General features: G+C 41.7%; 2 protein-coding genes and 1 long non-coding RNA gene across 10 annotated transcripts; 1 reads left to right on the top strand and 2 right to left on the bottom strand.

The window, feature by feature from the left end:
• Positions 1-4,180: 4,180 nt before the first annotated feature.
• On the bottom strand, positions 4,181-202,675 carry PITPNC1 (phosphatidylinositol transfer protein cytoplasmic 1). Of its 8 annotated transcripts, XM_037914090.2 has the most exons (12): positions 202,462-202,675; positions 199,560-199,652; positions 196,116-196,213; positions 109,333-109,481; positions 100,611-100,699; positions 100,131-100,138; positions 77,740-77,811; positions 51,179-51,274; positions 27,938-28,093; positions 26,120-26,183; positions 12,964-13,082; positions 4,181-9,322 (listed from the first exon to the last, which is right to left on the bottom strand). In XM_037914090.2, the coding sequence occupies exons 1-12, from the start codon at positions 202,673-202,675 to the stop codon at positions 9,317-9,319; spliced, it is 1,164 nt and encodes a 387-aa protein (XP_037770018.1). In that variant the 3' UTR covers positions 4,181-9,316. The 8 variants fall into 8 exon arrangements, with proteins under 8 accessions (XP_037770018.1, XP_037770016.1, XP_043383574.1 ...); XM_037914088.2 differs by lacking the exon at positions 12,964-13,082; XM_043527639.1 differs by lacking the exon at positions 27,938-28,093.
• Positions 74,590-75,456, bottom strand: LOC114018272. Its single transcript, XR_003563662.3, has 2 exons — positions 75,395-75,456; positions 74,590-74,739 (listed from the first exon to the last, which is right to left on the bottom strand). It is a non-coding gene; the product is annotated as an uncharacterized LOC114018272 (long non-coding RNA).
• On the top strand, positions 202,605-223,621 carry PSMD12 (proteasome 26S subunit, non-ATPase 12). The gene is made up of 11 exons (XM_037914087.2): positions 202,605-202,745; positions 205,784-205,843; positions 206,152-206,280; positions 212,281-212,388; positions 217,100-217,204; positions 218,318-218,467; positions 218,630-218,764; positions 219,438-219,550; positions 220,552-220,726; positions 221,412-221,489; positions 223,167-223,621. Exons 1-11 carry the CDS (start codon positions 202,638-202,640, stop codon positions 223,374-223,376), a joined length of 1,371 nt encoding a protein of 456 aa, XP_037770015.1. The 5' UTR covers positions 202,605-202,637; the 3' UTR covers positions 223,377-223,621.
• Positions 223,622-234,557: the final 10,936 nt, after the last annotated feature.

Here is a 234,557-nt window from a genome sequence, read left to right as displayed (position 1 = left end):
CGTTCCTTCGTGAATTAACAAGTTTTTCCTCTTGTTCTGCTCACTCACGCAACTGTTTCAAGCAGATCACTATGCTTTATGGTTTCAGCCTACCCAGGATAGTATCTGAAGAATGGTCTTTTTTATATATCCATTGCCTTACTTTTCTTCCTTTCATAGATTTTTTTTCTTTCTGTTTCTTTGTGACTGAAAAATATCCCCCATCTAAAGTATTTCATATCTCTAGGGAGCAACAAATGCATTTGACATACCGACTATCATATTAAATCAAATGTAAGAAATGTAATCAAATGTATTAAATCAAATGTAAGAATTAGATGAACATATTATCCTCAGAAATAATCAAACGAGAATGAGCAATTCATTAAGAAAGGGCAGAAGAAAGCTCTTGGTCATCAAGCAATATTTTTCTAGTTTGGTAGCACAAATGTGTTGGAACAAGGCACACTTCTGAAGAGAATAAAATTTGAATAATTGCCAGTCAAAGCAAAGTGCCATATGTTTTTTCTTGCTTTCGATACAAGTAAATATGATAGTGAAAAGACCTTTTCCTTTCCCCATGGAGGATGACCAATCTCTACATGGGAAAAAAAGAGAGCATTTAATTGTTGGTATTTCTGGTGAGGATGCCAAGAAGGGTGCTTGTTTTGATGGTGGTGTTTACAATATGCAAATCTGCATGTGGAGAAATGGATTGAGAGTACAAAGCTCATATCACTTATTGAATGATGAGTTGCAGTCAATAGTGATCGAGGCTGGATGCAAACCAAGGTGCTGGAAGAGAAAGTCTCTATTGTCTAGTACAAATACCTTGAGCTATTCAGTCCCAGAAAAGATTCTCTTTATTATCGCTAGTATATGGAAATAATACCAGGACACAAAGCTAGCAGCAGAAAAAAATGATTTCTGGAGAGAACAGGGGATCTGGAGGTTTTCTTATATTCCCACTGGGATATTCCCACTTTGAGGGAAAATGCAGCTCTGTTCTGAAAAATGTATTTGTAAAAATAGCTTACATTTATTGTGTCCTTCTGATGCTGTATCAGATTTTTTCAGGTAACCATCAGCTCTGCAAACATTTTGGGATCTGAAAGCCAAGCAGAGTTTTTTTAGCTCATGCATCAACACAAACAGTAAAGACTCTGCAGGCTACATACTGCACTCAGATACACCTGAGCGACCCCATTTTGCTCAAATTATGCCCTGACACCTGTGCAATCCAGTTGTTCTATTGTGGGAATATATAAGTGTACTTGAGGCTTCATTTGAATACAGTGCATTTACACAGGTGGCCCAGTTACCAGAAATTAGATGACAACTGTGTTGTGGATGTGCAAGCCAGACATGATTCAGTTCACTCTCCTAGAGCTAGGTTGATTCTACACAGGAATAAAAATCTGTAAAAGTTTACTATTGTCCCTGAAGTGCATTTCAAAAGATTTAGAGGTTCTAAGGGCTAGATTCAAAAAGGAAATCCAGGCTGAGTATTACAGTTTATGTGTCATGTTGTTAAATGGAATTCACAGCCATTAGGTAGGCATCCAGGCTCTCTATACAATGCTCGGTGAGAGTCATGTGCCAGAAAAGGGATTCACAAAAGACAGCAAGCATACTGAGCTGCCTAAAATAGCTAGTAGGAATTGCCAAGGAGAGGGTTGTGGCCTAAGCCTCACACTTCATAGGGAGTTGGGCTCCTAAATCCAGGTCAGAGAGAGATAGGTGCCTCCCTCCATTGGGGATTCACAGCTGTGAACCTTTCTCCTGGAGTTAAGGGCCTAAGCCAGACTGGCCCTTTCTCAAGAAAAACAGAGGAGGAGGTGCTGCTACCATGCCCTTTTTTACTCAATAGCCCAATGGGTAGAGCACTAGCCCAGGATGCATGAGATCCAGGTTCAAATCCCCACTCTGCCTGATGTGGAGCAAGGGCGTGAACTTAGATTTTCCACCTCAAAGGTGAATTATAAGTGGAACTGTTGGGTGGTGTGAACACAAAGGCAGCTGTGCACATGTAGGCACCTAAGGGACTGTGCCAGTTGAAATACAGGCACTGGGGGAATTTAGGCACATACAGCATTGGGGACATCTGAGCAGAGGTTTTGTGAATATCAGTGGGGCCTAAATGTTGGACCTAGATCCCCTTTGTGAATCAAGCCCTAAAAATCTCACCCAAATGCAGATTTTAACAAAACCCCTTGGTTTGTCTCCTAATCTTATGCTGTAAATCACAAGACAATCCTTTGCCTTTTAAAGGTATTTTTATGTGCAGCATTGGAGCTGTGCTGAGGAACCATAATAGATTTCAGAACTAATACCTAAAACCATGTATCAATCACAACACTACTTACTGAATGGCAGTGTCCCCATCTGTAAAGTGGTGATAATAATTCTTGCCTATTTACTTCACAGAGATTGAAATAAGGCTTAACTAATTAATGTTTGCAAAGTGCATTGAAAATGTGGAGCACTATGCAAGTTCTCAATATAATAGTTTTAAAAAGAATCTTTAAGAATTTCCTATTTGGAAATTTAAAGGCAGGTGCAATTAACAACATTTAAGACTCTATTCCTAGTCTTGTTTCCATTACAACTTACGCGTATTATCTATCAGACCATTTCTACAGCCATTCATGTGGTCTTATGGATGGTTGATCATGCTAAAGAGGTTTAATTTATATGCAGATTAGCACTTGCACATCAGATAAAAGAAAAGGCTCTTGAAATTTTGCATCCATGCAATAATAGGTTGCTACTTGTAAGAATGATTGATTTAAATCTGCTTCCCTACCAGGTAATTCTTGTTATATACGATTTTAATAAAGAAAGCGGCAGTAAATTTGTTTCCTTTTGCAAAAGTGCAGCCCAGTCCCATTGACGTTAATGGGAGCAGGAACAGGACCTAGACTGGCAATCAATTCATAAGGTAGTTGAATGAAAAACAGAGACTCTGCATTTCCTAATTCTCAATGTAAAAGCTTGGCAATCTAGTGGTTTTAATACTGTACATATATAGTCACAACTGGAGATGAAAAATATTCACATGGTATTTATTGGATCTGGAAAAGGCCTTTGAACAAGTTCCAAGAGAAATCGTCTGGTGTGTATGAGGGAGAAAATGGTACCAGAACTTTGTGTGTGGCTTGTTCAAGCCATGTATGTGTGTGCAACATCAACAGTTAGAACTTTTAGTGGTGCAGCAGATGAACTATGGGTAAAGGGGGGAGTGCATCAGGGATCAACACTGAGCCCTTTCTTATTTACCCTCATCTTGGATACCCACAAAAGGAACATTCAAAAGGAAGCACCTTGGTGTACATTGTTTGCAGCTGATATTCTATGTAGTGAGGAGAAAGATAGTCTAGAAAAGGATCTTGGTAAGGGGAGAGATGTGTTGGAGAGACATGGGCTCAGGATAAGCAGAGGAAAAACAGAGTATATGGTATATAATTTCAATAATGTGAACACTGAAGAATTATCCTTGAAACTGGATGGGCAATTAGTATTATGACAATTTGGAGTAGTTGTCTATACAACTTACTATATCTGGTTGATATTATGAAATTGTTACTATAAAAATTGCTGTATCAGGAAATGTGTTTAGGTCAGCATATACACCATTGCTGACAAGCTTTTAAGCACGTTCCTCCCAAACCATGAACAACAGACAATCCTTAAGGACTATCACCACCTGACTAGGTCTTACCTGGGTAGAACAAAAAAGTAACTGCAGCATCCTAGGGGAAACCAGTTCCAATAAACGCCATGTAAATGTTTTCTATCTCCCGTTGTGACAATATATGCACAATATTAAAACTACTAGGTTGCCAAGCTTTAAATTGAGAATTAGGAAATGCTGAATCTCTGCTTAAGGTCTGCATTGTGACTTAAATGGTCAACATTTTATAGATGAAAAGGTGAACCTGAGAGTGATGTGTGCTTAATTACCTCAGCCATAATAATAGCGATACTGTGTGGCACCAAAGCACTGGTGAGCATCTTTATTGGGTATCATGAGCGCTGAGTGTCCAGGTAAAATTTTATTTCCTTGGGTTATCCTATGTATTTCAGGCTTATGTGCAAATGATATGGGGAAATTGCTTTGATCAGTGAACAGATACCATAGAGATTATATAAATCTGAACCTCATCACATGATATTGACCAAAAGAAAATAGCCACACTTGTAAAGAAGATTGCTTGGTAGTTTATTTACAACAGAATGTAAGGAAAAGTAAGTTATTAACAATAATAAATAACTCAAAAAACAGCAACTAAGTGATATGGATGACAGATATGAGAATAAAATTCTTCTGCTTAGCCTTGCATTGTTTAACATACGGCACATTTCAAAGCTTGGTCCTTCTCTGATGGCAGTGGTACATTCTCTAAGTTAAATGTCATAACTCTAAACCTAAAGCTAGACACTAAGGATTACAGGGACATTCAAAGTCACACAGAACTTTCACAGAAATGAAATAAAAACAATTAATCTGTATTAGTGACACCCAAAAATTAGAGGAGACTGTAATTCAGTGACCATGCTGTCCATTTAAAGCAAAAACATTGTTAGACTCAGTTAGCCTCAAGCATTTTGGAACTTAGACAACTAAATTAAGTCTGAATAATGGCAGTTGAAAAGTTCCTATTGACAAATTCATGTATTCTCTCTTATTGCACTTACTAACTCATAAAAAGCATGTATGTTCAGCCTTTTTTAAGTAAGAGAACGTTAAGTTATAGTGCAGCAAATCCCAATGCATTATTAAAGATTGTTGCTGTCTTATTACCAAATTAAAGTCACCGGACAAATAGTCCAGTTTCAAAATACCTATTTGAGTGCCTTCTGTTTTCTATTGTATTTGTATACTACTACTCATGAAAATGAATTGTGCCCTCAGTGGAGCAAAATCATCTCCCAAAATCTTGGTATGATCAAAAAGCAACAGAATAAGATCAAACTATGCCTTTCTGTTGGATTATTTTGTAACTCTTACCTATGTGACCAATCATTACTGTAGTGAATAATCCCATTGAAGTCTATTACTAAAGACTATTCACACAAATAAGAGTGGCTGGACCGGGCCCCTGCAAATTCTTATTCAGAGAAATCTCTCTTTTTAATTCAGTTGGTGTTTTACCTGTGTCAGGACTGCAGGATTGGGACCTCAATTGCCAGCATCATTCTGCAAGGTCTGATTATTCTGGAGGAAATACATATAAAAGTAGGAGCAGGGTGGGGAGAAGGATTTAAAAAAAAATCATAAGCCAATTGCTTTATCAGCTTCATTGTGCTCTTCTTGGTGATAATTTTTTTGTGGAGCCTCACTATGGTTGTATTATTTAATTCTCCAGTCATGGCAGCAGGGACTAAGGAGGCCACCGAATTATTAAGTAACTTCAGTTTTGCTGTGCTGCATCATACTTTAAAGATGTGCCTCGTACAATTTTTTTTCACAAAAGAAATCAACATGTGCAAAATACTCTACTTCCTTCCCCTCCCACAAACATGTCTGAAAATTATACAGCAGGTATTTTTACAAAATCCATTCACAAGTCAGCAATGAAAATAAACAAAACATTTTCTCAAAACATGTTGTCAGAAAAATATTCTAGATTGCTTTTTTTTTTATTTTATTTTTCTGTATGTGTGTAAGGAACATTGTAGAAAACAGATATCCTGCCACGACAAAAAGAAAATGAAATGATATTGAAAAATTATTTTTGAGAGCATATTTAATGGTAGAAACACTGGGGTAAAACAGAGCAGAACACAGCATAGGATGCTTGTGTAACCTGTGGAAAGCATGATGTAACCTATAGTTCTTTCTTATCCAAAGCAGTGACATTCTATGGATCTTTTTATTTGCCACCATTAGCACCCACATTGAAGGCAGATATGGATTGTACTGATCCCCATGTTGGCTAGCAGTGAATTAGAAAAATTTTAGTTGTCTATTCAGTAAACGTTATACTTCTGTAATACAGTACTCGTGAATGGAGCTCAGAGTTATAGAATTGCATGCAGAGGCATAGCATTAAGGATTCATTATTTTTCCACTGCATGCTCAGTCAATTCTTTTCTCTTTCCTAAATATCCACCATACAGCAAATTAATTTGAATCCTCTTAAGATATGTTAATAATGTTCATACATGCCTGATCCCCATACCTACATACGATAATAATCTTATCACACAGGATAGGAAGTTTGATACTTAAAAAAAATAAACAAATGAGTTAAGCTATGTATGCTTTGTCCTAATGATCTGTGTTAAACATTCAGAAGCAAATAAAAGAATATCAACATTTATTTGTATACATGCAGAAATTATGAATATTTAATTAGTACACACATCTGTTAATTAAAGTCATAAGTTGATGTAGGGTACTTTAGCATTTGATACCTGTGGCATTTCACTGGCTAAAAAAAAATCACAAATATCAATCACCAGTTAATTTACTAAGCACATGGACTTGCTGGCCTTGAGAGGAAAGGAAAGCAGAACATGGACAATATATGAGATAATGGATGAAGTCATACCACAGGCTAACCTACAAAGAGCTACTGGATTTTATTTAGCCATGGGCTTTTAACTTTCAAATACACACACATTTTCAATGTCAGCTGACAGTGGAATTCTTCCCCTCCCTCTCCCGTTACTAAAACTAGCCCATAAAAATCAGACATTCACCTTAGCATCTACTACTGGACATGGAGCTATTCGAAAGGTCAAAAGGTTTAAGTCAGTTAAACTTTCCCACAAGCAAAAATCATGCTACCATGCTGGGAAGATGGTACAAACATATCCCGCCACCGGGGAATTCTATCCACAAACTGATTCTTCATCATTCCGTGAGGTCCGTCTCTCTGCTTCACCATGCTTGTTATAACTGACAGTACAAGATACCATCTCAATATGAATATGTGATTCAGATAATATCCACCTTTCACTGGGCATTCACAATGACTTATTTAAAGTCTACTACAACAACAAGGGTGGTAGATGCTGACATTAGTTAAATAGCATCACAGGGGACTAAACACAATGGTAGCATTGCAGAGGACTAAACCCATTATATGAAAGTCAACAACGAGCCCTGTGACTGGACGTCAATAGGAAAGGTTTCTCCATAAGGCTGAATTTTAGAAAGGAAGTGGCTCCTTATTTCCCTATATTTTTTACTCCTGGTTTGGGGAGAAAATCCCTTTTCTGAATTTTATTCCTGAGACTGAAGGGTGATTTCACTAACAGGCCAGGGATGTTGCTCCCCTTTCCCACATGTTACATTACATGTTACTTAGTTGTCAGATGACCCCTTTATTTTTGGTAAGTCATGTCTTTCAATTCTCTCCCCTTTTAGAGATCAGTGGCAAAGTCTGAGATCTGTTTCCTGCTACTGGAGACCGCATTAGCATGAAAGGACAGGGATAAAGTAAGGGTAAGTCCTCCTTCTCCCTCAGGAAGCCCAGAAGATCCCCATATTTCCCCCCTCATCACCTATGAGGTCTCCTATCACAATCACAATTTTTCTGTCCAGTGAGGACAGGATGGAACTCATCAAATCTGCTCCTTAATTGGCTAAAGTGGCCACTGTTGAATGACTTCTTTTTGTTTGAGGGCTGAATATGCTGCCTCTACAACATTATTATCCCGTTAGCCCATGAAGCAAGAAACCTAGACTGGGATCTGAAATTGAATCTGAATATGTAACACATCAGGGCAGAGCAAAGGTTGTGGCTGAAGATCTTTAAAGAACTTTCCAATGGTGGACATATAAAAAATGTTTCTTTTCAGAATCTTTACTCCCAGGTGCTGTTCCAAAGCATCATGGCCTAGTTATTCACTATCCATGCTCAAACAACAATTATTCTGCATCTGGTAAAACATCATAGCATAATATACATTCAGCACTAATTTGTACAGTGAAATCTGTACAGGAGGCTACCCTTATTAGGCACCCACCTGTCTTAAGAGACTGTCCTAAAGTATCCCCAAATGTACTAAGTACCATTCTTCCCCACCTTTAGTAGAAGACCTCCCTCATTGAGCTCCAGATTTTTTTACAATCCCTCGAGTGGTTATTTAGAGCCTGAGCCAAAGCCCACTGAAGGCAATGAGAGTCTTCCCACTGGCTTCAATGGGATTTGTATCAGACCCTGAAAGCTGGTTTCATTGTAATTAGCCAGGAGTTCAGAGGACTTAAATGAATGACAGGAATGCTATGATGACAGCTTCATTGGGAGAAGACCCTTGCATTATTTGGACTCTTTAAACTATTTAGCTGCTTGCGTTTCCGTCTTTTTTATACCTGGAGCAGGGGTTACAAACACCAGCACATACTTGAGAGATCACAAGAGGACTGGGGAGAACTAGTAAAATACAATATAAACAAGAAATGGGTGGAATCTTTTATAAATTCTGTGCAAGGTATAAATAGTTCAGTGGCCTTAAAGTCAGTATTATTAATTACAAATGGAGCCTTGGTGCATTGGTTATTTAGTTTTAAAAAGTTTAAAGTTTGTGTTAGCTAGGCCCCAAATCCTGAGTCATATTAAGCAACACCTGAATTTGAATAATTGCTGTTGGTGTTCAAGTATCAATAAGTAGCAGTTCAAAGGTTTATGATTAGACATGATAAGCCTGAGTAGAAAATTTTTAGAAATTCCGATATAATAGGAGAAAATTGGATTTTTACCTTTTTAACGTAACCCTGCACCTAAATTGACACTAGTTCCCTTCAGAAATCCTTACCAGCTTTATTAAATACCTTCAGCATTTCCAATCACAATTGCAGGCTATTCTCAGACTATTTAATTTCACATTAATAGCATGTGCCATATGGCTTTGAGCTTTACTTTGGGAATCAGAGTATATGAACTATGTTCTCTCACATGCACTTATTTAAGGGTTTTAAGGAACAAGTCTGAGTAAAGAAATCATCTTTCTAGATCGGTAAAATCATTAAAAAAAAATCCAAACAACCAACCACACTGAGCTTTGTAAATGTTAAGTTACTCTTGTTCTGGCAGACATGGCTTGTCAGAAGGAAACATGCTAGGTTAAATTTAAAGTGCTTTTTTCTCTGGGTCTGGAAGCGTGAGGGTTTCTGGAGCAGATTTTTTCCGAGGTCGGTCTTTGGGAACTGATAGGAATTCAGGAGCATCTGAGGATAGAGGAGTGGATGGAGCACTAGAAGGAGCACTACGGGTTGACGAAGGCAGGGAAATATTAGAGATAGATATTGCAGGTGGGAAAATCCCAATTTTCTCGTTGGTGGCTTCCTGAGTTGCACGTTCAAATTCTCGGACTTCATCCATCGTCATGTCTTTAATGAGAAGAAAAGAAAGACAAATGGAAAGTTAGAACCATTTCAAAGATGATTTCAAGAGCTCCATTGCAGTGATTGCCATCAAAATCTAAACCAAAGGGTGTATTCTCACCCCAGGGTGGGGATTCATGTATTGGAATTGTACTAGAGTTAATAGGAGCTCTGGCCAAAGTTTTCATAAGAGGTCACTGATTTTAGGTGCCTGGTTTGACACACCATTAGGCCTGATTTTTAGAGGTGCTGAGCACGCAGAGCATATTGAGTTCCCAGACAGAAGAGAGTGCTTCATGTCTTTCAACAGGAGCTAGGTGTCTCAAATTGGGCATCCAAAAATGAAAGCACCCAGAATGAAGGGCCACTCTTGAAAATGTGGGCTTGTGGGGAAGGTCTTCCCCACACAAAAGGCCTCATTCTCCACTGCTTTGAATTCTGTGAAGTTGTTTACACCTGTGGAATTATGAGATCAGAATTGGTAGCATTACACACCTCCTTTGCACAAGTGTAAATGATTGCACAAGGTGCAACGCAATGGAGAATCAGGCCCAAAGAATGCTTCCCTGTTACTAGAGAAAGCCTTCTCATGTGGAGGTGAGCAAATGTATCGGTCACATAGACACTACTGAACAAATCCACAAGAGGGCAGAGTAAGCCCAGAATAACGTGTTCCAAACACAGCAATACAAACATTTTCTAATAAATTCCTAAGCCAGGTGTAACCCTTCTAATTTTTCTGTACAAACTCAGAATTCAGGACAGGTTCAGCAAAAGTTAAGCAAATCTTTTTTCAAACCTTGCATTGCATTTGGAGTGTCATACAGGGGTTTATTGCTACAACTCAAAGCAAAATTCAGCTGTTTCAGATGAGTTTCACTTTGAGTTTTTTTGAGTTCATTTGAAGGAATCTCAGCAAGAAACTCAGTGGATGTAAACCCACCAGAACCAGCACAGAAAACAGGCTCACACAAAGCTCCCGTAAACCGAAATGGCGGAGTTTTGCACAGCTCCAGTCCCCAGCACTATATAACATATGTAGTCAGTAAGAAATATTTTTCAGGTACTGTAAAACTTCCTTATAAACATTCTGCAGGAGGTTATATTATAAGTGATGATAGATCCATGGGATGCATATTTAAAGAAAGCTCAGGAGAGGGTTTTTTTTGCATTGCTAAGATTTATGTCTATATTACTGCTACTGGCCTCCTATGCTGCTTCACGCGAAGGGTATGTCCACACAGCAGCTGCGCGGTGTAATTCTTAGCTCACATAGAAGTACATGTGCTAGCTTTGCCTGAGCTCTTGCGCTAAAAACAGTAGTGTGGCTGTGGCAGCGCGGGTGGTGGCTTGGGCTAGCTGCATAATACGATCCCACCTGACCCCACAGGGTTTGTATTCAGGCAGCTGGCCAAAGCCACTGCCCATGCCATTGTGGCCACACTTTTTTTTAGCGTTCTAGCTCAAGCAGAGCTAGCGCATGTACAGCTACCCAAGCTGGGAACTATACCTCCCAGCTGCTATGTAGACATCCACTCAACAGCACATTAACGACATGCCATGTGATACTCAAAACCCACACTGTAGGAGGAGAGAGGAAAACTGTCCTCATAGCCATGTGAGGATGGAGCTATGGGGCTAAATACACTCTCTGTTATACCCATAGTTATTTAACCCAGGGATGTTGTAATAAAATTTATTGTATTTCTGCAGTGGAGGGGATATAAGCTACGCTACTTCATTTTCTCCTTATGGTTGGATACCATCTGGTTAAAATGAAAAAAACCACATACGAGCTATACACTGTGACCCCCTTATTTTAATGTAACATAGTTGTGTGTATGTAGCCTTGACTGTAGAATGTTTCACTGTTGTGTGAAACAGGCTTTATGCTGTATTGTAGAATCCTATAAAATAATCAAAGTCCCCATTCAGTGCGAATTTGCCTGCTCCCCTCTGAACCGACTTTACTGGTCCAGGGGCTTTTTCAGTCTACAGGCAGCTCCTATTACTGGGAGTGGAGGATATTTTAGCCATATTCACCCCTGAGGTAAGTGGGTGAGGTAAGCTGATGAGCTCAAGGGAGCCCACCCATTTACACCAGGGATGAATTTGGCCCTGTTTTGCTGATTTACATTTTGCTTAACTTATGTTACATTGCAAGTAGTGTTTCTGCACTTAGGGCCTGATCCAAACCCCACTGAAGTTAATAGGCGTCCTTTCATTGACTTCAGTGCGCTTTGGATCAGGCCTTTAATAATGAAAAATAAAATAAAACATGGCTTCTGTATGGGGAGAGATATAGAGAGGAAGATTCCTCAATAACATGCCATCAGAGTGGAAGGCAGACCAATGAAAGTCCTACCACGTGCCCCTCCCAATATTGGCAATTTCAGAAGCAGAAAGGGAGCGCTCACCCTGCCTGAACTTAATATTTGGTTTTTAGTCTATGCTTGCCTCAAATTCATGCCCATGCTAGGGTGACCAGATAGCAAGTGTGAAAAATTGGGACGGGAGTGGGGGTAATAGGCACCTATATAAGACAAAGCCCTGAATATTGGTACTGTCCCTATAAAATCAGGACATCTGGTTGCCCTACCCCATGCTGATATGCACTCAAGTAAAACTAATCCTGACCCAGAACTGCAAAGGACTCAGAAATACATGACTCCATTCTGTCATTTTCTTTTTATTAATAAAGACCAAATCCTGCCCTGATGATAGTGGCAGTTTTGCCTAAGTAAGGGCTGAATAAGGACCATAGGCTTTTTACCAAAAGCCCAAAGGGCCAAATCCTGAGATCTTTAGTCTGAGCCTGATTCTAATCTCGCTTACTGGTGTAGGCATCAGGAATAACTCTGAAAAAGTCAATGGGAATTCACCAGCTTAAATCTAGAGTTGCACCTGCGCAAATTTGGTGTAAGAATCAGGCCCTCACTGTTTACTGAGAGAAAGTCCTTCTGAAGTCATTGGAAGCTTTGATTGAATAATGACTGAGTTAGGACTTCAGGATATAGCCCTTAAGGACTAGCCCCGACATCGTTATTTGGGCAAAGCCGTCATTCACTCCCATGGGATTTTGGCCTGACTAGAGATGCCAGAAATACCAACATTTTAAAACTGAAATGTCACTGTATCTCCTTTCAGGCTCCTAGTTTGTAGCTTATCAAGGGCAACACTGCAAATGATCTTGAAGACAAGTGAAAAACCCAGTTAGCCTTTTTCTCAGTGGTACAATTTCAGCAGCCCCACAGAACTTTTCCACTCCCCAGGTTCCTGGCTGTTTGACAAATGACACTTGAACACTGACATGGCTTTGAAACAATCAGAATAACTGGATGCCAAACCTGACATTGCTTGATCTTGCTTCTACTAAAATTCCTCTTTGTGCACCCAACAGAAGTTTGAGGATTTTGTTCTCCTGGAAGATGGGGAGTTATGAACCTGACCCTATCCTCTACTAGCTCAGTGGGAGTTTGGGGTGCAAAAAATGCAGGATTACACTTTACCGGGAGTGATTCTGATTCCACTGAATGTCAAACCTCCCGTTAACTTCAGGAGCAGCAGGATCATGCTTAAAAAGGGCCATTCTTCTTTGATTTGTGAGTTAGGCGAGGGTGGGCAATATGTTTTAAAAAACTACATACACTTGATTTTGCATGGCTCTCTATTTCATCCACAGTAGATGAATGTTGATTGCAAACTTTAATGTTGGTCTTTTCATGCATATTTTTCTCGAATTCTCGAACATCATCCATAGTCATATCTGCAAAAAGTTCAAAATGTTGGCATTTTCCATTAATTCACTGCAAACTTTAATAAAAAGGAAGGTGCGAGGGATAGATCGTCTTTCAGCAGAAGCCAAAGAAGGTTTAAAAAAAAAAAGCAGGGAGCCAACTACCTTTATGAAAGGTGACTCATAAAGGTAGTTAAACCAGCCAAGGAAGATATAGGAAGGTTACGTCAAAGGGAGTCATAGAACAGGGAGGAGTGGAAAATGTTTAGGAGTATCTGTGTGAAGTGAGCTAGGCAAAAAGTGTTGGAGTGCAGGCTTTTCTACAGGAAAGATCTTCTAAAATGACTTTAGAGGATCCTCCACACTAACCGACAGGTATTAAGAAATATAAGGATTTACTTACCTTTCTAGGAACTTTCTAAGATAATTCTATAGCATTATCTTTAATATTGCATGGTATGTTTCAAAATAAAAAGAAACCTTCATTGCTGAAGCATACAGCTGCAGTTTCAGAAGCTAACATACAATCCCCATGCTGAACGGTTTACCAGTCAATACCAGTAATAATTTTGTAGCCTCAGACCCTTGGAAAGATTATATAAGTCTGACGATTCAGGCCAGTCCTGAACATCAGGAAAAGATATAATTGTGTGGGTATGTCTGACATTGTTAGTATACAGCTATGAAATAAAATGGTATGGGATGGAATTGCAATACATGGAAAGTCTGTTAAACGTTTTCTGCCCAACTTGTATGATTTAAATTCTACTTTATTAGAGCACTATACTTTCATATTTCCATATGTACCATTTCCAATAAAGAGATGATCACTGAAGTTTAGACAGAAGTTACAGAGAATGTAGCAATTTACCACCTGGTCAGTAATTAACTTGAGTAGAAATTGGGTTTGGGCTCTTGCTGCTCAAATTTTTCTCAAATGTTTTGTGTGTCATTTGGATTTATGACTTGCCATTTGTTATATTGTACGAGACTCTTGCTTCATTTAACAAGAGCATGCTTTTAAGGAGATGCATCACTTATGCTGTTATATCAGTGATAGAGTACAATACTTTATTACTAGTGGATCCTTTCTCAGTGAGAATGAAGGACTGCTTAGCACTGATCAAAATGAAACATATGGAATAACATTAAATGACCCATTCATTTAACCTACTCTTTTTCCTATTACCAGAAATGAAAAAGAAATTAATAAACAATGTAAATAGCATGTTAAAAAGCATTTTTGCCAAGCAAAGGATATGCTCTTTATTAGTAAAGTTTTGAGTTAACAATACAGTGAAGAAATTAGTTTTAATTCATGATAAAGTTAAATACATTTCAGTAAAATCAGTGATAACACACATTAATACTAGAGTCGGTAAAATCTGCTATTTTCCTTTTTAGTCGTTGAGTCTTATAAACAGTGGGCCAAATCCTCAGCTGGTATAAATTGGTGTAGCTCCACCAAACTCATTTGTCTCTTTTGAACTAATTTATACCATTTTAGGATCTAGCCCAAAGGTTTTAGCTTTAAAATTAACACGCGCATTGAAGGGACACTGTCAGTTTAAAATTTATATTTTTGAAAAACTTTTCCTTCCTTATGTTACTAGTAATAGTGAAAGAACTTTAAAAATTTAAATGTACTTTTTACCATATTCTATGATTGTTTACTTGTGCATTTCACTCAGTTTGGTCAGTGAACCAGTCACTGTCCAGTCAATTTCACTTTCCGATTCTCATGCTTTAGTACAATTCTGCAATACATGGATTGCAAATAGTGCAGGGGAATATTTAAATTCTCCTCCAGGGTTATTTAATTTTTTTTAAATAAAACTTTCCTACTAATATCCTAGATTTTGGGCCTAACCTGCCTGACAGAGTCCCTTTAAAAACATACCCACATGGTATCATAAAAACTGGTACCAAAAGTGAAAACCTAAATGATAACCATGTACATTAATAATTTGCTTATTTGTGCAAACAGTCTTTTTTTGACAGGGTGGTTTTGGGGGTAGAGTACGGAAATATGTGGTTACATTTTTTCCCCTTGGTTTTTCTTTTTTAACTTTTGAGTATGTGCCTAAATGCTTTGCTGAACAGGAAGGGATTAGTCACATACTTAATGCACACACTTACACATTTACCTGAACTAGGGCACCAAAGCTGGTGTGTTCTGATTCCTATTGATAGAAACTCTCAGCGACAATCTCACCCTCATTCACCCACAACTGTGGGTGCAGCTGAACCAACATAAATACAAATTTTCCACTTGTAACTTCTGTTCTTCAAGTATGGTTTCTAATACGGATCCTGTACTAAGCCTGATTCTGGGGTCCTAATTTAGGCTTAAAGCTCCTTTTGAAGTCAAAAAGCCCACATCCTCAGTGAGTGTATACTGATGTTTTGCCATTAAAATTAATGGACTTCTGCTGATTTACTCCAACTGAGGACCTGGCCCAGGAAAGTTCTGGCTGTGTAAAAACTGCAAGATTGTTTTCTGTCGTGCACCAGTCTTTGAGCTTGTGCTAGAATGGCATGCTGTAGTTAAAACAAAGCTAACCAGATTTTCTTTCTTTCTTTTTCTTTCTTTCTTTCAAAAAAGAGGATAAATTTCAGAGAGCACAGAAACAGATGGGCTGGCCTTAGTAGGGACCTACTAATCACTATGTGGGTTTGATCCTGAAAGCTGCTGTGCATGCCAACCCTGATCTTGGGGGAGGGATAGCTCCGTGGTTTGAGCATTGGCCTGCTAAACCAAGGGTTGTGAGTTCAAATCCTTGAGGGGGCCATTTAGGATCTGGGGCAAAAATGGGGGAATGATCCTGCTTTGAGCAGGGGGTTGGAGTGGATGACCTCCTGAGGTCCCTCTTCCAACCCTGGTATTCTATGATTATTATGGGGGGAGGGATAGCTCAGTGGTTTGAGCATTGGCCTGCTAAACCCAGGGTTGTGAGTTCAATCCTTGAGGGGGCCATTTAGGGATCTGGGGCAAAAATTGGGGATTGGTCCTGCTTCAAGCAGGGGGTTGGACTAGATGACCTCCTGAGGTCCCTTTCAACCTTAACCTTCTATGATCCTGAAAAGCCCTTAAGCATATGAGTAATCCCACTGAAGTCAATGGGATTACTCATATGTGTAAAGCTAAGCATTTATTTAAGTGTTTTGCTGTATCAGGGTTAGAGAAGTCATTCAAAAAAATTACTGGACTGATCCCATATATGTGGGGTGGCGGGGGGAGGGGATGGAGATATGTAGATCTGCAAAGGTAAAAGTACCGGAACAAGAGTTTAAAGCTAGATGTTTCCTTTCATCATATGGTGTAGCTCCATCTTCCACATCTCAGCAGTAGCTGAGATTAGACAGGAGATGGAATCTGAGTGCAGTGAGCTGAAAAAGTACACCATCCCAAACATTAGATAACTATAGTTTTGCCAATGGGAATTGGGTTTACCTAGTAACTAATAATCCACATGTGATTCAGGAACAATGAAGAGAGTTAAAAATGCATCCACAAGCTGCAGATTTAATTTGACAGTTAAGAGTGTCCGGTATGAAACTGCAGAAAAACCTGAGAGTCTCTGGATTAAGTTTAGAAGTGTGAGCAACAAGGGTGATATCGTGGTGGGAGTCTGTTCTAGACCACCAGACCAGGGGGATGAGGTGGACAGGTTTTCTTCCAGCAATGGAAGTTACTAGATCGCAGGCCCTGGTTCTCATGGGAGACTTCAATCACCCTGATATCTGCTGGAGGAGCAATATACTGGTGCACAGACAATCCAAGAAGTTTTTGGAAAGTGTAGGGGACAATTTCCTGGTGCGAGTGCTGGAGGAACCAACTAGGGGCAGAGCTCTTCTTGACCTACTGCTCACAAACCGGGAAGAATGAGTAGGGGAAGCAAAAGTGGATGGGAACCTGGGAGGCAGTGACCATGAGATGGTCAAGTTCAGGATCCTGACACAAGGAAGAAAGGAGAGCAGCAGAATATGGACCTTGGACTTCAGAAAAGCAGACTTTGACTCCCTCAGGGAACTGATGGGCAGGATCCCCTGGGAGAATAACATGAAGGGGAAAGGAGTCCAGGAGAGCTGGCTGTATTTTAAAGAATCCTTATTGAGGTTACAGGAACAAACCATCCTGATTTGTAGAAAGAATAGTAAATAAGGCAGGCGACCAGCTTGGCTTAACAGTGAAATCCTTGCTGATCTTAAACACAAAAAAGAAGCTTACGAGAAGTGGAAGATTGGACAAATGACCAGGGAGGAGTATAAAAATATTGCTCAGGCATGCAGGAGTGAAATCAGGAAGGCCAAATCACACCTGGAGTTGCAGCTAGCAAGAGATGTTAAGAGTAACAAGAAGGGTTTCTTCAGGTATGTTAGCAACAAGAAGAAAGTCAAGGAAAGTGTGGGCCCCTTACTGAAGGAGGGAGGCAACCTAGTGACAGAGGATGTGGAAAAAGCTAATGTACTCAATGCTTTTTTTGCCTCTGTCTTCACGAACAAGGCCAGCTTCCAGACTACTGCACTGGGCAGCACAGCATGGCGAGGAGGTGACCAGCCCTGTGTGGAGAAAGAAGTGGTTCGGGACTATTTAGAAAAGCTGGACGAGCACAAGTCCATGGGGCTGGATGCGCTGCATCCGAGAGTGCTAAAGGAGTTGGCAGGTGTGATTGCAGAGCCATTGGCCATTATCTTTGAAAACTCATGGCGATTGGGGGAGTTCCCGGATGACTGGAAAAAGGCTAATGTAGTATCCATCTTTAAAAAAGGGAAGAAGGAGGATCTGGGGAACTACGGGCCAGTCAGCCTCAGCTCACCAAGGAGCTTGGCTTGTTTAGCCTAACTAAAAGAAGGTTGAGGGGAGATATGATTGCTCTCTATAAATATATCAAAGGGATAAATACAGGAGAGGGAGAGGAATTATTTAAGCTCAGTACCAGTGTGGACACAAGAACAAATGGATATAAACTGGTCATTGGGAAGTTTAGACTTGAAATTCGACGAAGGTTTCTAACCGTCAGAGGAGTGAAGTTTTGGAATAGCCTTCCAAGGGAAGCAGTGGGGGCAAAAGACCTATCTGGCTTTAAGATTAGACTCGATACGTTTATGGAGGAGATGGTATGATGGGATAACGTGATTTTGGTGATTAATTGATCTTTAACTATTCATGATAAATAGGCCCAATGGCCTGTGATGGGATGTTAGATGGGGTGGGATCTGAGTTACTACAGAAAATTCTTTCCTGGGTATCTGGCTGGTGAATCTTGCCCATATGCTCAGGGTTTAGCTGATCGCCATATTTGGGGTCGGGAAGGAATTTTCCTCCAGGGCAGATTGGAAGAGGCCCTGGAGGTTTTTCGCCTTCCTCTGTAGCATGGGGCACGGGTCACTTGCTGGAGGATTCTCTGCTCCTTGAAGTCTTTAAACCACGGTTTGAGGACTTCAATAGCTCAGACATAGGTGAGAGGTTTTTCTCAGGAGTGGGGCGGGGGTGTGTGTGAGATTCTGTGGCTTGCGTTGTGCAGAAGGTCGGACTAGATGATCATAATGGTCCCTTCTGACCTTAATATCTATGAAAACCTCAGTTCCTGGAAAAATCATGGAGCAGGTCCTCAAGGAATCAATTCTGAAGCACTTAGAGGAGAGGAAAGTGATCAGGAACAGTCAGCATGGATTCACCAAGGGCAAGTCATGCCTGACTAATTTAATTGACTTCTATGATGAGATAACTGGCTCTGTGGATGAGGGGAAAGCAGTGGACGTGTTATTCCTTGACTTTAGCAAAGCTTTTGATACGGTCTCCCACAGTATTCTTGCCAGCAAGTTAAAGAAGTATGGGCTGGATGAATGGACTATAAGGTGGATAGAAAGCTGGGTAGATGTCGGACTCAGTGGGTAGTGATCAATGGCTCCATGTCTAGTTGGCAGCCGGTATCAAGCGGAGTGCCCCAAGGGTCAGTCCTGGGGCCGGTTTTGTTCAATATCTTCATTAATGATCTGGAGGATGGCATGGACTGTACCCTCAGCAAGTTTGCAGATGACACTAAACTGGGAGGAGTGGTAGATACGCTGGAGGTTAGGGATAGGATACAGAGGGACCTTGACAAATTAGAGGATTGGACCAAAAGAAATCTGATGAGTTTCAGCAAGGATAAGTGCAGAGTCCTGCACTTAGGAGAGAAGAATCCCATGCATCGCTACAGACTAGGGCTCAAATGGCTAGGCAGCAGTTCGGCAGAAAAGGAACTAGGGGTTACTGTGGATGAGAAGCTGGATATGAGTCAACAGTGTGCCCTTGTTGCCAAGGAGGCCAATGACATTTTGGGATGTATAAGTAGGGGCATTGCCAGCAGATCAAGGGACGTGATCGTTCCCCTCTATTCGACATTGGTGAGGTCTCATCTGGAGTACTGTGTCCAGTTTTGGGCCCCACACTACAAGAAGGATGTGGAAAAATTGGAACGTGTCCAGCGGAGGGCAACAAAAATGATTAGGGGACTGGAACACATGACTGAGAAGAGGCTGAGGGAACTGGGATTGTTTAGTCTGCAGAAGAGAAGAATGAGGGGGGGATTTGATAGCTGCTTTCAACTACTGGAAAGGGGGTTCCAAAGAGGATGGAGCTAGACTGTTCTCAGTGGTGGCAGATGACAGAACAAGAAGTAATGGTCTCAAGTTGCAGTAGGGGAGGTTTAGGTTGGATATTAGGAAAAACTTTTTCACTAGGAGAGTGATGAAGCACTGAAATGCGTTACCTAGGGAGGTGGTGGAATCTCCTTCCTTCGAGGTTTTTAAGGTCAGGCTTGAGAAAGTTGGGGATGATTTAGTTGGGGATTGGTCCTGCTTTGAGCAGGGGGTTGGACTAGATGACCTCCTGAGGTCCCTTCCAAACCTGATATTCTTTGATTCTATATTCCAGAGACAGGTGTGTTCTGTACAAAGAATGATGAGTCAGGATCTGGCTAGCTATCACTGCATTTTTAATGGCCCATCACCTCAGTATCCTTGTAGCACCTGGAAATGATGGGCGCTAATTCTGGCTCAGATACTGACTCTCCCTGTGGTCAGCTCACTTAATCTCTCTCTCTTTGTTGTCTGATCTGCAAAATGCAGATAATAGTACTTATTTCATAGTCCGTTAGGAGGATTAATGTTTGCTTTGAAGATTATAAACCCTAAGCAGTATTATCCAAGTCCTTCTGAAACTTGTTGCTCTCTTCTGTTGTATTTACTGATTCCCTCCTTTATTTTGAGGTGCTTTCTTCTTTTGTCTCTCTAATATATAAGTGAGCCCAATTTATCTTAATTATGATCTTTGTGGCAATCTGCTTGTCTCCTTCCTCTCCCTCCTGAATTGTCTTCTCTTGTCCTCTTTATTAGGCCCCCAAGATATTGTGACTCAGATATCTCCCTGCTTATTCCATACATTTGACTTCATATATTACTCTTGTGTGTGGTATTTTATCAAGCATTTTCTTGATGTCCAAGTAAATCACAGCCTCCCACTGGTATTTCTTTGTGTCACTCTTCAGTGAATGCCATCCAATTTGTTAGGCCTGACCTTTGTGTGAATTCAGTCTGCTCTATTTTTATTCAGACTCTATTGCTTCAAGTTTTCTTCTGTTCCTTCTTTGGTTAGTGCATCAAGTCATGCAGAAAGATCAATTAGGGCTTATGAAAGGCAAATTGAACTCCAGTGTTATGGAAATTGTTAAATCTTATAAGAAACATGAACACAAATGGACTAGTTCAAAGAAATAAATGAAAGACTGGAATTTGGAAAACACCTAAAGTGAACCCAGTGGAAAATATCTCACTTTCTCAGTCAGGGGTGGGCAAACTTTTTAGCCTGAGGGCCACATTGGGGTTCCGAAACTGTATGGAGGGCTGGGTAGGGAAGGCTGTGCCTCCCCAAACAGCCTGGTCCCTGCCCCCTATCCATCCCCTCCCACTTCCTGCCCCCTGACTGCCCCCCTCAGAACCCCTGACCCATCCAACCCCCCTGCTCCTTGTCCCCTGACCGCCCCCTCCTGGGACCCCCCCGCCCCTAACCACCCTCCTGGGACCCCACCTGTTATCCAAACCCCTCTGCTCCCTGTCCCCTGACTGCCCTGACCCTTATCCACATCCCTGCCCCCTGACAGGCCCCCCGGGACTCCCATGCCTATCCAACTCCCCCTGTTCCCCATCCCCTGACCCCCCCGAACCTTCACCCCATCCAACCGCCCCCTGCTCCCTGTCCCCTGACTGCCCCCTGGGACCCCCTGCCAACTTATTCAAACCCCCCAGTCCCCGCCCCCTTACCATGCTGCCCAGAGCAGCAGGACTGGCAGCCCCGCCGCCCGGCCGGAGCCAACCCCGCTGCCTGGCAGGAGCTCGCAGCCCTGCCGCCCAGAGCGCGGGTGGCATGGCGAGTTGAGGCTGCGGGGGAGCGGGGACAGCAAGGGAGGGGCCAGGGGCTAGCCACCCTGGCCGGGAACTTAAGGGCCGAGCAGGATATCCCATGGGCAGGGCCGGCTCCAGGCACCAGTGTTCCAAGCAGGAGCTTGGGGAGGCAGTTAGAAAGGGGCGGCAGTGTTTCCGCAGCGGCGGCAATTTGGTGGCAGCTCCTCTGTCCCGCCGGCGGCAATTCGGTGGCAGCTTCTCCCTTTTGCCGTCCATGACGGCAGCTTTTTTCACTGCTTGGGATGGCAAAAAGTGTAGAGCCGGCCCTGCCCATGGGCCGTAGTTTGCCCACCTATGTTCTAAGCTGTTCTTCTCCACTTCAGAAACAAGTAGCATAGGTATGTTCTCGGCAAGGCAAAAAGAACTAGTATATATAAAAGGTCTTTGTTCTGATGGATGCATACTAGTACTTCCCATTGACATGAGGGAAGACAGTGCAATATAAAGAGTAAGCATCAGAGCACCACAGTATAGGTAAGAAATGAGAAAAAGCAGATGTATATGTTATTGTCAGATCTACAGTACAATAAGCAAATTGGTACATTGTCTTTTTTTCAGCACAGCTGCTATGGTTGATTAATTTTGAGTCCGTTCTCTCTTCTTAACAATGTACAAGAATGTGAATTTATTGACTGAAAAACAATTAACTTGAAAATTTAGACTCAGTGCTATAGAATACCATCAGTTATAAATATGGATTTAGCCAGCACTTTTCATTGAGATGCATGGTTCTATATTTCCATACATGCTTTGCCAGAAAACTATAAAATGAGATCTGAAAAGAAACGTAAAGGTGCAGGCATGAAAATTCAGAGGATGGCAAGACTCGAGATTTTAGCTAGCTCTGAATCCTCATTTGGAACAAAAGTAATAAGAAGCAAATTCTGTGTCCCATTGTGAATTCATACTAGAAAATTTGATTTTGTTCATTTTATTCAGCTTTGTAAATGTAATTAGCTAAATTCATCTGTAGTGTGATACAGCTGAATCCATCAAATTTACACCAAGGATTAATTTGGTCCAACTTTTTAAAATTATGGTTTTACCAGTTTTTCACTCCTCTACTTTTCAGCTGGACAGGACTCTCTTGTGTAATTTACATTTAACTGGTATTTGTTAGCTTGGATTTCTTGTTGTGCAAGAACAACAGTGGGGACCCTGTGGGCACATGTGCTGTGGAGGGTGGGAGTAGAGGAAAGGGACACACAGGCCTCCCTGGCCAAAGATGATTAGGGAAGATCTAAAAGTGAAGGACCTCAACACCTACAGCAGCCAGTAACCCAGGCAAACTATGACCTTGGAAGCATTGCAGGGATAAGATCTTCATTAGCATGTACTCTTCTGGACTCATCCTCCAATGCATAGACTCATGATCTGTCAAGTAAATCTTATTTCTCAAGCAGGCATGTTCTGTGGCTTCAGGGAGGGAAATCTTACTCCTTTTCATGAATAGGTTCTATTGATTCCCTTGTACAGTACTTCAGATTGATAGTCTACCAAAGCCCATTTGACACTGTTGTCATTTTTTGAAGATCAAGATACTGATCATATTTTGCAATCTTCTGCCTCACTAGAGATATCTTTTTGATGTAAAAATTTATATTCTTCTCCTTGGCAACTGAACAGTCAGACTATGCCCCTTTTGCCCTGGTGTAAGACTGTACAGTGGAGCTAACAACACATAATGTGGAAACAAGGACTATCCAAAGCATAGGTGGACTCTTCTGAAGTAGTTCTCCTGGCATAAAGTAAATCACCCAGAAACGGTGCATTACACACTGGCTAAAGTGTTTCTCTGAAGCGGATTCCCATATAAATGAATCCATTCACATTCTCTTATGTAAGTGAGAGCAGAGGAACTCCTCAGTCTCTATTTGCAATTTGTGCTGAAGATCATCACCAGCCAAAACACTGACAGATATAACTATGTGGTCATGCATCTTGGATATTCTTCTTGAGCAGCCCTGTCTGATTGCACAAAAAATTTCCATAGAAATGCCCTCATAGTGTATGAACAAAAATGAAAACTGAAACTAATGGAACTGAAAATAATGATGTAATTTTTGTTTAATTGTCTACATTGAGCCAAACATATAAAAATACAAGACAAGTGTTTCAGCAGTGTCTTCCCTGATCTGCTTGTGTAAATCAAGTATTTGTGATTAGGGCCTACTGCATAAACAGCGCTACACATTTTAAGCAAGAGTCTAAGCTACCGAAGGAACAACAAAATATGCATTAAGTTGCTTGTTACTAGCAATCAGCACTATCTATCTATCTATCTATCTATCTATCTATCTAAACAGGAAACAAGATAAAACAGGAGATAGGATAAAAGCATCACATGGGATCACTATAAAACACAGCTTAAGGAAATGAAGGAGTATGAATTTCATTAGAAAAGAAACCTGAAAGTTAGAGATAAGCTAAACTAATATTGGGAAGTGGTTATTTTCATTTGTAGCTAGGGGACACTGTCTGAACACAGACACTGTGTCTTTTACAAAACTTATGGACACTGATGATGGCATAAGGATTTGTGGAGGTGTGGGACATATACCATATCAGGAAATAAAGCTTGTTCTCATTTGATTAAAGATGCAGAATCCTCTTACTAGTTTATGAGTGTCCCTAAATTAAAAAACACAAAGGAAAAAATAAAAGATCCATTTCCAGGCTGCCAGTATTTTTATGGCCTCTACACCGCAGCACATATTTCCTCATGCTTTATCAAATCTGTACAATAAAATAAATTGTGATTTTAAAAGGAAATTCTCTAATTTCTAATAATCTGTAGCCCAGATTATGGCCAGATCTTTATCTGGTGTAAATTGGTATACTTTCTCTGAAGTCAAAATAGCTATCCCACTTTACACAAACTGAAGATTTTTGTTTGGACTTCTAGGTAACGGAATATTTCTGAGCACTGAAGAGAGATAAACATCATGTCTACACTATTGAGATTATACTGGCATAGCTATGCCTGCATAGCCCCATGGTTTACATGCAGCCTACGCTGACAGAAAGTTAGGAACAACACCTCCCCAAATGAAGTTAGGGCTTGTCTACACTTGAAATGCTACAGTACCACAGCTGAATTGCTGCAGCTGCACAGCTGTAGTGCTTCAATGTAGACACCAGCTATGCTGACGGGAAGGGTACTCCCATCGGCGTAAATAATCCACCTCCCCAAGAGGCTATAGCTAGGTTGAATTCTTCTATCAACCTAGTGCTGTCTACACTGGGGGTTAGGTCGGCTTAATTGCACTGCTCAGAGGTGTGAATTTTTCACACTCCTGAGGAAAGTAATTACGCTAACTTAATTTTCTAGTGTAGACCAGAGGCAGGTCTACACTACAAACTTACATTGGCACAACTGCACCAGTGCAGCAGTGCCACTGTAGCATGTCTGATGAAGATGCTGAGAGCTCTCCTGTCAGCTTAATAACTCCACTTCTATGAGTGGTCGTAGGTATGTTGGCAGGAGAAGCTCTCTTGCTGACATAGTGCTGTCTACGTGGGGGGCTAAGGTCACTATAATTTTTTCAACACCCCTGAGCGACACACTTACATTGAAGTAAGTATGTAGTGTAGACCAAGCCCAGGTCTTAGCTATGTTGACAGAGGTCCTTATCCATTGACACAGCTGCGTCTACAACGGGGCACATCTGTGCTGATCGGGGTGTGGTTTACAACATGCCTGACTGACGTAGCTGTGCTGATATAACTTTTCAGTGTGGACCAGGCCTTAGAATCGCTAAAGATTGTTCATGAAAAGTTTAAGGCAGTATTCCCTTGAACCTCAAGGTGGTTCTATCTATCTTTGTCTCTTTTAAATACATTTCTAAATTGCAATTCTATATTACAGGAATGTTTTAGAAACTGATCTATAATATCTGGGATAATGCATACCCTTTATTGAAATAGTATGTATATGGCACAATACCTGTGTGTTTATTGTGCAATAAAATGTCATAAACTATTTTGATGTTGAAATTACCCTGTAAAATTCAAAGTGCCTATTCCTATAGCTGAAGCATGGATTCCGTGGGAGTTGTGTATGCAGCCACTGTTGAATCAGAGCCCGTGGGTTTTCAATTGGAGCTATTACATTTATTTGTTTTTCAAACAGGAACTTTTAGTTCTGGTTTTTATTACATTTTATATTAACAGTTTAAAACCCGTCCTGAAAAGTTGAAATTGTGTTAGAAATAACATGGGCCAAAAGCTTGGAGGTTGGAGATGACTGCACATTAGTGCTATGAAAGCAGCATTAATATTGGCTTGTATTCAAACCTATGCACTGTCTTTCATGTAGATTATTCTTGACAGGGGCAGCACTAAACTGTTGAAGATGTGGAGTGTCTGGATCTGGGGCATATGCTCTAAAATACATGGACCATACACCCTGGTCCCACCTCCTGGATGCACCTTCCCCACCAGTGGCTATTGTGGCATAAACTTACATGTAGAGTGAGGGGTTAAATAAGGCCCTATGTATTTTGGGCCTCATCTAAAGTCCATTAAAGCCAATAGGAGTCTTTCATTTATTTCAATGGGTTTTCCATCAGGCCCTTTCCAAGGCTATTTTGTAAGTTAATTTTGTGAAGATGACTTACCATACCACTCATCAACCCATGCAAAAGCCTGTCGGTGTCCAATCATTAATATATCTCTGACCACCTGTGAAATAAGAAAAAAAGGTTAAAAGTATCTTGTGTAGTAAAACATTATAGAAAATAAACTATAGGAACATCATGGTCTCTCTATAGGGTGGAAGGACATAAACACTCTGAACTTTGAGACTCTACACTGATCTATGGTGACATACACAAGAAGGGGACATTTGGGAGCTGAACAACGAATATATTAATATTTGGGCAAGCACACTGGAACTCCTTTCCCTTCTATCTTAAAATGGAACCTGTTAGTTCTTTTCACATACAAGAGGTCAATAACCTTCCAAAATTCTACCAATGTCTGGACATTAAAATACCTGGAGAAGACCATTTGATAAATGTATCATTAATGAATTAATATTTGGACAAGTAGAATGGATAACTTTCCCACCACGTGTGAAAGCTGTAAGATAACCTGGATGTTGTTATTCTGTGAAGGTTACTCATTTCTAATTACAGATTTTAAAAAAATCTTTGAAGAAAAATATAATATACAAAACTTTGGCAGGAGAATATATAGAAAATCCTATCCAAAAAGCATGAGTCAAAACCTTTATGAAAAATTCAGGCATTTTTTAATAAAAAAGGGATTGAATTCTGAGGGCTTTGCAGAATAGGAGAAGTGTTTGCAACTGTGACTTTATCATCTTGGAGCGCTGTACTTGCCTGAGATATCTGGTTTTAGAAGAAGGAACCACACATCCAGTGAAAATGAACAATAATATACACTTGAGAGCCAAGCATGCTAAACTTCAGGAAATCAGATGTATGTGCAAAAGGCATCAGAACTATTGCAGTAAGTCCAACTTAGTTGTCTAGAAACTCTCATTCAGTGATAGCTTAATATTACGCTAATGGTCCAATTCTGATCTCATTTACACTGGTTTCTTACTGGTGTAGCTCTTGTGACTTCAGAGGAGACACTCTTGATTTACATCAGTGAGACTGAGGATAGAATCAGACTCTAAATCAGAGGAGTGGGTTGAGACTGCCACGGTTTTTGTTTTTAGTATTTTGAGATTGGCAGATTAGCATAATGAGAATTAATGAGCTTTTACTGCATCCAGATAGATAGCCATTAAAGCCAACAGAGCTATCAAACTGGAGTAACTGTTCGGCTTCACATTCTGCTCTCGCTTTCCGTACACTGGGAGTAACTACACTGATGTCAATGGTGTAAAATCAGAGTGAGTGAGGTGAGAGTCAGACCCACAGTGTTTGTTTAATTGTGGTAAAATTAAATGAACTGCTGATAAAGTGCAATACAGACTTTAAAAGCTTCAAGTAATATTTCAGTCTAGAAACATTGTATTGTATTAATCTAACAGCTCACAATTGTCACAATAAATCTGTTGTCATTGGCACAAATATTATTTTACCAGCAGTGGAGGTCTCTTGGGCAAGGATGTTGTTAATTCTGCCCACATAAGGATCACAGCATTGGAAATGTTATTGCTGGCTGTACTCAGAGATGGGCGAAAAACTAAGCCTTGGATCTGAGTAACTCGAGCCTTTGGGGAAGTTTGTATCCAGAGATTAATTTTGCAGCTGGGCCTCTTCTCTTTAATTGACACATGAAAACCCCCAGATCGAATCACCCTTGAATGTTAAGGAGGTTTGGAACCAGATCTAAACCTGAACTTCCTGGCTCAGCCCATCTCTAGTCCTGTTCATGTGCAAGTCAGGATAATGCTCTAGTTCCACTTGTGCTCTAGCCCTACTCCTGTGCAAGATAATAGTATATAGGCATTCACTGACCTTATGTACAAATTGTTCTACTCTAGTTTGAAGTCCCCAGACTTCAAATTTCACAGTCACCAGTTTGTAGGAGCACATGATCGGCTGGTGTGTCTCCCTCCAGCCTTCTTTTAATAGGCCTCTCCCCGTCTTCTCTGACTTGAAATGTTTAGGATCCTGCAAAGCAAGGAGAACCACGACTGAAAAACCTTGGCTGAAAAGTCCCCATTTGCTAGCTTGTTAATGTGTCTGTTTTAAGGCTAATAAACACTAAGGGTATGTCTACATTACCCGCCAGACTGGCGGGCAGCGATCGATCCAACGGGGATCGATTTATTGTGTCTTGTCTAGACGTGATAAATCGACCCCCGAGCGCTCTCCCGTCGACTCTTGTACTCCACTGCCGCGAGAGGCGCAGGCAGAGTCGATGGGGGAGAGGCAGCAGTCGACTCACCGCGGCAAAGACACCACAGTAAGTCGATCTAAGTAGGTTGACTTCAGTTATGTTATTCACGTAGCTGAAGTTGCGTAACTTAGATCGATTCCCCCCCCCCCCCAGTGTAGACCAGGGCTGAGTAAAAATAACACAATTTGCTTAAATGAATGGCAGGATATAATAAGATACATGAGGCTAAATCCTGGTCTGTTACCCAAAAGCCAGTGCATTGATGGCAGCAGTAGATACTTGGCGATGCTGTGAAGCTCATTGGGCACAAAAGACATTGGGCCATAGCAGGGCATGATGCTACAGGTCATTTTAGTACAATGTACTATGAGGCACTGTTTATTGCTCAAGGAGCAACAGGTCTATTTCCAGTGAGACCTGCTAGCGTATTCTATAGTTGGTGGCATACATATACACCTGACTGTGGTCCAGCCACATCCCTATTCCTGAAAACCATATCTCTTTTGGCATATCACACCCACACAACATGGCAGATCTGCCAGCAGACTCTTGTGGGCCATCAAAGGGCGTCAGCTGGAAAGCCCCTTTGCATGCATCACTACTTGTGTAAGATCTGTGGCTGATTGCACTCTTCTTCTTCCATACCCACTGCAGGAGTTAGCTCAATGTAATGCACTAACGTGAAAATGCAGGGAGTTGCTCAACCTGGAGCAGCAAGGGAGCCAGATGGGATGATGCCTGTTGAATCTCATCCTCAGCTATAAACCAACTAACTATTGGAAGTTTAAAGTAAATGTAATGGCAGGGGGAAATATCCAATGTGGTTTTTTTTTTAAATTACAAAAACTCTTGTACACACCATGTGTAAAGAAACTAGAGAAGGGAAAGCAGAGATTCCATTGTGCTGTGTGTCTGCACTTTAGAGCCAGCATATAAAAATAAAATGTATAGTTGTGACAGTGCAAGTGGCAGGAGGGACTAGCTGTCCCAAATGTGTACCTGTCTGAGACATTAGGCACATACTCAGGTTGGCTAGTGCCTTCTGCCACTCACATCACTGTGGCTATGCTCTATTTTTAGCACGCTAGCTCAATCAGTTCGCATGGGTAGATCTCCTCGATTTGGGAAGTACACCCTCCAGTTTGAAGATACTGTATACGTAAATCCTGCCTGCATTTTATTCTGGACTCTGCACATCATTTGGATGGAAAATAAACAGAAACAAGTCAAGGGTGAAAAAACCCAAAAAACCCAACACTGCCAAGCTTCATTATCTATGTGTTGGAAGCAGAGTTACTCACCTGTGTGCTCCTTTATGAATTTATCAAAGGCCTTATCATCTACTGCCTTAGACCTTGTGTATTCATTTATAAGTGTGCAAAGTGAATGCAAAGAAGCCATAAAATGCTACAATCCCAATTTGGTAGCATATTACATGCACTCTGTGGAGGTGTCAATGACAACACAAGTCATGAGGGCAGTGAAGAACCAGGGTTCTAATGTTCAAACCAACTGGGAGCATTGGAAAATCATAAAGAACTCTGTCTCTGAGGTTGAGGAAGCAAGTTTCAAGCCTATGAGAGAACCACATTATGGATATAATCAGCAGATGGTAAAGTGTACATCATCTGTTTGAAGGGCTTGACAATGCCATTGTAAATTCTAAACTAACTTGTATATTACCGGTTGAGCATGAAACTTTACCAAGTTGGAACCTCCAGTAACATGGAGAAAACCCTGAAGGGACTGTAATTTCAACATCAGCTATTTGATTTTCCAGTAAGTCAAGGAAAGCCAAGAAGTATGATACTAAATATATTGTTTGAGGGGGCAGTGAAGCCAAGACACCAATTGCTATTGAAAGCAAAGACATTACATCCAGTATCGATTCTTAAAATGAAATCACTTTCCAGGTTCTCCAAACTCATTGCCCATGTAATAAACTGTATTTTAAAAATATGGATGTTTTGGAGATGTGGTCATGAGAAGACAGCCAACTTGTCTTCAGGGTTTATTTTAAACAACACAAAAAGATGCCCTTGGTTTAGGTAGGATAGACAAGAAACACTTAAAGATTAGTTGCTGTTTATTTGAATTCGTTTGTTAATTTTTATGTATCTGGCCTTATGACTATACCTGCTAATTGCACCTTGGCAATCTTGGACAGGATTCACAGTTCAATGTTCATTTTCAAATGAACAAGGACAGGGAAGTAATAATGAATTTACAATACAACTCCTTTAATCTACACTCAAAATCAAGTTCAGCTGTGCCCTACTCCCTGAGGCCTTGATCCAGGAAAGCTTGTGCTTAAGTCCATACTATTTAGAAAAACACTTAAATATGTGGCAAAGAGTCCTGTGGCACCTTATAGACTAACAGATGTGTTGGAGCATAAGCTTTTGTGGGTGAATACCCAGATGCATGTAGTGGAAATTTCCAGAGGCAGGTATAAATATGCAAGCAAGAATCAGGCTAGGGATAACGAGGTTAGTTCAATCAGGGAGGATGAGGCCCTCTTCTAGCAGTTGAGGTGTGAACACCAAGGGAGGAGAAACTGCTTTTGGAGTTGGCTAGCCATTCACAGTCTTTGTTTAATCCTGAGCTGATGGTGTCAAATTTGCAAATGAACTGAAGCTCAGCAGTTTCTCTTTGAAGTCTGGTCCTGAAGTTTTTTTGCTGCAGGATGGCTACCTTTAAATTTGCTATTGTGTGTCCAGGGAGGTTGAAGTGTTCTCGTACAGGTTTTTGTATATTGCCATTCCTAATATCTGATCTGTGTCCATTTATCCTTTTACGTACGGACTGTCGAGTTTGGCTGATGTACATAGCAGAGGGGCATTGCTGGCACATGATGGCGTATATTACATTGGTGGACATGCAGGTGAATGAACCGGTGATGGTGTGGCTGATCTGGTTAGGTCCCGTGATGGTGTCGCTGGTGTAGATATGTGGGCAGAGTTGGCATCGAGGTTTATTGCATGGCTTGGTTCCTGAGTTAGAGTTACTATGGTGCGGTGTGTAGTTGCTGGTGAGAATATGCTTCAGGTTGGCGGGTTGTCTGTGGGCGAGGACTGGCCTGCCTCCCAAGGTCTGTGAAAGTGTGGGTTGTACAACCCATCCTGGACAACGATCTCTCACTTTCACAGACCTCTGTGGCCTATGTCTGTTAGTCTATAAGGTGCCACAGGACTCTTTGCCGCTTTTACAGATCCAGACTAACACGGCTACCCCTCTGATACTTGACTTAAATATGCACTTCACTTTAAGCAGAAGCTTCAGTGATGTGCTGAATAAGAGGCTAAATGAGGATGAGCTAGGAAAGAGGCAAACTGGTGAGACTACTCTGTTTGTATTTCCTGCCACTCACTGTGAGCTTCTCTCTCACTTGGTGGTATTATTTTTCTAATGTTTATAGTTAGCCCCAATGACTTGGCTTGTGATTTGATTCATAAACTGAAGCTCTGCCATGAACCTTTCTTGTTAACCAGGCTCAAATGAAGAGATGTTCTTGCCATCTTTCTGAAAATCATTACTTTCACATCCTTCTCTAAATGTGAGTGCAATATTCTCTGCTTTCAACCCTAGAGCACCATAAAAAACAAATCAGCTCCAGCACATAGCTGAGTAACATACCACTTCATATCACGAATAACTGTCACATATTGTTTGCCCGTCTTCTCATTTAATAAAGCTTGACCTCAGCTTGGTCTAGATATTTGAAAAGAATTGTTATATAACTGATAATTGCCTGAAGCACACAGTTCAATAAAAAAAAGTAAGATGTGGATGTGGAATTCTAATAGATGGATCCTTGAATTTAGAAACAGTTTACAGCAACAGTGTAAAATGATTTCAAATATTCTGACACAATATGCATGCAGTAAATAAATATTCTTCTTTGAGTGCTTGTTCATGTCAATTCCAAACAGTTGTGCGCGCACCACATGCACGACAGCTGGAAGATTTTTCCCCTAGCAGTATCCATAGGGTCAGCCTGGATGCCCCCTGGAGTCACGCCTTCATGGCGCCCAAAATAGGGCTCTGTCGACCCGACTCCCACTCAGTTCCTTCTTACTGCCTGTGATGGCTAGCTGGAACTCCCCGTTGCTCTTGCCTCAGCAAGCGTGTGTTAGCAGTGTTTGTGTATATAGTTAGTGTTAGTGTAGTAGTTTTTTCCTTCGGGGGGTCTCCCCACCGATGTTTTTCCCCGGCACTGGGTTATGCCTTAGTCTCTGGGCTTTAAACCATGCTCGGACTGTGGCAGGTTTACGCAAAAAATGACCCGCACACTTCGTGCTTGAAGTGTCTAAGTGAGGGGCGTCTTAGAGACAAGTGCAAAATCTGTAGAAATTTTTGCCCCAGGACTCTTAAAGACATGGAGGAGCGCATCCGAGTGTTGTTTATGGAGGGAGCACTTCGTCCTCAGTCAGAGCCGGGTGTGGCAGATCCGACTTCGAGCGCCGCATTCTTGGTGCACAGTGCTCCAGTATTGTCCATGTGCGAACCGGTGCCGAAGAAGGACTCTGCTAGAGACCCTTGGCACTGCCATGGCTCCACCCACAGGCCCCAGACATCGGTGAGGCACCGGTGGAACTCCCCAGTGCCCCACAAAAGGAAAAAGGCTGACAGAGGGCGCTCCCCGGCCAGGTATAAAGACCAGGTGGCCAACAAGCCCCTATCGGGTACCCATTCGGTGGGGATTCCATTGACTCCTGTCCTGAGATGGGTCCAGTTGAGTCCGGACCAGCACTGCTCACTGACGCACCACCACAAAGACCTCCAGCTCCTCTCTACACCAGAGACACTCCGAGGCAGCAGTGGACCTTTTGGCGCTTACAGCACCACCCTCACCTCCTAGGCAAGAGATCGCCAGCACCGGTTCCGGGCCTGGTACATTCTGTGGGCAAACTAGCGATGATGTTGGCCTTTATGTATCAGCCTTTATGTGTTCCTGCCCACCCTGCTCGTTCACAAGGTACTCCTCAAAATACGGAGGGAACAGGCTTTGGTGATACTGGTAGCTCCAGCCTGGCCCCGCCAATACTGGTACACATCACTCCTGGAAATGTCCATGGAAGCCCCAGTCACCTTGCCGCTCTTCCTGGACTTAATAACTCAGGATCATGGATGCCTTCAGCACCCAAACCTCAAGTCATTGCACCTCATGGTGTGGAAGCTCCATGGCTGAACCCGATGGAGCTTGCCTGCTTGGACTGGGTTAGACAAGTCCACCTGGACGGTAGGAAACCCTCCACCAGGGCCAGGGGCGGCTATACGAATTTTGCTGCCCCAAGCAGTCACTGCCGAATTGCCGCTGCCGCAACAGTGGCAGAGCTGCCGCCAAAAGCCACGGCGATGGGAAGAGCGGTGGAGCTGCCGCCAAATTGCCACCGCAGGACACGGACTGCCGCCCCATTCTAAATGCCACCCCAAGCACCTGCTTGGAAAGCTGGTGCCTGTAGCCGACCCTGACCAGGGCTACCTACCTTGCCAAGTGGAAGAGATTTTCAATCTGGGCGGCACAGCATCATTCATCTCTGACTCTCGCCACTATCCTGCTTATATTGGACTACCTCCTCCATCTCAAGCAGCAAGGTCTGTCCATGTTGTCAATAAGGGTTCACCTGGCCACCATTTCAGCCTTCTATCCAGGTACAGCCAGCCGGTCGGTCTTCACCAACCCTATGGTCAGTCGTTTTCTGAAAGGTCTGAACAAGCTATATCCACAGGTCAGGCAACTGATCCCAGCTTGGGACCTCAACCTCGTCCTTTCTAAACTGATGGGTCTGCCCTTTGAACCACTGGCGACATGCTCCCTGCTCTATCTCTCATACATGATAGCATTTCTGGTAGCGATAAACTCAGCCAGGAGGGTGTCTGAGCTCAAGGCATTAACATCAGAGCCTCCTTACACCATGTTCTATAAGGACAGGGCGCAGCACAAGCCACACCCAGCTTTCCTCCTGAAGGTTGTCTCCCAATTTCACATTAACCAGGACATCATCCTCCCAGTAGTCTATCCTAAGTTGCACTCAAGTGGCAGAGAGCAGAGGCTTCACTCATTGGATGTCTGCAGAGCCCTGGCCTTTTACATCGAGAGAACAAAGCCGTTCCGAAAGTCTGTCCAGTTATTCGTGGCAGTGGCGGACAGAATGAAAGGTCTTCCCGTCTCTTCTCAATGAATTTCTTCATGTATCATGTCCTGCATCCATGAGTGCTACAGCCTGGCAGGGGTGCCTGCTCCTCCAATTACTGTGCACTCCACCAGGGCTCAGGCCTCTTCAATGGCATTCCTGGTGCAGGTTCCCACCCAGGAAATATGCAGAGTGGTGACGTGGTCCTCCATACATACTTTCACTGCGCACTACGCAATTACCCAGCAGGCCAGAGACGACGTGGCCTTTGGTAGAGCAGTGCTCCAATCAGTAGACAACTCCGACCCTGGAACTTGGGCTTCGGAGTCACCTGACTGGAATTGACATGAACAAGCACTCGAAGAAGAAAAAACGGTTACTCACCTTCTCTTAACTGTTATTCTTCGAGATGTATTGTTCATGTCCATTCCAATACCCACCCTCCTACCCCACTGTCGGAGTAGCCGGCAAGAAGGAACTGATGGGGGGTTGGGTTGGCAGAGCCCTATACTGGGCGCCATGAAGGCGCAACTCTAGGGGGCGCCCAGGCTGACCCTATGGATACTATTAGAGGAAAAATCTTCCGGTTGTCGTGCATGCAGCGCGTGCACACCTGATTGGAATGGACATGAACAACACATCTCGAAGAACAACAGTTACGAGAAGGTGAGTAACTGTTTTTTTCTAAAGAGGTCAAGCAAAATTCACATGAGAATTCTAGTTGCACTGAGTTAGTCACTGTGCTATGGTTCATAGGATGTTTTTGAGATTATGGCAGATGTAGAAAAGAAGGTTTTGCATTATTCACATTCTCACACATAATTACATATTTGCATGCTAAGATATAACAGATACAAAGATGATCTAGGAGATGAGATGGCAAATAATAATTTATTAAAATCAAGATTTTCAAAAGTTACTAGGGATTTTGCATGCCTGAGTTTTTTGGGAGCCCAACTTGGAAGACCTTAAAGGGATCTGATATTTTGAAAATATGGAGCACCTGCCCTGTGGAAATCAGGCTCCTTCAAGGAGTCTTAAGTTAGGTGCCCAAAATCACTAGTTATTTTTGAAAATCTTGGCCTAAAATCATTCTTCAACCATTTAGTCACACCAGACTCTCTATTCGTTACTTGAGAAGCAGATTTAGTAATAACAGTACAATGGCTCATCTAATATAGACACCCTAGTGTTGGTACTTGGTGACTCTGTTATTTAGATTGATAGGAGCTTATCCTGCCACTGACTTCATTCACTTTGATTGTCCTTTGCCATCCATAATCTACATCTTTCAGCAAATTTACACTGTTTATGCACAGTGTCAACACACATTGTTAAACACTTTGGATAAAATATTCAAAAGTACCTGTGTGACTTAGGAGCCTAAATCCCATTTTCAAAAGTGGCATAGGCTCTTACGAGCCTAAATCCTGTGAACTTTCAATGAGACTTAGATTTCTAAGTGCCTACGTAATTTTTGAAAATGGGATTTAGGAGCCTAAATTGCTTATGTACTTTTGAAATTTTTGCCCTTTATTTCTTTAAGGAATTTTCATGTGGTTTCAAATGATCTCTAGTTCTATGTTAGTGGAGAAGAGTAATGTTATAATAAGTTGATGATAACTGCTAATATCAGCTAGTGCTGAGAGTCACGTTGTCCCATACATGCAATCTATAGTTTTAAGCCCCAATGATCACTTTGGTTCATGAGGAAGATAAAGCAAATGAAGATTTCTCAGTTACTATTTCATGTTTTTAACGATATACTTTGTACTATGTCAAATATTATTTTCCAGCTGCAGGATGCCTAGATCATTGATCAATTTTCTTTTATTAAACATTTTTTCAATTTAGGTATTCTATGGTTCTTATTAGCAACATGGATGTTTCTTTGACATCAATGAGTAACTTCCTGCTCTTACTGAACTAAAAGTGGACCATTGCTGATTGCTCTTAAATGAAATGTTCAGGTAGGGTCTTTCTGACCTGGATAACATCTTATTTCCTGTAATACTTCTGGTCCAGAATTTCTCAGGCTGGTAAACTAGAATTTTATCTGCCACGTTGGGTTACTGAGTCCGGAAGTTACCTTAAAGAATTCTATTTTTATATACTTAAGGCAGGGACTGTCTTTTCATTTTGTGTGTATACAGTGCCTCATATAATGGAGCAGTGGTTCTGATAGGGATTTTTAGGCATTACCACATTAAAAATAAATGAAAAATAATATAGTTTCTACCTATAGTACTTAATAAATAATAATTAATTTCCTCCACCCCCAGCAAACCTCTAGATAAAAAGTTTCAAATCCATTAACTCCATTAAAGTCAACAGAATGACCCCAGTGATGAATTTGGCTCAATATCAAAGTTTCCATAGTTTATCAAAGCAAACTAAACAATGACCATCTAAATTGCTTGAATATCTAATTGCAGATGGGATTTGTGTTTTGCTCAAACCATAACAGTTATCAGGAGGTCACAAAAGGCATTTTATTCTTTTGGAAAGTTAACTCAGCACATAACTAGATTAGTGATGAAGACTCTTCTTAGCTGTTGGTCCACAAACAGGCCACGGATATCTACTGCATTGCTCCTGGCTCAGAATCCTTTTAACAATGACCACAATGGATGCTCACAGATGGTCTCTTGGCTGTCTTTAATCACTCCCATCTGTTTGAAGGACTAGTCATAAATTGGCTGGAGTGCTTAAAGCACAGGTGCCAGGTGGTGATAGACCTGGACAGGCAATCTGCACAGCTCAAGAAGTGCCAAATCTTTTACGGGAAATCCTTCCTTTAAGAAAACATTAACGTACAGATTTCGCATGATGCACCTTTATGAATGAGTGCTGGGAAATTAAAGGGTCAAATCCGAACGACATTATTCAGCAATTACTCAGTCCTTGCTCAGGCAAGGCTGGTACTCAATTCAGTGGGAGCTTTGCCTATTTGAGGACTGAGTAAAAAACTGAGTAATGTGGCCAAAGGAGCACAGCTCCAGTAAGAAGAGGAAGAATTGTGAGTCTAATTTTTTGTCCATACCCCTGAAAATTTATCCCAGGGTTTGCTAACTTTGGTCTCACACCTGGGAAGGGTGTAAGTGTTTTACAGAGGAAAGTAACTATCTGTCTTCGGTTGTAGTTCTGTTGCTCCCATCACTGTAGTATCTAAGGGCCTGATCCAAAGTTCTTTGAAGTCATTAGAAATCTTTCTATTGAATTCAGTGGGCTTTCAATCAGGCCACAAGTACTGAGTACCATTCCACATGCTTTGAATCAAATTTTCAAAAAAGCAGCTTCCATTCTGGGGGTGCAGTTTGTTCCTGCAGTTGGGTTGCTCTTGTAAATCTGAGGACCAGCTCCTCCAGCTACGTGATGGAGAGCAGAAATCAGGTAGCAGAAGAGCCAAGTATTCTGATTTGCATTCACAATCCATTTTGCAATCACAAATTGCACCTGCAGAAAGGTGGCCAGGTTTGGCCCTTTTGAAAAATATACCTCTTTGTATGAAAAGAGGCCTCTGATCATAATTTTGCCTCGGAGGGAGGGCCCAGGTTACCTGCCTGGCCTCCTCAGATTTGAATGACATTGCAACTGCATGTGCCAGATTACAATGCCACTTACTCTGATGGAGGGTGATAGGTCCAAATGCGAGTGACACTGTTGTCCTGAGTGTTAGGTCACAATGTCATTCACTCAAATTTGGCTCAACCACCCCACTGTCATACAGCTGGGAAGGGGCTCTGCCGTTACGCCACCCCACTCTGGTCAAGGTGGGGCCCTGGCTCCTTGGTCTAATAATAAATAATAATAATAGCAACCTTACTAGTCTTCATTACCCAGGACATCCAGAGAGCTAGCTGAGCAAAGTAAATTCAACCAGATTACTTACACTGTCAGTTTGGATTACAAAAGATAATAGTTGACCAGGAAAATGTCTTGCTATTGGAATGTGCAGTTTTTAATAAATATTAAATTAAGCAGATACAAAGTAATGGAGTTCTTTTCAGTTCTTCAGGTAACCATTCCTGCCTGTATGACATTTTCATAACGCACCATCCTAAAATATAGACAATGGGTAATATTTTCAAAAGTGCTTAAGTGACTTAGGAGCCTAAATCCCATTTTCAGAAGCACCAAAATTGATTTTCAAAAGTCTCATTGATTTTCAAAAGGACTTAGGCTCCTAAGTGACTAAGGCACTTTAGAAACTGGGAGTTTGGTACTTTTGAAAACTATACTCCCAGTGACTAAATGCAGGGAATGTTGTGATGAACTACAGAACTTTTGCACCTGTGCTTCCCGTGCTTCTACACTAAGTGTTCTCAATGTTCGCATTTCTCAAATGAGGCCACCAGGGACTTTTCTTGCAGCCGCAGCCTCCTGGGCTCTGATTGGGGGGTGTGGCAAAGTAACAGCCCCTCCCCCTCCCTGTTGCTCCTGGATGCACTGCCTTGGTGTTGGTTGCTGGGGCCGCCAGCAGGAGTTGGGCCCGACCCCCATCTGGAGATACCTGGAGCGCACCGCTGTCGGAGCAGGCAGCCAATGAGCTCCCTACCTTCCCAGGTGCAGTGGGGCTCAGGCTTTGGGCTTTAGCCCTGAGGTGGTGGGGCGGCAGGCTCTGGCTGTGGGGCTTCGGGCTCCAGCCTCCAGGGCTCTGGCTGTGCAGCAGCAGGCCCCAGGCTCCAGCCACACAGCTTCGGGCTCCATCCCTGGGCTCTGTCCCCCGCCATGGGGCTTCAGGCTCCAGCCCCCTGCTGCCTCCCCTAACCCCCCATCCCACCCATCACCCCTGGTCCCCACTGCCTCCCCCAGCCCCCCATCCAGAGCTTAATTTGTCCCCAATCTTGCCTGGGCTGAGTAAGTCTGCTGTGAAATGTGATACCTGTATGTTTGTTAATATCACTTTTCACAACAGACTTGCCAGCTAGCAATAAACAAATTACAATGATTTGGATGTGTATATGTGCATATTTATTTGCTTTTCCTAAAGCTAATTAAGTATTTTAGGAAAAAGCGTGAGAGTGGCCTCCAGCAAGAGTTGGGGATCGCACTCTGAGGCCACAAAAATTTGTCCTGAGAACCCCTAACTTACCTTTCCATTTTCCAAAATAAGTGCTCATCTCATTCAGAAAAATCAGGAATTCATCTGAATATTTCTTTGGGCACGACAGAGAATCTCTTTTCCCAATGTCATTAGAAATTGATTTAAAACATTCCTTGAAAGGACAATCATTACACTCTTGGATCCATGTGTTTTGTACCCTAGTGCAAATCAAGCACAGAGGCAGCAATAGTTTTGCTTTGTTAGCACTCGATACCCCTAAAGTGCTGTTTTTAGAGCACTTTGTACTTGGCAATACAATGTATGGCAAACACAGAGCAATTTGTGCCTTTCCCTAGCAAAATGACTTTGTCAGATGAGCATGCCTCGTAAATTATATCTGACAAGCATTGAGAGAGGTGGGGAAGGATTTTCTAAACCATCCGTACACTTTGGTTGATGAATATTCTAGAAAGGAATACACTGAGGCACTGAATTCTGAATGCTATGTTTGACCTAAGGTTAAATGATTAGATGACTTCAGTGTTTAAGGGAACCAGGCTCATACAAAGGCTTTGCTGTGCTGAAGTTTCAGAGTAGCAGCTGTGTTAGTCTGTATTCGCAAAAAGAAAAGGAGTACTAGTGGCACCTTAGAGACTAACCAATTTATTTGAGCATAAGCTTTCATGAGCTACAGCTCACTTCATTGGATGCACCGTAGCTCACAAAAGCTTATGCTCAAATAAATTGGTTAGTCTCTAAGGTGCCACAAGTACTCCTATTCTTTCTGGTGTGTGGATTATTTTTCTTAAACTCCTACCAGGGAATATTCTACCAATAGATATTTAACATGAAGTTAATTTTTTTTTAGTCCTAAACTAAAGATCAGTTTGTTTGATCTAGCATTTCAGAACTAATTCTTCATAATTGTATTTTGAACTATGTATTTTGAACTATGGCATTTCATCACCAGCTGTGATGGGTAGGCTTTGGATTTCAGACTGTACATACGGTGCTCCAGAAGGCTATGTCAACATAAACTCCTACTAGTGTATTTTAATTGTAAATTTTGTATTTCATTTTTAAAATATTTCATTTTTTATTTGAAGTTTATAAAAATAATTTCTTTGAGGCTGCTAGATAAATACTGCATTACCCCAAATGTCAAGACAATTCTGCTATAAGGCAAATACATATTTATTTTATTTTATTTTATTTTTAAAAATGTATTAAATAACACATGGTTCTGTGGCATAGGAGTGTAGCGTACAGACCATCTCTAGTAATATGGTCTTGTCTACACAGTGGAAATTGACTAGAATAACTATACCAGAACAGCTATTCTGGTATAGTTTAGCTACTCCAGAATAACGCCTCTGTGTAGACACTATTCTGGAATAAAAGTGACTTTATTCCAGAATTATTACTCTATTCTGGAATAATTACTCCATTCACAAAGCGAAGTCACTTGTATTCAGGAATAGATTATCCACAGGGGGACTATTCCAGAATAGCTATTGCAATATACTTATTCCAGTAGACAAGCACAGTGATTGATACGCAAAGTGAAAAGGGATTCAAGGACATTAGATCAACATCTGCTCCAAGATACTTCATAGTAAATCTGGACTAATTCCATTTGAGTTAACGCAGTTGCTCTGGACATAGGTGTAACTGGGAACAGAACAAAGACATTTGGTCCCTTGTTGCTCTGCTTTGCTATGCTTCATGAAACTTCTCTGTATTAGAAACTCTTAACTGAATAGAGAGAACATGTTGTTTTCTTTCTTCTACTCTGACACTTTAAAAAACTGAGATGACAAAAAATGATTGATAAAAATGGGAATCGCTCTAAACTCAGACCCAGCAGTCACCATCAGAAAACAACAGAGCTGTGGCAGACATGGAGGACACATGGTAATCCAGCCAGACATTCTACAAGCTACTCAACTGGTGTTAGTAACTACAGGGAGATTTTCAGTTGGTTCTGCTTAACCCAAGCTGAATTACTATACTGACAATTGAACACACTTTCAGTATGGGAGCTGAAGCAGCTGTATTATTTCAAATGTCATCACTCTCTGTGCCTGAGGTATAATGCAAGTTTAGTTATTCTAAAAACACCCCAACAGGGGCAAGTTGGACCCATTAAAACACAGCTGTTTTACACTAAACAGAAACTGAAGGAGAACTGTGGCAGCTGCATGAAATCTTTCTATTTGGAGGTAATTTGAAAAGCTTACTCTCTGTCCCCCAACCTCAGCCACTTTGCTATAAACAGGAAATGAAACATAATTAATCTGAGAATTTGAATAAGGTGGAAAAGAACATTTTGCATAATAGTTCATAGCTACGGTAAATGTTTTGTTTATGTGAATGGCTCACTTGAGGCTCTCATTCTTAAGCAGTAGCTCAGCTCCTCTGTTCAGAAATTCAGGTAAATGCATCATTTATGTCTAATACACAAACACATACAGGAAATACATGATACTGTGGTATAGTTGGCATGAGTTTGGACTGGTCATGTGAACTCACAAGTGAATTATGAAGATCATCCAATGCTAGTGCTAATAAAACCTTTATGCACAACTCCTCATCCTATATTCTATGTAACATATAGATATAGATTTGGACACGCGCACACACACATACATGGCATATTACAGAGATAAAGACGAGCCACTAAATTTGGATTTGGAGCCAAACTTCCTCACAAATGAACCTCACATCTAAACACCCCAGGCCACCGCTTTCCGGAGCTCCCATTGGCCGGGAAGGGTGAACCGCGGCCACTGGGAGCTGCGAGCGGCTGTATCTGCGGACGCTCAGGTAAACAAAAAGAAAAGGAGGACTTGTGGCACCTTAGAGACTAACAAAGGTGCCACAAGTACTCCTTTTCTTTTTGCAGATACAGACTAACACTGCTGCTACTCTGAAACCTGTCAGCATCTCACGACCCACCAGGGGCTTACCCTGAACAAGCCATAAACCAAGTTTGGGAACCCCTGCTCTAAATCGAAATGTGAAATGTGAAGTCATAGCCACTCAGGAAGGTGGCAGCAAAAGGTTTGATGATGAGAAATGCACAGAGTGTCATCACCAATAATTGTAGATAGGAAGAACAACAGGGAAGACAGAGAGGTGCAAGTGAAGAGACCTGAATGTAACAGCTAGACCCCCGCCCCAGTCCAAACTGAATTAGTTCCTGAACAAATGTATGGGCCAAATTCAGACAGAGTTGCACTTATTTGCACCCAGTCTGAATTTGGCCCTTTGAGTCTCATTAAGAGTTATATGTGGAATAATATCAACCCATTTTCTTATGCTGGATCTAAGAGATCACCCAAGTTCTCATTGCAAAGTTTAGTGGTTTTCCTAGCATGTTTGCATACACAGAATTGTGAGCATGTCCAGCCCTTGTGATTATGCAGGCTCATGTGGGTTTAGATTGACCTTTTTCAGATGCCTTGGATATTTACAATGCTCAGTATATGAGTGCAGAAAAGGCAGGAAGGGAAGATTGTAGGGTTTGGCTGATCCAGTGGTTATCTAATATACAGAATCCGTTAATACTATAGACATTTTATTTATTTATAAAATTCTTTTTGCACCTATCCCCAAAATACATGGGTGCTTCACAGCAATAAAAATAAATCTTCCTTTTGTAAGGGCCAGATCCTCATCTGGTGCCAATCACTGTACCTCTTTGAAGTCAATTTACACCTATTGAGGATCTGGCTATGTTTGTGCTTGCCACTGTTAATAAAATCCTTTTATGATTCAGTAGTTATTTAAGTGCTTTTTTGCAAACATTGAGGGATGAGACCGTCATTCTTAAATGGATTAGGATCATTTAGATGGCTCTGGCCAAGAGATCACTCAAGATTATCCTGAACAATCATTGGTGGACATCCTCTAGGATGTTCCTGCGTGAAATGATAACAGCTCTTCAGCACATGTGGCCCCTGGGTAACTATATCTTTGACGCTTCAGTTTGTAGCTTATGTTTGTTGCCTTGGAAGAGGAGGGCAGCAGATGTATGTTACATGAATTACACTTCCCCTCCCCCCCGCACTTCAGTTTTTGTCCCGTTTTCACAAAACACATCTCCCCTGTTTAGTTACAGCAGAAATCAAAGTGTACCACATAACTCCAGTGGGAGATTATGTACATGAAAGACCTGTCTTCTGTAGCTTTGGCCCTGTTGTTTATGTGAAAATCACTGCTGTGTGATGTGCAATGGAAGGGAAAATACAACCTCTTTAACTTGACTGATACCTCTTTTAGATTGTGGGCTCTGTGGAGCAGGGAATGTCTGTTTTGTTTGTACAGCACCTAGCACAACAGGACTCCTGATTTCTCACTGGGGCCTCTAGGTATAACTGCAGTGTTGGTATTAATATTATTAATAAGAATATAATCTTTATGTGTAACACAAATAGGTCCAGCTTTTCTGAACTTTGCTAAAGATAGTGCAGCTGTGTGCTTTACACCAGGAGAAGATTTGGTCCATAATCCATGGGTTGGTTCATAAACAGAAACTCAAAGAAAGGTCACAATCAAATTGCAGAAAGGGGCTTTTCATGCAGAGGCCCCTGCAATATTTATGATATTTACAAAGATGGGGCGAAGGGGAGAAAGGAAAGCTGAATGCCTCAGAGCTAAAATTAAACAGTTTGAGTCACAAATATTAGCCTAATAAGAAAAAGTATGTTGTTAGTGTAATTTTCTCTGATCACACTAGCGCCGGAATAATGATCCACCTATACAAACAGTCTAATAAACACTGACATATTACAAGAAGATTGAATGCTGCATCAAGTGAGAGGAGAATCTGGTCTGTAGATGCATTGCAGAAAAACAATGCAGTAAAATTGTGGAGAAAAATGCCTTTGAATCACTGTGAAAATTTTACATCAATCTGTTTTTAGTAGAAACACTGTTAATTGTGCTATGAAAAATACAAAGGGCCAGATTCTCATTTATACTGAAAGGTCCCTTTATGCTAACGGAGCCTTAAAATGGGCAGAAATTATATATACACCTTCTTTAAGGCCCTTTTAGACTGCCAGAGTAGACTAAAGAGCCGTAGTGTAAATGAGAATCTGGTCCATATTCTTCATATGGAAATGTGAAAACATAGCTTGGAAACCTTTGAGTGTACTGAATCAGTTATTACAAATTCATTACCAACCAAATGCACACTGTATTTTTTTTTTAAATGAGTACAGGACACCGTCCCCCCTTAAATAGGAATGATGGGCATCTTAGCTCTTAGTATTTTATTAATTGTTGAAGAAACTTCTGTGGTCTCTGCATAAATTATGTTCAAGCACAGGGAGAAACATAACAGTTGTTGGGCTATTTTTGTTGTTTAACAACATGCAAAAAAAATCTCAATATGCTTGGAATCGGAGTCATAGATTTGTCCTTGAAATATAACACATGATCTTTGAAACTTCACTGAGTTAATATGAAGTTGTTTTTCTGCATTGTAAAATAAACCCTTTTCAAAATGAAATTTAATAGTTGGGTATTAAGGAACCATAAGAAAAGCTTAAAAGCTATTTGTTATCTTTATGTTTATAGTATCTTGAAATGCATATTGAGATGAAAAAATATAACTTGATTTCTATAAAACACAGCCAAATACTGGCCAGTTTAACTGCATTTCTGTTCTCTGCAGCTGTTATTCCTAAATGGTACTGGAAGACCATGGGATAGAGTTAAGATAATGTGAGGCTGGTGAGTCATTTCACAAGGTGACATATAGCATGGATTTCAGTACACAACAGATGGCTTTTACTTTACAATATATTTATTTTTCACTCTGATAGAAATACAGTTTTTCACCTCCTGTATTATGATCAGTAATGTATTATAAAAATTTCAATAGGAAGTATAAATAGGAGATCGTAACATATGGCTTTCAGAGTATGAAATACAGTTTTTCCTATCTTATACAAATATTTCCACTTGCAGTTCTTCATTTTCTATCCTAAAAATGGTTGTGCAGTCTTGTTGTGCACTGTTAAACAGCCACTGTGCTCTGCCCCTGCTATGAGGATGTTATTGGGTCCAGCCTCCCTTTCTGCAAAAGCAAATTGTGCCTCCAGAATGAACAGCAGGCATGAATTGGAGTAGTTCTTCCTCTAGCTACCTGTTTTGAGCCTGCAGTCAGATGGTGTGAGACTCAAGTGCTCACACTTGCCACTGAAGGGTGGGTGCTAATTCTGCAGCTGTAAATTGCATCCTCCTAAAGGAGGAGCCTTTCAGGCACACTTTAGATTATTGAAACACATGGTTGAAATTTTCGAAGAAGCTTAAGACAGTTAGGTGCTCAGTCTTCATTGAACTCCAATGAGTTTTGGGTGCCTAACTCCCCTAGGGTTCTTTGAAAATCTCACCCTATATATTACATAGTTTTTTCTATGTTAAAAAAAAACCAGCATTTCGGTTATAACATTGAACATTTGAATGTTAGGAAATGCCAGATTTATGGTTGCTCATGCAAGCTTAATTCAGCCCCTTTGTGCTTTGAACTTTGCCCCAAACAAAGCAGGGATCCTATGGAAAAATAGTATTTTATCCTACTATAATGCATATGCAGTGCACAAGAGGGCAGAATTAAAGTTGCCCAGGCAACTGTAAACCTGGCATTTCCCAACTTTCAAGTGCTTGAGTTTGCAACATTAACAATATTCTTTTAGCATAGTTATTTTATATGTAATTATATTATGTGCATTGTAACAACTTCTCAGCATGCGTCTTAAGCAAAAGTCATGAGCTTGACAAAGGAATCACTTGGCAAAATTCTATGACCTGTGTTACGCAGGAGGTCAGAGTAGATGGTCATAATGGCCCCTTCTGACAATAACATCTATGAATCAGCAGCAGCCTGAACCCTGAACCTTCAGTACCCCAGCACACACTGCTGCCACCTGAGCTACAGGACTAGCTAGCAGCAGCAGCAGCTGTGGATGAACCAGTGGGCCGAAGCACTGGATCTAGGGGATGGCCAAGGGGATGATGCGCCTGGCCCATGAATCTCTCTCTCTCCCCCTTCACCCCCCTCCTACGGTAGGAATCGGGGAACTTCCTGCCCCATGAGGTCCCCCATAGTGGGACCAGGTGATGGGTCTGGGGGAGATTTATGGGGTGGATGGAGGGGAAGCTGCTCCTGGTAGATGGGGGTAGGGGTTCCCGACCAATGTAGTGCCTCCAGAGGGGGACCTGGTCCTTTGGGGTCTTATGCTGGGCCCAGGGGTGGAGAGGAGCCCAGCTCAGCTCTTTTTCCTCACCCCTAACACTGCTCCCAGGTGTTCGCAATAAAGCATGGGCTGCAGCAGCCTAGCCTTAGAATATTGGTGTTAGTTATTATTTAGGCAGGCTGCCAACGCTTTCTAAGGAATGCAAGCAAGAGAAAGAAAATAGTGATTTTTAACAGTTTATAACAACACAAGTCAAATGGAATTTCACAGAACAAAGACAAGGCACTTCTCCACCCTGAGAACATTTCCCCTGTTGAATATCAAAGGCCTGTTGTAAACAGTGGAGATTTAAGAGCTTCTCAAAGAAAAGAATCAAGTATCTTTTATAATGGAAATTGTTAGGCAACCTAAAAACAGGGTCACTTCCAGATCCCTCTATAACCTATAGCACTAGCCCACATTTTTAGACTAATGACCAGCACAATTTTATTTCAAAATACAAAACTAGTTTGAGTCCTAAGAACCCTTTCCTATGCCTGTTCTTCCAGATACATGAAACAGCCACATTGAGTACCTTTTATAATTTATATGAACATCTTAAGATCTTCATCTTAAGAAACTTCAAAAACAGACTCCAACGAGAGACTGCTGAATTGGAATTAATTTGCAAACTGTATACAATTAACTTATGCTTGAATAGAGACTGGGAGTGGATGGGTCATTACACAAAGTAAAGCTATTTCCCCATGTTTATTCCCCCCCACCCCCACTGTTCCTCAAAGGTTCTTGTCAAATGCTGGAAATGGCCCACCTTGATTATCACTACCAAAGGTTTTCTCCCCACCACTCTCCTGCTGGTAATAGCTCATCTAAAGTGATCGCTCTCCTTACAGTGTGTATGGTAACGCCCATTGTTTCATGTTCTCTATATATATAAATCTCCCCACTGTAGTTTCCACTGAATGCATCCAATGAAGTGAGCTGTAGCTCACGGAAGCTTTCGCTCAAATACATTTGTTAGTCTCTAAGAAAAGGAGTACTTGTGTCACGTTAGAGACTAACAAATTTATTTGAGCATAAGCTTTTGTGAGCTACAGCTCACTTCATCGGATGCAGGTGCCACAAGTACTCCTTTTTTTTTGTGAATACAGACTAACACGGCTGCTACTCTGAAACCTGTCATTATGCAAGGCACTGAATTTAGCCGTATGGAGTGGCAATCTATCAACTTCATGAAAAAACTCGTACAGATACAGACAGACAGATACAGACAGATATCATCTTCCTTTCCAAATGCAAACAGATGGACATCATACCAAAAGGACTGAAGGTAAAAAATCCATTACAATCTACATACCACAAAGACTATGCTGACAGCTTGTGCCACACGCTCTCAAAGAAACTGTGGAACCACCTGATCAACATCCTCTACAGCAAACAGGGAAAGATTAAGAATGAGCTCTCAAAACTGGATACTCTTGTAAAAAACCAGCCTTCCATACAAACTTCCTTGTGGCTGGACTTTACAAAAACTAGACAAGCCATTTACAACACACACTTTGCTTCTCTACAAAAGAAAAAGGACACTGAACTATCTAAACTACTACATGCCACAAGGGGCCACAACAGTGGTTCTCTTAACCCACCCAGCAATATTGTTAATCTATCCAACTATACTCTTAGCCCAGCAGAAGAATCTGTCCTATCTCAGGGTCTCTCCTTCTGCCCCTCCACCCCCACGAACATGATACAGTTCTGTGGTGACCTAGAATCCTATTTTCGACGTCTCCAACTCAAGGAATATTTCCAACACACCTCTGAACAACACACTAAGCCACAGAGACCTTCCTACCAAGACTACAAAAAGAAGGATTCTGGGTGGACTCCTCCTGAAGGTCAAAACAACAGACTGGACTTCTACACAGAGTGCTTCCGCCGATATGCAAGGGCTGAAATTGTGGAAAAGCAGCATCACTTGCCCCGTAACCTCAGCTGTGCAGAACACAATGCCATCCACAGCCTCAGAAACAACTCTGACATCATAATCAAAAAGGCTGACAAACGAGGTGCTGTCATCATCATGAATAGGTCGGAATATGAACAAGAGGCTGCTAGGCAGCTCTCCAACACCACTTTCTACAAGCCATTATCCTCTGATCCCACTGAGGGTTACCAAAAGAAACTACACCATTTGCTCAAGAAACTCCTTGAAAAAGCACAAGAACAAATCCGCACAGACACACCCCTGGAACCCCGACCTGGGGTATTCTGTCTGCTACCCAAGATCCATAAACCTGGAAATCCTGGACGCCCCATCATCTCAGGCATTGGCACCCTGACAGCAGGATTGTCTGGCTATGTAGACTCCCTCCTCAGGCCCTACGCTACCAGCACTCCCCACTGACTTTCTGAGGAAACTACAATCCATCAGTGATCTTCCTGAAAACACCATCCTGGCCACTATGGATGTAGAAGCCCTCTACACCAACATTCCATACAAAGATGGGCTACAAGCCATCAGGAACAGTATCCCTGATAATGTCACGGCAAACCTGGTGGCTGAACTTCGTGACTTTGTCCTCACCCATAACTACTTCACATTTGGGGACAATGTATACCTTCAAATCAGCAGCACCCGCATGGCCCCACAGTATGCCAACATTTTTATGGCTGACTTAGAACAACGCTTCTTCAGCTCTTGTCTCCTAATGCCCCTACTCTACTTGCGCTACATTGATGACATCTTCATCATCTGGACCCATGGAAAAGAAGCCCTTGAGGAATTCCACCATGATTTCAACAATTTCCATCCCACCATCAACCTCAGCCTGGACCAGTCCACACAAGAGATCCACTTCCTGGACACTATGGTGCAAATAAGCGATGGTCACATAAACACCACCCTATACCGGAAACCTACTGACCGCTATTCTTACCTACATGCCTCCAGCTTTCACCCTGACCACACCACACGATCCATTGTCTACAGCCAAGCTCTATGATACAACCGCATTTGCTCCAACCCCTCAGACAGAGACAAACACCTACAAGATCTCTATCAAGCGTTCTTACAACTACGATACCCACCTGCTGAAGTGAAGAAACAGACTGACAGAGCCAGAAGAGCACCCAGAAGTCACCTACTACAGGACAGGCCCAACAAAGAAAATAACAGAACGCCACTAGCCAACACTTTCAGCCCCCAACTAAAACCTCTCCAACGCATCATCAAGGATCTACAACCTATCCTGAAGGACGACCCATCACTCTCACAGATCTTGGGAGACAGGCCAGTCCTTGCTTACAGACAGCCCCCCAACCTGAAGTAAATACTCACCAGCAACCACACACCACACAACAGAACCACTAACCCAGGAACCTATCCTTGCAACAAAGCCCGTTGCCAACTGTGTCCACTTATCCATTCAGGGGACATCATCATAGGGCCTAATCACATCAGCCACACTATCAGAGGCTCGTTCACCTGCACATCTACCAATGTGATATGTGCCATCATGTGCCAGCAATGCCCCTCTGTCATGTACATTGGTCAAACTGGTCAGTCTCTACGTAAAAGAATAAATGGACACAAATCAGACATCAAGAATTATAACATTCAAAAACCAGTCGGAGAATACTTCAATCTCTCTGGTCACTTGATTACAGACCTAAAAGTGGCAATTCTTCAACAAAAAAACTTAAAAAACAGACTCCAACGAGAGACTGCTGAATTGGAATTAATTTGCAAACTGGATACAATTAACTTAGGCTTGAATAGAGACTGGGAGTGGATGGGTCATTACACAAAGTAAAACTATTTCCCCATGTTTATTTCCTCCCCCCACCCCCACCGTTCCTCAGACGTTCTTGTCAACTGCTGGAAATAGCCCACCTTGATTATCACTACAAAAGCCTCACCACCCGCCCCCCGCTGGTAATAGCTCATCTTAAGTGATCACTCTCCTTACAGTGTGTATGGTAACACCCATTGTTTCATGTTCTCTACGTATATAAATCTCCCCACTGTATTTTCCACTGATTGCATCCGATGAAGTGAGCTGTAGCTCACAAAAGCTTATGCTCAAATAAATTTGTTAGTCTCTAAGGTGCCACAAGTCCTGCTTTTCTTTTTAAGATCTTAAAAGAGATCCACACATTTTGCATATGGATACCATGTCAAACAAAGATCAACCTGAACTGTGTCTGTTCCCTGTAAGCAGACTGCAGAGCAATGCATATATTGTTTATAAGCCTTCTCTGATGCTTTTGAAGAAAAATAACATATTTTTGAAAGTACAAAGAGAAATCTGGACAACATGTTAGCACTCCAGTGGGGGATTCTCTGAAGCTCCCAGTGGACAGCACCTGGGTTCTGCAACAGGGGTCAGATATGTGGGAAAAAAATCCTACCAGTGACAAATGAACTCTAGGCTACATTCCTTCTTCACTGTTTTATACTCTTACCTCCGATTCTTTGTAATAGCGCTCAGGGATTTCGTCACAGGCAATATCGATAAAGCAGACTTCTCGCTCAAGATCTTTGGCTTCGTTGTCAAAAATCTGCAAGATTTAAAGAAACTTTAACTTTACAACAGGACAGTTCCAGCTGCAATAGTGGTTACTAGGCATTGTGAGGGGCTGAGCCAATGGCTTGTAGAACAGCAGAGCGCATAGTGCAGAGGGATCTGACCTCATGCTTGGAACGCTTGCAGCAGCACTCCATGTTCCACATAATGCCAAGTCATCCGCAGAATCCAGAGGCCCTGAACACGTGCCAGAGCACGCAACGAGGCCCAGGGGAGAAAGTGGGTGTGACCGAGGAGGCAAACAACAAGCAATACATTCCTAAGCAGGATCCAACTGCTGCTTAAGAGGAGTGTGCAGCAGCCATCGTTTTGGGGTATTTAATCACTCCTGCTTCAAGCCAGGAGGCATTGGACTGTACTTAACAGTACACCCTGCTTAGCGCCTCTTGCTGCTGCTCTGCTCAGTCCATTCCTTTCCATGTCACTCTGCACATCTTTGCAGGATCCAGCCCCTAGTGACTTCTGAGTAAAGCAGATATTTCGTCAAGGGATTGTTATTTATGTTGCCTTCTCTAATTGTTGGGCCAGATATCACCATGGAGGGAAAAGCTGACTTTCCAGACTCAAGGTTTTTTTGCTCTTTCTAGAAGAGTTATTAGAAGAGTTATTCTACTTTCGGGACAACGATGAAATGTATCTGTGCATGTGTATGAAATGAGACAAAGCTTCGACTCTGCTGTTATACTGAGACTCAGGATTCTGGCTGAATCCTACAGATTAAAAGGTTGAGGAAATCGTAAAGTCACAGGATAAAGTTCTGCTCTCAGGTGTGTGCATGAAGCTCCTATGGATTTAAATCCTTTAGGACTAGGTTTTGAAAGGCCAGGCTCTATTTCTGTACCTACATACTGGGGGTGCACTTTTGGAACCACAATTATTTGCATGTACAATTTAGGCAATTTCTAACTACGTGACTATGCCCACAAATCAATTACATGGGCATCTCAATGACATATGCTGTGTCTGCAATGTTTTGTTGGCACAAAATGGTGGCCAGGGTAAGGTGGTCCTAAAGCCAGGAGAGTCATGCATGCACATTCAAGGACAAGAACTGGCCAAGAGTGTGTTTTACCTGAGTAGTACCATGCTCTACAGCTAACATTTGCAGGAAATATATATATCCCTTGCTTGAAAAATAAATTTAATGAACATATAAAAAAGTTAATTCCATTTCATTTCAGCCCAGTGGGACAATTAATTTGATATAAGGATACAAAATGCAGCGCTACTCAGTAGCCAGACTGCCAGTTTGGTATTTCTTCAAGAAACATAACTATTCAATATACAGCAGTCATAATGAAAGAGGGACTGGAAATGGGCCAATTTATGGGAGGAGGTTGAGCTAGGCCAGTTTGTAAATTCTTAACAGGTTGCTATTAGTAACACAGGTAAGAAACTTTCTTAAAAATATGTATTTTAATCTGACATTGTCCATTCAGTTGTGTACTTGAGATGTTGCAGGCTCAATCTTCGAGTAGAACCTATAAATGACACACAATTAAATTTTTTTCTCGCTTTAAAAAAGTTAGAAAGAGGTCAGGTGGACAGATTCCTGGAGGCTGTTCAATTAAATCACTGGTCTTTGCTAGACTGTCAGCCAAGTGAATGGTTAGAAATGCACCTAAAAATGTACAGTCTTCAGAGGGTTAATTTAGGAGGAAGAGATTATATCCCTCTCCATCTCCATTAGTCCTCCACCTCTAGAATTTGGCACTAGAACACAGACCATTTCCTTAGCTCCAAAAGTTGGCTGCATGACGTCCTGGCTCCCCATTACTAGCCCAAGTTGTCATCTAATCATTGGTCCATGTTCTTTTCTTAGAATGTCCTCACAAGATTTGCAGATAGAGATTTAATCTCTTAGTTTTATCAGCAGTGGAAAATAAGAAGTCATTAGAGCACAAGATTGATTTCTTTTTTAGGTCTAATTCTCTTATTGCCCCGTCTAGCCAAATACTCCAGGATATTCTTAAAGCCCACAGGGGGGATGGTTTGATTGCTTTTGCAATCAAAATTAAGAGGCTGGAGAAATTAAAAAGTTTAAAAAAAAGAGATTAAAGCCCACAAAAAGAAACATAAGGCTCCCAATCTGTGCAGCTCTATTTGCAAGTGTGCAGAGAGTGAATGATAAGAATGCGTTGTATCCTTCATAATAAAAAAGAAATTGTAGAAAGGCTGAATGTTAAATATTATTAAATCTGAACGGTCGTTCTGAGAGAGAGAGAGAGAGTGCACACTTTACTGCAATATTCAAGCATCTGTGCACTTCCATTTTCCAAGAGGGATGAAAACTGCTCAAGAGAAGTTTCCCAGTCAGACTAAATCACTCCCAAAATAACAGAAGAACAGACAGTAGATTTTAATCGGGCTATTTTGTATCCAGATAAAGTCGTTTGTTTAGAACAAATTTAAATGCCAAAAAAACCCAACAAAACCCTGGGACAACGTTAGAAGAAGATGCCCAAAGAAAGATCACACAGGGCACTGAAACCAAAACAACTGCTTTTCGGTTTCCCCCATTTCTTTTCTTTCTACTATGTAATGCGAGCTCCACCACCTTTTCTCTCCCAGGCTTCTGGCTCAAATCTAGCCCAGGTTGTAGTGACTGTCAGTTTCTGCCATCTCACAGTGAATACTTAGGGTATGTTTCTCTGGTTGTGGGTTTGCTTCCTCTGTTTTTCACTGCAGAGTTAACCTGGGTTAACCTCCCACCCTGACACTTGGGTGGGAGCACGTGGGTTATCCCAATTTGGGTGTGAGCAGTTAGACTACAAAGCCATACAATTGTACAAAGCCATACTCAAGTTTGCCCACTTGATTGCATCCACACTGGTTCTTCACTCACTCAGGTGAGAAAGTAGGACTTCTGGGGTCACGTCCCATGGTTCTTTGTGCTGCTTTAAACAGAGCTGATCTATGATTCTTTCTCAGTGAATTGTGAGGGTACTTGTCTGCCTATATTAAAAGCTTGTCTCAAAGGTAGAAATTCTCTCCCCATAATTAAGCAATGGGGTTCACTTTAGAAATCACAATTTGATAGCACAGCATAACTAACCATATACCAGCTTTCATGCTGAAAAATTTCTGGCATTTAGCTAAACAGTGATATACAGAAGAAAGATTTCAGTGCTCAGATAAGGTATTAGATCCTGGGCTTGGTTCTCAGTAACACTGAGACCCCTTTATAGTGGGTATATCTGTATGCCCATTTTAAGGCCCTTTCACATGGCCAGTGTCACGTAAAAGAGCCCTAGTGTAAGTGAGAATCAGGCCTTCCATGAACAGCATTGAGTCTGTGTAATTGAATCAGGAACTGAATGTTCCTATAGCTACTACTACTTCATAAGTAAAGCCTATCCTAGCTCCAACTCCATGCACAGTAATAAATAATACTGTACAACCTATGCACAAGGGGGACAAGGTAGTATTTCCTAACCATTAGGCTTTTAATTCTCCCTAATAGCATTGCATTAATAGAAAAATAAAAAAAGATTATGGGCACAATCCTCATCTCCAATCCGGCCCCTTTACGTTGGGTGAAAGGGCCAGAGCAGTATAAAGGGGCTCGATAAGCCGTGATCTGGCCAAGGGAGGATTCCCCCAGCACAGGAATGGCAGAATCCAGACAGGCCCTCTTCTGGGGAGCCCCCTCGCAAGCCCTGACACAGGGATTATGCCAAGGGCAGGGCTTTTGACAAAGAAGGGTTTGGGGTGTGGAGCTGCAGTATGCAGCACTGTGGAGATTCTGAACAGCGCTATGCCCCACAGGCAGCTGGAGACAAGCTGCTGTAACTGAGGCCCCCAGAGCAGCTCAGGATCAGGAGGGCACAAAGGTGGCTTAAAACCATCTTAGCCCCCTCTCCCTCTGAGCTGTGTTTTCTGTGCTGTGCCTCTTAGGAACTCAGGAGACAACCTCTCCCTAAGCGACTGTGATTTTAGTTAACTCTTCAGGTCCTCAAGCTTTTATGTAGGCTTTCTTTAAAATTGCTGTTTAAATATAAATAAAGTAACTGAATTTTATTATCAGGCTGCATGCTAAGAAATTAACTAGAGATAATGGTAATCGCCTGGGCTATGACAGAATGGTGATAATTGGCAAACTGAGAAAGGGATTAAATATTTCCCTACATTTCATTTCAAGCAGATCCTCTACCACCAAGGAAGCAATCATGTTGTCGGCCTCAGTGCCTGATGACAATTCCCTCCACCAGCAAATAACCTCGGAGGTATATCAGACTCTCATCTTAATAACATGCATATTTTAGTGCAAGCTAAACCCAAATTGATGAGTTCTCTTTTATGAGGCCTTAATACCCCCTACAAATCTAAGCTGGAGAACAGAATTTTACTAGGCTTAAGCAGGAATAGGCATCCCTGTTATGGTACTTTTGGAATACTCTGCTTTGCCCTGAAAGTTAAATAAACTCAGAAAGCTCCTGTCTATGGTTTAAGCCCTGCTTGCCTGATTCATTTGAGTAATCCCACTCAAATCAATGATATAGCATAGAGTGAGCAGGATTTATCCCTTAAAAACTCAGTCCTGAGGCAATTTCCTGCAAGATCTCCCCATGCAACTTGCACAGACACTCAGGAGTTTGCTAGAGCCCAAGTGTTTGGAGATGTGATATGCCAGGCATCATTACCAGTAGGATGGCTCAGTTCCATGAGTTGTGTGTGATACTCCTTCGGGGAGGGAGCCAAGGGAGAAATCATACAGAGTCCCTGAAACTGCAGATTGAATTAAACAGCATCCATTTCATTTACAGCAAGTGATAATGCAAACTAATCCAACATAGGAGGAAAAGGGCAAATACACTTGCTGATTGGGAAACTATTGAAGGATTAGGGGTAGGAGCCAGATCATTTTAAAGGCAAGGAAATTACTCTAGTTTCCCCCTAAAAATAAACTGATGGTGAATTCTTTTTCAGACTGTAAGTCAGTGTTTCTTTTAGAAAGGGAAGAACCCAGGCTCTACCATGCTGTATGGTTGACACTCACACCTTTGCAGGGAGGCCAGTACAAGGCCAACACAGCACTTAAGTCCCATTTAAACCCTCAAATTAGACTTAAGTGGGATTTAAGTGGTGCACTGGCCTTGTGCTAGACCTCTGCACAGAGTGAATTTCACCTTATATAACTAAAGCCGAAACGATATACGAGAACGATTGAACAAAGTTTAGGTATTGTAGAGTGCACTTTCATAGATTCAGAGGCACACAACGTGCAACACTTAGGGCCTGATTTTCAGATGTGCTAAGCAGCTGTAATGTCAGATGGAGTCAATGGGAGCTGTGGCTGCTCAGCACTTCCGTAAATAAGGCCCACGGTATCTCAAGCTGGGCACTCAAAAAATAAGACACCCAAAATTAGTGGCCACAGTTGAAAAATCTGGCCTTGAAGTTTATGAAAAACTCAGAGCCCTTTGAAGGGAAGATGCTATAAGCATGATTGCGTGCACATCAGTCTCCCCAAGACAGCTACATTTGCACGTCTTTCCATTCCTGTTTTCATTCATTTATAACTTCCCCCGTTCAGGTTGAAATACTCCAGACCTGATAGCTGCCTGAACTGTGTTTTTTTTTAAGTTTGAGCAAAAGCAGTTCAATAATTTATTAATATGAAGAGCATAAAAAATAAACATATTCCCCATTAGGAAAAGAAATCTTGCAGAACAAAAGTTCTAGTACCAAAATGGCTCAGGAAAGAAAACAGAAATTGGGCCTAGAGGATGAGTGTGAGTGAGCACTCCAGTGAAAACTGGCTTTTGATTTGATCAATTAATAACCCATTGAAAATGACTCTCTTTGCATTCACAGTATATTTTATGCAGAGTTTTCTTGCTCATAAAGTGTACACTAAGGAAGGATGCATTGTATCTATCTGCACGGCTCACTTAGTTATGCTTATTATTAATTATTTGTATTATAACAGAGCTTAAAGTTTCCATTGTGTTGGGTGTCATACATACACATAGTAAGAGACAGCCCCATGTCATGAAGATCTTCTCATCTAAACAGACATGGCAAAGGGTGAGAAGGGAAACAGAGGCACAGAGAAACGAAGTGACTTGTCCAGGGTCACACAGCAGGCTGGTGGAAGAGCCAGGAATAGAACGCCTGATTACTAGTCTAGTGCTCTACACATTGGAACATACTGTGCAGTAAAAATGCTGTGAGGGGGGATGGTGAATGTCTGCAGGTGCCCTGGCCTCATTATCTGTGCACCTAGAAATGTAAGAGCTGAACAGCTCATGAGTTTTGCAACACAGAAGCTCCTGCCTCTGGATCTCATAAGATGTGGGATGGGCTGTTTTGATGCTAACTAGGTTCTCTTTCTAAGATATGTATTTTATTCTCGGCCATGAAATTTCTTCTCAGCCAGCAGCACCACCTTCCTTTAGTGTACTTCAAGGGATGAGCCAGTTAACTACAAAGCTAATTGAGCTGAAAACGTAGGTGGCCTGTATGTGTCAGCTAATTTCCACCAACTATGTGTTATGCTTTATCTGTAGTACGTTGTGTAAGATGGTTTACTTGATATAAATAACTTCTGAGGACTCTAAGGCATACACAAAGAAATACAAATTACTACAAGACGCGATGACAGGATTTCTAAGGTAGCAGGAAAAAAGTATGATATGCTGAATTACATGATGAATAATAAAAAGAAAAGGAGGACTTGTGGCACCTTAGAGACTAACAAATTTATTTGAGCATAAGCTTTCGTGAGCTACAGCTCACTTCATCAGATGCATTAATAGATGATCATGGGCTGTGTTGTGATGGATAAAACAAGTGGTCAGTGTTAAGGTTACTGGCTTTTGAGTGCTTCACTGTGCAACCTTAACATTCTCTTAAAAATGTAAGTGTTTTCAAAGGAATAATTATTATTGTTGTTAAATGTTGCTCTGTGAAGTGTCAAATATGGGGTCATAACTGTGGTGCAGCCAATATTTCCCCAGGCCCAGAGAATGAGTGCATCAAGGCCCCTCTCTAATTGTATTACCAGCCATGTCTCCTTACAGCCAATTACTGGATCTGCTTCCTACCCAAGACACAGAAAAATGGGCACAGGCCCAAACCACTTAAGAATTGCAGAAGATTGTATCTAGTGCAGAGGTGGGCAAACTACAGTCTGCAGGACCATCCTGCCCGGCCCTTGAGACCCTGGCCCCTCCCCTGCTGTTCCCCCTCCCCCGCAGCCTCAGCTCGCTGCGCTGACAGTGCTCTGGCCTGCCACTCCTGCCGGGCAGTGCGGTGGCAGGGCTGGCTCTGGCCAGGCGGTGGGGCTGCGAGCTCCTGCTGCTGAGCAGCATGGTAAGGGGATGGGGAGCGGGGGGAGAGGGGGGGCTGGATAAGGGGCAGGGGGACAGGGAGAGGGTGGTTGGATGGGGCGGAGCAGGGGGGAGTTGGATAGGCATGAGAGTCCCGGGGGGCCTGTCAGGGGGCGGGGCAGTCAGGGGACAGGGAGCTGGATGGTGGTGGTTAGGGGTGGGGTTCCAGGGGGACGATCAGGGGACAAGGAGCAGGGGGGGTTGGATGGGTAGAAGGTTCTGAGGGGGGCAGTCAGGGGCGGGAAGTGAGAGGGGACGGATGGGGGTCCGAATGGAATGAGGTCCGAACCCCAACTTTGACCTGGGATTTGACTCCTGACTCTGTCCTCAATCCCCTGCTTTGGTTTCTGACTCCCAACTCTGACCACTAGGCTTGACTGCCCTCATCCTGATGCTCACATTGATAAGACCAGGATCCGATAATGGAGACGGGATTCCAGCCCCGTACAATAGGTTCAATATTTTAAAGCTACAAAGGGGTCACTATTTGGATAACTGTGCAGAGAGCAACCGAACTGCTGGCACTGATCTTGGGACCTAATCTCCGTAGGTTTGTAAAGAAGTAAGCCCACTGCCTGGGCAGATTTTCCCTCACACCAAGGTCCCTCTGCAGCTGCAGATTTGTCAGTCTGCTGCAACCAGCCCTGCCGTAGAACCTTCCTCCCTGAAATACAACATTTTGGGGGGATTTTAGCTGTAATTGGCACTCTTCCTTCACTTCACAGGGCGGTGATTCCTTAGCAACTGCTAGAATGAAAACTTTCGTCTTTATTTATTCAAATATTCTCGTTACAGAATCCTTTTCATGGCTCAACATTTGTTATTGTTTTCCTGTTCCTTGGAATAGGAACAGCAAGTGCTTTGATAACGGGATTGAATAGGTAGTTTGTTTTGCAGAAGCTTCTCCAGTGCCTTTGTATCTTTTGCTGAAATTTTGCCATTTTGTTTTCTTTCTTTTTTATTTTAACATTTTTAGCTGAATTTAGTACTTTAGGAAGGAGCCAGACTGGGAGTTCTGAAGCCTCAAGTCTCCTGTTTATCCAGAAAACAAGCACAACTGCCTGCCAACTCTGTAGGAGAAGACCACTTCTAAGGGATATTTAGTTTCTATGGCCAGCTCAGTCCTAACCCCTTTCCTGAGACCACCAACATACATCAATTAGCATTGGTTGGTGTGGTGGATTTTGTGATGTGGGTTCCTGTCCATTAGGAAGTGAACTGAGACCACAAACTCCTTTCACATAGATTTAAAAGCAGCCAGACTAATGGCTGTTGACCACTCCTGAGCTGAGCTAGAATTGAATGAATGTCCTAGACATAAAAAATTCCCTTCCTAATAGCAAATATATTGGGCTATTCCCTGGCTCGCTATTTTGTAACTTCTTACACCAAGAAGAACCTCATTGACTCATACTATCCTTATGCCTCCTACAGCAACAGCAGTCTTGGATGACTATGTACTCTTCTTTCTAAAGCAATGAAAACCCATCCCAGCCACTCTGAAGCTAAACCAACACACCTATCCTGATTCTTTGCACTTGTGCTTGGTCCTACTCATATATTCCCTATGCAAACAGAGCTCCCATTGATCTGAATGAGAGATTGGACCCATAAAGCATAAACCTAAAATGAGGCCATACAGATTTTTATAATACCAGCTAAATGAATGCTTGTTAACACTCAACAAATGCTTTTATAAGGTTGTATGAGGAGAATGAAGATTGCTAGGCTGGTTTTGGCCCCGGGAATCTCTCATACCCCAGTGAAGTGCATTGCCAACCCATATGTGAGCCTTGAAAGAGTCTGAATATGTAACTGGAGGTATGCTGATTTGTGTTTGTAGTGCATCCTTTATCACAGCCTACCACTCCAGCAGCGCACACAAAATATTAATACCTGATTGTATCAATAGTCAGAGCAATCCTATTCCTCTCTATATAGACCACCAGGTTTTTGTTTCTTCAGGTGCCCATTAGGTGATTAAAATACTTGGTTTAATTAAAAAAACTCACCACGTTAAAATAGTATTCTAATTTTTTGCCTGTGAATTTCCTTTCTAAAACCTTGACAACCAGCTATTTACTGGTCACCACTCCCACATCCTGGTTATTTTCATTAGAACTAAGTTTCACCAAGATGTCCAGAATACATCTATCGATCTATAGAAGTCCCTGAACATCCCCAGGCAATTCAGAAGTAAGCCTGTGAGGAAAATGGCGGGCGGTGGGGAGGGGGAGAGAGAATGTTTAACTGGAGAATTCAAAATTTTATGAAACAAAACCCAAGACAGGGGGGTTATTTTGGTACTTTGAGGAAAGATGTGTATGTATAAATAGTGGTGTAACTTTGCAAAAAGGATTGTAAATATGAGCATTTCATTTTTTCTATTAAAAATCTGGCACAAAGCCTACACTCTCTAACTTGTGATTTCAATCTCCTTGGATTGGCATAAAGCCAGAACTGTTGGCTAATTTCCAATTTAATACCACAGCATCCGATTGCAGCTTGTGTCAGCATTTCCATTATAAACCTCTGTTTTCTGAGGTTTGTAATTTGGCTTGAAAAAAGGTTAGTTAACCCAAGCCCAAATTTAAAAATAAAATAAAAAACCTGTTAATTTGCTTGAATGGGAATTTTGCCTGAGTAAGGATTGCAGGATTTGGTTTATGTTGCAATACCTGTTCACCCAGGATAATTATCTACCTGGACACATTGCACCATAGCCACCAATGTCTTTAAGTAAGGGCAACCCCATTTGAGATCATGGAATTGCACCTATTTATACCAGCTGTAAATCTGGCCCATTGAATATGAATGAGTGACATCATTGTCTGCCATGGTGTGAACTTCAAAAAGGTAGTTGTATATTTACAGCCTTCCTCTCCCCTTTTTATCTCTTTGTCAAGCCCCCACTATTAATTCACCTCATATGAAGTGTAGTTTATTTAGATTTATCCTGCTATCCAGTGCACCACACTCCCCCACTACTATTTACCAGTGAATGGTTTTTGAATGCCATCACATCTGTATGCAGGACCAGGTACTGGACTTGCCGTGCATGGCCTCTCTACTATTTGTTGAAGTTTTAGAAGTTAGAGGCAAGATGATTTTTCTGGTTAATAGCCCTGTCACAATGGGCTCAATTCTGTTTTCCATGAAGCCTGTGCGTGCGCTTGGGACTGACTATTTGTAAAGGTGTTCAGCACAGGGGTGCTGGAACTATTTGTATAGTGGGGGTGCTGAGAGCCATTGAACCAAATTGTAAATCCTGTATATGATGGAAACTACCTCAAGCCAGGGGGTGCGGTAGCACCCCTAGTTCCAGCACCTATAGTTCAGCAAGGCTTGGGCCCTCCATACCATGTGACTTTCAGCCTGATCTCCCTGCATGTTTGCCTGTGTTTGTTAGAAGAGCCATTAGGTGGGGCTCTCTTCACAATGAAGAGGTTTAATTGAAAACTTGCAGGACCCAAGTAAACAGTGCAATTAATACTGTCAAACATTATCAATATAGGACAGATAAAGTTGTCCCTAAAAAGAACCTATTCTGGGATTCAGGCACATTTTGCAATGATGTATAATAAGAGGTGCTCATAATTATCATATTTCTATTTTATAAATGTTCATCAAGGCTAAATTAGAGTACAACTGAACGCCCGCTATTAAAGTTATCATGTTTTGCCGCACAACTTTCCTTCAAATAGAAACGAACAGAAGTTCACTCTAGCCAGAGTTCCATTTCAGGATTTAGTGGAACTGCGCTATATCAGGGTTTGCGATAACTAGATTCCACTTTATTAAGTAAGAGAGCAACCAAAAAACTAAAAATAAAAAAGCAGAACCAAAAACAGCTTTGCTTGTCACCCTCGTATTTTAGGTAAAACCTACAACTGAATTTTACTCCAGCTGCATGTTTCTTTATATGGCAACAGACACTGCAAAGTTGCACATTAAAGAGGAAGGAGCATATTTTTAGAAGCATGATGTAACACTGCACATTCAATCACTTCCCAGGGTTGCAGAATTAGAACTCATAAGTTAGAAAAGATTTCCTATCTTTAAATGATGACACTCCACTGTTTTGAGGCTAAATATTGAGCAATATGTACCTATTAGCCACATATTTTTAGCATGTTCTGACTATTAATTTGTCGAACAATACTGCTGTTAATTGATCAAATACTGCTATTATTCCTCTGCATAAAGGGTTATGTGCACAATAGCGTTACCTCTGTGCTTTAATTTGACAAATGCTCAATTCTGAAACAAGGTGGGTGAGGTAATATCTTTTATAGGATCAAAATTCCGTTGGTGACAGTGCATTCTGTTGGAGAGCGAGGAGCACATTGGAGGTATATTCTTCTCTTGGTCCATAGATATTTATGTTTGTAGCTCCTACTGCAACAATGTTATTCAGAGTTATACACACAAAATGTGGCCCATTGAGAAGATACCACATCCTGTTATTTTTAAAGATGAGTATGCCTCTAAATCTTTGCTACCGTCTTGTATTGCCCTTAAGAGGCTGTATGTATTCTTGCTAATAAATGCTCCACACCTCATTAACAAAAGAAAGAGTATCCTGTTCTATTATTCCACATATTAAAACCTTTCATGGTATTCTTCAGTGTAACAAACCAGTCATCTTCTTAAGGGCATAGGTTTTATACTACAAGCAGCACAGGGTGGCAAGAAATTTATAAATAATTCTTTTCTATTATGACAACTGTTCAATTATTTTTAAGTACTGTACCTTTTGCTCCCCACTATCACCAACCAGGCAGTAAAATTCACTGACCAAGGATCAGGAGAAATGTATTCTTGCATAAAAAGAGAAGTCTGTCAAAGATAATGAGAATTCTGCAACCAATATGAAAAGCCCAAGGAAAGTGAAACGTCTTTCTGCGACTCACTCGTTTATTTTAATAGCATCTGCCCACACTACAAGTTTGCCCTAGCCTAGAGTAACTTTCCCCGGCCCAGACAGCATGTAGCATGCAGATCTAGCTTAAAAACAGCTCTTTGCTAGCTATGCATGTCACACTCTGTTCCTTCCCTTCATATATTTTTATTACCATTTAATGCTGGTGTATATTTATAACGAGGTTGATACCAGCTTTGAACTCACCCACAAACGGACTCATGTGTAGCTGTCTGACATAGCTTTGGTAGACAGCAAAGACATGCAGACAGAACAATGAGAAGTATACATCTGAAAGGATCAATAATTCTGTTTTCTTTGCATGTGTGTGTGTGTGCATGTCAGAATGTTAAGGCATCTGATTCACACTTGAAACATCCACTTGCTATAATTTGACTTGTATTCTGGAGAGAATGTATTAACTTTAGATTATAACAGCCTAACCATTACACGTATCTGTGTGCAGATCTGCCACTGAAGCTCTGTGTAAAAAAAGGTGAAACATTTTGTTCTTGAAAACTTATAATGTTGTTCTAGACCAAGATTTAATTAATTTATATACACTCCTTGGACAGCCTGTAAGAAACAGATGCAATATAAATTGACTTTTAATAAATGGATTATGGGGGTGGAGATTATTTAATGGTTTAATATTATTTCAGCAGAATTGATACAGGTCTCAGCAAAGCAAGGAATTCACTATCAACAGATAACACAAAGCTCATTTACGAATCAGGGAGCAGACAGAGGTGGCTTCCCCTGTAGCTTCTGTGGTGCACAACAATGAGAGATGTGTGAAACAGGTAACATTTTTTGCATGAAGGTTTTGCCATTTCACTTTGAGTGGCTTTGTGCAGGTTTAATTTCTCAGTGACATTTTACAAAAAGGTTATTTTAGTACTGTAAAATTCAGAAAATCTGAACTTCCCTGGCTCATTTTTGAGTGACAAATTGGACTGTGGAATTTTTTGCTGAGATGGGCCTATTTTCTCATTCATAGTGAAATGTGAAAAGATTTCTCAGATTTTGAGTAATTTTGCCTTTGTATTTTTTTTGCAGATATTTTGTTTATCACTATTAATACGCAAAAAAATTCCTATAGATTATATGCCCCAGACAGCACATCAGCAATAACAACCTCGTTCCATTCAGACTATCTTCAAAATGGAAACTTCAGTAAAGACAAATATATCGTCCATTTTGAAATTAGATGGGTAACTTATACTAGTCAGGCCCTGTTACTTCAAGGCAGTGATGAGCTGCAAAATCTTAACAACTGGTTCCCTCCTCACCCCACGAGGGGATCGTGGCCCCCCCCCCCGCACCCCCCCTCCCCGGGACTCCTGCCCCATCCAACCCCCGGCGTTCCTTGATGCCTCCCCCCAGGACCCCTGCCCCATCCACCCCTCTCCCCTGTCCCCTGACTGCCCCCAGAACCAGGCAGGAGGGTGGCGGAGGTGAGCTGGGGTGGGGAGCAATTCCCCTGCACGGCCCCCCCGGGTTACCTACTGCAATGCGGGTGGCCCTCCTCACGCCCCCCCACCCCAGCTCACCTCCGCCTCCCTGGGCCTGAGTGGGAAGCCACGGCCTGCTTCTCAGCCTGCCCCAGCTTCCCGCACGAACAGCTGATTCGTGGGAAGCCGAGGGGGGAGGGGGCAGAGAAGCAGGGCGGGGAGGTGCGTTCAGTCGAGGAGCCGAAGGCAGAGTGGAGGTGAGCTGGGGCTGGGGGTGGGGAGGGGAGCTGCCGGTGGTGCTCTGCACCCTCCATATTTTCCCCTTGGGTGCTCCAGGGCTGGAGCACCCGTGGAGTCGGTGCCCAAGGCGCCACTTTTGGCCGGTTAAATTTAGAAGCCCTTTTAGAACCGGTTCTCCCTCGCGGAACAACCAGTTCTAAAAGGGCTTCTAAATTTAACAACCGGTTTTAGCGAACTGGTGGGAACCGACTCCAGCTCACCACTGCTTCAAGGGCAGAATAGCCCCAGCCACAATTTGTTCTCTAACCCTCTTACTCCCTCTGCAGGTTGGTAGGGTAGCTATAATTCCTGTCAAAGTTCTACAGGCGAAACTGCTGTGAGAGACGGAGCTCTAGGTGCTGGGGGAGAAGCTGAGGCAGGAGCTGCTGAATGAGATGCTGCGTCACTGCACTTCCCAGCAACCTTGGCCATGCCCTCTTTCCAGCCAACTCATCAACTTTTGGGGCTGTACTGAGCCTTTACACCTCTAGCCCCACCAAACTGAGGTTGCAGCTGCCTTGTGCTACCATAATCTTATCTGCCGGTGGAGTTTGCACCATAAAGGTGTACACTGACATTAACCGGTATAACCCTAGAATAAATTAGGCCCCAAATCCTATTTTCCAGTTTGCCTAAATAAAAGAAAATAAATAAAATTTAGATATACCTCCTATTCAATTTATTCAGCAATATTTTGACTGAGCTAACTAAAATATTGTCTCAGAGATCCATACACTTTTGTACATATAAATACTTCAGGGATCTTACTGACCCTCATCCTACCAGTCTTAAATAAGAAAATCTTATGATGATGATGATTGATGAAAGAACAAGTGTCATATATTTTCCCTGGACTTTTTTTATTCTCTTCCTTGGCTGTCATGGTGTCGCTCCTTGTTTACCATGAGGGCCCATCCGGCTGGCCTTAAAGAGAGTCTATCACTACATGAATTCTGAAAACATAAGCAAACCTTATGGACATCTGCGTCAGAGCTAAGTGCCTGAGGAAATGTGTGTCATTCCCTGAATGTTCACTTACCACATCACTTTTTATTGGCAGAGCAGGAGCAAGCGGCATGCTTAAACAAATGCTACAGCCCTACACAAAGAGTTCAACTCATGTCAACTCTTCTAAGAAGCAAAAGCCCTTAGGGGTAATGTCCCAAGTTCTGACATATCAGCTATTCAGACCTGGAGAATCCACTCCACTTATTGGATTTACAGGATTCAGGGGTGGACAGCAACCTCAGTCATTCCCCTCAGGCTAAAATTGCTTGAGGTCAATCAATATCTTCAAACACATGCCCCATTCGGAGAGATCATGTGCTATCCAAAGGCACAAAATGGAGTGGATATGATCATCTGTTAGAAAGAACTAATTGTTACCATCAGAGTCAATGGGAACTCTATCTCCAAGGGCAGAATTTGGCTCAAAGGTATTTTTTATGTGCACGGAAAATATTTCTTGTACTACATCAGATGAAAGGCTGGGGGAAGACAAGGAATCCATTTCAATTTAGGTTTGATGAAATCCTCTACCAAAGCAGAAAGACATCTAGACCTTCAGAAACTAAAGTTTTGCATGTTATCTATCTACTGTTTAGGCCTGTCACAGGGCAGGGTTCCCTCATCCAGCACTCCTTACTGCATACAGTCCTCATAGACATCAGTCACAAGTTTAACACCAAATGCTTTATTTACAGTGTGCTACACAAGTCCTTGTTCCCCCACAACAGAAGGCGTTTACCTTCTCCCTAGCCACAGGGCAGGGAGAGATCTCACCTCCCTGAGATCCTGCACATCTCTGGCCCTTCCTTCCTGCTTTACCCTCTTTCTTTTAACTGTCCTCAGCTGAATCCCCTTGTTGACTTGCACTTAATTATCACATCACTTGGTACTTAATTATCTCATCACTTTTGCTTATCAAGTACACAGAAAAGTGAGTCAGCCTGAGGCTACTCAAACTCTGTCACGGCCCCCATTACCACAGTATCTTTGTTGTGCCTCATAATCTTTCACATATTTATACTCACAACACCCCTGTGAGGCAGAGAAGTATCATCCCCATTTTACAGATGGACAACTGAGGCACACAGAGATATTAAGTGACTACCCAAGATCATGTGGAAAGACTGTGGCAGAGCAAGGATTTGAACCCAGGATCCTAAAGTTCTAGGCTAGTGTTCAAACCACTGGGCCCTCCTTCTGTATAATAAAAGGCAAGCTGTGCAATTCCCTATTTATATTTATTTTGGTATGGGGAAATGGAGGGTGGAGAAAACAGCATGTTTACCTTAAGAGTCTCTGAGATGGAGTCCCCACACTGTCTTGGGCTCCCTCTTAAGGCAGTGATTGAAATATCAGAACAATATAGCTGGCCTTAATGACTGTAAATTAAGTGACAAACATCAGATGAGGACTGAAGAAAATTATCATTTTACAGCCAAAAGCTCATAAATCTAGTCACAATACTTAATATTTATACCTACTTTAAAGTTCACGGACCTGGTATATTATCGTCTTTTCAATATCTAACTCTGGCTCTAGCTCTTTTCACATCTAAATGAGAGGACCGACAAGAAGACGTTTCAAGCCATCTTTCTTACAGGGATTGCTATTTATTAAGGTAAATCACAGCTATTGTAGGCAGCTGCTTTACTAATCTGAATTTGAAAACGAAACCATAAAAACCAAAGCCCATAGAACTCCTGCCTAACAATAAAATAAATGCTTTCTTTTTTTCCCTGTAGTCCTCCATTATAGACTATTTAAGGACTAGACAATTGGGTTTGAATAAACATAGTTTTTTTCATTTTTAGGGTGTCTGCTTTTTAAAATTCAAGCTCACTCTCAGTTCATAAATTAAATGTAGTGTACATTCTTATGTGCAGCACTTTAGAAATAGCCTAGCAAATACTTTATCGTTTGGCTGTCCTATAAATATCATTATACTGTAAGGACCAATGATCGTTGCAAGTCTGGATGACTTTTATAATACCAAATTTACAGTACATGTGGTCCTCCTTGGATGGATCCTATTACCAGCTGGAGGACTGCAGCGGATGCTATTTGTGACCGACTGCTAAGCTGTGTCTGGCCACAATCCCCGAAAAGGACAAAATAAACAAAGTCTCAGTATCTGTGGTGGGAACAGAGCAGAATTTGGGGAGTACCAATTGGGAAAATCCAGGCTATTCTCTACCTCACCTTTTCTGGAGTGAAATGTATCTAATATGAGATAATAAATGCTGAATGGGTACAGGACGAAAGGAAGAAACGAATATCTGCCTGAACCAAGAAGTGAAGTCAACAATTAATGAACACATGCCTTTTCATGGAGGCCAGGACAATCCAATCACACAGGAGTGAGCAGCAAGTCATACCACGCATGTCTGTGAATTTATACCATTTAAGGAATTAGAAAACTTTCAGAATTCCCTTCCATCATATCTATGTTATTAATCAATGCGGAGCTGGCATTCAAAACAGCGCTTTTATGTATGCACATAGCAATCTCTTCTCTTGCTGATTTTACCTTATGGACAAAATAAAAATCAAATATGCACATTATGCATTATTTTTCATGCAATCAGTGAGAAAAGATGGAACTGAGAGAGACAGGCCTGTATTTGTATCACCTGTCAATGTATGGAGCCCTTGTTGTAGGCATTGTTATTATTATTATTATTAATATTAGGAGTCCCAGTCATGAAGATGGACCCCATTGTGCTACATGCTGTACAGACATAGTTCCTCTCTTCCCAACAGGGTCTTTTCTGTTTTGGTTCCTGCCTCAGAGCAGCTAAAAGCAGCAGATTTGCAGTTGACTTAAAGACACATGAGGGAGGCAATATTCGTGATTAGCTGAGAGATGCCAGTTTGGGGCCATTCATATTTTATAAGACATTCTCATTTAAACAAAATATTACCTTCTAATTTAAAATAAAAACTCCACTTTCTAAAAAGACCCTTAAGCAGCAATGCTGAGTGGCTTGCCTCATTAGCCCAGTTTCAAACACCATTATTTGATGTACTAACATGTTCATCCAACGTTGACTCTGTTTTTCCAAAGGGAGAGTTGCCATGTGAACAGCTAGTTACTTCAGCTGTGTTGTAGCACTAGAAATCACAAGTGGCTAGATTTATGGTACTGCACCACTATCATGTAGGCAAGCCTCATTAGTGCGTTATCTCAATAAAGAGCTCCAATCTCCACTGCTTTGCACTTTGTGTCATCGTTTACAACTTGTGCAAAGAAAATGCAAAACTACAGAATGGTACCATTTTACTCCCATTTTTCACAAACGTAAATGATCACTCGGGGTGCAGATTTATCACAGCATTTTTTGTCAAAGATAATGGAGCATAATGGTATGTCACGGGTTTTACTATTTTTGATAAGAAGATACCATGACAAATCAGAAGGAGGCCCACAGCAGTGGCATCTGCAACTCCTGCCTTGCAGGGCTGGGCTTTGCTCCCCACTCTGGGTGTTGTGACTTGGAGCATGGGGTTACAGTGCTGCTCAGGTTTGGCCTGGCTGCCCCTCTGTCACGACGACAGAGGAGCAGTTGAGCCAAACCTAAGCAGTGCTGTGACACCCACGCAGTAGGTCACAGTGCAACACACTCAAATTTGTCCCACCCCACATTCTATCATGACCCCATGTGCTAGGCTGCAATATCTGGAGCAGGGCGGCAGCCGCAGCCGCCCCCCTCCCCAGGACTGGAGTTGCAGGAGCTGCCACTGCTGGGTGAGTTTATTAAAGTCACAGACACAAAGACAAGTCACAGACAAATAGGAAAATCACAGTATCCATGACATTTTTCCCACTGTGACAAACCTGCAGCCCTAATGATGACACAAGGTATAAGGTCAGGGGAGAATTGGGTCCTGGGTACAATTTAATTATAGAATATCAGGGTTGGAAGGGACCTCTGGAGATCATCTAGTCCAACCCCCTGCTCAAAGCAGGGCCAATCCCCAATTTTTGCCCCAGATCCCTAAATGGCCTCCTCAAAGATTGAATTCACAACCCTGGGTTTAGCAGGCCAATGCTCAAACCACTGAGCTATCTCTCCTCACAAGAGAGGGATAGCTCTAGTTAATGTTGTCTTTCATTAGTTTCTGCTTTCAAGACTATTAGCTTTATTTTAAGAAGAAAAGTCAGGAAGACATTTATATCTAGATGGGTTACTGGAATTAGACAGAATGCTACCAGATAATGCATCATGTTAAGTGAAGTAAGAATATGAATTTACTAGCTCACTAAACGATAACAGGAGCCTGAAAGCACTTACGTTGCTTTCATCCACTAATCAATATAATTATCTTTAGCTTTCTTCAATTTAATTATTGCTTTTTACAATCAATATCTATTTCATTAAATCACATGCAACTGAAGAAGGGATCAGAGTTCAGAGAATAATTTAAAAAAAAGATCTGCACAATCTCAAGGAAAGCCTAGAAACAGCCTAGCTAAAGTCACTCATGCATTATTAGGACAATAAATTTATTCCTCATTCTACTCTACTAGTAGGGATGATTCAACATATTCTGTATTGAAACTGCAACACGTATGAAAGCATCTCCTACGGTTAATTATTTCCACATCAATGGTTGGCAGTTAAAGTGAAGAGAAATATAGAATACAGTATCTTTGAATGCAACCTGATGCTGCTAATTCACCAGAGCAGTAGAGGTGAAAATGTTATGGGTACAATTCAGTTAAAAGCTATATTTGCCTTTTGCCAAAGAGGGCGGGGGGAAGGGGCGGTGGAGAAAATACAAAAATATAATGATTTTAACTTGTTGAATATTTAAATGCAGTCAAATGAAAAGTTTAGCAAAAAAGGAAAAACTGGCCTTTCTGCTGTTACCTGACTGAGCAAAATTTTTCATATTTAGCCTGAGTCTGGCTGCAAATTTTGCCATAAAAGAATACTTTGACCCCAGTGTAGACTGAATTTTAAACCTACTCACCTAGTTCTGAGTGCAATAATGAGCTGGGGACCAAGTCCAAAGCCCTTTAAGTCACTGGGAGTCAGAATTAATGTTTATAAAGAGCTTGATTTCAACGGTGGTACACAGCTGAGGATCCCACCTATGTCCAGTTTGCCTTAAGTTCACTGATTTGATACTTATTCAGGGCTTGACACAGTAATATTTTTGCTCCAGAGAGCTGACATCCTGAAAATATTTTTAAGCATCCATTGCTTGGTTAATGAGTTGAGTGGAAAACTGACTTTCCAACTCTCCTTATTCCATGCTACCAGTGCAGAACACGTTTTCTTCCTGCCAACTGCCATTGCAGTCTGACTGTGCTAGGACACTGTGTGTCCCTCCCATCTGTCACAAATGCTTGACCATAAGCTGTGGGCCTTCTCTGAGTTAAGTGTTACTAAGGCCAGAAAGGGGGAGAGAAAATTTAATAATTGTATGAAACTGGGCATACTGGAAGACTAAGATAATTGGCAATGGAATATACAGCCTCTCTCCTTCTAAGTCACTGGTTTGAATCTAAGGGTATGTCTACACTATGAAATTAGGTTGAATTTATAGAAGTCACAGAATCGGAAAGGACCTCAGGAGGTCATCTAATCTAACCCCCTTGCTCAAAGCAGGACCAATCCCCAATTTTTGCCCCAGATCCCTAAATGGCCCCATCAAGGATTGAACTCACAACCCTGCGTTTAGTAGGCCAATGCTCAAACCACTGAGCTATCCCTCCCCCCAATTTTTTAGAAGGTGATTTTATACAGTTGATTGTGTGTGTGTCCCCACACTAATGCACTAAGCGCATTAAGTCGGCGGAGTGCATCCATAGTACCGAGGCTAGCGTCGACTTTCAGAGCGTTGCAGTGTGGGTAGCTATCCCACAGTTCCTGCAGTCTCCGCTGCCCATTGGAATTCTGGGTTAAGCTCCCAATGTCCGATGGGGCAAAAACATTGTCACGGGTGGTTTTGGGTACATGTCATCAGTCGCCCCTCCCTCCGTGAAAGCAATGGCAGACAATCGTTTCGTGCCTTTTTTCCGTGCAGGCGCCATACTGCTTTCAGCAGACGGTGCAGTAGGACTGCTAACCGTCGTCATCATCATCCACCACTTCCACTGCCACTCTGCTCTCCTGATGCTATGAATCCACCTCGCAGGTCCTCTACATGACTGTCATCATCCACCGCTTCCGCTGGCACTCTGCTCTCCTGGTGGTCTCGCAGTGCTGCTTCCACTGCAACTCTGCTCGGCTGCTCGTCTCGCCATACCACGGCAAGCGTGCAGCCCGCTCAGCTGTTGTGTCCTGGCAACAGACGGTGCAGCAGGTCTGCAAAACTGGTCATCTAACCACGGCTTCCCCTGCGACCCTGCTCTCCTGCAGACGCCATACCACCGAAGCATGGAGCCGGCTCAGATCACTGCAGCAGTTATGAGCATTGTAAACACCTCGCGCATTATCATGCAGTATATGCAGAACCAGAACCTGCAAAAGCAGGCGAGGAGGCGATGGCAGCGCGGTGACGAGAGTAATGAGGACATGGACACAGAATTCTCTCAAAGCCTGGGCCCCGGCAATTTGGCCATCCTGGTGGCAATGGGGCAGGCTCATGCCATGGAACGCTGATTCTTGGACCGGGAAACAAGCACAGACTGGTGGGACCGCATAGTGTTGCAGGTCTGGGATGATTCCCAGTGGCTGCAAAACTTTCTCATGTGTAAGGGCACTTTCATGGAACTTTGTGACTTGCTTTCCCCTCCCCTGAAGTGCAAGAATACCAAGATGAGAGCAGCCCTCACAGTTCACAAGCGAGTGGCAATAGTCCTCTGGAACCTTGCAATGCCAGACAACTACCGGTCAGTCGGGAATCAGTTTGGAGTGGGCAAATCTACTGTGGGGGCTGCTGTGATCCAAATAGCCAACGCAATCACTGAGCTGCTGCTATCAAGGGTAGTGACTCTGGGAAATGTGCAGGTCATAGTGGAAGGCTTTGCTGCAATGGGATTCCCTAACTCTGGTGGGGCGATAGACGGAACGCATATCCCTATCTTTGGACCAGACCACCAAGGCAGCCAGTACATAAACTGAAAGGGGTACTTTTCAATGGTGCTGCAAGCACTGGTGGATCACAAGGGACGTTTCACCAACATCAACGTGGGATGGCTGGGAAAGGTACATGATGCTCATCTTCAGGAACTCTGGTCTGTATGAACAGGTGCAGCAAGGGACTTACCTTCCAGACCAGAAAATAACCGTTGGGGATGTTGAAATGCCTATAGTTATCCTTGGGGACCCAGCCTAACCCTTAATGCCATGGCTCATGAAGCTGTACACAGGGAGCCTGGACAGTAGTCAGGAGCTGTTCAACTATAGGCTGGGCAAGTGCAGAATGGTGGTAGAATTTGCATTTGGATGTTTAAAAGCACGCTGGTGCAGTTTACTGACTCAGTTAGACCTCAGCAAAACCAATATTTCCATTGTTATTACTGCTTGCTGAGTGCTCCACAATATCTGTGAGAGTAAGGGGAAGACGTTTATGGTGGGGTGGGAAGTTGAGGCAAATTGCCTGGCCGCTGATTACGCGCAGCCAGACACCAGGGCAGTTAGAAGAGCACAACAGGGCACGCTGCGCATCAGAGAAGCTTTGAAAACCAGTTTCATGGCTGACCAGCCTACGGTGTGACAGTTCTGTTTGTTTCTCCTTGATGAAAACCCGCCCCCTTGGTTCACTCTACTTCCCTGTAAGCCAACCGTCCTCCCCTCCCCACTTCGATCATCACTTGCAGAGCCAATAAAGTCATTGTTGTTTCAAATTCATGCATTCTTTATTAATTCATCACACAAATAGAGGGATAACTGCCAAGGTAGCCTGGGAGGGGTATGGAAGGAGGGAAGCACCGGGTGGGGTGGTGGATGAGGGGAGGAGGGAAGGACAAGGCCACACTGCACTTCAAAACTTATTGAATGCCAGCTTTCTGTTGCTTGGGCAGTCGTCTAGGGTGGAGTGGTTGGGTGCCTGGAGCACCCCGCCCCCCTACCCCCGCATTCTTGGGCATCTGGGTGAGGAGGCTATGGAACTTGGGGAGGAGGGTGGTTGGTTACACAGGGGCTGCATGGCGGTCTGTGCCTTTCCTGCACCTCAACCATATGCTGGAGCATATCAGTTTTATTTTCCAGTAGCCTCAGCATTGCATCCTGCCTCCTTTCATCATGCTGCCGCCACCTCTCCTGTTGCTCCAGCCGTCTATCCTCTCATGCGTCCCTCCTGTCATCGCATTCATTTTGTGCTTTCCTGGACTCTGCCATTGTCTGCCTTCACACATTCTTCTGGGCTCTTTCAGTTTGGGTGGACTCCATGAACTCAGAGAACATTTCATCGCGAGTGCGTTTTTTTCACCTTCTTATCTGCACTAGCCCCTCGGACAGAGATGCTAGTTGCAGCGTTGAAATATTTGCAACTGCGGGAAGAAAAAAGGGAGATTTAAATTGAAAAAGACATATTGGCCATTTAAAAGGAGGGGCTGATGTTTTCAGGTTAAGATGCAGCACAAACCCAACTAACCCCCCCCCCCCCCCAATTCTCTGGGATGATCATTTCACCCCTCCCCCAACCGCGTGGCTAACAGCGGGGATGATTTCTTTTCAGCCACAGGCAAACAGCCCAGCAGGAACAGCCACCTCTGATGTCCCCTTAATAAAATTCCCCTATTTCAACCAGGTGACCATGAACAATATCACTCTCCTGAGGATAACACAGAGAGATAAAGAACGGATCTTGCTTGAATGCCAGCAAACACCGGGACCACACGCTGCCATGCTTTCTTTTACAATGATTCCAGACTACGTGCTACTGGCCTGCTGAGGTAAAGTGACCTATCATGGAGGATGCAATAAGGCTGCCCTCCCCAGAAACCTTTTGCAAAGGCTTTGGGAGTACCTCCAGGACAGCTTCATTGAGATGTCCCTGGAGGATTTCCAACCCATCCCCAGACACGTTAACAGACTTTTCCATAGCTGTACTGGCTGCGAATGCATCCCAAGTCTTCAGGGCAAATTAATCATTAAACACGCTTGCTTTTAAACCATGTATTATATTTACAAAGGTATACTCACCAGCGCTGCCTTCTCCACCTTCAAGATCTGGGAGCCCGAGTTGGGAGGGTATTGGATCCAGGGTGATAAACAGTTCCTGGCTGTCAGGGAGAACAGTTTCTCCACTTGCCTGGTGTGTGCTATCATCTTCCTTGTCCCCAAAATCCTCATGCCTGTTGCATGAGACTCCCCCCTTGCAGGAGTTCATGTACAGGGGTGGGGCAGTGGTAGGGGCACTCCCTAGAATTGCATGCAGCCCATCATAGAAGCGGCATGCCTGGGGCTCTGACCCCGAGTGGGCGTTTGCCTCTTGGGTTTTTTGGTAGGCTTGCCTAAGCTCCTTAAGTTTCACGTGGCACTGCCGTGGGTCCCTGTGATAGCCTCTGTCCTTCATGCCCTTGGAGATTTTTTCAAATATTTTGGCATTTCGTCTTTTGGAATGGAGTTCTGATAGCATGGATTTGTCTCCCCATACAGCAATCAGATCCAGTACCTCCTGTTCGGTCCATGCTGGAGCTCTTTTGCGATTCTGGAACTCCATGGTCACCTCTGCTGATGAGCTCGCCACACTGGCCAAACAGGAAATGAAATTCAGAAGTTCGTAGGGCTTTTCCTGTCTACCTGACCAGTGCATCTGAGTTCAGAGTGCTGTCCAGAGCGGTCACAATGGAGCACTGTGGGATAGCTCCTGGAGGCCAATACCGTCAAAGTGCATCCACATTAACCCAAATTTGACCCAGCGATGTCGATTTCAGCGCTAATCCCCTCGTCGGGGAGGAGTACAGAAATCGATTTTAAGAGCCCATTAAGTCGACAAAAATGGCTTCCTTGTGTGGATGGGTGCAGGGTTAAATCGATCTAACACTGCTAAATTTGACCTAAACTCGTAGTGTAGACCAGGGCTGACTCACGTAACTAGTGACTGAAAGTTATCATCATTCAATGGCTGCTTGGTGGCCTCAGTCCAGTTTTCAATGGAAAAGTGTCTGCATCACAAAAATCATGATTAAAACCAAGACTATAGTTATCTAATTGCAATTATTATGCATCCATCAACTCAGCAATTTAGCAGAGAGGCCAAGGAACTTGTTGCCTGACCTATTCTCTCACCACTAGAGGAGGTTCCACCGGGTCAGGGTTGGGGCAATGTGTGGGTAAATAAAGAACGTCAGTCTCCAGAAATGCCATCTAGCACCCAACTCATTGTTATAGGGTGACCTGTGTCGTAGACCTTTTTCAGTCTCTCTCAAATGCACCCCTCATGTGACAGGATTTACTTCCTTCAACAAGGGTGGAACCCCACAATTCAATAACTCAGACTGGATAATTGGGCTGCAGCCACCCTGTTTTCCAACACTGTTAACACAACCAGCCCAAGTGTATTTGACACTTACAAGAAACCTTCCTCCAGAAACTTCCCAGCCTGTGTCCAGCAGCTGATTAAAGTGACTCAAAACAGCTTTTTCCAAATAAGCATATTGTTTATTCACCCAAAGATTCACAGCAATCAGAGAACTGGGTTAAAATAACAAAAATCTACATGCATCTAATCTTATCTAAACTTTACCCTTTCCTTGCAAGTCTAGGAAGGTGCACTTAACCCAGAAACCCCCACCTCAGTGCTGGGATAGACAGAGTGACCTCCTTCATTCTCTGCCTCTGGCAGGGTCTCTATGTCAGTGTCTCCCCTTCAGTTGCTACTGGCCACTTACCTGCTCCGTCTTTGGAGAGACAGTTTTTAACTGTTTACAGCCCTTTTGATTTCTCGGCTATGGTCTTGAGGAAAGAGCTGTGTAACTTTTGACTGGTGCCTGGGAAGAGCATCTTCCCAATTAATGGCCCAGCCATTGTTCTCTTCAAGTTGTTTACCCAGAGCTGCCTTATCTCTGACCCTTGTTTTGTTTCTTGTTTGTTCTTCCTACCAACTCCTTTTAATTCAGCTCCACATAGTCACAGATAATATCAAACAGGTAAACTGACATACATATGATATAGATATCTCCCTCATTCTCCACAATCCTTCATGAGCATTAAATTCACACCCATGAATTATGTTGAGATTAGAGGAGGAGCCTGGAGGTAAGATAAGAGGCATAAACTCTTTATACCATAGTGCTTTACATAATTCTTTGGCAAGTTGCACAGTCTTCATGGAATCATAGAAACATAGGGCTGGACCGGGCCCTCAAGAGGTCAGCTAAGTCCATCCCTTCATGCTGATGAGTTGGCTATCCAGGTGCACAGATTAAGTACTGCTGAGCATTCTTTTCCAGTTTGTAAGCCATGCAAGCCCCAGGAATATTTCATGATTAACAATGCCCTTGCATGGGTTTAAACATTTATTTTTCAAAAGAGATCATACTTACATTGTCATTGCTTCCTTTGTTGTCCTCATATTTTGTTTCTATGTGAATGGAGAATTTAGGCAAAAATGAGCACTGCAAAGAAAGCAAAATGTGTCCAGATCAATTTAAAATGTCAATTGCTTCATCAGGTCACTTGCTCAATAAATCCTGTTTTCTAGCAGCTTTCCTATTTTTTCTTGATTATTGCAAGAAATTGAATCAAAATCACTAAAAATCCACAATTGCAAAGGTTTTTTTAAAATGATTTTGAAAGGATATATTGATTCTATCCCAAAGTTGAGTACTAAAACAAAGTTATAACTAAACTAATAGAATTGTCGGACAACTAGTTATAGCAGTCAGTGTATATTTGATACATAACAGTGGCTATATTCTGAATGTTCCTCCACTACTCTCTGTCTTAAGTATTGCTATATTTTTCAGAACTTTTGAGCCGTTGTTCTATAGAGCTTTTCCTTGGATGACTACCATTTCCAGAGCAATGCCTATCTGCCCTATGCACAAAGTCTATGGAAATTCCACTGCCTGCAGTCCCTGATCAAAATGCTGAGGATGCTTGATCATGCAGTTATTTTCTAATTCCAGTATGATGCAGGTTTTTAAGTTATCTCATTTTGATTTTCCCTGGAAATTTTCTTAATTTTGGCATCCAACCAAACACACCATCACATCAACCCACCCATATAGTGCAAGAAAAATTACAAACATTCAAATGTTTTTCCTACCGATCAGGAAGAGAATCTGATGCCCCTATGCTCCTATGGGCAAATTCTCAATTAGATCCATATAACTCCACTGACTTGAGGGAGTTGGCACATACTCTTCATATCAAATTTTGCTCTAACACTGGTGCATATCCACTAGTGTTACTTCATACAAGACTGGCTTTCTTTCTCTGTGGATTGTTTCATTCATTTGGTTTCCTAAGAGTGCAATTTGCAGTGCTAGACATCACAGTTTCACTGTAGAGACTATTTCAAACATCTTCTCTTTAGCGTTTCACACTCTTGCTCCCAAATCAATTTTTTTCCACTATACTTAAGCAGCCAGAGTCAATGGCCAGCAATCCTTGAATGATATTAGTTCAGCCACTTTACTATAAAGGCATCAAGTCTTTTCTTGCATTAACTGTCAGCGACACTGACGTGCCAGTTCTTTGCAAGACATTTAATTGATGCCCGATGGCAAAGAGTCTTTGAATTGCTTGTGACTATTTCAAACATTATGTACTGAGGTTACACAATGAAGAAAGTTTGATGCTTCAGTGCTCACATTGCTACTGGTCCAAATTTGGACTTCATCAAAGTTGATTTTGGTTCCCGCAACAGGAAGGGAGATAGCTTGGAGAGCCAGCTGCTGTGGAGCAAAGCTGAAAGGGGAAGCAGGTTCTTCCTGAGACTAGAGAATTACTGTTTTCTATTCCCTGGACTATATAAAAAGAAGCCATTGATTGAGCCTCTAATTTTGGCCACAGAACACCTACTATTCATTAGCAGCAGCCGAGCAATAAGCATGGACCACTCAAACCTTTATGCAAAAAAGAGTGAGATGTTTGTGCCAGAACAGGGCCCTGCAATGGATTTAGAGAACAATCTTTACCAAACATTTAACACAATACTTACCAGCTATGAAAATATCTAGGCCATGAACTATGCACCTTATTTATGATATTAATAGTAGACCAGTGATAAATGTGGTACAAGAAAAAAATCAGCGGTGTGTGTAATGGAGGATGGAACAGCTTCAGAGATGGCCCAGTCGGTTCTAATTACCCATATCTTTGGGGCCATGTGTTACTTGGTAGGCGCACACCTCAGAAGGCTAGGTGAGTGTATTGATTATTCATAAGCAACCAGACAGAGCTGGAGCTAATGCAACGCAGGCTAACGGATCAGAAACCCAGACAGCCTTCCAACTTAGCTTTGACTAGCAGAGTCTCAGCTGATTCCAAAGTACAGGACGTTTTCGTCCTGTCTCAGGTCTTCCAATCTGCCAAAAACATCCCTATTTTATTTCCCCAAGTTCTCAAGGCAGCTGCAGAGCTTCAGTCATAACTCCTGAAAGAGTTATAACTCATAACTCATAACTGAAAGAGGGTCAAGCAAAAGGGTTGTTTTTTCCATCTTCTGCATTACAGATCTATTCAACATGTTATGACTGGGCTGCCCACTTTCGCTGAGCTACACAAACCCCGCCACAGCACGGCACAGCGCATGCTCTCATGTAGGGGAAGGCATCAGATTGCTTGTTAGGGTTGTGGGAGAGAACTACCATGACAAGTTTGTGTGTGATTGCTAGTGCCTACTGGGAAGGCTCTTACACGTAAAAGCAGGAAGATGAAAAGACAGAGCAGATGGACAACACAAGACCCTCAGGATGCTTTGCTGATTAGTTGCTAGCTGGTCTGAGCATGAAAGAGATTTCAATATTTTTTTCAATCCATTACAAACAGTTTTCTTTCCACTTTCATATATGGATGTGAAAGCTGGAAATCCATCAGAGGTACAGACAGATGTCTAAAATACCTTCAGAAGCAAATATATATCACAAATGCCGAGATTCATGACCGAGTTCAATAGCTTATCTCCGAAGTTATCCACAAAAGAAGATGGAAATATCTGGGACATGTTAAGAATGAAGCCAGAGCATCTGTTGTGGCAGGTGTGCTATTGGGTAGCTAGAGGAACGTGTAAAAGGGGCTGACTGAAAGAACCTCTATGTCAAATAGTACTAAGCTGTGGGTGGGGGGAATATGGGACTTAACAACAGAGAGAACATGCAAAGAGTGGCCCAGGATAGGGAAGGACAGCAGAGTCCTGTTTGTGCCCTAAGCAACATTTGATGGTTCCAGAAGGATTCAGATTATAAACAGTAAAGAACCCAACATAGAGGGTATGCTTGCTGTTTTACAGTAGCTGTTTTGTGTGTGTGGGCAGGTGGATGCTGGATAAAGCAAACTGCTACAGAAAGTAGATTATATACTGCAGATTTTTTAAATCAAAAAGAAATAGAGACTCATCACATACATCTTGCCATGCAGAATTTTTGGAACAGCTAGAAAATAAGGTGGCCAAAACATGGCATCTAGAGTTCTGCTGCTGCCCACGGCAGCTGTGATTTTTAATAGGATGGTGTGTAGCCTGTAGAGACTACAGGTCTGAGCACCTAATGCTCCAGCTGGATTCAAGCTGGAACTCGGCATGCTGAGACTTCTGCTGGGAAGCACCATGTAAGAGATGAGAGCAGTTGCAACTTGTTGCATTTTAGAGATGGCTCCTGGCAAGTGTGGTTTTGTGTGGGTGGAGTCTGGTTATGCCTGCCTTTACTGGGGGTCAGTGTTTAGTTCTGAATTATTGGGTTCACCAAAAATGTCACCAAATTTTTTTAAAAAGTGGTTGCTTCATGGTTGCTAAATGTCTGGAGGATTTGATAGAAAAACACAGTTGATTGGTGTTCTGCACACATGTCTTCAGGCTGTTGCTCTGTGTCATCGCTGTTAATGTGTTTTAGACACCAGCTCTTCTGGTCCGAGCATGCAGATTTAATTCTCTCTTTTACCCAACTTTTAAGAAAACAAAACCAAGTAAAAATCAAATCTAGCAAACAGCAGAAGTTGTAGATGAAATATATGAGCTGCCAGTTGGTGGAGAGTCATCAAAGCATGTACTGTCTGAGCAGACAAGATCCAGGTCTGGCCAATTTGTGAAGCCACAAAGCTGGTTTCTTAAATTACACAGTACAAGTCTGGTGCTTTGTCCAAAACCTCAACAGTTATGTAAATTACTCTTACCACTCTGGCTCTAATGGCCACGAACAGTGCAGCTGCTCCCACAGGAGTACCGGTGCTGCTCCCATATCCCCAATTACCCTGCTTGCCACAGGAAGTGGCGTTGCCATTTTAACCTTCATTGCTAGGTTGTCACTGAAAACCCTCTTGTTGGCAAAAGTAGTTTTTCACATCCACTTTTCTGCTTCTGGTTGCTATGCAGACAAACACCCACCCCCCAGCCACCCACCCACTGATTCCTCTTCCCTTGAACCAGCGAAAGTATCCGTGTGCTATGATCTGACTGTCAAGTCCCTGGAGGTGTTGGATGGAACATATTTTCCACAATATAAATACCTTTTTTCTTCACTTATTGAAACTGTTGCCGTTGGGCACGTCTGCACTGCAATCATCCTATGATTGCGGCTCGTGTACATGTAGGTAGAGATTAAAGCTATCTTGGGTATATTTACTGGAGCTGCAACCACACCCCATGACTTCAGTGGAGACATGCCCCTGAAATCACTGCAACCTCACCGTTAATAGAGGATAGCAATCAAAATCATTCTCTGCTTTAGTGGGGTAAAGCAAAGATGCAGTTCAATTATAACTCATAATTCAGTACAATTATGACTCCTGAATAAACATGGATAACTGAGAGGATTTTTAAATATATAGACATCTGGGGCGTGACCCTATTTCATATAACAGAGTATTGGATAAATCAAGTGACACTATAGCTAGCTTCTTAGTAAATGGCAAACCCCAAATTTAAGTCCTGCTTAAGTGATGCTTTGGCCTTCTGCCCAAGGGTAAAAGTCACCTCAAGTATTTTAAAAGTCACCTGTGATAGGGGCCTAGGGAATGCTCACTGCTGTGTATACAGACTGAGGTTTGAGCATTGGCCTGCTAAACCCAGGGTTGTGAGTTCAATCCTTGAGGGGGCCATTTAGGGATCTGGGGCAGAAAATTAGGGATTGGTCCTGTTTTGAGCAGGGGGTTGGACTAGATGACCTCTTGAGGTCCCTTCCAATCCTGGTATTCTATGATTCTATGAACAGTAAATATGGCAGGCGACCAGCTTGGCTTAACAGTGAAATCCTTGCTGATCTTAAACACAAAAAAGAAGCTTACAAGAAGTGGAAGATTGGACAAATGACCACGGAAGAGTATAAAAATATTGCTCAGGCATGCAGGAGTGACATCAGGAAGGCCAAATCACACCTGGAGTTGCAGCTAGCAAGAGATGTTAAGAGTAACAAGAAGGGTTTCTTCAGGTATGTTAGCAACAAGAAGAAAGTCAAGGAAAGTGTGGGCCCCTTACTGAATGAGGGAGGCAACCTAGTGACACAGGATGTGGAAAAAGCTAATGTACTCAATGCTTTTTTTGCCTCTGTTTTCACGAACAAGGTCAGCTCCCAGACTGCTGCACTGGGCAGCACAGCATGGCGAGGAGGTGACCAGCCCTGTGTGGAGAAAGAAGTGGTTCGGGACTATTTAGAAAAGCTGGACGAGCACAAGTCCATGGGGCCGGATGTGCTGCATCCGAGAGTGCTAAAGGAGTTGGTGGATGTGATTGCAGAGCCATTGGCCTTTATCTTTGAAAACTCATGGTGATCGGGGGAGGTCCCGGACGACTGGAAAAAGGCTAATGTAGTGTCCATCTTTAAAAAAGGGAAGGAGGATGATCCTGGGAACTACAGGCCAGTCAGCCTCACCTCAGTCCCTGGAAAAATCATGGAGCAGGTCCTCAAGGAATCAATTCTGAAGCACTTAGAGGAGAGGAAAGTGATCAGGAACAGTCAGCATGGATTCACCAAGGGCAAGTCATGCCTGACTAATCTAGTTGCCTTCTATGACGAGATACATGGCTGTGTGGATGAGGGGAAAGCAGTGGACGTGTTGTTCCTTGACTATAGCAAAGCTTTTGATACGGTCTCCCACAGTATTCTTGCCAGCAAGTTAAAGAAGTATGGGCTGGATGAATGGACTATAAGGTGGATAGAAAGTTGGCTAGATCGTCGGGCTCAACGGGTAGTGATCAATGGCTCCATGTCTAGTTGGCAGCCGGTATCAAGTGGAGTGCCCCAAGGGTCGGTCCTGGGGCCAGTTTTGTTCAATATCTTCATTAATGATCTGGAGGATGGTGTGGATTGCACCCTCAGCAAGTTTGCAGATGACACTAAACTGGGAGGAGAGGTAGATACGCTGGAGGGTAGGGATAGGATACAGAGGGACCTAGACGAATTAGAGGATTGGACCAAAAGAAATCTGATGAGGTTCAACAAGGACAAGTGCAGAGTCCTGCACTTAGGACGGAAGAATCCCATGCACCGCTACAGACTAGGGACCGAATGGCTAGGCAGCAGTTCGGCAGAAAAGGACCTAGGGGTTACAGTGGATGAGAAGCTGGATATGAGTCAACAGTGTGCCCTTGTAGCCAAGAAGGCCAATGGCATTTTGGGATGTATAAGTAGGGGCATTGCCAGCAGATCGAGGGACGTGATCGTTCCCCTCTATTCAACATTGGTGAGGCCTCATCTGGAGTACTGTGTCCAGTTTTGGGCCCCACACTACAAGAAGGATGTGGAAAAATTGGAAAACGTCCAGCGGAGGGCAACAAAAATTATTAGGGGACTGGAACACATGACTTATGAGGAGAGGCTGAGGGAACTGGGATTGTTTAGTCTGCGGAAGAGAAGAATGAGGGGGGATTTGATCGCTGCTTTCAACTACCTGAAAAGGGGTTCCAAAGAGGATGGATCTAGACTGTTCTCAGTGGTAGCAGATGACAGAACGAGGAGTAATGGTCTCAAGTTGCAGTGGGGGAGGTTTAGGTTGGATATTAGGAAAAACTTTTTCACGAGGAGGGTGGTGAAACACTGGAATGCATTACCTAGGGAGGTGGTGGAATCTCCTTCCTTAGATATTTTTAAGGTCAGGCTTGACAAAGCCCGGGCTGGGATGATTTAGTTGGGGATTGGTCCTGCTTTGAGCAGGGGGTTGGACTAGATAACCTCCGGAGGTCCCTTCCAACCCTGACGTTCTATGATTCTTCTTCTGACAAGTCTGTTTAGATGATAATCTCCACAACATCACTGCAGTTTGGAAAAAAGTCCGTATCAGTTTTCACTTTTCCTCTCTACCCATAAATATCAGATATTATCAGCTAAGCAACTGTCTGTCAGCAATGAGGCAGATCAGGATGCTTCTTAACACAGAACCCAGCCATTTTACATGCTATGCTCCAGACTGAATTGCACCAGCTTGCAGCAGCTTGACAAACCACTACTTAATGAGGTGGTTGTTTCCTGTGCTCCCGAGTCTAGACTCTCCTTAAAGTCCAAACCCCAGGATACAAAGATATTTTTCCAAAATACTATTCATATGTAACTAATGGAGAGATGCTCTGCCTGAGTCTGCAGACAGCCTGAAACATTAGCTATGAAAGGTGTGCCCTCCCCCCGCTCATTTCAATGGGGCAGTAACTCTGCAGTCTACTGATTGTCATTTAAGTATGGTATTTTCAAAATGCTCAGTGTTGGCCTAACTCTGCCCCCATCCAAGTCAATGGTGGTCTTCTTGATTTCAGTGGGAGCAGAGTTAGGTCAACGCTGAACGCATTTGGAACTACCACCCTAAATTTCAGTGTTTTAAACTACTGCATTGAGGATCAAAGCACACGAGAAAGGAGAGTGAAAACATTATAACGATTTGCACAATCTAGAACGAGTGCCATCTCCTGTTGGCATCAGTACTGAGAAAAGATAGGGAGAACAGCACCACTTATTTTCTCCCTCTAGAGCGAACCCTGACTACATTTAATGTCTCTTCATCATGCCGTATTTTGCCACTAGCTATCCTGTTTGATTGCCTTCCTGAGAAGCAATAGGCTGGCATGGAAACACTGGTATATTTCACTAAAGCTGTTTTAGCAAGTGTAGCAGGGTGGCGTGCCTCTTAGGGTATGGCTACAGAGCATTTTGGACCCAGCGTGAGTGAGCCTCCCAGCCCTGCAGACTTGGGCTGGAGGGGCTCATGCTAGCACTCTGAAAATGGCTGAGTAGACAGTGCTTTGAAGATGCGGCTTGGGCTGTAGCTTGGGCTCTGACGTTATACAATTATTTTTAGAGCACCAGCACGAGCCCCGCTAGCCCAAGTCGGCAGACCTGGGCTGGGAGGCTTTCTCCTGATCACTTCAACATGCTGTGTAGACATACCTATGAAGGCTGGAGGGCCTGGTGCTAAACCTGATTACTAAAGAGGCACACCTGAGCTGGATCAAGTGATTCCCCAAAGAGCAGCAGGAAGCTGCAGGGAAAAGGGAGGAGGCTCAGGAGTGAGTGAGAAAGGCTGCAGTAGGGGTGCTGGAACAATTTACATAGTGGGGGTGCTGTTATTACTACTTCGAGCCAGCACCACTGATCCTGAAACCCAGGGAGTCGCCCCAGCTAGGAAGGGCCGGGAGTAGCCGGCTAACACTGGGAAGCCCTCAGACACCCAGGGAGTTTGAGGCTGTGCCCAGTTTAAGGCTGGAGGGAAGATTTTTTGTGTTTAATTTTGAATTTTAAGTTAATACACCAGACCCCCAGCAGGCCTTGTGAAAGCCTCTTATTTGAGTTTATTGAGGAAGCCCTGAGGGGCCACATGCAGGGCTGCCCTTAGGCCTCAAGGGGGTGCCTGGAAGGAGGCCATTCGTTGATGCCTAAGGACCCCAGCCACCATGTCCTATATAGCAAAAGACGTGTGCACTTTCCTGAGGTGGGCAGCAGAGCTGGAGCACGATCACCGCAAACACCTGGGAATGAAGATGCTGATCATGGTTGGCCTCCTGGTGCCCCTTGTCTACTACCTGAAGTGCCACAAGTGGTCTGTACTAAAGAGCAGAAAAATCGTGCACCGGCCCCCCAAGTAAGCACTGGACCGGAGCCTGCTGCCCTGCGGGCCTTGGCCACCCAGCCGCCGCGCAGCCCCTCCCGGGACAGGAATGTATGTACAGCTGGACAGACAGATGGGTATAGCCCACTCCTCATGATGCATTACTCTTATTTAATGTCCTCTCCCTTGGACACAGCCGCTCGCCTGATAGGCCGGGAAAGGACTCTGGGAAGGGGGGCGGCTGCTGTGTGCATGTGCCCGCTGGGAGGGGCAGAAATAAACCTTCAGTCTTCAGTGGGAAAGTGTGGTGTGGTGTGTTGGCCTAGGCCCTCCCCGCGGGGCCCTCGCCTTCCCCTGGCCCTGTCACTCCCACGTGCTGCCCTGCCCCATGTCCTTCCCACCCCAGCTACCTGCCTGGTGGGGATCCCAGTACAGCCAGAGGGGAAGGCCTGTGCCCTGCAGCCCCAGCTTCCTGGGGGGCCTGTGTGTAATGGTGGCATTTATTAAACCATTCTGTCCGTCCCCACCCACCCCCCCAAAACAAAACAAAACAAAAAACAAAACAAAAAAAACCTCACAACCTTTGCTTCCATAAGCCCCAATGAGCTAGGACATCCCTTTGATAAATAATCCGTTCGCGAAATACCAAGTCTTAAAAGAAAAGAAAATCCCCGTGGAATCCCAGCATTCTCCTGAAAAATTAGCTTCAGCAACTGCGTGTGTGGGATGAGAGCTTCAAGAACTATGTCTTTGTCACCTGGCAGCTTGTTTCCCCCGAAGAAACATTAAGGGAAGATTAAAGACTGAGAATTTGAGTGCCATTTGCCTCATATGGTATAATGGGAAAGAAACTAGGAAACCATATGTCCTGCCCAGCCACCAGGTTCTAATCTAAATGCATGTGTAGTACAGTTGCTGGGGCTGTAACAAATCTGGCTGAAACTAAAAATGGCAATGGGAACTTAAAAAAGCCCCCCAAAATACTAAAATCCACCTACAGTTACTGGATTGCAAATAGAACTTAAAATCATTTAAGTTATTGGCAGCTGCTGTTGTAGTAGCACTGGCTTTCAGCAACACTTAGGCGAGGTCCAAGTTTTTGTACAAGTCACAGAATGTATTTTGTGATTCATCAGATGCTCTCTGAGTAATTGGCACAGAGCTCTGGCAGAACCAGGGAACTGTTTATGCAGCACTCAGAAGGCTTTCTTATTCATCACGCACAAAGAATTTTTTTCCCCTTAAAGAACAAGAATTAGGCAAGAATTAAAATCAGACACAAAAGTGAAAGCTCGGAAATGATTTTTTTAGTGAATTACTCTTCAAGGCACCACTCCTTCCTGCCCTGCCTCCCTCGGGGATGTATTCCAGCACAAACCTGGCAGCTGATTGATACACAGGGCATGCACAGGAACGTATGGGGCAATTCCATTTCCAATTTTCCATTTCAACATCTCTAAGGTTTGCAAAGGTTTGTCTGAGGTTTCCTCTCAGAGAAAAAACAAGTAGCAATTCCAGGCTATCATATTTTTACTTAATTTTTTCATTAAATCTTAAATTCTGTAGAACATGTCTAAATTTGCAGGATTCCCCTTGTCTTTTACGACCCTTAGTCCTAAGTTTCTTTTCTGTACAACTGTCTTGATAGCTGACTTATATATCGTGGCTATCAAATCCACGGAAATTGCATTATAAACTCACTTTGAATATCTCAAGCATCCTGCAAACCCATGATATTTACAATCAGATGTGTAGGGAGAATGCAATGCACAAAAAGTTGAAATACATTAAGATTTTGCTTTCTGAGGCCATGAGGAGATTTCACAGCAGAAGAGAGCAAGTAGTGAAACAAATGCATCTATCTGTAAGAGTAATTACCAGATTTAAACGTGAGTATTCCCAGATTAAAGAAGGGGGAAGTGAAAGCAGTATATGGAAAATACATACCACAGTTGGGTTTTCAATTCACTACAGACACTCTCTTGAAAATGAAAGGCTATTTTTAGCATGATGATTGATTAGTGTTGTCATAGCAATAAGAAACACTTACAGGAACAGGATAAAATGTAAGCAAGCCAAAACCACTGCCAAAGCCTTAAAGGGACAGAGTCAAACACATATGGCATTTTGCAGTCAATCTATGGATAGGGCTGTAAAAATAATCCTTTCATAGCTATTACTGTACATCTGAGGTGGATGAAGGGATTACTGTGGTTTGCAATAAAACTGCTGGCCAGAAGGCTAGAGAAAAGGGTTCCTTTGCCCTTTGTAACCTATTCAGGAAGCTGGGGAACAGTATTTTAGCTAGTTTCATTACCCATTGCGGGACCTTCTGCAGAAAATCCAATGAGCTGCTGGAGGCTTCATCAGTGCACTGTACCACTCTATACTCCTCATGAACATTAATCCTGAAGCCTTGGAAACTATTTTTGGATTGTCAGAGTTAATCCTGCTCTTTGCTAGAGTGGCTGAGGCATATTCCCTTAAATCTTAGCACAAAAGCTAAGGGGCAGCAGTCATTTCATGTCAATGCTCAGTCTGGCCATCTCTCCCTTTTCAGGCTTTGTGCTTTCTTATATGTTCACATACATGTTTTCTTGGCAATGAAGTCAGATTTTGCAAGGAGCAAAGTGCCTTTGACTCCCATTGAAGAGCATATCCTAGGACTGGGCCTTATAGACAAGGTGTTTGGGCTGAGTGAAGTGACGTTGGCCAAGTGAAGCAATGTCTTACGCTCAACTTGATAACTTTTCTCTGTCTATAATGCAATAACTTTCGAACCCCACAGCCGATCAATTCCAAAATGTCAGGGAATGTTCTGGGCATCAGTGGACAGAACTCTTGATTTTGGTGAACATCAGAAAACCAGAAGCGGGAAATGGGGGCCTCTGGCATCTGGTTAGCAGACCCAGCAGCTTCAACCATCTCTGTAATTGTCTATAGATTCACAGATTCTAAAGCCAGCTTGTGATCATCTAGTCTGACCTCCTGTATAAACACGGGCCATAGAACGTTCCCAAAATAATTCCTAGGACAGATCTTTTAGAAAAACATTCAATCTTGATTGAAAAACTGTCAGTGATGGAGAATGCACCACAACCCTCATTGAATTGTTCCAATAGTTAATTACTCTCACAATTAAAAATTTACACTGATAGATCAAAGAACCAGTTGATGACAGCCATGAACACCTTCCACCTTCAACTCTGCTCTGTTAAGATGCTGCTACCCTGGACAACTTATCTCCCAGAGAGAAATAAATAAGAATGGTGGTAGGGGAGGGGAAATGGGGAGTTTAAGGAGCATTTCCAGCCAGCGCCACTAAGGGCACTGGAGGGGGAAGGGCAGGGCGGAATCAAGGCCATAGATCCAATCATTCTCTCTTGCACCAGGCAGTGGAGCTGGCCAGCCACCAAGGGAAGAGTGTGCTACATGCCCTGAACAGGTGTAGCAGCAGGCATGCTCCCCCTTGAGGCCTAGGAACACCGTGAGGCACAAAGCTGCACTACTTCCAATGCAAAGCTGTGACTAAAAGCCACACGACAGCCCTTCATGTGCAGCTGGGCTTACTGGGGCAAACCTGAACCAAACCCAAATGGCCCATCTGAATGTGTCTGTCTTTATGGACCCATTGCTCCTCTCAGCTGACTATGTCACTATGGGAACCAGGGGGTCTGAGAGAGCTGCACAGGGCCTCCATTCAGCCTCTGGGGGTTCTTGCAGAATCTGAATTTTTTTCCTGTCCCTCAGAGAGATAAAACCTGTCCTCTGAAGGAATGATCAGATGGAAACTCTGCGCCTCCAGGTCACATTTTCAAGCTTTTCTTCACTGCCATGAGGGCTAGAAACTTTTTTTTTTTAAATGGAAATGTAACCCACATGCTTTATACTGCAGCATTTGCTCTGAAGTCCAAAGAAAGGCAGAGAAGCAATGGGGAGGAGATATGAATACTTTGTATCTCTGCAGATGTGTAAAAGACCAGGCCGAGCAACTCAGCTAGAAGGGACCAGAACATCCAAAAGTGGGGCATGGCAGTTACTGGATGCTGTTTATGAAGGTTTTCATTGTAGGCTAGCCACTTGGCAGGTCACAGCCATTCATCCTCTGAAAGCTCAGCCAATCAGAGCACAGCAGGTAAGGGAAGTAATAAATATAGGAGTTGTAGACAGTCCTGTGGACTCAGTGGCTGATGCATGCAGATGTGTCTGCTGTGAGAGCTGCGTCCCAGTACCTGTCCCATTTTGGATATAGGTAAGTGCTATTCTAGCTTTCCTTAGTAGAAAAGCTCTCCATTAGGATAATGTTTGGTCCACTACTGTGTGTATCATGGATCTAGACAGAGAGCGGGGAGGCTACAGGACTTATATTTAGCCATTAGTTAACAGCTTGAAATTGAGATTCTATCTCAGTTAAAGAGAGGACCGGGCAGAGCTCAGTCAGAGAGGGTTTGTACATTCAGACCTGATTTAACTGGGCTCACGAAGAAAAGCTAGTGCCTTCTAGAAGTCCAGGGAATGGACATTTTATATGCTGATCCCAATACATGTACCACTTCGGATACAGGCTACAGATTTCTGTTTCACAAGCAACTGAAGTCCAGTCAACTGTGGAGGCCCCAGACTGTTTGCTGACTCAGTTCTGAAGTGTTTGGAAAGGAACTGCCTTTGTTCATGAGCTCTGAAGAGTCAATACACATTGTTGAGACTGAGAAATTGGAGAATCTGTTTATATGTATGTAGCAAGGCATTGAAGTGTATATGTTATGTTAAAATATATATGTAACAGCAGCAAAGGGGGAAATCTGTATGAAGAATACCAACAGATTTGCTGCCTAATAGCTTGTATTTACAGTATTCATAAGTATTCCAAATAATACTTGCAATGTACAGGATGATTTGTAATGTTTTGTGTGTGCATCAAATGGTTATTTACTGAGAAATTGTATGGTACTGTCTCATACTGGGAACGATTAACACCTATTTACCAGGGTTTTGCATGCAATAGCTCTGAGGTTTAACTCTGCGTAATACTTTCAGAAAAGTCCTGAAAAGAGAGAAATCTGGCCTGTGCTTCAGCAGAGAGTTAAGCTGAGGTGCAGGAAGAAAGGGAACATAATAGAGCTGTACATAATATCCCCTCAGCATCTTCCTACCCCATCACAAAAGCTCAAAATCTGGTGTAGTCACATGACTCCAAAGGCTGAAGCCCTGACACAAGCCTATGCCCTAAACTAGCCTTGATTATAGAAGTAAATCAAGGGAAAGACCTGTTGGGTTACTTGTCCATCCCTGGCCAATGAAGCATTGTTCCCTATAGCATATATATTAGTGCTTTTATGGGGAGTTTCTTGTCTCTGTATGGGAAGAGCCCAAAAAAGGATGATTTAGCCACAGGTTTGTAAATCTGTGCTGCAATGTAACTGATTTTTAAGAACAATGATGAAGAAAAACTGCACAAGGTTGTGCCCACAGTGCAGAACCCGCATTACATCACAAACCACCCAGGCTTTGCTCTTGTTGCCACTTCATTATAGTCCCTTGATCTTTGTGTGGTTAACTACATCATATGCTCTCCAGAGAGACGCATGCAGAGAGAGAGAATGTTGTGAAGAGCTGGACTAGCCTGGGGTAATCACCTTCCACCTGCCTAAAAACTTCTGTAGCTTCATCTGGAAAATTTACTCTCCACTTCATTGTCTAAAACCTGGCTTTTTGTTTTCAGTGCAGAATGGCTGCACCCATTGGAGTGATTCCCGTAGAGGGAAGGCTTGATTCTGATCTCACTGACATGGGGATTTACACTGGGGTGACTTCATTGAAGCAACTCTTGATTTACACAAGAGCAGAACCGGGCCCATTAGTCTGTAAGGTGCTCTGGGGTCTTTCAGGGTATAAAAGCACTGTCTAAATATAGTCTGTTCTTATTCATTTTCACAAGTTTAAGATAACGGTTCAGATCCTAATGAGAGATGATGTCTTCCAAAGTGAGTGAAAAAGACAGTGTGCAGGAATGTGGAGGTGATATTTGGTCAGTCATGAGCCTAATTTTGCTCTCACTTACACCAGTGTCATTCTGGAGTAACTCCTCTGACTTCAACAGTTTCACTATATTTACACCAATGTAAAGGAGACAAGAATTTGGCCCAGATATGTAGGCCTTTATGACTTCAATTTAGAGCTGCGGGATTCACCACTTCACCCCAATACATGTTTGAAGTTGCGTTAACTTTAATTAAGCTTAAAATGAATGAAAAGCTTATCCAGCTTCCTGCCAACCCTCACATTCTCTGAAACCACTTTTAATATGAGAGAGACTGAGATCTTTGGAAATGTTGTACTAATAATTTATGAACAGTGAAACTCATCTCAAGTGATCATCTCAAGGGAAAAGAAACAAAAAATAAGCTCGGTAGGAGAGGTTTCCTAACCACTGCCTATTCCTGCCCGACTTGGGTTTAAAATCTATTTTTCAAATAAAGATAGTTACAGCATCCCAGATAAAAACAGACTTTTTTTCCAATAAAGACAGTCAGTCCCCTTCCCCAGCCCACCCTGACATGTTCAGAACCAGCCTGGAGCTCGCTCCCTTGTGGCACAGGGTGAAATCCTGGCTGCATAGAAGTCAGTGGGAGTTTTGCCATCGATTTCAGTGGGGCCAGGATTTCACCCTGGTACAAGTGTCCCCTGCACAAGTTGCTTTTTCCCTCTTATCATTTCTATGTTGCTGGGGTGCTGTAGCTGTGGCTTTCTACCAACAAGCAAATTCCATGCAGAGGATTCCCACTCTCTATTGTCATAATACTTTCTGTATGCTTGTGCATCCAAAATCCTGAAACTGCTACTAATGCTAGAGACACAATCAGGGTGCAAACACCACCACAGCTATTATAGACACTGCATTAGAAACAGAGAAACTCTACCTATCAACAAACTCAGTCACTTCACCCCAAACTCCCTGGGTTACAGCTATGTTTAATTCAGAGAGGAAAGCTCCCACTCATGGTAAAACTGAAGGGCTAAAATCCCCATGCATCACACTGCATTATTTTTACTCCAGTCTAGGTGGGCGGAAAATAGATTTCATTAAAAAGATTTAAAAAGCTACTGGATGTTGGAAGCTAATGAGTGTGGGACACAAATTCTCCTTGCATATGCAAACACAATTTCCATTGCATATTCCTACATTTTTGGTTGTTAAAAGGCAGATGTAGTATTAGACAAATATGTACCAGTTTTTCCTAGTCTCTTACATGATCCTTTTTACTTCTTAGCCTTTGGCTGGAACTCACTGATTTATATTCTGTGCACTCAACATTTTACACTCTGTACCAGGGGGTGCTGTATTATTGATGGTGTTTTATATTTTTGCTGGCTGTGGCTTTAAATGGGCTGTAATATGTAAGAAATCAACTATTTTATTGGTGTACTAAATTCTAAAAAGAGCAGAGAAGTTAGTGCACTCTGGGCCTGAGCCTCCACCATTGACGTCAATGAGATCGTCGTAAGCTTGGACACTAAAAGGACTAGGGTCATAAGGAGATTTTTAGTCTGTAAACAGCCAATAACGATCTGATTTTAAAATCCTTTTAAACCTCTAATTTTCACTGGTGTACAGTTTGTGCTCAGCAAAAGCTAGGCTCTGTAAATTAAATGTATCTTGGCCCGTTAGCAAAATACTAATCAATCACAGATTTTTAAGCATAAGGGCAACACACTATTTGGGCCCTGATCCTGCACTGTGATCCATGCAGGTGGATTGATTAGTTTATATAGAGCACTATTTATTTCTATGGGCTTCGTATGGCTATAGCAGTCTGCCCATGCAGATCACACTGCAGGATTGGGGCATTAGGTTGTAAACGGAACAGGCCTTGTTATCTTTCTGAATATCTGTTAAGTGCCTAACACAATTTTGATACCAAATACAAATTATAATGGTGTAGTTTTTTAAAAAAAATTATTGCCAAGATTTTATCTTAACAATAGATAAAACTTAACCCAATTCATCCAAAAATGAAGCAAGAGGAAGTTTAACTTTGGAAAAAAATTTTGCTGTGCAAACACTGGGTGGCAGTTACTGAGTCTGGTAGATCAAGAAACCACTTTCCTTAAAGCAGCTGGCTCTCCTCATTATGGGCCTCATGGAAGTAAACAGGAGTCTCTGACTCGATGACTGCAATGTTTTGCAAATGCAAACTCAGGTGGAAGTTGTACACATGACATGGTTTTCTTCTGCCTCTTACAGCATCTAGATAGATGGAATTTTCAGAGTCTTTTTTCATAAATAGCCCCCATATTACTGCCTACCCGTAGGAAACTGTGCACAGCACAGGAGTGTGAACACACAGTAATGCCACTCATTACCAACTGCTTACGGCACAAGCTGGTGTCAATCAGGATGACAAGTATGTGATTTTATAAGAAGTTATGATCATGATGACTGGAAAATGGATGGCTTGGTAATGTCATGAATGCTGTGACTTTCCTGTTATTTCTCAATCCTAGAAAAGCTATGTGTGGGTCCTTTGGTGAAATCTGCATTGGGATCGGTGCCAGGTTCTTCTTCCTTCCTGCAGTTAGGAGGACGATCCATATAACCTCCAGTCATCAAACAGCTCTCCCTGCTAGATCGCCCAAACTTGGAAGAGAGGGAAACTTCATGGCCAGCCCTGATGCACGTCTAAAAGTCCAAGAAGTCAAAAGTCAAAGAGAAAGGCAATGATGTGAAGAGTAGGGCAGAGCTAGGAGGATGAGACAAAGGAGACAAAAAGATGAGGAGTAGAGTATGGAAGACAAGATAAGGGGCGGGAGAGTGGCAAAGATGGGAACAGTGCTGTAGGGAGGAGAGAGTAGCAGAGACATATGATTCCATGAAAAGGAGCAAGGAAACTACAAAGAGAAGTTCAGCACAAACAGCCAAGTTCAGTAGGAAAACGGCTGTTTACATCACAGGTGCAGACTCTAGGAGATGAAACAGTGAAGGAATAAGCTGCCTCTAACCACTCTGAACCTGACATTGATGACTCTATTCATTCATTGATTCAGGCTCTTCTTGTTCTCTGAAATACTGGAACAGTAGCTTGCTGAGAAAAAAAGAGGGCCAGAAGTAAGCAGATGCAGCGTTGATAAAGAAAGCAGCAGTGTTTCCTAAATTGGAGAATATTTGATGTTGACTGAATCATAATAACCAAGTAGGAGAATAAAGGAATTCTCATAGGCATCCTATAAGGGGAAGATTCAATAGAAGCTCTTAAAGATGGAAAACAGCTTTAGACGCATGTGAATTTGACATGATTCGAAGGCAGACAGGCTGATAAAGAGAAAAATGAGCAAACACAGCAACATTTTATAAAAATATAGGGAAATGTTGCTTGGCAGGAGAATTCTGACTTCCCCAAAGATTTTGGAATTGTTACTTGCTAACCTGGGTCTTGTACCTGTAACTCATATACAACTCCAATTGCCATTCACTTCACAGTGAGTTTTAGCTGGACAAGCTCAGCTCTTTGATCATTAGGGGTCTAACTAGCCAAGCACAGCTGAATTTTCACCTAATAAATTCAGAGGCAGTCTTGCAGTTGCCAGTTGGGATAAGTATTTGAGAATTCTGAAATAAAGTGTTTGCTCATTAATTTGTATTAGGCCCCAGTACTGCAATTGATAGCTGCTGCTGCTTGCATGACTGATAGAGCCTATTAGCATGTTCATTAAAAGCATATCAATAGGATGCATCCAAAATTCAAGCAGTGGCATTCAGATAAGGGAAAAAACAAGAGATTCCCCTCCCCCCAAATTCTTTGAAATTTTATCTGAAACAAAAGTCTGCTCCCTTGCTTAACTCTACTGTCTGTCAATCAAGGTAATCACTGTACTTCTTGATAACTTATTTTATGGATAAATTAGCAGCTGATTAAGTGAAGCACGTAACTGGTCTGTTCTCAAAATTAGTAGGTCAATAATGGGACATTTAACAACTATCACTCTGGTGCCCTGATACTTGTCAACTGAAGTATTATATTCTCCATGAATCACTTGCTATAGGAAAAATAGTGTCAATGTGATAGATCATCAGTACAGGATTATTGTCTCCTGTTTTCTCTTCAAAAATTGTTTTTCATAAACACTTCTGTATTTAGATTCTATTCTCATTGAAGCCAGTGGCAGGTGGAGGGCAATTCTTTTCTGATATCTGCAGGTTGATCAACTTATGCCTATTTAATGTCCCATATTATCTTAGCTTCCATACTTATAACTATGGTCAAAAATTTTATCAGTGGTCCAATTTGATCATGGTGTGATCAAAACGTGTTGCAGCTGGTTTTAAAATTGCAGACCCAGTTTTTAAGTATTGCTTGGTACTGTGAAAATTGACTGCAGAAGTATTTGAAATTAGCCTTAGTGTGTGATGGGACTGCACATGTGAACCAGCAAAAGGTCTGCTTGAATTCTGCTTACATTAGCTTTTTGTTAGGTTCCCCCCCCCCCCCCCCCCCCCCCCCTTCCCTCTATGTGGATATCTGCAAACGTTTTGAGACTGATTTTCAATGTATTCTGAACATGAGACTGATTTGTCTGGACCAGGACTGAGTCATACAGTGTTGGTGACGAGGTTGTTTATTTGTTTATTTTGAAGCTTCTGTCTTGTTCTCCACAATCTCAGCTTTCACTTTGAACAGGTCACATGAGTATTTGTTCTGTGCTCCTCATTGGCTAACAGGTATAGTATCCCTGCTCTAGAAGCCATCTTCACTTGGTTTCTGAGAGAGAGGGCAGAGAGAGAGAGAGAGATTGCTTTTCCATTAATTCTCTTTGATCCAGCTGGACAGATCCAGAAAAGAAAAGTCTCCTCAGGATCTTTTACTCTGGCAGACAAAGGCCTATTAAGCTTACAGAATTACCCCCATAGCTTGGGACAGTTTTTAGTATTTAATATTTTGCCTTATAAAATTTTCAAGCTTGAGTGTTGTGGGTGCTCAGTCACTTTTCATCTAGGTGTCTAAAAATGACTTTAGTACCTCTTGACACCTAATTATGAAGATTTTGGCAAATACTTTTAAGTGGACCACCTACATTGGACACAATAATGTAGGCGATGGGTAACTATTGTTCAACATAACCTCATAATACTTTCTGTGTTTTCCATTTCTGTTTCAATGCACCCAAGCTTTTACAGGGGGCTTTCATCACTTTTCTTGGAAGACATTTTGTAGTAGTTCCATTAAGAAGTTTTGTTGATATGTGCCTGAAATGTTCTTTGCTTAATTTTGTCTCAATATTCCTAGCTGTGTCTCCTGGCATCACCCACAAGAATTACTCCCTCCTCCCCACAGACAGTTGTATCCACTCTTAGTTATTATTTAACCAAATTTTACATTTACAATCCCTTTTAATCTTTCTTCATAAGTCAATCTCTCCAGCCCCTTGATCAGTTTTTATTGCTCTTCTCTGAAGTCTCCAATTGGTGAGTATCTCTTGTATGGAAGTTTACAGAACTGAAATCCACGTCCTATCTGTGGTTCTTACCAGAGTTGTGCAATGAGGGACGGACTATAACATCTCTGATTCAGATTTGCTGTCTGACTAATAACAATACCTAGCTTTTATATACTGTGTTACTTTTTTGGGGGTGCCTTATGGTATTGCATTTCAAATTAATATATATTTTGCCATCTGCTATCACTCCCTAGGCCCTTTCAACATTCCCAACTGTTTCCCACCCATTAGTATCTTTGCTTTGGGTTTTCTTTCCCCAGATGTAGTCACTCGTGTGTAAACAGGTCTTGGTGATTTACTGCAGTTGTTTTCTCCAGTTGGCTCCATAACATCTTCCTTAGTCAATTGCTATCAGGAACACGGTTTAGATTTTTGCGTGGAAAAGGAATTCTCTTTCTCTATAAGAAAGACTGATCCAAAAGTTCACATTTAACTTAGCAATTACATGCACATCCCCATTAGCTCTTCTCTTGGTAGTTTTCTCCACTATTAAAAATTATCTACTTTTAACAGGTAAACAGTTAATGAAAAGTTTTCAGAGTGTAAAACAGAGCATAGGTAATGGATGCCAATGCCACATTTCATGATGTATGTCAACTTCCTTACACAATTTAGGGAAAAGTTCTGCTCCCAAATCCGCAGTGCGAGGAGATGATCCTCAGCTGGCGTAAACTGTCATAAGCCCATTGAAGTTACTGGACCTGTGACAATATACAGCAATGAATGATCTGCCCTCAGATCACTATTGTTGATTCTGCACTCGTTCCAAGTGTGGACTACCACTTACGCCCATAGGAATATCGTGCATGACACAAATGCAGAACATACATAAAAAATCTGCCAGGCAATCTGGTGAGTAGAGTTTGGCACTTAAGTTTTAACTAACACTTTCCTCTGTCTACTCTACCTACCTCCTGCATGTTCTTAGCTCTGCACCTCCTCCCAACTGTCCCTAGATTTCTTCTCTTCCACTTTCATCACATTAATCTCTTGCTCATTTGAAAAATGTTGCATAAGCATTTTAAATGCTGTACTATCAATATAGAAGGGATGGTGTAAAAGGGCATGCTTGCTCTGTAGTGTCTGCTGATGGCTAGTATGGTGGCTCTGCTGAGGCCTGCCTCAGTTTCTCCTTAACTCCTTAAAGAGTCCACACAGGCCAGATATTCAAAATATTCCCCCTTCTGGGGTCCAATTTATTAAGTCCTATACACAATCTTTCAAAATAGATTCAGACCTACAGTCCTCACCGCAGTTTCAGCTGGACCCTGCCACTCTTCCCAGAGGGTCCATCCTCTCTTTTAAAGTTCCTTTCTTTTGCCCCAGTCCCAAGCTGGGCACAACCCCTATTCCCTGAAAGTCTGTCTTCCCACCCTCCAGTGCCTCTTGCTTGGAGTTTGGCCTTCTCCACAGGCCTCCTCACTGACTCAGGGGCCTGTAGGAGCCATCCTACTCCCTGCACTGTCTGCAGGCATCTTCTTACAACCTGCAGCTATTTCCCCCTTTATAAGGCCCAGGTACTTTCCCTTAAGCACTGTTGGGCACCAGGTAGTTCGTCCAGGTGCACTGGACCTCACTCCCTCTTAAAGGGGCCAGTCACCCTGTGACAGATGGGTTATACTTGATCTTTGCTTTGAGGGTCAATCTAACTCAGGGTAGGACCTTCTCAGTTACAGGACCGTATGTCTGGAATGTCATCCTTGAGGACATCCACCCATGTTTCTCTCTCCAAGGCTCAGCTAAAGGTTTTTTTTATGCAGGCTAGTACCTCTGTAAACATTTGGTCTCTCTTTATGTGCCTATTCTTTTGCCCAGCTCCGTTTGAGGGAATGGTTGGTTTTTCTGGGCATCGGGCCCAGTTTCTGTTTCATTTTGACTACAGATGGTACAGTTTCCCAGATCCTATACCCAGAGACAAGCACTTTATAAGTGTTAAAAAATAAAATAAAATCTGTCTCTTGTCTCCAAGTAAGAACCAGGACTTTAAAAACCCTGCTTTTATAGAAACTTCTTTTCTGTGATAGCTACAGTCATTACCAAGTTATCAAAATAAGTTAAATAATTTATAAGAGCTCCATAAAACACTTTAAATTAGCTTCAATGTGCTTGAACAATTACATAAAATAAAGTTCCAGTATCAAACCTGCTCAGCATTAGTGTGGCAGTAAAGGAGCCAGCTTTGGCTTCTACCTCTGGATTTTACGAAGTGATCTTATTTTCAGAATTAAAGAAATAAAGAGTATGGAAAACTTACTGTGTATTCTGGTCCCAGTTTGTCCGTTGGTAAGAGAAGGCAAGAGAGAAAAAAAAAAGCAGAATAAAGTAATGCAAATTATTTTCACTAAATGCGAAGGTATATTAATAATCAAAATCATTGGGTTGAATAAAGTACTGACTTACACTTCACAGTGCAATCCCACTGGAGTCTATGGGACAGCATGGGATACAAGTCAGCATGATATTTAATATACAGTATCTAAAGATCTAGTGCAGAAATTTAAAAGGGGAGAACGTAGCATAGGATGTTTCAGTTTTTACCCATCTATAGTTTCTGCATATTACCCATATTTTTTGGTAATAGCAACTGATGAGAAATAAAAATACACGGTGGTTAAATAGGAATTGTTCAAATATTGTAACGTCTGCCTCTAGGTATGTGGCATGCAGCCTTTAAGGACAGGTGAGACTATCCACAATAAACTTCCAATGTTTTCAGTTTGCTTTGAGTACTTACCTGTGATTGTATATGGGTAATAATTCCAAGCCTTCTCTGTAATGTAAAATATTTTGGGAACAACTGCTCTGGCCCAGCTAGGTAGCTTGCTGCAAAGAAAGGAAATCCCTAATTAGAATATTGATTGACTTGCAAGAACTGTAAGATACTTTCTGATCATGCTCACAATTTGACATGTACTAAGCAGGAGCTACTAACACTGAGTCCTCAAGAAGTAATGTCTGTAAGTTATGTGTCCCTTTAAATCTGCATTGAAATCTCACTTTAGCCAGCTCCTGACCACTGGCCATTGCACTGCCACACATTTATTCATTCTTTTGGGGAGAATAACTTCCCTTTACACTTCTCTAGCTAAGGAGAAGATTCAAAGTATGGGTTTGTGAATTCACAGCCTTGGTCATGTGAGGAATCAGCACAGGTCATAAGATCCAGTGTTTCAGAGTAGCAGCTGTGTTAATCTGTATCTTCAAAAAGAAAAGGAAGACTTGTGGCACCTTAGAGACTAACAAATTTATTTGAGCATAAGCTTTCGTGAGCTGCTCATGAAAGCTTATGCTCAAATACATTTGTTTTCTTTTTGAAGATCCAGTGTGTACTTTACACTGTTCTTACAGTGTTCTTAGCGTAAGAAGACAGCCTTTATCAAGGGTAGTGAGCAAGTATAGTAAACTGGCCTAGTCATTCTGATTCTGTTACTTCTGCCTAAGGAGTTTCTTCTTCCATATTCTCTATTGATGCATAAACTCTTGTATTCCATTAACCCCAAATCCTGATTACGAGACAGGATTTTCTGTGTGCTAATAATACTATGTAGCAATTATAAAGAGCTTTATATTCAAATTAACTATCCCTCACTAACACCCTTGTGAAGTTGGTGGGTATGTATTATTATGTCCATTTTGCAAATGGGGAAACTGATCCAGAATGATAAAGAGCCAGAGTTAGAACGAAGGACCTTTGAGTTCTAGCCCAGAGCCTGCCAGGCAATTTACCAATACACTGGCTACAATACTAGTAGACTAAGAAAACCCTTAGATAACGAGAGAGAGAGAGAGGGGACATGATTTTTTTGTGGTCAAGAAAAACCCCTGTAACCATGCGAAAATACCTCTGACACAGTGACAACCCAGATGGAGTGATGACTTCTATGGGGCTGTACCAGGCAAAAGCCAGTGCAGCATTCAGTTGTTATCTGTATTATGGCCATGCTTAAGAGCTCACTGGGTGCTGTACAAACACAGAACAAAAAGACAGTCCCTGCCCCAAAAAGCTTACAGCTAAGTAATTGCTTTTGAATACTCACTTGGAAAGATAACAACCATGATTAGGCACTATTCCTGACAGGCTGAGGTCAATTTTTGGACTAGCGACTCCAATTTGCGAAGCTCAGAGAACCCCGAGTTATTATGGAGTTGACAAACCTTGGTTTTAAAGGGAAGCAGAGTTTATATACATTTGCTGCTCAAGTATTGCCTTGTGACATCAGCTTTAGCCACCAAAACTGGTGGTGACAATGATGGGGCACTGGCCACAAGGAGAGAGGCAGAAGTTTGGAGGTGACAAATAGAAATACTCTTCGGGGCTCCATTTAAAATAGTCTTGATCAGACCAGAGGCATGACAAAGATGGAGTCTGAACTGAACCACAGCAAGTAGCTTCTGAACTCAATTATCCAAACATAAGGGGGAAATCAATTAAGTTCAACTGTTTGTGAGTTGGATAATTAAGGGAATTTTCAATACCACCAATGCGTGTCAGGGATAACAGAGGGTTTTGGATAATTAAAGATTGTTTGATCAAGATTTTGCTCAATATAAATCTTTGCATTTGTGTGGAAGCCAAAATGCAGAATTACCACATCTAAACCCACAAGTTTTCATGTAAACCAGAAGTTAAGTGCATTGACTTTTTCGCCTTCACAATGACATTGTCTGAAGGTTTGTTTTTTGCTTACCCACGCTTTTCTTGTGAACAAAGCCCTAAGCGGTGGTTCTTGGAGAACAAATTACATAACAAAATTCATTCTGCACATGGGTGGGAAAAATTAGACGGCACACTGGATGCTGTCAGTCTCTCCCAGAAACAGGAAGAAATCTGTTTGTTTGAACTTGATTGCCAGATCTCTGGACAGCGTCTGGAACCCCAGCAGGAATATCAGGGAGGAAGGAACTCCAGGGAGAGGCCCTTTGGTTGGGTTTTATAACTTTCTCACAAAATCTTCACTGTATTTGTTTAGACTTTGCCACTAGGAGGAGAGTCTGGGCTCTCCAGAGAATGAAAGTAAGGCAAGGTCTGTATTTTTTTTTTTTTTTTTTTTTTTTAAGGAGCTCTACAGCTACAGTCTTGAGTGAACCTTAGTCTGCTGCAGTTAGGGTATTTATGTATCAGAATGAGTTGTTTAAAAGTGTCCAGTCATGGCTTGAAACCTACATTCCTTGCTCACGCAAAGCACCCATTGCCCCCAGCAGGAGAAAGGACTACAAGAACACGACCTTTAACTGGTTTTCTGCCTCATTTTGACTGTCACAGAAGTATCTTATAAACAAATCCTCAACCAAGTGCCACTTCATCTCCACTTCATTTCAGAAGTGGTGGTGCGAGTCCAGTGACATCTCTCTGAAATCCACTTGGAAGAAAACATGGGCCTTGTTGTTGGCTCAGAGAACTGGGTTATGGGATTCTAAATGTAAGTGTACTTTCCATTTGTTCTGATCTCTGGAATACATCAGTATGGTAAAAGCTACTTCCTTTGCCAAAGGCTTGGCCTTCTCCACAGTTTGCTTTATACAATGGAAAACTAAGTGTGACACATTATCACTGCTATTATGAATGCCTCATTTGATTGCTGACTCAACTCCCACTGAAGTCAATGGCAAAATGTCCATTGATTTCAATGGAAAGTTGAATTGGGTGCTTTGGATTTGGCTGCCTAGAGTGCAGCTATAAATTATCCTGCTTAGATTTTAATTTTAGTTCTTCAGCAGAAAACCGGGGCTCTTTTTTCCTGAAACTTCTACAACCAGTTAATTTGTTCTTTGAAAAATTAGCTGCTACATCAAATGCTAAATTTGATACTTGACAGTTATAGAATCATAGAACTGGAAGGGACCTTGAGAGGTCATCTGGTCCAGTCCCCTGCACTCATGACAGGAATAAGTATTATCTAGACCATTCCTGACAGGTGTTTGTCTAACCTGCTCTTAAAAATCTCCAGTGGTGGAGATTCCACAACCTCCCTAAGCAATTTATTCCAGTGCTTAACCACCCTGACAGTTAGGAAGTTTTTCCTAGTGTCCAGCCTAAACCTCCCTTGCTGCAATTTGAGCCCATTGCTTCTTGTCCTATCCTCAGAGGTTAAGGAGAACAATTTTTTCCCCTCCTCCTTGTAACAACCTTTTGCGTACTTATCAGGGAACTAATTTTGCAGAAGGTCTCCCTTTACTTTCCATAAAAATTCTGCTCAAATAAGTTGGACTCATTTTAGGTAACAGAGATAAAGGAACACTATATATTTCTATAGCATTCTTTTGTACCTTCAATTCGATTAGCGTAAGCACTATATTTTGACCTTTTATTTCTTGTATTTCCCAAAAGTCTGGCATTTTGCAATTATTTGATTATGATCACTTGTACCTTTAAAATTCTATTTAGTCGGATTGATTAGTCTTTTGATCTGAAGTTGTGAGATTTTAATAAATACACTGTGCTTGTAGTGGGGTCAGCACCCCATGCACCTCCTCATGGCCAGAGGTGCCTCTGCAGTGCCCTGCTAACAGTTTCTCCCTCACAGGGCTTCTTAAACAAATCCACCCTGGCTTTTCTTGTCTATTCACCACCCTTTCTCAGGGCTCTGAGTTTATTCACATAAACAAAACTCAAGGTCCCAAAACACAGGCCATTGGTTTTAACCTCGTCAGGTCCCTGCCAGGCTTTTTCTGCCTGTAGTCTCAGTAGGGAAACTCCATGCCCCAAATCTTTCTGCTGGAACCTGCTCCCTGTCAGCAGTCTCCAATTCACCCTGCTCCCAGACCTTCCTGGTTGGGACCTTTCCTGCTTTGGCAGGCCTGTACCCAGGGCCTACCTGGCTAGAGCCTCAGGCTTCCAGTTCTGGCTTCCAAACCCCGCGATATCGGGGTCTTCCCTGGAGAACATTCCTGAAGTTTTCTGCATTTCCCCCTTCCCTGCTGCCCTTTATAGGGAATTACCTGATCCAACCCAGGCATGCCTCTTTAGTAATCAGAATTGGCTAGCCCCAAGCCCTCCAGCCCATAAGGGGCAAGCTGCCTTGTTACAGTGCTGTTTATAGTTGTAGTTCTATTTAAATTCAATACGTTTGACTTAAAACACTTATGTTACGGCCCTAGCTGAGCTCCCCTTTGTGGACGCTCACCAGGCTGCTCTTCTGGACCCAAACCTTTGGCTCTCATGAGTTTAAGGGTTATTGAGTCTGACCAGTGTTCAGACACTCCCCTATGTCTGGCTTTTCAGGCACACTCCTGGGGTACAGACTCCAATGCTGGTACCCACTCCTGGGTCATGGGGCCCTATAGCCCCGCTGACTTGCACCCCAAGACCACTGTGGACTTTCCCAGTCTCTGCAGTAGCTCTTGCATATCCCCTCCAGAGCTCCACCCTTGTCAGGACTCTGAATTACTGCTTCACCTTTCAGGGAGTTGGTGACACAGACTTTGCCACGGCACTTTACATCACATACAAGTTAATCACAGACTGAGCATACGAGATATACAGATCAATAGAACACCAACAAACAAACACCCCACCGCAGTTCTTGACCCCTCCTAAGGGCCCTTTGGCTCTTCATCAGTGTCTTCCAGAGAGGTGGGGATTCTTCTGCATCCCCTCCTGCCCCCTCCTTTTGTCAGCCAATGGATGGCTGGCGAGAGAGCAGAATTTGTTCTTTTATAAAATTCTAGTTCCCTCTATCAGGTGATCCCCCGAGTGGCTTCAAGTCCCTTGTCAGGCGATTGGTTGCTTGGTTACAGCCTACTTGAAGTCCAGACTGGGTAAGACTGGTTCCTGTGGACTGCAGTACGTGCGTTGTTTGAGGGTGCTTCCATTTGAATGGAAGACCATCCGGATAGACGACCCTTTTTTGCTCTCCATTGTTAGCCCTCTGCTAGATACAAGGATTTTCCCTGATACCACCTGGATGCTTCAGCTGAAAATGGAGGCTGAAGTTGCCAAAGTGAAGACTCAGCAGCACAGTTTAACAATCAAAATGGAGTTCACAAACCAGAATGAAGTTTGCAGATTGACAGACGTGTACTAATCCATCAGAACGCAACATTAGCAGAACTCAGTGAAGGCTTCTGTTGCCCTAAAGTGTATTACTGCCTCTCCTGTTGCTGATAACTTACAACACAGCTATCAAATGAGTTAAACAGGAATGATGGCTGTGTAAAACATTCTCAGAGAAACCAGGTGAAACTAGACTAGTTTCCAGCGTTGCAACGAATTTGAGTCTTAGACTAGTTCCATTGCAAAATTCACCATAGTTCTCGAATATTTAGAGAAAACCTGCATCTACTTTAGAACACTCAGATCTATTTTAAGCTGAAACCACGCAAAAATCACAGTTGTGCTTGGTAACTTGTGCTCAGAAGTACTATGAAAACAGGTGAAAGTCATCAGTTTTTCCTGAGTTCGGAACCCAAAAACTTAAAAGCAAAACTTGGAAGGTACAATGAAACCCCAGAAATCTTGCAAAGTGCTGAGTATGTGTTGATTTAGTTGTCAAAGAATATAAGAAAGCTCCAGCTGGAAAACAATGGGTCACATTTAGCAGATTTACACCTTTTGCAATCCCATTGATCTGATGACAACACTGCATCTAGAACGGTAAACTAAACCAGATGTGGTGGGTGGCTAGGTATGAGCAGCTCAAACATTTAGAATGCCAACAGAGGGTGAAATCCTTGCCCCCTTAAATTTAATGGTCATTTTTCTGTTGTCTTCAATGCAGCCATGATTTCACCCTAAAAGTGAGGTCCAGGAGATATATTAAGGGCTGGAAGGGAGGGACTGGGCTTGTCAGTAGAAGGAGAGGGAGCAGTGAGTGGGTTCAACGGTTAGGAAAGGGTTTAAGACTCGTTGAATCTGCTCACATTTTCCTATGTAGTAGCCATCTTGGACACTGATCCATATATTTTAGAAGTTTTCTGGCCTACATAAACTTTATATTCAGTGTTCTGACAATGTCACAAATTACTGAATGCTGAATTACTGAACAGACAACTACCGGGAAAAAAAAAAAGATCCTTTTATTGCTAATGTACGTAAACTGTTTTTCACCCAAAGCTTCTAATCTAGATTAACGTCAGGTACTTGATAAAAAGCCAGGCCAAGTCAATGTGACTTTGGAATTGTTTATGCTTGAAGATAGAGGGTAAAATCCTGACCCCATTAAAGTCAATGGCAGGTTTGCCATCGTTCCATCCCAGAGAGCCAGGATTTCACCCATAAAATCTAAGAGATGATAGTTCTGAGCAATATATGAATTTGCTCTAGTCCTATATCTGTGACTCACAGAATTGATGATTTGCCCACACAGCACCATCTTTTATGAATGTAACTCATATACTGGTATTTATGGCAAGGCTTTTTCCCCCCATTATAGTGGAAACTACAAACTAAAGTATTTATGGACAGCAGAAGTAGAACAGTCACACCAACAGATCTGCACTGGCCATCAGGCAGCATTCTAGTAAGACACTGACACTCTCTCCAGGGCACTTTCCCTTAGTCGAGAAAGATATTGGAATCGTTTTGTTGCAATGGATCAGATATGGTACTTTTTTGACAGAAAAAGATATCTCGAAGAGAATGATCTTTCACCTCACACAAAAACATGGATCTCATGGGGGACAAGTGAAGGAGACAGAATGGACAGCTACCCTGAAATCTCTAGCGTTTGCATGAAGGTGCAGTGATCTGTCCTCGCTGTTTCTCCTTCCCAGATGGAAGTAAACATCTCACATTCTTTCTCTGAATGGAATGGAGATAAAACTAACCACAAAGGCACGTGAATGTATTAGATATGAATCCTCAGGACAGTTTCTGAAAACATGTTATGTCTGTGCACAGCCTTTTGAACACATGTGCATGCCAAGCACATTTGTACTAGCACTGATCTCCTATTCAGTGACAGATATTAAGCTTCTAAGTGGTGAATAAAGCCCTCAGCAGACTTTCTGCACAAGAACAATTATTTGTAGGTGTGGAATATTGCTGGTAATTCTCTTGTTAGGCTGGGGAAAGGTCGGATCTGTCAGGTCATTACACACGCAATGGTGTAATTGCCACAATATTGCTATATCTGCTTCTATGGATCACAGTGCAGAAAAGCTTAATAAAGAAAATGGGCCTAAGGGAACAGAGAAGAATTAGAAAAGCAGCAACATTCAGTTAGATCAGTAGTAATAAAAAACTGCAGCAGATTAAGGAATATATTTCATACAACAGAAATATATATATAGGTTTTCAAATTAATACTGGGCTTTAAGTCAGTGTGGAAGCACTGACCCCTAACACTTTAATTTCAGCTGCAGAAAAGACACATATTCTGCTTTAGGAAATGATGGGGCTGTCGGGAAACAAAAGCAATTTTTCTCATCATGTCTTTAAGCCTGTCACTTTGCTGCAGAAGGTCACTGATGTACAATGCTAGTGGTCATTCATAACGTCAGCTCACTTTGCTGAGACAAATCTTTTGTTACCAAAATGGGTCACTGGCCTTGTGCAGTTCTTACAAAATAGTGCTCAATCTTGCTGCATCAGCACCCCAAGGGCTCACTGCTACCCTAAGCAATTCTCCGCTAAGTGTGGGGCCAGAGTGACTTTCTGCATGCTACTGATGTTAAACAGAGGAGACATGATTAACCTCTGTGCCATTTCAGGCAGGATTAATTTTAATGCACCTATTTGATTTTAGCTGAAGATGCTGATTTGGGATTTTAGAAAAAAAATAAATCTACCTTTGATCTAGATTTTGAAAATAAAATAACTTTGCTTTAAAGAAGAACTTCAGTGTGTTAAACTTTTTGCACTTCTATAGCACTTGCCATCAGAGGCTCTCACAGCACATTACAAACATTAATGAATTAATCTTCAAACACCTCTGTGCAGGAGAGAAGAACCATCATTTCCATTTTACTGTTGGGGATGAAATGGAAGCACACAGCGATTAAGGGCATCCACAACCTTAATTAAAGTCAATGGGAGTTACTGGTGCTCCGCGCCTTGGAAAATCAGATTCTCCTGAAATGTCACAAGATCACACAGCAAGCATGGGATAGGGTGAGGAACAGAACCCAGATCTAGTGACTCCCAGTCCATCCGGCACACTACTTTTCTTTTAAACAGATCCCCTTTTTGTTTTATGTATTTTGAAAAATGGGGAAGTGTGAAAGAAAATAGAGAAATGTGCTGATTTTCAACACAATCCTGCCTTCAGGCCACAATTCTTTGCCGTGGAAAATGTGCTCTAAAATAAAAAAGGTCTCTATTTCAAGTGACAGCGCTCTTCCACTGTCCCTTTCCTTGAAGTTGCCAGTAACTGGCCTGTAGTCAATAGAACACATTACATTTGAAACACAAAGGGTATTTTCTGAGAGAGATGTTACGCCCTACAAATCTTCAACACTGTGCATGACTGGAGATTACAGCGGCATGCTGTTCAGGGAAACAGCTGCTTAGTACTTGCCTGTTGAGATAGACCCGTTTTTCTGTTAGCTGACCATTGCCATGATTTGGATCTTCATAGGGTTCATTCTGCACAACTTCCACGCCCTCCCCTCGGTCACTCTGCTCATGGCTATGCTTACTGATCATGTACAGCTGTCCAATTCTGTACTGCAAAACAAAAACAGGAGCAAATGTATTAGCCATATACAATGCATGAGTATCCACAAGCCAAATGTCAAAGGGTTATGCAGAAAAATTTGCAATTTAAAGGTAGTGAGGGGAGGGGGAATCACTGCATTGAGAACTGCCAGAATGATCATAATAAACACTACTACTAATAAATAAATTACTAAATAATAGTGGTACATCAATAGTGTCTTCTACCCAGGGAACCTCAAAGTACTTTACCAAGATCAGTCACGTGGTACACGATCATTGTTACACAGGTAAATTACATTATGGGAACCTTAAAAACCATCGGTGGGGGTGATATGGATCAGAATAAAAGCCTCAGTGTTCTGGAAAGATGGAAATTTCTGGATTGGCAAGGAGTCATGAAGAAGTTGGTGAAGGAGACTTCTCTGAAAGCCCTTGGCATACCTCTTTAAGGATTTGTAGCTATAGAGCCAGGTCCTCAGCTGGTGTAAATCAAGGTAGCTCCACTGAAGTTAAATGAGTTATGCCAATTCACAGCAACAGGCCCCTAAATTACTACTTGCATCCAAACCATCAGGGCACCTCACTGTCATAAGGGGACTGATTTTCTTCTTCTGAACCAGATATCAAAAGGCAAGCAGTATCCCAAGGAGACTCCCAAGTTTTTTGCTTATACATGGAGAGATATGCAAGGCACCCCTTTTAAACAGGACTAGACAACTGTGACTGTAGAGGTGCCAGGAATGGCAGCCTGGTAAAAAATTATACGGACACATACATATACCCAGGAGGAAATAATGACCTAGCCACGATCAGTTGTGACCATAAGACATCCAACAGCTTCATGATGGTCTGCGTGAAGCAAGCTGGTGGTTTCTGCCCCGTTTCTAGTGGATAAATGTCCACATCACAATACCGCCACCACAGCTGACACCCTTATTAGACTCCTCAGAAAAGCCAAGAACTAAATGGGTCCTGATGACTGGCCTCCACTTTTTCTGCTAGAGGTCCTTGAAGGTCAGTCGTCAGGCACTCTGGACAGTCAGTTTGGGGAAGGCTGCACTGCCACCCTGCCCCTGGTCTATGACTGCATCAAGGGCTTTATTATTCAAGTTTGTCTATCCAGCACTTTCTACCAGCACCAGAAATTCACTAAAGTAGGTTAAGAACTCATTGATTTTCTTGAATGAAAAGGTATTTTTTTCTATTAACCTCTAAACGGTATTTTCTGCGCAAGTTTCATGATTCTGCTCTGAGTTTTAAAAGAATGTCTTGCATAACTGACAGATTCATTCTTATTTCACTGAGTTCTAAAATTTTCTTTTATTTAGTTTCCCTCATTTTTTTCTGTCTCTGTATTTGTACATTTTGGAGCATAAGAGAATAGTTAAGAACCAACAGCTCCCTCGTGACTTTATTGTTTTAATGGATTTTTTTTTTTTAACTTGAAAAGGTCTTTTTCTAGGGTACCTGTGATGGGAGGACTAATCCCCAATAAGAAACACATCAGACATCTGACAAAGAATTCCAATGTATTTTGAAAGACAGATTTATAAATGATCTTTGTGCCAGGTTGTTAATACATGAACTGAGGTGCTTTCATTACTAACAGTTAAGTGCTACATTACGTGTCTCATATACTCAAGTGCTAAATAGCAGGGCTGGTGTTTAGTACTTGTGTACAAACTATTCTATTATTATTTCAAACAGTGCCTACCACGGTCCACCGAGATATCAGTTTCTGAGACACTATGCACAATAGAAATTACATTACTGTGCAGTACTGGAGGTATTAACTCTGTTCCCCTGGACTACTTTCTGTCATGGAGAACTGCAAATTAAAGATCTGATTCTGCTCCTATGGGAATTAGCGGGAGTTCAGCCTTTTATTTCAACAGGAGCAGAACTGGGTCTTGAGAACAATTTCAAACAGCAGCCAAGAGAGAGGAGGAAGGAAGATGCTAACAATGCAGTTCTGGGGGAAGCCTTGATGGAGGCTTTCCAAGTACAAGCTGTACTAAATTTAAAATGTATGGATTCAGAAATGTCTGGCAGAGTCATGTGTATGTGCAATATTCCCTAGGTGAAGATAGGACTTAGTGCCTCCTTTACCCTGTATCCTTCACTCTCTGCTGCCTCTCTTGCACCTGTCAAGCCAGGTCAGCAACCCTCCTATCTTCCTGTTTTCGAAAAGGATGGAACTTGCACCCACCTATATAATTTCTTCCTTCCCAAACACAATCCCAGTTTCTGTTCTGTGGTCGCAGTGTCGCTTGATGCCGCAGTGCTTTAAAACTGTGTTTCCCTAATGGTGGGTCCCAACCCACCAATGGATCGCAGGAAGATTTTAGATGGGTCATCACATCTGGGACCGGACTAACCTGTCATTGGACCCTGATGGAGGGGTGCATGGGCCAAACCTCAGTGGTGAAGCAACCCTGGGTACCAGGTTGCAATGCCTGGGGCGGGGAGCTGGACCCAGCCCCATGGGACAGGAACCACTGCTGTGGAGTGAGTACAGGGTGGGCTTGTTCTTCAACCCCGCTCCTCACCTCAGAGCCTCCCCTCTGCACTGGGCTGGGATTAGGGTGGAGGCCAGGGCAGAGTGTGAATATATGTAATGCGGGGGAATCTCAAAAAAAGACAAAATGCAGTTGATAGGTCACCTTAGTAAAAAAAATTGGGAACCACTGCTTTAAAGGAGCTGCTGTGGCAATCACAGCAAAGGATTCTGGAGTATATGACTGAGCAGAAACAGGGAGACCCTTTAGGAAGGCTGAGACAGGGCTTGTCACCAGGAGAGAACAGTTTATTATAATAAAAATACCTAGCTTTTATATAATATTTTATCAATTTAGAACTGTCCCGTTGCAGAATAACCTTGTTATTCCCATACAGTGTCCCCTTACAAGTAGCACACTAAGCATCTGCCTACTTAGCCTATGTCTAAGGCCTTCTTGAGAAGTCATAAAGGAGCTTAGCAATGATGCAGAGGAAGTAAGACGACCAGCTTCTTGCCTATGTGGCCTCTTACAGGCTGCTCAAGTGCACAGGCAGCCAGTCCCAGTCCCCATTATCTCACTGAGGTGCCCCTTGTAAAGAGGAGCCAATCCACTAGCCAGGTGTGTGGTCCCAGGGTTTAGCTTCTGTCCTACAAAGCTCCCAGCCCTGAAAACGTGCCCCAGCTGGAATGGTAGAGGTGTCTTTCTTTGGCACCATGTGAGAAGCATTTTGCGTTTGAAAATTTTCAGGTGGGTTTAGTGCTGGTGAAAGGAGCCAGATTTACAGGCTTGGTGGTTGAAGTCTTTGGTTTGTCCCCAGAACAAGCCTGGGCAGAGGCAGCAGCAGTGCAAGCTTCTTCACACTACCCTGGCACTGTACCTTAAACCTGACCTGTGAGGACTACTTCTATGAGTCAGAGGCTATTCATGGGTGAATCAGACATTGGCTTCTCTACTGAGACTGGCAAGAAAGTTGCTAATTTTGATGGTGTGGACACTTACATTGGAAGCTGGGTGGCCACCCACTGAACACATTTCCCACTCAACACCACCCAACCATCAGATAGCAGCAGGGCCAGATTTAGGAGCAGGCAACCCAGGCGACCACCCGGGGTGCTATTTTTTGTTGTTAGCAACAAAAGGGAAAATAAAATGTTTGAAGTAACATGTTTCAGGTATTCCATATGGGGATTCATTTTTCACTAACCTCCTAGAATGTTCTGGATCTCTGTAGAATCTCATGGAACATTCCAGACTTTCTGAGAACTATATTTTCGTCAACCCTCCTAAAATGTTGTCAACCATAGCCTGTATAATGGGCAGGGCATCACCAGGCAGTCAGTGAGATATAAGAATGAACTGAACTGAAGTGAAAGCCCAGCTGCGATATTGTGAATCTTGTTTTATTGTGTAATTGTGAAAGTGTACTTGTGTTTTAAGACTTGAAGAGTGTAAGCAGCAACTTAGAAAGGACATAATTTAATGAGATGCCAGAGATATCTACTGAACTCCTATTTACGCAACAATATAAAAGGAACATTGTTACATGTTAAGCATGGCAAAAGAAGTAACGTTTGATGACTTTCTAAGACTGCGGAACATACTATTAGGGAGAGCAAAAGCCTATCTGTTTTCCTCTATGAAAATAAAAGATGCCCCAACAGAAGTCTTCAGGAGCTCAGTATAGAAAGCAAAAAGCTCAACTGCAATCTAATTTGCAGTGAGGGGCAAATCTGATGAGAAAATATCTGAAACAGAATAACAACAGACCTTTTGAACTAAAGGACTAGGGTTTACATTCTAAGGCTGTCACTTATCATAACACTATTTACTACTATTTACCTATGTTGGTGCACAGCTCAATTTCTTGATGTTAGTACATTTCAGTTATTCTTAAAATTAAAAAGTTTACATAAGCTTAGAGGAACCAACTTTTTTATTTGCTTGAATAAATACAGATTTATAAATCCTAGCATGCAAATTTATCATCTTATATGACAGGGATAAATCATGCATGCAAACGGTGCATCAGATTCATGAAATGGGCTACAAATGCAATTAAAATAAGGTACTCAAAAATTTAACAAATGAAGGGGGTGGGGGCTCCAAAGATGCTGCTTGCCTGGTATGCCATTTGGTCGAGTGCTGGCCACGGAGAGTAGTAATTTCTGGTCATATCTCACCTGAGTCGGTGATCCATAGGTGAAAGTTTCTATAAACCATTATTGATTCTCCAAGCTATCCTATCCGACCCTGAGAAACATTCTTCATTTATACAGTACTCTGTACTACTTACTTTACATATTTTGATGCTTCTGAAAGTAAAGAAAGGCTTTTCCTTGGTACAGGGCGTTACAATATCCAGTATGTTCAGTTTCAAACACACCATACCTAGAAAATTGGATTTTTATAGCACCTGTCCTCATTCACTCTTTCATCTTCCAAACTGCAGTTCAACAAAGCTTAGCAGAATTCGATCTGAACAAGACTGATATCAGAGGGCCAGATCCTGATCTCAGGTGTAACTTTTTAATTCAGTGGAATCATTCTGCATTTACTGATGTCAATGAGATCAGAATCTGACCTGCCAATCTTGTTACTATTAACTCTTAGGAGCTACCCTGCCCTCTAAATACAGCATGTTAGTGTCTCAATAGCACGTACAGATGCAGTTCTGGCATGGGATGAAGCTTTCTAATCAAACCATATTGCACCGAACATCAGGATGGTATAGTGCATAGCTGGAATTGCTTCAATGGAAAGGCATTAAGTAAACCAGCTGGAAAGTTTTCAAACATTACTTCTTCAAGTGGAAGAGAAACACAGTGTCCAGTGACCATAATTTACTAACAATGAACTGTCTAATCAGCATTATGATCACTAATATATTGTATTTTTCCATGAACCATAGCAGCCAGGGTAGGTTGGCTCAGACATTTGTGGGACGCTGTACAAAGTGAGGCGTGGCATGCCTAAGGCTCAGGCAGACTTCTGAGTATAGCTCTAGCACCAGTGCGGGTGGAGACACCTGTTTAACTTAAGGCTTTTAGCCCCAGTCTCAGGCTTCAGGGGGATCTCTAAAGCCCTCAGCGCTGTCAGCATGGTGCATGGGTGCCACAGGTAACATGGCTTCAGGCGCTGTGGTTGTAGCTGACCCTGAGCAAAGCAGAGGAGGGAGGGGAGCTCTGTCTCCGCATGATGCTGAAAAAGCAGTTCTGAGTCCCAGGGCTGTCTGGATTTCGGTTAAGAAGGAGACTGATCAGCTGAATTATCTACAAAAAATATGAATGGTTTTGACTTTTATAGAAAGTTGTAGAGAAAGCAACTTTGATGGGGGGAGAGGGCAACGGAGAAGCAGATTTCAGGCTTTTCCATGTCTCACTGCAGGGTGGAGAACAGGGAAAGGAATTGGGGAGGGCAGAGTTCTGAGTTCTTTGTCCTACTGGATAGGAGTTGTAATAACTGTGCCTACAAATCTACTCTAACGGTGAGCACAACTGTAAAAATGAGTGTAAGTTCATAAGGTGTCACAAAAAACTGTAACAAATAATGTTGATGGGAAAAGATGCAAAAGTGAAACAGAAAGACTGAATTAGTCCAAACAAAATGGCCTCCTGACATAAGTCAAGGACTGTTAAATTCATGGCTGGTAAACAAAAAAAGTGTGGAACTGGAAATCACTGAACCAAAATTGGGGTGTTGGGTATTAGGCCTAACTGGATGACAAAAAAAAAAAACAACAAAAAAACGAGGGGATGGGCTATTCCACCCATCACTCCATTTTGGGGTCATTAAGGAAAGAAACACTGGGGAAAAAACTGGATTCTGGACGAAGCTTCACCATCATGGCTTCCACCCCCACCAACTCCTGGGATCCTGTACCTTTGTTATCCTGATCCTGAGAGATGTCCTGAAGAGACTGACCTGGATGAGACCCAAAGAGGGACCTGGATGACATTGCCACCTCTACTTGCTCTGGCTGAATCCCAACCATTGCCTGGAATGTGAGATGGTGTCACAAACCTCCCCCCGTGTGTTCTTTTCCTTCCCCACCTTATTTCTTCTCTCTCCTACTCCTCTCTTTTTCCTTCTATCTAATAAGAGTCTAACTAGCCGGCCAAGACTGCATATTTTGCAACACTGATGTAAGCCTGTGACCAGAAAGAAGAAACCAAAAGCAATGCCATAAAAAGCCTGATGCTGGTACGAGTTTGCTAGGTCTTGGAGTGGCTGATAAGATCATGTGCTGTGCCAGTGTTTTTCCAGCAGCAAGGCTGCAAGTGAGAGTCAACACCAGAGACAGATGTTGCATTTTCTATCATTTTTGTTCTTACATGTCCAGCCCATCTCAACTAACTTCTCTTTCTTCGCCAAACCTCATTTTAAAACTGTTTAATATTGGGCAGTGGTTGGGTTATGTTAACACATTTGACTCTTCGGGGCCATTTATTCCATCTAAATTAATGCAACACAGAGCAGTTGATTTTATCAGCAGAAAGGGAAACAAGGTCGCTTTGTCACTAGGAAACCGGAGACTGTGTTGGTAGCTGGTAAAAGAAGGCTTGATCACGTACGTAGCACTGCAAGGCTAGGTCCCCAAGAGCCTCTTTTATTGTGGGTTAAGGGACCAACCAACGGACAGGAGAGTTCATAGGCATATGTTGGAAAGGGATGCAGACAGAGCTCCAAAGGTGCAGGATACTGGGGACTGTTTAGAGTGGCCTCACCACCCATTAGAATTTACAAATGAGATAAGAGGAGCATGTCTTTGTTTTAAAAGAACAGGATAGGCAATCGGAGAGCCCCATTGAATCACTGAGTCCATCTCCCATCCTATTGGCTCTCAATTGTAGCCAATAAGTTTGACTAATGGAATGTAATTAAAAACCGAAGAATTACTAAAACACTGGGAAACACTAGGGCAGCAATCTAAACTCTGGGAAAGATTCTAATCTTCCCTTAGCTCTCACAACTTTTCCACCCAGACAGGCCTCACTAAGAAAAAGAAAGAAAGAAAGAAAGAAAGAAAGAAAGAAAGAAAGAAAGAACGAAAGATTGAAAGAAAGAAAGAAAGAAAAAGATTTCCGAGTCAAAGCTTATTCAAGGTACCGGCAAAGTAAAAAGTAAAAGATGAGAAAGTGACATTAATTTTAAAGTATAAAAACTAACAAAAAAACCCCAAACCCAACCAACCAAAACACCGCAAGCCTAATTTAGATTTATTTGGCCTGATTCTTCTCTCCATTACATTAGTGTAAGTCAAGTGTAGCTCCCCTGCAAAAATGTAATGACACCAATGTAAATAAAAGGTGCAGGGGAAGAATCAGATTCACTGTATTCCTTTTAGATAGACTGTATTTGTAAAGCTGTAAGTTACTGAATGGTCAAGAAGCAGTTAAGCCAGTGCCTCTGAATCTTGGTTCACAAGAGCGAAATAAGGTGGCATCATACTCTCATATTCTGTATAGGATTGCAGGACTCCTCTCGAATCAACCCGATGTCAAGTGATTAACCCCTCCATAAATATACCGGGTAATTACTGCTGAGTCACAGTAGTAGATGCATCTTTGTTGATTCCAGCTATTAATTAAGAGGGCATTTGAGCTCTTATCGTGAAACCCAAGGAAGGGTCTATCCATAAATTACATAACACATTTTTAGGTGATTTTCAAGACCCACACACCCTTTATAACACTGAAACAAAATGTACAACATAAAGGACCCATCCTCCTCCTGTCCCCTAGTGCCTCATATAATTTATGGACAGCCCTGAACAGCCAACAAGCTTAGCTTTTATATAACCCTTTTCAACCATAGATCTCAAATTGCCAAAAAAGCCAAACCTCAGGAGGGAGGTTAATTTGGACTAGAAACAAAGCGTGTTTATTCTGTTCAGAGCAGAGTGGGAATGCCACCTGCTTGTGGAGAGGTAACAAAGGTCCTACATAATTTGAAAAAAATCAATGTAGTTTTGTCTATGTTCCTATTTTCAACATCAGAGCAATTGCCAGCCAGTTTTGTAAAACCTGTTGTTACAATTGAATGTGTTTAGGTAATCCTCATTATAAGCAATTATATTTAAAAGCTATGTGTACTGAACTTTAGTTTTTGTCAGAACAACAATCCAATATAATCGTTTGTGAATAGGCATCTAAACCTAAAAGGTCTACAGACAGTCGCAATTCAGAAAAGCATGGCATGATTAGTGGAAGAGAAATTACACAGCAAAAAAAAAAAGAAAGATCTTCATTGTTTTAATATAGCCATTAGGCTTAAAACATGTTTTTGCAAATGTTGTTATCAAATTCTATCAATTTTCTTTGTGCATTTTATGTTCTAAGACTTGTGGTGCTGCTATTGTTTGAAGCCACACAAAAGCTCACGCACCATTAGTATTTAGGTGTAAAATCTGTTTTGCAGTAGGCTCGCTTTAGCACTGTACATAATAATTGATTTTAAGCTACTTCTGTGCAGAAGGTCCTCCTCCAACAGCCCTTGTTCATGCAAAACTGCCATTCTGATCAGACTCAGAGTCCTGTGTACAAGGGAGATTTTTACCTAGACTGTAATATTTAAAACTAGAAAAATGTATTGATAACGTCTTTAATTCAGATGAAGTAGGAAGCACTGACGTTGTTGTTGACTTGCTGGATGTTTTCACTTCTAATTCTACCGTTTGGTTTCTTTAAAGTTTGGCCTGTATTCATTCACTGAATCATAGAATTGTAGGATTGGAAGGGACCTCGAGAGGTCATCTAGTCCAGTCCCCTGTACTCATAGCAGGACTAAGTATTATCTAGATCATCCCTGACAGGTGTTTGTCTAACCTGCTATTAAAAATCTCCGGCGATGGAGATTCCACAACATACCTGGGCAATTTATTCCAGTGTTTCACGCTAACAGTGGGAGTAAGTATAGTTTAGAGGAAAGGACAGGTACCTTTGGTCTGGAATACAGTTTTGTTCTTGGCTCTGTGGAGCAATGCTAGATAAGTCTCCCTCTCTAGTTTTCAGTTTCCACCTCTGTAAAATGGGCCTAATAATACAGATCTCACAGGAGTATTGAGGCTTGATCAATGTTTAGATAGCAGTTTGAGATCTTCTCATGAAAGGTGCTAGATCAGCGTAAAAGTGTTACAAAACTTGATACAAATTAATCAATACAAGAGTCTGGCCAAATCGTAAATCACTAAACCTCACATAACTAACATGGAAGATTGCTCTTTCTGGGACAAATTCCGCTTTCAGTTTTTGGTGCAATGGCCACTGATTTCCCCCTCCCTTGTAACTTAGAACAGAATTTGGCCCTATCTGCATCTCTTGTATTAGAAATAATATCAAATTAAGAAAAAGAAATGGGCTGTGCTCTGCATTTACAATGCTTTTATGACATTTAACAACATATACAGTTGTTTTCTCACCTGCTGGGTAAGGGTTACATTTGTTAGTCTTGTATTTCCCTCTGAGACAAAGAGAAAACACAATGAGCAGTCACAGCCCTAAACAAATCCAAGAATGCTACTTCAGGTCTTCCATTGTTCATCTCTTAGTTGAAATTATTTACTGCCAAACCAAATTGCAGAGACAAAGCCTTTTAGAGCATCTACTCTGGCTCTTGTTTCATCTGACACCTATAAAATAGGCTAAGTCATGGCCAAAACAAATATATCAAAAGAGATAGTATCTGCTGTTTGCATTACATTTCTTGGCAGCCATATCACCAAAGGGACAAAATGAAGTTCACGGACTGAGAGTGTTGGTCCCAGTGGAGACCTTCCCCAGGTCTCTCTGGGCGGCAGTGTTGCAATTAGTACTCATTCTTCTTTATTTTTAAGTGCTGACAATCATAGGTGCTGGAACTAGGAATATTACCGCGTCCCCTGGCTTGAAGTGGATTCCATTATATACAGGGTTTATAGTTTGGTTCAATGGCTCTCAGAACCCCACTATACAAGCTGTCCTGCACCCCTGCTGACAATGTGCCCAGCACTGAACAAGGCACAGTTATGACCCTGCTCTGAGGAACTAAGAGACTAAGCCCTGCAGGAAGTCCTGCCTTAAAAGGCATGGGTGACAGCCTTCCATGATTCTCTGTTTGGCTGGCACTCCCCATATAAACCAAGAAGCCATTTTTAGGAGTTGTCTGAGGAATGCAAACCTCTGGTGTGCTTCTGCCTTAGATCCTGCAGGTGCATGCATATTTATGGGTCTGCACAACTCTTCAAGTTCCTTCCTTTATCTGTAATAGGTTTTATTATATTGTCTGCTTCCATTACCAAGAATTTCGGTTGGGACCAGGGGGTGTAACGTGCTAGCCTGTTGGCCTAGATCACAGATGAAGATGACCACAGGAAGATACTATGGTGAAGGGTGCTAGTAAATAATAAATAATAATAAATAATAATAATAAAAAATCCATAGATAGATATCTGAGTTTGCTTGTTGTCCTATTTCTGTTCATTTTAGAATTTGTAAAATCCTATTTTCAACCAGTCATAAATCTCATTCTAACCTAGAATGACAGTGTCCTTTTCAACTTCATTACCCAGACAGAAGCATCAAAAGAGTTATTAACCACCATGTATGAACAGAAATACTGAACCAAAATTGAGGCCCACTTTCATTTAAGTTGTTATGCAAACAGAATTGATTTTAATATTCATGTTGTAACAGTTCTGGAAGATGAATTACATTCTTGTGGGAGCAGAAACAAACATGCTAATACGGAATATTTCAGAAAACACTCCTGAGGGGAGGGGGTCAAGATGGGAGAAGAGATATTTACTGAAACTGAGTAATTCACAGTGAATAACTTATTCAAATAATGTAGCCTACTTTCCGTTTTGAAAATTGGCTGCCTACACCATAATCCCACTTTCTTCTGGTGATTGTCTATTGCTGGAAGAAGTCCTTTTCAGGATGGTAATTAATCTGCTTTTTACTGTCCCTGATGGAAGAATGTTAAACTAGCAGACAGCCCATTGTCTGCTTTTCCTCAGAGTTTAAAGAGATAGGTCTCACAGTTCTTAGACTTCTCTCAAGATAAATTCTGCTCTATAGCAAATATAAATTAAAGACAGATTAAAACCCATCTGTCACAACAACCCCTTCAGGTTCCTGTTAATATAAACTGATTGCTGTGTGAGTATGTTGGAGAGTTTGCAAGTAGTAATAGATTAAATTGTTTAATATACTGTATAAATACTTAACACAAAAGCACATCTTCAGGTACAAGCTGATGAACCATATTTTCTCATTTATATCTGTGCAAACCCATTGAACTCAACTGAAATGTGTGCAGTATCATTGCTCAGATGTAATTAAGAGACTAATTTGGTCCATTCATTCACAAATAGTGTACTGTACTTCTTGAAGGTACAAAGCAGATCTGGACAGATACTGAACAGCTCAATTTGTCTTGGGCATTCACTTTAGTACATCCCAAATGGTATCCTGATTTTTGGGAAGGTACCTATGTACCGCCTAGGTGAACAACGTGTGTATCCTAAGCAACTCTTATAGGCTGGTTGTTGTTTCCCTACCTGCCTTTGTTACCTGCTTGTTCTTATCTCAATTTATGTTCTGATTCATGAAACAAACACTTATGCTGTGTGTACCATTACTCACCTGAGTACTTCCATCAAAACCAGCAAGAATATTCACATATTTGAAAGATCAGGACTTAAGCCTTATTTGCACTAATAAAGTTTTGTTGTACTCCAGTATAGCCATATCAGCAAACCTTCCTAATATAGACAGAGCTTACACCAGCAGGAGTTCTTTTGTCAGTACACCTAGCTTATACCAGTTCTCCAGAAAAGGCACTGTTTTGCTGGTGTCACCCACCTATACTAGAGCTTTTGCCTGTATAGAAATGTTAGGGGAAAAAAACAACCCCAAACCAACATTACTATAGTGGCAAAAGTTTCAAATGTAGTCTAAGGTTAGGTCTATAAACCTTCTTATCAGGGACACAGCCTTTGTTTTAAGCACTTTGTACACTCATGAGGCTAATCACAGGCATTCAAACAAAGCTGTTTGGACATATCTAGTCATCCCCACACTGGTCCATTCCATTCCTAGAGCAATGGAATTAGGCTTAGCACAGTGAAGAACAAATAATCAATGGCTTCACACACACACACACACACACACACACACACACACGGTGAAAAACTCAGTTATACCGTGACTTGCAGAACTTCCAAAGAATCATCTGCTTGGGGGTCAGTTTTTATCTCCATGCAGTCAAAAGCCCTTCAGTCCTTCTGATATCCTAAAATCTAGTGAATCTCAAGGCATTAACAGAGCTTTAGGATATTTCTACAGAGATACAGCACCTCCATGCTGCTTCCTGTGTCTTCTCCCCGTTAAACTGGAACTTTGTAGCCAATGTCTCACCAAACCATATATGGTCCTTACCCTCAAAGGACGTTAGCCAGCATGAATCAGAGTCAGCCTTAATTCCCACAGTTTCTCCGTGAAAGTTTTCTAGGGAATAATGTTGCATAGAGCAGTTCCCTTTCCTTGCCAGCCACACTGCCCTAAATCAGTGAAGCAAACAACACTTTGTGCTTATATCGTGCCTATCATCTGAAGATCCCAGAATGATTTAGAAATGCATAGAGTTCATGAAAGGGGCCAGAGGATTGAAGGCGCGTCAGCTGCTTTTCCTCCAAAAGACTTGGACCATTTTAGCAGGTTTTCCATTACTTTCTCCCCAAAATTTACAGGGCATAGCCTGTTCCTAAACTTCATGGAGGTGGCGGAGAGGGCAACAACTGGAAGAGAAGATATGGCTGTCTTAAACTCAGTAACATACTAGAGAAATTGGTCAAAGTTCATCTGTGTGAAAATATGACATTTATAACATTTCAACGTCAGTGAGACTTCTGCATAAGTGCTGGTTGTGCAACTTAAAGCTGCCTGGGGATTTGTTTAATTTATGCACACAATGTTTTTAATCCCTCTTCCCCTTAATTGCAGAGAATAATAGCTGTAACCTCCTCTTTTATTAGACCCATCATTCTTCCTTTTTTACATCCTACATCCCCTTGGAGACATCACCCTCTCACTACTTGGAAAGATTCTTAAAACACACAAGAAACATTAAGACAGTTACCAGCACAATGTCACTTCAAACACAAAACAAACAAAGAAACAATAGGCACATATGTTGACCCCTCTCCACTCCCTCTATCTGACATCCCCTAGATGCATAACGCGCCCCCTTCCAGATGTGATCACTAAAATTATCTCCCTTGCTAATCTGGCTGTATCACAGGCCTCTTCAAATCCCAGTCTCCATTGGATCTTCTATCTCCACTTCATCACATTTACATTTCTTGTCCTCATCTTCAAGACTATACAATTCTTTTCCTCTCTTCCATATCTGAATCTTATGTCCATACTTGCCTCCTCAGCTTCACGAATGATCGTAAATTCATAAGCTGTCACAGTGATTTCACTTGACAGTGTATTGCAGGAACTGCTATTTCCATTTAGTCCTTCACATTTTTATTCATTTTCACCAGTGAAATATAGGCTGTTCTCCTCTGTATCCATCTGCTCCAAAACATCCAGAGATGGATGTACATTCACACGGGCAATGAGCAAGTGGGCTCGACTCAGGCAATAGTGTGTTATGATATGATGAATCAGGCATGTTAGCCAGTAATAAAACCACATGTGTTGTGCTGACACTGATCACTTTCTCATTGATTCTCATACTGTAGAAATCCTTTGGCAGAACATCAAATCACAGAGATCGTCAATCAGACCCAGACACATCTTGTGAATTGCTAATCTGCGAATACTCACTGAACAAAATGGTAGCTCTTTAGAACTTCCTCCATAAACACAAAACAGAAGTTGCACTATCAGTGCTGAAGAAGGGGTCTGTCTGATATATCCAGTTGGATACTATCTGCTTTGAAACTCAGAATCACACAGGGCAAATTCTGCCCTAGTCTCCATGGAATGCACCTCAGACAGCACAACTGGTCCTTCCCCCTGCACAAGAAGTAGGCAGGGTCTGGGGGATTGTGAAGAGTGCAAACTCTGCAGCTTGTGGGGGGTGAGGAGTTTTTTCCCCCTGTATATTTACCCATCTCCCAACCTGGTTTCTGAGGCTGAATGCTGAAGCTAGGACTCGCCCCACACAGAGTACACAAAACAGAAGAGAAGTAATATATTTTTTGAATTATGTGGCTCAAAACAGTCTAGTTATTGGAGACAACAATCCAACAGGAGTTCTGCAGTACAGAATTGAAGTGTTGTGCCCTAGCAGCATTCCCTGGAAGCATTCTGGCTGACTGTCTCTCTGTTCTGGCAATACTTACTATTGTGGTGGATTTTGAAAGAGTGCAGTCTGTGCTGTGCCACCATTGGACAGGGCTGAGGAAGGATGGTCCCTTCCCCATTTCACCTTCCTTTGGGATATCCAGTGTTGACAGTGGATCTAGGCATCCTCCATCTCCTTGAGAACTGGGAATGCAAAGACCAAGACTGTGGCTGCCCTTTGCCTCAATATGCACGAAGGGCAATCCAGTCCCAAATCATAATTTACAAAAATGAATGTAATGAGGGTAAATGGTCTGGGCTGACTCATGCTCTCCCTTTCAATACATCAGTGCTATCCCATTGCACTCAATGGAATTGCACTGGGATAACTGAGGGCAGAGCTGGGCCCAGTGTTTCAAAGAGCATAGCTAAATATAATGAATACTGTACATTCAGAGGAATTATTACAATTCCCCCTTCCCCTCTCACATATTTAATCATTCCTTATAATGAATGCACCTGCGGCACAATATATCCACAACATCACCCATGGACGAGTTCTTAATTATACAGTGTTTTTAATTTTATATGTGCCTATTAGTTACACAAAGTCTTCTCTCTGGGAGAATATGCAGAATGCCTGGTATGTGCTTTCTTCCCCTCTCTCTTGAGATTAGAACATAATGAAGTTGGGTCTTCAAAAACGTTTGCAGTTGGATATTGAATCACCGCAGCTATTAAAAATAGCCTTCTGTTTGGACTTTCAATTTTGTTTACAATAATATTCATTTAATATGCCATTTGGACTGTTGAAGAAAGATAACTGGCTAAGTAGTTTTTCATTTACTAAATCTCTCTGCTGTTTACTTTTTTATTAAAGTTACAATCTTTTTAAACAGCCTGTTGATTTAGATACAGTTTGAAGAGGAAAACAGTCGATACATTGGATGAATGGATAGATAGATGGATAGAAGTGGCTTGTATGGAGCACCATAGTTAAGTTTTTGGCTTCATTTTCACGACAATCCTCTGTTTTCACAGTCTAATTATCATCTGATTATTCTGATAAATTATACTTTGGCTCTCAGCCCACATGTTTTTTTTTCTTTCTTTTCTTTTTTTCTTGAAAGTTTGGGAGAACTTCCTTCAGCTATTTTTGAATGATTGGACAGTGGGGAAATAAAAAAAGAAACCCAAACTTCTTCAACATTAAGATATTTTCCCTCACCAATAACTCAAACAACATGGGAATGGTTAATAGTTCTTTATATGCAAATACTTCTTACTGTGAAGAAGGCATTTTGCTAAGTAAGGGGGTGGGAATTAAAAATATCATAAGCAAATGACAATTTCTGAGCATTCAGCATTTGCTGAAAAAGAGTTGACTAATCTGAGGTGGGGGCAGAGGAGAGGGATGATGATACAGGATGAAGTAATCTAGATGCATGTTATAGGCCCTGGTGAAGCAAAGCACTTACACACATGCTTAATTTTAAAGTATGCTTTGAGTATGTGAATAGTGTGGGGGACTACTCATAAATTAAAAATTAAAATTAAACACATGTTTAAATGCTCTGATGGATCAGGGTCTTCTACAGCAGAACTATGCACTTTGATAATGTATTTTAGAAATCCTGGTGATCTTACCAACTACATATTAAACCAAAGCCTTTAGGAGATGTTCACAAGTTCTTTTTCCAAATTGCCACTAGAATAGACAATGGCATTCCACATGGTAGACTCTCTACTGACTTTCTCCTCCAAAATTCAATCTCTCTTTTTAATTTTCCCCAATTTGCAATTTAATACAACTGTAACTCTCAATTTTTTGTCCTGTGAAAACTTGCAGTCTTGTACCAATAGACAAGTCATTTAAAAATACAGGAACACTCATTTTAAGACTACAGTTTAAAGATTACAAGTCATGGCTATTCATTACTTTCCTTAATTTCCTTCTAATTAAATATAATATATACACAATGTATTACTATATCATAATTTTACTCCTTGATTCCAAAGAGGAGCTGTATCAAATGCTTTTTCAAAGTCCACTGCATCCACTAGTTTGACTTTGGAATCAACAACATCAAAGAATTCTAAGGTAGGGATTGTGCCATTGTACTGCCTGATATGTACTATATGATCTGCGCTTTCTCTGAAAAACTACTTTCTCTGCAGTAGTTAGTCTATATTTTCCCAATCTCGTCTATTTGTGCTCTTAAAATAACTCCTGATGTTCTTGACACCACATTAATCTACAGTAACTGGTCTGTAAATTGGGCATTTAGTCCTTTGTTAAATGGCAAAATCACATGCTTTTTCAAAAGCAGCAGAGGAGAAACATGGTAATTATTTGAATGCTCTGCCATTATTATTTTCTCTCTGGACAATCTTTCACTAGGAACTACACTGCTACCAGTAACTCATTTCACATATAATCAGATAACGACTTTCTATGCCTATAGGCTTGGTCTGAATCCATACCAGTCAAGAAGAGGTGAAAATCTACATATTTCATTGCTATTTCATGAGCCATAAAGTCCTTGGGAAATATCATAATTGTTTGTAACAGAAAATACTTCTGTCTGTACTTTTACTTTACAAGATGACTGTATTGTGCTTTCAGTAGCACCTGTTTGTCTTATATAGCTTTCTAGCCTTATCCTTTTGTAATACCAGAACGTCTCATTTTAGGGCAAGATGCCAAAGGATTCAATTTCCAAAATTCTAACACTTTGATCAAGACACAAATGATAAAGGGTGCCACTTAAAGGTGATTTTCCTGCGACATTGCTTTGTGAAAAGAACACTTTGTTATTCTCTCTCTCTTTTTATTGGCAAAAGCATTCCAAACCAAAGATTCACATTTTAAAAGCCTATTCTATTTACAACTTTAAGAATCTGAAATCCAACTTTGCAGATTTTTAAAGTTTCCATCAATACTGTACAGAAATATAATTCAAGCAAAATTTTATGGCAATGAGTAGAAATTATTGTTGCCAGCGTACAACGATGTGCTATTATTATTGTTGTTTAGTCAGTCTGTGAAATTGTGTCAGGCTGTGGCATAATTTTCCACATAGAAAGAGTTTAGCAGCCAAATTCAGACATGAGGGAAGTCAGTGAAACTTTATCTGCTTGCCCCAGGTCTACATTTGGCTCTGAAAAAGCCCCGCTTGTTATTTTCGTGATATTTGAAAACCTTCAGTTTGCAGACCGGTCTCTGTTTTAGCAAAAACACACTTCTAAAAAGACATGTAACTCAGCTATACAATTAAAAATATACAGCCTTAGGGCTTGATTCTGCACCATTCAAGTTACGGAAGTTTTTTCTAGTGTCCTGAATGGGAGCAGGATCAAGCCTTTAGAGAAGCAATGTGTCTTATATTTATTCTAGTTGAAACTGTTTCCTGCATTCTTGGGTGTTGGCTCTAATTTCAAATTAGTAGTAGTTTTCTCTCGTTCACCAGCAGCATTTCTGACATGAAGATACTCACAGATCATTGCATACAGTAAATTACTATCACAGAACTGGGATAAGCGGCAGCAATAAGAGCCTGCAAAGTGTAATGGCAATGCCATGCAATATTAACTGGGAACCTCTTATGGCAATCTTTGAGAAGTTGCACTCATTTAGAGGCTGCCTCCATACTAGCAAAATACTAGTAGCCATAATTTTTGGTGGTAGCAATGGTGGATGAACAATGTAGGCATAGCTCAGGCGTTGTTGTTAGGAAAGATAAAAAGCCAGATAACATCTCCCATGATGCACCACAGTCAGGCACACCCAGGATGCATGCGATTGCTCAGCAAAAGGGAAGATCAGGGTGCATCATGGGAAATATACTCCAGCCAAGAAGCTTCGTCTATAGCGGAGAATGGGAATGTGAGACCCTCAAATTACAACACTCATAAGGCACCACAGAGATTTTTCCAAATAAAAAAAATTGATTTTGAACCAAATGTTTTTTGGCCAAAATGTTTTGACTTTTGATTTTTACCAAGAAGTTGTCATTGAAATTTTCAGCAGGGAACCCCCCCCCACCATTTTCCATCCAGCTCTATTCAGTAAGTCTCCCAACACTTCTGTGTGGTGATTAACTTGTGGTTATGGTCAGAAAAGTGATTGTGTAAAACTAGTATCTTTTTACTCAACAAGTCTGCTCCTTGTGTGTAGCCAGAATCACATTTGCTGAGTAAAATAAGTTATTACTTCTTACTCCTGACAGCTTTCCAGAGCCAGCACAGCTATGGGAGAGTGTTGGATTCTATTCCAGCTCACACATGAGTAATAACTGTTAACTAAAACAGACCTAATTAAGGCCACTTTACGGCTAAATGAGAGTGTCCACACAGGGTTAAATGCAATTTAACTAATCCACTTTTAATTCACACTTTCAGTTAATTTGGTTTAATTTTTCTGAGTGCCCCTATGTAGACAAACCCCAAGTTCCACAGGAAGAACATTTATCACTAATGATCTGGGAGCCATATGGAACACAGTTTGACTTTTTCCAATCTGATTTGCCCAGCTAGCAAACTTAGCAAGTTTGTTATGGAAGTCATCCTGGGGCAATAGACATGGAGTTTATAAAGCCATTTTTACAGACGTGCTTTCCACAGCATAGGCTTATATGTCAAGTGGTCGAACACTTGGGAAAGGGAGGAGGGCATAGTTTTAAGGGACTTGAACCAAGGTCCACAATGGCAGAGCCACCAACAGAATCCAGGATTGTTGATTGCCAGTCCCCTGCTCTAACCGTAAAGATATAAAAATAAAAAAATCAACTGTAAGAGCTTAATTAAAAAAATATATATATATATATTTGCCTGACTGCTACTATGTCTATCAGTTGAGGAGAAGATTCCTTAAAAGACCTTATTTCTTTCTGATTTGAATTTTTCAAATGTATTCCTATAAAACATTCACAAAACAATTTGCAAGTGCTGTGTATCCATTTTGTTTGGAAAAATGCTCAAAATAGCATTATGGAACACAATGTGAAAATATATCACTTTTTGAAAGCTCAGCAAACAAAAAACAAAAATATAGTTGCAATAGATTAATGGACTAAGCCATAATAATCTGAGTAACAAACAGTTTGCCTTGAGATTTTATAAGGTCAGGTGAGAATTCTGCAAAGGTTTGAAGGTGGACTTTTTTTTTTTCTTAAAGGGCTTTGATAGCTCTAATAAAGGGCTGTGACGAACAAAGAATTCAGTTGAAAATCCTTCAGGAGTAGGCATTTTACAAGCTGATAGCAGTTTAATAGTTTTGATCAACCTCCTTAATTTCCACACTCTAGAGCTTGTTATTTAATTAACACTAGAGTAATGCCAAAAGTCTGTGTGCCCAAGCAAGTTAAGCAAAACTGATGCAGTGACTTGGTTTTAAATTAGGAGCAGAGTTTTTCTGTGGTGCTTTAGCATTTCATGTGGACACAACATCGATAGAACAGCCAGCAACAATGCCAAATTGTGCCATATTTATAAGCCTGTAAAACATTCTCAGCTCCCTTCTCTGCTAGCAGCTGGCAACTGTAAGACAATAATATCACAGTGAAGAGCCACATGCTGTCATTGGTCCATGCATATGTCAAAGGCATGAAATGGCCTGAATTAAAATAACTTTGCATTTATTTGCCCTGATGTGATGGGCAAAATGCTGCCATCTGCTGTACAGGTGCACTAAGGGGGGGAAAGGGCTTGGGCCAGGAGTCGTGATGCACAATGCCTCCCTCCCTAGTACACCAGCCCAACAGCGGCGGGATTCCTACCTGCCACTCAAGGTGGCTAGATGCCTATGTGCATGCAAGAGCACCGTGCCTTGGGACCCTCTGATCCAACTTGCACTCTTTGGTACAATCTGTTGATTAGGGAGCCTGCTCACACCTTACCGCTCCATGCATATAGAACAGATGCAGCAGTGCGAAGCAGGTGCTAGAGGTAGGGTGACCACTTTTTCAAAAGGCAAAAGCTGGTCACATGCAGGAGCCTCGAACCTGTGGCCGTGCCCCCTGCTCCTCCTCTTCCCTGTGAGGCCCCATCTCCTGGCCAGGCCAGAAGCCAGGGGCAGGCCATGGTAAGAGCTGCTCAGGGAGCCCAGGCTGCTGTGGGGAGTCCCTGACCCTCCTTCTGCCCTGGGCAGGGGCCTAGGGTACCTCAGAGCAGCCCCTTGGCCCATAGGTGCCAGAACTAGGGGTGGTTTCAAGTGGTTTCCATCATGTACAGGGTTTACAGTTTGGTTCAATGTCTCTCAGCACCCCCACTATAGAATTTGTTCCAGCACCCCTGCCCCAGCTCGTGTCCTCACTCCCCGGGGCGCGTCAGCCAGGGCAGGTGGAGGGTCCAGGCTCCCTGGGTGGCTTTTAGTACGGCCTGGCTCTGGCTTCTGGCCTGTGAGGGGGCAGGGCCTCAGGGGATAGAGGAAGAGTAGGGGGCAGGGCCCCACAGTGAGGGTGCGGGGGCTAAGGCTGGGAAGAGGCTGGTGCCGCCCCTGAGCCTCGGGCAGGTATGGGGTGGCGCCAAAGGGAATCGAGGACAAATGCTGTCCTGGAGTCATTCAGCCCAGAACCAGGACCTGAACTCTGCATTTTGGGACTGTCCCGCCCAATTCAGGACAGGTGATCACGCTAGCTAGACGGTGCATGTTGCTGCTTTGTTTAAAGGAGTAGTAAAGTGTGACTCCAATGTTCTTCCTGCTTACTTTGAACCATTATACCCTGAACTGGTTGCAGAGCTCTGTGAAATTATTCATAGCCAGTCTTCCCATTGTCCAAATAGCATAGTGCTAAGGCTTCACCCTCAATCAACTTGCCCCAATGCCCAGTAAAATCCAGTAAACGTGGCCTGATTTTCAAAGGTGCTAAGCAAAGATAGCTCTGACTGAGGTCAGTGGAACCTAAATAACTTGGGTACCTATATTTAGGCACCCAAGTTTGAAAATGTTGGCCTGTATCCATTACTAGGCCTATAATACAAAAAAAGAGAAGGAAATATTAGTAAAGTGCATCACAGAGCAACAGGATGTACATTAATTCATAATATTTAATGAAATCAATATAAAGCAGAATACAAGTACCAATCTGATAAAACCACCAGCTAAAATTAGAAGTGCCAAAGAAATAAAAATAAGTGTAATATTAGGACTTCATTCTGAAGCTCATGCAATGGGGTTGTTTGGGCTTTAGCAACAGAGATCTGCCTATGACTACACTTTCAACTTGTAAAGATCCACTAGGTGGGGCAGGCTTCGAAACATTTTCTACTACATCGAAAGAAGAGCTCTCCTACTATTATTTCAAAGACCAATCCTCACTGATTCCAGGGCTTGTTTTTTTTTTAAAGAGGTTAAAATGCAGCTTTTAGGCTGGAGTCACTGATGTGTCTTAACTCTTAGTGGGTTAGATGTTGTCTCAGTGAGGACTTTTCTTTTCCCTAAATGGGCAGATGGTATTTGCATAGTGACATAAATCTAGTCACCTAGGTAACAGGGCTTCTGTTAGCAACAGCATAATGAAGGTCAGTGTGATTCTGGTCTAAAATTAGAAGTCAGACCAAATTTTTTTAAAGTATTTGTATAGGTGCATGCTTACAATAAAGGTCTTCTGTCTTCAGCAGGTGTTCTGGGTGAGCAGACTTGCACAAATGGGCCCTAAGTGAGAACTTTTACTTTGTGCTATAAAATCTTTCAAAACATATTTGGGCACTTTAGCACCACAGCAGAGAACAGAACTAAACTAGTCTTAACATAAGACCTTCCCAAAGTATTTTACCATAATGATCTGCAGAGGAAGGATGGTTTTGTGGTTAGAGACCGGACTGGGATTCTGGGGATATGAGGTAAATTTCCAGTTCTGCCACAGATTTTGTGTGATTTTGGGCAAGTCACCCTGATTATGTCTACACTGCAATGTAAGCCTAAGGTTAGTAGAACTTGAGTTAGCAGACCCTGGGTTTGTTAATCTAGGGTCTTGAATGTCTACACTCATTTGTAACCCCAGATTAGGAATTGCTGAACCCCAGAGTTCCAGCATCTACACTGCATTATGCAGGCCTGAGTTCAACCACCCATATCCCATATCCCAGATTTCCTGGCGGTCTCCCAAAACATGGCTGCTTTAGCCCTTTGTTTGTGGTGCAGTGTGGAAAACCTGACTGTCCAGAGGACAAAGAAAGTTGACCTGTGGGATTGTGAAATATTTTTAGCGGACTTCCAGAGCATAAGTCCAGTGGGGCTGCATCTACATTACAAAGCAACGGGACTTGAACCCTGGGTCCTGACTTGACTCAGGCTCAGTCCTTCCACCCACCTGGGGTCCCAGGCCCTTGGTTCTGAGCTCTGGATTAGCACACTTTATGTGTAGACGGGAGCGGTGTTAGGTTTGAGCCTGAGTTCGAACCATGGGCTTACAGTGCAGTGTAAACATACCCTGAGGGCCTGATTCATTCCCCTTTGAAGTCATTGGGGTTCTTTCCATTGGCTTCAATGGACTTTGGATCAGGCCTTAAATCTCTCTGTGCCTTAACTCCTCATTTCTAAAATAGTGATAATACTTCCAACCTTTGTTTTGCCTATTTGCTGTAGCTTGTAAGCGCTTTGGAGTTGGTACTGTTTCTCACTATGTATATATATATCACCTAGCACAATTGGGCCATGATTTTAGTTGTGGCCTCTAGACACCACTTTAATATAAATAATTAATACTAATGAAGAATAGAGCTTGGAAAATGCTGTAAACAGTTTTCTGCAAATACATGAATTAGGTGCATTTCACTGAGGTGCTTTTATTTGTGTGTTCACTTTCCATGGCCATTTGTTACTGTGTTTTGCTGGCACAGTTAACAGAAAAGTCAAAGTCTTAGGTGTGGAAACTGAACTGTAGATTGGCACACGCGAGTGTTTGCACCAAATGTTCTTGTGAGTCATTTGACTGATCACAGCTAACCAATATGACCTGAATAGCAAATGTTCAGGACTTTTAGGAGTCAATCCAAAGTTTAAAACATTTTCATAAAAATAACTGAATCCTAAATAAATCTGAGGAAACCATGATCTGCTCATAGATATCCCACCAGTGGAAACAAAGCTAAATTCATCAGCTAAATCAAATCAGATATTGGCTGAGAAATATTTGCCCATATCAAATAAACAATTAGAAGCTAGCAGTGCGAATACTCTGTAGGCAAAGGAAGCAACCATTATGGACTTAACTCAACAAGACATTAGAGCCCATTTTATTGAAAATAGGGATAGCAAATAATTTCTGTGCCCAGTAGAAAGTCTTGGGCCCCCAGCTCACATTTATGTCTCCCTTCTATTTCCTTTCCTCTTAGCTCCATCCCTTTTACCCCTGTATGGGATTTACACTGGATGCACAACCAATTGCTTGTGCAAAAGGCCATTTGGGACTGAAAATCTGACCTTGCATATCTGCAAAAATGTAGGAAAGGGTAAATAAGAGTATCAAGTAATTAAATTCTCCACTGTGAACTACCTTTGAAGCTGAAAATCTTAAAAAAAGATTGTCTTGACTGAGGGAAAACAGCCAGATGGTTCTGGTGTCTGGATTGTAGACAGAACAAAAGTAATTAAACAAGACATGTAAATTGATAACTTTACAATACAAATGTGCTCATTTGTCATTTCTGGTAATGTTATGTTAGTAATAAGTTAATAATTATGTAACTGCCCAGGAATTTTATGGGCCAAATCCTCTCTGAGGTCAATAAGGCTGCACCAGTGTAACCAAGCACACAAATGGCATGCTCCTTTAGGACACGGAATTGGTTACATGCTGTAAGCCAGAAGCTCAGCCGACATAAATTGGCATAGCTCCCTTTTGTACTATTTTGATTTTGTACTATTTTATTCTCTCCACAATGAGTTTTTTTTTTAAATAAGGAGATGATCCATGTCCATTTATGGTACAAAATCTCTAATTTCACACAGTTATCACATACTTCCTTGGCTTTCCTGCCTACATGATATGTGGCCATAGCAGATGCAGACCCTGTCAGGAACATGAATCCTGTCTGAAAATATCAAGGTAGGCAATTGATTTGCATCACACTCATATGGAGGGCCTTTCCTGCATGACCAGGTCCAACACTGGTTCTTCAATGGGCATGTGTCTCCTTGCAGGCCAAGCAACATTCCATCTCTACATCTTTAGCTCAGAAGACACCAGGAAGGATCTCAAGTCACTTCTAATCCTCAGTCAGAAGGCCCCACCAGTGATGCAGTAACACTAGGGTTGCCAACTTTCTAGTCACACAAAACCGAACACCCTAGCCCCGTCCCTTCCCTGAGGCCCAGCCCCCCACTCACTACATTCCCCCTATCTTGGTGGCTTGCTCTCCACGACCCTAACTCACTTTCACTGGGCTGGGGCAGGGGGTTGGGGTGCAGGCTCTAACTGGGGGTGCTGGATCTGGGCTGGGGCCAGGGATGAGGGGTTTGGAGTGCAGGAGGGGGCTCCAGGCTGGGGGTGGGTGGGGCCGAGGGATTTGGCATGTGGGAGGGGGCTGTAAGTTGGGGCAGGGGGTTGGGGTGCAGGAGGGGGCGAGGGTTCTGGGGTGGGGCCAGGGACGAGGGGTTCAGGGTGTGGGAGGGGGCTCTGGGCTGGGATGGGGTTCTGGGGGGGTGAGGGCTCTGGGCTGGGGGTGCGGGTTCTGGGGTGGGGCCGGGGATGAGGGGTTTGGGGTGCAGGAGGGGGCTCTGGGTTTGGTGGGGGGGGCTATGGGCTGGGGCAGGGGGCTGGGGCTCAGGGTTGGGGCATGGGCTTACCTCGGGCAGCTCCCGATCTGCGGCAAGGCTAAGGCAGGTTGCCTGCCTGTCCCGGCACCACGCTGCGCGTGCCCTGAAAGCAGCCAGCAGGTCTGGGTCCTAGGCGGGGGGGCCAGGAGACTCCATGTGCTGCTCTCGCCCGCAGGCACTGCCCACGCCCCCCAGTTGAGTGAGGAGCCAGTGCTCAGGGTGGGGGCAGTGCATGGAGCCCCATGGTCCCCCCACTGAGGAGCCAGACCTCCTGGCCACTGCTGGGGCGCAGCATGGTGCCAGCCAGGACAGGTAGGGACTAGCTTGCCTTAGCGCCGCAGCACGGCTGACCAGACTTTTAATGGTCTGGTTGGTGGTGCCAACCGGCGCTGCCAAGTTCCCTTTTCGAAAACCAGACACCTGGTCACTCTAACACCAATACCTCCCTTTCTTCTAGAAGTTCAAACACAGCTTCTGCAAAGATCCCAACTCCTGTCAGCTGGGAAAGAGGCACCTAGTTGGAAACTTTTGTGCAGAAAATGTACTTTAAAAAACCCCAACAACATGCATGTTTTCCTGGGGGATTAATGATCCAAGGTACAGAGGTAGGCCACTATCCCTAAGAGTCTATCTACACTGCCATGTAAGCCAAGACTCCAAATTCAGGCTCAAGCCTACCCCCTCCCCCCCATTCTTTCTACACACAAATCACGCTAACCCAGAGTGCGGACCCAGGGTCCAAGCCTCAGTGAAGTCAGAACCCAGGTTTTAAGCTCTATTTCTTTACAGCGTAGATGCAGCCCCACTGGACTCACGCTCCGGGAGTTCATCAAAAGTATTTCACAAACCCACAGGCCTACTTTCTGTGTCCTCTGGGCAGTCATTTGGTGGACAATCAGGTTTTCCCAAACTGCACCCTGAACAAGGGGCTAGAGCAACCACATTTGGGGCGGTTACTAGGAAATCTGGGGGTATTCAGGCCCTCATAATGCAGTGTTGGTGCTGGATCTCCAGGTTGAGGCCCAGGATTCAGCAATTCCTACTCTGGAGTTACAAATGATTGGAGACATTCAAACCCTAGGTTAACAAACTCAGGGTCTTCATACTGAAGTTCTACTAATCCTGGGCTTACATGGCACTGTAGACATACTCTCAATGACCTGTGCCAAGTCATTTATCATTTGTGCACAGGCCAGCATCTCTTAATAAAAAAGATATACAAACACACTCAGCAAAGGGCTGAGAATCAGGAGATCTGGGTTTGATTCCTTGCTAAATGGTAGAGTCAATGAAGTCAACATGTGTGCCTCAGTTTCTCCACCTGAAAAATTGGGATAACTATCAGGGGGCTGTTATGAAGATTGGTTCATTAACATCTGTAAAGCTCTTTGAGATCCTTGGTTGGAAGGCATTAGATGAATCCCAACTATAGTTATTAGATTATGTGAATGGCTGTTGGAGAAGCTGTACAATAATATTTAAATTGTAGTATAAATGTGATTAAAACAACAAATTTATCTTTGTACAGCAATATCTGATTTAGTCATTAACTATTATAAATAACAGAATTCCATGTACCATATATAACATGATACAATACTTGTTATGCCTCACAAATTCATTTAAGAATTCTAGTACATTGCAGTCATAGACAAACTTCATTAGAATCCAAACCACACTAATAAAACCCAGCATCCTTGCCAGCCCAGGAAAGCCACCTGACTGCTTGATTGTTGCCCTGTTTTTGTTTTTTTTTTTTGCCTAATGTTGGTCTCATCTACAGTCATTACACAATTCACTCTGAGAACAAAATTAGTGTTCTGAAGAGTGCTAAAGTAAATCAGCGGAGGACAGTAAAAATGGCATGTCAGACTCCACATAGGTGTGTTGTCAGAAAATGCTTCCAAGGTCTTCCCTTTGCTAATGAGTGTAAGTTCTCTCCAGAGACCAGAATCTTGTTCTAGTCTCTTGTCTCTAGCTCCTTGTGGATTACTGATTAGGGCTGCCACAAAGCCAGGTACTTTTCTCGTACAGTTAGTTGCCCATTCCATGAGCAAACCAGCATTTGTAACAAATACTTTTTAAAAAAAAAATTACATCAGTCCTGACAGACTCCACTGGGAGGTCTCCAGCAGCAGCATTGCACAGGATTTCAGACAAGTCTAACGTTCAGACAAGACAATGATCAGCCTCACAGCATCAAGTGCAGAAAATCACTCTCATTATAGCACCTTCTATCTCTACAATAACTCAGAGGAGATGCTGTTATGAAGTCCGTTGACAGGTCTGAGCCTGGCAGGGGACTTCTGCAATAACCCACAAGACGGTCAGGGGAGGAAGGAAAGTGAGGTGAGGTGACTGGTCTCAGAGACATTGAAATGTCCTGGAAAGGAACTGCAGAAGTTCCCTTCTTCCCTGCGTGCTCAATAAGAAGTGGGAATTGAGGGCTGAATTTTACAAAGAGGGCAAAAACCCGCCTCTGCCCAAACATGCATGCATATGCCAGTGGAACCTTCTGTGTGAGCGCAAATGAGCATTTGCACAAATATATTGGGTAGCCACATGCCTAACTGCCCATTTGCAACTGCAAACACCGATTTTGAAGCTACCGTGGGTACAGATGTAGGTTTTTTCAGGAGAAAAAAAAGCAAAACTGGTGGATGAAACATCTGACCAGAAGAGCTAGAGACAGAGGTAGAGGCAGATAAGGGAAAGCTCTCCAACCAGAAACAGCACTTCTCAGTTACAGTCGAGTGGCAGGAGCTATAGGAGCCTTTCATTACCTGGGCAAACGGCGGTGGGTGGGGGGTGTAAAGACCAAGTGGGGAGGCAGAGCAGAATAACAGACAGAAGGATCAAGTCCATTCCAGCACTAGGACAGACTCCCTCCAGATCTCCTGCTGGATTTAATAACATTCAAAAATCCAGGAAATTCAACTCATTGACTTGGGGTGGCACCTGTGACAGCTGGGATAGGGGTGGGAGTCTAAATACATTATACTGCGAGCACCACTTCCAGCCCCTGCCAGTCCATCCTGTTTCATTGCAGTGGTGAAATAGCAGATATATCCTTGTGCTATTGACATGCTGTTTGCTGAAGTGGATGAGCTTAGTAGTAGTACTGTAGGAACTGGATACAGCAGTGTCACTGGACGGGCATGCCTCTTCAAAGGTTTCACTGAGAGACTGGGGTGTTTGTAGTAATGAGGATGACAAGACTGTACACAACGGCATTCATTTACTTACAACAGAAAATGTGTTACATCATTTCTGCACTAGAACCCTTGCATCATTGAACTCATATGCAAATGTGGGTTAGAATACAGAGCTTGATCCTGAGAGTTGCTGAGCAACTGTCACTGCCAGTGAAGCTAACAGGAGTTAAGAGGTACACAGCCCCTCTCCAGATCCAGCCCATAAGGTGTTCAAAGATATGACATGCAGAGGTTCAGCATAAAATAATCTATCTGAAGTAGTGCACATTACCATTCCCAACAGGGACACATTTTACACAGTGGCTTTTATTTAATTGACCTAATGTAATAGAAGTTTAATACAAACAAGCAGCTTCCACTGCCAAAAACTAAATCTCTTTCTGTGAAAACAAAGATTTATAAATTATTTCACTTTCTTTTGCCAAGCAGTCTGGTCACTTGCTTTAAATTCCCTGGTGCACATTATTTCACTCAAGAGATATGAATTCTAAACCATTAAGGAGTTAATTCTGTTAGACAGTATTATATGTTCACTATTTAAAAGCAGGAGATAGCAACACGGCCATGACATTCCCATCATTAATAAACTGAATAACAACAGGAATTGCACTTGTTACCTAGGTTTCAGAGTAACAGCCGTGTTAGTCTGTATTCGTAAAAAGAAAAGGAGTACTTGTGGCACCTTAGAGACTAACCAGTTTATTTGAGCATGAGCTTTTGTGAGCTACAGCTCACTTCATCGGATGCATAGCATATCGTGGAAACTGCACGATATGCTATGCATCCGATGAAGTGAGCTGTAGCTCACGAAAGCTCATGCTCAAATAAACTGGTTAGTCTCTAAGGTGCCACAAGTACTCCTTTTCTTTTTACTTGTTACCTACAAGACATAAAATGTTTTCTACACTGGAATTTTTTCCCAAGTCTTGATTTAGTCAGGAACAGAAATGGGGTAAAATTAGAGCTACAAAACTGAACCTGTTCAAATTTCAGGCAACTTGAATTGGAATGTTAAGTTACAGATTCAAAACTTGCCGAAATGGCTTGAGTTCTCTGTAGAGAAGGGTCCAAACCCACACACGGGCTTCCAATTCCCTCAGAACTGTATCTTTTCCTCTTATCCTGAATCTGAAATAACAGCCACATTTCCCAAGCGGCCTATCTTTGTATGTGATGAACCCCATTTGAGGGGTGGGGAGGAGGAGGAAAAGAGGATTCAATATCCAGATCCAGAACTGAATTCTGAGATTCAGGTCCATCCGCAATCTGGGCCTGTTTCCAAGAAGCAGCCAAAATGTCACAAGATAGCCACTCTTGAGATATTGAAACTAGGTGCTGGAAGTTTCACCAACATAAGCAATTTTGTGAGACAGGCGCTATTTGGAGATGAATCTTGCTAGGATAGCTTGTGAAATTTTGGTGCCACTGAGTCTGAACTGTAGCCCAGATTTGTTTTTGAGTTCAAACTCCAGCTGAAAAACCAACTTGGACCAGTTCCAATACTGTCTCCTAGCTCATCAATAATATTCTCACCTTTCAAAGTTTTGTTCTTTCTTCACGGTCAGAGTACAGCTGGTATAGTATAGCCTCCTGATTTATGAGCCAGGTTCAGGTTTATTTTCTCTTGTCATCAAACACTATAAATAATGATCACATTTTGCCCTGACTCTATACTCTGTGGAAGCCTACTGATGTCTATGGGATTACCTAGGGTGTAAATAAGGAAAGGTTTTGCTTTAGTGACTTTAGTCTTGCTACGGGTTCAATCCTGAAGTCCTTACTCTAACAACACTCCTATTTAAATTAAATAATGGAATGGAGCCCCAAGTCTTTAGGGTAATTTTCAGATTCAGGAGCTAGACAACAGTCTAATACAAAAATAAAATATCAGGGACATGCTCTTTCAACTAAGTCCTTGGTTCCTAAGCCAGGGAACTCTGGAGCTATGTTGTGCATTTCAAAGGGCTTTATTTAAGTCAGATGTGTTGACCAAGAATAAGATTGCACATTGTATGCCTGATATATAATTAAATGTGATTGTAGTTAGTTATGTTAATCAACGTAATTTCTATTTGAGGTAAAAAGAACAATGGCTTGGGGAACAACTGCATTTTACTGGTGGCAGAACCAGAGTTATTGAGGTAGCTGATTGAATTTCTACCATTTATTTCTCAATTGTGAATTTTAAATGAATACCTACTTTTCAAAAACAAATCAAAGCTTGAAATGCCTACTACACCTTAGGTACCATAAAATTGGACTTATTTAAATTAAAAAAGAAAAGAAAAATATTAGCTGTTTTATAAAGCACAGTTCAAATGCACAAAGAAGACACATTTGCAACAATGAAATAGCTTGGAGTGCCTAGAAACCCTTATGTTTCAGGGCATAAGCCAACTACTGACTGAGAGGGTTGGGAAGGAACTTTCCCTTTCCAATGTTGTCCAATTCTAGATTCTTGCACCTTCCTATGAAGCACCTGCTTTTGAAAACTGGCAGAGACAGGATACTAGATGGACCATTGGCTCCATCTGGTAGTGCAATTCTTATGATCCAAATAAAGATTAAAGTCAGTGTGAATCCTTACGTATATATTTGCTTTTATATAACCAGAGCAAAATACTTGGGACTTATCCCATGCTATTATAACCCACTGGTAAGCAAGTGTTTTAGGCCCTGCCCCCATGTGCTGAGCCACAGAAGATGAGAGTGATCATGGCCCCCAGCTATTTGGCTTCTTTAGCTCAAGCTTTAGCAGCTCCAGTGGTCCTTGGTTCAATCCCCAGCGTGTTGGCGAAGAGAGAAGCCATCACACCATTATTTCATGCTATGCAACTAACGGCTCCAAGCAATTAGATCCCTCCCTGCAAGTAAGATCCTGATCCTGGAAAGTGCTGAGCACCCTCTAGGCCAGGGGTGGGAAAACTTTTTGGCCCGAGCGCCACATCTTGGTATGAAAATTGTATGGTGGCCCATGAATGCTCATGAAATTGGGGTTGGGGTGCAGGAGGGGGTGAAGGCTCTGGCTGGGGGTGCGGGCTCAGGGGTGGAGCCAGAAATGAGGAGTTCAGGGTGTGGGAGGGGGCTCTGGGCTGGGGCAGGGGGTTGAGGTGCGGGGGCAGGGGGAAGGCTCTGGCTGGAGGTGCGGGCTCTGGGATGAGGCTGGGGATGAGGGATTCAGGGTGTAGGAGGGTGCTCCAGGCTGGGACCAAGGGGTTCAGAGGCTGGGAGGGGGATCAGGCCTGGGATAGGGAGTTGGGGCACCGGGCAGTGAGGGCTCTGGCTGGTGATGCGGGCTCTGGGGTGGGGCCAGAAATGAGGAGTTAAGGGTGTGGGAAGGGGCTCTGGACTGGGGCAGGGGGTTGGGGCACAGGAGGAGGGCAGGGTGTAGACTCCAGGCAGCACTTACCTGAAGCAGCTCCTGGAAGCAGCGGTATGTCCCTGCTCCGGCTCCTATGCAGAGGTGCAGCCAGGTGGCTCCGCGCGCTGCCCCGTCCGCAGGCACCGCTCCTGCAGCTCCCATTAGCCACAGTTCCGGGCCAATGGGAGCTGCGGGGTGGTGTTTGGGGTGGGAGCAGTGCGCGCAGCCCCTTGGCTGCCCCTAAGCATAGGATCCAGAGGGGGGACATGCTGCTGCTTCCAGGAGCCTTAGCATGTGTGCACAGAGTGGTCTCGGACCCCGCTCCCCGGCTGGAGCGTGGGAGCAGGGCAAGCCCCAGACTTTACTCCCCAGCAGGAGTTCAAGGGCCAGTTTAAACTGGCCGGAGGGCTGGATATGGCCCCCGCACCGTAGTTTGCCCACCCTGCTCTAGGCCTATTAGAATTAATGGTTGTTGAAGGTACTTGGCACCTCATAGGTTTAAGACTCTGACTAGATCAAATGTTTCTCGTGCAACAATTCATGCTGAAACAAGTCAATAGCTTCCAATCCTATTCTCAGGAAATGACAACTGGTGGATGTAGAAGCAAAAATCAAATGCAGCATCAAAACCGGAGCAAATGAGTCACTCACGTACTTCATTTGCAGACTGAACTAGAACCAAAGGGTGAAATCCTGTCCCAGGGAACTCCCTGGGAGTTTTGCCATTGATGTCAGCAAGGTCAGAATTTCATCCAAGGTCACAAAAAACAATTGACCTACTCCCCCCTCAATTACATCCATGCAACTACACTGACATCAATGCAGTGGGCACCCAATGGAACTGATGGAAGGCATTTGCCCCAGAGGTTTTAGATTTATGGCATGACACATGATTGAAACAAACTTTTGGTTACAAATAGCAAACAGTTCTGACTCTTATTTTAAAAGAGCAATCTTCTAAAGCTTTCTATAAACACAGAATCATAGGACTGGAAGGGACCTTGAGAGGTCTTCTAGTCCAGTCCCTTGCACTCAATGCATGACTAAGTATTATGTAGACCATCCCTGACAGGTGTTTGTCTAACCTTTTCTTAAAAATATCCAATGACGGAGATTCCAGAACCTCCCGAGGAAATTTATTCCAGTGCTTAATCACCCTGACAGTTAGGAAGTTTTTCCTAACGTCCAACTTAAACTGCCCTTGCTGCAATTTAAGCCCTTTGCTTCTTGTCCTATTCTCAGATGTTAGGGAGAACAATTTTTCTCCCTCCTCCTTGTAACACCCTTTGAAGTACTTGAAATCTGTTAGGTCTCCCCTCAGCCTTCCCTTCTCCAACTTTTTCAATCTTCCCTCATAAGTCATGTTTTCTAGAAATTTAATCATTTTTGTTGCTCTTCTCTGGAATCTCTCCAATTTGTCCACATCCTTCCTGAAATGTGGCGCCCAGAACTGGACACAATACTCCAGTTGAGGCCTAAACAGCGCAGACTAGAGCAGAAGAATTACTTCTCATGTCTTGCTTACAACACTCCTGCTAATACATCCCAGAATGATGTTCACTTTTTTTTGAGACAGCATTACACGATTGACTCATATTTAGCTTGTGATCCATTATGACCCCAGATCCCTTTCTGCGGTACTTCTTCCTAGGCAATGTATGTATGCAACTAATTGTTCCTTTCTAAGTGGAGAACTTTGCATTTGTCCTTATTGAATTTCATCCTATTTACTTCAGACCATTTCTCCAGATCGTTTTGAATTTTAATCCTATCCTCCAAAGCACTAGCAACCCCTCCAACCTTGGTATCATCTGGAAACTTTAAGTGTACTTTCTATGCCATTTTCTAAATCATTGATGAAGATATTGAACAGACCCAGACCCAGAACTGATCTCTGTGGGACCTCACTTGATATGCTCTTCCAGCTTGACTGTGAAGCACTGATAACTAAGGTTAAGATTTAGTCACCGGTATTCTTGATAAAAGTCATGGACATGCCCTGGGCCAATGCTCCAGGTGCCCCAGGACCGCTGCTGCTCGGGCGGTCTCCAAGGCACCCCCAGGACCGCTACTCGGGCGCTCCCTGGAGCCAGCCACACCAGCCACTGTCCCAGCAGTCCCTGGAACCAGCTGGCCCCAGGCCTCCCGAGCTGCAGATGGTACGGCTAGTCCCGGGAACCAATGGAGCAGCTAACCCCAGGTCGTTCCAGCAGTGGCCGGTGTGGCTGGCCATGGGGCACCCAAGCAGCTGGCCCTGAAGTCAGCCACACCAGCCACAACGGAAGTCATGGAGGTCACAGAAAGTCAAGGAATCTGTGACTTCTGTGACCTTCAAGAAAGAATCGCAGCCTTACTGATAACTACTCTCTGGGAATGGTTTTCCAACCAATTAGGGCTCTACCTTATAGTAGCTCCATCTAGGTTGGAGTTCCCTAGTTTGTTCATGAGCAGCTCATGCAAGACAGTATGAAAAACCTTACTAAAGTCAAAATATACCACATCTACCGCTCCCCACCCACACCCCTCCATCCACAAGGCTTTTTACTCTGTGAAAGAAAGCTGTTAGATGAAACATAGTTTGACACAATTTGTTCTTGACAAATCCATGCTGACTGTTTCTTATCATCTTATTATCTTCTAGGTGTCTGCAAATTGATTGCTTAATTATTTGCTTCATTATCTTTCTAGGTACTGAAGTTAAGATGACTGGCCGGAAATTCTCCGGGTTGTCCTTATTCCACTTTTTATAGATGGGCACTAGATTTGCCCTTTCCCAATCCTCGGGAATCTCACGTGTCTTCCACGACTTTTTGCTAATGGCTCAGATATCTCCTCAGTCAGCTCCTTGCGTATTCTAGGAAGTTTTGCCTCAGATGTTTTCAAGTCATCAGGTCCTAACTTGTCTAAGTAATTTTTAATTTGTTCTTTCCCTATTTTAGCCTCTGATCCTACCACCTCATTTTCACTGGTATTCATTAAGTTAGATGTCCAATTGCTGCTCAACTTTTTGGTGAAAACAAACAAAAAAGTCATTCAGCATTTCTGCCATTTCCACATTTTCTGTTATTGTCTCCGCACCCCCTGCAATGAATAACGGGCCTACCTAGTCTTCCTATTGCGTTTAATGTGTTTGTTTTCTTATCTTGTTTTCTTATTATCCTTTATGTCTCTAGCTAGTTTAATCTTGTTTTGTGCCTTGACCTTTCTAATTTTGACCCTACATACTTGTGTTATTTGTTTATATCCATCCTTTGTAATTTGACCTAGTTTTCACTTTTTGTGGGATTCTTTTTTGAGTTTCAGATCATTGAAGATCTCCTGGTTAATAAATTTCTGGATATTCATTCAGGCAGAATCATGATGGTAAAAGCTATTTCTAAATCTTAGTTAAACTCTTACAAATAAAGCAGACAAGTCGATATCGTATTCAGCTCTCTAGGTCCCAGAGTCTGCTCTTGGTTATACTGCTGTAGGTCTGGAGTAATTCCACAAAAATCCTGTCATATCCCCCTGTATCTACCTTAATAATGACTCAATGTTATATTTTATTGCAGGTAAATGTGGAGGTTTTCTGTTATTTGTATTACAATAGCACTTAGAGGCCCCAGCCAAGATCAGAGCCTCATTGTGACAGGTGCTGTAAATATATATAATGAAAGACAGTCCCTTCCCTAAAGACAATCTAAATATGAGACAGATAAAAGGAACAGTTATGACTATTTTAGGGAAAGGGAACTAAGGCACATAGAGATTAAGTGACTTGCTCAGGGTCAGACAAGATGTCTGATATAGCTGAGAATTGAACCCAGAGCCTTGAAGTCTCAGTTCAGTGCTTTAACCACAAGGCCAACCTGATGGATTTTCTTATGCTCACCTCAGTTATTACTTGAAAAGAAATGGCCTTTCATTTCTACCCACTTATTTTAAATCCAACAGCACTATTATTGTTAATGGACATCTTCCCTCCATCTGTCTTCTGAAATGACAATGCCAAATGCACTATACTCATCTGAAGGTTAATACAGAGCCTCACAAGTCAGCAAAGGTAATATTGGCTGATAGAGCATCTAGGCTGTGCACTCTAATCCAGGCAGTTTGTGTAGATGGTGATTCATAGCAATTAAGAATAACTTAGGAAAATGACATATGACCTCCAGCTTCTGACAGAGCTGTTTGTTTTCCTTGTTATTAACATTCCTCGATTGGACTCAACTAGTAGAGAAGAATGTACAATATATTAGTATTTAGAGCATTGTGTAAAGGCAGATTTCCACTGGCTACTACTTGACCCACTTTTTGTGCCAGAACCATTTTCAACTATCTATTTCCAGGGAAAACTTCTGAACCCAAAAACCCAACAGGCAACAGAATCAAAGCTTTCAGAGTAGCAGCCGTGTTAGTCTGTATTCACAAAAAGAAAAGGATCACTTGTGTTAGTCTCTAAGGTGCCACAAGCACTCCTTTTCTTTTTGAGAATCAAACTTGTCAGTAGTCTTAATAGGTATTTTACTCATCATCTCAAGGTTTTATTAAAAGACAGACACTGTTTACGAGTGGGAATACGAGTCAGCACTAGATTATCTTCTATTTGCAAGAACAGCTAGCAAATAAAACAACATTCTGAAATCAGATTCAAACATTCAAAAATCATTGCACAACTGGACTAATTTTCTACCCCTGAAATATATGGCCTTGTTTGGATAGCTGTTTGCAGGAACAGAATACAATGCCTCTCACCATAACTGGGAGCTCTGAAGTCTATCTTACATTATGAGAGCTACCAGCCTGGAAGAAACAGTTATACTCCTGAAACAGATGGTTGGTTGCTAAAGCTACATAGTGGATTGGGGTGACATGAGAAGAGTGCTGCTGGAAAAACGTAAAGTGAGGATAGAGCACAGAGACGACTGATGACTAAGCGCAGAGAAGTCCTTATTAGCTGTTGGACTATTTTGGAATGGCTGTCCTCATGGCACAGGTAGGAAGAGGGGACTCCAGAAGAAAGAACACATTACCAAAATACTGTCCTCCGAAAGAAAAGGTGTTTCTACCTACACAAAACACTCAATCTTATGAAACAGCACAAGAGATTGACGCATTAAAAGGAAGATGCAGAAACACTAAATTTTCTACAAGTCTGACTTTCTCTAATTACAGATTATTAGTGAGACATGCCATGGTTAAATCCCTGAAGTTAATTATATGTAAAATCTTTTCTAGCCTACCACAATTCCCACTTATGCTGCTTTTTTAATGAGTTCTAAGCGTATTTAAGTCTCATGCATGGTTATCTTTGGGTTGAATCCTATTAGAAAAGCAGTCTTAAGGGAAAAAAAACAAGCTAAAACATCAAGTCCACTTATCAAAGATATCATCACATCCTAATCTCTGAACAAAATCCATGCATGTTTGCAAAAGCAATTGCAGAGAAGATCCAATGGTTGAAAATTTAAAGACTTTTGTGCAAAAAAGAAACATCATTATTCAGTTATTTAAAGTAGAATAAAGTCCCATCTTGCAGGCTAACATTTGTTTGTCCAATGTGCCCATCAATAATTGCAAGGTGTGTTGACAATATTAAAGCATTATACAAAAAAGGACAAAAATCAACTCTAAAATGAAAACTTACAAAAGGTCCTCATCCCACTAGCTTGGGAAAGGCCTTGCAACATATCCTATTGGTCAAACAAATGTAGGGTTTTCAGTACCAGCTGGAGGGCACTCCTATGAGAAAACATTGTCTCCAGTCACCAAAATTCAAACCTGGGAACTTTGTGCCAGAGCATCCCAACAGATCTCAACTGCCAGGATGGTTTCTCAGAGTAGGGCACATAACATTTGCAGTAACCAAGTTAGAGAGCACTTCTGAAAATTCATGTCTCAGTAATTTACTTATGGTCACAAGACAAATCAGAGGCAGGGTCAGAAACAGAATCTATTTCAGTGGTTCTCAAACTTTTGTATTGGTGACCCCTTTCACACAGCAAGCCTATGAATGCAACCCCCTTTATAAATTAAAAACACTTTTAAAATATTTAACACTATTGTAAATGCTGGAGGCAAAGCAGGGTTTGGGGGTGGAGGCTGACAGCTCACAACCCCCTATGTAATAACCTTGTGACCCGCTCAAGGGTCACGACCCCCAGTTTGAGAACCCCTGATCTAGATTGATTTCTGAGTCCCAATCTCCAGGAAAAAGGGGCGATGAGAAGGGGCAAGGAGATGCAGTTGCAAAAGTTAGGAGCGATAAGTGTGGGAGAAATTGAGAATGGGGACGAGTCCAGACTGGAGGAAAAGGAGGCACAGGAGAACCCAGAGATGACAAAAGGATTTGTGGATGTGACGCATGATGTGGAAACCAGGACTGAGGTCACTATCAGTTACAGGGAGGGGGAAGGAGAGCTGCAGGGAGTGGAAGATTTGTGTGAGTGAGAGCAGAGGATTTCAGAGGATCTAGTTTTATTTCTGAAGCACAGATGATTTATAAGGATGTAGCTCCTGTTCGTGCTGATGAGAGTTAGCTGTATAAATCCCTCCCACATAGACTGGACTGTATAGAATATAATGCTTTAATCTTGGCAAATGATTGAGCAATCAGTCACAGGCTGACTTTTATTTGTGCACGCTGGAAAGGGGGGGGCTGATCATAGCGCTCCCATTTTCAACCACCTAGCCCCTGGTGTAAAGTTAAGCTTTAAGTGAGGGGGAAGGTGGTGTAAGCTTTAACTTACATGACTGGTAGGAGATCTAGAATGAATAGTTGAGATAGCAATGTCTCTTTCTGAACTCGCATAAAACAAACTGCTCAACGTAACATTTTGTGAGGAAAAAAGCATTTGGATAAACAATTTTTACATGAAGTTTTATCTCAAAGAATATTAAAATTTCAGAGTTATAAACACCTGAACCCTGAGATTTAAAGTGGAAATCCTGACATAAATGCAGGGATTCTGGCTACTGCTACAACAGCTGCAGAAATATCACCTGCTCTGACCATGAACAAAGAATCTAACAAGTTTAAGTTCTGAGTTGACTTTCAAAATGTTTCTTTTCAGTGAATTCCTGCATGCCTCTGTAATTTGTGCTGCATTACACATCTGGTGGCTTTTAGTTACATCATCAGCATTCTTTAGTATTGCCCAGATTCATGGGAATATGTTTTTTTAGCATCATGAATAAACAGTTGCAGCAGGAGTAGCTGGCTTTCACATGCTGTGAAGTTGCTTGCTTTGCCTTTCTTGAAGAAAATAAGCATTACTACATTTCATAATTCTGCTAAGGTTCCTGTGTATTCAGTCAGTGGCAACCAGAAACCAGGTTATCGAGGAGGAATGGGACCCTTCTTCAGTGTTTTCAACTTCAGATACAAGATCTTTTCTAAATATTGTAGTGGCATCTTACAAATTAAAGATCTTGGGACTGCTTATACCGAAGTCCTGCTTTTACTCTGAAGTCAATGGGAACAGCGTTGGGCCTTTGGTTAATGGGTTCAGAACCCAGGTCATTTTAATTTGCATTGAAATGAAAATTGGATTGCAAATTCTTAGCTGACATGCAAACATGTTTTATCAGCTGTAGCTTACATCCTATTTTGATGCTACCTATTTATAAATCTATGCTGGCTGACAAGTGCTTGCAGGGTACCTTGAGTGTGCACGATCTCATGAAATTTCAAGAAGTGCTGCTGTTCATGAGCAGTATTCTGCAGTACAAATTCTCTCACTAAGTAAGCTACCTATATTTTAATAGTTTACACTGTTCTGTTTACTGCTATTTCCACATGGGAGGGTAGGGATAATTTTTCAAGAGACTGTCAAAAGACTTCTACATCCACAAAATTCTAGAGACTAGAGATGAGACCACCCTATTAAGCTATTGTGACCAATTAAAACCAAGCTGTCAGTAATTCATATTGGAAATACAGAAGAATTAATATTAAAGAGAGAAGTCTAAGAATGCATGGGGCTGTCTCTGCTTTTGTCTCAGAGTTCAGGCAAGGACAGCAAACCTCTGAAAGGCCGAACAGCATCCTAGTAGGATTCTTCCAACAGTAGACAATTACAGAAGCCCCTACTTGTGTGCCCCTCGTTTCAGAGAAATAAAGATCACAGGAGTCCCCAGATGGAGGACCAGACTATAGTTTGATCTCAGACAGTGATGACAGTATCCCAATGCATTTTACAGTAAATCATGGCAGCCATTGTGTTCTCAGCAATATTTCACACATGTCCTTGGACACCGAGGTGTCATTCTTTGTTCAACTGAAGTCAGTGGGAGCTTTGCTATTGAAATGATGACCCTACGAAAGTCATAGACTTAGACCTTTTGTCGGTCATTTCCTCTAAGTGATGAAATCTCCAACAGTGTAGCCTTTCCCATGTAACACCCTGCTCATACGATATGTAGGATAACAACAAAATCCAGTGGTACGAAAGGATGATGGCATTTTATAAATACATTGTATTTACATTTATGAAATTTCAGAAGATTAGAATGCAAAAAGGACACTTGAAGTGTGCCTCTATTTGGGTTACAATTCTGCATTCACCCCACTCCATTCCTTTTACAACTTTTCACACCCTTTGCGCTATATTTATGTGCAACTGTCTCCCAATCAAACCACAAACATGGCATAGCTTCAGATTCAGCCCATTGCCTTTCACTGCCATAACCCTCTGCATTACAGTGAATAACAAGGTTAGGCAATTATCACACAACAGTATCAGTGATCTACTTTCAAGCTTTAATAAATATATTATTTAATATTATTTGTTTAAACAAATAAGAAAACTCTCACCCATGAAATTAATCTTTTTGATTATTCTAGTCCAACAGTTGTCAAAAACCTTCTGATTAAATCTCTTTACACTTCTATTTAATATGCTGTACAGTAAAGGAAAACCAATGGATGCAATTCTTTTTGAAGGGTTTGCTCAAGTTTCTTAGTAATCCCAACCTTTAATTGAGGTTCCTGGAAAAAGCTATTTCCAGTCAAGATATCCCAGGAAAAGTCAGAGTGGAAAAAAAGTGTAGGCTTTCCCCCTGGTCACTGTTGCTAATCCGTCAGCAGTATGTTTTGGCTTTATATATAGGGTGACACTTGAATCCATTTTTCTTGAAGTGGAAAGTAACATTTTCCAACAGAGAACAGCTTCCACAAGCAAACATGACTGAGCTCTGGAAATTCACCTAAATCAAGTTGTCAGTAGGTGAGACTCATACCAGCAACACTGAGAGCATATGGTTTTAGGACTGAAGGACACTAAAGACTTATTGAGCTGAGTCATCATGGAATCTGGCACTTGGCACCTTTAGATGCTTTAATCTCATCTTTCGCAGGTTAATAGTTTCTCTTGATTAAACCAGGCACCAAAAACCTTGTATGGTTCTCCCAATAAACTAAAATCAGATTTAGAAAATAAAACTAACCTTTAGTATTATTTTAAGATGCATTTCCTTGTTGTCTAGAAGCAAGCAGTCCTGCTGAAGACTGCACAAAATAATATTAAGCAGCAACGGGCCTGATCCATAAACTGAAATCTGGAGGTGAAGCCTAATTTCTCCAACAAGCCGGGGGTCTTTGGACACAGAATTTGTGTTCAGCTCATTTTATTAGAAATAGAGTCCAGCTGGGAAGTTCAGCCCTGGGTCTCTCTCTAAAATCCTCCAACATTCAGGGGTGTGCAGATCTGGGTTTCTGATTTAGGCCCATCTCTAATTACAAGGTGGAGAAAACACATATACAGAAATGACTTCCTTCATGCTACATGACTAATGATAGTTACCTAATTTATGAGAGGTTTCAGAGTAGTAGCCATGTTAGTCTGTATTCGCAAAAAGAAAAGGAGTACTTGTGGCATCTTAGAGACTAACAAATTTATTTGAGCATAAGCTTTCGTGAGCTGTAGCTCACGAAAGCTTATGCTCAAATAAATTTGTTAGTCTCTAAGGTGCCACAAGTACTCCTTTTCTTTTTTGCTAATTTATGAGGAAGCACTTCTTTTCATTCAGACTACCTTTCTTAAGTTACTTCCAGTAACTATTATGAATTCTCTTCAATTTATAAAATCCATTTCTCATCAAAAATGTCACCTTCCCAGAGCAGAGTAATTGATGTTTTCAGAAAGAACACTCCATGTAAGAATTTGAGCTCAAGCACCAAGGTGGCTCAGAGGGGTTTCCATCAGCATTGTCGAATCACACAGAGCAATAACACATTTATAACATTTTGTGGCAAATAAGTAAGTGCCTTAGGACATATCTGAAGCAACAGAGTTCTCATAAATATGAAAAAGGAGAACTTTCTTAGGGCACCAAAGAATGAACTGAAAAAAATACTACCGTCAGGATTTAATACTTAACTATTTTACAGGCTGAAAATTCAAACTAATGCAACTTGACTTTTGAGGTTTTATTTAATAATTTCAGAAGACTGTGTAAAATGGGTAATTTTTATATTGTTTCCAAGCTGCATTGCATCTGTTACACATTCATCACCTTGATCAATTGGTCCTTCAGCCCTCGTATAGATTGCGCCAATCACAACATGTCTTCCATTCTTCTCGTATCCTGTCCTTCCTTCTCCATGTGTGTCCATGTCCTTTCATAATAAAATCTTCCCATCTCTTTGAAGGTTGGCCAAATGATCATTTCAGTTCCCGTGGGTACCACTCGGCGACAGCTGCAGTCCATCGATTGTCAGCCTCACTATATGCCTGGCCCACTGCATTTTACTATGCCTGTTCTCAAGAACGATGTCCTGTACTCCACTCTGCTGTCTGATCACTTCATTGAACACTAAATTGCTAACTGAAATTCCCAAAATTCTTCTTTCCATCGCTCTCTCTGTGAGACAGTTGCTGCTCCTCTGTCTTCGTCAGCGCCCAAGTGTCGTTGCCGTACAACATTCCTGGCAATACTGTTGAGTTGAAGAGGCTGGTGTGTGTTGCCTTGCTGATTTTTCCTTTGCAGACATCCTTGACAGAATTGAATGCACACCAACCTGCTTTGTTTCTTCAAGAGAGTTCATTTTCCTGGCCACAGTGCATGTTAATTTCTTGGCCCAAATAAACATATTGCTCAGCTTCTTCTATTTGTTCTCCCTTGATTGTTATTTGGGATTCTGGCACAGTATCAGACCACATAAATTTTGTTTTGGAGTGGTTAATTTTCAGTCCGACTTGGCTGCTTTTTGTGTTGAGTTCTCGCAGCATTTTCTGTAGTTTGACAGTATTTTCAGACATCAACGCAATATCATCCACGAATCTGAGATGGTTTAACAGCTCTCCGTTGACGTTGATTCCACCCTTCCAATTCATCCACCTCATTACCATTTCGAGGCAGGCTGTGAAGAGTTTCGGTGAAGCCATGTCTCCTGGTTTCAAATCTTTCTTAACTGGGATGCAAAGGGGGGTATCAAATACGTTATATCTGTAATGCGGTCAGAATTTGCTTCCTTTAATAGTTTGATATAGTTTGTGTCAATGCCCTGCTCTGCAAGACCTTTCAACACTGCATTGATTTGTATTCCCTTGAGCATTCCAATATCTGGTTTATAGTGAAAATATGGTCCATTGGGCTGAAATGGGGGAGAGATAGTTCACTGGTTTGAGCATCGGCCTGCTAAACCCAGGGTTGTGAGTTCAATCCTTGAGGGGGGCCATTTAGGGATCTGGGGCAAAAATTGGGGATTGGCCCTGCTTTGAGCAGGGGGTTGGACTAGATGACCTCCTGAGGTCCCTTCCAACCCTGATATTCTACGATTCTATGAAATTCCTCCAAAAGCCTGCCTGCTCTCTCGGCTGCTGCTCGTCCAGACTCCATGAGAGTCGGTTTGTTATTATTTTAGTGAACAGCTTGTAGACATGTGAGAGCAGGCATATTAGACTATATTTCTTTAGATCTTCATGATTGCCCTTCTTTTACAGCAGAATGGTGTTGGACTCCTTCCAGCTAGGTAGTATCATCTGCATTTCCAAGTAATTGCTAAACCTCTGAGCAAGTGTTTCCCAGAGGTCTTGGCCTCCAGCTCTTACCATTTCGATTGTCAGTGCATCTTTACCTGGGGCTTTTCATTTGGTGAACTGCCGAACTTCACTGGAAGTACATGTTGGGCTGTTGAAGTGCTGCTACTGGGATATTTATCTGAGACGCAAACAGTTTGGTATAAAAATCTTTGCAGACTGCTTCCATCCCTGTTCTGTAGCACCATTTTTTTGTTAACCTGTACATTATTAATTCCCTTTTGCATTTTTTGAGGCTTCTGCAATCATCAGCAGTCTTTAAGGGCCTTTCATTTTGGTACTTCTCGAAGTCCTCCTTTAGTCTTCTTATCAACTTGCAGAGGAGGGAGTACTCAAGTTTGTCACCATCATTTCGCTTCATATTCCTCCGCTTCTCTAGTTCCACATTTCCTCCGAGATTGTTCCCTTTGCTCTTTTCAGTCTTTGTTTCTCAGCTAATTTCACACATTGCCTCAATTTATCAGTGAAGTTTTTATAATCCTCATTGCAGTTATCTGTAAGACTCCAGTCTTCCTTGGAAATGTTCACTTTCAAGATAAGCTGTTGCCAGCGGGGGAGTGAGGTGGGAGGAAGTTTTGTTTCATGGTCTCTGTGTGTATATAATGTCTTCTGCAGTTTCCACGATATGCTATGCATCCGATGAAGTGAGCTGTAGCTCACGAAAGCTCATGCTCAAATAAACTGGTTAGTCTCTAAGGTGCCACAAGTACTCCTTTTCTTTTTACGAATACAGACTAACACGGCTGTTACTCTGAAAACTTTCAAGATTGTCTCATCAAATATTTTTGGCTGCTGTCTCTGATTTGCCATCTATAGTGCTTTCTTCTCCACCTTTTCATTGAAGTTGAGCCGTGCTCTGAGCAAGCGATGGTCACTACTGGTATTAAATGATGGTACTGCTGAGATGTCTTGTACAGTGCGCCGCTTATTGATCAGAATATAGTCTATCTTGTTCTTCGCACTGGGTGAGATCCATGTCCATCTCCTCTTGGCCTTCTTCTTAAAAAAATGTGTTACCAATGAACATTTCTTTTGTCTCCGCTAGAGTTGCCAGTCGCTCTCCTTGTGGATTCCGTTCACTGATGCCATACCTTCCAATGAACTTTTCACTTTCTTTCCCTCTTCAACTTTGGCATTGAAATCCCTTATCACGATCGTATATGTGGATTTTTGAGCAAGGGTTTTGTTGAGCTCCTGATAGAATTCTTCCACATTGCCATCTTCGCTTGTGCTTATGGGAGATGTCATAAATATAAAGGGAAGGGTAACCACCTTTCTGTATACAGAACTATAAAATCCCTCCTGGCCAGAGGCAAAACCCTTTCACCTGTAAAGGGTTAAGAAGCTAAGATAACCTCGCTGGCACCTGACCAAAATGACCAATGAGGAGATAAGATACTTTCAAAGCTGGAGGGGGGGAACAAAGGGTCTGTCTGTCTGTGTGATGCTTTTGCCAGGAACAGATCAGGAATGCTCTTGAGAACTCCTGTAAAAAGTTAGTAAGCAATCTACCTAGAAATGCGTTAGATTTTCTTTTGTTTAATGGCTGGTAAAATAGCTGTGCTGAATGGAATGTATATTCCTGTTTTTGTGTCTTTTTGTAACTTAAGGTTTTGCCTAGAGGGATTCTCTATGTTTTGAATCTGATTACCCTGTAAGGTATTTACCATCCTGATTTTACAGAGGTGATTCTTTTACTTTTTCTTCTATTAAAATTCTTCTTTTAAGAACCTGATTGATTTTTCATTGTTCTTAAGATCCAAGGGTTTGGGTCTGTGTTCACCTATGCAAATTGGTGAGGATTTTTATCAAGCCTTCTCCAGGAAAGGGGGTGTAGGGCTTGGAGGGATATTTTGGGGGGAAGATGTCTCCAAGTGGGTTCTTTCCCTGTTCTTTGTTTAACATGCTTGGTGGTGGCAGCATAGGGTTCAAGGACAAGGCAAAGTTTGTACCTTGAGGAAGTTTTTAACCTAAGCTGGTAAGAATAAGCTTAGTGGGTCTTTCATGCAGGTCCCCACATCTCTACCCTAGAGTTCAGAGTAGGGAAGGAACCTTGACAGGAACATATATCTGAACAGTCTTGAGGGTGCTGTTCTTGTTCAGTTGGATGTGTAGCACTCCAATGAACGATGACTTGAACTTGCAGGAGATGATTTTTGGAGACCATTCCTTGTTGATGAAGCTGATTCCTTCAACGGTTCTCACACCTTCTCCTTTTCCCAAAATGATGGTACTTTCATCTCTCCACTTCATTTCCATCTCCTTTCTTCGTCGTGTTTTGCAGAGACCAAGGATGTCGCAGGCTGTCCTTGCTTTCTCCTCCATTAGATGGTTGATCAAATCGTCTCTCATCAGTGTCCTGCAGTTATAGGTGCACAGAGAGAGGGCGGTCCTTTTTCTGGCCTCTGAGATTCTTAACAGTGTCACGTTGACTGAACTCCCAACCACCGTCGCAGAACAGATTGAGGAGTGCACAAGGAGTTGGGGCCAGTTTATTCGTGTTGTTTTAGCCATTTCTTCATCCACCTGCTGGCTATGCTGTCAGTGGCACGTTTACCTCCTCAATTTAGCTAGCACCCAATCTCAAGAAGGAGGACAGTTGTCCTCTCCCTGGGTTGGCAGTTTGATACCTTAATAGCATGGTTGAACCTACTGACGAATACACTCTGCTATCCTTGCTGTCAGACAAGCCAGGGTCACTGCTGCGCCACTTTGAGGCGCTGAGGTAGGATTTTGCAGCAGTACACATCCATAGTACAATTAAATATTTGCATGCTCTGCAACAATCAAGTTAGTGAAGTCTAGACATTTAACCTGTGCTGCTAAGTAATCTTATAAAATGAAACAAACAAAAGGCTGTTTTGTTTTAAATGCACCTTTAAATGGGCTCTGTTTTTTTGCCTGTAGAACTGCAGGTGAAAATAACTACAGGCGCAATTTTGTGCTGGCAAGCACTGTTCCCTCTAAGCTGTGCACGTGTGCGTGCGCACACAGATCCTAAACCCCGCGCACACGGCAAAACACCGCGTGCACAAAAATTTGCATAGAAGCACAACAATTTGCACAGAAGAAATTTTTTGAGTACACGGCCTGTCAAAAATTAGAGGGAACATTGCTGGCAAGAATTCAAGGGTACAGTACAGGTCATGTAGATGTCTCAGTACCTAATTGGCAGACTAGGTTAGTCAGTGTGGTAGGATGCTCTGAGATCATTTGATGAAAGGTGTTATCTAAAAGTGCAAAAAATAAATTACTGATGAAACAAGACAAGAACATGTTGAAATCCTGAAGAACAAGTAAAGGGACAGAAGAGGTGGTCATTTCAGTTCAGGAAAAAACCCTTGAGAACGAAGATTCTATTCTGTAAATCTGCATGTGAGAAACATAAGCCTAGAAGAAATAAGTGGCTCAAATAGAGGCACATCAAATGTGCAAAGATCATATCAGTCTCTCCAGACACTGCTGGCTTCTGGACATGCATCAGGTCTTTAACAAACCTGATAACTATAGAGTGGGTGGAAATGTATTTACTTTCTGTTGACTTGGAAAATCAAAACTGCAGCCAAGTCAACTTTCAGGCAAGAAGCCCAAAGATGATGGCAGAAGATTGTGTGTGTGTGTGTGGTGGGGAATGGATCTCAGGAAGTAAATGAATGTCAGCTATTTCTTGAGTTGTCTAAAGGAAGGAATTTGGCCCCTTTTGTTAAAGACTGTATAGCACCACTTCCATTAATGCGCATCACTTCTTACCTTCCTCATGAGATACTTTGCACCTGCACTGTGCAGCATCAGGCCCTAGGGGAATCCTGTAACTTTGGAAGACCACAACAGTGTAAAATGGACCTGTGTCATTTAAAACATCCTGATGGCAGTTGCAAAAAATCTGATCTTTCATTGGTCCAGGTGCCTTGTTCTAATAGTTACTTCTGGAGCATTAATTCACCCCACAGGGGGAGATGAAAAGAATAAACCACCATTTAAACAGCATTTTATCTTTACAGTGCATCAGAATGTGTATTAAAAATCCTGCAGCCTGCTCCTCAGAAAATAATCCAGTCTCCTTTTACATATCATATGTTCTTTGCAGGGTCCATTGAAAACTCTGAAGGCTGACATCAGGCTAAGGCATATTGTACATCATGGTTCACTTATGTACTATACAATCTTAATTACGCCAAAGAAATCTAGAGGAACAGTGGTTGACAAGACCAGTCTGAGTTTAGTTCATTTAAAAAAACCAAAATGACACACGCAATTTATAATGCCTTCCAAATATGCACCCAGAAAGTTTTCATACCCCAAAATGGATACTTATGAACACATACATAAGAGGGGTAAATCCCCATTTTAGATGGGTGACAAGGTTTCTAATCACGGCAGAACCAGTGTGATTATACTGATTGAGGTGAAAGGGGGAGTGATTTGGGGAGCTTGCACACCATTATCCTGTGCTACAGAACCCCCCAGTTATTTTTCCATGCTGGGGGTTGGCTGAGGCAGAAGACTCAACAACTTCCATAGGCCACTGTCCAAGTGGGGGGAAGGAAAGCAGGCAGTGTATAAATTAAACCAGTGGTAAGACCAGAGCACAGGTAGTGGAATGGAATAGGTACAGCTCCATGTTCTAAGGGAAGATTCTTTCCCTCCAGCCACAAAGAATTCCCTTCTTAGCACACACCCTACCTGTTCAATATTCTCCTCAGGCTAACTGCTTCCTCATTAGTGGCTGACAACCAGTTGCCTCATTTTAAGGTTATCCTTTGGGCACAGCAGTTCATGTTATATGGCAGCACCAGGGGAATAAAGCTGAAAAATAAAACCACCAAATATACATATAATTGGTCCGATACCTTTAGAGATAACCTTGTTTTGTCCTCCACACTCATCCAGTCCTACAGTAAAGTGCTCTGGAATAATTATTTGACTATAATTTGTGTAAGGACTTTAGGCCGTATTCTGCTGCCAAAAGATACATGTATAATATGGGCAGGAAGTGACTTGAGTACTTTACATAGACATATATTAGAAAAAGCCAGATCTCCAGAGACAGGAAATTTATTCAGAAGACTTTCCTCTAGGCCTGAGTGATTGAGCAAGCGAAAACCAGATTCACTCTAAAAATACATTACAATTTGATAAAACAATAAAAATGAAATTAAAGCGTATCAACATTTCCCTTGTGCTACCACATGAGTCTCTACTACCCCAAGGACAAACTTCAAACAAGTCATTTGGTTCACAGCCCATACCCAAGTGGTTACCTTAGCGATGTCAACCCACATAAAAGCTCACTGTTCAATACATAGCATGCCTTTTATTAGCAGGCACAAAGAGCAGGCACTAAAAACACAAACTTGTTGCATGCTGACAAACCTTGATCTTCATCTATATTGCCAAGTGCTGTTCAACAAACCTGTTACTTTTTAAAAACTAAATAATTCAACGGAAGTTCATGCAGAGTCCTTTGACATCTGTTGTTTGTGTGGCTGTGAATTATTCATCAGTTAGCATAAACAGTTTTAATTAAGGAAATGCACTGTAGCAATCACTAAAATATTAATGAACTTTATTAAAGAGAATGCCCCAAATAAAGCTGCACTCACAGTTCAATAGCCAAGATCTTTGAGGGGGCAATGCTTAAATGATCAGATTACAGTTTTTATATAAAAGTTCTAATACTGTCTTTATATTATTTTTAGTTCCTATTTAAGTCTACTCCAACCAACTACATATATTTAAATCCATTTTTTTTTACATGAGATAAATTGCTTTATCCTAAGTGTTAGGTATCCATTTTGTTAACCACACTGAGCTGCATCTTAATGTGAATGTCCAATGTGTGTCTTCTGCCTTATTTTGTTAAGACTTAAACACAGGAAAGAAGCGGGTTAAAGAATTTACTACATAATAAACTAATGTTATCTGGTGGATAGCATGTAGGCTCATGATCCATGGCGTTCCATTTCCAGCCTTGCCCCTGACCCTCCACATGTCCCTGGGCAAGTCATTTTAACATCTGTGTCTCAGGTCTCCTTTGCAAAATAGATTATAGGGAGAGTTGGCAATGGATCCCTATATTAAATGGCCTAATACTTTCTGTTTTAAAGGATTCTTGCAACCTTTCCTTTGAGAAGCTCTCAAGCCTCTGTTGCAGGGAGATTACATTATGATACAATCTTTAATTACATGATCACATGGTGTTTGTTCCAAAGGTCCCTGCCTCATCCACTATTCAGGGTGAATGTGCAAGCGGGCAGAATTAAGGGTATCAGATTTATGGTTGCACATGCATTTCCTATCTTTTGAGTACTTGACTTTGCAACCTAAATACGTTTTAACAAGTTTTTATTTTGCTAGTTTGGGGGCTGTGTGTGTGTGTATATATATAATATAACACTAAACTGCCTCATAAGATTGTGGTGAAGTTCTTTGAGATCCCTGGATGGAAGGTGAAGGAGACGGGCAAATTATAGTGACAATGCTTCTAAAATCATTAACAACACTGAAGTAGGGATAGGTTAATATACTAGAATGTATCATTTACTGCTACAGGACTTCATTTCAGCTGTACCTCACTTACCCAGGGTCTGACTTGCCCTTGTCCCCAACACTGCAGTGCTCTGAGAGCTTTCTGTTCTGTACAGGCCAGATAACTCAGCTGATCTTAAAATAAAAAAAATCTTCTCTCTGGTTAAAAAGATATTACTGAGAAATTTGCTCCCTTGAGTGATCACAGTCATCACTGATTAATAGTTATCAGTTTGGCATTGGGAGAAGCCTGCAGTGATATCCCTGCAATGCGTGAAGCCAACTGTTGGCGTTGCTGTGGGCAACCATGCTGTGAAACAAATAAGTTGCAATGGTAGGGGAAAAAATCAAGTAAAAACAGATTTAAAATAAAAAAAGCTGAATCCAATCATCTACTTGCCCTTTGAGGCTCTCACTGGCCACCTGATGCTGTAAGATTTAAGTAGGTGTTTAGGCAAGCCACACCACATGACTAGCTAGGATAGATGAATACACTAATTATAAGGCAATCAACATTCCAGATATTGCAATAAGATACCCACAATACTGCTACCATTGGGCATGATGAAAGCAGTAGATAATTCTTTGAGCTTTAACATTTTTTTAAATATTAAAGCCAACATAAAAGATGGGACAAAACCACCTTTGTTGTTATACATTTATTTTTAACTAAACTTGAAAATAAGTAAGTCATATTTGTAAAGATTTAAGACATTTAGAGTGAGGTCTGAAACAAACTGGCTATAAAAGAGTATTTATTGTTGCAAAACAAAGCTTATTTAGTAGAGGAAAAATGAAAAACTCTGCATTCAAGGCGACTGAATGACAGTCCATTAACATCGTACTTTCATGTCATCTTCCCATGGCACTTACTGAATTAAAGCGACAGCAAACGGAAGTCAACTTGTTTTATTTTTCAGTTCTGTTCACTGATTTCTAAAAACCCACACATACCAGGAACCATCAATCCAGAATATAGACATTCTTGGATCTGACAAATAACAAGGCTTTCAAAGAAAGTTTTGTCATAACAAATTCAATTTAATTTAGTGCAGGGCCAGACCTTTTCTCCTAGAACTCAGAGGGTTTCCACAGCCCAGCCTCCTTTTGAGCTGGTGAGAACACAAGAACTCACAACATTGTTTACATTTCACCTTAGAGCATCTAGAACCATAACATTTTAGGCTAGGGGTTGGAGGAGAGGAGGAGAAGTCAGAGTATCAGCTTTAGATGGTACGGGACAGATTTTCCCATATCATCTATCTGCTTTGCACAGCTTGGGCCAGGTTCCAGCCCTAAATGGCCAGCAAAGAATTCCCCTGGCAGAGAAGAGCTCCCTGCTACCATAAACCTGGTGGAGGTGGCTCCTGCATCAGGCTCCACCCCCCCACACGCAATATAGGGTGCATGCTAAGATGGGAAAGGATGTGGGGGCATGGTGGCCTGGAGCTCTACCATGCTGATCCTCCACTAACACAAGTTAGAGCACCTTCTAGGTTGCTTTAACTGATACTGGGATTGGGCTGGTTCAGGGTCAGACAGCTCTGACTTTGTGAAGGTCCCATTGCTCCCCTGTTCCAAGCAAAGTCCAGACAGAGAGAATTGGGCTCACTGTATAGTGTCTTAATGTAGCCACATTCTTTTCTTAAAAGGGCCTATTGTTTTTCAAGAGCTAGGGCTTAACATGCAGAAAGATTGAACAAATACAGAAGTTGTTCTACAAGAGATACAATGGCTTATTGTCCTTCGGTTGCACCTCAGAAGACCTGGTTTCAAATTCTGGACCTGCAACACCCTTTGGTATTTATATCCTGGGTCTCCCAGATGGCCCTGCCAATGCACGTCTGTCCTGTCCTGCAATGTGCCCATAGCTATTCCACGAAAGGGTTTCCTTTCAACAGGGTTGGCGAAAAACATCAATTGTCTATGTATTTTGTCATATGCACAAGTGTCTGCTAGGGACCAGGATGCGTACCCACCAGCCCTCAATGCCAATCATTTTCATTGGCATTGCACTTATGCTAAGATCTGAACCCTGATCTGTAGATGCGAAAAGCTGATTCACTAACTCACTGCACTGTGCAGATTGTCCAAGAGTGCTAATTTTTCACTTTTTATTAAAAGTAACAAGATAAAACAGAAATATGAAACTCAGTGATTTTTAAACTTTATTTTTAAATCTTTCAGATTTCGGAACATTGTAGTTCCTTTTTAAATTTATTCCTTTGGAAAAGATTTAAGCCACAGAGCTACCCCCACTTCTGGTTTAACAAGCCATTACATCTGAAACTCACTTGTTATTGCAACAGTACAGCAAACCTGTAGCCTACATGTAAGGCACAGGTATAAGTTAAGGTAGTAATGCAATGAGCCTACAAGCCTCGAGGTCTGTAAGCTATTGCTTAGCTAAACTACTCAAGGCATAAGGCCCAAAAAGCCTTAGCATAAGGAGCTAACCAAGAGTAACCCTAGATCACAAGCTATCGCAAGATAGAATGCTATAATACACAAGTATTACTAAACTGCTGATAAGTAACCACAAGATTCTAGTTTATACCAGTTTCAGATATTTTAAAATTAGGAACACCAGCAGATGTCCAACCACAAGGATACTATGGTAACTAATGGATGTATATGCTCATGAACTTGAGGTTAAGAAGATTAGTAACCTATGGGAGAAGGAGATCCCCAAAATTGCAGGGTGAAGAAATACAAGTGAGGAAAAGGGGATGAAATGCCTGATGAATAAGCATTAGCATAGTGGCATCAGGGTAACACATTATAAAAGTAGTATCCCAGCCTGTGTGCCTTGGGACATGCCAGGATGATGACTACTGGTGATGATGAGGGAACTCCGATTTGGGTCCTTTTGCAAGGGATGGTGTTCAGACGCACATTCTTTATTATCTCTATCTACGTTGCTAGGTTGGAGCGTTTGCAACTTTGCTAACTGTGTTAATAAAACTATTACAAACATAGCAGGTTTTCCTAGCTGTGAGTGTTGCAAACATGCACAGCAGGGTTCCCAACTGAACAGGAATTTTAATAATACTGGGCCTGATCTTGGGATAAGAACCTACCAAACCTCAGTGTGCTAATTTGGAGTTCTTAAGTAATCAATAGACCAGGCAACAACCCAGACTGAAGGAATAAATGGAGATGCTGTACTGCTACCCATGTCTGTAAAGTTGCTTTGGGAGGAGAAGACTCCTACTATATAACACTGGAAGAATTCCGATTATCTTACCACCGAGATTTTGCATGGCATGTCTAATTTAATTTCAGAGGGAATATATCTAGGGTATATATATATATATATATATAGGAATATACCTAGGTACATTCATTGCTTATGTCCCAGTGGCTATCATAACATTGTGATTTTGGGTATGTCTACACCACAAAACAACGTGTAATGGTAGCACAGGTAGGCATTCCCTTGCTAGCTTTAATTTAGCGAGCACTCAGGACTCGAATTATGGGGAAAAAATAGTGAAGGCTGTGAATCTCTAGTGGCTTGCTTTAATTTCAACAGTAATGAGAAGTAAGGGGGAAATTAGAATTGAGGTAGTATGAGGGCCTGCCCCCCTTCCCCCGCCCAGTCTCCCCGGTAATTTGAGCACTGCAGCAACACGGTTGTGTTAACAATAGTAGTGAAGACACGGTGGCAAAGATTTTAGCGTGGGCTATCAAGTTGGGTCCTTGGTAACTTGTCTTGGTGTATCTAGCCTGTACTCTGATGCCACTTTTATACTACCCATATTACCTAGATTAAAGCTAGGGTGGGTATGTCTACCCGATCTACAATTAAACCTTACTTGGAAGTGTAGACAAACCTTCTGAGTCAGCATATCATGACATACTGTACGATGTTCCAAAGCAATACCATCATTTTATGTAAAAAGATCACATTATGATGCAGACTTTATACACATGTAAAAAAATATGATCGCATTGTATGACGTCATCAGCACACTGCAACCTGTCAAAACTATCCAGTGGTCTCAAAAGTTATTGATGACTTCCAGAACTGCCCTAAGAAAGTTGGGAAAATTCCTAAAATGGTCACATAAAATGGCAACCCTCGTGTGTCCCTTTGGGAGTATCTTTCTCATTATGGAAGAGATCATGAGGATAATTGCTTGGAATGTTTAAAACTAGACAAAAATCACTAGGAAAATGTAGTAAGAAAAAAAGCTGGACTTGTGGCACCTTAGAGACTAACAAATTTATTTGAGCATAAGCTTTCGTGAGCTACAGCTCACTTCATCAGATGCATTCAATGTAGTGTGAGTATAATAGGCCTCACTTGGGGGTTCGTTGGGAAGAGGGGTGAATCCATGGTGACTGTTCCTGATCACTTTCCTCTCCTCCAAGTGCTTCAGAACAGATTCTTTGTTGCACCTCAGTGTGTACTGGGCACAGTGTGGGGAGTAGGCCACAAAGGAGCCAGTTGTGGTTCCTTGATAGTAGGGCCAGTTCAACACTGGTCCCAATGTACTTTAGAGCAGTATTATGGAGATCCAGCCAGTTTGGGGCTCCTTTGTGCTTCTGAAGCAGTGGAGAGAATCTGGCCAACTGAGCTGAGGATGATAGATGCCTCACTCTATAAAGAGGGGGAAGGAAAAAGGTGTTCTTGGTCATGCCTCTTGTGAACTGTGATTGTACCAAGTAGAAGTGACTAGGGAAAGTCATTTCATTCTCTTGAGCTCTACCACATAATAAATAATACACAGTATTCATCTAAAATCCTACAGACATCACCCATGTCTAAATACAAATCACCCATGCCTCTTTAAAGATGTATTATTTTCTTGTTTCACTTTACCACTATTCAGATTAGGTCCCTTCATTTTCTAGCCTGCAAAATTCTTAGGCTTCCAATTGCGTATTAGCCTCTCAGGAATGGGAAACCAATGAACGAATCAAAGGAATTGTGTTCTACTTTTCCTTTTCAGAAAGTCATTGAAATATAGATTAAGCCTATCTTAAACGGGAGGATATTCAGAGGACATGATCAGTTCAAATATCTGTATGAATAACTATTCTGGTAGAAGCTCAAAGAAGTGGAACAATCTTACATTTCCTTGAAATGAAAAGTTAGATTTAGAAGAGAAAAGGATATATATACACAGAGAGAGAGAGAGCACTGAGTGGAGATGGGAGTTCTGGGCCTGGAGAGTATTTACCTAGGACTTTAATGGGTTTGAAATATAAAAATTAAAGCCAGCTGGGTTTGTGGACAAAGATTGGTAAAAAACTAATAACATCTCACTAGAAGGACACCAGAGGATAGTTGATATTTTAAAAAACAAAACAGAGATAAGATACGTGAACATTAATACCCTGGATTACTTTGCTCATATGTTGTATGTCCTCCCTTCACGTGTCCTGTCTACCTAGGGCCCAGTCCTGCAATTTGCCTTATATGGACAAGACTGCTGCCCCTATACAGAGTCCCACCGACTGACTTCAGTGAAACTCTGCGTGGTTGCACCAGTCTTCCTATGAGCAATGGATTGCAGGATTGGGGCCTTAGCTTGTAAGTTGTTGCAGATAATAACTGAGTCTTCCTATGTGTTTGAAAGCACCTAGCATATTTTGAGTCCTACTGCAATCTAAATACATCTAAACCCATATACAGAGAAAGTGACAAGATCCATATGATTAACTGGAGAGGAATACTAGTAAAACTGTGCTAAGTATCCCAGTAATTTAAGGACCATAACCATCCATCATCTTAAAAATAAAGAAAGGGACATGGTCTAGGTGGTCTAAGCATGGAACTGGACATCAGGATCTTCTGAGCTTTAATTGAAACTGACCCTGCCCCTCTGCAGCCTAGGACAAATAACAATCTCTTGTCTCAAATTTCCTTACCTGTAAAGTAAGGATAACAACACTTTTATTATATAATAGGCACTTACCCTACCTCATTGCTATGTGGATGGATTCATTAGCTAGTGTCTGTAACTCACTTTGAAGATATAAAGTATTTTTCCTAAGACTTTTCTTCCTTTTTATGTCTATCTGAATTCCTGCTTACATTTGTTTTTTAGGAACTAAGGAAACTGCAGCCTGTGCCAGCAAAGGTGACCAGATAGCAAGGGTGAAAAAAATCAGGACAGGGGATGGGGGGGATAATAGGCACCTATATAAGAAAAAGCACTGAATATTGGGGCTGTCCGTATAGAATTGGGACATCTGGTCACCCTAGTGCCAGCTCACAGCTGGAATGACATAACTGATTTCTTACCGTGGATTTCCCACTTTACAACAGGCCTGATCCATAAAGATGCTGAATGCCCTGAACTTCCACTGACTTCATGGTAATTTAAGGTGCTCAACACCTTGGTGAATCAGGCCCAATAACTCATAAGCTGCTGCCAATTCAACTGAGTTAGTGACCATATTACTTTTAGAAACAACATTACTCCTCTCGCAAGAAGCCTACTGAAATTACATTAGTGAATGTTTTGTGTATTTTAATAGCTGTACTGTTTATATTGCTAGCAATTATGTTGATACTGTAGCAGATCATTACCAGCAATGCAAAAACAAAGCTTATGTTACCATCAACTATTTATTTTAGCATTGACATAGGCAGCACAATTGTGTATACAAGTAGTAACATTTTTAAGTTACTAGAATTATGTTTACAATTTACAGTAGAAATAATGCTGACATTTAGAATCAATCATTTGGACGTATGGATAAAGAAGGATAACAGTGTTTGAGATCAGTGAGCACTATTATTTTTTTTCAGCTCGATGATGAAAGCGCGTGACGTAAGTACTTCCTATACCATGTGGGTGTGATGGTTCAGGGCTATCAAAGCAAAATCATGTCATTCCCCGTTACTTATACAGTAAGGAAACTAAGTATTTCTTCTTGTTGCGTATGGGTTTGGTATCATTATAAGCAATTATACTATACTTCATCTTTGTTCACACAACATAGTATATTGGCTTCAAAGTGAAAACTCTAGGATGAATTGAATATTACACACACAGCACCATATTTCAGACCTCAATACATTAAAACCTGCCCAGCGCGACCACTCATGGGAGCTAGCGAAAGTGGTCTCTTGTAAGAGGTGGTCTCTCTTCAAAGGTTTGAACAACAGAGAGCGGTGGTGTACCGTGACTTCTGCAAGCAGTCACTTGTGACAGGTGGTCTTTCTTTAGAGATGGTCTCTAAGGCAGGTTTTACTGTATTTTCGAGTGATGGGGAACTGAATAGCTTCACTATATTGTCGGGAGTCTCTGTAGACAAATCAAGAATCTAATGGGTATTGACGCTGAATGGCAGTTTGCAGAAGTAGGTACTTTCTCTGCTGTGCTGTACCTGTTCTGTGTATAAATATAAGGACTTCAGCCTGCAGGGCTGTCAATCCTGCACCTGTCAAATGCATTTCACAGTGTAAGAAAAGTTGATCAATATTTTGACCCTTTGATAGTATTCTTTGAAAATAACAACTTGGGTGAGCAGCTTCAAAACTTCGTTTTTTAAATTAAAGGAGCACAAAATAGCTTCTGAAACCTTCTTGCTGTGAGGCGAGAAGCTTTTATACCAAACTTCATCCCGGAGTGAAATTTCCAGCAGTAAAATAGGGCTTTGTAATAGAAATGCTGACAGGCCCATAATTACGGAGGCACTAGCGAGCACTGCGATAACACAACAATAGATGGGGACACTACTTAAATATGATATGAGGCATCAGAAGATGCTAGTGTCTGTTCTCATTAAGAGCAACAGTTAAAATTCATTTTAGTCTCACTGACTCAGAACTCCTAATTTGGTGTTCAGAAGGACATATGCACTAAGACATACACATTCCAAGAATCCTAGTGAATGTATTTTCAATACTGATTTGGCAGCATTAAAGTCTGGTCTAAATAAAAAAAGTAGCAATCTAAACAGCCACAATAAGCGATAAGAACACAAACATTTCATTTTACAGAAAAAACTGGAGAAACAGAAGATAGAGAAGTGCATGTTAAACTATGTATGGAATGGACTCTGTACAATTATAAATGTTGGGTTTATATAACACAGTTGTAATATTTTGCATGTGTTACAGCAACACTATATTTAAGTGATGATTATGCTTTTGAATGCTTCTGAAGGCAAAGTTTTCCAATCAGATATACAAAATGGCTCATCTTAAACAGTTGATTCTACCTACCTACATAGATTTTTCAATATCTGTGAGAATTCTGGGCATGTAGAGAAGGGAAAATGCACTGTCCAGATCTGAGAGGAGAATTGGGTCCACTACATGGCAAACTAATCAGTACATTATGAGTCTGCAGATTCTATGGAGATTTAATTCTGCTCTCAATTACACTAATTTAACCCCACTGAAATTCATAGGTTTGTATGGTTGTAAGCATATAGTGGTAATACTTCAATAACTATTATTTCATAGTTTGCTAACAAGATCATATTGTTGCTTTTATTGTAGTATATACATTTCTGAACTTGCATCATAACATTACACTGCATAATATCCTCTATTAATTTCAAAGAACACATATAGGAGGTTGGAAGGCAGTTAACTTTGAATTATTTGTAATTATTTGTAATTATGAATTCTATTTCATGGCTAATAAACAGACTCAATTCTTTTTATTTTCTTCCCTGAAGTAGGTTGCTCCAAAATGAATAGGCCTGGAAAGTCTACCTTTCCTGCAACCAACTACAGAAACATTCTTTTTTGGCTAAACAGTCCTAAAATTAGATCTTTTTCAAACACAAAACATTTCTGCATGGAAAATGGGTTACACAGTAGAAAGCAAGGTATATAACTCCTACAAGGTAAAAAAGGCAGGCTTCATGTTCCACAGAGATTTGCTTAGCTGGAAATGATTCTCTCAGTGAGAAGGTAGAGAAATAAAATATTTCACTCTGAACAGAAAGTACTTTCCCATGGAAAGTCAGAATAGTACTATTTTGAGCAATGCCCTATTTAAATACACTCTCTATCGGTCACTCACACAAATGTGCTTTCATGGTTTTGTAACTCTATCCCACCAAAGGATACAATAATGTGTTATAGCAGTTGAGAATATTATTATATTTAGGGGTTCTGATTTTAGGCTTTATCCAAATACCGATAAAACAACCCCAAATAAAAAAAAACAAAAACCAAACTGGTGTTTATCCAATAAACACCAGAAAAACACCAGACATGGTTACTTGTATCCAGGACTTGTCTACATAGAACAGTAATGCAGATTACAAGGCTGTGATTTCTAAAGTGCAACAATGTGTTGCACATTAATTGGTCCATGTAGACCCTGATCGTGCGCACTAAAGGCTCTCTAGTGTGCTTTAACATAGTGCTGTTTGAAACAGTACTATGTTAAAGCACACCATGGGTGCTTTTCTGAAACAGTATTACATTAAAACGCACCGCGGAACGTTACAAAGAGATTACTCATTACACTATATAATGTAATGAGTAATGTATATAATACAGCACAACCCTCCAATTTTTGGACATCTACATAAAACTCAAAAATTGCTAAAAATAAACCCTGAAAAACTGAAGCTTAATTATATTTTATAATGCCTCCTCACTACGATTAGCGAAGGCTCCCAAGACAAATGTCTAGAGTAGACCTCCACCTGCCCTATTGGAGCTGAAATATCCTACCACATATTCTTGCAATCCTTATGCAGATGTGGAGTATGAGGCAGCTGGAATTTCTGGATTTGTGGCCATGGAATGTTTTAATTTTCTTAGGAAGAGTAAGGTGTAAGAGTTTTGGACTTACAGAAGATGCTGAAATGCCTTACTAAGTTCCAGACTAGAGGCTCACTCTCAGGGAAAATTGCTTCATTCTTTCTCTCTAGTACTGCCACTGTTCAGTTGGGATTGTGGGGTCCCAGGAATGCAATCAGAGCCTAATCACAACCAGAAAGCCTACTTGTTAATACCACATGACTGTCTGTGGTGGTGAAGTTTCCTGGTGAAGAAGATGCAGTGATAAAATGACAAGTAATGGTAAGAATAAAATAGTATTAAGGCTTAGTGGCCAAGACTCATTTCCGATGTAAGTCTACTGTCTTCAACATTAAAAAGAAAAGGAGTACTTGTGGCACCTTAGAGACTAACCAATTTATTTGAGCATAAGCTTTCGTGAGCTACAGCTCACTTCATAGTTACACTAAGGAAGAATTTGGCCACATATTGCTAGATGAAAGATCTCTGATGACTTAATACCATTTTGTCTTTACTAATTCTATTTTAATCACACCATTTTCTTCACTCTGTGACTTAAAAAAATCATAGAAAATTCTGTGCAGAGCAATGGTTTGAATGATCTACCTGCTATATATGTCGATGAGCCTAGATGCAACTTTAGCATGGGTAGGTGGTAAATTTGGTTTAACAAAGCTATTAGCGTGGAAGGTTTCACTGATTAAGGGTTATGATTTATTAAACCATATGGCACTCGCAGAAACAATAAATTCCTTTTTGTGATAGATACTGCCTTAGAATATCTCTTTTCTGGTTACTGTCTTCTTATTACAAAATTAACTAGCTTGGTTATAGTGTTTTCTTAATATCATTGATATAAATGGGTTCACTGATTACACTTTAGACTGACTGCATGCACCATTATGAATAGATGGAAACATAACTGAGGTAGCACTTCAAGTTAAAATTCACAAAACTCTAGAGATTCCTTGATTTTTCCCCTTACAGCAAAACTACTAGATTTTCATCCGTTTCACTAGAAGTCAACGGGGATGCCCAGAGTGTAAGTCAGAACAGAATATATTTTGAATTTCATATACTGCTTTTTGTTGAATGAATTATCCCTTAAGGCTCCAATTCTGCAGTCCTGGCAGAAGCAAAACTCCCACTGACTTTACCGAGAACAGGATCAGGCCTGAGAAAGACACTAATCTTGCTTATCAGCAGGCTATAGGAATGTAGTTAATTAATTAAATCAGAATCAAATGCTTGGCAATGGACTCTGTACATACTGTATTTTGCATTTACTGATTTATAATCAGTGGGAGTAGGCAAGGCTGAAGGAAGAAATTAAATTTAAATATGGACATGGAGAGCCCTTTATTTTCAAAGCTGTCAATTCTGCGTGCAGTGGGCATGAAGAAACACCGTGATGATGAAATGGCAGCCGAATGTTTACTACTGACAATGACAAAGTCTAGACAAAAGAATTATTCCTCATGATATAATATCCTATGCTTAAATGATACACATCCTAAGAGGGCTAGTATTTGAAACACAGCAGTAAATGTGCAAAGCATCAAATAAAAGCTGAAGAACATAATATGTTGCTAACCACTGCTTGGCAAAAACAGCTGATAATCTAAGGGTATGTCTACCTTACGAAATTAGGTCAAATTTATAGAAGTCGGTTTTTTAGAAATCGTTTTTATATATTTGAGTGTGTGTGTCCCCACAGAAAATGCTCTAAGTGCATTAAGTGCATTAACTCGGCGGAGTGCTTCCACAGTACCGAGGCAAGCGTCGACTTCCGGAGTGTTGCACTGTGGGTAGCTATCCCACAGTTCCTGCAGTCTCCGGAAATGAGATTAAAAAGTTCGCGGTTCTTTTCCTGTCTACCTGGCCAGTGCATCTGAGTTGAGAGTGCTGTCCAGAGCGGTCACAATGGAGCACTCTGGGATAGCTCCTGGAGGCCAATACCGTCGAATTGTGTCCACAGTACCCCAAATTCGACCCGGCAAGGCCGATTTAAGCGCTAATCCACTTGTCAGGGGTGGAGTAAGGAAATCGATTTTAAGAGCCCTTTAAGTCGAAAAAAAGGGCTTCATCGTGTGGATGGGTGCAGGTTTACATCGATTTAACACTGCTAAATTCAACCTAAAGTCCTAGTGTAGACCAGGGCTTACATGGAAAGGCTGTTCCATACCCCTCGTTGTTTGCCAGAAATGGAGGGAAACTGCAATCATCACCAAGAGCAGCAAGGGTTGCACGTTCTCCCTCTCTGATTCTCCTTAAGAACTGGTCACCAACCAGCCAATGGTTTCAGCGGACAAGCATAAATACCCAGCTGTCTAAAATCCTTGTAGAAGAGTTGTGTCCACGGGAGTGGCAGGTAGCCATGTTGCATTGCTATACATTTTGAGTCGTTGGAGTTGGGCCTAATTACACCACCAATGAATTTATCTCAATATCTTATATTGAAATTAGAGGCAGATTCTACAGTTTTACCAGGCAGGACAGCACTTGTATTAACAAGGTAGTTTTCATGTACTGTCATTAACTCGATACACTGAACAGAAAACGAATGAGAATAAAGAACCGTTTCTAGGGTGACTCATGTTACCCAAATAAAAGAGGTAAAAAATTCCCAAACAGCACAGAGCAGGAACTCTACTGCTTAGTGTGCTGTGTACTTGTATGTCTGCAAAACATCTTAGTTTTAGGGAGCAATCTATCAAAGCAGGATGGAATGTCTGTTTCGCAACATTATTATATAATTAACAGAGCTATTTTAAAAACCACCAAATTTTTAACATTCCTTTTATCTATTCTAGGATTCAACTGTCTTAAATCCAGCTCTGCTTATAAAAAAATCAATAGATTTTTGTAAAGTTAACAACTATATAAAACTAATAAATAAAACTACAAAAGAACATGAAATGACTTAAACCCAACAAGCGTGGAAAGCTACATTCCTGTAATTACCCTCCTACAACTATGATTTAAAACAAGGAGTGGGAGGCATGTACTAGAGAGAAAGAGACAAAGAGAGAGAATGAGAGAAAACTATGGTTTTGAATCATGTAGAACTGTATGCAAGGTCTTTGCGATTAGGCCAAACTAATTTTCATTTGTGACTTGATTTTGAACCCAGCTAGTGTTCTAACTCACCGCAGCTCCTTGACCAAAATAAAAAGGGCCTATTTTTTTTTTAAGCATGTAGTGGTTTTCGTGCCAAATTTGAGACACCTTACAGAGATTGGATTTTACAGAAGAGCTGAATTCACGCCCTCTGAAAATCAGGTCCCTTTAATGTATGTCAAATTGGGGAACCAAAATTTGAGATCCCCAAATCACTAGGTACTTTTGAAAATTTAGGCTAAGATATAAAGGTGATGTATGTAAGTGACATCCTGTGAAAGCAAATTTTCTACTTTAAAAATCTACTAAAATTTTAATGTTAACCAAACACATCCATTACAAAAACAGGAAATGGCAGATGCATCTATTTGAAACGACTCATTGTGTTGTGGAGAGACATAAAGTCTTTTTTGTAAATTGCTGTTTTTGTTATTTAAATCTGTAAGGCTGGTACCAAAGAATCTTTATTATTTAAAATTATAATTCAAGTTAGAAAATACCCCCAAGAAAGTTTCATTCATATATATGCAAATAAACTACTCAAATTCTTATACTGCAGATTTAACTGAATTGCTGCACCTTAAATCAAATGAACGGGAAGTTTTCGAATGATCTCTACTGCATGTATAATAGTTCTGATATTTCCATTCTCATCTCTCCAGCAAATGCTTTGGGGTACAACTAAAATTTTCCTAAGGAGGGGGCTCAGATTACCTGCCAATTTCCTCACTTCTCCTTGCAGAGCAGGCCTGGCAGCGGAGGAGGTAGAGGAAGGAGTGGGAAGAGATGGTGGCCTGGCGTTCTAGGAAGTGGGGAGCTGGTTCCAGGGAGTCCTGGGGGCCATTAGCCCCTGGAAGAGCTGCCAACCCCACTCTGGTATGTGCTGGACACTGACAGCTTCAATTGCTGCTTCTTCCCCATCTCCAAGGATCGGCCCTGACTCCAGGTAAGAGAGGCCTTTGTGCTTTAGTTTCCTCCATCTGTAAAATGGGTGTAATGATACTGACCTCCTTTGTACTTAGAGATCTACGAATGAAGCGCACTAGGTATTGATGTTATTATTAATTATTAATAATAAAATGGAGGTTTATCAGAGAAGGTGACACAAGTGCCTATTTATTAAACTTTGGAGAAAGGTGGAATTGGACAGCCTCATTTAAGTGTTCAAGTTTGGAAAATGGGTTCACAGACCTAGAGGAGGACAAGTATCTGTTATTACAAATAAACATACGTTCTCTATTAAATAGGATCTGTGTTTGACCTTGTATCTACCAGGAAAGCCATTTAAGTCAGTCATAAATTTTTAAATTCATATGCAGTATCCAAATGCTACCATTTCACAAGATGCTACCTACCTATATTACATATCCCATTCCCCATGAGCTATTATTGACTGTTAAAACTGTACGTTTTAAGCACTTAAGAATGGTGGAATCTGTATTAAGGCCAAAGACCAGTATAATCACTATGCAGTCTAAGCCTTGGAGGACAGCAGTTATAGTAATGTATGTATAATGAAGTTTGTGTGCTATTTTTAAAAAGTGCATTAAAGATAATGACTGTTTTGCCTACATGCATGAAGTGATGTTTGCTGGGCAGATATGTGCACCAACTAGCACAGAGATGAAATTTCCGCCCCTGATAGCACTGCATATGCTGACCTTCCATCACAGCTGAGGGATGCTACCCAGTTTTACATTGTACAGGATGAAATGAAGAGAGACTTTCCCCTCTTTCATCGCACTCTCCATACAGAACTAGTTTTATTCACCTACCTGAAATGGTCCCCCTGAAAATATCTTCATCCTCAGATAAACACAAAGGAACTGACAGGACCTTTTTCTAAGGGAGAATGAAAGTAAAACTCTGCAGTCCAAATTCTCCCTTCAGACACCCCACTGCAAGTGCACAGACTTCAGTGGGGTTGCATGAGTGTGATAAAGAGCAGAATTTGGTTCTGAAATTTTAGTGTCCACTGCGTTCTTCTACAGACAGAGATGATCACCAATCTCATTACCAATTTACTCCCAATTTAACCATCGCAGTCCCGTATTATGTGGCAACACCTGTATTTATTCTTTGTCTCAAAAATTAGAATTATTATGGAGAAACAATGCTTAATTACAGTAGCAATATATGGCACCCTAGGAGCTGACTTGGAAATAGTAAAAGAAATAGTTTACTGCATAAGCTCTTGGTTCCAGGCTAGCCAGCTGTTCACAGCTTAGTGATAATGCAAATTGCACTAGCTTGCCACATTGACAAATCTAAATTAGGTTTAAATGATTAATTTTTAAAGCCACTCTGGATCCCCCTAACTGCCTGAAAAAGAGCCCTTATTAAATATGTTAGAATGACCTTAAAGTCAAACAAAAATCTTAGCACTTTCAGGACAACAGCTCCATCAAGTAAGCTCCTCTAGTTTATTCATCAGTCTGCCACAGAACCTTCTGAACAACTTAATTAGACAGACAAGCCGAGTCACTGCTTTTCAGCAAGAGCCCAGTTGTGGAAGAATCAATACATCTTTCCCCATTTATCATAAATGCTGAACATTAAACAAACACAATTAGAACTTTCTCACTTCATCATTATTGAACATCCTTGCATTCTACCAGTATAAAAATTATAGAAAAGGGATAGTTTGCTATTTCATGCCTAGGAGAGAAGTGTTTCTAACTGCATATCAGTATGAAGCTGTGAGAATTGGTAAAGTCACCACAGAAGCTTTCCATCAGTCTACAGTGACATATAGTGCATTCATTGTCTACGGAGAGCACAATGGACTAAATTTTCAGCTAAAGGTGCTACTGTTGCATGTTCACTTTTGCATTCAACATGACGCATATGTGTGTGCAAATAGCAAGCTGCACGTCCAAATCAGGCATCTGGACAACCAACAGTTCAATATCCAAATGCAAAGCGGGTGAACATCTGCTTTAGCTTTGAAACTCTTATATGAAAGATGCCATAGAAGTGCAACCAGAAAATAAGAGCACATAAAATAAGAAGCTATAGCTGAAATTGTGACCCAGTAGCTCCAGAACCATTTATGGGAATAATTTTACTGGCCTTCTACCATATAGGCTGGAAAAATTCTATCCTTGTTTACACTTGTGAAATCCTAGTGACCTCAGTGGAGTTGCTTAGCTGTAACCCCACAGAGAGAACCGTGCAAACAGCCACCTGTTCTAAAGACCAGTACTATCTCAGTCCTCATGAGAGTACATCTATACTAATCACAAGACATTATTACATGTCCATCTATTATAAAGGCCAGAAAAATAACTACCTCCAAGTTACTGATATCATCAGGTTGCACTGTATGCATTTAAGACTAGTTCTGAGGCAAGAACGGAAAGTGAAATATATGGGAGATTGCTATGGGCATGGAAATAAGATCTGGGAAAATCAATACATGGAACAGAAAAAATTAATAACATAGTCCTGGTAACCACATTTTTTCCTTATGATAAATCCAACTTACCTGGACCAAATGATTCAGCACATTTTTATGACACAGGTTACATAACCAAACCGTTTAAAAGCACTGGCAGAACTATTCACTTTGGAACAGAGTCTTATCTTCTACTGCATAGCTCTTTATATTTCCAGTTAAAAGGTACTGAAAACCTCTTTACTATTGTCAAACAAAATACATGAATTTCATCAGTCACTTCACAATGAACTGAATATCATTTCAACATATCTTGCTCTGAGGAATCTCCCATGACCTATTCAGAACCTTCAGAAAAACCTATTTTTGCCCCAATTTACACCAGTGTACAGGACAGATACTACCCTATTTCTATATATACCACAACTGTCCTCTCCAATCCCACACCTCCAGGGGAGCCAATGTTCTTTTAGTGGAGAAAAACTAGACATGCTGTACTCAGATTCACCAATGCAGCTCTTAAGCTAACAATATTTTACAGGTCTATGGCACCTTTTTACCAATGGATTCCCCAGTGTTTAAAAACAGAGCACTAGTGAAACAAAGGCCCCACTGCAGGGAGAGGTGTGCACAACATGATACATAACATATAAGACCCACAACTGTACACTAGTCAGCTAGAATCCTGCAGTTCCTACTCCAGCTAGCTTGCAGACTTGTTTACCTTTTTCTGAATTACTCTTATTCTTGTCTTGTTTGGAGGGGCTAAAATATTGAATTTTCTTTCCTTTCCTATCATTAAATATGCATGAATATTTCAAAACTAGTGCTCAGCTCCTTACTTAGCCTTACTTGGCAGTTTGTTAGCAGCCCCATGGAACAGTGTGAGCTTTGCTGTAACAGTAAAGTTGATCAAATATCACATGTATAATGACCAGCAGGATGGGAAACCTTAGAAAGATAAAGGATCCCACCTCACTGGCCAGCCCAGCCTCTGACACTGTTACCTCTGCAGAAGGGCTGTGGAACTGGGTGCTATGTATACCATTTACAGCAACCCAAGAAAAGGAGGGCAGTAGCTGCAGCCTTGTGAGAAGATTTAAAAACCCCCTAGCAACTTGCTTGGCCCTCAGTCTTGCCTACATCATAAAGTTACACTGCTTTAACACAAGGTGTTAGTACAAATAATACATAATGCATAATATTTCATAATTACATAATATTTCATGAAATACATAATATTTCAAATGGAGTTAGTTAAACCAATGCTGTGGGGACACTAATTTCGTTGTAGCTTAAATCCAATCAGGAATAAGCCTGGTCCCAAAATAAAAGGGCCCACACAGCCTTTTGTACCAGTTTAACAAAACCAGTTTAAAAAACAATTTCAGTTGAACTTCTGTGTACAGATAAGGCCTGAATATAAGTGTCCATGTCAAGATAGCAATATATTTGCTTTTCGGGGAAGGCGGGGGCAGAATGGGGAGGAGGAGCAATGAGAAATAATCTGGAGGTAAATTTAGGAGCAAAGCTACAAACGCACACAAACCTATCCTTGTGGCAAAGATCTGTCAATATTCTACATCCTAGAGCTGCATGAAAGAAAAAAAAAACAAAAACCAATCAAAAGACTGACTTAGCCTCTGATTAAGGCAAAACTCCAGCAGAAGGAATATACTGACTCCTGAGAGATGCACATAAGCTAAAAACATCTGAAACAGGAAAATAATATATAGAACTTGTGCAAGAGTCACTGCGTCATTTTTACTGTATGCACAACCCTGTCAATTAATTATGTTTTGTTTCATTTTATTTAAATGTATTTTACAAATGCCTTTCAAGCCAGCCTGCAACCAGATTTCTCACCTGTGGAGCTGGCTTTTCTGAGTGCCCCTACACAGCTAGTTTAGACTCTGGAATATGTTTCTTCACTGCTGGCAAGGAGAGGAAGAGAACACTGATAGTTTGAATGATTTAATATCTCACATAGTAGCTAATCTGTGCCTGAAAAATCTGTAATTAAATTTGCAGTCTTGTGGTCTGAACATCACTGGTAATGAAACAAAGAGAAAAATAGGAAAAGGGGTTTGATTCAAAAATAAACAAACAAATCACATCACCCTAAGCATGATGTTGGGGGTCGGACAACAGAAATTCGTTCTCTTTCATCATTCTCTGCACTAGTGCAAAAGCTTTGGACTTCCAAAACAGCTATACCAATAACCAGAGACAGAAGACACCTGAACCAAACCCGTTCCTCCTTTGCAGACATAGAAGTTGCTTGACATGGCTGAACCGCTGTGGCAATGCTATGCTAGAAGAGGCAGGATGTCATGAACACATTCAGGGATTCCATAAACCCTGTACACTATATTATCCTTACTCTCATTATCATGCTCAGCACTCTTTGGAGACAAGATGGGGCTGGAAGATCTGTCACTACACAGATTATCCAGTCCTTCCTACACAGCCCACAGCCAGGATACCAGGGACGCTATATGTGTGCTTGTGCGAGTGAGAGTGTGGGATTCCCGCCCTTTGCCCATGCAGAGCTCCCATTGTCTAAATGACTAGCAGGAAGCCAGATATGGACCTGTTTTCAAACTACAGCCTGCAAGGTTCTCCTGCCACACACAGCATACTTGAGGATGTCACTAACACTACATAGATGGCCAAGCTCTGCAGTCATTGTGCAGGCAAGACTTCTATTGAGAAACAAAAAACCTTTACTCCTAGATTTTTGAAGCACCAGGCAGGATTTTGACATATGATTCCTATAGCCACATGGTTAAACCCCACTCTGTTTTTCATGGTACTAGCCAACTACTCCTAAATCAAATTAAAGTAATTTCTCAAATATCAGAACTCACAGCACAAGAGGGGCTGAGTAGAGGCACACATCAACAATTAAATGTTTGTACATTTCTTGAAGTAATGAATTTAAGAAACTGGTTTCCAAACCAGTGATGTGAGCAGTACAATGTTTTAAAACCACAAATATTATAATTATATGCTGTACCAAATACTTTCCCTACTAGTTTTGATCAAGTCAACTCTACGTAGCTCAAAACAAACATATGAGAAATATCTCCAGGGCACCCTTACTTTCTGCAAATTTCACTGTTGTGCCAAATGAAATGGAATTGAGGGCTGGCTCCAGAAATCTGCAAAAATGTTACATCGCCACCCACTAAACATAGCAGCCATCACTAGAATAGACTTGTGTTCTCATTTTAGTAAAGAAGTGTTTTATAGATATCACAGCAAAGGTCAGCTACTTCTTCCTTCTCGCCTACACCCTTCCTTTCATTTGTTTGTGGAAACACTGTTAAGGGCTGACTCCACAGCTATTGTGTACACAACAAACCTCACTGACTTTAATGGGAGCTAAGGGCAACTGCAGCCTGTAGGAATACACCCTGGATGCCTGATCCCTGAAGTCAGCAGGAGCCCAGGGCAGGACATGACCAAGCTGGGCCTTAGAGGAAGAACTTCAGAAGAACAGAAGGAGAAGGTGTTTGGGTTGGGGGAAGAGAATGAGAGGGAGGGAGGAGGAAACATTAAAAAAAGGAAGAAAAGATAGGAGGGAAAGGTTGTTATGAGGGATTAAACGAATGAGATCTGTCAGGATGCAGAAGATAAGGATCTACAAAAAATATTTTGTCCTCTGTAGTGAAATCTGTGTGTGTCTGTGCGCATACACGCACATATATTAAGGTGGGGGAGACAAGAGTAAGACCAGCAGAGGCTCAGGTTTGAACAGAAACCCTCTCCAGGTAGGTCTTTGCTACTTGTGTGACAGATATCACAACTTCCTACAATATCCTTGACAAAACTTTAATGAATTAAGCTTAATTATCACAGGCCTGTCTTATTGTGGGATTGTATGTAACAATTCCAGGGGAAGACATGACTAATGTAAACTTTGGGAAGTATTATGAGCGTCAAAGGACTATTTTAAACAATGTTGCAGACAAGCATGAACTTTTAAAGTTAAGTGCGTTTTCCAGGAAATCTCTAGGGGAAGGTGTATGCAAATACAGCCCCACCAGTTATGCAAGAACTCAGCCTTTCTAAGCTTCACCATGAGGAAGGGACCTTTGGCTGATGATTACCTGTTATATTAGGATAAGATGAAAAGGCCCAAACTGTATAAAGGAGGGACTCACAAATTCATGAGTGTTCTTGAGAAAAAAGTGTTATGAACTTTTAACCACAGAAGAACCTGTGTGGGGTTTGAAGGACTGACTCCTACCAGAGCCCTTGCGGGAGTTGGGGTGATCTTTGGTAAACTTATTAGATGAGTATAGGTTCTTTTTTTGTTTTCATATGTTTCTCTGTAATGCTTTCAACTTAAGAATAAACTTGCTTGCTTAGGAAAGCTGGGCGGTACCTTATAACTGTAAGCAATTATGCTGTTTATAGCCTGTGAGGGGAAAGCAAAGCAGGCCTCCTTAGGTAGTCTGATTTGCTGGGGAACTCACAGTGAAGGCAGGGAACTGGGCAGTCTGGACCAGCCCTGCCCAAAAGAGTTAACAGCTAAGGAGCCAGGAGCCTAAAAGTAGGTGACCTTGCTGGGCCACAGAAGGAAAATACAGGTGCAGTTGCCCTGAACTGTGAAATCTTGGGTTCCAGTTTAACCAAAACTGACACAGAACTGGTAAAAAATTCTGGATGCACATTTCTTTCACACCATTTTACAAGCAGTAAACTCAGAAATTAAAATAAAATAAAATAAAAAATACAAACCATACAGACACACTTACGTTTCACCAGTTTCCCAAGCTCCTGGTAAACACAACTATCATATCTCTCCCTTTTGGCACAATCCTTTTAAACTAAACAGGCTCAGCTACAATTAACTAACTCCCAGTTTTGAATGCCTCTCTGAGTTATTTCTGAGCCGTACAATGAATTAACCTCTGCAGCCCTGTTGTCCAGTTTGGTGGGTTAGAGATACCGTGGGGGTAGGATGAAACCAGGCTTTGGGGTCCTGTTCCACCTGCCACTTCCTCTTTCCTATGCCTCTTCCCCAGCAATGAACTTACTTTACATCTAAATTTCAAACAGTGTTAGACAAATGCCAGTGTGGATTTGACTTGGTTGAAAGAGTTATTTCTTGGATTCTTCCCTACTGGTGCAATAAGTTGAAATTTGCACTTCCTTGCATTTCTAGGGCAGCTGCCGCCAAGTGGAGGAAAACAGGCAGCAATATTACCATTGCCATCCCCTGGACTAAATCAGCACAAATCACTGATGTTCTTTATTCCACCAGTGAATGAACTAAATCCAACTCCAACAACTTTGCAATAATTCTGAGCTCAAGCACTTTCTGTCCTTCTGTAACTGAAAGATTACCAGCACTTCTTAAAACTAAAAGATAAAACAGCAACACAAGGATATATTAATATTGCTTAGTGAAAAGGCAGGGTCAGAGGTATCAGACTGTAATTCACTTGTATCGAACTTGTCTTATGCTTCATAAAAACGTAACCACCTGTTAAGCTGTTATTTTGGGGAGAGTGTATCTATTTTCAGTGATAGACTTTGCACTGATATCCATCCCCAAGTATGACATATAACACCATGGTAACATAAACAGTGTAGCTGCTTGAGAAAGTTAAATTATAAATAGCAATGTATAGCCCATGAGGTCTTGGAAATAAACTAACTTGAAAAATTAATACAGCGGGTCTTATCTTGCTCCAATTAAAGTCAATGACAAAAAAGTTCCATTGACTTTAATAAGTATAAATATCAAGTACAATATTAAAGATAAATGATGAGGTGTCTTTGAGAAAGAGTCAGGTTACATATATCCACACCACACAATTCACTGTGCCTAACTACAAGAGAGATTATTTTAAGTATACCTGGTTCTTATAGTGATTTGTATTCACAAATTATCAACAAAAAAATCTGATTAGGTGTTTGTTACCCAGAATGATACCAGGTAACATTCTTAACACTACAATTATCATTGTTTTAAAATTTCTGGCAAACGTCGTTTTGTTTCACAGGTGCTGTGGCATGGTAATAGTGTTTCAAATAAGATGGCATATTCAAACTCAGATTAATATTATGCTTCCAAATAATTGTGACATAAAAATGTAAACAAAGTAGGTGTAACCACACACAGTGCTAAGTCCTGTATGTACTGGTCTTCACTAAATGAGTGTCAATCAGGCAACTGAGTACAATGTTGGCTAAAAAAGTGGTTTAAACTGGACTGGCATTATCAGATAATTATTTTGTTATGCATTGTGAAAAATAATTATTCAAAGCCAACAACACAAGGTCATCAGTTGTGCAATATCATTAAACCTATGCTGAAACAAAACGAAGAACTAATATGATGGAAATGAAACAAAAGACATTCAGCTTTACTACATTATTGCTTCTAAGTACAGAAAACAATCTATACTTTCATAGGGCCTAAATGTTCCCAAATTCCAGTAATGAGGAGCAATCAATCTTAAAACAAACAGAGGAAAACATCTAGAGACTTTTGATTGTTCTGCAGATAAGATGTACGAACCCCTTGCTAGATTAAGGCCCCAATCCTGCATACATTTATGCACTTGAATGGTCCCATTTACCTCAAATGGGCCACTTGTGCTAAAAGTTAGGTAAAATGCTATAGGATTCCCACAAAAGGCTCAACTACTGCAACAACAAAATAGGAAATTGTTAGGGTTTCAGATCAGAGAGAAAGAAAATCTTAGCAAGAATAAGGAAAAGAAAGAAAAAACTCCAACATTTGAAGGAAACAGAATTTTAATTTTCCTGATTGAGGACTTTGAGGCTGCTGTAATGCAAATAAAATAAATAAAGTTCAGCCACAATCCCACAGGAGAAATCTGGAGGAAATGAGAAAGATTTTCTAAGAAAATCATTGAAACCACAGTCCTATAATTTTGTACCCTGCAAAATTCAGAATATGCTTTAACGGTAAAGACTACATTTTTGTACATTTCTGGGGATTCAGAATTGGTCAGTCACCTGTTAACTGAAACCAGGGAGAAAAATTAAACAAGAAGGCAACTCAAAGGAATAAAATCTAGTGTTAGATTAAGAGTTCTGTCTATAAAATCTTATTCTAGTAGAAATCAGGTGTACTTTGCCTCTAAAAATGTGATCCAAAGCCCACTAAGGTACATGGTGATTCTTTTAAGTGATTTGAATCAGGCCTCAATCGGATTTCAATCAGGCCTTAAACGTTTGCTGTATTTCTTCAAAGTTTTGGTGATATGTCTGACTGAATTTTGCTTTTCTACCACCCCCAAACAAACTGTGACTGAGCATTTAAGATATTTGGGGATAAGAAAAATGACAGTATGTGACACAGTATTTGTGAAATCTGTTATCTATAAAAATGCGGTAAGAGTTTGTAACTTTCTGGAGGACACTTTAGCTCCAAGTTAAATTTGTGTCTTTTGGTGCTTAGCTGCATCTATACTGAAATACTGAAGAGCATTTAAGAAATAAAAATCAGGTTTAACATACTTCATATCAGATGATGGTCCTAATCACAATAATAATTAACATCTGCATCCTACCTTTCACCTTAACTGCCCATTGCAAACTTTGATAAGTAAATGTTACCTACTTCACAGGGACATTGTAAGTATTATTCTTCCCATTCTATAGTTGGGAAAAGTGAGGCACAGAGAAATTGAGAGGTTTTCCCAAGGCCAGACTGAGAGACAGCATCAGAGCTAGGATCAGAAGCAAAGAGCTGCTGGCTCATAGTTCTGAGGCTAGACCACATTATTCTCTCACGTGATATGTCTGGGCTTCAGCAATCATACAGAATATGATACCTTTGAAAATAACCTCCCGGTACAACAGCTGCTAACTAGTTAATCCCTAATTTAAATCTAGTTACATGCCAGTTCACACACTGTATAGTTTATTTGATCTTGACAGTAACAATAGTTCCACTGTCATCCTGGAAAACACTGGGTCAGATATTCCGTGGTATAACTCAGCATAGCTCCACTGGGTTCAGTGAAGCTACATTGATTTAAACCGGTTGAGGATGTGGCCCAGTGTCACCAATTCGGTAACACATTGTACAGCAAACAATACAATGGTCAGCCTTTACCATCTGCTGGGCTAGCTCTAAGTAGCCATTGTTAGTTTCAGCTAAAGACAATTGTTCATCATGGTTTGCATTTGTGGTCAAATGAAAGGGGCTGTATTCTGTTCTCAGTACATGAAGCTACTCAGGATTTTTACACTGATGTAAATTAGATGAGAATATGTCTCAACAGTGTGTACATCACTGGGAAACAGTTTCACAGCTTTAGGGCAATAACTAATATGGAATTCTTAAGTCTACATTGAAGGGGCCACTGGATCACAGAAAAGCGGCAATGCAGGACACATTCTGCTCTATAGGACTTTTTATGTTGATATAAGAAGGATGCTCAATGTCAAGATCAAGGTGGCAAATGTTACAAACTGTATTGTTGGTCAGTGTGAATGCTGCTGAGTTGTATGTAAACCAGGAAAGTAGAAGCCCAAAGGGCTAGAGAAATGGCAAACAATAGCTTACTGCTTTTTTTTGTTTTTTTCCTTATAGTTAATAAATGAATTTTTCTTTTCCACGCACAAGGATGTAAAGCCAAGGTTCATGCCTCATCCAAAATCATGGAATATAACTAAAGAGCCAGTACGCATATGCAGAACAACGATTCCCATGCCAACAGTATATTAGTGTCTAGCATGACAGCTAAATCTTTGTTTCAGGTGTTCAGATATTCAGGATGGAATAGCTAACTACAATATCTGCATGTATTCCAGCAACCACAACTGACTCAGCTATAAAAAGACAGCTTGGGGAACATGTTTGTCAGTCCACCAGTCACACAGAGGATGCTGGATGAATCAGTCAATGACAAAACCATTGGTTACAGGGCTATCTGATCATCTAGGCAGGATATTTTGCCAAGGAGAAGACAATTCCTAACAGATGTTATCTGTATTAAAACCTGCCAGATCAACTTGGATACATTCCCTCACACAGGCTGAGGTGCTAATTTTCAAACATAACTATCTCAGCCCTTTGGAGGCCAGCACACTAGTCACTATAGATCAGACCAGGCACTGGGTGTAGTTAGACTAGGAGGGATTTAGGAAGCATGATTGTATTTGAAAGGACAGGACAGAAGAGATCACTTACAGCTCTACGGAACCTGATGAGCTAATGAGGTATTTAGTTTACCAGCTGGAGAACCCAGGGAAGAAAACAAGGCTGACCCAGGGAGCAGGAAAGGTCTTCACAGATCTGATGCTATATCGTGATGTACCTGGCGCATAAACAATAATGAAGACACTTGGTGAAGGTACTTTGGTGGACTCTCTGTGTTGGTTACTTCACCCAGAGTGCTTACCAGGGAGGGTCTCCAGGAGCAAACCTGTTCATATGGCTATTGCAGAAATCTTTTCCCTCCAAAAACTTAAAGATCTTACTCCACTTTAAGGGCTATAATTGCCTAATATTTTATTTTTAAATTAAGAAGATTATCATCTAGAGTCTGACAAAATGCATCCAAAAATGGGGCATTTCCAGCATTACAGCTCAAAAACAGATAAGGAAATTAGACTGTAGCAAGGGAGAATGTACTTATCAAGCCAAAATTTTCAAACTTCAGAGCTTAAAGTTAGGCATCTACAGCCATCCATAGTTAGAACCTAAATAAGAGTGGCCTGATTTTCAGAGGTGTTGGTCATTGGCCGTTCTCATTAACTTAGATAGGAACTGAATGTGCTCAGCACCTCTGACAATCTGGCTAAGGGGCTAAAACCCTTAAGTTAAGGCACTCAAAATTAGAGGCTACTTTTGAAAATATAGGCCTTACCCTCTCTGTGCCTTAGTTTCCCCATCTGTAATATAGGTCTAATAAATACTAACCTATCTCACAGAGTTCTTGAGAAAACCAAAATTTCTCGAGTGCTCTAGAGCTCTTTGGATAAAAGATACTATAAGTGCAAAGTATTAATTGGCAGCTCTTCCTGTGTAGGGACTGCAGGATCGGGCTCTAAATTATGTCAGACGAAACCTTCCAATCAAAAGTGTAAGTGTTAACCTTTTTGCTTTTTAAAGCTAAAGGATTTCAACACTGAAAGAAATACCCACTGTTCTCCATTGATCCCAAGTATATTTTTATTGTAATTTACATGTGTGTGTTTATAGGGAGAGCTGCTCAGCTAACGTCTAATCTTTTCCACTGACAAGTTCTTATTAACTCAATACATTTTTCAATTAATCATCACAGAATCTTCCAATAACACTTTTGTTTTCTTTTACAGTATTGGGTTGAAATATGAAATGGGTCTGAAGTGTAAGAGAAGAATTATTTTTGATCTTTGATCTATTTGCAGAAGAGTTCAACTCAGATCTGACATCTGTTCCACTTTTCTCCAGTTCACAGGTGGCTTGAGTGAGGCTATAGAAAGCTCAAGTGTAAAGCAGGCCAGTCATTCTCTTCCCCCTTTAAAACACATCCCTCCTGGCTTCCAATCATTTCTTCTAAACTACTAGACTATAAATAAAAATAAAACAAAAACATCTATAGTTATTACTAGAAGTCAATTTATTTCGGGCTCTTTGCAGGACCTATATAGTAATAGCTTCACATGCTTTAGCTGTTATATGGTTACAACTGTTCTCCCTAGCTTGTCATCTTCAAGGTCAATCTGAGGTCATGTTCTAATGAAGGCTTTTTGATGTAAGCAGATAAGACTGACCATGAGATATCAGATCAGATCTGCTTGTCCAAGTGAGTCTTTTACAATGCTTTCTTTTGGAGAGTAAAAAAGATGTATAAAGTGGAGGCCCGGAGACTGTGTAGATCGGTAATTAGCCATTAATTCATTTCTGCCAAGCACGTCAGTGCTTCAGCAGATTAATTTGCAGAAAGAAGATAAAGATTGTGAGCCAGGTTCTGTAGAGCAATGATGATGAACAAATCTCTTCCCATTTCAATTTGAAAACTGCTGCAAGATCCTTTGAGGAAATCACAATAAGATAATGGAAACATGATAGTCTCTCCATAGCTAAGGCTTCAGTCAGGTTTCATTATATTTGATTTCTACCCCCTATAACTTGGTATGAAAACTGCCAGTCTCACCGTGTAGGATAAGAATGTGGTCAGACTGCTTTTGAGTTACAAGTCATTAAAAATGAACCTAATCTGACATGTATCTAATGTTTATGTGCCCTACTCTTGCTTACAAACAACTTGTTGCTATCCATTCAAATGTCCCATTTAATTACATCTCTTTGGAAACATATGCATGGGTTATATTTGAAAAAAAGACTAAACAATTATTGATTATTTTATTCATTAGTAATGATTACAGTATTGCCCCCTGGTGGGTGATTGTAATTTAGAGAAAAAGACAGTGTCCTTCTATACAGTACTTCACTACCATAACAGAGATTTTCCCTTAGAAAGATCATGTAATAGAAGCCAGTGGAGCAAAAGTTCCCAATCCAGCAAATAATTATGCAGATACATAAGTACTGTCAGCTACTTCTCTGTGCATACAAACACATCCCCAAATAGTTTCAGACAGCCTTAAATCTCTCCATCTGACATGCTAAAAAACCTGCTCTTTGTACATAGAGCAATCAGCAGGCTAGGAAATCTCTTCCGCAGGCCCGCTCACAGCAATTCCGGGCCGCAGGGCAGAACAGTCAATGGGCCCCCAAGCACACACAAGCCACGGACACGGTCCGCCTGACATTTGGGCAGTGCTGCGCCTGCACTGGGTGGTGCCCAACGAGCTGCCGGCTGCACTGCTGGGCACGCTCTTCCAGCACAGCCAGAGCTTCCACATGCCCGCCTGGTAGGGTTGCCAACTGTTTAATCGCGCAAACCCAAAGATCCTTGCCCTGCCCCACTCCCACCCCTTCTCAAAGGCCCCACCCCCTGCTCACTCCATCCCCCCTCCCTCCATCGCTCGCTCTCCCCCACCCTCACTCACTTTCACCAGGCTGGGCAGAGGGTTGGGGTGTGGGAGGGGGTATGGGGTGCAGGCTCCGGTAGGGAGTTTGGCTGCGGGAGGGGCTGTGAGGTGTGGGCTCTGGGAGGGAGTTGGGTACGGGAGGTGGTTTGGGTGCAGGAGGGGGTGTGGGCTCTGGGAGGGAGTTTGGTGCGGGATGTGTGTTCTAAATTGGGGCAGGGGGTTAGGATGCAGGAGGGGGTCAGGGGGTCAGCGCTTACCTTGGGTAGCTCCCGAAAGCAACCGGAAAGCTGGTCTGGCAGTGGCTCCTAGGCGGGGAGCCCACGGGGTCTCTGCACACCGCTGCCCACAGGCACTGCCCCCACAGCTCCCTTTGGCCGCAGTTCCCAACCAATAGGAACTGCAGAGTTAGCACTCAGAGTGGGGGCAGTGCATGGAGACCCCCTCCCCAGGGGCCACAGGGATGTGCCGGCCACTTCCGGGAGCGTTGCGGAGCAAGGGTGGGCAGGAAGCCTGCCTTAGCCCCACTGCACTGCCGGCAGCGGCGGCCCCCGGGCACTTTTAAATCTCCCGGGCCCCTGGGCAATTGCCCCTTTGGCCCCCCGTATCGGTGGGCCTGCTCTTCAGGGATAAATGTCCATAAGCTCCTTAGAATGCAAATATAGGCTGTCACCAAACAAAACTGGTTGTTCAAATATTTTTATGTAAACAGTCCATATTGGGGGGAAAACCCCTAATACTTGATGTCTGGAAACATGACAGACACTTTTCATGATTACTCCCATTTGGAAGCTCTAAAATCCTGACTCACTAAAACTTACAAATAATTCAGTCTGTATCTGAGAGTATCTTGACAGTTTTTGCTTGTTTGATATGTGACTATGAGGCTGCTCCTATATACTTTACAAGGGCCAAATTCAGCTCTTATTTATTCCAGTGTAAATTGGGAATAAGTCCACTGACTTCAGTGGAGATACTCTTGATTGGCACCAGAATAAATAAAAGAAGAATTTGTGCTATTTTATTCACTGGGAGTTTCTTCAGAATAAGAAGTTTAAGATCTGGTCCCATATACCAACTCTAGAACTAAGAGAAATGGTGATAGTCAGCCCATTCTCTGGAAAATACTGAGGATGACTCACTTTGTTTTGCATTTGGCTTCAAAAAGTTGGTGAGATATGACTTCACATTTTTCTAATATAATTTTATACAATTAATAACTCAGTCTTCCAAACTGGAAGGAAATGGTTGCTGGCTCCCGTTTCCCTACAGAGCAATCTCTCCCCAGATATCGCTCAAGAGAATTGTTACAGAGATCAATGGCTTCACCTGTTGCCCTTCCTCGTCACAATATGCACGTTCACACACACACACACCCGCCATACTGTCCAGTTTGCTCAACATTTTCAGATAATGTAACTGGAAGGTATTAAAGTCACAAGATATTTTCTACACAGAAAAAAGACAGGAATTATGATCTGGTATGGAGCACAAACCTTTCTGAATCTTTTTAATATCTTCAGGCAAAACACTCTTCAGCTGTTTAGCAACAGTTTTCTGAGTGACTTTGGTACTTTAAAAAAGTATGTAGGATCTTGTAGTATTTTCTCATATGATGTAATATAAACATTCCTATTTGTTAAAATGAACAAATTAAAATGTAATGGGAAAGAAAACTGAGAGCTGGAATGGTTTGTTAATTGCAGCCTGGTTTCAAGATTGGAAATATGTTCAAAACAATTACTTCATGAGACTTTAGATTCCTTATGTACTATTGAAAAGAAACTACTTTTGTAATTTGCACGGTTTAAGACTGTCAACAGAGGGGCTGGTTTTGAATTCCTCATGCAAGTACAACAAGATGAGGAACCAGGATGACAGAATTAGCATGTGGTGGGCAATTGCATTATGAGGGCTAGTCAGACATCATTTATATTTTGGTTAAATTTGGAAAGTCTTGCCTGGAGTTGTGTTTATCCTGGGAAAGCAGTCAACAGGACATTTCCCAGACTATTACTTAGGTAATTAGACAGTTTCCAATGTAATATTTGAAAACAATTTTAGACTCATGGCAACTGACACGCAGTTCTCTCTGTGGCTATGTCTTCAATTAAACACCTGTTATTGGCCCTTGCCAGCTGACTCAGGCTTGGGCTGTGGGGCTGTAAAACTGCAGTTTAGACATTTGGGCTCAGGCAGGAGCCCATATTCTGGGACACCACAAGGGGGAGGGTCCCAGAGCCCAGGCTTCAGCCCAAGCCCAAACATCTAAACTGCAATTTTACAGCCCCAGTCTGTGTCAGCTGACAAAGGTCAGCCACAGGTGTTTAATTGCAGTGTGGACATACCCTGTAATGACTTGACTGTGACATTTAGCGACAGCCTTAAAGGTGGATGAGGATGGCATGGAGCCACAATATCCTAGCAAGAGCTCAGTGAAGGACTGAGCTTTGTGGTATACAGAGCAAATGTGCAAAGATGTACTTCTCTTCCCTGGACTTTACCTTGTATCCTTGCACAAAAGCCAGGGATAATCTGGACCTTAGGGCAAAATATATACTTGGTAATATTTCAGTTAATGGCAATATTAACCAATATTAAATTGTATCCTTGGGCATGTTTTAATTGCTAAGAAATACTAAGGAACTAACGCAACAGATGTACAGAAAAAACTCCCACTGACATTACTGTGTGTTTTTTCTTGCATAAGGATGAATCTCAACCTGCTTTGAACCAGGGCATTAATCTTCAATGGCATCAATACGCAATTGACTGTCCTAAGTAGACAAGCTGGAGTAGTTATGGAGAAGCTACTATGTATGGCAGAACCCTTCCAGAATACGTGTCTTCATAAGGACCTAGATATGGGACAGGATTCTTGCTTGGTGGCTCAGACTCCAAAATAAAATTTCAGGGGCTCTCTCTTACATTCTATACTTTGGTGGAACTGCTGTTCGCTTCAATGGAAGATTTGCCTTTTGAAAGACAACAGGAGTTGGCCCCAGCACATCTGATACAAAAGGTCTAAACCTGAAATAGCACTGCCCTGTTATTTTGAGATGTATCAATTTTTGAGTCTAAATGACATTTTCCCCTGAAACAATATCCAGGACCTAATGATCAAAGGAGCATTGAAATAGCTGCTGCATTTGTCTGTGTAGATTTACTTCTGGACAAATCAGGCAGACATTTAACTACTTGATTTAAACACAGAATTCCATTTTTACACACAAATTATATTTATTTACAAAATTATGCACACAAATGTAGAAGCCATTTTTGAAAATCTCACCCTAAGCAATTTGGATTAAATTGCTTACATAATATGGATAAAACCCGGCCCTTAATTTACCTATTGTGCCTGGGTATTTCCATACAAATGGTTATGGAATTATTCACTTTTTGGAGATCACCACAATACAACATGTAGGCCTGGCTTGACACGAGTAATTGTCATAGGTAAGGCTTTATTTTTTGGGAGCCAGGATTAGGAAGGTAAATGGATCAGCAGGCTGGAAACAAAATGTCTGTACTAACTACAGCCAGGGGGAACCATTTACAATGGAGAAGATAAACCAGGAATGTAAAGACGAGGTAAAAAGTAAGTTGTGCATGGACAGTGCCTGGACAAAGCATGTTGTACAGGGATTGATTCCTACAAAGTAACCAAGCCAATTTCAAAACATGTAATGCAATGGTATAGTCAATGCAATGCAATGTGTAAATCTATATAAAGGAAGAGGTTTGCTGTGAATCTGGATGTGCGGTATGCCTTATACCCACCTCCTATGCTTGAGTTTGATCTACTCAGTGTAGCTTTGCAGTATGACAAATAAAGGCAACTGAGTACCGAGACTGGAGTCAAACTGAGTGGAAAAGGTCTCAGGGGAACCCCAACACAACACTGAAGAGTAAGGAAGGATTCTTCTTTTTCATTCATGTTATGTGAGAGTTTTATGCATGGATAATTCATAGATCAGTACTAAAAAAAAATCAACTCAAAACAAAACAACAGCCATGGAAAAGTCTCTTTGGAGACAGAGCATTTCATGATTTCATGTATAAAGTGCATAGGCTCATAGCCAGAACTTTCAAATGGGGGAAGGAGCAGTGCAATAGGATTCTTAATAAGGAAAGGGGCACAAAACAAAACAAAGCCCTATCAAAACAAGACACTCCTCTGCACACACTTCTCTTCCTAGGGAGAGGATATGAGAATGAATACATGAAAGATGTCAGTCACATTGCATAATACGCTACAGAATAGCGCTCAGATATTTCGGTAATGAGAGAGGTATAAGAACCTATACAGAATAGAAAAGAAAACCAAGCTCTTGTGTAAGAAAGAAATGCTGCATTTTTCAACTAGTTACTAACATCCTAATCCTGCAAGGTGCTGCACACCCTCAATTCCCACTGAATCCCACAGGATTTGAGGTCAATAAACAGCTTGCAGGAGGTAGTTAGACCTCTCTGTATCTAGCTCCAAAATGTTTCTTAGCTCTCAGAAGATGAGCGCCGCTATCCACAATGCATCAGTTTGGAAGTAGACATGCTGTTAGTAATGTATATGGACAATGGTAATATTACATTAGTGCGGACAACTAAACTCTCATTTCAACTTATTTCAACCATATGAGGAAAGATTAAAAAGACTGGGACTGTTCAGCTTGGAAAAGAGATGATGGGGAGTGGGGGGAGATTTGATAGAAGTCATGGATGATATGGAGAAAGTGAGTAAGGAAATGTTATTTACCTCTTCACATAACACAAGAACTAGGGGTCACCCAATGAAATTAATAGGCAGCAGATTTAAAACAAACATAAGGAAGTACTTCTTCACACAACAAATATTGTGAAGGCCAAAACTATAATTGGGTTCAAAAAAGAATTAGATAAATTCATGGTGGATAGATCCATCAATGGCTATTAGATAAGATGCTCAGGGACGTAACCCCATGCTCTGAGTGTCCGTAAACCTCTGACTGCTAGAAGCTGGGACTGGATGACAGGGGATGGATCACTCAATAAATTGCCCTGTTCTGTTCACTCCCTCTGAATCATCTGTCAGTGGCCACTGATGGAAGACAGGATATTGGGCTAGACCATTGGACTGACGCAATATGGCCATTCTTATGTTCTTATAAAGTAAGGTATTTACACTGTTCAGAGATGGTTGGAAATGGTAAACAGTGAATTAAAGTAAGATAATTATTCTGAAGATATCACTGTGTATTTTCTTTTAGTACATAAGTGATATTAGAGAACCCCAAAATATGACCGATTGTTAATTTCACAACTTTACTCTAGTTCATTGTGTAATTAACAAGTGAAATACTATAGATCATATCCATCTCCCTTCTCTGTCACTGACCTCTCTCAGCTGTGGTTCTCAGATGGAATAATGGATGATTTAACACCAGAGAACAATCTGCAGCAAGAGTGGGCATCCTAAATAATTCCGTGCATATCATACAGGACAAAAGATTTTCAACCTAATCTTGCTCACCTGAGTCTCCCTGTACAGAATGTGATGCATCCTTATATTTATTATATTATTTATTTGTATTACCATAGCGCCAAGGAGCCTTAGTTATGGACCAGGACCCCTTTGTGCTACGTGCTGTACAAACTTTAGCAGGGGTTTTGATTTTCTCTCCACCCTAGAATGCTATGTAACATTAATTTTTAAAAGGAAAAGGAACTTGTTTCCTTTTTGAACACATAACTAACTGCTATTAATTCACTGTGATCGTTTGAGGGCAGCTTGAGTTCAAAGAAGTTTGGCTTTGACAAACTGCTTCTTCCAATAAAATAACAGATTGAACAAGTTAAGAGCTACAGTACAACATGACAGCTTATTCTATCAATTTCTTCTTTGAAACAATTGTTGCAGCTAACACACATACGTGAGAACAGGAGAATTATTACCTTGGAACATATACATATGGCTTTCTGATGATCCTGGTCCCACAGAAGTCAGTTTGGCCACTAATTTCTATGGGCGCAGGACTGGACCCCTATCACAAAACCAAATCTGAAATTCAGCGGTTTAAAAATACTACTTTAATTTTCCAATTAAGTAGATCCATAGGAGTATCCCCAAGTGTGCTTACTGACATGACAACAGGGACTCCACAGTTGTATACACTGGGGGGGAAAATTATCCATAATGGGTAGCAAAATATTAATCTGAAAGTAGTCATTTAAACAAATAACATAATGGATACTTTGATCTGTAAAGTAAATGGATTTTGTGACCATCTTTTATATTTTAACCTGGAATGCTTACAATACCTTTTGGGGACCCTTTGTATGTAATAATATTTAATAGTCAACTACTGCATTCAGATACCGAAGAGGTATTATCTTTAAGGGCTAAATCCTACATTCCTAGACGGCGACCCCAAGATCCCATTGACTGGAGTGGGAGTTTGTAGAGTGCAAGAAATGCAGGACTAGCTACAATTGTGCTATTGTCGGTACATTTTACTACATAAATACCAAAAGCACAAACATTACACATCACTGAAGTCTAGCAGATTTCCAGATATGTGAAGACAATGCAGTGCTATATTTAAACTATGTGATACAAATTAACTGCAATAAAATCACTATAATATTAGTATTCCCACTGCCTTTATATACATTTCTGCACCAAGGAGAGAGTGGGATGGGGGAAGGAAAGCCGGCAGTAAAAGAAATGTATTCAAAGCGCCCTCCGGTGGCCCAGAAAGGTCTTAGAAACCAAATGATCTGCCACATTGACAAAAGCAAAAGTAGAAAAAAGAAACTTTTCTGAGTGTGGGTGTTTGCAAAAGAAATATGTGATGCACGTTCAGATTTTGATTGACCTGAAGAGGCACTGTCAAATGTCTAGGGCTGTTAGACAAGGGATTGATGTTTGTCATACTTTCAAAACAGTAACTCCTCTCTTCTTTTAGTATCCACCACAGCAACATAAAGAACTAATAAAGCAGCACCTAATCCTTTTATTTGTGTGTGGCATTTTGCAACAAGAAAGCTCCATCACCATCATACTCACATATGTATGAATTAGCAGGCCTTTAGATGTCTAGGTATTTATTACACTTACAAACACACACTCACTATACATCTATGTATATATGTCTAAGTAATCTATTACATATACATATTTTGATATGTATAGATGGCCATAAATGTGCATGATACTTTGCAGGCAAATAAAAATACAATGTCCATAACCCAGAGAATTTAGTCTGATTGATAGAAAGCAACATGACTTTAAAATACTTTTTTCCAATACTAAAAGCGTATTGATTAATTGTTTTATCAGAGATCTACACACTACAATCATTAAGTTTAAGGCCATTTTTATTAACAATGATGTAAGGGAGATCTTTAAGTCTAAAGAAGGAAGGTTTTCATGTATTTAGAAGTTGGGTTTATTGGACAAATGCTTTATCAGATTCTATATCTCAACACACATCAACCCTTTCAAAAAATTTGATTTCTAAATTATTACAACTAATACTTCGATGACAGTGAATTCATTACACTTACTTTCACTTACATAAGATTTCCTTATTTTGCAATGGAAATATGCTTCTCTACACCAATCACAACAGGAAAGAGTTCATTGTACAAAGAAAAATGACAGTACAATAAACGCAAAATAACTAATTTTTTCTAACCTCCCTTTGAGCCATCATTCAGGGGGGAAAAGGACAAATAACCTAATGCACTATAAGCATTATTAGTGAATGCACCTACCTCTTCAACTGTCAAAGGCATACAGATCCGGTACTCCTTCAAGAGCATATTTCTGCTGCAAACCAGCAAAGCTGGAGAAGAGTGGTTATTTCTGCACTCTGATCACGGCAAAAACAAAACCACAGAAAAATGAATCAAACCCCTGGTTGAGTGTGTACTTGACAATGTGCTCAAAAGACCCCAACACTACCATCTAGGAGGGATGACCCAGCAAGAAGAAAAACCAATACAACTGCTCCTTTCTTCCAGTTCTTCCTCCTTCAAACTGAGATCATGTGAATTTCCCACACATACATACACACAAAGAAGTCTCAAACATCAAATGCGATCTTTAAAGTCAAAGACATCCGTTGGAAATGTATTAAAATGACAGTTCCTTTTCAGCTATATCAAGACATGCCTGGAGCAATCAAAAACAAACAAACCCCAAAACAACCAGCCTCAAATATTAATGTCACCAGCAGCAGTATATTGGAGCAGTGGCAGCAGCAAGGATGAGATGCTTACTTCCAGGACAAAGGCTTTACAACGTTTCCTTTCCAGGCTGATAAACACGGCTCCCTCTTCCTCTCCGTATTACAGCTGCTATTATGCACGCACTAGTTCTGCACTGTGGGGGAGAGACTGGATCTGCTGCCTGATATTTCCCCACACACACACCTTTGATCCTTCCTGGGGCTTGGGTTTCCCCCACCACAGCTCTGTGTGTGTGAGTTGTAGCTAGCAGAACTGAGGAGTCTCTGCAGCAGCAGCCTCAGCTTGGGTCTGAGTGTGTATCTGACATCAGCAGCCACAGCAGGAAGGATGGCCCCATCCGGCCAATGGGGAAATGGCACAGCAAAGAATGTGGAGGATTTAAACAAAACAGCATGTCTCTCCTAGAGTGCCAGCAGCCAGCAAGCAAAGTGAAGGAAGCTTGCAAGCGGACAGCAGAGAGAAATGAAATCCAAAGGCACAATTGGTTTTATTTTATTGCACAATCATTTTGGGTCATATAAGAATGCGTAACTAGGAGTAGTGGGATGAAACTGAAATTTGGGAAATTGGGAGGAACTTCCCATCAGCAAAAGTTATTTAGGCTGTGGAACTGTCTCCCAAGGGGAGTGAAGGAAATCCCTTTGCTTGTCATATTTAAAAATAAGATTGTACAAAACACTGAAAAATGTCCTGTAAGTAGAGTCCTGCACTGGCAGGGAAAGAGGATTATCTAAAAGATCTGTTCAATCTCTAACTCCTATGCTTTACATTGTATTGTTACGAAAATATGGAATTATTCCATTTTTCCTTTTCTTAGCACTTTTTAACCCTTCAAAACACTTTTCAGACATAAGATCCTGACATCACTGAGACTGCCCAGCCTTGCCTTTGCTGAGTGATGGTTTGCAAGACCTATTATTATCAAAGAAACTACAAGATGGCCTTCAGGAATTGGTGCAATGAGCACAAAGGAGATATAATAAACACAGGATGTAATAACCTCACCCACTTCCCTTTTGGTTACTCCCTCATTGTATGTGTGCAGGCTTTGCAACTTGGCTAAAACTGTTTTTCATGTCAGTCATCTAACTTAAAACAGTGGCACTGCAACGTCAGTGAAAACACGTGCCTCATTACTACTTTAACCATAATAGCAGATCCCATTTTAATAGGCAAATTTTTCCATTGCTTGGGAAGCAGCAATCAGCTGGTTAAGCCTTTAATTTGCCTGTTTTTTTAAAATGTTTTTCAGTGACATTTAAGGGTGTAAAGCTAACGTTAATATAGTAATTAATATGTTAATATTAACAGTAATGTTAGTGTGCACAAGAATCTCTTGAATTCTAATGCTGGCTGTGAAGCTGAATTATTATGTGGCCTTAAATTCTGTACCTCCGTTTCCCCACCCATAAAATAGGATCTGTGAGAATAATTTGAAAATATAAAGTGCCATATAAAGTGGTAAATAGTAGTGTAATATTTCTGCAATTCTGCATTTTAATGTAAATAATTTACAGTATTTAAAAAAGTGTTGCAACACCAGGTTTTTAGGGATGGATATAAATTTTGATCGAAAATTAAATAGGTATGCCGTAATATGAGAGAGTGAAAAATCTCAGTTCCTTTTTGGCATTGAACCTATAGGTAAACTTAGCCCAAGGGGAATATAGTGCCATCTACTGGAGCAAACAAAACACTTCTTTATTAGCTTGCATTGATGATAGAGTTATACATCCACTTTGCCCTCCCTTTGCACAGTTGTAAATAACTACATAAGGCAATGGAGAATCAAGGCTCTAGGAATTTTACATAAAGTTGTGTCTCTCAGTACTTTGGATTCTCAGCTTAAACATATGAACAATGCACTGCATTTCCTCCATATCAAATGAGTCTGCTTTGTCAAACCTGGTAACAGCCATCTGCAAATATCAAGCTGTAGTCATGATTTATATCTTTGGTTTTGTACACCCAGGGAAGATTGTTCCAAAGACATATCATCCAATTTCAAGTTTCAGTAAGTAAGTAAGAGCTCAGTCCTGCAAACTCTGAACCCTCTTGCCCAGTGGATGAGGGGTCGGAGTGATAGGCTTAAAGGATCCAATCATATAAAAATAAATGCTTTATAAAGTTGCAGAATGCCAGAAAGAAAAACATAATGCGACACAAAACAACCAAAGGAAGACTGCATGTAGAGCAGTGATCAGGGAGACAGTACCTGGGGCATCACCTCTAATTTGGAAGAGACTCACTACGTAATCTTAAAACTAGGGTTACATCCTACCCCTTTTGAAGTTAATCGGCGTTCTGTTATTGGTGTCAATTGGAGCAGAATTAAGACCCAGCTGGAAAATTAGGTTAAAATTGGTTTCCCATTGAGAACCACATTCTGTTTCTCAGCTGAACTTTCCTGCATAAAGCCCTGATCTTACACCACTACAGTCAACGGGAGTTTTATCATTGATTTCAATGACCTTAGGATCAAGCCCTAAATTAATTTACTACCTTCCATCACAAACCAACCAAACATTATAGTCCCATTTAATACACCATAGCAAAACACATTCTCACAATTTAGTAGGCCAAATTCAAAAACTATGTGAAGCGGTCCCCAACACAGGCACACAGCAAATGTAGCATTAATGTACACCTGTATTCTGGACAGCAGAAGCCTCAAGCTCAGCTCAGTGCCAGCAACAGATCTTTTTGCCAGGACTATTTCCAGATCACGTGATGTTTACACATAAACACACAGACCACACCTACTAACCACTAGCCCCACTCCAGAACACATCTCTAATGCTACTGTCTCTGAGGGCCTGTGAAGTGGCCTTTCCAAACGTGTTGTAGGGGCAGAATAGCAGAGAAACCTTCCATCTGAAGCTGGGCAGGGATTTCTGGGAAGCAGCGTCTGCCTGAATCTGGTCCCTTATTTTTTGCAGAGTGTTAAAATATATCACTTAGACCTACCTCTAAGTTCACCAACCACATCCCGAAATACAGCATGCTGTGGGTGATAAATGAAGAACTTCTTATCCTCATAACTAATTTTCCATTTTTGTTCTAGGAAAAAAATATATTGGTTAAATCTGCTGAACAACAAACACAGCTGGGACTTACGGAACTAACAATAGAAGTCAAACCATCTTTTCACATATTTTATTGTTTAATGACTACTGAATTAAGGGACTGGCCTGCTGGATCCATGCAGGAAGTCAAATTTGGAGACAAAAGCTGCATCCTCTGATCTCCTGATTTCAGGTGTTGTAGGATATCTTCCTCAAGTGCTAGAGGAAGATAGTGCCGGTAGGAATTAATTTTCTCCCCTCTCCCCTTTAGGACCTGATTCAAAGCCCCTGAAGTCAACAGGAGCTGTTCCACTGACTTAATTAGCTTTGGATGAGGCCCTTCGTTCCCTGAAAGCTCTCTCTCACTATTTATTGAGTCTAAGGCAATGTCCACACAACCACTTGTATTGGCTAAACCTATGTCACTCAGGGGTGTGAATATTCCACCCCCATGATGAGTGACATAAATTATGCTATCATATGCACTTGTGTGCACAACGCTATGTCTGCGGGAGAGCTTCTCCAGCCAATATAGCTACTCATCTACCGCTCATTGAGCGTAGATTAATCATGTCGATGGGAGAGCTCTCTCCCGTCAGCATAGAGCAGCTACACAAGAGATCTTATAGCGGCACAGCTGCATCAGTACACCTGCCCCACTATAAACTCTCTAGTAGACATAGCCTAAGATAATGATTAAATTTAAAAATGTGTTTTCAAACATTTGCAACTTTTGGTACTCATATTCCCCTTTAAGCCTTATGCTTCTGTAAAATCTGGGTGGGGGGAATGTGCTAAAGCACCTGTCTGACAGGAAGGCAGGGGAATGGAATAATTAAAAGGGAAACATGATGTCACATTATCCCTAAAAACTTGTGTTTAAAGCATTGAACACCATTACGAACATCAAATTTGTTTTTTTTCCTCCTGTGAAAAGCATCTCTATGGAGTAAAAAGAAAAGGAGTACTTGTGGCACCTTAGAGACTAACACATTTATTTGAGCATAAGCTTTTCGTGAGAAAAGGAGTACTTGTGGCACCTTAGAGACTAACACATTTATTTGAGCATAAGCATAAGCTTACAGCTCACTTCATCAGATGCATTCAGTGGAAAATATAGTGGGGAGATTTACATACACAGAGAACATGAAACGATGGGTGTTCCCATACACACTGTAAGGAGAGTGATCACTTAAGATGAGCTAATACCAGCAGGAGAGCGGGGGCGGGGGGGGGGGGAGTGGATGGGTCATTACACAAAGTAAAACTATTTCCCCATGTTTATTTCCCCCCTCCCTGTTCCTCAGAGGTTCTTGTCAACTGCTGGAAATGGCCCACCTTGATTATCACTACAAAAGGTTCCCCCCCCGCTCTCCTGCTGGTATTAGCTCATTATAAGTGATCACTCTCGTTACAGTGTGTATGGTAACACCCATCGTTTCATGTTCTCTGTGTATATAAATCTCCCCACCGTATTTTCCACTGAACGCATCCGATGAAGTGAGCTGTAGCTCACGAAAGCTTATGCTCAAATAAATTTGTTAGTCTCTAAGGTGCCACAAGTACTCCTTTTCTTTTTGCGAATACAGACTAACACGGCTGTTACTCTGAAACAGTAGTGTGAATTCATTGTGTCATTTACTATAGTACAATGTATTCATATTTAAACAGTAGGACAGGGAAAATATTTAGTTGATATATATTATTTTCACGGCAAAATGACTGACCAACTATTATTATTTTATTATCTACAACTTCTTAATAACACAGTAAAAGCATCCTGATTGGTTAATAATCAAATCACACAGCGTTTTAATATCATGTGCTGCAAAGAGCTACAGGAGGAACAAAAAGAGCCACTTCATGAGCCTCATTCTGAGTATCAATGCATGAAAGCATTATCACGTTGAAACATGCTGCCATACAGCAATGTCAAAGCATCATTACATGGACATGCCACCTTAGTGATGAGATCACGGCAAACTGACACCACACTCAAGTACCAGCATCCCGCTACATCATAACAGCACAGTGTTCAAGAATCATTGTGCCACGGTGAGATGGTACCTTCAGCTTGGGACCTGATGTTACACCAGAGTGATCCCACAGGATAAAACGGTACCTTTACATTCAGGTACCATTCAGCATGATACTGTTTTGTGGGTTCAGTGTGTGTCTCTTTGGAACATTATTGTAACCAGTGATTAAAGCGGATTGAAACAGGAAGGGGAGCTCATACCAGCCACCCAGCCAAGGCAGCTGGAGAGGAAGAGTGGTCTGTAGGGCAGCACCGCTTACCCAACTCAAAAAACGTGCGTGGGGCGGGGGGAGGCAGAGATGGGAGGGAGAGGGAAGCCTAAACACAACAGCACCTCTCCCCTTTCTTCCGCTAAAGCTTATTGACCAAAAACAAAAGGAGGACTTGTGGCACCTTAGAGACTAACCAATTTATTTGAGCATGAGCTTATTGACCGTTGCCCCTCCAGAGTCCCACCCCAGCCAGGGCCCTGTTTTTGCCCCTCCCCCACACCTGCTCCCTACCCCCCTCCCAGGGCCCTGCTCCTCCCCACATCTGTTCCCTCCCTAACATCCAAAGCCCTGCTCCCCCCCGCACCCCAGGCCACGACCCTGGTACTGCCCCTCCCCCAAGCCCCACTCCAGCCAAGGCCCGGCTACAGCCCCTCCCCCTTGCCCGTTCCTTCCTCCACTGCCAGGGCCCTACTCATGCCGCCCCCGCCCGCCAGGGCTCTGCTACTTCCCCTCCCCCAGGGCTGCCTCTCCTCCTCCTCCTCCTCCTCCCTTACCTCCTCCCCGCCAGGCAGGGCCCTGCAGCTGCTGTGGGGTGTCTCCGCCAGTGCCTGCGGGGTCCTGCCGCGAGCCAGCTGCCCGCGCTGCTGCCTGAGTGGGTGCCCCTGCTGGTTTCCGGTGTGTGTTTGAGGCCGGGCCGGGGACGGGGCGCGGAGCCGAGCCGGGGGGGGGGATGGCGGACGACAGCGCGGAGCGGTCCGACGGCCGCATCGTGAAGATGGAGGTGGATTACAGCGCCACGGTGGATCAGCGCCTGCCCGAGTGCGAGCGGCTGGCCCAGGTAAAGGGCAGCCGGCGGCCGCGGCGGGGGCTGAGTCATGGCGCGGCCCGGGCTAGGCCGCCCGCCGGGGAGCCGGGCCGGGGGACGCTCGCGGTGCAAGGGGGCTGAGGGAGGTACGCCGCAGTAAGCGCCCCCGCAGTGGGGGAGAACCCCCCCCCCCCTCCGGCGCGGGGGGGATGGGCAGGGCCGGTGTTTGCTGCGAGGGGGTCAGTCCCGACTCCCCGGGGGGAGGGGGGGTGCAATCACGCCCTGGGTCCGCCCCCCTTCGGAAACAGGGGAGGGGTGAATGCGCTGGGGGCCGCGGCGTGGGGGGGAGGGGGAGCGCTCCTGGCTTGATGTATCTGTGTCATGACCGGTGTCCTGCTATTGACAGCGCCGTGCCCCTCCCCGCTTCACACAGCCACGGGACCGGGCACGGGGCGGTCTCCCAAGTCGTCCAGCTTGCGCCCCATCGCCCGCCCGAGGGCCCTGCTGCGGCCTGTAGTGTGTAGGGTGCTCCGTTGCTGGTGGGCTCGGCAGAGACCCCCACTGGGTGGGGGGGGTGGGGGGTGTGCCGCTTATGAGATGGAAAGGAGGAACCAAGCCCACCAGGCGGTGACTGGTGTGCACAAGGGATCTGCAGAGAGAGAGAGAGAATAACCACCAGCGTGCAGCAATAGGCCAGCACAGACTATGCTGCAGGAAGGAATCCCTCCCGGCTGGAGGATGGAGACCATCTAAGAATATAAGGATGACCGTACCGGGTCAGACTAATGATCCACCTTGCCCAGTATCCTGTCTGCCTACAGTGGCCAGTGCCAGGTGGTTCAAAGGGAATGAATAGAACAGGCAATCAAAGAGTGATCCATTCCCTGTCCTCCACTCTCAGCTTCTAGCAAACAAGTGTGTTGCTGTGACACCTGGTATTTTAAGGCCCTGGTGTGCAGGGAAGGGGGCTACAGTAGAATCCCAGGAGAGCAGCTATGGATTGTGTGTAGTGACAAAACTGTGCCCCCTCCTACCCTCTCTACTTCAGCGTAGCCAGACACAGACTGCCCACTGCAGCATACATTGGGATCCTGGAGGCATCATTCCCCCCAGCAGCCAGACTTAGGCTTTATGCTGCAGCTTGCCTTTTCCAAATAGGTGTAGCCTGCAAAATTGCATAGGGAGGAGGTGGACTGATGCCATGTATGACACGTGTACAGTGGTGATGCACAAGAATTAGGAAACCAGGGATATTTCCCTGCAATATAGTCAGTCAGGCAGGCACAGGCCATATATGTCAGTGTGCAGTTTAATTCTGTGATTGTAGGTGGACATATACTAGACAAGCTATGGTACACAGTTTGAAGGGACTTGGTCAGGATAAAAATAACTTTTGGAAGAAAATTCCCTTATCTGTATTACTAATACCTTAATGCCTTCTAAAAATTCTTCCAGTTTTTATGCTTAAGTAGCCCAGTGCTGCATTGTTTGTTACAAACACCTCTATTAAGTGTTGCTAAAATACTTGTTTGGAAATGTAATCTGTTTTTGGATCTAAAGTTCCTTACAATGGCCTTTAAATCCCATAGACAAATGTAGGACATATAGTCCACAGTATCAAATGAGTGCGGGCATTGTATCCCTTGATTAGGATGTATATGAAGCGCAAAGGCATGTGTCACCTACCTCCTGGCTTGCTCTGTTTAATATCGGAAGGGAGAGATGGGTAGCAGCAACGTTTTTTGTTACAGTATTTAACTACATTTTTATTTACTTAGGCTTTGTCTTGAATAGGTTAAGTAGTCCCAAGGCAGACCCAGACTCAACTTTTTTTCCTAGTGTACATGCCGGGTAATGCTGATAGTTTAATTTAAGTGGTCATGTTCTAGTTTAGGCTAGAATTTGGCCGACTAAATCAAATTACAGGTGTTACCTTTCATCTTCATTCGGATGAAGTTTAGGAATTTAAATCTGGCTTATCAAGCATGTTTTCAAGCTTGACCACATTTCCTTGTCAAGACACAGCCTTACTGTGTGTCGTGTGAGAATGGAGGCTTATGGGTATACTGGGAGAGGAGGAATATACTTATATGCTTTTCAAATTGATGGTTACATTCCTGCCTTCACCATACTGTTACTTATGGTAGCTCTCTAGCTGAGGGAACGTGTTCTGTTTTTCTCTCTCTTTTTTAAATTTTGTATTACAGTCAGCTATACACTTAAACCGGCAGCTTTTCAAAATCTCCCTCATTCGAGTCATCATAGCTTGACAGCCCTGAGATTATTCATAACTCCAGATTCCTAATGTGAAAATGTGTACTGTTGCAACTGCGTGTCATTTCTGCGTGGAGTTATCTGTATGGGTCTGTGAATTTCAAGGAAAGCTGAGATATACTACAACAACTAATTTGTTTAAAGTGAGGGAAGTTTAAGTATGTGAAGGTGGGATTTTTTTAAACTTAAATCAATAATTAAAGCATAGACACATTTTACATGAGAAAGAGGGAATGGGTTTGTGACTCAAGTGATCTGGTTGTATTCCTGGCTCCGTCACTGACTAGCTGTGTTGTTTTGCGTGGGTTATTTAACAGATACTTTCAAAAGTGGCTTTTGATTTTGTGCATCAGTTTTTGGATGCTGAGTTTCAGACACACAAAGTCCTGATTTTTAAGTACGCTGAGCTGTGACCAGTCCAAATGATGTTAAAGTACCTCTGAACATCAGACTCAAGATGTCCCAAGTTAGGCACTCAAAACCAAAGGCCACTCTATTATTTTTTCCCTTAATTTCTGTATATGTTTCCCCATCCATAAAAAAATGGGGGTAATGATACTTCCACCTTTGTAAGACACTTCGAGATATACAGATGAAAAGTGCTATATAAATGCTAAGTATTATATTAATGTTTATTCCTATCTTCCTTGTTAAAGAAATAAACTACATTGAAATTAGTCTTTCGCCCTGATTTTGCTATATGCTTTTTCTTCTATAACACATTTAGCTATTCTTGGGTTAAACTGTTCTGTATTTTTTTCAATGTTGGTCCTAATAATGTTTGTCCATGATATTAGGAAGGAAGACTTCAAGAGGTCATTGAAACCCTACTCTCTTTGGAAAAACAGACACGAACGGTAGGTAGACTATGCTGTGCAACATATTTATTTCTGGGGTGTTCTCTCGTGTGTTCCCCCTTTCCCTGGCAGATAGTGGTGCTAGTGGGAAATTAGAGTGGCTGGCTCTGCCATGTTCCCCCTTTCCTTGATGGTGGTGGAGCGGGTGGGAAGTCTGGCCATATTTCCCCATTCTTTTGAAGATAGTGGGTCTGGAGTTATAATGGATTATTGCTCTTGTTTTTGTATTGTCAAGGCTCTGCAGTGGTAGTGGCTCGGTAGTTTTAAGTTGTATATGTAGTCACTAATGCACTTTTTGTTTGTTGCAGGCCTCTGACATGGTTTCCACGTCCCGTATCTTGGTTGCTGTAGTAAAAATGTGTTATGAAGCTAAAGATTGGGATGCTCTTAATGAAAATATTATTATTCTGTCAAAGAGAAGAAGTCAGTTAAAACAGGTGACCTTATATTTTTTTTAAACAAAGAAATGCAGCTGTTTAGGAAAGAAAGATATCATGTTACCTTTCTAATTCCGCTTCTGTGTAGTGCCTGTGCTCTTTGTGTTTTAATAGCCTTCTGAATATACTAATGCCAGCTTCTGTTGCTGCTTCTGATAGGCTTAGTCAAGGAGGCTTGTGTGCTAAATTCACCTTGCTGTCATCCACATTAACCTACTGAAAAATGCACGAGGGATGTAAAATATTAAACAGTTAAACGATAAGTATTAGTCTTACCGTTAATATATTGCAGTTAATTTTTAAAACAGATTGGCGGCAGCCCCGGACCTCTGCTGGATGGGGACAGGCGGCAGCCACGGACCTCTGCCGGGTGGGGCCCCCATCATGTTAACGGTTAAACGGTTAACCAATATAATTTTAATAGTTGGATACTTTTTAAAATGGTATTTACATCCCTAATATGTACGCACTCATGCATGCTTAACTGCAGCCTTCGCTCATGTTGCCTTTTTTTTTTTTTTTTTGGTTTTTCTCTTCTGTTCATTTGTTAGGCACTGTCCCAAGAATTTGCAGACATCCTAGGTGTAAAATTTTCAAAAGTGATTTAGGCTTCTAAGTTCCACTGAAAGTCGACGGGGCTTAGACTCCTAAGTGCCTGAGTTGCTTTTGAAAATGTTCCCTTTTGTCTTTATATCTCTCTAAAGCTCCTAGCATCCTGCTGCTGTATCAACAGTAATCTGTTCACTAATTCCTCGGAGTGAACACATCCTTAATTTAATGTGAATGTGGGATTCCGTTAAATTTTGGTCACTTTGTTCTGGAGCTTAATATCAACTCAAAAAACTTCATTGACTTTGTCCCCTTTGTTTATGGTTCTTATCTTTGAATCTTATTTCTGATATTTTTTCTAGCCTTTTAGTTGTAATCCTAGATTCCTGTTCTCCTCCCTTTATGCCTCTTCAGTAGCTTTCACTTTAAACACAATATTTAAACATCCTCTGCAGCTTTTTGTATTAATTCCAATCTCCTCCATTTCTTGCTCATTTCCAGCATCTGTTAAACTTTCTTGATCGCTACCTCACACTACACCTAGGTTTCAAGTCTCTGATGACTAGCAACACCAATTCCTTTTTCTGCTTCTCTATTTAGGTATCTTTAACCCTGTTGATACAATGGTACTGTACCTAGTTTTGTGTTAATACATTGGTCACATTATATTCTCCCCTAGCCTCATGAAATGCCAAAAAGCTATTCATGATAAAGAGACTTTTTGTTTGCCCATTCCATTTTGGTCTTATTTATATCTGTTCACTCTTACGTAATTTCATGGTTGAGATTTCTGCACCTTCCTGTTACCTGTTGGTGATATCCAGAATAAACAAGTCTAGACCCAGTACAGGTCTTGATTAATTCCTTTTTTTAGACTTCCTCATTTATATTTAGTGGGGATGGATCTCTGCCAATGTGCACCCTGGAATAGGACCCCACTGTCATGCCCCAGCATTAGAGAGTACTCTGTCATATGCTCCAACTGATATATTGTGGAAATGATGCATCAATGTTGGGAATGGGGGGGTGGGGTGAGGCAGAGCAAGGGACAGCCTGAAATGTAAAATTCCGTTAAGCAGTCCAAAGTTGGGGAAAAGCCATGGTGTATTGCCTACCTAATCTCTGCTGTGTTCTCTGAGAGAGATACTTAGCCCTGATCACTGAGGTCTGCCTCCTTTGCAGTTCTTAATCCAAGAAAATGTGTGTCATTAAGCTGTTCTTAACTAGTATTCTAGTCTTGTGTGTCAAGTGTTTCTGAAGTGCTGATGCTTGGGATTGCCTACAATTTCAGTTTATTCAAGCCTCATGAAAGACGCTAATCCACACTAGTCAAGCATGACCTAAGCTCATATGAAACGGGATTACTAGTGACTTTCGCTTACATGTATATCTAACTGTTGACTTTGGTTGAGACACCCAGGATTTAGTGAGGAAAGGTACATGAGGATTGTAAAGTCTGATATTTCAGATGAAGTTGTAACCTCCACCTCTTTAAATGCACCTAGGTATTCAATAATGTTATATCATAGGGGGATTTCTATTTGACCCTAGCTGGTGATCAGCTCTTGCCTTCAGACCTATGAAGATTGATATGTCTTAATTTTATTTTAGTGATTGTAAATGTAGATGATATTTTTATTTATGCTTGATAGCAGAGCAAACTGAGCTGTGTGGAAGGAGATATATTTTTAGGTTGCAAAAACTTTAGTTGTACGTTTTTTCCCCCTTTTGTGTTGAGAAGAAGTGGGGGGGAAAGGACTAAGATACTTAGCACATACTGGAATACAAATATAATAGTACAGCAGAGCAGTAATTAGCTCACAATGGTAAAACTGACTTTTTCCAGAAGAAAATGAATTATGAAATTGGTATTGCAGTTTTTGGTTTACATGTAAAGTGTGATGTTAAACTGCAACAAATCTCAGAGTAGCAGCCATGTTAGTCTGTATCCGCAAAAAGAAAAGGAGGACTCGTGGCACCTTAGAGACTAACAAATTTATTTGAGCATAAGCTTCGTGAGCTACAGCTCACTTCATCGGATGCATTCAGTGGAAAATACAGTGGGGAGATTTATATACACAGAGAACATGAAACAATGGGTGTTACCATACACACTGTAAAGAGTGTGATCAGGTAAGGTGAGCTGTTACCAGCAGGAGAGTGGAGGGGTGGGGTGGGGGGGGCCCTTTTGTAGTGATAATCAAGGTGGGCCATTTCCAGCAGTTGACAAGAACCTCTGAGGAGCAGCGGGGGGGATAAACATGGGGAAATAGTTTTACTTTGTGTAATGACCCATCCACTCCCAGTCTTTATTCAAGCCTAAGTTAATTGTATCCAGTTTGCAAATTAATTCCAATTCAGCAGTCTCTCGTTGGAGTCTGTTTTTAAATTTTTTTGTTGAAGAATTGCCACTTTTAGGTCTGTAATCGAGTGACCAAAGAGATTGAAGTGTTCTCCGACTGGTTTTGGAATATTATAATTCTTGATGTCTGATTTGTGTCATTTATTCTTTTACGTAGAGACTGTCCAGTTTGGCCAATGTACATGGCAGGGGGCATTGCTGGCACATGATGGCATATATCCCATTGGTAGGTGTGCGGTGAACGAGCCTCCGATAGTGTGGCTGATGTGATTAGGCCCTATGATGATGTCCCCTGAATGGATAAGTGGACACAGTTGGCAACGGGCTTTGTTGCAAGGTTAGGTTCCTGGGTTAGTGGTTCTGCTGTGTGGTGTGTGGTTGCTGGTGAGTATTTGCTTCAAGTTGGGGGGCTGTCTGTAAGCAAGGACTGGCCTGTCTCCCAAGATCTGTGAGAGTGACGGGTCGTCCTTCAGGGTAGGTTGTAGATCCTTGATGATGCGCTGGAGAGGTTTTAGTTGGGGGCTAAAGGTGATGGCTAGTGGCGTTCTGTTGTTTTCTTTGTTGGGCCTGTCCTGTCATAGGTAACTTCTGGGTACTCTTCCGGCTCTGTCAATCTGTTTCTTCACTTCAGCAGGTGGGTATCGTAGTTGTAAGAATGCTTGATAGAGATCTTGTAGGTGTTTGTCTCTGTCTGAGGGGTTGGAGCAAATGCGGTTGTATCGTAGAGCTTGGCTGTAGACAATAGATCGTGTGGTGTGGTCTGGATGAAAGCTGGAGGCATGTAGGTAGGCAAAGCGGTCAGTAGGTTTCCGGTATAGGGTGGTGTTTATGTGACCATCGCTTATTTGCACCATATTGTCCAGGAAGTGGATCTCTTGTGTGGACTGATCCAGGCTGAGGTTGATGGTGGGATGGAAATTGTTGAAATCATGGTGGAATTCCTCAAGGGCTTCTTTTCCATGGGTCCAGATGATGAAGATGTCATCAATGTAGCGCAAGTAGAGTAGGGGCATTAGGGGACAAGAGCTGAGGAAACGTTGTTCTAAGACAGCCATAAAAATGTTGGCATACTGTGGGACCATGCGGGTACCCATAGCAATGCCGCTGATTTGAAGGTTCACATTGTCCCCAAATGTGAAGTAGTTATGGGTGAGGACAAAGTCCAGCCACCAGGTTTGCCGTGACATTATCGGGGATACTGTTCCTGACGGCTTATAGTCTATCTGCTACACAAGATCCATAAACCTGGAAATCCTGGACACCCCATCATCTCTGGCATTGGCACCCTGACAGCAGGATTGTCTGGCTATGTAGACTCAGGCCCTACGCTACCAGCACTCCCAGCTATCTTCAAGACACCACTGACTTCCTGAGGAAACTACAATCCATCGGTGATCTTCCTGAAAACACCATCCTAGCCACTATGGATGTAGAAGCCCTCTACGCCAACCACTAACCCAGGAACCTATCCTTGCAACAAAGCCCGTTGCCAACTGTGTCCACATATCTATTCAGGGGACACCATCATAGGGCCTAATCACATCAGCCACACTATCAGAGGCTCATTCACCTGCACATCTACCAGTGTGATATATGCCATCATGTGCCAGCAATGCCCCTCTGCCATGTACATTGGCCAAACTGGACAGTCTCTACGTAAAAGAATAAATGGACACAAATCAGACGTCAAGAATTATAATATTCCAAAACCAGTCGGAGAACACTTCAGTCTCTTTGGTCACTCGATTACAGACCTAAAAGTGGCAATTCTTCAACAAAAAAATTTAAAAACAGACTCCAACGAGAGACTGCTGAATTGGAATTAATTTGCAAACTGGATACAATTAACTTAGGCTTGAATAAAGACTGGGAGTGGATGGGTCATTACACAAAGTAAAACTATTTCCCCATGTTTATTCCCCCCGCTGTTCCTCAGAGGTTCTTGTCAACTGCTGGAAATGGCCCACCTTGATTATCAGTACAAAAGGGCCCCCCCCACCCCACCCCTCCACTCTCCTGCTGGTAACAGCTCACCTTACCTGATCACACTCTTTACAGTGTGTATGGTAACACCCATTGTTTCATGTTCTCTGTGTATATAAATCTCCCCACTGTATTTTCCACTGAATGCATCCGATGAAGTGAGCTGTAGCTCACGAAAGCTTATGCTCAAATAAATTTTAGTCTCTAAGGTGCCACAAGTCTTCCTTTTCTTTTTGCAACAAATCTGTTTATCATGGTCATACAGGTCTACGCTTTATGTGAGAACACATACATTGGAAACTGGTATGCTGACATCAACCAGAAATAACTTCATATTTTTCTAGAAATTTACAGATGCCACAAAGGAAGGGACAGTGTACCCCACTATTTATTTAGACCAGGGTAAAATGCATACTGAACACTTCCTTTTATATTATGGAAATCTGGTAGCAAATAGATAAGCTCTTTCCAGCCTGCAAAGTAGTCAGTTTGATTTGGCATAAGAAAATATCAATTCTGCTCTTCAAGGGAAAAGTGTAGCTAGAATGAATCCCCCAAACAAGTAAATTGAGAACAAATTTGAGAGAAGTGATATAGACACATCCCGTTTGACTTGAGCCAGCCTCTGATCTCAGTAACATCTTCCTGTGGAAGGTCATCTGCTCACTTTGGTTATGTCTACCTGGGGATAAAAAACTCGTGCCTGGCCTGGGTCAGCTGACCCAAACTTCCGGGGTTCAGGCTGAAATGTTTGGGCACAGGCTGGAGCCCAAGCTCTGTGAGGGTGGGCTCAAACATCTACACAGCAATTTTTAGCCCTGAAGCTGGAGCCCCACGAGCCAAAGTCAGTTGCCCCAGGCCAGCCATGGCCATGCCATGGGTCTTTTATTCTTCTCTTTTATCCTATTAAGTTCATGCCTAGTAGGAGTGAAAACAGCCCCTCCAACACACCTACACACTTATTTTGGGAGAGAGTCCATTTACTTTGATATTAATAGTCCTTGTATCTTAACATTTTATTATAAAATACTCCAAGATTATGTTTTTGGCACACTTCTAGAAATCTAAAAATAGAGTAATATTTTGTTTTGCATTGTTTACACCAGGCAGTTGCTAAAATGGTTCAGCAGTGCTGTACTTATGTTGAGGAGATTACAGACCTACCAATCAAACTGCGATTAATAGACACACTGCGTATGGTAACAGAAGGAAAGGTAAGACTTTTTGTTTTCAGACTGGAACCTTTTGATGTCTAGTGGCATAATAAAAAGGATATTTGCCTTTCTTAAAGCATGTCTTGTTACCATTATTTCCTTTTTCTGGTTAGAGAGAGAGCCAAAATACATTTTGAAATTAATCTGATAAGGAAATCTGTATATTTCTATTCAAAATATCTTGGAAAATTATTTCCCTATATTGCTCATTTAAGTAGCTTGTTGGAATACTTTTTTTTTTAAAGTCTCTATTTTAATGACACCTTCAAGTATTAAAGCTGAGAATTCTAAAAATTCAATTTAATGGTGTTTGTTTACTTTTTATGTCTCCTTTTGTGCAATGAAAATAGACTAGTCAGTTTTACTTCCTTATTCTGGTGAATTAGCATGGTGTCGAATGCTTATGTTCCAAACACTGAACGTGATTTTTTTGTTTAAAAATCTTGATGTAGGAATTTTAAAAAAGCAAAGGACAAAAACCAAAACAAAAAATATAATTCATGGGAACATTTCTATTAGGCTTAGCTTTTGTACAATTTGCTTTTAAAAAATGCAAATACTGAGTTCAGCTGGACCCTACAATGTCTTTTTAAGATTTATTTTCAGTACTTATTGTTGACTATAAGATTTAAAGTTGTGTACATATCATCATCATCCATCATCATCATCATCAAAGGCAAATTCAGAAGGGACATAGCTTCCTTGTACATCGAGTACCTCCTGGATAGATCTCTGGCTTGGTTCTTCAGACAATTTAGTTAGATGTGCAGTCTGTTTCCATCAATGGCAGTTTTATTGCACCACTGAAGCTTTCGGTGACCATGAGACTGCTGACAGTGCAGCAGCATTCCTCTTTTGTGATTACCATATCTATTAATTTTCATAATCAAACAACAAAATACAAAAAGGTAAATGACTTACACCTTGTATATGTTACCAAGTACTGCACAATTCACAGGCTTTCCAATAAAATTATGCAATTACGCAACTTGTCGATGCTGTAAGACTGGACAATACAAAATCAGACAGTTTTACTCAGGTGTAACATGTTAGGGTGGAGGGAATTATACAAACAAAAAAATACACTAATAGGCGTAAAGGTGAAGGAGGGGACCACAGGGAAGTGGACAAGGACAGAAAAAGCAGAGATGTCAGGTGGAATGGAAGGCTGGCATTATTTGATCTATCTTAAAATTTTTTGTCCAAACGTATATCAAAAAAATCTATATTTCTTTGAATTCATATTGGTCTCTACATCGATAAGCGATTCTTTCTTTTGCTGCTAACTCATACTGGTCCGAATATCACTGCTTTATTCCAGGCATTAGCCTACTCCTCCATTTATGTAACATCATGGACTTGGTAATCATTACAGCCCTCAAGAACCAAAATCTTTGCAGTGGAGTTAAACACAGCATAGTAGGTATATAACCTAAGATATACCTTTCAGCTGAGGTTTGGTTGCTGAGGCCAAACACTATTTTTCACTAATGTCCACCTCTTTCCACAGCTGTCTGACTGTTGGACAGTCCCATAGTATATGCATCAGGGTTCCTTTTTCTTTCTTACAGCACCAACAAACATCAGAGGACAGGGACCCCATCTTGCCAACCTCTGTGGTGTCCAGTACATTATGAGTAGACTATTTTGCTGAGAATCACAGAAGCATTTGTAACATTCTGTAATATTCTCTGCCATTGGGCTGTGATAACTTCCCTTTCTATGGTTTCACAAAAAACTCCAGACCAGTGGAGGGCCTATTCATTAGTAAAAGCATATGTAGTAGACATAGGCCTAAGGAGTTTATGAAACATTTCCAAGGTTCCCAGTTGCTCTGGGACTTCTGGCAGTCCTAGGACATCCAAACCAAATTGATACATCAACAAATGTTTTAGTTGTAAGTACTGCCACTCTGTTGAGGGTGGCAGGTCATGTTGTTGCATTAGTGTTAGAAAAGAAACAAAGCTCTCATCCTTGACTAATTGGGAAATCCATATAATACTCTTGCTCAGCCAATTCTTCCAAATCACAGGTTTTCTCCTACCTCTTCTCACCCCCTCTCCCCCCCAATTTGCAAGGCTGGGGTACCTCAGATAGGAGCTTTTGCATGACGGTGAGGATGAAAGTGGTACCTCTTTGCTAGGATTGTCCAGACCCTTCATGCAACCACCCAGTTAATGCTGAAGTGGTTGTAACCTAGAGTTGGAAGCTGTCACAGTAAAATAGCCCCATGGGAATGTCACAGTAAAATTGCCCCCCTTTGGGGTCCCCTGGGTAAGCACCAGCATTGTATATCACTAATGCCTATATAGGCATATGCATAAAAATGGATTTTGGGAGGGGTTGAAGGTGAGAGTGTGGAGTGAAAGGTTCCTTTGCAGGTTACAAGAGGCTGTTAGGGGAGGAAGGGAAAAGGGAATGGGTTAGCTCGACGCTCCAGCTAGGTCCGAAGATAAGACGGTGACTCCAGCCCAAGGCCATGGCACACAACTGACTCTCAGCTGCCTGCCAAAAAAACCGGGGGCCTGAATTCCAACTCCGACCAGCCATAAAAACAAAGCAGTAAACTAAACTGCCAAAAATTGCAAAAACTAGTAAAACGGTAAAGGCCAGTGAGTGGGGGGGGGAACAACAGTCTCACGTCCGTAAAGCCGGGGTGTTTTAAAAAAGCCACAAAAGGCCAGTGTGGACTGGTACAAAAAGCACGGGGGACAAAGGTCCCTAAACAAAACGCCCCAAAAAACCCCAGGACTTAAAACCCTCCTAAAAGCTAAAGCAAATAAAAAATCAACAGCAGACCCTGGACGGCCTGTGCACAAAACAAAACTCTTGTCCACCTTTCCCCCTCTTCTTCTTATGTTACACCCAGGCTTGGCCAGCCTTGGGTTGTGCATGTGTAAGTATGAAAGTGGGTTAGGGCATGGGCACTAACGCTTTCTTCCTTCCTCTGAGTGACATGGGAAGCACCCTGCATTCACCGCTGTTATTTTATTAATAAAGCTTTAAAACTTAGTCACTTGGTGTGCTCCTTCATCTCCTCCCCTAAAAATCCTGCGGCCTCAGTCTAATCACCTGATGCCCCAGGCAAATTGGTAACATAAATCTGTCACAAAGCTACATGATGGTACTGGCTAGGGGACTTAGTTTTGTCCATATTGTAACCAACCCAGTGTGTGCTGCTTCTTGCAGAGGCAGATTGGCCGTCAGCTGCAGTGATTCACCAAAATGAGCCAACAAGGCAACGTGATTGGCATATTTGAGGTCTTGAAGCAAAATGGTGGTCAGCCAGACACTACCAACAGCTGCCTCTTCGAGCTTATCCATGTTGATATTGAACAATGATGGTGACAGGACACAGCTGTGCTGAACTCTTATGGAAATAGGAACCTATGCTGTGTCTACCATTAACTTGAACTGAGCTTTTTGTTCCATTATAGAGCTCTTCTATCAATGACACTATCTTCCCAGGGACATCAGGTTGCCTTATTATATTCTCCCAAGCGTTGCTCAATACGCTCAATAAAAGGGCTGAAAGAAATCTGTAAAAGGTGCTGCACGTGACTTATTAAATTCAGACATCTTCTCAAAAGGCTGTCTCAAGGTAAAGATCTGGTCGTTAGTGGAATGACCAGGTCTAAAACAGCACAGCCTTTGCTGTGAAATGCATTACTGATTCAAGACATTAACATGGAAACAAAGATTTTTTTGGGACTGCCAACAGTGTAATACCTCGGTAGTTACTCCCTTCGGCCTTGCTGCCCTTTTTGATGAAGGGCAAAATAACACTCTTCTTCAACTCATTGTGGATGGTGTTAGTGTGCCAGAAGGTCTGGAAGAGCATATGCAGTTACAATGACAAAACACACCTGTTTTCAGCAGCTGAGGATTGATGTTACAAATTGTATATTTATGAAGTTATGTTACACATGTGTTACTCTTAGTCTTATTAGGTATGATAGAAAATTAACAAAATAGGAAGTGTATCATAGAAGTCTGTGTTTATTTACTCTTACACCTTTTACCAGTTCAAATCAAGCCTAGGTAGCTGGTAACCAAAAGTTGTTAACTGATGGCTGGTCAGAAGTGCTTGTAAAAGGAGATAGTTTCCATCCGAGTTTGTGGTAGACAACAGTTCCCATCACAAAATGAGCCATCATTGTTTGCTTCGCTGAGAGTCTTGGTAGAGAGATGAATGAATTATCTTATTCCTAGATGCTGACCTTCCAGATCAGGGTTGAGACTCAGTAACAAAGGGAGCTTTGCAGTGTTGCTGCCTCTGCTGTATCTCTTATCTGAATATTTCCAGGGCTACAGCACTGGTCGTGAACAATAGATTAACGAAATATTAAAAAGAAGTGTTTCCTATTTTTTTTTTTTGGTTTTTTTTTTTTTTTTTGGTTTTTTTATGGTTTTTAAATACAGACTATATACACTCTCCTTAAACTTAATTTGAGTTTCCAAATATTAAACTCTTATTGTAGCACAGAGAAAACTTCTATGGAAACATTTCTTAAAGCAGGTGTAACATAAATTAATGCTCTACTCACAAAGTCATCACATTATGTTCACTTCATTTAAAGAACAGTAGAAAGATTTCAGTGAGACTATTCCTGGGTGTAAAGTTACGCAGATGTGTGTATTGCAGCCTTAGATGTAACACGCTTTAACTTAGTAAAATAAGTTTCAATGTTGGATTTTATTTTAATTCCAGATCTACGTGGAAATTGAGCGTGCTCGTCTTACAAAGACACTTGCAACAATAAAAGAACAGAATGGTGACGTGAAAGAAGCTGCTTCAATTTTGCAAGAACTACAGGTAATGCATCATATGGTTCATAAGTGTTTCACCTACAAAAATCAATATTTTCTCAACAACTAACAGTAAAATTGTAGAGAGATCTGAGGCTTAATCAAGCATAGCTATCCAGGAACCAATTAACTGTATTCAGTGGAAGTGTAATTAGATTTAAAATGCTCTAGCTCTGCTAATTTGGCTGATGCTGAAAATTACCCAGCATATTTTCCTTTTGGGAAAGGAGGTTCCCATGTATTAGCTGGTACAGAGGATTTAGTCCTAGTTAATCTTTTGACTTCTGGAACAGAGAATTCAAACTCTCTCACGCCAGCATTCAAAATGAAGTGTTCTTGGATCCACTTGTTCTTTGTTGTTTTTTTGTTTGTTTGTTTTTTACATGAATTTGGCACAGGGAACTGGCTTTTGATGTGTCTGGAAGGAATTCCCTCCCATGTTTTATTCTGCTAAAAGAGTAGTGTGTGGGTCCTTTGGGCTGAGTTAAGGATGTGAGGGTATAGCCAAAGAGAACCCTACACTTTTTTCACATTTCTATTTCTTCAGAGCTTGAGAATTCCCATCTGTTTGCCACATAACAGCCACCATTTTTTCTGCTGAAAGGGGTGGATACACTTCCTTCAAAGCTAATGAACGTTGTTGTTTAATCATCTTTGTTGGTGCTTTGTTCAAAGGTAGAGACTTCTGAGTAAAATTAGCTTCTTGGTTACAATGCCTTTCTTAAGAAACTTTTCCAGAAAACAAGAGGCAAATGTTTAAATGTGTGTGTGCATAAATGAAGCGTGTCAGTGGGGGTTTGTGTATGTGGGACTATGCATACACAAACAAGTGCATAAGGCAAGTTTTGGGGGGGATTTTAGCTTATGTACATACTCTTTGGGTGATTTAAATGCACGCGGTCAGACCGTATTAATTTGTCCTCTGTTATAACATATATATGATGCTCAGTAAGTCCATGTAGTAGAATTATACATATAGCAGCTTTGGTTGAAAGCTAAATATTTTATAATAAGCACATGAAAGAAGTGTAATGAAAATCTTTGCTAGAAGGGCATGCTTCTCTCCTTAACATTATTAAATAAAGATCCATGGAGTTAAACACTTCAGTTTCCTTTTTAGGTGGAAACCTATGGTTCAATGGAAAAGAAAGAGCGGGTGGAATTCATCTTGGAGCAGATGAGACTCTGTTTGGCTGTAAAAGACTATGTTCGGACCCAAATTATCAGCAAAAAAATTAACACCAAGTTTTTCCAGGAAGAAAACACAGAGGTAAAGTTGATGGAGGGATTTTTTTTTTCTGTCAGTCTAAGGCATGCGTTCTCTTTATGCACAGGAGTTTTTGTATAGTCAGTCTTTGGAATTCAGTTGGCTGTAATTTGTGAGATTAGTGGATCTGTTTCAGATTTTGACATTTGTTTGAAATTGTTTCAGAAATCAAAGCTGAAATACTACAACTTAATGATTCAGCTGGATCAGCATGAAGGTTCCTACCTCTCAATCTGTAAGCACTACAGAGCCATTTATGATACTCCTTGTATCCAGGCTGAAAGTGAAAAATGGCAGCAGGTAAAAACGTGGCAAATGGAATTGCAGCAGTTCATAGTGGCAGATACCCATTTTACTGTATATTTTACTGTATTTGTTAGAGATGAACATGGATCCTTTAGCCCATCTACGTGTATATGAACATTAACAAACTGTCTACATAAGGAGGAATATAATAAAAGCAATTATGAGTGTTCTTATGTAATTAGTATTTGTATCAATGACATATAGTGTATGTTGTCTTAAATTCTGAGGATGACTTAACTTCTCCATTTCATGAGTGAAAGCCTAGAATGACTTGTGAAATTAAATTCTGAATAATATTTTTCTGAATTTATGGAGCTAGCTCTGAAACAGCATACACAATGCAAATGCTGCAAACTCAAGATTATTTTTCTCTTAAATGCTGTTATTACAAATAACCTGACCTGAATCATCTTGCCTTGTGATCAAGATGTAAAAGTTTTGTTTTGACAAATTTAATTATTAAATTTATTTTTATTCTGTTTTATTACCTTAGTTTCTTAAAAAAATTTGAGCCTTACAGAATGTATATTGTTATATGTACAGTAGATTAGCCCCACATACATTTTATTCATACTCTGAGAACTGCTTTTGTTTTGACATCAGTATTGTGTTTTGTTTTGTTCTATTTTTCTGTAATAAAAAAACACCATTTTTTTCCTTTGAACAGGAACTGAAGAATGTTGTTCTGTATGTTATCCTTTCACCTTACGACAATGAACAGTCTGATCTGGTACACAGAATAAGCAGTGACAAAAAGCTAGAAGAAATCCCTAAGTATAAGTAAGTATCTTTTGAATAGTCCACTCTGACAAAAAAACAAAACAAAAAAACAGCCCTTTAAGGAGTGTTTTGAAGGCGGAAGGGATTCAGCTACTGTTAGTCTACTGCAGTGGTTCTCAACCTATTTACCATTGTGGGCCGGATCCAATGCTACCTTTATGGCCCTGAGAATGTCACATGGGCCGCAGCTCTGTGCTGATTGGGCCACAGGTTGAGAACCATTGGTTTACTGTAAATATTTCCTATACAATTAATGTGGTGTGAAAAAAAATCTATAAAGATGTTTCTGTGAGTGTGCAAGTCAGAATTATAAATAGTAACATAAATGTGTGTCTGTGTTAGAGAGTTCTGTATTCTGGACATAGTCTGAACAGCTATTATTCCATAATACTTCACTAAATAATACTGAGAGTCTAATTTTCAAAATATGGTCCATATACAATCGTTACATGCATATGATAGAATTTACACGTGCAAACCCTTTTTGTGTAAGCACATGGAGTACAAATCAAGCATAAATTACTTTAAATGTTGTTGTTTGCACCCATGGATGTACATACAAGAATTGCAGATGGACAAGAGAGGCTGGATTGATGACACCCCCTTTTAAATTTAGCTCCGAGTATCTGTCTCTCCCAAAACAATACTATGCAGCTTGTATAGTCAAGTACAGCTATGCAAAGTGGGTGTGAAATGGTTTGGTTTGGTAGAATTTGGCACAAATTTGCACAGGTGACTAAGATAACATATGGTAAAAAGAAGTGGAAATTGAGGCCGTAGAGTGTGTGTGAGTGTGTGAGAGAGAGAATCAGTCAGTCAATAGGAAGTGTTAATGTAAAAACTTCCCATTTGTGAATTATAAATTTTAAAGTGCTGAGTAGAATTAAAAGTTATAATTAGTAGTGATAAAATCAAGCTGTTTGCTATGGCCGGATTTTTAATACAAAATACAAGTTTTATTGGTATAGAATTGTGAACTGATTTCATTAAACCATTTACAGAGATCTTTTAAAACTATTTACCACTATGGAGTTGATGCGCTGGACCGTCCTAGTCGAGGAATATGGAAAGGAATTAAGAGAAGGAAGTCTTGACAGTCCTGCCACAGACGTCTTTGGTTATACAGAGGAAGGTGAAAAGAGATGGAAAGACTTGAAGAACAGAGTTGTGGAGCACGTAAGTGCAGCCTGTTTTTTAACCATTCTTACAATATAAATTAAGCATGGAATTGCTAAAAATGCTTTTTGCTTATTTTATTTACAAAGAGAGGGACAGGAGAGAAGATATGAGAGAAGCTGATAAGTTGTCTTTTCTTCTTTTCATAATGTTCTACGTCTTTTGCATTCCTGAAATGTTAATTTTGTAGGTATGTGTCTTTGCTAGCAGCTGATGCTGTGTCAAAAAAGTAGATCAAGCACTCTGAGAGTGATGCACATTCCACCACTTGGGCTCAGAAATCATAAACTGATTTTTGCATTCACTTTAACAAATTGGAATATAGCAGTTTGTTTGTGCAAACAATGGAATTATAAACAAAACAGCACAAGTGCAAACAAATACTTAATATTTAAATAGGGCTTACATAAGTTATAAGACTCGGCCCTCTGAAATTCTGCTTAGGGTAGAAACTTGAAAAGAGTGCTGTTTAATATTAAATCTGTAGTTAGTATCTTGCCTTTGTATATGCAGGAGAATTGTATGTGTCCAAGAAAAGACCCCTTATTCGTTTGCATACCTTTCTCTGGATAAGCCATTATAGCAACACAAGTCCCAATCAGTTTTTAACATTGACTTTTATATTTTTGGAGCCTGTCAGTTATTTCTTGCAAATAACCCTCTACTGTGAACACTTTTATTCCAGAATATTAGAATAATGGCAAAATATTATACCAGAATTACAATGAAGAGAATGGCACAGCTCCTGGATCTATCTGTTGATGTAAGTGTTGCTCAGGATATCCTCAGCATTCTTCTCAGGCTTGTCCATATGGTAGAGAACTCAGTATTCAAGAAAATAGCTTTTTGACTTAATTTGCATTTATTTGCATTTGGTGTTTTTTAAGATTAAAAATATATTACAAGTCTATCACAAATAGTGTTTGGAACAGCCATGCATCCAGTGCAGAAAGAGGAGGTAAAAATATATCACTCTGAGTAAAGAACCCGGAGGAAGAAAATTTGCACTCTCTCATACTTACGCTTATCACTATAGTATCTGAGCGCCTCACAATCGTTAATGTATCTAGCCTCAAAACAGCCCTGATGATATTGCTTTTAGTCTCTGATGCCCATCCTTGTGTAACCAATGCTTTCCAGCTGTTACCATTAGAAACTAAATGGAAAAAAACAATATTAACTTTTTTGAATTTTGGTTCAATTATTATAATTCAGAAACTGTTTAAAATCCCTCAGGAGTAATAATACAGATGTTAAATAGAATATTTTTTCAGTTTTGCCTCTGATAATGAGTTTATAGCGGGGGGGGCAAACTATGGCCCGTGGGCTAGATCTGGCCCGTCAGGGCTTTCAATCCAGCCTGCAGGATTGCCAGCCCTGTGGCGCAGCAGGCTAAGGCAGGCTCCCTGTCTGCCCTGATAGTGCACTGCTCCCGGAAGCGGCCAGCACAACATCCCTGCAGCCCCTGGGGGAGGGGAGGCAGAGGGCTCCAGGTGCTGCCCTCACCTGCAGGCACTGCCCCCCGCAGCTCCCATTGGCTGGGAATGGGGAACTGCAGCCAATGGGAGCTTCAGGGGTGGTACCTGAAGGCGAGGGCAGTGCGTGGCTGAGATGCCTGCCCCACCCCACCCCCAGGAGCCACTGCTGGACATGCTGGCCACTTCCGGGAGAGGCGCGGGGCTAGGGCATGCAGGGAGCCTGCCTTATCCCTGCTGCACGCCGCTGCCATGCCGGAGCCGCTTGAGGTAAGCTGCAGCTCGCCGGAGCCCACATACCAAACTCCTCCAGCACCCCCAACCCCTTGCCCTGAGCCCCCTAGCCTCCTGCCTTGAGCTCCCTGCCGCACCCCTCCGGCACCCCAACCCCGTGAGCTGAGCCGCCTCCCGCACTCCGTACCCCCTCCTGCACCCCATTGGCATTGGGAGGGCAAATTCACAGCGTGTTTAGTTCAGAGTATTTTGCTTTAAGGTGTTTTAATTGCACCTCCTGCTCTGCACAGCACCACCTCGCAGAAGCATCATTTACCTGACCAGTGTTTGTACAGTGTAATTGGTGTGGAATTTAGCAGTAGAAAGCATGTTCTGGAAGCTGTTTAGCCAAGTGCTCCCAGTGTATGTTAAGAGGCTTTCAGATGTAATATATTTGACTTGTGCAGTTTGTTAGATGTATCTTGAACTGAAAATAGATGTTAACTGTTTAGTGTGGCTAACATCAGAACTTGCTGATCTTAAGTAGTTTAGTAGCTACAACATAATTCCAATGCCAGAGGCGTTAATATTAAATATTATGGCCACTATAAGTACCATAATTCTAAGGTTAGTATTGGTAACACCTCAGTCACACTGCTGTCGTGTTAACTGGAAATTTGAAAACAATATTGGGTATTTTGTTAATTACAAATGCTGTTCTCCTTATTCAATGCCGTTTGTCTCCTTTGCAGGAATCGGAGGAGTTCCTGTCCAACCTAGTAGTAAATAAGACCATCTTTGCAAAAGTAGACAGGTTGGCAGGAATTATCAATTTCCAGAGGCCCAAGGACCCAAATAACCTACTCAATGACTGGTCTCACAAGCTCAACTCACTGATGGCCCTAGTTAACAAAACCACACATCTTATTGCCAAAGAGGAGATGATACATAACCTGCAATAAGATGCTTCAGTATACTTAATGCTTTTGAAGAAGGCATTAAAACTTGGTAATAGACTATTATCCCAGTGTATATTTGGTTTATTTTCTCCCTATCAAACCCTCCTTGGCCAAAACTTAGAACATGAATAAAAACTCTTGAATTCTTGTTGACAGTTAAGTTCCCTTGATTATTCAGTTAATTGTTAAACATTTTTTTGCTACAGTTGGTGACAACATAATAAAATGTATTGCCTGTGTTATCAAAATTAGTCTTGTGATTTATCCCAGTAGTGGTTCTTTTTTTTTTTTTATAAATTTGTAGATGTTTGTCTTGATCCACATAAGAAATAAGTCTGCACTTACTACTTTACATGGTTACTTTTGTTTTTGAAGATGTGTGGGGTATGCTGTGACATTTTTGGCAAGTATTTTACAAATAAAATGCACCAAAGTAATGTCCAATGATAAATATTTAATATGTCAAAGGTCTAACTTGTATAAAGCCCAGGAAATTCAGGTTTAAGACTGATGCTTCATTTTTCTTTGTGCTTCAGTATTGCAGAGGTTTTAGACCCAGCACTTCATCTTATAAAGGCAGCTTGGATTTCTCAGACGTAGCTCTGAATTTCCTGGCTTTTATGGGTATGGGCCAGCTCCTTAATTTAACTGTGTTGTGGATTTTAATTTGTAATGGCACCAGTAGCACATAATTAACTTGGCTGATGCTTCAAATCCACCCTCTTGTTCTGTTCATTTTGCCTTAATTATATTCCAGACAAGAGAGACTTCTTGCTTGCTTGAACTGGTCATAAGAGAGACAAGGAGGGGTGGAGTGGCTTTCCAGATGCCAAGAGAAGCCTCTGGTAATCTGAAAAAGCAAAGATGATATTTAAGTGTCGGTTTCTAGCAGTCTGTGCAACAACTCCAAGATTGGCCACACAGGGTATTTGGAGAGCCACACACTACGCATAATAGGTAGTTTTTTTGTTTTTTAAATCTAATTTTTATCCCTTGGGAGGTATGTATTACTATTATAAAATGAAGATGGGCAAAATTTGAACTGGAAACTTCTTCTTGGTACTGGACTTCTCATGATATGTTTGATATTTCACAGTTAATGGCAATGAAGAGGCTAAAAGGGACACTATCAGATTAAAAAACGCTTTCTAAATAATATAAATGTTATAGTATCTTAGATGCTAAAACTGACTACTTAAAATTTGAGTTCCCTTTTCATCATTTACGCTGTTTCATTGTCCCAGCTGAATTAAATACAAAAGTAAGTCAGTGGGATTTAAGCACATGCCTAAAGTTAAGCATGTATTTGAATGCTGTCCTGAACTAGATGGCTGTCCTGAGTTGAGGCCCAATTCAGTACTAAAATTCATGTGTGTGAAAGTGCCTTTAAATCAATGGGAGTTGGAGGCTTTTGAAAATCATGAGTAAAATTGAAAATCATTTCTGAACCAACTAAGTATGTAAACTGCCACACACGAAGTTGAATTGCTAGAGAGGTGGAATAAAGAGCGCCTGGGATGAAGGAAAACACAATGTCAAGATACGAAGTGTACAGGCAGCAGCATTTATTTTTATTGCTCTTTTAAAGACTCCATTAATACCATATTTTAGTATTAAGTGGAAGAAAGTGAAATAGGTTACACCGGTCTTTATCTTTTTCTGTAATGTGCACACACATTCTTCATCGTATATTTTGGTGTATATAAGTGGCTGGTAAGAGACTTAGTGCTGCACTAGAATTAATCAAGGTATTTATCCAGAAAGAAGATGGTTTAAATTTTCTAAAGATATAACATCTCGTGTCTGTGTTGGAATTTTAGGTGTGTGTATCTGTCTCTGTGTGTGTGTGCATATATACACACACTTTATATATATATAAAAAAAATTTTAAAAAAGCTGGCTTTTACATAAGTTCTCTGTCTATTCTCGTTACCCTGTAAATGTTAACTGTAGATCTGTTTGGATAATAACTGAGCTGGCTATGCCAAAATAGAACCTCATTTTTTCTCACATACAGCATTACAGGATACGTGAAGCTTCTTAAAAACTCAGCTACCCAATCAAGTGATTTTGGTCGCTGTAGTTTCCAATATTCAGTGCTTAGCAGATGCTGCAGGATAGGGTAGTTAAAAGGAAGACTGAAGAGAGGAGTGACTGAGAAGTATTAAGTATGATATCTTTCAAAGTGATAATTTAGAGGAATGGAAAGAATTCCTACCAGTTTTGGTGTCTTTGTGAATAGGAACTTTGTTTTTATAATTTCCTGATAATATTTTGCTTCTGCAAAAAAAAAATGAATTGGGTAAGTAAGCAACCATGATTCTAAAATAAACAATGGAGAGCCAACAAGAAGCAAAAAAGGCATCTGGCCATTTTCCCACCAAGGACAGCATGGATGTTTGGCTAAGGTGCCCTCCATTTGCCTTCACAACTTAGAAGAAAGATTAAGAAATATGTCCAATTTCAGACATCTTTGTTTAAAGTAAATACGAGCCTTTGTGAAAGGCACCAGCCTGCCAGTGGATGTCCTCTGTTTAAATCACAGACCAAGTCATGTAGCATGAACAGTGCTGCAATGCAAGCACATATGCACACCCCTATTCAACTAATGTGCCAGAAGATTGACCATAGGGAATAACCTCAAAAGATTAAATTTCATGTAATTTAGACGCCATGACCCTTCAAGCCTTGTTCTGTCCTTACACTTCCAACAAGGCTGCTAACTGAAAGGTGAATATTTGTCCAGCATGACTTCAAATAAGGCCTCCCAACTCTTTTGTTCTTTGGCTACCACACAATTTTGGTATATTAAAAGCCTTGACTAACTTGTGATCAGTGCTAGAGTTAAATAAGTGACCTGAAGGTAAAAGGTGCAAATCTCAATTACAGTAACTCCTTGCTTAACGTTGTAGTTATGTTCCTGAAAAATGCAACTTTAAGCAAAACCATGTTTAGCAAATCCAATTTCCCTATAAGAATTAATGTAAATAGTGCGGGGGTTAGGTTCCAGGGAAATGTTTTTCACCAGATAAAAAAATATATAAGTTTTAAACAATTTAATACTGTATACAGCAATGATTGTGAAGCTTGGTTGAGATGAAGTAAGACGGTGGGATATTTCCCAGGGATTGCCTTACTGCTAAATGATGAACTAGCACTGGGCGGAGCCCTCAAGGGTTAACACGTTGTTAATGTAGCCTCACACCTACAAGGCAGCACAAATGGAGGGAGGGGAGACAACATAGCAGACAGAGACACACATCCTGTGTGTGAGAGAGAGCTGTGCATTGCCCCTTTAATTATGCTTAGCCCCTCTAAGTACATTGCCCTTTTAAGTAGATCAGCAAGTTGAGACAGCAGCTGGTGCCAGCAAGCTCCCTCCGTCCTGAGCCCCATTGTCCCCCTCCCACCCGCTCTGTGGAGATGGGGTAAGCAAGGAGCAGGGGGACACCCTGACATTAGCATCCCTCTTCTCTTCTCTCCCCATCGCCCCTGCACTGTAAGCAGGAGGCTCCAAGGCAGAGGGCAGGAACAGCACATGGCAGTTGGGGGAGGGACACCTGAACTGCCCAGCAATTGATAGTCTGCTGGGCAGCTGCCGTACAGGGAACTTAAGGGAGCTGATAGGGGGCTGCCAGCTCACCCTGCTTCCAAGCCCCCACCAGCTAGCTCCTACGGACTGCTCTTCCTGCAAGCAGTGGACAAAGGCGGCTGCCAAACAACGTTATAAGGAAGCATTGTGCAACTTTAAACGAGCATGTTCTCTAATTGATCAGCAACGTAAGAATGAAACAATGTTAACCGGGGCGACTTTAAGTGAGGAGTTGCTGTACCAGTCCCCAGAGCCATCAAATCATCTCCCATGCATACTTAATAAGAGATCAAGTGGGTGAAACAGCAGTAATATGGTATCACCTTCTAAATTAACTTGTGGCTCAGGTGTTTGTGTAGATTATGCTTTGACAACAGCTTGTCTTGTATTAGCAAAGTAAAGGAACCCTCCAACCCTAACATTCGTAATAGCTACCTGTTCCGCACAGAAAGGTGGATCTCTTCTTGATTCCTTGTAGGCTACTGAAAGTTGGTACCACTCCTCACCCTTTTGAATGCTCGTATTCCTGCACATCCTGTAGTTTCCTGCTCAGCTATAGATACAGCTAGGTCTTCACCTTGATCCCAAAACCAATTAATTTCCAGGTTCATTGTTGCGCTGTGCAGGGACCGTTGGAGAGATTTGGCCAGTAAAGATTTCCAGTTAATAGCGAAGGTGAAAATGTTTTGTATGCCAAATGTATTCTTTAGCAAGTCAGCCTGGGTGACATTTGTCCTTGAAGTGCTGCTGTGTGTCCATTCTGTCACTGCACTAGCACTTGTGTGTGGGCACCGTCCTGTGATTCGAGAACAGAGTATGTTTTGCAAGGAATGTGCTCCCAGGCACAAAAAAATGTAACAAGTGCACGACACGAGGTTTAAAAATAACCCTTCCATCGTAGCCTACATTCTGACCAGACCAATTCCACCGAGAAGAGGTAGAAAATGTATCGCTGACAGAGAATGTTTGTGGTCCTCAAAGTGCCCATTCTTTTTTCTAGAATGGAGATGATTTGCTGTATCTGCACCCGGATTTAAAATTTCTTCTTCCCAGTTTAGAAATCCTATTTTCAGAAAATTCTGAAATAAAGGCACTTGTACATGGATTTTCTTTTCACCTCAAGATTCAATAAAGATTTGCCATGGCCTCTCATTGCAGAGAAGCAAGGGCTTGACATGACCTGTGGCCTTTGCTCCCTCTTTTATTTATCCTGTACACATCTGCTGGCAGAGAGATTAGTGGTAGGATGAGGCGGGTATGGGTGTGTAATTATTAGTTCTCACAGAAGCCCAACATTGAGGTAATTTCCTGGGTCATCTCAACCCCTCCCTAGTAGCACGGCTGGCCTCCTACTCTAGCCTGAGGGAGTGAGTTCTAGCAGCCTGAAAGGGGAACGCACTGAGGTGAGTACAAGGATTTGAACTAGAAAGCACAGGTTGCCAGATCTTGCAATTAGATCAAAGGGGAGGAGGCGTTTAAGGGGCCCAGCACTGACTAGAAAGAGAATATTAGGGGAGGAGCCGAATCTGAAAGGCTTATAAAGGCACCTGTGGTGTTTGGTCTTTATTTAAATCCGTCCCTCTCAGTCTTGAGTTTCACTCCCCTCGAGTACGGAACTTGTGCTGAAAAAGAAGTTCATGATGAACAGTTAAGTGTGCAAGCTTAAGGGTCGGAGCTCCAGAAAGAGCCAACAGAGTGGCATTACTTGCAAAAGTTGCACCATCCACTCCCATACCCTGAGCGTGGCAAGTCAGTGGAGAGATCCTCTCAGAGGACAGCATAGAGAACCGTGGCACAGGCACATCAAAAAGGTGTCTTGCCACCCCTTGATTGGTGCAAGACATGCTCTCCCCTCTCCTAAAGTGGTCTTACATTCATAGATCCCACGGCCAGAAGGGGCCACTGTGATCACCTAGTCTGACCGCCCCACCCCTGTAGAACACTTCCTCTTCCTCAGTATTGCTCATGCTATGCCCATTGTCCTCACCCCAAAATGCAAATCCATTTAATTCATTGCTTTGAATCATTTCAGTTCCTCTCTTCCTTTCCTCAAATACACATTTCCCCACCCCAATGGCTGCCTACTGTCTTTCAACTACTGCACTTTCACATGTTAATTATCTTGAACAGAGGTGTTCTAAAAAGAAAAGGAGGACGTGTGGCACCTTAGAGACTAACAAATTTATTTGAGCATAAGCTTTCGTGAGCTACAGCTTAACACGGCTGCTACTCTGAGAGGTGTTCTAAGTCACTCAAGCTCAGGGCCTGCTGTGCTTAAAAGGCTGCAGCATTCCTTCTCCTGTTGGCGTAGGTACTCCACCTCCCTGAGAGGCGGAAGCCCTCCTGTTGAGATAGCACTGTCTACTCCAGGAGTTAAGTCAGTATAACTGCATCAGTAGTTATACTGACGTAAGTTTCTCATGTAGAGCAATCCTGAGTCTGCTTTTAAAGGCACAGGCTTTATATAAAACAGTTCATTCTTAATGTTAATTCTACTCTATATCCAAAGAACAGATTAGTCAGCCAGTCAAGGGTCCCACTGAAAAGACCCAGTAATCATATGAATTAAATACTAGTGGGGAGAAAAGGTGCTACAATTTTACTGTGGAAGATTATGCATCAGGATCAAGCTCACTAACTGAAGCAGTAATGGACAAGGGATTACCACCTTTTTCATATACAAAGTTGAGTGGTTCCTGCTCTGTAGAGGTCATTGATGATGGTCATCATCTGAAAACCGGGGAAAGATTAATTTAAATATGCAAAGCTTTGTTTTCCTTACCTATAGGTACGTACAGATTTGAAAACAAAACCGGAAAGTAAGTCCATACTGGTTGTCTTTGAGAAACAGAAGTGAGAAAGAGCTTAGTTTACAGCAAGCTTGTTGGAGAGCAGCAGCAAAACTGTAAATTGCACTGAAAGACAGTGAATGCAGCTCCTTCTGCTGTCTGTTACTAAAAGGGTGGATTGAATAGCTCATGGGTTCTGACCGATGATAGAGCTATGGCGTAGGCTCTACCTGGAATACCATCCATTTCTCTTTCCAGAGGACAGAGCTATGTAGTGCAGGTAGGAAATGCACAATATGTCATCCACCTTGAAAGCAAAATGCCCAAGTTCGATAGGTTTCTTGTTGTAACATTCCACTTTTCCAACTCAACCAATATATGCTTTTTTAGCTTTAGTGTTGTTAATGCAACAAATGTATTAGATCTCTGATAATGAAGAAGATGTATGCACTACTTCATTTTCCATTACCTCAATCCGAATCTACAAGTGCTGGACTGGCACCAGAATTGAGAATCAATGAATCATAGAATCGTAGAATGAAAAGGGAGCATACATTTTCTGGTAACCACTTTATGGGAAATCTGTGAAAAGCAGTGTTTACAGAACTCATTTGCTATTTGTCCACCATGTGAAATTAAGAGTACTCTCCTCTAACTTGCTTGGCCTCATTTAAATAAAAACCACTTTCTCTACAATATTTTAGCATGTCCCACATGCTCTTCTCATAGGCTATCCATTTCTCCAACCTTTTCCGAACATTTGATAGTGATCGGGTTTTTCTATACTATATGCAGTATTCAGTAAGATTGCTGTTTGTCTTAATTTCAGTGGGAAAGGGGACTACTAGAAATACAGTAGAAAGATTTTGCTGGCTAATGAAAGTGAATCATACCCATAACAAACTGAATTTTACATACAAAACTAAACATTGGAGCACAGATGTCACTGATAGTAATACCCAGCATGTAGATCTTTTAATAACTGTTTGGTAGCATGTTAAAGGGACAATGTCAGGTAGCTTAGGCCCAAATTCGAGTTTATGAAAAAGCATTTATAAATCCCTTAGCAACACTTACAAGTGTTAAAAAAAACTTGAAATGAAAAAATTAGTTGAATTCAAACCCTCCCAATACAATGGTTATAGCTCAAACATGGTGCTAGTTCAGCTAAACCTTAAAGTGAAATTGACTAGAAACAAAAGTGAAACTCCTCTATTTTCACAAGAAGGGTTCCAGAGTGTCAGATCCCTGTGCATGAAAAACATTGGTAATTTATAGCATTGTTATGATTTGTATTATGGTGGTGTCTAGAGGCCTTAAATGTGACCAGGGCCCATTGTGCATGGTGCTGTACAAACACATAGTAAGAAACAGCTTCTGCCCCCAAGAGCTTACAGTGTCATTAGACGACACAGAGAAAGGCAGCATTTTGCAGGTGGGAAACTGAGGCACAGAGATTAAAGTACTTGCCTAAAGTCACATAGGAAGTCTATGCCATAGCAGGAATTTGAACACTGACTGCCACACAGCCCGTTTTCTTCCCCTTGTGGATGTGACTCTAGGGTCAGTTACTCTACATAATGTACATTCTCAGGGTATGTCTGCACTGTGATAAAACACTCCTGGCTGACCTGTGTCAGTTGACTTGGGCTCAGGTTGCAGGGCTATAAAATTGCCATGTAGACGTTCGGGCTGACGCTCGAGACCGGGCTTTGGGACCCAGGGCTGAGCCCAAACATCTACACTGCAATTTTATAGCTCTGCGATCCCAAGTCAGCTGACGTCGGCCAGCCACAGCAGCATAGACGTATCCTAAAACTACTTAGCAGAGATTATTAGGTGATTCAGTATTGTTAAATTTGCGCTCTTAGCTGATAAGTCATTCTTCACTTCCTGCCCTCTTTTATGGCATTGCTGTTCCTGCAATTCACCGCACACGTAGTGGCAATTCATGCCGTGGATTCAGCGTTGTCTATATAGGCCTTGATTCTGCAAGCCAGGGACTACTTTTCTTCAGTGGGTCTCCTCTGGGCTCAGGCTTACGGTGCAGTGGGTTTGCTGTGTTTACCTGGAAAGCCTCAAGCTGACGTTCATTTTACAACCTCTTGAAGATGAAAAGCAGTTGCTGTTTTCTTGATTCTTATCTGGAAAGGTGAGGAAAACAGAACCAGGTCTGGGTGGCCTGAATGACTGTTTACTCTGCACCTGCTTGTGGATCAGGAAGGTTTGGGTATGTGAACCTGCCTTTTTAACTGCATACCCTTTGTCTTCAGCTGATGTTTTTAACTTGCACTCAAAACACTGGTGGGTGGAGCAAGTTAAATAAGAACTGAAAGTCTGACTGCATCAGTCAACTCTCTGTGTTCAAGACAGAAGCACAGTGGGATGGTTATCCAGAAGTTTTTAAAGCACAGCTCCTGAACAAATGACAGGATTCAATGAGCCTCTAAGGAGTAAAGAGAAGTGGGTTGCTAGTATGTTTTTTCTGGGGGCTGTAAGCAGGGAACAGGACTCACACATGGAATTGATCCTGCAGCTGGGGCAATGGGGCTGCAAAGGGCTGCTGTGTTATCAGATCCAATTGCCCAATCTGGGCCTATGTCTGTAAAACAACCTGCTCTAGAAATGAGTTTTTATCACTTATTATTGAAATTACTCAAGAAAAATCTTTCTTAGAAATGACTCAGTGCTGGAAGATCCAAAAAAAGAGCTACTTTGGGGGTGGGGCAAGTTATTGTCAATATGTGGGACTGAAGTGTGCAAATACCTACATCATAGACCATGAAACTCAACAAAGATAAGGGTGGAATCCCAAACTGGCACAGTCAGAGCAATCAGGCAGTACAGTAATCTATGCAGAATAGAAACCAGGCAGTTCTTTAGCTGTGGAGAAGACCCATGAGCAAGTTCTTTGCTGGCAGGTAACTACTCTATCACTGCTAGAACTACTGAAATTGTGGGCATGCTTATTTGAAAACAGTTCTGAACTGGAGAAAATCAGAAGATGGTAATGCCACCAGATGGCAGCTCTTCCTAGCAATCTCAAATTACGCTTGTTACATTTCTAAATTACTTTAGACGGAGGGTCTGCAAACTTTTACATTGAAAGAGGGTAGGACATGTGTCCCATCTGATTGCCTCATTAACAGTTTATGGTCAACATGAAGATGTGCTGGCTTGTGTGTGTGCGCGCGCCTGCGTGGGTGTGCATGGATGCAAAGAGATCTGAGATCTGTAATCTGAACAATGTCCTCATGGTGCTATCTGAGCGTTATACTGTTGTGGGGAAGAGCGCTGGCCTACAGGCTAGAGTGCATATCTCCAGATAAGGTAAGGACCTCATTAAAATGAAAAGGAATGTGTTTGTCTAAGAAAGCAGTCTGGTCTGGATCTCTGAATTGGATTCTCCAATCTTGTCATTCTGAGGACTGCCCTGTAAGGGGAAGAAATCCTCTCATGGACCTACACCCTCTCCCGTTACCTCAACCTCCCCCCCTGCGTCTTCCCCACAACACTGCTTGGCTCTCAAAATATTTCATTCTGCGGATCAGTTTGAAAATCACCTACACCACAAACTGTACACCTTCAAAATATCTAGGTCCATGGAATTTGACCCATGGCTTGTTTTTTTGTTTGTTTTTTTCATTTTTTTTTTTTTAAGGAGAGGTAGATGCTCTTTTGCTCCTTATGGAACATCACAGGAACTATCTGGGGAATGTCAAATAGTTATTACTCTTAAGAGTAGCAGTCAGCCCATAAATGGCTGTCTGGAAACAGTTTGCTTTATTGCTTAATAGGACTAAGTACTACTGCTTGGTTCTAACCTTACCTATGCCGCTGACTGGTTGTATGGCCTTGGGTAAGTCAGTCAGGCCTGGATACTTATTGAGGCTCTTACCTTCCATTGAAATCAAATCCTTTATGGATCTGAGCCTAACGTCTGTCACTTTCCCCTGGTTCCTTCCTATCCCAGTTTGGCCAGGGGCAACTTGTGTTTTAACAAACCACCCAGAAATCTGGGATAAAAGCATGAGTTTGATTCCCTCCGTGGGCTTCCTGTGCAAGCAGCAGAAGGTCAGGAATGGCATAGTCCTGTCATGCTGCTAGGAGAGTGTTGCATCTCTGCATTCCTGTCTGGAACTGGCCAGTTACTGCACCAAACACATTGTGAGTGGGGGAGAAAAGAGAGAGGGGATTGGGTTTTTTTGGGGGGAGGGGGAAGAAGGGGAGATTAATTTTTGGAGGGGGCACAGGTAGATTTTTTGGGGTGGAGGAACACAGGCTGACACTGAGAGGTGGATAGGGAGCATTGAAAGGTTCACTGCTGGGATACAGACAGAGTAGTAAGAGAGATTCTAAAGGACATAGGGCAGCCCAGACCTCTCCAACTTGCAGGAGAGATAATCAGCTTGGAGGTTCCACTGATGGAGAGAAGGGAAGAGAGATGCCTGATTTCCCCCACCCCATTTCTCAGCAGGGAAAGAATTCACAAAATGCCATCTGAGGTGCTGGGCCTGCTGCTCCTCCCCCAGGCAGCTACTCAGCGCTGGATGGAATATATCAGACCTGCTCAAGAGCCAGTTTCTGTGCCTGACCACAGTGGAGTTGCTCCTATAAGTTCCCTGTTAGAGGCTTATCTTTCAGGAGCTGGAAGTCATGAGGTCTGTCTTGCAGATGCACGTAGGCAGCTGTGGTCTTCGTATGAAGCGATGAATCATTAAACCTCTTCCTTGCATATTCTGTCCAGAGCTGAACTAAACATAGTTTATCTACCAGAGACTGTCTTGGGAACAACTCCCTCCA

Source organism: Chelonia mydas, chromosome 14, assembly GCF_015237465.2.
Source record: "Chelonia mydas isolate rCheMyd1 chromosome 14, rCheMyd1.pri.v2, whole genome shotgun sequence".
Lineage (NCBI taxonomy): Eukaryota > Metazoa > Chordata > Testudines > Cheloniidae > Chelonia > Chelonia mydas.
This window is presented reverse-complemented; position numbering and strand designations above follow the sequence as displayed.

Coding starts and splice junctions, on each gene's coding strand:
- PSMD12 (XM_037914087.2), top strand. CDS start 202,638: ATGGCGGACGACAGCGCGGAGCGGTCCGACGGCCGCATCGTGAAGATG. Junction 219,551..220,551: donor GAAGAAATCCCTAAGTATAA/GTAAGTATCTTT, acceptor AACCATTTACAG/AGATCTTTTAAAACTATTTA. Junction 220,727..221,411: donor AGAACAGAGTTGTGGAGCAC/GTAAGTGCAGCC, acceptor CTTTTATTCCAG/AATATTAGAATAATGGCAAA.
- PITPNC1 (XM_037914088.2), bottom strand. CDS start 202,675: ATGCGGCCGTCGGACCGCTCCGCGCTGTCGTCCGCCATCCCCCCCCCC. Junction 196,214..199,559: donor TGTGGTTGGTGAACTTAGAG/GTAGGTCTAAGT, acceptor TGCCGTGATCAG/AGTGCAGAAATAACCACTCT. Junction 9,323..26,119: donor ATGGGTTGATGAGTGGTATG/GTAAGTCATCTT, acceptor TTCTCATTAAAG/ACATGACGATGGATGAAGTC.